The 242894-nt window shown below is 42.1% G+C and overlaps 4 protein-coding genes and 2 long non-coding RNA genes across 11 annotated transcripts; 3 read left to right on the top strand and 3 right to left on the bottom strand.

Moving 5' to 3' along the window:
* Positions 1 to 1481: 1481 nt before the first annotated feature.
* NR2E1 (nuclear receptor subfamily 2 group E member 1) lies at positions 1482 to 29515 on the bottom strand. Of its 3 annotated transcripts, none has more exons than XM_083731428.1 (9): positions 29318 to 29515; positions 18569 to 18714; positions 15370 to 15457; positions 13132 to 13367; positions 10559 to 10705; positions 6206 to 6302; positions 5660 to 5809; positions 4682 to 4787; positions 1482 to 3435 (listed from the first exon to the last, which is right to left on the bottom strand). In XM_083731428.1, the coding sequence occupies exons 1-9, from the start codon at positions 29340 to 29342 to the stop codon at positions 3273 to 3275; spliced, it is 1158 nt and encodes a 385-aa protein (XP_083587554.1). In that variant the 5' UTR covers positions 29343 to 29515; the 3' UTR covers positions 1482 to 3272. The 3 variants fall into 3 exon arrangements, with proteins under 3 accessions (XP_083587554.1, XP_083587553.1, XP_083587555.1); XM_083731427.1 differs by lacking the exon at positions 29318 to 29515 and adding an exon at positions 21474 to 21518; XM_083731429.1 differs by lacking the exons at positions 4682 to 4787; positions 29318 to 29515 and adding an exon at positions 21474 to 21518.
* An 8534-nt stretch (positions 29516 to 38049) lies between these two features.
* LOC310841054 lies at positions 38050 to 75975 on the bottom strand. Its single transcript, XR_014562305.1, has 4 exons — positions 75882 to 75975; positions 46450 to 46537; positions 40043 to 40278; positions 38050 to 39610 (listed from the first exon to the last, which is right to left on the bottom strand). It is a non-coding gene; the product is annotated as an uncharacterized lncRNA (long non-coding RNA).
* Positions 75976 to 76084: 109 nt separating this feature from the next.
* Positions 76085 to 88442, top strand: OSTM1 (osteoclastogenesis associated transmembrane protein 1). Its single transcript, XM_083731468.1, has 6 exons — positions 76085 to 76639; positions 80979 to 81093; positions 81567 to 81664; positions 83833 to 83994; positions 84278 to 84443; positions 86140 to 88442. The coding sequence occupies exons 1-6, from the start codon at positions 76292 to 76294 to the stop codon at positions 86193 to 86195; spliced, it is 945 nt and encodes a 314-aa protein (XP_083587594.1). The 5' UTR covers positions 76085 to 76291; the 3' UTR covers positions 86196 to 88442.
* A 15960-nt stretch (positions 88443 to 104402) lies between these two features.
* Positions 104403 to 115254, bottom strand: LOC310841043. 3 transcript variants are annotated; one of them, XR_014562291.1, is made up of 4 exons: positions 114103 to 115254; positions 112678 to 112759; positions 111416 to 111627; positions 104403 to 104483 (listed from the first exon to the last, which is right to left on the bottom strand). It is a non-coding gene; the product is annotated as an uncharacterized lncRNA (long non-coding RNA). The 3 variants fall into 3 exon arrangements; XR_014562289.1 differs by having other exon boundaries at positions 112678 to 115254; XR_014562290.1 differs by having other exon boundaries at positions 111420 to 111627; positions 112678 to 115254.
* Positions 115255 to 117152: 1898 nt separating this feature from the next.
* SEC63 (SEC63 homolog, protein translocation regulator) lies at positions 117153 to 147278 on the top strand. Its single transcript, XM_083731196.1, has 21 exons — positions 117153 to 117582; positions 127498 to 127597; positions 128788 to 128902; positions 129665 to 129777; positions 130358 to 130419; positions 131754 to 131812; positions 132301 to 132351; positions 132559 to 132667; positions 133275 to 133369; positions 133454 to 133586; positions 135190 to 135282; positions 135991 to 136145; positions 136350 to 136497; positions 137078 to 137160; positions 138033 to 138092; positions 138619 to 138789; positions 139762 to 139917; positions 140807 to 140908; positions 142958 to 143056; positions 143589 to 143693; positions 145682 to 147278. Exons 1-21 carry the CDS (start codon positions 117459 to 117461, stop codon positions 145823 to 145825), a joined length of 2277 nt encoding a protein of 758 aa, XP_083587322.1. The 5' UTR covers positions 117153 to 117458; the 3' UTR covers positions 145826 to 147278.
* Positions 147279 to 167074: 19796 nt separating this feature from the next.
* SCML4 (Scm polycomb group protein like 4) lies at positions 167075 to 242097 on the top strand. Of its 2 annotated transcripts, XM_083731416.1 has the most exons (9): positions 167075 to 167635; positions 179412 to 179484; positions 199896 to 200107; positions 213621 to 213750; positions 217913 to 218113; positions 222212 to 222403; positions 227717 to 227983; positions 233474 to 233619; positions 239360 to 240352. In XM_083731416.1, the coding sequence occupies exons 3-9, from the start codon at positions 199907 to 199909 to the stop codon at positions 239483 to 239485; spliced, it is 1263 nt and encodes a 420-aa protein (XP_083587542.1). In that variant the 5' UTR covers positions 167075 to 167635; positions 179412 to 179484; positions 199896 to 199906; the 3' UTR covers positions 239486 to 240352. The 2 variants fall into 2 exon arrangements, with proteins under 2 accessions (XP_083587542.1, XP_083587543.1); XM_083731417.1 differs by lacking the exon at positions 179412 to 179484 and having other exon boundaries at positions 239360 to 242097.
* Positions 242098 to 242894: the final 797 nt, after the last annotated feature.

Here is a 242894-nt window from a genome sequence, read left to right as displayed (position 1 = left end):
CGGGGTGGGGGTGGGGCAGCCTTTGTACTGAGAAGCAATGAGGGAGCATTTCTTTATATTGTGTAAAAAGAAAACAGATTTGTATACTAAGAACATTTGTCTAAAAGTTGTTTTGAAATAAAATGTAAAAATGCACTTAGCATGTCCTTCCTGCTATGATGGGAAAAAATAGTCCTTCTCTCTATACCTTGGGCTGGCTTATCTCCCTGGATAAATGCCCCACTGCACTGTGTTTTATACTGGCTGTACCTTCCACTTAAGTAAATGGTTCTGAATTACTTGACTTCATTCAGCTTGAAATACTAAAACGCCCATTGTAAGTTACAGTCCTATGTGTTATTGCTTCGGGGCAGGTCCTACATAAATCTTTGGGACTCCTGAGTTAACAGGGATAGGATTGTTGGTTTCCTTCATATGGTCGTGCAGTTACAGTTTATGGAGTACTGAATCAAAATTATAGTACTCCTTTCTCTTACTCTGGGTAACAATACTCAGTGTAAGCTAGAATCATCATGCTATAGCTCTGAATATGAGTTTTCTGCATCTGAATGATTAATTGCATCCATTAGTATGTCAATGATTTCCTTGAACTTAACATAACTAACCCTTTGCAACACTCCCATGTCCTAGGATCTAACCGCATAAGGAGCCAATCTGTAGGTTCTGTCAACATGGTGAACCAAATTTTAATAGCTCAGATGTGTGTGTTTTAACAGCTATCAAGTGTGCCATGGTGGAAGGCAACCCATGTAGGGTTGGAATCAGGAGTAACCCTTCACATTTTATTTTTTTAAGCATTAATACCTGGCCATTCCTTTAATTCCGATGAAAAAGCAGCAGCAGAGCTTCACTCCAGAAATGTGCCATTCCAGATGAGGACCAACACTGGTTTACCGCTAAAACTTTCCCCATTCCTTGAGGGCATTTGCCCCCAAAGGTTCTGTTTGCCGTAGACAATAGGACAGCTCAAGAGGAGTATAAAGTCAATGCAGGGCCCCACAAGGAGTTTTTCTCTAAAGCTGACAGAATAAGCACGCTTTTTTAAAAAAGCATGACTACCATGAATAGCTTTGCTTTCCAGGTTCATTACACTATGTATATAATACTGTCTTGCATGCCAGTTTATTTCAGCAGTATGAGCTAAGATGGTTTTTCTAGATAGTTTTAAATCATCTCTTGTACATACTCCTCTGCAGCTCTAGCTGAGACCCAACTAACTTTCACCACAGTTACATATTTACTATTTTCTATGTGAGATGCTCAAGTAATGCTTATTGGTGGGTAGCTATAGAAATTAGTGGAGCAGAAGAACTACTTCTGAAGGAACTATTCCAGTGGTGTATCTGTGTATCTGAAGAAGTGTGCATGCACACGAAAGCTCATACCAAGAACTAACTTAGTTGGTCTTTAAGGTGCTACTGGAAGGAATTTTTTTGTTTATTCCAGTGGTGTTAGAATGGTGCTGTAGGCATCTTTTTGTGTCCAGGCACACTTAGCATGGAGGGGCAGCATTAAGCACCGAGGTGCTGCTGTGAGCCTCCTGTACTATCTACAACCTTGTGTGATAAGGTCCTAAATTGTACTGGGAGCCTACCCTTCTGTAGCAGGCTGCGCACAGTTGCCATGAGCATGTGGGATGGAGCTGTGTGACTGGGGGATAGGACTAAAGGCAGAGCTTCTTGCGACTTGTGTTGCCCCTTCGTGCAAGCAATTGCTCAGTAGGGCTACTGCAACTGCAGGTAACCTTTGGCCCTCTATATGTTGCTGAACTGCAACTCTCATCATCCCTTGCAGTTGCTAATGGGGACTGATGGGATCTGTGGTTCAGCAACATCAGAGAGCCAAAGTACTCCACACCTGTTCACTTTTAAATAAAACATAGCAGTATACTCACCCCATTATATTTTTTTACCTGTTTCTTGGAAATTGCACCATCAGTGGGGAGTAATGTTTAATCAAAAGCCGTACCATTTTAAACTTAATATATTTTTTATTCTTTGTAAATACAATGAGTACAACCTTAACTTCACAAATCAGTTAATCCATTTTTGTACAAGAGAAGTTTTACTCATTCTATGATACTTCAAGTGCTGGTTCTCCTTTCTCAGTGCTAGTTCCTAAAACAAATAAAAACTTGAAAAGTACAGCAGTTATCTTTTAATTCCCCCCTACATTTCCATAAGTGTATTCTCATCAAATTAAGCAGCTCATAATATGTGTGTTGTGTGAGGAGTGGTGAGAGAGAGAGAGAGGCTTTTATTAGAACCTGGACTTTTCTAAAAAGCCGCTAGAGTATTAGGTTTGTATTGATCAACCATCCTTTTCTTTCATTGTAAGATGGTTCAAAACTGTTTTTATTATAAGTCAGGTACCTTTTTTGCACATCTCATTGACAAAGAGTTTGACCACCGTTGCCTTTGGTTTCAGCACTATGCCAGTGGGACAGCTATTAGTTCGCTGTATCAATCCTCTCCTTTTTCTTTTATTTGGTTTTGCTGTTTAGTCTTCGCTTAACATGCATTTTTTAAAATGAAAAGAAAAACAACTTTTTATTTAAAGCTCTTTTGTCTGAGATGGTAATCGGAACTGAAATGTTGGCCAGACTTAGACGTGAAGTCCACCCCTTCGTGGTTTTTTTTTAACAAGGAGGCATAGCCTATTGAATTCAAAAGGTATTTGCTGGCGTACTTCTTAAAAATCCATGATGAAGGCCACTTTTATTATTACGTTACAGATGAAGCAAATGTTTCTATAACCTGGTATTCAGTGTTGCCTCTCATATAAAAAGCATTCACTTAAACAAGCTACTTTTAAAAAAACAAAAACCATTTTTGAAGGCCACCTCATGACACATGACGACAGAACAATGTTTGGTTACCCCATTTTTTAAAGTATGAAGAAACAACAACCCTAAAGGACCTTCTTCTTTACCTTGTCACATCTGCCAACTAAATGGCAGACTAGCACAGCCTTTGTTAACTATGAATGACAACTGAATTGGCTCCACCGGGAGAAGCAGCAGCCAAGTTCATTCTACAGCAGGTTTTTCCGCGGAGCACAGTATTTCCCCACCCACATCCCCAAGGACTCAAAGTTGCTCTGTTCAAGGCTGCAAAACCGTATCTATTGGGTGTATTTTGTCACTAGGTTAAAACATTTCCAGGCTCCAGCTTCTCGTAGAGTTTGTTAGCTGAGGCTTGCTCTCCATTGATCAAGAAGTTCTTCAGAAATGGTGACCCTGATCATTCTCATTTGCTCCCCCCCAGGTCAGTCTAGATGTCACTGGATTTGTACATATCTGAAAGCAGTCTTGTGATTGGCACATTCCCAATGGTTTTTTTGAAAAATACTTCTTCTATTGTGGAGGGACTAATCGAACGTAAAGCTGGCAAAAGCAATAAGAGTTTCCCGAAGCGACAGGGCTGTGTGGGGTACCTGGAAGGCAAGCATGAGAGTTAATGCTATGGATATAAATAACACTCATAATATTTTTCATGTTGTTGATTGCCTTTGTGAAAGCCAACAATCAAAATGCCAGCAAAATAGTATACTTTAAGAAATCTGAATGTGGTAAAGTGCAAAGCTGGACAGACTTCAGGCTTGTAGAATCTACTTTTTTTTTTTTTTACTAGAAATCAATCAGACTAATGTACACAATAGTAACTCATGGGATAGATACACATTAGAATTACACTTATGGGCACCTCTGAACACATGATCAGCCCAGAAATTTGCAGTACCAGAACTGCTCCCCAGTCTTTTCTGCCCACAATGCCATTCCAGTATTCTGTCCCCCTTCTTTGTTTCAGCAGCCTAATGAGAGGAGGGCTTTTTGCTCTTGATATCAGAAAATCGGGAATTGGAAGCCCTTGCCAACCTTCTACAAATTCCAGAGATCTTCCTGTAGATTTCAATTTATCTGCTGCCCACTGCTAGTATAGTGGATGGAGTGAATGCTGGACTGGCTCAGATCTCTGCACAGCCATGAGGTCCTCCCATTTGAAATCAGTGGGATTGGTTACTTGCAGAACTGTAGCTTGATTCTACACTTTGATGATGTAACATGCTCCCCCCCCCCAAAAAAAATAATCAGTCAAAATTCTAAAAATATAAATTTTCACCCATGAAAGCATTCCAAAACTCAACAAGATTGAAATTCCAGGCTAAAACCAGCTCTCATTTACACAACAGATTAAAAGCCACTTCACAGAAGCAAAGTGTCTTAAAAATGCTAATACAGTTGTACCTTGCAAGTCGAACAGAATCCGTTCCGGAAGTCCGTTCGACTTCTAAAACATTCAGAAACCAAAACATGGCTTCGGATTGGCTGCAGGAAGCTTTTGCAGCCAATCAGAAGCCGCGGAAGCCCCATTGGACATTCGGCTTCCAAAAATAGTTCACAGTCACTCACTTCCGGGTTTGTGGCATTCGGGAGCCAAAACGTTTGACTTGCAAGGCGTTTGGGATCCAAGGTATGACTGTAATCTGGTTGTGAAGAGAGAGAAGCTTTCTGTGCTGTTGTTTTAAATTCATTTTGTTTCTCATCAGGTATTAAACATTACGCCCTTTATTTCTCTTCCCCCTTTCATCTGAATTATTTGCCTGGGATGAATAAACTTACTGCAGGTACAGCAAATTAAGAGCTTGGGAAAAAAAATGTATTCAAATCTAGTGTCCTCACCTAGTATGAATGTAGCTGTTCAGGGTGAGCTGAGCTTCATCTTGAAGAGCTGCAATGGCTGCAGCATTTCTAAAACTTCTGAGTTCAGAACCGCTATGCGTAGGTACTGAAAAGCAGATTGACCACTCTTCACTTATTAATCAGAACAGTCAATATTAACTCGATGCCAACTAATGTTACACTTCACCACTTAACTCCATAGCACCACCTACAAGCATGAAGGCACATCTTGGTGATTCCATTTCACTGCTTATGGCATTCTAGAATTTCAGTTTGTCAACATGTGTCCCACCCTGAAAGCTCCCGCAAATTTTAATAAGTGTAAAGCAGTGTCACATTTTCAGTTAGCAGCATTAAACAGATGAGCCCAACACTGTTACTTGTTTTCATTTCAACCTCCAATGGCCAACCAAATAAAAACCTTGCGGACTTCCTTTGACAAGATACTCAGGCTTGGGCCTTGGCGAACATTAAAGGGCTGAGAATATAATGGAATCCATCTTCGAATGTTTATTCTCACCAAATATGGTGTGTGGAAGGCAGCATTTAGATGGCCAGTCTTGGTCAATCATAAAGTTCACAATAGGATGAAAAGGGAGACATGACTCTTAAGTATGATGGACCCAAGCTATTGAGGGTTTTATAGGTCTGCCCCCAGTAGTCTCTGCAATACAAAATTGCTCAGACACATCAAGATACCAATATGCTAAATTCTTCAGCAACTGAGAAGACAATTGCTTTCCTGAAAAAGCCCCCTGTAATCCATGGAATTTTAGAAGAGCCCATCTCAAGGAACAAGGATTTGTACTCATTTTATATTGGAATTTTCTGGGTGTCCCAGTTGAGAAGTGGCTCTGTCCTTCAGCCCACATCATTAATCTATGATGTTCGTTGTAGTCTGCTATTGGAGGTAGGATACTTGGCCACTGCACAGCCTACTGATAGATGCCCCAAAGGCTATTTTTATATTCCCCTTACCAGCTTTAAAAGTGACGATGCATTTGAGACAGGCAAATTCTGTAGCATCTAACCGAAGCTGTCTAAATCTAGCCACAACCTCTTGTAAAGCCTGTATTTCTGAGATAATCTTATTCAGCTTTTGAGAATCTGTGTTGTCTCCGTTCATTCCTGGAACACAAACATGTGAAATAAATACACTAATAGGTCATCTGAATGTATTTTATGGATTGATTTCTGCAAAAAATAAAAATCACATGTATCAATAGCTATTCCATTGTTACATTGAGATCCGCTTCAACACAAAACTAACTATAATGTAGGAAAGTTAGTATGAAATCTTCTGTTGGATGATAACAAACACAGTAATTTGCATTTAAATGACAATGCAAGCAGTCGTGAATGCAACAAAACAACATTATTTGCATTTAAATATAGATTTATAAATGACAGGTATACTCTATTGTTCGGAAGGGATTTGTTATTCTTTACATGTTGTCCTTTTTTTCAGTAATGTATTTTTATGGTAATTTCTATAACAAAGTCATTAAATTGTGCAGTTCTTACCAGATACAGCCAGTAGAGTGCTAGCATCAACTGGAATGGCCCATTGTGCTATTCCTAGAACAAACAGTTCCCTCCAAGCATCTTCCAAAAGCATCAGCTGTCATACAATAGAGGTACGATATAACATGGTGTATAATTTATAGATTGATAAACAATTTCACTATGTAAATTTCTGTTGTTTTAGAAATGGCTTTAAAATGCCTGCACTGTTTTCTCCCATCTCCACTCCTGCCGGGGACATTTTAGTTCTCGCTTTCTCATCTTGATTAAGAGCATCCATGGATATTATAAAACACCACCTGTTTAATGCTGGGGTGCTGCTTGAAAGGTATGGCTTCAGCTGTAAGGTACTGCATAAAACCAAAAATACATGAAACTCTTCTTGCACTCCACATGTGAGAGTTGCACAAAAGCGCCACTCTTTATATAAAATGAACATTGCCCATCCAGGCTATTTTCCTTCTCCCACCACTGAAAATATTGGGGGGGGGGGGGGCACCTATTTTCCAGACTGAATTTGACTTCCACAACCAAGCATCCTCTTTGTTTTTGCAACCTTCTTACCAACATTTGTCCCAAATAAGTTGCAATGTAATGTAATAAATTGATCTGGTTAGGGAAGCATATGACTACCATACAAGTTTTATTATAATTTGTATAGCACTTGCAGATAATCATTTCTCCTTGGGTTTCTTTAGGTAGCCGCATGTGGTTCCAGGTACCTTCTCTTCTCTCCAGGACAGGCCTGGCCCATTGGGCTAAAGCAGTTGCATGGACTGCACAGGTTGTGCTGGTGTTATGCAAGTCTTTTGTCAGTATAGATCCACACAAAGCTTGTCAAATACTGGACAAAAGGGACCAGAAGACATTGTAATTAACTGGGCCTCCTGCATCCCTTGGTGCTGTTCTCACTGCTGTACAATAGGGCTGTCTGGAATTTCCTGGACATAAGCCACCCTTAAGCAGCATCCGGTCAGGAAATCGCTGAAATTTCCTGGAAAATCCAGACCTATGGCAGCCCATGCCGGCACACAACAACTTTTGTGTAAGGTTACCAGATGTCCCCGTTTCCCGGGGACAGTCCCCAGATTTAGAAATCAGTCCCCTGACCAAATCCATCTGTTTAGTAGGAAGTTGAAAAATGTCCCCAGATTCATTGAAAATAATCTGGTAACTTTACTTTTGTGTCCACATTTTCACTTTCTGAAATATGGCAACCCTACTATGGTTTCACTGACATCCACTTCTATGGATAATGATGGTATTCAGCCACCAGGTGGTGGTAATGTTGGCTAACCTGCTACAAAGCTGCTCAGCTGTGTATGAAGCCCCACCCCATTCTCCACTGGTCAGGAGAAGGCCAAAACACAAGTTTCCCAGCCTTGGGGAGGCAAAATTACCTAGAGGTGACCTTCATATCTGACTTTGAGATTCCTGATAGCCCCTTGGGACTCAACATTTGACAACCTTCCCATATTGACAAAGTCAATCTCCAGTGTTTTGAGGACCAGTCACTCTGCCTGCCCAAAATATTTTGCCGTCTGGAGCAAAGGAGAAGACAGACACTGCATTCCTGTTCCACATACAGAATCCAATTGGACAGGCAGCTGAATCTTACTTTGGCACTGAAGATGCCACAACATCTTCCCCCATAGCTGAGTGCAGCATCTACAATAATAGGAGGTGTGCAGTAGGCAGGTAAAGTCTTTGCTGTTCTCAAGTTAAGGTGCAAATGACTAAGTTAAAAACAACAGAATAATTTAAGTATAAAGAACACCTTCTTTGTTTTCTGTCTCCTTCATTACTGACTGTGATTATTGGAACTATGACTTGCATTTGATGTAAGTGGGAGGACAGCAGAAGAAAAATGTCTAAACAAAAATCCACAGTTGAGAATTTTGGGTAAGCCGAAACTTTGCAACTCACAGTCTGGTCTATAAAGCCCAGAGAGGATAATGGTGCAGTTAATGAAATCCTTGGGCTTTAAAAGGGATTAATTTCATGTAACAATTCATGCAACTTGCCTTTAATTTTGAATGTTAGATATGCAGCCAGTTCATTTAAAATGACAGGATAATCTGATTCCTGACATGGATAATAGGCCTATTTTACAGAGATCTGTTCAGTGATCACTTTAATCTGCACTAAGCCATTCCTTGTATATTGATGGGACTCTCATTTCTGAGAAAGTTTCTTCCCCCTTTACTTTTCTTGGTCTCAGTTCCTCAGTTAGTATGTGCTTTGGAGAAAGTTCTGTGGTAGAGCAAACGAAGCCTTGCCTTAATTAGAAGTCACCCATGCTGGTGGCAGGGCATTTGCACTGGAAGGAAGAATGTGGAGGATGGGGTGTTGCAACTAATTTAATTAGGGGAATACGTAGTCTTTTCCATAAGACAGGAAGAAGCAGAGAGATGATTGCTTGCTTTAAGGTAAGCACCATTTTAATTCAACGGGAGTAGGCATGGTTAGGATTGCTAATGCTCTTATTGCTCACATCCAATTTAAGTTGACATAGTTTAAAACAAGTCAGGTTTTTGGGAGGTGAGGGAGGGGGAATATAACTATCAAAAAAATATAAATTAGCTAAGTGCTGTGGACCCCCTGTTTTTCAAAAGCCAAGCCATGGACCCCCTACTTTTGAAATCTCTGGTAGTTTTTGTTATGTGAATGGTGCCATGGGTGGGTTACATGGTCCCCCTTGGGTCCTTGGACCACCAATTGAGAACCACTGGTTTTGAGAAACACAGTCCACTCCTATACCAATCTGAATCAATGATGCAAGTAGTTTTGCCTAAGTTCTGTTGACATCAGTGGGAGAAGGGAGGCACATGACTAACTCGAGTTCCACTGATTTCAACAGTGCATGAGTGTAACACCACCACAGTTCTGATGCTTAGGGGCTCCAACACATATAGTCTGCCTTGAGTGCACAGGGCACCACTGAACTCTTGCTCCAACAGATCACTTGGAGAAGCCAGTTGTATTAAACATTAGCTCCATGTGGAGGCATATATGTTGCTAACATGGTTTCTGCATTTCCAGATGCTCTTTCTGGAGCCACCTTTTGTATGCAATTCTCAGCAGTCCTGCATACCCCCACCTGGAGGAATCATCTCAAAAAAATAAAAAACAATGACACCTTCATGCAATCCCCATTGAGTTGGCAGTCTGCTGGAGGCCCCACACCTTCCTGCAAGGGATCATGTGGGAGTTTCTGCCAACCAAGTTGGTTTTGGGGTGGCGATGGAATGTGCTAACATCAATAATCTGCCAGCATTACCCAATCAGTTTGATTAACTCTTATGGCCTTGTTGAAGATTTTAAAATGAACACCCCTGAACTAAGACATGAAGCAAGACTAGGGTTGCCATATTTCAGCGAATATCTGGACAGAAAAGTTGTTGAACTTTTTTTTTAGTTTTGGCAAAACTGCAAAAAATAAAATAAAATGCCATTTTTGAGCTGCCAACATGGGCTGCTGTACGTCCAGATTTTCCTGCACATTTTACCAATTTTCGCCTGGACACTGCTGCTGATTCTGTATATGTCCGGGAAGTTCCAGACATCTGGCAACCCTAAGCGAGGCTTTCTCTTTCACCTTCCATGGAGGCTTGCCAAGACTTGCCCCCCACATAAAACTGTAGAGAATAGGCAAGTGGCATTGGCAGGGACTTATAACTGTGTTTGGTAACCTTTCGTGATAATGATTGCCTTTGTTTTCAGTTATGCTATGACCTTGACTATTCCACCCCCCATTGTTCTGAATGTTGTACCCGCCTAACCCTTTACAAATAAAGCCAGACTAATTCCCTACTAAAAGCCAGGAATATTAACCACAAACTCCAACCAAGCAACTCACAGCAGTACATGGTGTGCTACAAAGAAAGAGCAGGTGCTCTGCAGAAGGGGTTTTGCTCTGCAATCAGCTGCAGGTTCATGAAGGTGAAGCTACTAACCACAATGGTTTTGCTCGGCCTCCACTGTCAGAGGCATTATGCTTCTGAATACTGGTTGCTGGAGACCGCAGCAGCAGCAGCGGATGGTGCTATTCTGCTTAGGTTCTGCTTGCCAGTGTCTCACAGGCATCCAGTTGGCCACTGTGAGAACAGGATGGTGGACTAGATGGACTGCTGGCCTGATCCACTAGGCTCATCTTATATAATTAAGTAAGCCAAGACCAGAAGGCAACTGAAAAGGAACCTTTTAAATTATACTGGATGAAGTATATGTTTTAATCCATCACTTGGCTAACAACAGCACTGATAATTACATGGTCTAAATCAATCCTGAGCAATCATCTTAACAGAAATGTTGTCATTTCCTCCCCCCCCCCCAATTCCATATAAATCTTACCTGATCTTGTAATGATAGAGTAGAAAAAGCAGGGACACTTTTAGCCCATTTGATGCTCATGAAGAGAAGCCTTGCCGCAGACTCACAAACAGATTCAGTAGCCACTTCGTAGAGATACATGGGAGTGCCACTGACTTCGTGTGGGTACTAAAATTAAAAGGTTGCATGAAAAATATTTCAGAAGGTAATAGGCAGGAGCTTATGTTTGACAAAGAGCTGCTTATTTAATTAAGTACTTGATTATTGAATCTGGGTCTTACAAAGGAGGGTATCAGCAAAACAAAAGAAAGAAGAAAAATGGTAGGGGGAGATTTTAGGAACCACTGGCTTAACCAACTACCTTAAGATATGCCCCCCCCCCAAGCTGATTTACATAGATACTCAATTTTGGTAGGGTGAGTGGTAAATATTTTGTTTGGTTTGGACAAGTATCAAGGCAATACACAATTAAAAGTCAAACTGAAGAACTGAATATGTGCTAAAATGGCACCACATCCTGCCTTTCCCACTTCATGCATAGTAAGTGGATCCTGTATTTAGGAAGGTTGATGCTCAGACTAAATCTACACGTGCAACAGAATGAAGTTTTAGTAGAATATACTTTACCATTCCAGACTATAGGTGAAGGGTGTTTTAAAATGCTTCCTGACATAACATTCTCCCTGTAAGTAAAAAACTAGCACAGTCAGAGGAAGGACCATGCTGGGTTTTCTGTCCCTGATGTGCTCATTTTCCTCTTGCAAGGGGATTTATTTTTCTTATGTGGTGAAGCATTCAAAAATGCACCCCTTCTCTTATTCTGCTGCATATGTAGTCCAGACCTCAGAGGTGAATTTGGGCGAAAATGGGCAGTTATGGATTACAGGGGGGAAACATTACTGTGGTTGAGGGAAATGTCCGTAACCATCACTTCAGCAATAAGTATTATGTGAGTACTTCCAATATTTGGATTCCACTGTCAATACTGTAACAGTTTAAAACTGGTCAGAATAAAACTGGGACATCCTGAGGTATTTGTAAAACTCCGTTTCTCAAAGCAAGGTAATTCAGGTTTGCCGGATGTCTTATAATGCTTCCCATGAAGGCACACGGGGCCACCATCTTGGTGAAGCTGAGCAGATCTGGGTCTCATGGGTGCCTGGATTGAGGAGCACCTGACAACCGCTTGCATTCCATGACAAGAAGAGAGGTAGAATATAAATGCAAGAGAATAAATGTCTCCCTCAGAAATAAGGCACTCACTGACTGAAACATTTTTACTGCAAGGTAAAAGGTTTTTGTTCACCACGGCCTTTGCTATCTGATGCATTTTAAGCATTCCACTGACAGCTTGATTGAACTTGATTCTAAATGCAATTGTATACGTTATGATATACAGCATCTTGAAATGTTTTGTGATACGTAGCACCTTGAAATGCTCACATGGCAGGCAGCAAATAATTTTTTTAAATCCCAGCCAATAGTGTTGGGGGCTGATTCAGATTGGGACCACAGCAAGAGGCAAAAGATTTAAGCCCCCCTAGCCCTTGCCCTTGGTCCCATTACAGATTGCCCCCCCTTTTATGTCCCCCCCCCAAAAAAAACCACCTAATTGGCATCTCATCTATCTTGGTTCTCAGTCCTGACTCAGTTTGTGAGGGATGTTGATTTAACTTGGCAAGAAGGTGGAACTTTCCCCCTCTCCTCCTCCAAGTGCCCCAGGAAATTGGTTCCCTTGGGGTCAGGAAAACCCCCAGAATAGCACACAGGGGGGTAGTGGTAGGATTCTATCCTTCAAGCTGATATGCCTGCACAGTTGGAACGTTTGTAATAGTGGTACCTTGAATTCCACGCCCTATGCCTGGGCTGGAGCCCTTGGCAACAAGTTTGCAGCAGTGCCATCATGTGAAACAATTCCTCCATACATTAATGGGTGGAAACTGAGCATGACAATCGTATGGTTTAACAATTTTAATGATGGGTTCATATTGCTTTTAAAGGTTTTTACATTGCTGTACACCACTCTGATCTTTTGTGAGAGGATGGCATATAAACACTTTAATTAAATACAGTCAATGAATAAGTAGTAAGAATGAAGACCACACATCTGTGCTCCATCCTAAAGGCATTCTGGTGACTTTGGAACTATCTGGCAATTTGGAACACCTACCAGGATAACTGCTCGCATTGAAAAGGAACCAATATGCAGTATGGTTCATATGGCTTGACCAATTTACTCCCGCATTGTACACCAGACATGTCAATCATCTAACTCTGCAATATGCATAATATTTTAAGACATACGGTAAATAATTTACTATTGATTTAGGCTGCAATCCTGAAGAGGCTTCCGAAGAAGTAAACACCACTGAGACTTCCTTCATTTTTACTCCAACGCATTGTGCAAAAGTCTTGCTTTCACAAATATAGCATCATTAATTTACCAGGAAGTAATTGCTACACAAGCCAAATGAAGAGGAATCAGATTGAGGAGGCCTCATTCCATACCAATATCACAAGGTCTGGTTTCTTTTTCTAAAGTCTCTCAGGATAATGATGCATTTCCCCTGAATCAAGAAGGAGAAGGAGCTGACCTTTGGAGTTGGTTGAGCCAGACCCACCAAGGTCTGCCTTTCAGATGTTGTAGAAACTGCAGCCAGTTCTAGATTGTGAGGTTCCAGCTGAGTAACAGCAGTGAAGAAAGCTGGGGCAGGTAGAGCTGCAGAGGGGAAATGTGGTGTGGCTCCATTATCCTCCTTGTGTCCTCTGAAATACAGAGCGACTTGTTTCCTTATTGTGGAAGTTCTTGGTCCCCTTTCATGTTGAACAGCTGAGAATAAAAACCTGCATTAGCATGCTACTTGGAATTTGAAGGAAAAAATTTTTTTGAAGCCCACTGAAAACTTCTAATGGGATTAACTTGCTGTGTGATACATCTCTAATAAAGACGCTAAACTCTGGTGGTGGTTTGCTATATGCAAGCACCACTTCACTATTTGTTTACTTGCTGTGATGTCATGACATGCTCATATATGTTCTAATTCTTGAGAGTGAAGAGCAATTGAATACAAGATATAACTTCTGTGAGAAAAGTGAAACATTAATTTGGCTAGGAAGGAAACTCATACAGCAATTCTATGTTGAGGGAAAGAAAGAATGTGTTAGACAAGGGATCTTTACAGAATTAAAGATGTGGAATGAGGGGGGGGGGAGGAATAAAGAGTTTGTTTTAGGGTAGGAGCTGAATTTCATGTAGTAATGTGAACTAACTGATCAAATATTCAGCGTCAAATCCCCAGTGATATTGAACAATTTTAAATTATGACTAAGGGAGAATTCAAATATTCAGTGACCACATGAAACATAAAAAGCATAAAGAGACAAACACTTGCTGCTTACAAAACTGAATAACTGACAAATTAAGCAGTCTCACTAGTCTTCAAAGGGAAATGAACATAATTCCAATATAGACAACCACAACCACAACAGGAATATCACCAAAGAAAATTGACAGCTTTTCTTTTCAGGTAGTCGGTATTCAAATATATATTGATTATTGTAACTTTGATATGAGCAGCAGAGAATCTCTTATTTTTGTAGCTCTGATTCAAATTAATTGCCTGACACAGGGAAAAGTAAAGCATCCTAGCCCCATTTTAGAGCGTGGAGAAAAGAAGTGTTTGATTACCAGGACAACTTCAGGGAAATGAAGATATGTACTTTCATCTACCAGCAGTGGAGAACATTTGGCCGTCCACAGCTTGCTGAACTGCAACTTGCATCAGCCCCAGGAAGCATGGCCAATGGCCAGGGATGATGGGAGCTGTAATTCAGCAACATCTAGAAGGCCAAAGGTAACCCAAACCTGATCAACACTAATGCAGCAATAATGTAATATCAGTTAGCTGATGCTCCTCTAGATGCACAGGTGCATATTGTCCTTGCCAATCTACACTTTCATCAGGGATGGGAAACCCGGGACCTTCCAAATATCTTTGGGCTTCAGCTCCCAGTAGAACGGCCAGCTGTCAGGGCTGATAGGATTTCTAGTCCAATAACATCTGGAGATCCAAAGGCTCCCTATCACTGATTAAGATGTTGGCTTGTTGGCTTTCCTATGTGCAGCGGCATCTATAACCAATATGCGCATGGAAAAGGCAGATCTTTGGACTGCAGGTAGAAGCGTCCAAGGCAAACCTGCACTTGCACACGCATACCCTGTGAGTAGCAATCGCTTGCTTGATGGGGCAGCTGGATTTGCTTTATCAGCCAGGATAAGTTGAAATTGTGCCCTGCTGGAAGGATGACTGTTCAGAATTCTGGGACCCTGTCAGTGTAGATATTTAACAGCTTTTGTTTGTTTGAGGTTCTTGGGTCCATTTCCTGATATACTGTCCTACTGACATACCTGGGAGCTCTTCATTTTTTATTTGTATGCAATCTTTCCATGCATGTCTGCTTGGAAATAAGTCTCACTGAGTTCAGTGATTCTCACTCCCAGGCAAGATTGCATACTATTGCAGCCTTTAAAAGTGTCATTTAGGATAGCAATCCTTTTCCTCGTCAGTAGTTGTATTTCAAAGGGTCTGATTGTGGACAGTTACTTGCAAGCCAAAAATATAGGCAGATTAAGAGGTTTAGCTTTGTAAAGTGGAAAGATAGTTACTTAGGACGGGTCACAGGAAGAGAATTTTGGGAGACTGCCAATATTGATAGGAACCCTAAGGACAGATCCATTCTCTGGACAATAGTTTTCACAAGCCCATGATATGTTTGCTATCCATTTCTCTCTGGTTTTTTTTCTGAGGGGTGGAGGAAGGATGCACAAGTACCGTCTTTGTTCATGTTGACTTCCAAGCATTTCTTCAGCCGACATGCCCTGCATTGATTCCTATGCGTCTTGTCCACTGGGCAGCCTCCCTAAAAAACAGAGACATATTTCTGAAAAGGGGGACAAAACGTGAGTCTCAGTAAGGAAATTCTGAAACAGGAAGGTGTCTGGGGATCCTACTAAGATGTGTAGACCCTTTCTCCCTTCTGCCACTCTCACTTCTTTTTGAACCTGTGCTGGATGATTGCCAGAAAAATAAGAATGATGCCCTCCCAGGGCTCTATGAAAATTCCCTGGGGAAGAGTAAGCATTAAAGGGGCGTTCTAAAATCTCTATATGGACTTCAGCACCCGGGACAGCTCCCTGGCACTTGGAGCCTTTGACTGATCACGATCCTCCAGCTACCCACCTGCCGCCCTAGAAAGTATCTTCTTCCTCTCGCGTATTCCTCGGTTTCTTGCCCCTTGCTTTTCCCGCAGAGTCATAAATAAATGGTCCCACTGATTTCCACCTAACCGCCAAAGGTAAAGAGCAGGACTTCTGTGTCAAACAACGTGGCTGCCAGAAAAACAAAATAAAAATCCCGGACCTCTTTCTTTCGAGAAATTTCCCTAGAGATTTGGTTTCAGTTGAGCCCTAGGCGTCCAGATCTCAACTGAACCTGACTACTAAATAGGCTTTACAGACTGAGGGTGCAGTCCTATAGGATTGCGTGGACGCTATGATTTGGTGTGCAGAATATATCACCTGCTGAGCTGTGGGTGGGTGTTTGAAATCTGAGGGTTCAGGCTCGGAGGGAGCTGGCATGAACTTGGGGCAGGATCCAACCAAAGCTAAGGGCCGCTAAGTCACCTTTAAGTAGGTTAGATGGAAGCTGCAATCATTATACCTACTTAGTTAGGAGAAAGGCCAAGGGTCCTCAGTGGGACTTACTCCTCAGTAAGCTTTACTCAGACTCCCCTACTGAAATCAATGACGCTTCACTTTCGCTAGATTGTGCCCTCTGATTTCTCAGTCCCCCATTCCCTTTCAAAATCGAGCAAAGGACCAGAAAGGCTAAGCTGCCCGCTGTATTATTTCACTGTAATATCAGATGTATTAGCCTGGGAACATTAATCCAAGCCATCAAAGCTGAACCCACTTTCGTGCATCCCTCAGCTTATTTGAGCAAGGCAGTTGGATACGATGATGTTCTCTTTAACGATCACCAAAAGAAACTGTTTTCCTTTATTAAATGCCCTCCAAAGCATCACTTCCCCTACTGCACTCTGTTTCAGGGATGGGGAACCTGTGGCCACCCAGATGTTCCTGGACCATAATGCCCACCATCCTCGAGTAATGGCTATACAGGCTGAGGCTGAACAACATCTGGAGCGCCCCAGCTGAGCATCCCCATCCCTGCTATACTGGAATCCCTGCATTACTTGGCTCAAAACAAGGCTTCCTCCTATTGCAACCCAAGAGAACAGCCATAGGAACAGAGGCAGTTGCATTAGACTGTGCCAGACCACAGGTTCGTCTAGCTTTGTCCAGAGTGCCTGGCAGCTGCTTTCCTGTTTCAGGCAGGACCTTCCTGAAGACACCAGGAATTGCGCCTGGGATTTTCTATGGGCGAGGAAGACGCTCTGCCGCTGAGCTACGCTCCCTCCCATCCTCTGGCCAAGCAAGGTCCGATGGATTTTGGCCAGAGTTCATCTATACATGCAACCGCTGCGCCACAATTCGAAGCGAGCTGCACCCATTTAAACCTCCATTTGCCACACCTCGGTTAAAGGCAGGGGAGAGTCGCCTGCCAGGGTATGAGCGAGAGTGAACTGCCAGAGGGTGGTGGCTTGCAGCCCAATCTTAAGCACCTTTCTACTCGGAAGCAAATCTGACTCTGTTTTGAGGGCTTCTCCCCGCACCCCGTGGCCAAAGCATGCAGAGGAAAAGAGTTGTTTTGTAAAAGATCTGCACCCGGATCCCCTGCATGTCTACTCAGAAGCAAGTCCCCTTTGGTTTCCAGCAGGGCTCCTTTCCTGGTACACATACTGCTGTCCAACAGCGGTAATCGGTTACTTTGGAATCAATCACTGGTTCTGCTCCGTTTTCTCAGGGGATAATGGGCATGTGAGTATGGCTGTTAGAGGCTGAAATGATCACTGGGCTGTGAGTGGAGGCAATGAAGAAATGCTCAGTATTTAAAGTAGCTTGTTTTACAATGAGTTTTGGATTGTTCTCGAGCCCCCGAGCTCCCTTCTAATCCTTCCATTCATTTTGTAAGAATCCTTCTCCTTTGTTCGAGGGCTGTTTAACTTTTGTGGAGGGGGGAAAGGCGGGGGTGGAGAGAGAAAGAGAGATCAAAATATGGATGTTTTTGAGATTTTCTTTTTAAAACACCCCCCAAAAAAAACCCACCACCAAAGTTGCAACTATGCCAGTTAAATGCTCAAAAAAACCTCTTTGGTTTCTTGCAAAGGGAGTTTTAATTAAATTTGGTTCCAACTGAGTTTGGCAGCCCCACCCTAAACTTGGTGGTTGGAAATCCCATGGTTTACCAGGAATCTTCCATGCACACCCCCCAGGAACAAGGGACTCGGCAGCAGCGATGGAAAACACCCAGCGCAACGTTCCGGGAGAGCAAAGTCTCTCTCTCTGGCCTGGTCTGCAGTTGCAGCAGAACTAGATGGTGGAAACGGGGTCCTAAAGCTGGTCGAATATGCTGCAGGCTGGATGCCCTGCTTTGAAAAGCCCCTCTGAAAAAAAGCAAAATTTCCTGCAAGTAGAAAACGAGGAGAAATGTTCCAGTCCAGCCTGCTATACTAGATTTCTATTTGCAGGGAGTTTTTTTCTTTTTCTATTGGGGAGCGTTCCGACCTGTGCCTGAATTCTGAAGTGGTCTAATATTTGGAAGCCGCCTTTTCCCCTGACAGAAACTCCAGGCGGCTTACAAAAAGCTCCTTCTTTCCGCAGTCAACCTCCCGACCCTCTTCTGCTTAAGTCACCTCCACGTGATTGTGCCTTCGCTGTTCCTCTTCCAGCCACTCCAGACTCCTCGGTCTCCGAAGCCGGCTTCACTCCGCCCCCTCGACCTCCCGCCCCACTAGACGGGGGGGTGGAGATCGCGAGCTCCTCCCTGGTTGCGCCCGCCCAGAAAAGCGAGGAATGGCTTTGGCCCCGAACGGAGGGCAAGTGGGCGGAAGGAGGCTGGGGGTGAATACCTGGTTCCCAGATTTGCAGACGTAAGTGCGGTTCCTTCGGATGCTTCGCTTGAAAAACCCGGAGCAGCCGTCGCAGGCATAGACGCCGTAGTGCTTGCCGGAGCTGCGGTCCCCACACACTTTGCACGGGATGTCTAAAATCCGACCTGAGGGCGAAGGCGAGAGAAAGAGAAAGAAAAGAAGGTCAGCCCTCTGGCATGGTTAAGTCCGTGATGGGCATCACAGCCAGGATAACGGGGGCATCTCCAGTGACCAGGGACGCAGCTCGACCTCAGGCCCAAGTCCAGGCAAGTACTCTGATGATGACTCTGATGAGGACATTTATATCCCACGCCTAACATCCAAAGAGCTCAAGGCGGCTTACGTGGTTCTCCCCCTCCCCGTTTCATCCTCACAACCGCCCTGCGAGGTAGGGTTAGACTCAGCGACAGTGACTGGCCTGAAGTCACCCAGATTAGCTTTATAGCTGGGTGAAGATTTCATAGAATTGTTGAGTTGGAAGGGACCACGAGAGTGATCTAATGCGGCTGCCTGCAATGCAGGAATCTTTTGCCCCATGTGGGGCTCCAACCCATGATCCTGAGCTGTCTCCCTGGACCTTGGCTGACCCTCTAATCCAGGCTTCCCCAACCTGTGGCCCTCCAGATGTTTTTGGCCTACAACTCCCATGATCCCTAGCTAGCCGGACCAGTGGTCAGGGATGATGGGAATTGTAGTCTCAAAACAGTTGGAGGGCCGAGGTTGAGGAAGCCTGCTCTAACCACCTCACCGCACTGGCTCTCTCTACTCAGGGATTGACAGATGAAGGGAGAGGGGGCACATCAAAGAGGACTGGCATCAGTATTTCTTCTTCTTTTAAAAACTTATAGTCTTTTAAAAACTTATAGTCATTTAAAAATATACAGTGCTGCCCTTTTCTGCAACTGAATGAGCTTAGCACCAGGGCAGCAGACACATTTTATTCCAATGGTCATGGTGGTGCTGTGATTTAAAGTGAGTTTAAATGCACATGCTGTTATTTTTTATTTTCCATTTTTTTAATCGTAATGGACTGGATGAGAGCCAATAAACTGGATCCAGATAAGACTGAGGCACTGGTAGTGAATTGTTCCCCAGACTGGAAGGATGGGTTGAGGTTACACTCCCTCTGAAGGAGCAGGCAGTAGCTTGGGGTTACTTTGGGTTCCATCATTGTCACTTGAGGCTCAAGTGGCTTCAGGGTCACAGAACGCCTTCCATCAGCTTTGGCTGGTGGCCCAGCAAACTTCTGATTTCTGTTGACTATGCTCTGGTAACTTCTTGGTTAGATTACTGCAATGCTTATACATGGATCTGCCTCCGAAGACAGTTTAGAAACTGCAGCTGGTGCAGAATTCAGCAGCCAGGTTGCTCACTGTGGCAAGATAGCCTGAGCAAATAATAATAATAATAATAATAATAATAATAATAATAATAATAATAATTTACTTATACCACATCCATCTGGCTGGGTTTCCCCAGCCACTCTGGGCATTTTCCAACAAAATATTAAAAATACATTAAAACATCAGTCATTAAAAACTTCCTAAGTTGTTTATTTCCTTGCACCAATCCTGGCTCGACTGCACTGGTTACCAGTTAGTTTCTGATCCCAATGCAAAGCACTGGTTCTGATGTATAAAGCTCAGGAGCCCCAAATCTCAAGGACCACCTCTCCCCACATGAACTGACCCAGACCCTGGGATCATCATGTGAGGCTCTTCTTTGTAGGTCTGGAGGGTGGCAACACAAGAGCAGGACTTTTCAGTGATGGCTCCCTGTGTATGGATATCTCTTTCCAGGGAAGCTTGCCTGGCTCCATCACTGCATAGCTTTTAGGCACCCGGGGGGACGGGACATTTAGGTCTTTGGCTTTTCATTATCATGGCTTCCATGACTGAGTGGGATGTTTCAATCCACCTATTTAAAAATAGAATTGTCTTTTAGATATTTTTGTTTGTTTCATTTTAACCTGACTTTAATGTATTTGTTTGTTTTATATTGTAAGTAACTTAAGAGTTACTTTGGTAAAAAAGGAAGTGACTAGTAAATAAATAAAATAAATAAAGCCATCCTACATATTAGGATTGTAGAAGCAATTGTAAAACATGGAATGGTCAGGAGGTGATGGTAGTGGTGAGAAGATCAGTGTTAACTGTGGGCTTCACAACTAAAGTAATACACATGCTCCTTTTAAAAACAACAACATTGAGCCCAGAGTATAAAATCAACTTGTTGCACCACTCCCAGCTTTTCAGGGACTTCTTTCTGGCTGCATTTGCTTTGATCAGGAGCCCAGCATCTGCAAGTCCTCTCCTGCCATGTTACAGGAGTAGCAGCAGAAATTCTGGCTGGAGGGGGCGGGAATTAGACGGTGGTACACTCAGGCAGGACTTTGGAACAGAAGTCCAGAGTCTCATTCAGCAGGAGAAGGACCCTCAAACGCAGCAGGGTTGGCACATCACATTGTGGAGGAAGTGAAGTAAGAAGCCTTTGCCTATCTAAAGACAACTACCCTCTACAAGACCATTAAGTCCTCACTTCCCCTCTGGAAACAGAAGCTTGTACTTCCTTAGTGTTGCTACCCTAAGCTCTCCTGCACCCCCGGCCTCTGCACCTTCCCTGGGAATGAAGCAATAGCAGGACTTCTGGGCAAATGTGTACAGGATCCTCAAGTGACTAGGAAATAGAATAATAGAATTGGAAGGGACCCTGAGGATCATCTAGTCCAACCCCCTGCAATGCAGGAATATGCAGATGTCCCATACGGGGATCGAACCGGCAATCTTGGCATTATCAGCACCATACTCTAACCAACTGAGCCATCCAAATAGTTTCACTGGCTTACTCCTTGTTCGAACAAGCATGGATTTGATTTATGCCTTACACTTATCTGCTGCCTTAACTTCCAGGAGCTCAGTGTGCATAGTTTCTTTCCCCATCCCATTTTTCTAACAACAACCCTGCGAGGTGGGTTACTCTGAAAGATGGCGATTAGCAGAAGGTCGCTCATGAAGCTTCATGGCTAAGTGGGGATTTGAATTGGTGCCTCCCCAGCCCTTAATCCAACACGCCGCTGCTACACTAAACAGATTTATAGTTCAGTCTATCCATGTTTACTCAGAAGCAAGATTGAAGCCCAGGGAATTTTCTTCCAAGTAAACTTGCTTGGGAGTGCAGCCTTCTTCTTTTAGCTCTGGTTAGAAGTAATGATATTTAATCCTGAGCTGGCAGGAAACCGAAAGAGCATCGAGTGTCCAATCTGCTCATACTGAAACCTGGTAAAGAAGGAGAATCTACCACCTTCTCGGAGGCAGCCACTGTGGAACAGCTCTTAAAATCAACCAGGTTTTATTTCGATTAAGGGCACATTCCTAAAGACATGAGGCTCAAACCTAAACCTGTCAGGTGTTAAGTCCTAAGGGAACGAATGGGGTTTGCTTACGAGAAAGCAGGCAGAGGCTTGTCCGATGACTTGGGCAAAGCCCAGTCATACTCTGGGGAAACTGCTAAGTAAACACCTGTAGGATTGCGCTACGCCATCCTCTGGTGCACAGCCGGTGCTTTACAGACCCAGACTAAGGAAACGGGAACTTCGCATTAGGTGGGTTATGCCTTAATGTTCTGTGTCGCAGAAGAACCGCTCACCTAATAATACACCCCAGTTCTCTTCTCGCCCCACTTTCTCAGTCAGAAAGTCCTACTGATGCCAACGGTCCTTACGCTCAAGTAAGCGCGTCCTCAGCTGACTAAAAGGAACAGGCTCAAAACTGATACCCGCAAGCACCAGCATCTACTGGTCTAACATCTCAGCCCCGGGGCGTTTCCGGGGACCCCAAGCCCTCCTTGCAAATGCCTTTGGGATAAAGTTTAGCCGTCAGCCTGCGATGGTGGGCAAACCTACGTTACAGCCGCTGGAGCTTGCTGGCAAAATTCAAGGCGCTTAGGATCGGGCTATTCAAAAGTGAGAGCAGCATTTCAAAGGTCAACGGGTAGTTCTCGAGGAAAAGTTTGGGAATGTCCCAGCGGCAGTTTCATCTCTGAAGCTGCAGCCCCTTCTAGCCCCGCTACAACGGGAGGCCCCACGGAGACCGCAATCCTACGGACTGCGGGCTAATATACTCTGCAAACAGCAAAGGCATTCGAAGGATTGCGTTGCGCCTAAGAGGGTTGCAGGGGCGTAGCCTGGACTTATTTTAGAGGGAGCCGGTTTCGTGGGGGGGACGGACAGAACCGAATTATCTACGACGCAATTGGTCAGTTAGTTAAGTATTTTTTATTTATTTACTTGATTTGGTGGGGGCAGCTGTCCCCCCTTCACTCCATCCTCTGGAGCAAATGTATTTGTTAGAATATAATAATAATGGCATTGTAAAAAGTGAGGAGGACTTCGGATCGGATTCGTGCCGGGTCCCATACATTTGCAACCCGGAGGAAAGACGTGCTCTGTTCAAGGTGGCTTACTTCCCAGGTGCAGGGCGGAGGTGTGCGGCCTTTGCACTGCAGCAGAGGGCCTGCTTCCAAGTTAGGCTGCAATCCAGTCTCCACTTACCTGGCAGTAAGTCCCATTGAACTCAGTGGGGCTCCCTTGTGAGTGGGCAGGCATATGTTTGCAGGGAGGGCAGCCTGAAAGCTGTAAACCTCTTAAGATGGGGCGCAATGAAGTCTAAGGGACTTGGAAGATTTAGGCGCAAGGCACCATCTTTTTGCAGCTGAGCGGGCAGAGAGCAAGAGGAATATTCGGAAAAGGAGACGGGGCTTCCAGCCTTTACCTATGTGTGTGACTGGGATGGCTGGTTGCCCGAATGGCGTCGTCGGGGGGGGGGGGCACGGAATTCCGAGCAGATTCTTCCGCTTTCTGGAGCAGCGAGGCCGGCGAGAGCGCTGCTCCGAGACCTGGCTTCTGGGCTTGGGGCGGGGCCCTGAAACAATGCCTCCCCGGCAGACAATAGGGACATTAGATAACGTGTTAACTTAATGATTTCCCCCTATGGAGAACTCGTTTGACTGCCTCCAATCAGCGCAAGCTGCCAGCCGCGGCCCGCTTCTCCTCCAAATGAAACCCGACAGCTGCTATATGCGGGGCCGGCGGGAGGAAGGGGGATTAGGTGGTGGGGCGCGCTGGGAAGCGGAGAGAGGGGGGCGCGAGGGAGGGAGGAGGGATCCTTCCAAGGAGGAGGAGGAGGAGGGAAAGAGAGAGGGGGGGGGGAATCAGTCACAACAGGTCCGGGGAAAGGACAACGCTCAGGAATCTTCAGCCCTCCCCCTCGAGATGAAAAGTGAAGTTTGGCTGCCGTGTGAATGTGGGTGGTGGTTTGCGGAGCGGGGGGGGGGGGGAGCGGGAAGGTAAGCGATCTCCAGGAGAGCCGGGCGAGCCAAGCTTGGCTTCTGGAGCTGTGTAATTACACGCCCTCCTTGCCACCTGCCTATTGGGTCACCAGTGACCCGTCAAAAAGAGTAGCATGGGAATTCGCATTGCAGACAATGGCCACAGGGGAGAGCACTCGACTCCCCCTCCCGCCTCCTCCCGCCCCTCCCCTGCCTCTCACACCGCTCTTGGCCGGCTCTCGCTCTCTCTCAGCCCCCCCCCCCCCCCCCGCACGTCCTCCAGGCAGCCACTGCTGGACTTTCCACTCTCAAAGAGGGGAAAAGGCAAGGAAATCGGACATGCCACGGTGCCATCGCCCGGCGTTGGATTTCATCGCTCCTTAATCGGACAAAACGCGCGCAACTCCTTATGCAAATCCCAAACTCGCCTTCTGGGCTTCTGCCCCCGCTCCTCGTTTGTTTGTTTTTTTCCACTTGCGCATCTCAGACTCGCTCTTTCCCATCTCTCTCTGCCTCTGCCCCACAAACCGATTTCAAAGGCTCGATCGATAGGACTTCACGTCGAAGTGCAGGCGGGAGGTGCCACGCCACCGAGGATGAGATCCCCCTGCACGGGGCGGGGGGGGGATCCTTGAGCTCACTTCCGAGTTAAAAAACCTCAGAGGGTCGAGTTTGAGGGCGCGACATTTCTCCAGAGCGGGGGGGGGCGTCCTTTTGGTGGCTCTGTCCCCCAAGGCGTCCGACCCAAAGCCGTCCCTGTGACTACGAGCCGCTGGCTTGAAATAGTCTAACCAGGCTTCCAGTCGCGTTGAAATCCATCGGATTTCTTTCTGAGCCAGCAGAGGATCTAGTCGTAAATATATTCAGAGGGCGGTAAACATCATATTAAGTGTAAAGTAAATAACCAGTTTACTTCCCAGTATTTCTGGAGATACCATTCCCCAAATCGTAGCACCTTGGTTCTAGGGTTTTGCTTAAAAAAGAAGAAAAAGAAAAGGGGAAATAAAATAGGAAAATAGTTATGACCCTGAGAGTCATAACTATTTTAGAAAATCTGAAATAGCGCTTTTAGGAGTACCTGAGGTATAACCATTAAAGCCCCTAGTTGTATATCTAGAATAAATTTTTAAAAATTAAATTCCTAAATTTAAATATTTTAAAAATGTATAGCTCTTACTTCAGAGCAGCCCAATTTACTCCTCAGGGGCTGAATGCAGGATAAGTGCAATTACATACTTGTAGCCGGTTTCTAATAATATTTATTCTGAGCAAAAAGTTATTCTAAGTTCAAATGGATTTATTTCCACGTGTATTTTTACACGCGCGGGCGCGCACAGGGTTAAGATGGTAAAACTTTGTTCGTTTACTTGGGAGTAAGCTGCTCTGGTATCCTAATCCAGAGTAAAAGTGCCTAGGAAAATTGAGGGCGGCAAAATATTCCAGCGGCGAATACAGAATAACGGAACATGCACAACTGTTTTAGCGTCCCCGAACAGGCGTGCAATTTTGACAAGCCAATTCAGCCACAGTTTAACTTTTAATTTCACTGGGACCCCCACGTATTCCACCACATTGTATATTCCTTATTTGCATTAAGTTTGTTTATATTAAACCTCCGCCCACAGAATTTCTTCCCGCGGCCTGCGGAAAAACTAATGGCCTTAATTAATGCCCGGGAGGATTCCTCTAAACACCTCCGGATCCGCTCGCCCTGCCCAGATTCGGGATCGATTCTGCTCTGTTCTTGTATTGTTTCTCCTATCTCCGACGCCCAACGTAGCTAGCTATATCTGACCTCTTGTTTCTGCTCTATATTAAGTGCTTATATTGTATTGGTGCCGTTGAATATGCCTGCTTATTTGGCAACCAGGCACCCACTTCAGACAGGAGATAGGATAAGCTGGATATTAGATTCGCTGTCTCTTTAATTTCCTTATTCTCCTTCCATTGCTAGCTTAAACATTGCACACCGAAATAGGCAACAGAATAGCCTACTATAATTGCGCGCGCGGGGGGGGGGGGGGAATCCAGCCACAATCCAGCGCGTTTAAATCCTACGAATTCCGAAAGGAGAAGCTTAAAAACTCTCGCCATTGAAACCCTGCGGGTCTCAACTTCGGCAGTGCCTCTTTTCTCGCCTTCGCCACCGTACTCTTCTGCTGCAAACTTTGGCTCCCTGCCCTCCGCTTACCCCCTCCACCATTTTAATGGCATTTGGAGAGGGTGGGTGTCAGTCTCTCAGCCCATTAATGTGTCCTCCCCCCACCTCCAGCAACCATGGCTCCTGTGCTGAGAATAAAATTCCGAAGGATGCCAGGCGAACGAGGGACCCCGTTAACTTGACACGAGGTCACCAGATAACTGATTAACCCCTGTTTAAAGGCCCCAGAAGTCTAACGGGAAAGACAAACGCGGCTCGGGCGGCGCTGGGAAACCGTTTGGAACATCCCTCGACGGGGCGTCCGGGGCGGGGGCACTTTTTTTGTGTGTGTGTGCGCGCCTCCTAATTGCTTAAAGATATATGGCAGCTTCGATTACTGTAATTACCATCAGAGGCTGTTGAAAGAAGTTAGGCTGCTTTGCGAGGACTCCTCGACGGGGTCTTGTTACCACCCAAGCAGAGAGATCACATCTGACATCACTCCAGCCTGGCGGAAGGGAAAGCGGAGCCAGCGCCAAAGGCCGGAGGAGACGCGGCCGCTTCTGCGCCACGGCTCGGGACTAGACGGGCTGTTCAAGGCCTGGCGAGGGGCGCCCTCCCTCCAAGGGGCGCAGGAGATCGCCCCAGTCCTCCTCAAGGCAGGGCCGAGGTCCTGCGGGGGAGTAAAGGCCAGAGGGATCAGTGGGGAGGGGTCCGCCAGGGGGGAAATGGCGTGAGAAGCCACAGCTTCTATCCTGCAGAATAAATAACCAAGTTTCCGCATACCCCGAAATAGAAAATGTTCCCCAACTCATAAACAGGGGACGATCCAAATAGAGCCGAGCAGCTTAAAGTCTGTGGATTGATTATTATTTTTTAATCCATTTGAATCCCCCCAAACCGCAGATTGAGACCAGTCACCTAAAATCAAGGCTGTCGTGCCAATGTCATTCAAACCAACGGCGCTTGGTTTTTGTTTATTGATATCAGTTAGGATTGTGAACAGAGTCCGGTTTTGTTTTTTTGTTTGGAGGAAAGAACTCGCTGACCACGTAATAAAACTCTCCTAGCTGCAAAAACGTTGCGTTTGGATCATTTCTGGAGCCTTAAGGCGGATCAATGGCAAGTTTAGATGCAAGCAAACGGAAACTGGCCGGGACGGAGTTCCTCCGGAGCTAATCTTCCAGCGGCGTTTATTCCGTTATGCCAAGTTAATTTTGTTTTTAAGCTATCCCGGGCGGGCTGCAGACGGGGCAGGAGAAGTCCGTCTCGCCTCCTTGAAATGACGGAAACTTACTTCCAAGTAACATCCCGACCCCACTAGGGATCTCATTCCCAGGTCACAGAAATCGCATTTAGTTAAAAAGAAAAGAAAAGAAAAAGAAAGAAAGAAAGAAAGAAAGAAAGAAAGAAAGAAAGAAAGACTGTCCTAACACATTTCTCTCTCACACACAAACATCCCTTCCCGGTTTACACCACATTCTTTATTTCTCCTTAGGGATAAAGTTATCCGAGAGAACCTGTGACGGCCCTCAGTGTAAGAAGCGACAGAGTCCCAAGAAGGGGAGGTAACGGGGACACTCGGGGAGCCCATCTCCCCGAGGCAGTTTGGTTCAACCCCAGGGACTAGCGGAACAACAAGGCCAAACTCAGGGGGCTGCGGCAAAAAGCTGCATCAACTTTGAACACACGCCCACTGGATCCTGGCGACTAAATTCTAAGGTAACAGATATAAAGAATCGAGCTGTAAGGCGGCAGTTCCATGCACGATGACCTGGAGGAAGCTCCATTGAAAGTAGAACTACTCTCGAGCAAATTATCCATAGCCTCCATAATTTCACAAAGTTGGCCCGAGAATAATTTCCACCTCTCTTTAGATAACAGTCTGCACGTCCCCTGGCAAGAGCAACGCAGGTGTCCCGTCCCCTGACCCCTCCAAAGATTGCGGGAAAACAGACGGGAGAGGTTTGCTCTAGATGGATCCAAAGGGATTTTGCTACCAGATCAATCCCGCTAACCTCCCCGCTCCCAGCCCCAAACTATATTTTGGTGATCCTCAAATACAGAAAAAAAAACTTTTACTTTCTCTTTTTGCTGTGATGATGGTGGTGTACACACACACACACACACACACACACAGAGAGAGAGAGAGAGAGAGAGAGAGAGAGAGAGAGAGAGAGAGATCCTCTTTTATATATTTTGCTCGCTGGGGAAAAGTTTCAATATCGAGCGATGCCAGATAACTCGGAATAAAGTTAGTCTGCAGTTACAGCAAGCAACACGCGCGCTAGAAGAGGAGGAAGAAGAGGGTGGAGAGGAAATAAAGGGAGACGATTCGTGAGCTCAAATGCGCCCTTTTTGGGGGGGAGGCATTTCTACACGCACGTGCTTCTCTTTCTCCAAAGGCATTTTTGATGTTGCTAAAAAAAAGTCACCGTGGCCCCACGCTCTCGCCCTAAAATGACCTGGTCCACCCGTCGCCTTACATCAAACTAGATCGTGTACATTACTGACCCTATTATGTATATTACGACCAAAAAAAGAGGGGGGACACCCACCCCAAAGTCCCTTCTTGGATTTCTGGAGTCTGAAGCCAACTCCAAGCCCGAGCGGTCAATCAGACTTAAAGAAAGAAATCCCTCCGTTATGAGGTGTACCCGGATTTAGGATTAAGGGAAATGTGACTTTTAAGTTGTTTCTGCTTCTCCCTTTCGCAGGATTATTCGGTAAGGCTGGAAATGGTGTGCAAAGTATTCCCGTCAAATCCTCTTTCCAGAGAACGGCTCCCTCCCTCCTCCTCCTTGGCATTCAACTCCGAAGTTTCGGGCTGCTCTCCCTTCTCTTTCTAAAACGGATTAAGAGCAGCAGAAGGAAGTTGCGCAGGTCGATCGGCATCGCGATCTCCGCCGTGGGAAAGCGACCCGCGTGCGCAACTCTTTGACTCGATCGCGACCTACCAGCGCCCCATCCTTACCCCCCCCCCCCACCGCGATCAGAAAGGGGAAATCTGAAGTTCATTACAGGCCCGGAGAAAACAACCTCCAAAATCCCAAAGCCACGCAGCGCGATCCTCCGCAGACCCCCTTGCGAGGAAAGCCCCTCCGCGTGGGCTTGCTCCCGGGAAGCGCGCTTTGCGGAAGATCCAGACTCGGAGCGAGAGGACACCCCCCGCCCCGCCGCCTCAGAGGCACCCAGCCTGGCCCGGGGGCAGCGAAGCCACTCGCCCCCCTCCGCGCCCCCGCTCCCCGCTGCGCGTTACCCACTTGTGGATCCCGCCGGCTTGCTCATGGCGGAGTCCCTCGGGGCGGCGGCGCCTCCGGCTGGGGCTTCTTTCCCGGAGGCGGCGAGCGGGCGCTGCGGCTTCTCCTCCGGCTCCCTCGGGGCAGCTGCCTCAGGGTTCCTCCCGCGGGCGAAAGCGACGCATCTCCTCCTCCTCCTCCTCGCCCGCCTCCCGCCTCCCCAAACCACTTTCCTCAGAGGACGGTCCTGCCGGGCAGAGAGAGGGGAAACTTTTCTTTTTTTGGCGGGAGGAGCTGACGGGGCGCGGGGCGGCGGGAGGGGGGAGAGAGAGTTTGGCTTCGCTCGCTTGCTGCTTCTTTTCCAAGGGAAGGGAGACGCCAGTGGCTCTTCAGAAGGAGGAGAAGTTCGTCGTCGTCGTCCCTCCGGAGGCTTCGAGGAAGGGGGCGGCGGCGCGGTGGGGCTGGCGAGAAGAAGGGGGGGCTCGGCATGAAGAGCCCCACGGCGAGAGGAGGACGCCGGAGCTGCGCTGCGCGGCTCAGGGCGCCGAGGCAGAGATCAGAGGCGGGTAAATCATAAAAAGGAACCGGGGGTGGCGGTGGTGCGGGGGGGGGGCAACGTCAGAAGAGGCAGGGTCTGGTGCTCAGAAAGTGAATGGCACCGAGCGGAGAGAGGAAAAAAAGTGAAAGGTTTCCAGAAGTTCACCACACGGGCTGACTTTGTGCTTTGAGCCTCCAGCCTGAAGCGCCTATCATACCCCCCGGGAGCGCTGACAGGCAGCCCGTCGGGAGGGGGGAGGGGGCTCCTCTCGCCTCCGTCCCTCCTCTTCCTCCATCTCGCCCCCCCTCCCTCCAACCACCTTCACAGCGAGCCAGTTCTGGGCGATGTGCGTGACGTCAGCTGGAGGGAGGGGGTGTTAAATTCTAATGCTATTAATGAACCTCCCAGCGGCTTCTGCACAGGAGTTTGGAAAAGGCGAGTCCGGAGCGTTTCTCTCCTTCTCACTCTCGCTTCTTACCAGCTTTGGATGCAAACACAAACAAATAAATAATAAATACATATTTTTAAAAAAGTTTTTTTTAAAAATAGGGATCTCTTCTCCTACAATCCGATTTCCCTCTTTAGCGGCGTGGTTGACTTGTTAATGGTCCACCAGCCTCCCTCGGGACTTTCTCCAAGGAAAGCGTCCCTCCCGGCCAGGCGGGGGCGCACTCCAGAGTCCAGGGGGCGAGAGATGGCCTGTACGCGAGGCTCCAGCCTCTTCGCCCAGGTTGGGGGGAGCAAGGGAAGCGGCGATGGGGGGGGGGGGAATTGCTTCTAACTCCCTCCACCTCATTCCATTTTGCTCCCGATCCCGAGAGTTCTTCCAGGCTTCCATTCTACGCGCACTCCCTTGAAGAAAGCCACTGTAGGAAACAGAAGTGGCTCTTTTTTTTTTGCTGCTGCTGCAGAAACGTGCATGGTGGATCGGGCCCCACCAGCTTCTGAAGCCTGGATGATGATGCTCAGGTGGTGGTGGTCTTGCGATTCCTCCTCGTCCTGAGTTTTGGGGCGGGAAAGTCCCCTCCCGGTGGTGAAGCTCGGCCTGCAATTCGCCCTGGGCCCCAGCGCCAAGGCAGCTCCTCCTGCGAGGTCTTCAGCGTTTGCTGCGCAGCCACGTGGGCGCTGCTGATGCTGTCGGCCTACAAGTTAAGGCTGTTGTAAGGACTGGCGAGTGACGGGAACACTCGAAAAATAATGGTCTCCCTTTAGTCAGGGCTGTGATTGGATCATCTGCCCGCCCTCGAAGTACTTCGCTAGGTTACGCAGGATTCCTAAGGAACATGGAAAACTGAATCAGACCATTTGCAGGGGACCTTTCCTATGCCAAAAGCCAGTGCGCCCCCCCCCCCACAGCCAATGGCTTCCCCGGCTGTTCTTCAGGGACAGGCGTTCAAAGCAGAAGTGCATGCAGGTGTGTCTGGGCATCTGTCTATATACTTATGTGTGCATAGCTGGTTCCCAAGACTGAAGCACGATTATGTGAACACAACTGATCTGGTTTGCCCAGCACAGCATCCCCCTAGCTGGTGCTCTCCGGATGTTGCTCGACAACTCCCGTAAGATCTCTGACCATTGGCCGTGCTGGCTGGGGCTGATGGGAGTTGGAGTCCGGATCATCTGGGTTGAGGGGCAACAGGTTGAAGGAGGCTGGCTTAGAATGATAGTGATGCTGCATGTCCAAAGATCTTCCCAGTCTACACATGTCCTCTTGGAGAAATTACGCACCGCAAGCAATGCTCTCCCCCTCGCCCCCCACGTTACGACTATCAGGTCGCTGCAGTAGCCGAAGAAATGATTCTCCCACCCGCTAGAAATGCTTCTTTCGTTCAAGCGACCGACCCAGCAAATGGTGAACTGAGCCATCAGGACACAGCAGCAGGCAAAATCTCCCCAAGTGACTAGTCCAGGCATAGGCAAACTCCGGCCCTCCAGATGTTTGGGACTACAATTCCCATAATCCCTAGTTTAACAGGACCAGTGGTCGGGGATGATGGGAATTGTAGTCCCGAACATCTGGAGGGCCGAGGTTTGCCTACGCCTGGACTAGTCCGTATGATCTAAGTTCCCCATCTCATCCCAACCTGGAACAAGCAGCCACTCCGAAACGCGGAGTCTTCGCTCTAAACAGGTGGCCTTAATCCTGCGTCCCTCCCCGAGCCCCCATCTCCTGCTATGGCTGAGTTCTAATGGTAGCCATCTCTGATATCCCAGAGGGACTGGAAAGAGAAGCTGCTGAATTACAACTTATCACTAAACTTAAAACCATGGAGAAACCTGGCCTGAACAAAGACCTTGGATTCTTATCTCATTATACATGACAAAGCCATTTTTCACCTTTTCACCCCTTGCTTCTTCCTGTAAGACCTATTGCAGTCGTTATCAACAGGCTCATCACAGCTATCTGCCAATCACCCATTCCCACCAGCCTTCTGAGTAATACCCCTCCCCACCTTCTCACTATATAGAAGGGTCTGGAAACTTCTGTTTCAGTGTATCTGAAGAAGTGTGCATGCACACGAAAGCTCATACCAAGAACTGACTTAGTTGGTCTTTAAGGTGCTACTGGAAGGAATTTTTTTGTTTTGATCCCAGGGGGAAGAGTTTATTCATCAAGACTGGACATCCCCACAGAACTGAACACCAACGGGCAACAGATCTGATCCCATTTCCACAAACCACTGTACTTGAGATTTATTTCAATTGGATGAGAAAGTTTTTTAATGTACTTTATGCAAACTTGGATATTTATCCCCCGTCTTTTATCTTTTGAACCCCGAAGGCTTGTTATAATGCAACCAAAGCGAATGGTTAAAACAATAGATTTAACAATCCATCGTAAGATACGCAATGAATTCTTATTCCAGAACACAAACCTTTCCTAGCAGGTAACCCCAGCGCCACCACGATTTCAGAAAATTTCATTGAACTAACACCAGCCTCTTAAAGGAAGCTCCTTATTTGGGATCCCGGGATCAAGCAATTCTGCAGGATACCCTCAGACAGTCAGTAAGTGGAAGCTGTGGTTCCAATTCTGCCGCTTCATTCCACAGGGGACCAAAGTAGACCCTTCTGCTCAGAGGATGGGGGGCTCTTACCCAGATCTGCAGCAGTCCCTCTTTTACACACACACACACACACACACACACACACCCGGCTCGTCCTAAGTTGCCCCCCCATCTTCTCAGCCCCCAAACGATAAAAAAGGACCTAGTCAAAGAGAGCCATTATCCGAGCCCCTGATCTTTAAGAGATTACTAAACTCGAACTTTAAACCCAATCAGAGGCTCTGTCAGTAGAACAAGAGCTTATTAACCTCTCCCAGGGAAGGGGGCTGCTTTGGGGGGCTTTACATCGCTTCGATAGGGGGGGTGTCCGCGCGGAAAGGAGGAGGGGAGTCTGGAGAGAGACCCTCCCGTTCAATCCCATCAGTCGATGGGGGGATGTAAAGGGTTGGCGGCATTGTTTCGCGTGCATGTCAAGGGGATGTTTTTACCCCAGGCGCCGCAGATCTTGCTGCGGATCAGCAGTCAGCACGTTTAATTAAATCGGCTACAGTTCTCTAACGACATAACGAGGAGGGGAGATCCTTTGGCTGTGAGCCTCTTTGCGGAATTGGTCATGGTGTATTTATTGCTTTCGGATTTGCAGTAAATAATCCCTTTGCTTAAAAGAGGAAATGATTTCTTTCTTTCTTTTAAAGAAGAGGGGGAAAGGAGAGATCAACTGCATAGGTGAGATGGCAGGTTATGTTTTGTTTCAGGCGCTTGCAGCAGCAAGCTTCTCCAGACTGCACGGCCTTGTTGTGGTCACCTCTGCTATGTGGCCACCAGAATCAACCCCCTAACAAAGCAAAAGGTTATTGGGAGGGATTCTGATTCAGGTGTATGAAGCCTTATGGAACCGCCCTGTGTCATCCGAGTCCACAAACCAACAGTCTGATGCGTAGGTAGAGGAACACCACTTCTTGGGCTGGACCTTGCAATATGCAGGTAGAAATATGTCCTCTGCCAGCTATCTGGCAAATCCCTGTCTGCAGAGTTGAGGCCACCCTGACATGCAACAACATTCATCTATCAAACATCCACGGGGTGGACTCTATGCACACTGAGTCATCATTGGATTGTTTTGACACCCCCCACCCCTTTCCACAATTATGGTTCTTTCCTACAGATTTTTTGGTACTTATGTGGAGTTTGGGTTTACTCTTTTGTGTGTGTGTGGTGGTTCCATATTGGTTACATTTGCGCAAGCAAATAAAGACTTGAACCAAAAACAGAGGGAATGAGAAACAAGCAATTCAGGATTATAATTGGTGATTAAAGTTTTGGTTGATTAGAATCCATCAGAATGATTAGAATGGATCCACAGACCTAAGCTTATGTGCTCTTTGAGCTGCATGGAATTCAGACCAAACCAAATGTTATTCCCCAATCCATTGCGCTATTGAAAATGGTAACGGCAGGTCCATGTTCCCTTTCAGCAGCATATGTAGAATTTCCCTCGAGTCCACAATTCCTTGCTTGGATCAGCAGTAGCTGTGAGATACAGTGGTACCTCGGGTTACATATGCTTCAGGTTACAGACTCCGCTAACCCAGAAATATTGCTTCAGGTTAAGAACTTTGCTTCAGGATGAGAACAGAAATTGTGCTCCGGCGGCACGGCAGCAGCAGGAGGCCCCATTAGCTAAAGTGGTGCTTCAGGTTAAGAACAGACCTCCGGAACGAATTAAGTACTTAACCCGAGGTACCACTGTATTTACAATGCAGTCAAAAACCAACCATGCATGTTTGCTGGATAGGCACACGAGAGGAGCAGAAGCTCAGAGTGCTGTAAATTTCCTAGAGAGGACCCAGAGAGACACACCCACAGTGCCTTGTTAGGGGGAGGGACCATACATACATACATACATACATACAACCTCTTCACCTGGCTGGGCACTTCCTCTTTGCACTTCATCTCACCAATGTAAAAGCTTCATTACTCAGACACCACTTTAAACTAGACTAAAGTATGTCTTTGTAACCTGATGATCATTTTAAGCCTGCCTGAATGAGGCTGCAGTATCTGTTACTCTTCAACAAGTATTCTAAGTGAGTAAATGTTATATTTACTGTTTACAAGACTGTGTGATGATTGCGTTAAGGGGAGAAAAGGGGAAATACCAGGAGAATCCAGTCTGCACTAAAGCATCATGGATCACTTAAACTAAAAGACTAAAACTAGACTATCAAAACTTCCTTATTTTAAGCTGCAAATAGATGCACTTTGCTGAACTCACAAACATGAGGAAGGAAGGATAATATTGAATAAATATATCCTCTCCAAGTTTCTATACATATCCCTACAGCAGCTGCAGGAAAAATGTCCTGATGTCAAGAGACAGGGAAAGTTCTGTGAGAGATTATGGAGGGGAAAGGACAGGCCATTTTTGCGGCAGGATAACTTCTACTTTGGCCTCAAATTTCCATTGTAAGTACAGAATCTTTTTGGAACCCTACACCCATTCATTCATTCATTCATTCATTCTGTCGGACAAGACAGAAGCTTCTTGGGAAGTCGAGTCCAAAGAATCCAAAGTGTGCAGAAGTGAGTCCCAGGTGAGCTGAGCTGCCTGACAGCAGGGCAAGCATGAGGACCAGTTGCAAAGCACTCGCTCTCTGTGAATGTATCTTCAAGGAGAGGCAAGGGGAGGAGTAATACCAGAGTCCAGGCTGCCTGCGCTAACAAAAGCTATCAGTCACCAAGCATTCTCCTGCTCCCTCCATTCAGAGATGAAGCAGTGCAGGCAATTCAGCCACAGTTCACTTGCAGCAATGAAACGCCCCATTAATCACATATATGCCTTCAGAAAAGGAAATGCCAGCCCTGCACTGGCTTGTCTGCCTCCATTGGTATCTGACCTGCCAGTACATCGGGAGACAAATTCCCTTCTAACAGGGGTCTGGATTGACTGGTTAATTCACTTCTTTGAGGAGTATATTTATTGATTCAATGGGTGACTTCAGCCAAGGTTACTTCCAGAGAAAATGGACCTCGTGTGGGTAACAGCCTCTCAGTGTTTGCTAAAAGAGGGGGAAGCCGTGCTTCACTTAGGCTGCTATCACCTTTTATTTCTTCTTTGTCCTGGCCCTGGCTCTCCGCCTTTGACAGCACAACAGGCTGACACACAGATATTATGCAGGTGAAGCGCTCCCTGCTCCCTGCTCCCTGCACTGGCACAGGGGCAAGGGCTGGGGGGCGGGGCGGGGCGGGGAGCAACTAAAATCCTGCCTGTCAGGCTGGCAAAGGCATGGCAAAAGACTCTGGGTGTAATTTTAGCTTCACTCAGTGGCACCTGCAGGCTAAGCAATATTTCTTAAATGTTTAAAATTTGGGCAAATTAACATTTGGGAGCATCCTCCAGCAACCCAGCTTTCAGCCAATTAATTGGTTGCAATATTACAGCATCTCCCTAAGTATCAGGTTTCAAAGTTATTTAATAAATGCAATTTTAAATTGCTTCTGTTTGGCGCAATAACCCACATGGCTAATACTCACTTATCAGGTCCGTGCAACTTAAAATTTAAAATTTTCTCCTCTGTTCTTTCCATTATCGGTGGTCAATAATGCTCACAATACTTACAATTGCCATCTGAAACAGCAGCCAATAATCAATTAAAACTTAGCTAATAGACCTACAACAATCAAATCAGAAAAACACCCACAGCTTGTATGTATGGTCATATACCAAAGAGCCAATGAATCAGCAGCCTTTATCCTCATGATATCACAGCTACTGTTAGATCAATGTTCCATCTTCATGGCACTGTTCTTTTACTATGGTGTTGAAATTCATGACCAATAATATTTAAAACATTTTCTAATTCCTAAAAGTCATGTTATATGCTGACATTATGGGATCTATTAGAAAGGAACGAGGTCCACTAACAAATATTTGTCTGTGATTGTTGTCACCTGAATTCTTATTAACTCCCTCCAGGAAGGCTGTTACATAAACAACAGCTTCAGTATGTTTGTGATCACAGAGAATCAAGTTCCAGAAGACGATGCATGATGTGAAAACACTCTAAGCATACTAGGCACGTATGACCCAAAATTCTATAAGGCAGTGATGTGCTTATAGAGTGCTCTGTATTTGTGATGCGACAGAACTCTGCATGCACACCTGCTCAGCTTTCAGAAATGGAGAATACACTCTGTGGAAGATGAAAGATTCTGCATCCTATCTGCTGCACAGCATCTTTCCCGGGAAAAGAAGTCCTTGTTGCATATAGAAAGTACCATTTATTTGTTGAAGCCCTCATATATTCATCAATGTCTGAAATTATGTAGAAGTTCCATTTAAATCCATATTCAGGATGTGGAATGAAGTGTACAATATTTCTCACTACTTAAAAAACTGGTGTACGTATGTGAGAGAGAATGACGGAGGGAGACTACAAGACCATGATCTATGGTGGCATGTATAATTTTACATTGTATGTTTAGCATACTCATTCAAAGAACCATAGAATTGTAGAGTTGGAAGGAAACCCAGGAGGCATCTAGTCCAACCCCTTGCAATGCAGGAATCCTGCCCACAGCCTTCCCTGGGTGTGCTTGAACCACCAACCTTCTGGTTAATGGCCAGTGGCACTGATTCATTGCAGCACAGGTATATGAGCAGAGGTTGTACTGCTATTATAACAGATCATAGCACAATTTGACATGGTAAACACATGGGTAAAGCACACATGAGATTCTAATTTATTTGCTTTAACAAGAATGCCAATGAACCAGAGTTATGGGAGGAGCATGGTGTAAAGTCATAATATCTATTAAGCAACTGCAAGGCGTCACAGCAAAGAGGTATGTGTTGTCATAAGCACTTTTCATTCTAGGTACAGTGGTACCTCGGGTTACATATGCTTCAGGTTACAGACTCTGCTAACCCAGAAATAGTGCTTCAGGTTAAGAACTTTGCTTCAGGATGAAATTGTGCTCTTGCGGCACGGCAGCAGCAGGAGGCCCCATTAGCGAAAGTGGTGCTTCAGGTTAAGAACAGTTTCAGGTTAAGAACAGACCTCTGGAACGAATTAAGTACTCAACCCGATGTACCACTGTATAATGGTTCATTTGTGAAGGATTATCATCATGTAGTGAAACAATATTTTGCAAGCAAAATATGATTGCAAATGCACCAAGAAGATTAGTACTTAACCATTTCCCCCTGTTTGTTTAAATACAGTATTGTTGCATTTAAGGCTGTTAACAGCAAGTGGTTTGAACTAGTGAATACTTGTTAAAGGCCACCTGGGGTTTTGCTCTGTATGAGACTAAAGGAGCAAATCACCTCATGGATAAACAACAGGTCCTTGCCTTTCTGTTTTGTCTTTTCTGCATATGTGAAAGAAATATTCTCAACAATATGTAACCAAGGTGCCTACTTCTTCACTAGAGGGAGGAAATGAGCTGAGCCAACACAGTCAGCAGCAAGGACCTCAACAGAAAAGGCACCACGAGCTCAAACACCACAGTGGATTTCATTTAGGAATAAAAAAATCCAAAACGAAAACCCACCATCTAAAACACTCTTCTGGCTAGCGTAACAAACCAGGTAAAACAACTTAAGACAGATAATGTGAGATGTCAAACAATTAAAGCCACAAAGCCCAGCATCATAACTAAAAGCAGATCAAAATTAAAAGATCTCTAAGTCCAATTTAAAAACTAGTATAGGAGGAGACAGATATCTCTCAGGAGAGAGTTGGCAAACACAAATTTACCCCCACTTGCTATTCACACATCGTACACAGTGTGCACATGTTGAAACTGAGTAACCCCTGACTTATTCACAGCCCACCTTTCCTGCACACTCAACTATTCTGACAGCCTGACTCTCTGAAACCAGGTTATAGGAGGCATCAGAATTTTGAAGCTTGACATCTTTCAATTTTTTATATGACAGATCAAAAGCTTTCCATTAAATTCCAGTAGCTACAAGTTTGTGAAAAGTTGTAATACTTGCTATGTAAGTCATTTCTTTACGTCTTGACCACATTTTGTGGTATTAAAAGTTTGCTTCTCATAAAGATGACATAGACCGGTGCATTATATGAACACTAAGAGTCAGGAAATGCTCAACGTACAAGCGGGACCAACCAGTAAAACATCTGCTTCATTTAGATGGGAAATCTGTGCACTGGGGTCTTGGAATAAGTCTTTCTGTTGGGAAGTGGTGGTGAGGACTCATGTAAAGACATAATTTTATATTTGGGGTGGGTGGTGAGAAGCAATTTTTGTAGCGGGGCACAAGATTCACTGTAATGCCGAAAGGCATTGCTAGACTAAATTGCAGTCAATCAATCATAATGAATTTTAAGAACATTTGTTGTGGTCACTACTTATACTTCACAATAACCACAGATACACGTGAGAAAGAATCACATGTATCCTTAAGGCAGGAAGTATCAAGCCGTACAGCACTCTTTGAGATCTGCAGTTGGGAAATATTTTTATTAGGACCAACCAAACAACCTTCAGAGAGCACCAGGAAGCCATTCAAGCCAATGCCACTTCTCCACTGATCATTTGAAATCTTTCACACCTTTATCTGGTTTTGGAGACTGTCTTAATCTCTTCCCTTCAAATGTGAGATCTCAGAGACTCGCTTTAAAATATATGAATGTTAAGTAAATTTTCTACCAGAAAATTTGTGTTTGAGGCACAAAGTACAATCGCTCCCAGTTCCTCCTTTGTGGGTGGGGGAAGAGATTTGTAAAATATCTTTTCGTTCTGAAAGGAAAGAACTAGAAGTCACCCTAAAACAATTGATCTCTCTCTGTGGCCTATTCTCACAATGATAAACCTGTGTATAATTTCAGATTGCAGTTGGAATTTCACCGAACTGAATGTTCCTCTGTATGATTATAAAAACATTCTTGCACATAGAGAGCAACTAGGTCAGGGAGAAGGCTGGGAGAAGCACCTTCTCTCTGAAATTTAGCTTTTCTGTATGAAAATGATTTGTTTGTTTGTTTGTTTTTGTGTTGAAGAGCATATAAGCACCTGACTTCCTACTTGTCATTTCAAGTACTGGGTCTCTACCATGCCCTTCTGTTGCATCTTACTTGAAGTGACTTATAGCTCACAGATCTCAATATCTTTCTGCTAGCCTATGTGCATGTGTTCAGGTACGTGCTGTTCTGTATGAGCTACAAAGCTTACCAAATGGATGCTCCCACTTTCACTCCACTGTTGTTGTTGTTGTTTAGTCATGTCTGACTCTTCGTGACCCCATGGACCAGAGCACGCCAGGCACTCCTGTCTTCCACTGCCTCCCGCAGTTTGGTCAAACTCATGCTGGTAGCTTCGAGAACACTGTTCAGCCATCTTATCCTCTGTTGTCCCCTTCTCCACTGTAGCGAGTTATAGATTTTGCAAATTTTGCTCCGTAATTCCTGCTGGGAACAAACAAGTTGCTGTATTCAGTGGCAATAGTAAAACAACAAGTCTCAAAAACATAGCAAAGGCCTATTTTCAGTTTTTCTTGTGCTGGGCAGACTCTCCTTAGCTGCATCAAGTTATGCAAAAATGCCAACACCATGTCTGGTGTACAGTCTTGGAGGAACCTGTTTGGATCATTCTTATTGACCTCTTAGGGAAGCATTTGGAGGCTGCCAAATCTGCCTGGCCTAATGCAATGCTATGTAGTAATCATGACAATGACATGTAAAAGACTCTAAACCTACCCCCTTCCCGGCTTTAAGAAGTCAAAGCAGCTGTACAAAGAAGCTTGCTTGCTACATCTGTCTTGAGATGAACAGAGCCGCCTCATCTATCCCACCAATCCCATTTTTAACACTACCTCAGACCATGGGCTCTTCTTAGCCTACTGCACCTGCCCAGACTAGGCCTACAAAGAGATAGAGAGAGTGATGCATCTTATAAAAATAATAATTATGTGGCATTTTTTCCCTTTTTCTTTCCTTTTAAAGGTTGCTTCTGACAAATCTATCTATTTGGGGCAAATTGTCAGTGAGAAACTTCCGCTCGAACTCTTTGGGACAAAACTGGCTCTTTGAAAGGATAAATCCCATTGCATGAAGGCCCGAACAATGGCCAAATGGGTTGCTGTTGCCTTTGCTGCCACTGCTACTGCTGGGCCTGGGCCTCTGACAAAGGGCGGATTAATTGGTGCCGTGGCTGACTGGTTTGAGATGGCTCCACTCAGAGTGCGCTGCGGGGAGCCCCATTGACTGGGCCCCGAGTCCCACTTTTCACAAACTCCAAACAAAAGTCAATTTCTTTCTTATAAGGCAGGGGAGAAAGAGAGAGAGGGAGAGGGAGAGAGAGAGAAAATCACTTGGTGTTTGAGCTGGGGAAGGTGACTTGTTGGATTAGAGGACGTCATGCTCTCCCTGGCTGTCTCTCTCATGCTTTAATGTTATGTCTCCAAGAACACAAAAGTTAAAAGAGTGAGAGAGAGAGAGAGCAAAAGCAACTCATCTATTTCGATGAATATGTGACTTTCTCTCTGTTGTGCAAGTTAAATCTGGCATCCCATCTGAAGACTACTAAAGTGAAAACAACAGCATGAAGCTGGTAGTGTGTGTGTGCATTAACAGTGTGCAATCCTATACATGTATACTCAGAAGTAAGTCCTATTGAGGTTGGTGGATTGCTCCCAAGTAAGTGTCATAGGACTGCAGTGCAAAAGTTACACTAGCTCTTTATTTCTACGGTGTTTTGATGGGCACTGAATGGTTCATTTATTTTAATAAGATCTTGAGAGAGGATCCTGCTGCTTATGGGATTACTGGAAATGCGTGCTATTTTAAACACTATTCCATAAGAGTTGTACTGTATCTTTTCGCTGAACATCACAGCTGCATAAAACAGAATAGAAGTTTTTTTCTCAGAATGTATTAACTCTACATAACTCAGTGATATAGGCACCACCATCCTGCTTACAATGCCCTGTACTTTGAAAAATTGGATCTTGTATATTTTTTATTTTGCAAGGTAAACTGGGAAGCAGAAGTCAGCCAGCATGGATGCAAGTTTTACACAAACAGCCCTTTGTCTTGGCACATCAGTGCAACATCAGGCACAGGGAAGACTGTTGGAGATGAAATTTCATAACTGGCACATTTCATATGCAGAGGAGAAATTTATGACTTAAACAGGAGTCAAATGGGAAGAAAGACAAAATCAAATGTGCCCAGCTCCCTGCAGATTTTGGTTTCCTGCAGTTTTTCAAGAGGCAGAGTTTAGAATAGATTTTTTTGTGTACTACTTAATTACCTCAGTCATTATGATGATTGCATAATAGTTGATTCCTCATGTCATCATCATATTCAGATCTTTTCTTTTCTTTTAAAAAACACCCTGTGATTCCCTGCATAACACCACACAAGAGGAAAGGACAAAAACACAGCCCATGCCGGCAAGATTTCTCCTTTCATTAGTGTAGTATAATAATAGCTGTGCTCAACCTCCTTAGCATATGACAGTATCAAACATTGCAGGAGTTACCTGAGATGCACTCTCTTGGTGGTATTTTAAAAAGGGGAAATACGATTTTTCCATCATCCTTATAGGAATTTTCATGGTTTTTTCATCTGTTTTGGCTGAATTTGTGTGGTATCAAGGGTTGGGTGGAAGTATTAATTTAGTTCTTCTTCACTTATGCTAAAAGTCCTTAAAATATTGCTTTAGTTGTAATTTTTTTGGATCTGAACTATGTTGTTATTTAAAAGAAAGAAAGAAAAACAGCTTAATCAAACCGATTAAGCTAGAGGACTCCCTCTACCAGTGATCTCAGGTGGTGAGTACTGAGCAACTTTGCAGCCCAAACATGTCCACTGAGAAACAAGAAGCTGGCATCAACATATTATAGATAACCTTGTGGTTTGCAGAAGTATACAAAATATTTTTTTTAAGCCCTAAAGGGACAACACTATGAGAGCAGAACACATTCAGTGACCACAAAGGTTAAGTGTCTGCTGGAAAAGAAAACTTGAAGCTGAGGGGATGGGATGGAATATCTTGAAGGAACACATGGCTGGTGAGCTGGTTACCTAAAACCCTCAACAGGAATTCTCCTCTAAGGAGGAGCAGATGCACTGCAGCACTTTGCTGAAGGTCATACTGTTTAAATTAATTCACAGTGTACATAAGAACATAAAAGAGAACCTGCTGGATCAGGCCAATGGCCTATCTAGCATCCGGTTCTCACAGTGACCAAACAGATGCCTGTGAGAAGCCTGCAAGCAGGACCTGAGCACAAGAGCACTCTTCCCACTTGTGAATCCCAGAAACTGGCACTCAGAGGCTTCTCTTCTCAGACAGTGGAGGTGTAACACTGACATCATGGCTAGCAACCATAGCCTTGTCCTCCATGAATTTGTCTAATCCTCTTTTAAAGCCATCCAAGTTGGTGGCCATCTGCACCTCCTGTGGGAGCAAACTTACTATGCACCGTGTTCTTTCTTTTGTCTATTCTGAACCCTCCAACATTCAGCTTTGTTTGATGTCAATGACTTAAAGTGTTATGAGAAGAGAGAAAAACTTTCCCCTTTCCACTTTCTCTATGCCCTGCATAATTTTCATGCACTCTTATCATGATGCTTCTTCCTCACCTTTTCTCTATACTAAAGAGGCTCAAATGCTACAACCTTTCCTCGTAGGGGAGTTGCTCCAGCCCCATAATTATTTTGGTTACCCTTTTCTAGCTCTACAAAATCCTTTTTGAGGTGACCAGAACTGTATGCAGTATTCCAAATGCAGCTGCAACATAGATTTGTTATAATGGCATTCCGATAGCAATCCCTTTTTCTAATGATCCTTAGCATGGAATTTGCCTTTCTCACAGCTGCCACACACTGGACTGAACCATCTACCATGACGCCAAGGTCTCATACCTGGTCAGTGACCAGCAGTTCAGACCCATTGAGCATATATGTGAAATTAAGATTTTTGTTTGCCCTCCACACATCACTTTACACTTGCTTACATTGCATTGTATTTGGCATTTTATTATCCATTCTCTCAGGTGCTTTTGGAGCTCTTCACAATCACTTTTGAACCACCCTGAGCAATTCAGTATCGTAAAAAACTTGGTCACCTCACTCCTCGCTTCTAACTATAGATTATGTATGAACATTAAAGTACAGGTCTCATTACTGACCCTTGAGGGACCTCCACTTTCTACATCCTTCCACTGGGAGAACTGCCTCATTTACTCCTACTCTCTGCATGTTGTTATATAACGGTAACCAGTTCCTGATCCACAAAAGGACTTTTCCTCATTACTGCTAACGTTATGTTCGAGAACCAAGGTACCACTGTACCAAAAAGCAGACTAGGGCTGAGTGATATCTGGTTTTCAACATCATGATATATCAGCAGTTAAACATCCTGATATTCCGATATATCCTGATGTCTGAAATTGGAGACCAGGTGTGGGGATGAAGGAAGGAGCAGCCATGGAGATCGGATAGGTGGGGGAAGGAGACAAAGTGGAGTCACCTCCACTGCATGGTTTGAGTTGGAAGGGATGGGGATAGGGGGACAGCGGACAGCCAGTGGTGGTAGCCAGCGAAAATGTACTGGACACTGTGGCTGCTGCTGCTGTCCTGCTAACTGAGAAAAGCTGCTCTGCCTCACTGCCAGGGGAAGGTAGTACTATGGTGCCTTGAAGTGAGGGCAACCAGCTGCCTTGTTCTCCATCAGCATGAGGGGAAGGCAGCACCTCCCAATTGGCTACCTTGTTTTCCCTCAGCGTGAGGGAAGGCAGCTCAGGTCAGCAGTGCTATCAGCTGATTGTTGTTGTTGTTTAGTCATGTCCGACTCTTCGTGACCCCATGGACCAGAGCACGCCAGGCACTTCTGTCTTCCACTGCCTCCTGCAGTTTGGTCAAACTCATGCTGGTAGCTTCGAGAACACTATCCAACCATCTCGTCCTCTGTTGTCCCCTTTTCCTTGTGCCTGATATTGGCTGATATCATCATGCAATATTGGAGGATCCTTGAAATTCGCTGCCCTGCTCTCCCTTGCATGAGGAGTGATATGTTGCTGCGCATTGCCAGGTCAAAATCGTTATTGCAGTGTGATTTTTACCAACATATTGAAGAGTTACACAGCTCTAAAACAGACAATAAAATTTGTGATATTACCATGCAAAAATGACAAAAAAATAGTTGGGGGGGTGGCAAGGGATGGGGCCGTGGGCTCTCTGGGTGCATTGTGGGGACCCCCAGGGTCCCTGGACCCCTAATTGGGAACCACTGCTTTAGTAGGTTACTGAGACAGGACTTATCCTTGCAGCAGCCATGAATGTTCAGCTTCAGCAAACCTTGTTCTTCTATATGGTTGGTTATTTTATATTTAATGATTCTTTCCTCTAGTTTTCCCAGGACAGAAATTAAGCTATCCAGCCTACAATTGACACTTTCCGGTCCTAAGCTGTTTGAATACTCTACCTATTTTTTAATTTATAAAACTCTCTCTGTTTATAGAATATTAAATGTCAGGAAGGAGGGTCGTAGCCTTCCTGCTAGGCTAGTTTTCTATGTGTGGGTATCTTATTCATACCTGCACACCATGTGCTGTAAACAATTGGCTAGTTACGTTGTCATATTCTGGACTCATGGTATAACTTCAGGGATGATTTTCATCAGTGTAGTCTAAGCTGTTAACTAATTAAATAACCTTAGTTGCCTTTTGACTAATCCTGTAACAGTGCAATCCTATACAAGTCTATGCAAAGGCAGACCCCACTGAATTTAATGGAATTTACTCCCAGGTAAGTAAATATAGGGACGCAGGTGGCGCTGTGGGTTAAAGCCTCAGCGCCTAGGACTTGCCGATCGAAAGGTCGGCGGTTCGAATCCCTGTGGCGGGGTGCGCTCCCGCTGCTCGGTCCCAGCGCCTGCCAACCTAGCAGTTCCAAAGCACCTCCGGGTGCAAGTAGATAAATAGGGACCGCTTACCAGCGGGAAGGTAAACGGTGTTTCCGTGTGCGGCTCTGGCTCGCCAGAGCAGCGATGTCACGCTGGCCACGTGACCCGGAAGTGTCTCCGGACAGCGCTGGCCCCTGGCCTCTTGAGTGAGATGGGCGCACAACCCCAGAGTCTGTCAAGACTGGCCCGTACGGGCAGGGGTACTTTTACCTTTACCTTTAAGTAAATATAGGATTGCAGCCTAAATATATTTTCAGGTTCCCTAAACGTCAACGTGAGGATCTTTAGGTATTGAAGGAAGGATATTTGCTGGAGCTGGGTGGTGGCATTCAAATAGAATGCTTGCCTGACATGCTTCTGGTCTCTTAACACTCACTGTGTGCTCACGTCTAGATATCCTGTCCATCCATTGGCTTCTGAGCTCTCACTCCTTCCCCACCTGCCTAAGCAATCAAGACTGAACTCCTGGTTGGGATTCCATTCTTCTTTCTACACTAGCCTTCCCCAAGCTGTTGTTCTTCATATATTTTGGACTACAACTCCCATCAGCCCTGGGCAGCATGGCTGATAATCAGGAACAATGGGAATTGTAGTTCACAATATCTGGGAAGGCTGTGCCAGCCCAAAGAATTAAGACAGTGTTTAGAAAGAGTGAAAGGCAGAAATACCTGCAACAAAGGGATGTGATAGACACCGCCTTCCTTCTTGGGCTGTGGATTTCAGCAGCTCTCTTTCACTTGTCTCCATGATTGGGCCCTTAGAGGACAGATGACAGTACAATGATTAACACCATTGACTCTGTCCCAACATTAATACGATTACCATTATCATTCTTCAACTAGCATAATCTATGGCTGAAGAAGGGCATGATAGCTCTGAGAACAGGCCTTATCATTTGTATCAAAGGTGGAGGAAAGATCAAGGAGAAAGAGGATGGAGAAGGAGCTGTTTGACCTCCCTGAAAGAAGGTCATTAATGATTTCTGTGAGAGCAGCTCCACTGGAGTGAAGTGTCTGAAACCAAACTGGAGAGCATCAGAGAGGAATAGAAATGAGTTCAAGAGACTGAGAGGAAATTCATCATGGAAAGACAAGAATGGCAAATAGGATGAGGAGATGAATGCAATGGCATTGGGAGAGATGGGAAAGGTTGAGAGGGTAAAACACAACAGCAGTGGCAGAAGACGTATAATGTAGTGGAGGTGGGGATATGCTTTAAATGCTTAAGTGCCAATATCATATTTATGTCGGCTCCTCATGAGCACGTCAGAAAGCACCATTATCCAGAGACTCCCGCATTACCTTTTAGGATATCCAAAGAAGCTAGCATAACCAAAGAAGCCACAATCTGAGGGCTACATGTGCCGAATTCCTCCTACTTTCTAAAATGTCCTTTACCAAGTATGAATTTGATTAGTTAACAGAATGATTGTTTAGAGAATGAAACTGCTGACAACGGTAAGATAATAAAAGAGGACCATTGAGGCCAAGATTTCTAAATAAAAATAAACTGCATTTAAAGCTCAGAGTAGTGCTCTAATAGAACAATTCTCTCCTTAACTACCAAATGCAGAATACTGGGTCTATGTGTTGCTTAACGGTGCTGGTGGTGGGATATAATATCACGTACAAGGCACTGTTGATTTCAAGGTTCATAAGATCATGTTGGTATTGCTTTGCTTCTGTATACTACGTTTAAGCACAGCGATGACTGTGAAAGGTTAATTTGTGTGACCAATTGGTTCATTAACTGCCATTAAAAAGTCTTTTTGAAAACAAAACAAAACAAAATGGCTTCCGTGAAACAATGTATGGAGTGAATAAGGCATATCCTGTTGTCAGGATACATGTTTGAGGCGATTATCTAGATAACGGATTTTTTGAATTTTTTTTAACTGAAAGCAGCAGCTATATCCATGAGATACAATGCGGTAACAGATGAGGAATTCGGAGGTTTGGGGAAGACAGAGATGAGAGGTTTTGTCTGCTCTGCTTTCCTGCTGACTTCTTTACCCACTAGATAATGGGTAGACCTACTACCAAAATGCTCTTGGGATGTGCCACTGGGCTACCTCAGAGTTTCCTCACCTGGTTACTGTGCAAACCTTTGTGGGAAAGGGGATCCAGCGGAGGTAGAGATGTTCCCTGGGACTTTCAAGGCTGAGCCATGGACTGCTCTTCACTGAGAAGCTATAGCAACATGGATCGTCTGATGGGGGTAATGCTAAGCATTGCAGTTCCTGACAGAGACCCAGTGCTGGACCTCTTCAAAGTTTCTTCAACTCGCCCCCGTAAACTGAAGACGGGGGTGAGTTTGCTTCTTCCTTTCCTCATCCTGAAGGGCCATCATGAGTAATTATATCAAGCTCAGGTGATTGAAACAACAAGCAAGGTCCAAAGAGCACTAGTCCCACTATGGGATTGGGACTGAATGAGTGAGCACTTTATGTGGAGTGGGAATGAGCAAGCATATTATGGGTAATTTACTGGGCACCCATATTTCACAGCCCTGCTGACCACAAGCAGCAGAACAATCTTTTGGCCACTGGCAATCTGAGAGTTGTGTGGTAGCAGGGAGGCCATTGTAACTTGTCCAAAGTCTCTGCCTGGGATAGAAGCTCACCAGCCCTGCTGAAGCTGTTTTCCCTCCTTCAATTGTTTACATATTGGAAATGGGCTTACAAATAGATGGATAAATAAAAATACAGCATGCAACTCTTCTATACTATAAAGATGGTCTTTTCAGTGTGAGTTAGATGTGAGTAACTATAGAGAGGGTGGCACTGTGGTCTAAACCACTGAGCCTCTTGGGCATGCCGATCAGAAGGTTGGCAGTTCGAATCCCTGCGACGGTGTGAGCTCCCATTGCTCTCTCCCAGCTTCTGGCAACCTAGCAGTTTGAAAATATAACAGTGCAAGTAGATAAATAGGTATCGCTGTGGCGGGAAGGTAAAGGGCGTTTCCGTGTGCTCTGGCTTTCATGTTCCGTTGTGCCAGAAGTGGTTTAGTCATGCTAGCCACATGACCTGAAAAGCTGTCTGCAGACAAACACCAACTCCCTCAGCCTGAAAAGCGAGATGAGCGCAGCAAACCCATAGTCGCCTTTGATTGGACTTAACTGTTCAGGGTTCCTTTACCTTTACCTTTTAACTATAAAGTCTATTATATAACAGAGCAAAATTCATCTACAAGCTTCATATTCTACTTATTAAATCAGCCTTTCTCAACCTTGGGTTCCCAGAAGTTGCTGGAGTACAACTTCCAACATCCCTGACCACTGGTCCTAGCTTGGGATGATGGGAGTTGTAGTCCAACAACATCTGGGGACTCAAGGTTGGGAAAGGTTTTATTAGACACTTCCTCCTAGGAGCCTAGGATAGCATACAAAGTTCATCCCAAGGTTCTATGATGTAGGTTAGCCTGAGAGGGACTGACTAGCCAAGATCATCTAGGAAGCTCCATGGCTGAGTAGGGATTTGAGACTGAAATTCTCTGGCTCTATTTCAATGCTCAAATCACGTATACCACATGGGCTCTATTAGTCCATTAATCAACCAGACACAAGGTAAATGCAACACTACAAGCTCCTGGGCTATATTTCAGCCTAATTGGTTCATTTCAAGTACGTTAAGTCCTGTAATGGTATGATGGACCTTATAGTATTTAATGATTTATAATATTATTGTGGATGATTCAAGGGGGGGCAACTGAAATGCAGATGCCGGCAAAGTACAGTCAATACATTTTACATACAGAAATTAGTCATGTAGATCAATATCTTTATACTTTTGCATTTTGGTTGGATCATAATTTTTGTAGGAAAAAGATTTGCCCTTTCTACTTTCACTTCAAAAAACCAGAATCAGTTGAGATTCCATCAAAGGCAGTGGAACAAATTTAACTTCATGGTATAATTCCACCGTGATCTTTCATAAACATTAAATTATATCCATAATTTGTAACTGTGTATGTGTGTGTGTGCTGTTAACTCAGACTCTGCTTAACATGCCACACCACAACTGTTATACAACTGATAGCTGTTGCAGTAGCAATTTGTTCACTAAGCTGAAACCCTTTCATTGACTAACTGGAGTTCACATTCCCTCAAAGTAATTGGAAAAATGCATCTGGAGTTAGATGGACTTTGCTAATTTGTTTTATTATGCATGGAAATATTGGTATAAAAAGGTGTTTCAATTATTTTCTATGGCAGGGACCTATGTATTCTCTGTACTCACAAAGACTTTAAATGGAGTTATTTTTCCCTGCCTGTAATCATCCCCCCCACTTTTAAGTACCCAGGCAGAAAAAAGTAAGTTTACTGCTCCTAGCACAATGGCCCTCTTCACTTTTAGGTTTGGGAGACCTGGGTGACCTACGAAAGTTAATTAGAAGGCTAACAAAGACTAAGACAGAGTAGAATACATCGCCTCTCCTCCAGCCAAAGATGTCATCCATTAATTAGGGAAATCGTTAAGGTGGCCTTTATTGAATCCATTGAAAATCGGCAGTTGGCGGTCGACAGTTTTGATCAGATTTTCTTCTCCCCAATAAAGCTGGCCTTAATGGTACGAAAAGTAGAAGGGATGAGTGTGGTGAACTAGCAAGGAGAAGGGAAGCAAGGGGGGGGAGAACCGGGGAGGGGTGGGAAGTATGTGTTTCAGTGACATTACAGTTAAACAGCCACCAATTGTGATGGCTTTGATTCTCAGGCTACATGGCATAGTTTTTCCATGATGTAATCTTTATTGAACCTGGAATCTGAGGGGGAAGCTAGCTGTTGCCAGTCTCGCCTCTCTTGGACTTAGGGGACTCTGGATGTTGGCAGCACAGCGATAAGAGGTGAAACTCACTTGCATTTTGCCATCTGAACATCATTTCTCTTAATACCGAGCTTGTTGGCTGGTTAGTTAAAACATCTCTCTACAGTTACAAATATATACACATATGTTATAAATATATACACATGCTTAGCTTGATCCGGTGACACTTGTTTTCAAGAATGGGTTGAAGCACACATTAATTTTGTTCCTTTTTTCTGTTTGGGTTTCTCTCTCCTCCCTTTTCGCTCTTTGAACTGCAACACTTCCAAACTGCATCTGCATGATACGAGAGTATCTGTGTGACACAATATCGCCCCATGCAATCGTTTTCACATAATAATTTTAACTTGTTTTTATTTGATGGTTGAGATGAGGCTCTCAAATATGAAAATTGCATGGGGCTCAGTTTATAATTTTATGTTCTTTGGGAAGGAGCTGCCCCCCTACTTCTCTCACACACATACCCCCCCTTCCCTGTTAAACAAGCTGTATCTCTTACAGGAATTCACGCACTTGAGAATTTGATGTCTCTTCTTGAAATGCAGTAGACAAGGACTTACTGCACCACTATCTGTCCATCTGTGCAAGCTTCTTGTATCTAAGCAACTTTTCATTTGGGGTGTATGTGGGGGGGAGGGGGAGGCAAAATGCAAGGGTGTCACTTTGCAGAGAGTGTAACACAGAAAACAGCTATTCCAGAGTGGCATGTTTACCTTCTCAGAATTGCAGCCCTAATCCTGTATTCATTGTACTGATCTAGTGAGAGCTTTAAGTACTTAAAGAATGACAGATCAGGCTCCCTTTGAGTGTTTGGATAAGTGCACATCTTTAGTCTGGAAAACTGTGCAAAAATGTTTTAGAAACTCCATTTTGTGTTGGGGTTTTTTAGGAAGAAAAGTATGAGGATCAATGGTACTACGTATTTAAAATTATTTCCCCATATTAACAGTGAAATCCTAGGCATGTCTTCTCAGAAGTTCTACTGAATTCAGTGAAACTTACTCCCAGGTACATGTGTGCAGGATTGCACACTTACCTGGGAGTAAGTCCTATTGACTTCAGTAGCACTGGAGTAGACATGCATGGGACTGCATTGGACATTGTTGTCTTAAATAAAGCTCAGGTTCTGCAGACAAACCAAATTGTACAAATTAACAGATTGTATTGTTTTATGTAACAGACCTAGCAGATCATTTTTTTCCATAAGCATGTTTCATTGGTATGATTTATGTTGAATCTAATGCATGACATTTTGTAGAATCTGAAAACTTTTGGGGCAGGACACACAAGCTAGATCATAAAGCCTTTTACAGATGCTTGTTATTGTTTCCAAAAAGTATTTTCACAATCATTAGGGCTTCCTTAAAGCAAAAATAAAAATAAAAAATACATTTATAAAAATATTAATTGCTGGGGAAAGGATAAGTAATACTGCAGTCATATACATACTGAACTAGGAGTATGTCATGCTGAACACATGTTTGCATTGCACTGGAAGTCTACCTCGCCAGTCATTTTAGGGGGAATGGCAATGGAGTCTGTCATTATATGTTGATACAATATATATATATTTATTTCCTTTGGAAATAAAGCCATAAATTATCCTGATTTAATACTAGATAAGGCTGCTCCTTTTTGTTAAAACTAACAGTTCAACACTTCAAATTTAAATCCTATACTCGCTTACCTGGGAGTAAACCTCACATAGCTCAATGGGTCTTCTTACTTCTGTGTGGAGATGTATAGGATTACACTGTAAGTGGTTTACTTCAATCTTATATTGGTTCAGCCTTTCACAAACTTTGTCTCTTGCCATTCTAAGCATTTGTATGATCATCCTTACTCCCTGTCAACAAGTTGGGTAAGTCATTCATTTCTATTTAAAGAGAAGACTCCACTTTCCTGTGAGTTGTGCTTGAACTGCAGTTGCAAATAGAGATTCAGATGTCACCTGGAACTTTCTTTGGAGAAGAATATGCTGTCACAGAATAAAATTCCTGGTTTGTGGCTCTGTGCCCTGCCCCCCAGTTAATGTATGCTGAGGATCATGGAGGTTGCAGGTCTTCCCTAAAACTTGCAAAGTGAATGTTAATAACTTCACAACTTCAACTGGTATGTACCCTGCTTCTAAGTGGGGAGAGAGCTTTTTAAACTGCTTTATGTTTGGAATGCCAAGTGACCAGATTTCCCAATAAACATACTTTTATTAATAGTTTATTAACTTCAGCCTCTGTGCCTGGCCTTTTCAAATAACCACTATACTAAATTTATTTCTATCCTGCCCTTCCACTGCATTTGCAATACTATAGGCTGCTTACAACATACAATGAAATCCAACAAAAATAAATAATCAACAAAAACAATAAATAGCAGTAAAACAGAAACGGGCATGCAGGTGGCAAAACCAAAAACAGAGGGGCATCCATAGCAGAATTCTGAATGTAGCTGGTCAGATGCCTGCTATATATGTATATATTTAAGCAGCAAGAAGCAAGGAGGAAGAGGGCCAAAACTGACCTTCTGAAGTAAGGAGTTCTGTAATCCAGGCATAACCACAGGAGGAAGTCCTCTCCCACATCTCCACCAGCCATGCCTGTGTGTTGTACTGTACACTACTGCTGAACTGCTATTTTTGTTTTATATGAGGAATTGAGACACTCACTTCACCCACAAGTGGTCCAAAGGCAAAGTAGGAAGGATGATTTGTGGTAGTGACAAGCACTGACTACTGGTTTTGTGTGTGTGGCTATGACCCAAGAAAATGGTTGAGGGTGCAAGGTTAGGAGATTGGCAAAAATGTTTACTTGTCTTCAAGTTTTCTACAGAGAGCTGCGTACCTTGGACTATTCTTCTCTTTTCTTGCTGTGCAAACAGAAGGAAAAAGGGGAAAGTGGATAAAGTTCTTCAGTGCTATGAAGAAGATAAGATACAGGAAGTAGAATGTGGAAGTACATGTAATATGTGTGTGCGGATGTGTTACCTATAGCACATTTTCCTAATAGTTTTGTGCAATGTTCCATGAGGATAAAAAGGAGAAATAGGGACAGTGGTAAGCAACTTTTTTTTTATGAAAGCAGAAGACCATTAAGTCTAGAGAGAACATTTTAGCAAGAGTTAGCACAGCACTTCATAAATATACGGTTACATCAGTTGTAACTGTAATCCCATAATAGTTCAATAATGACTCAGATATGAAGGAGTCTGGAAAGGGCTGGCCCAGGTCTTGGGGCATTCCAAAGCCCAATGTTATCAGAGTTGGAGGGGAAACAATCCCTGTATACTTTCCTGGAGGGAACCAAACACTTTACCCAGCACCCAAATTCCATTATTCCAATGACAAAGGTGGAGACCATGACTCCTACCTACCAGGAAATTTATCACCTACCTAAATTCTCCAATGAAACCCAATCTGTGGTGGCAGGAATGGTTCTCCGGAATGGTTAAAACAACCTTCACCAAGCTGGTGCCCTCCAGATATTTTGGACTACAACAGTTCAACATTAACTGGCTGGGGTTGATGGAAGATGAAGTCTTAAGTATCAGTCAGGTTTTGGACTGACTCAGGTTTATGGGAGTTGTAGTCCAAAACATCAGAAGTACAAGGGTGACAAAGGCTGAATTAGTGTTTGGGGCTTGGACTGGGGAGACCCAGATTGAAATCCCCACTCAGTTATGAAGCTCTCTAGCCTTGTAGTCAGTCACTATAGCTCTTATATAATCTACCTCACCTGATTGCTGGGAGGATTAAGATGGGGGGATGGAAACACATCAAGAACAACAAAATCATAAATGCAAATACAAATGACAGCAGGAATAAAAAGAACAGTTGCCAATTGCTCAGAAGCAGTACAATTTGACCTCTGGAGCAATGTATGGACTTCAGAATATGCTTTTGGCTACTTGCTGTCTGCTCCATCATTGCTTACTCAGCTAAACACTTAAAAACCCAGTAGGGCATTGGTTCTCAACTGATGGGTTAGGAACCACTACCAGGTCATGGGCTAATCCAAGGTGGGTCACAACAGAGGAACTACTACTATGCAAATGTATGGTGAAAAATTGAGAAGTGGGTCCACAAATGCATGTTGTGTAAAAGATGAGTCCCAGGTCTGAAAAGGTTAAAGACTTCTGCAGTAGGTCATCTCCCAAGTACATAAATAACTCCAGCTCTGAACATAACATATATAAAATTGGCACAACTATCTCAGTGAGGTTTGGGCTGCTGTAATGTATAGACTGAGACTGAGAACCATTTTCTACTCCAGTATAGAAAATGGATGTGCACTGGTTCACTGTGAAAATTAGAATAAGGAAATGTACTCTAATGGTAAGTTCTGTTTGGGAGGCTCTAACTTTACTGACTGTTTACAAGTCCTAGCTGAATCTGGACTTCACCCCCACCCAAGTACTCCATTCATCTGGACTGCACATATAACTAATGGATGACAACTATATATTTATTATACTAAAAAAAAAACACCCATTACCTACACAGGTCACAAGTAACTAAATTGGAGGTATCCTTTTCTACGAAACTGGCATGTTTGGTATATAAAGTGTGATTCTGTAGATATGCTGAAACATAACTGGGATAAAAATATTAATAAACTGACACAGTGTCATAGTATATGAAACATATTTAAATAAAATATAATACAAATTAAAACCAATGTATGTCTCTAATAAAGTCTGAAGCAGCAAAAGGGTTCCAAGTTAGAATCATATGGAATGACCAAGTGTCCACAAACTGCTTGGTATGGCTCATAACTGTCATAAATAAAAATGAACTGAACAAGTAAAGATATCCAGATGTGTTTCAACCAAGGTCAGAATAAAGTGATTTACCAGGCATTTGTTTCAGCTTAAATGATAAGCCAGAACCTTTAATACTTCAAGATGCTAGGACTTTCCATTAAAGGGGCCTAAATGGCTTGGGCTTGAGATGTGGAAAGGAGCACATCTTCCATATCAACGTGCCAAGAGTGACTTGAGATCTTCAGTGGAAGCCGCTCTCCAAGTGCTTTCCTTATGGAGAAGTATGTTATGTAGCTACAAAAGCCTTCTCAGGACATACCCTGACTTTGGTATGTGCCCCACCAATTATTAGCCCCAACATTACTGTCAGCTTGGAAACATTTATATTTGCAGAGGCATTTTTAATGGTCATGTTTAGTCTGCTTTATAGGCTTACTCAAGTTGTCACCGTGGCCTCTTGTTTTGCTAATCTGTTGTGAGGTTTCTAATGTTTTATTACTCTAATATATTGGTATTGAATATGAATAGTTCTTTTAACCGTGCCCTGTCAAATATGACAGGATGAAGTGGGATACAGCATTATTTAAAATAAACAAATAAATAATTCTCCCTCATTCCCTGCCATTTATTTTCCATCGATGTTCCTTCTCCCCTTAGGGGAGAGAGAGAGAGAGAGAGAGAGAGAGAGAGAGAGAGAGAATGTGGGGATGGGGGTGGGGAGACAGGGAGAAGGAAGGGAGAGAGAGAGAGACATTTTCTTTCACACGAGCCCTCAGAATTACAGTTCATGAACTATTCAGTAAACTGACCGGCCTGAACCTCCCCTTCAACGGCCTAATCTAAGGGGTGGATCTATGTGTTTTGTTGCTTGTCAAAAACAATCACTCCTCGGCCCATTACATTTACAGCACGTCGTCCTTTAATTGGTGTAACACACTGAGGGCTGAAAGGAAGAAAGTCCTACAAAAGAGCCCGAGTGAATGAACCCTGACTCACACAAAAATACTCTTCAGAAGTTCAGAGCCGGGCACTAACAAGGAGGTAGAGAGTTAGCTGGAAAAGAGGTTAAGTTCAGAAATGTGCCACCTTGAAGATCCTCCCTTCAAAGCCATGATAACATTGACAAGATGAAGGGCAAAGTGGGGGGGGGGAGTTAATCATTCCTTTAACAAAATAGGGGATCGAGAGGATCCTTTTGCCCCCTCCTTTCCTCTCCACCTCTTCATTTTAAAGGATTTTTAAAAATTTTATTCTTTTTTTTTAAGGCAGCGATATGTGCGCTTTTCTTTTCCTCGGCAATCTTCTTTCCATTAACATCTTCCCTCGATCTCTCGGCCTTCCTCTATTTAATCGAACCGACGAGAAGCATCTTTTTAAAACTGTGTTTTTATATTTTGAGAGGTGGGAAGAAAAGTGTCTGGAGCGGGCATAAGAACGAGCCAAAATCAAAGGAGGATTTAAAGATTGGGACTTTAAAATGATGGGTCAGGAGGAGGAGGAGGGAGAAAACAGCTAAACTTGACGGGAGAGGGGAAAGGAAGACTAAATAGCAGGGGGTGGGTTGGGAGGGGGGGGAGAGGGGGGGAACCCGAGTCCTTTCTCTGACAACTTTGATTACTGTGATCTGCATGGAATAATTACAACATATCTTCTGTGTCACAAAGTTCCAGGGAGACTTTTCTTTCTCTGAACTCCCAGCCATTTCTTTGCTTAGTAGCTGTCAGGGAATTGGTGAAAAGGAGGGAGGGATAGAGGGAGGGAGTGGGGAGGGGGGGAGACGGGGCGGGGAAAGACTTGCTTTTGTTTTGTTTTTTTAAGGCTTCAGTTCAACGGAGCCGAAAAAGTCAGATTCCTCCGTTCTCTTCATTTGTCGCTAATGTTCAAGGGTAGACGTTCCTGGAGCTCCCTATCAAACAACACAGGAATTGTTTTGTTTTGTTTTTTAATTTGGAAAGGGTTTTTTGTTTGTTTTTAGAGGATAGGGACGGATCCGAGGCTTGGGACGTGAGACTCCTGAAGGCCCTGTGATGAGCCGAAGAAAAAGTTCAAACTATTCTTATTCTTGTCTCTTCTTCGCATTCTATCATCAAAAGCAACAACAAGATGAGTGAACTCCAAGTTGACCAAAGTTCAGTGATTGCAGGGCTCCTGTCCACTCAAGTCAGGCCTGGAGAAGGACCTCAGTGTCACACATATAAAAGACAGAAATATGATGGAAGAGGGAACTTTCTTATAAGGGCGGATCCCTGTCTTCTGCCGAAACTGTGCTCTTTCTGGGGATAAAGTCAGCTTTCTCCACCTCCCCCCTCCTCCAAATTCCCAGCTTTAATGAACTTTGTCCAGCACTTCATTCCCTGCCCAGATCTCTCTCTCTCTCTCTCTCTCTCTCTCTCTCTCTCTCTCTCTCTCTCTCTCCCCCCCTATTTCTTCTTCTTACTATTTTAATGTAAATGCCATCTTTTGGGTGGGTGCCTGGAGTAGGGAGTTAATGATCCCCCCCTCCTTGCACCCTGTTAATAAATTAATGCACCTTTCATTGCTCCTACACGCATCTGAACCTCGAGCTTTGTGTTTTGCTGACTGACCCTTCGTCCTTTTACTTTTGTGGGCGAGTTGCCCCCATGCTAAAGCTGGGGGCTCTTCTCTTCTCCCCACCTCGCCCCCCTCCTTAAATCAGCTCCCTACAGTCCTACCCGAGTTTGTAATCCGTCAAAAAGCCGTTGATTGCTGCAAGCGTTACTTTTTCATGAGGGAAACTTCGAAGCAATTTGAGAGAGAGCCCGGCTCAATGAATACATTTGCCCCCAGATGCTCCCCCCTCGCTCCCCTCCATTCTTCGCCTGCACTTGATGAGTTTCTCTGGCACAAATCAGCCCTTACAGGCACAGAATGGGCAATCCCTTGATCCCCATCAATTGTCATCCCGAGTTTGGGCCACTTTGACCGCCAATAGTGGGGAAGTCAGAGCTAATCCTCAGAAGGAATCACGGGAAAAGAAAGGCAACAATAACCAAGTCAAGCGTAAAAAATGAAAGAGAAATCTCTATTATCACCCACTACATTTCCCAGCGATGTAGTGAAAAAATCAGCTCGTTTGTCATTCGAGTCAGACACCCGGAGAAGAATATGGGGTCGTGGTGGGTTGGTAGACTCACACGACGTAAAGGAGCAATATTTGAGAGCAAAAGGCCTCTCCCTTTGCCAAATCCTCCTCACATCCGCCATAACCATTAAATACAGACTGACTTTATTCTGTATGGGAAGGGCGAGGAGGTGGGGGGGAGGACAAAAAAGCCCAAAGAGCTCGGAGGAAGAAATGGAAGCGCCCGCAGCCTCAGCCTCCTCCTTCTCCTCCTCGCTTATAATGGCATAAACGGCTCTGCATGGGTGTCAGAGGCGCTCTCTCTCTCTCTCTCTCTCTCGTGTGTGTGCAGTAAAGGAGAGAATGGAGAGTTGTATGTCGGTGTGTCAGGACGTGTAGGATTGATACTGTATTCTATTCCAAAGAGAAGCCGAGGGTCTCCTCGGAATGTCAGTGTTTGTGTGACAGGAAGAAAACTGTGATACCGAACTCGGTGTGTATGTGTGTTGTTGGTACCGGCGACCAATTGTGCTGGCATTGGCGACCAATGTTCTACTACTCCACTATTGGGTTGAGTGCCACCTCATAAACCACGTGCTTTTAGAATGGAAAGAAGGGAACCTGCAAGGAAAAGCGCGGGAAAGTCCTGCGCGAGCGCGAAAATTATATTCCTCTGCGAGAGGAGACGACTGTGAGAGAGAATGTTTCATTAAAATGAGTGTATGCTGAAAGAGTGTGATGCAAAAGCGAGACAGTTCAGTGTGCGCGAGTGAGGGAAAGGGAACAGATATATTGTGTGGCTAGAATATATGAAACGAAACGAAATGAAATTAAATGAGTGTGTGCGTGTGTGTGCGCGCGCATATTATTCAGAGGAATTGCATTGGCAAAACTGAACAGTTGAAAGGCGGAAGACCCTGTGCTGTTTGTGTGTGAGAGAGAGAAAGAGTGAAAAGAAAAGGCATCTTTACACAGAAAATGTTACGGGTGATGGACCGAAGGGTAGCAGGAGAGGAAAAGTGAGATATGCTTAGAATGAGGGGAAGGGGGATCATAAGAATCCATATGAACGAGTGCGTGGCAAATGGTGTGAAAGTGTGTACCAATGAATTCAGAAAAAAATGGGTAATCATAGTGTGAACGTCACAAGGAGAAAGATCACGCCTGTGTGTGTGTGTGTGTGTGAGCCCCCCCCCCCCTATATGCTTCTGTATATCTTGTTCTTCATCCATATAGAAGTAGGGGAAATGGGGAGAGAATACGCTGGAATGAGGCGAAGTGTTTAGCTGAGATAGCACTTCTGAGCGGGAAGTTGCATGTCACCTCAAAAGTGCCTGGACAGAAGAAGAAGAAGAAGAAGAAGAAGAAGAAGAAGAAGAAGAAGAAGAAGAAGAAGAAGAAATTGGCAGTGTGTGAGGGAGGGAATGTGTTTCCCTCAGGCATTTCCATGCACCACCACACAACACGCGTGTTTTTGCCTCAAGCGCAGCAGCACACCCCTCAGCTGTCTCCTAGGTTGCCACCATCCCTGTGAGGGGTGTGGCTCTGTTATTATTTTTATTCATTAAATTTGTATACCGCCCTATACCCGCAGGTCTCACAACACAAAATCACAATATAAAATATGCGCGTAAGGGAGCGCACGGGACTGCAAGAGGCGGTCGGTTACGCCTGCATCGCAAGTCAAGGGAAGCCCCGGGTGCAACTTGGTCAGTTCTATCTGCGTGGCTTCTTCAGACACGGACAGCCGTGAGAGAAAAGGAACTGCGAGGAAGTGCGTGGAGAAGGCGGCGAGGAGTATCAACTGCGCGTGCGCGAGGTGCGCGGGTGGCAAACGGAGGCCAGCCTGCGAGGCTGGAATAGAGAAAGAAGCCTCTGGGCGCATCCTGCCTGTCTCTGCGCTGGTGTGGAGTGGTCACTGGAGGCTGCGATCCTCGACGCCCCTAGCTGGGAATAAGCCCCCTGAATAGGCTGCGTGCAGGTTGTGTAAGCAGGTGCCTGCCCAGGGCTGCCAGGTTGGCTCCCAGGACCCCAACCAAGCTGCCATTTCGGGCGACCTCCAGAGCCTGGTGCTGCCGCGGGTGATGATGGTGGTGGAGGGATTGGGGAGGGGAGGTTGTGAGGGAGGAGGAGATGGAGGCAGAGCAGACAGAAAGAGGGTCGCCGGGAGGGAGCTATGGAGGGGAAGAAGCAGCTCGGAGACTTGGGAGAGGGAGAGGGAGAGAGACGGCAAACATTGCCACTTTCCACGCTGACACCTACAATTAACCAATCTAAGGGTGTGATTCCTTTACTCCGCGGCCAAGCAAGGGGCGAAGTGAGCACTAAAGAGCCGGCTGCCAAGCGCTGGGCTGAATGATGGAGGGCTTGGTGGAGACAAGTAAACAACTTCATAGGTCCGAGAGAGAGAGCTGCGGGCAGATGATCAGGTCCCCCCTCCCATTCTTTTGAAATTATCTCGGAGAGAAGGGTTTTCCTTCTGGTCCCCATAAAATCCAGGGGTTTCGCTCCTTTTGAGGCTGTCCAAGTGGACTGCGCTTTCAGGAAGCGAGGAGATCAAGCGCTTTGAGGAGCAATCCTTTGCATCTCTGCTCAGAAGTAAGCCGCGTTTAGTCCAATGGGGCTTACCCCCACCGAAGTGCGTATAGGATTGCAGCCTGGACGTGTTATTTACATGGGGGAAGTGCCATTATGAAAAGACCATGGATCTTTTTCTTTTCTCAATAAGTAGCTTTTGCTTGTGAAACGGTGCAGCACATTTGGTTTATCAGAAACGCCTATTTATATTAAATTCATTAAATTAAAAAAGGACAATGTTTTAATAGCGATTTTAAAAATAACTGAATTGAACCACCTACATGGAGGATAACTTTGTATTAAAGGGGAATAACTTATTACTTAACAATTAACATACTTGGGTGCCCTATGTTAGGCAAGCATCCCCAAGTGGCGTGCAATAATCACGTGCGTTAAAAGAATAATGGAGACATCTCAAATGTTTTCTTTCTTAAACATGTTGATGGTTTTCTAGCGGGGTGGAGTGAGTGAGTGAGTCTTGTTTACCATCTACTATCAGAAAAGAATTTAAACTTCCCATAGGAAATACATGTACTCAGAAGACAGCCCCACAAATTTCAGATAAAAGTCCTTACAGTCCTAGTAGAGGCCAAGACCTGTGAAGTTTGTCCCACGCCTACAATTCCCATACGTGTAGTTTGTGAGATAGCGATTTCTCCTACTGTCTGCACTTGTACACAGAAAAATACTACTGCTTCCTTTCCTAGCAGAAAGGATGGCTTTAACTTTTATCCCGTGGTTTGGACTTTGGCTGAGAGAGGGAGGCTAACTCGAATGACCCATATTTGATGGTCGTCTTTCTTACGCTGGAGAAGGTAGAGAGAACGTGATATGGATGAACAACTACTTTTATTGTTATCCCTAATGTTGCTATTCTTATTCTATCGAAGCGTGTTCGAGGTGTAGGGCTAAATGCTGTCTTGCATCGAAGTACCTTGCTGTTAGCGCAGGGCTGCATCTCACATTTTTATCTGACGTAGAGTTTGATAACATCACTTCCAATATGCACGGAAATGTTTGGGCAGCTTCTAACGCCTGTTGGAGTTTGGGCTCCCGCGTGTGTGCGTTAGGTGTCCATCTTTACTGAAAGGATCCGTTGGCATGACACTGAGAGAGTTTATCGAATACATCTGTTTCAGAAATAACTGGCTTGGAATAAAGGCTTGGTGGGATTGATTGATTGATTGATTGATTGATTGTTTGCAGTGGATCCAGTTCTCTTCTCTCCTTACCAGACAAAGATGAACAAAGTTCGCCTGGAGTCAGTCACCCAGACCTCTTCGCAGAAGCGGTCCAGCAGCAAATGTTTGAAGTAGGTGGATGCAAACGAGACTTCTGGAGGCTGCGGGATTCCACCGTGCTCCGAGCCTCGCTAAACTGAACGTCCTGGTGCTTCATCCGTAGAATAGACAGAAACTATTTTGTAATTGACACTTTTTTTAAGTGTGAAAGGATGGCTGAGGGCCAGATTTCAAAACAACGGAGACTATTGGGTGGCTCGGTAGACTTTTAAACCCCCCCCCCAAACCAAACAAAACAAAACAAAACAAAAAAACAGCAAGGCGAGGAAGGTGGAGCTTTTAGCAAGGCAAAATCCCCCTCCACACGCGTGGTAGGTGTTCTCTCTTATCTTTGGGCCGCTGCTCGTCCTTGTTAGACTGAACCGCTGCTTATAGGCAACCTTTCGACTGCGGTGTCTTGGCCCGGATTTACATAAAAGTGCGATCTTTGCATCATCGCAGCTCTCCGAAGGGTGCTTGACGAGCGCGGGAGGCACTCTGCAATCCCTAATTAGTGATTTTTGTCCTCTTGTTACTGGGCTCAGCATCTCATGCAAATGAACTCTTCAGCGCAGGCACCATCCACCCTCTCCTGGCTCCAGAATTAACTGACTCTTATCTTTAATGATATGCTACTGAACTTCGCCGAGCCCGGCTAGCTTTTTATCTTGATTACTCTAATCAATAAGAAATGATAGAGTAGAATTATAAACTCTATTGGCTTTTTAAATGTTGCCGACAAGCCCTCTAGATAGAAGCGCTTCCCTTTCATTGTTATTTATTAACACGATCTTCAGTTAACTGGGGATGCAAATAGGAAAATGAACCGGGAAGGGTGGAGAGAGAGAGTTGTTACACGCAAGAGGGCCTCCTTGCCTCTTCCCCCATTCGTTTCTCGTGCACACGTTAGAATATCCTGCTAGTTTGTTAGCGTCAGGCTGGGTTAAAACCATCCAAGAAAACTTTTGTAGGGTGGTTGTGCGGAGTAGAAACAGTAGCAACTAAGCAAGCCTCCAACCTTTCCTCTTTTTCACCCTGCATCCAACGCCCACCGATATACGGTCCCTCTCTCTCTGGCCTGTAGATCAGCACAAAATCGCCTTTTATTAATCAGCAGCCTGACTCCTTCAAAACTCTCAAGTCATATAACGGGACCTCCCTTTTAAAGGTTCATAAGATCTATTAAAAACAAAAACCAAGCGAGTGAATTTGGCAAGGCACGAACAAGAAAATGCGTTTCACAGAGGACAATGGGTATATAAATCGACCCATCAGTGTCAGACACTAATTAAATTTATTGGCTTCATCGAAGCCTCACATCCTTGACTACTTCTTCTTGACACAAGTTATGGAATTTTGACTCCTAAAGATGAGCACATACTCCTATTTTCTCGAATTCTGGCATTTGTGTTTGTGTCAGAGAGTACCCATACCCCTGGTGTGTCCAAAATACCCCAAACGCACAATACGTGTATTAGTCATGAGGCAAAATCAGTTTGTGGTCAAAGTTGGTGGGGGAAAGAACTCTTTCAAACTGGCACCTTTGCGGCCAATTAAAACCACTAATGGTTAAATAAACGAAACCAAACACACACATACAAAAAAACCCCCCTGCATATTTACGTCATAGAAGTCAACTTTTCCCTTTTTTAAGGGAAATTACCTTATTCTGAATAGGATTCCTCGCAAGAAAAGGGAAAAGTTGACAGCTATGATTTACGTAGATGCATATAGTCTTCTGACATTCCTCATGAAAAACATTGGACGACTGTGTACTGTACTTCCACCCTTCCATTTTAAGCACCTCTATTGTCTCTTACAGCTCTCTCTCTGAGATTGTGAAGGACCTAGCAGTTCGATCATGGACAGGTTTCAGCGGGACTTCCTTCCTAAGAAAGTAAGTAAGTTTAGGATTGCAGCCAAGAAATGAAAATGCTTCAAATGATCGGAACAGCAACAAGTTAAAGACATCCAGCCGAAATCAAGCAATTGCACAATACGCACCATGTTAATGGGCTGTGAAGTTCCTATTTGCTAATCGACCCTTGGCATTTTGTGCAGACGAGATCTCACACAGAACGATTCACATAATCATAGAATTGTAGCGTTGGAAGGGGTCACGAGGGTCATCTAGTCCAACCCCCTGCAACGCAAGAATATTTCACCCAATGTGGGGCTCAAACCCACAACCTTGAGATTAAGAGTCTCATGCTCTGGAAGGTTAGGCAGAGAGTCCAATCATCTAAGGACGAGGGTGGCAATCCTGTGCATGCTTACTCAGGTAAGCAAACTGAACGCTGTTGGATTTACTTCTGAGTAAGCATGCATAAGATGGGGCTTCGCCAATTTTATGACGATCCAGGCTTCCTTTGGCCAGAACCTGCTTCATCGTATGCATCTCATAGGCTGCCACCCGCTATAGGGACGCTGCTGTTGTCGCTGCCAATGCACGGCGACTCTTCCGTCATTTGACAGAAGCACAACTCAGCCTGCCTGGTTAACAATATGCAGAAAGTTGTGTACTTGAGCGTGGCTCTCTTGGATGTAGGAGGAGGAGGGGCAGGGAAGGCTTAATGCAGCCAAATCATGTAGAAATCTCTCGTCCTAGCAACATCCTCGTTATTAGGAATGATGACTAAACTGCCAGGATTATTCTGGACTGTAAGTTATCAAGAGCCCACTAATTTCACATTAAAACCCATTGACTGCAACAGCGTGATTGAAGGGTTTTTAACAATTAACATAATCAGAAAATGAGCGGAGATAATTTTTATTCAACTCATTACTTTTTAATCATGTATTTCTTTTAATTAATATAGTCTCGGTGAAAATAACGGGGAGGGGGGGAGAATCTCCACTGCTGGCTGTGGCGGCGAAAGTGAAATTGACGAATAAACGTGTCAGCCAAATCCCAAGTCAGGAGGCTGGAGAGAGAGAGAAGGATTTGGGGCAAAGCAGGGGCCCAGAAGCGGGCAGACGATGCCTTTAAAGGAATATTGGTAAATCTTACAATCTTAGCGTGTTTCTCTCCCCCGCCCCCCTCTCCCCTAAAGTCCATGGATGAAATCGAACTTTTCTAGTATAATGAGCTGGCTCTCAGGCAGAGAATGAAATGACACTTAATGGAATCTTCTTTGCCAAACAGGTGCTGAGATGATGATGATGATATATGATTTGGACACTGAGGATGCAATCCAATGCCCACTTACCTTGGAGTAAGCCTCATTGAGAAGAAATATGGTGCACTATTAGAGAGGGGAAAATGTGAGGAGCGATGTAGGCGTCACGCGGACGGCATGACCTGATGGCTAAACAGCTTTCAGGGTAGATTTTATTTTGCGGCACTGCTGGCAAAATATCATTTTTAGCTAAAACTCTCTGAGGTTGCAAGAAACGAGCTCAGTTTTAGGCGGCCGTACGGCTCACGATCCTAGCAGCAGAGTGAACAACCGGGGCGTCTGTCTGCCTTCTTCTGAAACCGATGTCGGAAGATTTTCGAAAGCTCAGGGGCCTGGGAGAGGATCATTCTATCCTAAAGGACAGTTTTGAATAACGAGAGTCCTTCAGTTTTAAACCAAGCGGCTATCGGATCAGATTTCTACCACCCACCCACCCCCGCTGGGCTCTCCCACCCAAGGCTTTTTCACGTATGACTTTTGCATATGCATTATGTAAAGAAGAAAAGGAAACATGAGTTTGGTCAAGTTTTGAAATACATGTACAGCTAATCAGATTCTTCTTTCTCTTCATCCCTATCGATGAATATCGATCCCTCGTTGGGCGCCAGCGGATCAGGAAGTTATATTGCTAGTCTGGTATACAAATAAACAGGAGACCGAAAGCCAAGTTGCAACTTTACAACGTTTGGCTTCTAGTTACGAGGACTGAAGCAGTAATGGTTTCAGTAACTTAGTTGTTTATTTTATTTTTCTTAGAATGTGGGAAGAGGAGGGTGCGTGGGGTGAAGGCGTAAAAATGAATAAATCCGCGAAGCTCATTGGGGAAAACAAGAACCAAAGTCGACCCCTGGTGGAAGAAATTGGAAACGCGCTCTCGTTATCTCGATCGGTCGTAACTGACTATGCATTCCGCTCATGGACTTTTCATATTCAGACGAGAAAACGCAAGGGGATAGAAAGTGGATCAAAGTTGAAAAGGAACGGTTTTTAAAAAGAAGCAGGGAAGGGGACGAAGTCCTTCTGGGAACTTAATTTTGTGTGTGTGATTAAATGTGAATTAGAATGGTCTCTTCTTTGGCCACTATCGTGTTTGTCAACAATACTTTCCGAGAGCGCACTTGATTTTATGTACGTATTTTCCTCTCTCGCATATCAGATATACAGTTTTGTAAGTTTAATATTCCCTCTTCCCACGGAATCCTGTGAACTTTGGTTCCATGAAGAGGCTGTGAAAAGGAGATCTAACAGTCCCAAGGCCAATTGTAATTCTCAAGATGGGTGGAGCCGAGCCACGAACTGCTCAAAGACTGATACACGTCTGAATTGTGGTTCATTAAGGATTTCTGTTTGTGGGGAAATAGCAGCTTCACTGAACCTTGACACGGAAAAAGGTGAGGCAGATGGAAAGCTCCCCTCACCCCTCAGTTCTGTGGGAGGTGGAACATGGTCATTCTTTGTTAGTGAAGCAATATATTCGGTAAATTCCAATAAAAACTATCTCTATTTTCAGAATGGGCAGTTAATGTGGAATAGTCACTTTGCTTATTCATTTCTTGGGAGGCATCTGCATGACACTGTGAGCAAGGGACTGATGCAGATGGTCTGCCCCTGGACGCTAGTGGAACCAGATAGGTTCCTGAATGCTCTGGGGGGGATTTTCTGGTGGCTTCTAGCGGTTCATCCTGTTGAGGTTCTGGTCTTGCTACAGGATGGTGAGGGTCATCTCTTTGGTACTGTAGAGTCCTCACTGCTCTTTCATTTACTGAAGAGCTGTGGGGAATGGAGGCTGGGAGATGACTGAAAAGCTGACCAAACATATTCATATTTGTCCTTTTTATGCTAATGTAGAAAGTTAGCCAACTCAAACAGGGAGTGAAAATCATAAACCCATTATTGTGGGCAAAGTGCTATATTCTCTTTCCAATCCTGGATTAAGAGAAGCTTAGCTGTTCCTGTAGTGCACATGATCCATAGTTCATGGCCTGGAGGTAGGTTCGAAAGAGTAGGACTATAGTAAAATGAAACATCATGCACATCTATGCAATGAGGTTTCCATTTATCAAATTTGTAGTTACCAAAACATCACCCAGAAGGGAGCTTATAACTGGGCAGCTCTACATTATATGAATCAGAAGGGGATAATAATTTGTGATGAAACCTCTGTGGCATTCAATACTTCTGGAATATTAACTTTTGTTGGATGAGGTTCAACCTCAGGTCAAGTAAGGACCTGTTGATAGAGCAGTGTGATGTAGTGGTTAAGAGCGGTAGTCTCGTAATCCTGGGTAACCGGGTTCGCGTCTCCGCTCCTCCACATGCAGCTGCTGGGTGACCTTGGGCCAGTCACACTTCTCTGAAGTCTCTCAGTCCCACTCACCTCACAGAGTGTTTGTTGTGGGGGAGGAAGGGAAAGGAGAATGTTAGCCGCTTTGAGACTCCTTAAAGGGAGTGAAAGGCGGGATATCAAATCCAAACTCTTCTTCTCTTCTTCAGTGGATCATTGCTTAGGCTGAATGAGCTACATGCTCCAGTTCTCTATTCCACTCTTCATGGAGCTAAGATGTGTCTAGTCTACAAACAGGCTGGAAGTCTGGTTTGAACCAGTAAGCCATCTAAGTCATTCAGGAGATATGGGGGCACAGATGCTGCACAAGCAGGTGATCCAAGCCAAGTTCCCTTTGTAGATCATGAAATGACTTGAATTTACCTTCCCAATAGTCAGAGGTCATAATCTGGAAAGCTGGCCAGTCCTTCCACATAAAGGGTCTCTAGCCAGGGTTATGCCCCAAAGTTAAGTTGGCATGTGCATATGGATCACTTCAAATTCTGACTATGAGGACCTTCCAGGCCAATCCGTTGGCTGCAATTTAGAAACAGGGAGACTGAGATAGGAGGATCCAAGTACTTACCATCCTTATAATGGGTTCAGTACAGGTGGGAGAAATAGATAAAAGTGACCGCTGAGTGCTTGCCAATGGACTGAGGTGCTCCAAATGTATGCACTGTGAGAAAGTAGTAGACTGTGGAAATTAACTAGCCTTAACTAGTAGTTGTAATTTGCTTAGGGGAAAACATGGCTTGGCCCTCACCCAGAGAAATTCCTTCCTTCCTTCTTGCCCTTTTCAACTGTTCCTAGGGCAGGAGTACAAGAGTATAAAACAACAACAAACCAAAAAGTCAATAAATACAATTAAAATATCACAAATCATCTTTAAAAACGAAAGATCAAGCAGCAGCAAAAATCCTCATACTGAGTTCTCAGATTTCGCCCTACCCTGCAAACCCTGGGCAAAGAAGTGAATCTTCATCAACTGACTAAAAGTCTGCAAGCTTGTTAGTACAGTAGACACATCTCTGAGGGAAGTTTATTCCTCAGGTGGCACACTGCTGTAGATGATGTTCTTTCATGTGCTACTAGTCCCCAAACTTCACTTAGCAGTGGGACTATGAGAGTAGGGCCTTCCCTGCAGATCTTAATGCCTGGGCAGGAATGGAATGGGTCATCAATCGGTATAAAATAAATTTTATGAATGTGGCAGCAGTGGTGGTGGAGGGCAACATGCAGATTAATGAGAGAACATTAATTTTATCACATTTATTTTACCACAGAGGCTGAATGGAAGTCCATCTGTTTAGATTTACCCTCATAATGAATAAATCCTGTTTATGCAAAAGTATGTTTTAATTGGTAGCATGTAGTGTATTCTGTCATTTGTATTGTAAGGTACATTGCAATGTATTTGATGGGGAAAGACTTCTGTCTGGTCAGGTGAAAGTTGGCTCAACTTTCTAATGGACTACTGCATTCTGATTTGAATGTGGAAGAAGTGGATTAACAGCTAAATAATACTCAAATGTTGAGACACTCAAAATTTGAGACACTGGCATGCATACTTGTCAAATGATCCTTGAGCAAGTGAGTTTCTTATTAATCACCTTGTTCCCATTTTGCCTGTTCCCTCTGTTTTGTAGTCCTTTGCTGGTGATTTTTCCTCTAGTTCCGCTATAATTTTGTATTTCAAAAATAAATTCTTCCTTTTCTTTATTAACTCATACTCCCATTGCTAAGAGCTGTTCTTTCCATTTCCCCTTTACTCCCTGCCCCCACTAATGGTTCTTTAGTTAATTCTTTCATTAATAGCTTGACTGGGTCAAATCATTCTTGCTTGTTGGCTTGCCCTTATCTCATTTTACAGTTATTTTTGTCTTTTAATCCTTTGGCTTATCACATTTTTTCACCCTATAAATTTGAACACGCCAAACGAAGAGAAACATCTTTCTCTTCCTTAGTTGCACAATATTGCCTCCATATTTAAGATGTTGTTATTTGTTTTAAAGTTTTAATACACTCTCTCCTTCTTTCTTCTTTGCTGTCATGATACAGTTGGTATACATATCATGGCACCGCTAAGGGTGTGTCTGCTGAGCAACAAACCTACAGTGGAAGAATGCTGACAAATATTTCTTCCAAGGTTTGAGCTCAGAGGAAACCTGTTTTCCTAGTTTAGAGCAGAGGTCAGATTTGCACAACACTCATTTGCGAGTGTTGTATCAGTCTTGTGGTAAGTTATCTCAAAACATAGAGGACTCAACATTTGATCCAGGTGCTGTAAATACTCTAGTTGAGGAACCAAGGTGAGTTGTGTTGAGGAGCAGACCTTATCCTGCTACTGAGGAATCTGAAACAATTCCTCTTTGAAGGGGCATATGAATGCAAATGAATTCTCATAGTTCCTTTATTCTTTGGGTTCTTTTATCCCTTCTAAATCATTTTTGGTTCTCTGTTTTGTTTGGCATGCTCTTCCTGTTGAGATGCAATTCCTCCCCCCCATCCATTTCTCTTGTTCTTGTTGCATTATTCTTTTGATTGTAACTTTCAGGTAGGGCCATTTTCTATACAAAAAAAACATGTAGAGCACCTCATTAGAGGTTTAACCACAACAATGGCAATAATAAAGTGTACAGAAAGCAGAATGTATCACATTGAAGACAAATTTCACAAATTTCACAAAGATCATTCCTCTTCCAAGCAGTCTTGTTTTGTAAGCAGCAAGTACTGTAATTCTTGTAAGTTGCACATACTGAAGAAAAAAAATCCCTTTCTGTCATACTGTGCCTGTGCCTGTTCAAGTAATTACTGAAAGATAGTGGACAAGCCAGTACAAACTGCTTTTGAAAAAGAGTTCATAAGTGTATATGATTTTTGAGCATACATTATTGTCATTTAAAATTGTGCATCTTGAACTTATGCCAGTCAAAGAGTGGTATCCCGTACTATAATGTTTGCTTTGAATATGCTTTTATTCCTTTTTTCAATACTGTTTTGTTCTTTTCAGAAGGATCATCCTGTTCTCTTGTCGTAAAAGATATCCAGTTTAACAGCTTTTCTTTCATTTTATAACGCATGGCACAATTATGGTTTAATTAAAAGCACATGAGTAAAAGCAACTGGGAGCTTGTCAGAATCCTTAGAAATGACATACCACTAAATTGCTCAGACATAAAATCTTTTTCCTTCAAAATTGTGTAAACTTGTTACAAAAGGGTTCTTTTCAAAATAGTATGATTGCCTATTAAAACTGAACTCATTCCTTGTTATGCTTTCACCAACATACCCCCCCACCCTTGTTATTTTTTTTCAAGGGGGGAGCCAACAGGTGCATTAAAATGGCTTTTTTATTGTGTTCAGCTCACAAAGAACATTATAAGTAAATTTTTCAAGGCAAAAAGCAGCTTCTACAGATGCCTTTTCCATTAGAATGTGCTAAAAACCCCCCACCAAAAACCCCCAACCCCACTAAAGCACACACACCAGCTACTGCCTCCTTCCCAAAATTAAAACTTGAGTCAAATATTACTATTCAACAATATCTGAATTCTCTTCCAAAAACTCATATCAAAAGTTAGCCACGCCATGTTCATTCTGGAACATATGTTTTCATTATTGTCAAACCTGCATCACAAGGAATTAAATATTTTGCATTATTATCATCATCATCATATTTTTGATATTTTAAAGCATTCACTTTATAACATACAAGTGTCTCTGCACATTCTCATGAATTCCATAATAGCTGAGACCTAGAGAGAAGCGTATAGGTAGGAAAATGGTGGCACAATTATTTACAGAACTTTGCAGTGGCTAATGGCTACAGAACAAAGCTTCACATTGGGCCAACTTTGTTATGTCTAAGACCATATATTTTGCATGCCACCTTTCCACAATTCAAACCATGCTCAAGGCAGCTTACAACATGAAAAAACACATAATTACAACATGAAAAAATACATAACAAAAGCAGCTATAAACAATAATTAAAAGCATAAAAATATACAACAAAACTGAACAATGTCCACCTAAACCACAACAAGGTCTAAAATAAAGATACAACCAACCAACAGTAACAACTCCCCACCAACAACAAAACCCTCAAAATAACACCCAAGCCCAAGATACATACTTGGGAACAAACATCACTGAACTAAGCAGGACTCGTTTATTTATTATAAACTTCATATTCTGCTTAATGCTGCAATGCAAATACAAGCTGGCTACTTCTGAGTGAACAACACAATAGACCTGGTTTGCATGTAATGCTAAGCCAAACCATGGTTTAGCACAGATGCATGAGAGTGTGTTGGCTCCTAGGACTATCATGCCCACTTTGCTTCTTCTCTGGTCCTGCTGCTGTAAGCTAAGCCATGGTTTGGCTTGGTATGTCATCCAAACCTGAGCTTGTGGTTTGTCTTACTCCAGATAAACCACGAAGTACAACCAAGGCTTGTCCTTGGTTTACAATTCATGGTTTGTCTGAAAGAGGTAAACCATGAAACTAGATTCAAAAATCATGCAAAGTCAAACCATGGCTTAGCTTACAGCAACTGGAGTAGAGGAAAAGTGTATGTAATCTCTCTGGAAGCCCGCACACTCACATATTTGTGCTAAGCCATTACTTGACTTAGCGTTACATGCAAATTGAGCATTAAACTGGACTGGAAATTCCATTTTAAATAATGGATCAAGATAGTCATGCAACTCAAGTCCCACTTGTTCCATACGGCTTAGGTCACAATTCTGTGCAAACTTACATGGGAATATACTGGGACTTATTTCTGAGTCAATATGCATAGGTTTGTGGTGTAACTAACTTTAGCAGGATCAGGGACTAAAGTTCCACAAACTTATCACACTTTTAATACTTCAGAACTCAGGAAACATTGTGACCTTGCATACGATACTAACGGTTTATGCAGCTTTTAGACTGCAACTTCTGTGAAGCTTTATGTCTGCAGAAAAACATCCACAAAAACACCTGGAGTGTTTAATTAAAGTGAGCAATTGACAATACTGAATGAATTACGTGCAAACTGCAGATGGATATTGCGTGAAAATCTGCTTCTTGGCAATGGGGATAATGGATCTGGAATTCTTCCTGCAGATTTACAGGTTTTTGTTTTATTATCTGTTGACATTTTGAATCAAACTGGGAGGATGAATGAGGATCAAACACAGGTGACTCCGCATTATTTCGTCTCGCATCAAGGCAAGGCTGGCAGAAGGATGAAGCAACATTAAATACTGTGGTATCCCATAGTCCTTTTAAAATAAGCCTTTGTAGAGAGTTTTGCCATAAGTACAGAATGGGGCATGTCTTGATGTGGAACACAGTTTGGCAGTGAAGTTTGTGATTTTATTTATTTCTACTATCTTGGTAGGCTCACCAGAGGGAAGGAGCTCCATATTTTTCTGATGGTGGATACCTGCCCCCAAGAAACAGATTTCCATGTGATCAAACCCATCACCATCACACAGCCCAGGATCATTCTTTGCAAGGAAATGCAAAGATGCAAGGATAAACAAACAAACAACAATTAAAGTTTAAAAGCTTTATTTCCTAACTGAACTTTTTCACAGCTAGGGTGTCTTCTCCCTTAAGGAGAGCAATCCTGGAAAAAGAAGAATATAAATAGGATGGAACTATCCTGCTCAACCAGACTAGCCCTCAGTCACACACATACCAAGGGTGGGGTGATTCACAAAGAAAAGATCCTGGCCAGGGCTCCTTCTAGTAAGCAAAAATAAGAAAAGGAGAGGCATGAGAAAAAGAGGTGCTACAGACACATGTTGCTTCCTTGGGTTTTAATTTGTAGACTTCTCCAAACTAGCACTGAGGGAGAACTGTTTTTATTGAGACATGGGATGAAGAGAAAAGTCCTAGCCCAGAGGACCCAGAAGGTCATAAGGTTGCAAAAACGGCAAAATCCACTGCCAAAATACAAGTTTGTCTCAATATTGTCTTCCTCACATACATGGGAACATCAATTACATAGGCCTAGAGTAAGTAGAAATGTCCAGATTGATTGTCACATCTTGCATCTACAGCCTCTACCCTGCTTTTTTGTTCTCAGCCTCTGGAAGCAAATACCATTCCACATACACACCAACAAATGTATCCTTTCCGGTATGCAGTCACTAAGCAGCTGCTAACTACAGGACATTTTGGCTTGGTATCAAGGTTACTGCTAGATGAACAACTGCAAAGCTTCATCTATTACGGTAACTTTTCAGCCTGTCTGGGTTGCAGACACTTAACTTTAAAATGAAAGGATATGACAGATTTAAGAGATTTAATATATGTTTAAAAATATTAGATGTACCATAGAATGAATATATCATAAACATAAATGTTCTAAGCAAGCATTGATATGTTGCCAAATGCACGTTGACCCTGTTGCCTCTGATTTCTTGGGGGTTGCCAACTTTCTAGAACCATGTTTTAAACAATACAAGATGCATTTTTAATTGTGATGCCAATTCTATTTATGTTTACTCAGAAATAAGGGCTGTTACCAGTGCTAACCCACAGTGCTAAGTAGACCCGTTGAAATTGATTGACATGACTAACTTAGGTCCATTAATTTCAGTAGGTCTAATTTAAGCATTGATGTATGGAAGTGAGAGCTGGACCATAAAGAAGGCTGATTGCCAAAGAGTGATGCTTTTGAATTATGGTGCTGGAGGAGACTCTTGAGAGTCCCATGGACTGCAAGAAGATCAAACCTATCGATTCTGAAGGAAATCAGCCCGGAGTGCTCACTGGAAGGACAGATCGTGAAGCTGAGGCTCCAATACTTTGGCCCCCTCATGAGAAGAGAAGACTCCCTGGAAAAGACACTGATGCTGGGAAAGATTGAGGGCACAAGGAGAAGGGGACGACAGAGGACGAGATGGTTGGACAGTGTTCTTGAAGCTACCAACATGAGTTTGATTAAACAGCGGGAGGCAGTGGAAGACAGGAGTGCCTGGCGTGCTCTGGTCCATGGGGTCACGAAGACTCGGACACAACTAAATGAATGAACAACAACAAAGTTAAGTAGAACTTTGTTGGCTACAACTCCCAGTCTCCTGAGTTCCACAGGATTTACTGGTGGATATGTTCTTTTTTATTTTTAAATAATTTTCAAAAGAAGCACCAAACAAATCCACACACCACACAATATTAAAATACATAGCAATCCCCACCATTCACCGTCAGATCAATATATTACAAGAAAAAACCATAACCACAACAACAAAATTCCCAAAGACCAAACAGTCTATGATTCTAGGAAAGATAAACCAAGTTGTCCCACAGGAAAAGCCCTAGCTCTTGCGACTGCCAGTTGTGTCTCACAGGGGCAGGGAAATGGAGAAAGGGTCTCAGGAGGATGCCTGGAGCAGGTGTGGAGGAATATACAGAAAGAGATCCATTTCAAGGTAGGGAAGATCCCATATATTATAGACACAGATAGCATAGGGACCCCCCTTATACCAAAGAGCGCCAAACCTGCCACAGCCAAGAGCACAGATTCCCCACTTCTACAGTTTCCCCCCTGGAGATCAGCAAGATGTTCCATTATCCCAAGAGGGCTTCAGAGGAGAACCTCGAGTTTCTGTTGTAACCATAGGATCCAACTCCTGGGGACTGAGGTCCCTGTGCCACCCCATAAAATATTTGAGGGGGCTGCCCCACAAACTAATGCGCATTGCCATTTAAATGGTGCGTGCGCGCGACATGCATTGTGATCGATTATGCAGGAGGAGGCTTACTTCGCTCCCCCCCCCCCCAATATTTTATTCAAGTTGGCACTCTGATTGTAATTGAACGGAAAGAAAGTGCTCCAGAAAAACCCCATCACTTTTTCTCCAACGCGTATGCACTGATGCTACGCAAGGGGGGGGCACGGAGGGGCAGCTGCCCCACATCAATAAAAATCAATATACTAAGGTTCGCCCCCCCCGCCCACAAAAGGCCTGCCCGCCCCCAGCAAAAATCCTGGCTACGCCCATGATGCTAGGCTATGATTTTAGTCCCAGGCAACTAAGGATGTTGTAGTTCATCTTTTCCATTCCACGCACACTTACTAGCATTGAGGTGCCGACATACCGGTAGCTTTTGCTCCTATCGCCTTTCAGCGCAGCAAACCCCTCCGCAATCGAACAAGCCGCCAGCCCTCAAGCCCCGCCTCCGGATCTGCCAGCGCATTCTCGCTGCACCCGCTGCGCCCTTCGGCCCCGCCCCTTCTCACGGCCGACGCTCCTACCTTATGACGCGTCGAATGCCCGGCACCCAATGAGACGGCGCGCCGGGCCTCTTTCCCGAATGTTGACAGCGCTTCCTCTCCCCACCCCCCCGCCAGCCCTGCGCGCGCTCACTTCCCTGTTGCACGTGACCTGGTTTCGCTTCTGCAAGCGGCGGCGTTCGCCAGGCAGGACTCGAGGGCGGCTTCCCTTCTTCCTCCCGCTTCTCCCCGGGCGCGGCGCGGGTGGCGGCGATGGGCCCGGCCGCGCTTTTGCTGCTGCTTCCCGGCGCTCTGCTGGGCCTGTGCTCCGCAGGGAGCGGCTGGGAGGAAAGTGCCTGGGGAGGCCGGCGCCGCCCTCTGTCCTGGGAGCTGCTGGAGGCGGGGGACCTGGCGTCGCTGGGCTCGGGGCTCGCGGGGGACCTGCTGGACGCGCAGCTGGAGCCGGAGTGCCGGGAGCTCTTGGCTGCCTTCGCCAACAGCAGCGCCATGCTGACGGGCTGCCTTGCGCGGAGCGCCCGGCCTGTAAGGCTCTGCCAGAACTGCTACCGCAAGTTCCGGGACGCCACGGAGAACTACGAGAACATCGCCCGGGTCGTCGGGGTGCGTTTTCCTTCGCGTGCCTTTCGCGAGCGCCTGCTGCAGAAAGACGGGGCAGGGCTGGGGCAGGGGGGCGCGGGGACGGAGCTTCTAGGGTCTTCTAGTGTGTCTTGCGCTTCTGATAAACCAACTAAAAATCCTCTGTGGCGTCTCAAAAAGAGCCCATGGGAGCTTTTGCATTAAAAACGGGTTAGCTTTTTTGCTTTTGCTGTTACGACAAACGTGGTTTCACCTCTGGGAAAGAGTGTTTCTGATGGGTTGCAACAAGGAGTTCCTGTTGCTTTCTGTGAAGTTGTAGGCGTATTGGAAACATTTGTCTTTGGCCAAACCAAAAACCAGCAACCCATACTGTAGTGCCCAGAATGAAAGTTCTCCCAAACGGTAACAGTGGGGAAATATTCTGGCAGTGGGATCCTACGCATGTCTTTCTGGATTAAGTTTTAACTGAATTCGGTGGCCCATACAAGTTGATTTAAGATTGAAGGCTTGGCTGGGGCCTCCTCCCTGGTTGCTTGTGGGATGAAACCAGAGGCCTGCTTTTTACAGGGAACTATGAAGAGAGGAGAACAGTAGCAGCTTGTTCTTTTCCTACCTTGAAAGGTTAAAAGTGGAGGAGGGAAGGTCTCTGGGTTGCAAAGTGATATGTTTACCTATATCCTTACACTCATTTTTGCTCCTGCTGATACATGGTGCCTGATGGAGTTAAAAGGTATACCAGTTGCAGCCTAGTGGACTAGCTGGATTTGACAACTAGCTGGGCAAGGCAGACTGAATACAAACACAAAATTAAGGCACACATGAGCAAGCTATGGGTTTGCAGTTTTCCTTTTTCACAGAACATCTGAGGCAGGCCTGTACCACTTGTGTCCCACCCAAGCTAACTACTGCTCCTCAACCATATATTGTGGCCTGTTGAATGCGTCACATTCTCTGTTTTAGTAGCCCCAGGCAAGCACAAAAACAAGAGAGCGATTGAATCCTTGGTGGGGCATCATAGATGACCATTAAGCTATATTCAGTTTGGTGGGACACAAGTTATGCAGGATCTGAAATAAGAGTCAAGAACAATCTACTGAAAACTTGTCTGTATCTGGAAAATGTTTGTAGCTTTGTTAGCCTCTTCTATATATTGTCTGTGAAGAGACCAGTCACTACTTTGGCTCAGCAGGCACTTGAAAGGAAACAAGAAGTGGCCTGTGACAGCTGGAAAAGAAGTTTAGGTCTGACTAATTCTGTCATTGAATTTCAGTCAGTCACATGTGGGAAAAATCACTTCACTGGGGAGAATAACACATGGAAAATATTGATTTGGGATTGAGTACTTGTGTGTGCATTCTGCAACTTCTGCTGTTGGATATGTGCCTTAGAGCAGTGTTTCCCAACCTTGTGCCTCCAGATGTTTTTGGCCTACAACTCCCATCATCCCTAGCTAGCAAGACCAGTGGTCAGGGATGATGGGAGTTGTAGGCCAAAAACATCTGGAGGCACAAGGTTGGGAAACACTGCCTTAGAGTGTATGACCTCTTTCAAAGTGGAAGGGCAGCTCTTCCTGGTCGAAGTAAATATAGGTTCTTCCTCTTGATTTGTGGATGAGGCAAGATTGGATCACAGCTGACTGTAAGGCCACATCTTACATATACCTTACAGTAAGAAAAAGTGTAATTCTTGGAGGACTTTACCTCTGCAGGATGTTTGCTTTTGTTTTATTTACTAAATATATACATCATTCACCCACTATAAGAATTCCTAGCGCAGCTAACAAGTTAACATCATAAAGTATTTATGTACAGTGGTACCTTTGTACTCGAATGGCTTGGCTTCCGAATGCCACAAACCCGGAAGTAAGTGTTCCGGTTTGCAAGTGTTTTTTGGAAGCCGAACGTCCCCCACTGCTTCAGATTCAGCACAGAAAGTTTCTCCAGCCAATCAGAAGCCGCGCTTGGTTTTTGAATGGTTTCAGGAGTCGAATGGACTCCCAGAATGGACTAAGTTTGAGGACCAAGGTACCACTGTATGTTGATACAGTGGTACCTCATGTTACAAACACCTCGGGTTACAGACTCCGCTAACCCGGAAGTAGTACCTCGGGTTAAGAACTTTACCTCAGGATGAGAACAGAAATTGCACGGTGGTGGCACGGCGGCAGCAGGAGGCCCCATTAGTGGTAACCTAAAGTGGTACCTCAGGTTAAAAACAGTTTCAGGTTAAGAACGGACCTCCAGAACAAATTAAGTTCGTAACCAGAGGTAGCACTGTACTTTGGCTTTAAGTTTGTATGGTTTTAAAAGAGGATTAGACACACTGATGGGGGATAAGAATATCAGTTACAACTAGCCATGCTAGTTGTGTTTTCCCTCAACTGCTGGAGGCAGCATACCTCCAAATTCCAGTTGCTGGGAATCACCAGTGTGGAGAGTACAGTGGTACCTCGGGTTAAGTACTTAATTCGTTCCGGAGGTCCGTTCTTAACCTGAAACTGTTCTTAACCTGAAGCACCACTTTAGCTAATGGGGCCTCCTGCTGCTGCCGTGCCGCCGGAGCACGATTTCTGTTTTCATCCTGAAACAAAGTTCTTAACCTGAAGCACTATTTCTGGGTTAGTGGAGTCTGTAACCTGAAGCGTATGTAACCTGAGGTACCACTGTAGCTCAGGTCCTACTTTGCGGCCTCCCATGAGCATCTGGTTGGCTGCTGTGAGAACAGGATGCTGGACCAGATGGGTCATTGGCCTGATCCAGCAGGCTCTTCTAATGTTTTTGTAAAAAGAAATTAAAATTTGCAGTGAAAAAGAACAATAAAATAAAAAAAAATTAATAGCAAAAGTTCCTTCAGAATAGCAATAAAAGCTCATTTAGCTGCTTAAAGAGAAATAACTTCTCTTTATTATGTCCCACCAAGGATTCAGTCACTCATTTGTTTTTGGTGCTGCCTTGTACTGCCAGACCAGAATGTGAAGTACCTGGCAGGCCACAGTTTATGGTTGATGAACTGTATTCAGCTTGGGTGACCACCCTGAAAAAATAAAAATGTTTTCATTTGCCATCTAAATTACAGTAAGTGCATCATGAGTTTTCTTGGGGAGGACACTGAAGCAGTCATTGAAAAGGTGTTCTCTCTGGTTCTTAGGTGCTTATTATAACAGTGTCCAGGCAGAACATTGCGGGAGAATGTTGTCTAGCTAATGCAGATGGTAGTAGGGGGTTCACCCTTTTGATTATTGCCCTGATCAAGAAAACTCAGCCTATGGAAATTTCAGGTTTAGCCATCTGAAAGAATCTTTGCAACTTTTCCACTCTGAGCAATTTGAACCTGGAATGTTGTAAATAAAATTAACTTATGCGCTGCCTTTCGGCAAGTTCCCTCAATGTCACTTACAAAGCAAATCCATATAAAACATAATAATTAACATATAAAATAAAAGTACCCATACAAACAACAACAAAATGGCAAATGAACAGCATGATTAAGAATATTAAGCAAGAACAACCAAAGATGGAAAATGGAATTGCTTTGAGTGACAGATCACAAATATGAGCTGATACGGACAGACCCTTAATCTGAGGTCCTCAAACTTTTTAAACTGCTGCCAAGTAGATGTAATGGACCAAAACTAACAAGATTAAATCAGTCTAAGCCTAGCACTCCAACTTTGCTGGTTTCTGGATTGTAATGTAAGCTAAAGTCAGTGGTTTAAGTTTTCCTTTTTCCACTTGTGCACTGATTGTAGGGCCTTCGTGGAGGCCCTGTCTCTCAGTGGTGGAGCATAGGTACTGGGTTTAGAAGATCCCAGGTTCAGTTCGTAGTTGAAAGAATCTCAAGCAACAGGTTTGGTGGAAATCTTTGCCTGAGACATTGGGGAGGTGGTGCCAGCAAAGGCAATATAGGGCTAGACAGATCTGGGTTGGTATAAGGCAGATTCGAGAGTTCTCCTTAGAATATACTTAAGACTGATTTGGGCAGCTTATAGTCAAAACAGCATTCTAGTTCAGTCTCCCCCATCCCAGTACTCTACAGATGTTTTGGACTATAAATCCCATCAGTCCCAGCCCAGTGGTCAAGAATGGTGGGAATTGTGATCCAGAACATCTGGAGAGCACCAAGTTGGGGTAAGCTGTTCTTGTTTCTTCCTTTCTTTTGCTTCCTGTTTTTCTTGTCCCATAATTAAATTATGGAGTATTTCTCCTTGCCTGCAAGAGGCAGGTTGGCTTGCTTTTTTGAGTCATCTTCTATTATTTCCTCTGTGTACACTTTGGAGGAGTTGCTTATTAAGATACCATGGTCTGAATGATATATATGTATATGAATATATGAATATATAACAATCTCTCTCTGTCCCTTTCAGAATGCTACCAAGAGTAACCCTTGTGCCAAAAGTCTCTTGATGTCGGATAGACTGCAGATAGTTGTGGTCCTGGATAAGTTTTTTAATGACACCTGGCAAAAAGCAAACTGTGCAAGTATGTACTCTGTCTACTTTATTGCTGAATATCTGTGTTGTGCATATTTACCTGATTCCTTATTTTCAAGCTACTTGTCCTGGGAGTAACCAAGTCCTTAATAATACACAATGAAGGGAGAGTAACTCCCTATCCATATAATGGTCCCACTCCAAATTGTCCCCAGTCCAACATTTTGGGCTAGGGAAAGGGAGGACCACCTGCTAGGCAATGGTATTAGAAATCTGAAAGCAGACATGCTATTCCTCTTGTAACTTAAAGCAGAACAGTGATGACTGGGTGTTCCTAAATCATCCGCATCCGAGAACATCCTTTGACAACCAGTGAATTTGAGCATCGGTATGAAAATAAAATGTATGGATAAGAAAAGAAAAGCAGAAATGAGCAAGATCTCAAATATGAATATCCCTTAGCCAAAAACAACCTTCTGGAAGCAGTTGCTGGGATATATTGACATTTGTCTTCTTTCACAGGTTGTTTAAAGAACAACAGTGAAGGCTTATCGAATAGTACAGAGATGTTCCTGGCCTTATTCAATGAATCATTGGCATGCTTTGAACACAACCTCCAGGTATCAGTACCTGTTTATGTAAGGGTACAGTTGAGCCCTCTAATTGTGTAGTGAAAATGTTTTTGGTGGGCTTTTTTTCCCCGAGCAAAATGCGGCGAATGTAATTCTCAAACTCTTATGCAGTTTAGGCAGGTAGAACAATTATCTATAAAACGCAGGTGTTCACAACTGGGAGAACAAAATGCATTCTAATTAATGTTCACCTCCATTTCATATGCAATTATGGCGCTGTTTTGGTCTCACAATAGTTGGTAATTATATAGGAAGAGTCGTGTAATCTCTGCATATAGTAAATCACTTTCTTTCCTTATTCTGGGCCTTGTCACCTCTTGATTTAACTATATGGGTTTTCTGTTGTTTTGTTATAGTATGAGTTTAGCCATAGCTGAATACATTTAACTGAATGCATTTTTGAAAGTTGGGTTTTAACATGTCTGCAAATGAGTCGTGAAATCTTTCTAATCTGGTATTATTGGGATGTTGCAATGGCTGTCTTCTAGAAAATGATCCAGCTTAAGTTCAGTGCAATTGTGCACCCAGGTTTAGGGTTTTATATTGGTTTTCCACCCTAAGCTTTAATTTAAATCAGCACAAAAAAATAGCGTAATTGATAGCAATGGAGTTGTTTACGTGATAGTAAAATTAAGGCCACAAGACTAGAATGGTTTTATTGGCTTTCATTAGGTGTTGTTCAACACTAGTCATACTCAAGAACAGACCCATTGAAATTGGCTAACTTAAGTCCATTGATTTCAGTAGGTCTGTTTTGAGTATGGCTAACATTGGATAGCATTCTAGGCAATTAATGTGGAATTGCCATGGTTCCTCCACTCATGGGGCATCAACACAATGCCATTATCCAATCATCTCCCTGTATTTTCCATGTGGTCCTTTTTTTTGTACCCTTTGAAGAGCTGACCTCCAAGTCATGCAACAGTGCTTTACAAAGGCTGTTCCATTTCAAAAGTGTTTTGCCATGCACCTTGTGGAGGAGAGGTGTTGGAGAATGGCTTACCCAAAATCTCTTTAGGTGTGCAGAGCATAGTGCTTTAGACATTTGGCCTGAAAGAATGTATACCTGGAGTATGGCCGTTTTAGGATTGCAGTGATTAGCAAAGCTCCAAATTAAAATTTCAAGCACATGTCATTATTTCAACTGACAGCTACATCTTACTGCTAAACTCTTGTTTGAAATAAGTTCCCTTTGCTTTCTTTAGAAAGCATGCCAGATAAGTGTGCTTAGTGCCCCATACCTTCATAATGTTGGTTGCCTGCTCAAGATTGTGTGTGTTTATAAGATCCTGGTAGCTATTCTTTGTCTACAATCACATTCTTACTGATGGAAAATGTAGAGTGTTTCCAGTGCATGCCTGTCTCTTCTTTTTTTATTGATGATCCAAGTATCAAATGTTAAAATGTGCTGTTGTGATGGGTTCTGCGATACCAAAACAAGCCACCTATTGTTGATGTACAGTCATTAGCCTAACTGCTTTGCATTTATGTTGGAATAGTCAGTAGCTATTGAATAATGAGCGTTGTCAGCGGGTGGTAAATGAAAAGAATAGCACAAGTTGGACAAAAATGGATAAACTGACAGCTTGAAAACATACAAATGAAGTTCACCCAGAGCCCTGCAAATAAGCCTCTACTTAGTGCATTTTGAAGTACAACATGTCTCCTTCGTCTGCCTTTTCTGCCTAGCTTTGTCTTAACTTAGCTGCTTCCCTCATTTAAGCTGACTCATCATTTTCTCTTTGGACACCATCATATGACAAATGTTTTTGTTTTGTGAGCCGCCCAGGCAGCTTATATACAGTAGCTATCACAAAACATACATTCACTTAATGAATAAAACAATATTGGAAGGATTTGGCTTTCACAGATCCTTGCCTTTGATATTAATGGGATCTGGTTGGCCTTGCTGGATCGCCAAATTAAAGAGTTAAACAAACCCACCCAGACAGCTAAAGCTTTATTTTCATATCTCCCTTCTAGTTTTATGAATGGATATGGCAGAGAAAGATTGGTTTTGGTGCAGTCTGGGAAGCCTTTATCTGAAAACTTGAGCCAGTTTTCATTTATTTTTTTCCGATTTGTGTGATGCTTAAGAATCTGCTGGATTCCATATCCATCTTTTGTAACACTTAATTTCCTGGTTGAATCTATAGCGGCAGGAGGACAATGCACCACCAGGTAACTACACAGAAGTTTGCAAGAAGTGCAATGTTACGTATGAAAAGTTAAATGCCATGTACAACGCGATGCAGGAGAGTGAGAAGAAAGGTGAATCTGAAGAGCAGGCCCATTTGTGCATTGATGTGGAAGATGCAGTAAGTTTTCCTTCCCTTCATTTCATGTTGTGTGCCCCCTGCTCCTTCATATTACCCACTGTCCTTTCTCTAATGTTTTAAAACGTAAAAATTTAAGGTTTTATTGCCTTTCAAACTCAATGTGGTTTGTGAATAACTGCAATAGAGCATTCCTAGCCTCCGATCAGCCCCGCTGGAAGGGTTTGGGATGAGGCAGAGCACATGCTGCCGCTCGTGGCTGCGTCCACACAAATACGGATGATTCTCCCTGATGACTTAAGACCTGGAGTTTCCTTCTTTCTAGATGAATATTACGCGAAGGCTTTGGAGCATGACTTTCAACTGCTCTGTCCCCTGCAGCGATACAGTGCCAGTGATTGCAGTTTCGTCATTCATTCTCTTTTTGCCAGTTGTTTTCTACCTCAGCAGCTTCCTTCACTCGAAGCAGAAAAAACGTATCCTGTTTCTGCGTAAGTAAAATCAGTTCATTAATTAATTTTTTAAAAAAGGAATCGGTGGTGGGTGGTGATGAAAAGATTGTTTGCAAGTTGTGCAGTGCAGCCATTCCAGCCAGATGTGAATAATTAGGACCTGAAGTTGTAGCCAACTATTGTTTTGAGTAGACTTGTTGAAATTAACATTAATGACTAACTCAAGTCCATTAATTTCAATGGATCTACTTTTGAGTAAGACTTAGTTGAAAACAAACCAGTGTCTCTGTCCTTCTGGCACCCTGGTGTGCCCCTGGGTGACTTAGAAAACCAACCAAGACACAAGTGAAGGAGTGTGGGTGGAAGTGGAGGTGCATTGAACCAAGCAAGCTGCTTAGGACCTGGATGCCATTCTTTCTTGACAGAAGGCTGGTGTGAGCAGTGAGAGTTTGCATCGACCCCTCTGAGCCAAAGCACTGGGGTGGAACTCAGCAGAACACTAAGTGTGTGCACAGAATGCGGTCCATGGTGCACTGAGATTGTTCAGCTTTCTTCTTCCCACGTGCATACCCCAATAATAATAATAATAATAATAATAATAATAATAATAATAATAATTTATTATTTATACCCCGCCCATCTGGCTGAGTCCCCCCAGTCACTCTGGGCGGCTTCCAACAAAACACTAAAATACAATAAACCTATTCTGCATTTCTCCCATTCTTCAGAGCAGATTTAGGGGGGCATGCATGGGTTTGCGGGGTGGGGGTTAGAGTCCTGTTGCACAAGCAGACATCCTTCCATGCAGGCAACAACTTAGTTGAATCCCACCCTGGGACTCCAGTGGCTGGCCAGATGGTAGTAGCCAATGGCTGATAATGAAGCAAGCCCCTCTTGTTTTTTATAAGGCAGCGGATGGTATGGTTCAGGGGCTTAATGCCTGCAGGTCATGGTTGCACCAGGGGATATGCCATCTGAGGCCATAGTAGGTAGCTTTGGCTAGGTTGACTACACACTAACAAAATTAGCTGTAGCCTTTTCATTGAGTCATATTCATTGAGACATTTTTGGGCACAGTGACCTAATTTTCATAAATGTCACCAGACTGGAATCTTGTCTAGTTGGGTTAACTTGTTTCCCAAAATCAGATCCAGTCGACTGATCAGCATGTAGAAGGTGTATTTTGAAAACCTGTTGCATAAATGCACCCCAGTACTGTTGTACAGTGGTACCTCGGGTTAAGTACTTAATTCGTTCCGGAGGTCTGTTCTTAACCTGAAACTGTTCTTAACCTGAAGCACCACTTTAGCTAATGGGGCCTCCTGTTGCTGCCGTACCACCGGAGCACAATTTCTGTTCTCATCCTGAAGCAAAGTTCTTAACCTGAAGCACTTTTTCTGGGTTAGCAGAGTCTGTAACCTGAAGCGTATGTAACCCAAAGCGTATGTAACTCAAGGTACCACTTTACTTAACTCCATGACCTCAGAGTCAAAGCAGATCCCAATGCAGATCTTTATTCCTCCCATGTTCTAGATCTTCACTCATCCCTTCTTCCCTGTGGGGGAGTGGGGCGCCATTTTGTGGTTTGCCTCAGGTGCCGAAATGTCTTAGGCCAGCCCTGCTTAGAAGGATCTTGCTTGTGGGAATTGTTTGGTAGTGTCTGCTGGCTTGGATCTCGCATGTGAATATTTTATGTTGAGATGTGGGATTTTAAACACTCTCCTTTGTTTTCTAGCCAAGCGGATCCAGTCAAATGCCAATTTTGTGAACATACAAGACAAATGCAACTGAACCTGCAGAATGCAGACTAGAATGAATATTTATATACTGATCTGAAAGCAATTCATTCTGGTTTTGGCTTGTGCTGTGAGGTAACAAAGAAAACAACATGCAACACTCGGATGGGTCCATTAATTGAAAACGTTGGCGTAACACTGTATGATCTTCCTGCTAGAAACAGATGCATTTCCAGCTCCATCTGCACTTGTGCTTTTGAGTCATTTGCTTTCTGATGGGTAGCTTTGGAACACATTCCTGTCCGTCACATTGGATTGATAGCAATCCAGTTTTAATTTCCACGTATGATGACTTTACAGGTTCACAACCTTTGCTATTATTTAGTAACATTATTGCTTGTCACCAGTGTGTTTATTTTTTTTTAAAGAAAGATGTTGTCAGAAAATGAAATTAGATCTACTGCCTTAACTGATTATGATACTTTGCAACTTTCAGTTCTCATATGTCTTAGGTATGACCCCCTCATACCAAATCATTTTTTGAAATGCTGCTTAGCTCATTGACATAGTTTATACACTTTGAAATACTATGCTGTTGGCAACATATATGTCAAAACTACTGATCATCTGAATTATGTAATCTTTGTGGAATTTCGCTATGGCAGAAACCTTATGTCTCAATTACTGCTATGGATGGGGTTCCAAGCCCTAGAATGCTGTACTTCAGAGAATTGTATTTACATGAATCGGGGTTGTTTGAGAGTAGTAATGGTGGAAATTGCGCTAGCTGAGGCATTAATGCTAAACAGGGTTCATTGCTTTGCTCACCACCAAACCCAGTGTTTCTAAAAAAAGTGGCTGTATATTTAAAAGTACATAGTATAAATATATTTCTTGGTACTACAGAGGTATTTTTGCTATTTTTGTATATATTGCTATGGGGTAGTCAGAGTAAAGAAAAAATGAATGGAGATAATGAGTGCTAGGCAATAAATTAGTTGCCCTAGTGCAGGGATTAGCCCTAGCACTGTGGGTTTTACCCTTTCCCCACATGCAGTTCCTAAATCTGCTCCAGACGGTTGGGGGAACTCCTGGAACCTATCTAAGGGATGTGCTAGAGGATGACGGGGACAACATTCTGCTGCACAGGGAGAAATCCTTGCAGGAGTAGAACAGTCACCTTAGAACTGTGTTGCATACAACCGTCTGAATTGCTTGGCCTAGAACTTATACGGGCTTACAGCAGAGGTTTCCAAACTGTGTGTTGTGACAAGTTAGTGTGTCAGCTGCAGTGTATAGTTGTGTCGCACAGACGCTCCCCGCATTCCTCCCAGGGCTGGAAAGGGAGCGGGCAGCCCACCGGTTTGCTAGTAAAAGTGAATTACCATGTTGCGAAACTGTGCATGTCTAAAAAGTATGTCAGCAACATGAAAAGTTTGGAAAGCTCTGGCTTATAGCCTAAACAAGTTCATGTATATTTATGGGAAGTATTGGGGTTTTTTACACAGATATTTTATGAAGATTTCTGAAGTTGATAGTATTTTGTAGCAAATGAGGCACCGATTTTTCTGTCATTTTAACAAGGTATAAGCAAACTAGGACCTCTGATTTTCAGGGTCTTATATTAAGGTAGAGCTTAGTGCACCTCTTGTTTTTTTTCCTTGAAACCACTATCGGACTAAACATAAAAGTGTGAAGCTCATCAGCTTCTCTCATCCTCCACTCCCCTACCCCATGGTTTCATGTGGCTTCAAATATATTTAGAGCAGAAGTATGTTATGAGGTATTGCACTGTTTTTACAGATATATATGTAATTCAGCCTTTCGGTGCAATTTGAAGGGGAATTTCCCCTTTCCCCTTTTCTCCCTGCTCCCCATTAAAAATGCTGCTTGTGTTATTTACCTTTTCCATTGTGGGAGTCAAGGCGGTTTTCCTCAAGGGGGGGGGCAGGGAGGGTTGATGCTGTTCTTCACTCCAGAATTCCACTTCAGAGGGCATCCTGAGTGGCTGAATTGTGTGAAAAGAAAGAGAGAATAATGAAGCTGCACATGACATGTAGTTCTATCCTTGGATTCAAATGCTAATGACACGAGGGAGTAAGTGGGACTGGCTTCCCACTGCTTGTGTTTGGAGTTTATATGAATATCACTGAAATCTGGGCCATCCTGGATGTGAGATGTGTGTGTGCGAACTGGAATAATTAGTGCTTATTGTTGGGACACAAGGTTGAAGACACTGATACTTGGCAGTCAAAAAGTGCCACCCTGCAACCAACATGGAATAAAGTGGTAGAAATCTGGACTCTGTCGCTGTTGTCTTTTTAAGAAAAACGTCACAAGTAAAGCAACCGTGAGGCTTCTTTCTACCCCCCCCTAACATATTTTTGGATTTCACTGTAGCTCTTACTAGATTGGAGATTTAGGAGCAGGTGTGATTAAAACGTTGCGTTCTGACAGGGGGTCCAATGGTCCAGAAGGCAGTTTCTGCACATCCTGTGTGGAGGGAAAGAGGGCCAGATGGGGCTCATCAGCCTGGTAAGGTAGCCCATCTAGGAGAAGGAAAACTGATCCCAAACCTTCACTGTCTTGTGGCTATACTCGCTCGTGAAAAAGGCTTTAGAAGTAACCCCCGAGGAAAAATCCCTTGTGGGACACCTTCAGGAAATGAAAAGTCCTAAGGGGTAAACGGCTCACAAATCCGGAGTAGAGCTCCTAAGACAGTTGGATGGCACCTTGAATACCACCTCCTGACAACTCCTGCAGCCAAGCTGGTGCCACATGTATCGCTCGGCTTTCCTTTGGACCACATAAGCCAGGCTAGGGGGGGCGGTATTGTTGTCTGGGCAGTCCAGGACCTCAATACACTGCGCAGGCTTGCGCCCCAGTGCAGCACCTTCAGTGCTGCTAATGCTGCAAAAGCAATTTGGGGGGCAGAGCAGTTATGAGTTTCCAGTCTTTGCAACCACAGCAGGCACTGATTCTCCAATGGTTTGACTTCACCCCCAGGCAGGCTCATGCAGAAGGCGACGGGCAGTTAGGTACACTTGCCCTGGGCCTCAGAGGGCTAAGCCAGCCAGCGGACCCCAGCATGGACCGACTGCTTTTTTGTTTGAGTTTTAACTTTGTTCTAACAAGACTCCCACCCTGGGTGTCAGGAAAGCTCTACATGGGCCTGGCCCCAGAGACGCACTCCATTGTCTCCTGAGACAGATGGATGCCACCAACAACTTATTTGGGGGGCGTGGGGTGTGTGTGCATGAACTTGAGATTTCTTCAGAAGCCCAGCCTCGCACCCGTGTGGACTGGCACACAATCAGGTGATAGGAAAACATTTTGCCTTGTTATAGTTTCAAGGTACACCTTACAATTGCAGTAATTGGAAATGTAATGACACTATTGTAGCTCTGAGCATTTGACAGCACTGCGCTATTTTTTCCCGTGGAGTTAATTAGTCTCTTCTTTGATTAAAAAGACCCTATGAGACATTACCGGGGGTTTGGAATTCTTAGCTTTATTTCTGCCCCGGGCTGTGTGCATGTAGCTGTTTGATGGATTCCCCCCCCCCCCCCGTGGCAATTCTCATGTGTACCTTACAACAGGGCTTAATTGGAGCTTAGATACACATTTGCACTTTGTCAGTTCTGTCAGCACAAGCATTTCAGTTTGCCTGAAAGAACGACCCCATTCAACCTCCTGCATGCTGTTCTGGGGGTTGTCCAGCCCTGATTTGGGGTGGGGGTGCAGGGGAAGGGGGCAAAGTCCCACTGTGTTCTGGCACCTGCTAGCACACCTACGTAGTTTAACCCAGCCCAGGGTTTCCTATACATTGAAAACCCAACATGATGATACGCTGGATTCATTTGCACCAAGCTTTTTCAAGCTGCAGGCTTTTGCTTCCAGTTGGACTTCAGTAGTAAAGTATTCTCCCACCCACACTGGCATGTTTGTTAATTATTACTGTTTCTCTCAGCCATAGGCCCGGAAAGAGAGCTGGGGCTGTCCCATTGTACAGCATAAGGGAGTATAGGCAATGCTCTTTCAGAATAGCAACAGAAGGCCTGGATGGAAAGCATTTCAAGTGGGTTGTACTGTAAATCATATGGAAGCACAATGTGCCTGCTAAGTGTATAAAGCTAAGCTATCCCACTATGCATATACCTCTAATTGTCTTTTGTAAGCTGCCTTGGGAGGTCTCTGAACTGAAAGGCAGCATATTAGTACTTTAAATAAACAAACAGGGTATTCTAAATAATTATATCTTCCTAACAGGACGGAAGTTAGTAACACCCTGTTCCTAAATGCCTTTCAAGCAGCCCAGGCAAATGAAAACTTCAATAAGCTACTCTGAGGAAACCCCACAATAATTTAACAACAAACTAATTTTGATGAAATAAAAAAAATCTACCCAAGTGGAAGTGTGTCCAGTTGTGAAATGCCACCGTATATGCTTCCACCTTGAAACATTTTGATAGGTTTGTCAATTCTAAGTCAAAACTGTGTCTTGGTACTTGGTGCAGGATTATAATAAAGGCATTGGTGCATACTTCCTCAATCAAGTAAATTGCCCTTTCTGATTTTGAGTTTCTCCAATCTCCTTAAGAGATCCACAAATCACTTAAGTTTACCTGCTGTTAAGATTAGTTTTGTGGGATCAGCAGCACTAAGCTACTTTGAAATAGAAGTATGCTGAATTTCAGCCAGAATAAAGTAGGATTTCATCTTGCAGAATATGCCCTTCATGTAGGTAGGATGGAATAATTGAGAATAATATTTTTTGGTTTCAAGTTATGTAATGTTACCTGTATGTTACTGAGAGAGCGAGGAGAAACCACTTCTTACTGTTTTTTAAGAGCTGACTACTTTTGTACCTATTGTATTCAGATTTCAAGATGCTTGGATTTAGCCAACTACTGCCCTTAATAGCATTACATTGATCTGAGGCATCATATGATGAGGAGCAGCTCAATGCAATCTTTCATTCATGCTGAGAGCCCGTGTGTGCGTATAAATCTTCGGAATGACAGCTTTGCTCTCATAAGCAGTGGCTTTTTGAGCGCATTCACATTAAGTAGGTCTCAAAGTCATTACTCTTGGGGATGGGGGTTAAGCACTTAAAAAGAAAAAGCTGCTTTATGATTTTCCTAGTTGCTAAGCCAAATGAAAGTCCTCATGTGATTTTTGTTGTTCTTGTTTCAACTTAAGAGAATGAAAGACAACTTGTTTCTAAACTTCCAAGGTTATTCTTTTGTGGTATAATGCTGTTTCTCTCCACATGATTTAAAAATTTACATTGTGCATTCAATTTTTTTTATTATTAGACTTTACCCATTTTATTTTTGTACCTACTCTCCATGAAAAATTCAGCAAATAAGCAGCAAGAACTATGCAGAACTTTTTTTTTTTGTAATGCTATCAGGTATAATAATTCTTTCTTTGAAACAGCTTTGTGTAATTGGGTTACAGGAATTGCCAGCTTTTGGGGGCCCATGATCACATTCTGGAATCAATATTTTGCTGAAGGTGCTGTCACAAAATGGTTGCCAATGTGGGTATGGTCATATGCACCCAAACTTTAGCCCTCTTCCTCTCTCCCAAGACACACAAACCAGCCTCAGAGAGAAGAAGAACAAATCCCCATTCCCAGAGGGGACATGCTCCACTTCTTTCCTTGCATTGGGTCTGGCTGCCTCTGCTTCCCACAAATTTTTGTTTTCCTCTCTGTCCTTTTGAAAACATTTTCTACAGGGCACTCTCCCTCCTTCCAGCTTGGGTGCAGAAGTTAGCCTGGGGGAAAATGCATAGAGAGAGAAAGTGGGAATTATGCAAATCCCACTCCTTTGAACAGTTCTATGTGCTGTTTACGGAGTAGCTGCTCCCTTCTGCATCTGATGGAGGGGAGAAAAAAATGTTGGGGAAGCACAAGAAGCTTTGGAGTTGCAGGGGGAAGTCAGCATAGGTGCAATGAATCCCACTGGCATCAGGTTGGTGATTCCTGAGTTAACAGTTATCTACCTCATTGGTAATAAAACCAACTGATGAAGAATGTCACAGATGAGTATTGGTCTTGCAAAAAACATAGTCAAAATATTGGTGTCTTACCACACAAAGTTCCCTTGTGTTTAATCTTGTGATTAACGGTGATGAAAGTATGGTTTTTCCACTGGGTGTGCACAAAGTGGGTATATGCATTGGTTGGGTACACTCCAGTCACTGCGTGGAACAGGGATGGGAAAACTCTGGCGGATGGGTGTTGTAGTTCCATATCATTGGCCATGCTAGCTGGGGCTTTATTAGTCATTTATATCCTTCTTTTCAGGATACAGATCTTCCCAGCTGATGGGAGCTGAAGTCCAACATCTCCTGGTGTAAGAGAGAAGTAAGGGGTGGTACGATGCGGCTCTCAGCTGTACTAACTCCATTTACAGTTTCTTTCGGTAATGTGCTTATTTGGGAGCCTGAATGGGTTTATACTTAGACTCAAGATACTTAGGTCCTGGTATCGTTAAAAGTTTTCCACATACATAAAGGTTTGATTTGCAGAGTGGCAAAACATGCTTATTGACGTATTTATGCAAAATATCAATGGAGAAGAATGATATGTTCTGTCAACAGTGTCAGAGACAGTGTCCCTCTGAATACCAGTCTAGGATTTGCAAGAGGGAAGAGCTATATTTCGCTTGGCTCTTGCTTGAGGATTTCCCATGGGCATCTTGTTGGCTACTGTGAGGACAGGATGTGGGCCTAGATAGGCCTTTGGTCTAATCCAGCAGGGCTCTTCTTTCGCTTCTAGTCCAAGCTAGTCCAAGTTCTCTTGTGCACAGATGTCTGACATGTGCCCAGGCTACTGCCTTACTGGCGTAGATAAAAGGTTGGGTGTAGTTGTAAATTTGAAACTCACTGTGGGAAGTGACTGTAGCACAGAGCAGGGAATCCTGGTGATGGAGAGTCACCTGCACTTCATAATTTACAACTGCATTACTGTTTGGTGGGTATGGTAAGAGGACATGCATGTTCTGCCACAGCTGCCTCTGTTATATGCAGCAGATAATGCATACAGGAGTGCATACAGAAAACGGGTTCGCTGTGTCTTGGCGCAGATGCACACAATCATGTCCTGTGCTTATTGGATGGGTATTGAATCTCAGAAAAAAATGAAAACATACAAACAAATCAGAGAGGAATAGCCCAGAATTGTTAAGCCAAAACCACACCCCTCCCCTACAAAACATTACGCTGTAAACTAGATAGAAAATAGAAGAATTGATTTGTAAAACTCATATAATTGTTGGTTGCAACCAGACCAACCATTTCTCAGGGAGGCAGAAATACGTTGGACTTTTCCCCTATCATCTGGTTTAATAAGGCCCTGCATATTGCAATTTCATAAAAATTGACTCGTTTTACACATGTTTCATGAGACACTACTAAGCCAATGGAGTAAGCCAATGATGTCCAGTATAGTAAAAAACAAATTCATGGCTGGTGTGTTCCCACTAAATTTGATTTTAATTGGCGTTAGCCTTTTCTGCTTCAATGAAAATAATATTCCAATTTTCTTGCTTGGATGAAGACTTTCTATGTTATGGTGCATCACAGATCTGTAGTGGCCAGTCACCACTTGCTTCTTTGTTTTGTTATATTGTAGAATGTTTTGATTACGTAATAAAGTCTTTAAAGAAAAGAGACTTGTCTGTCATATGTTCTTTCTATGGTTACAGCAATCTCATTTTAATTTTTATTGCTTTCTGAAGAAAAGGACGAGGGAAAAAATGAACAGAGGCACAATTTGCTGCTAATTTTGCCTTTTAGTTGTGTTTCTTCCTTTCTTTTAAAGAATTGCTTCCTTTCATCAAGATATTTTGTCTGAGAGGATATGGACCAGTAATGGAGCAAGTGTTGTTTAACAAGGTTTATAATTGGCATTCCTTCTTAGCATTAAGGGCCCTGCAACCTTGTGAACAATGGAGGATTTAAAAGAAACTGCTTACAGTAAAGGACACTCCTTAAAAATATATTATGCTTAAAAAAAATGTTACTGAATTGACACTTCTTGTATAGGGGAACTTATTTTGTCCTTCACATTTGATGACTAATTTATAACAGAATGGCTTTGGAACAGCGTGTTAATGGTATTATGTCTGGCTCTTATAGTCTGCTTAATCAAGTGCTCTGGTCTGTCTCTCCTCCTCCCCATCCCACTTCCTAAAGGAAAAAAGTGCCATTTTCATTTTGTAGCAATTATGTTCTTCACACTGAGTATTGTGTTTTTATGGAAATTATAAGGAGATTATTGCAGATAAATGTGGAGATTTTAGTGTGTGTCTGTTTTTTTTAAAAAAACTATCTGAAATAGCTGATTTACTTAACACTCGTGCTAGAAGTTTAGCTATAAATTGACTTCCATAACCTTTGCTTCTTTCTGCCTCTAGTTTAGATTTCATATGGACCATGTTTTTAATCCTGATAATTTAGTCATCCATCATCTCAAGGCAGAGATAGATGATACGATTTATCAGTGATACGACGTTCATGGTATGTTCACTTGTTTTCTGATCTTGCAAACAGGTTTGTTTTTGTTATGTTCAGAAATCTCTGCTTGATTCTAGCCTCATTCTGATCTTTGTAATGTTATCAGGTAATTTGTGACAACCATTTGGATGTTCACATAGAGCTGGTGCTTCTGACTGGCATACTTGTAATGTGTCAGTCAGCACCTGTCATTCTGAGGCAGCTGCAAGGCCTCAGTGCAGGGCCAACAGCACTGACAACTGCTCTGAAGCCTCCAAGCTGGGTGCAGGAGCTGCCATTTTAATTTTCCACCATGTACCTGATATAGCATCTAGGGCATTGTTGGAAATTTGCTACTCCTGCTCCTGCATTAAGCCTGAGAGGGCCAACAAGAGGCCACTCCTCAGGTAGTTTATGGAAGAACTACAGCTCAGTGGTACAATTCGTGGCATCGCCAGTAAAAACAATCAGCTAAGGTAGCAGGTGATTTATTTTATATTTATTTGCAAAACACACACATACATACACACACACACACAAACATTTTACCCAGCTTCTGAACCGTCACAAGAGTCTTCAAAGTGGCACACATAAAGAATCCCAAGTACAGTGGTACCTCAGGTTAAGTACTTAATTTGTTCCGGAGGTCTCTTCTTAACTTGAAACTGTTCTTAACCTGAAGCACCACTTTAGCTAATGGGGCCTCTTGTTGCTGCCGCGCCGCCGGAGCACGATTTCTGTTCTCATCCTGAAGCAAAGTTCTTAACCCGAGGTACTATTTCTGGGTTGGCGGAGTCTGTAACCTGAAGCGTCTGTAACCTGAAGCGTATGTAACCCGAGGTACCCCTGTAATAAAAACAAAAACTAAAATGTTAAAATCAAAAGGAGCAAAGTTAAAGAACAACAACTTTCCAGTCATATTTTAACAATGATTAAATATCACGTGGAATAAGAATTGTTTTCACTGCTCACCTAAATATCACCAGGGATGAGCCTAGTCTCACCTTCAAAATGTCCCCACTCATGTTGCCACCCATGGAACTTCTTTTGGTGATAGGATGCATAGCAGGGCCTCCTATTGTCAAAGACCTCTTCATGGATCCTTGGAGCCACTGCCTGTCAGAATAGGTAATACTGGGTCAGATAGTATTCTAACAGCTCTCCTCTTGATGAATGAATCATTTGAGGTGGCATACAACTTTGGGACCAAGTTAGTATGTTGCAAAAACAAATCCATGGAAAGTTTGGAGGTGAGGAAGAGGTAGTTTGATCACTTTCCCATGTGTCTAGCTCACAGCTCAACCACTTTCTAGCATCATGTTGTGTTAGGGGACAGTAAACATAGATCTATGTTCCTCTCCCACCCCTTGGAGCTCACTGACAGAGACATGCCTACAACTGGACAGAGCAAGTGCTGAAGTTCCTCACTTAATTTGTGATCATTTTCTCCTTGTGTCACACAGGTGCTTACAAGCCAAATCTGTATATTAGTGATATTTTATGGATTTCTACACACTGTTGGCATACTATTTCATTTCATCTTAAACCCTGACATTCCTTCATCAGTAACGAAGCTCTAATCAGCCAATTCAGGATTTTCTCCAAACCTTCTCCAGTTTTCTTCTGTTAGCTGGGCATTCTTTTAGAGAGTGTCAAATCTGTTTACACTTTTTACTAATCTGTATATCTGGCTTCCTGCCCAGAATACTGAGTTTCTTTGGAGAGGTGGGGGAAGCAGCACGATCAGCAAAATCATGCTGTGCCTCATCTGAATCTCTGATTTATGTCACCAGTATAGTGCTGCTTGCCATTTTTGGGATATCTTGAAGATCAAGCTCATCTGCACAGTAATATATATTATAATGTTATCTTCACAGATACCCCCTCCATTTTAAATACTTTATGAGAATTAGATATTAGAAGCAATTTTTCCTTTTCTGCAAAAAGTCCAGGACCACCACCCCACTTGAGGATCTCAGGCTTTTCTCCACTGCTCTGGACCTAGCAATTCTATGCTCTTTGGCTCCTGTGCCGTTCCTTTCTCCAAGTTCTCAGTTCTTCAAATTTCCCTTGTTTCCTATTATTAGTTTCCTCTACTTCCTCTTGATGTTTCCCAGCATAGCTTTCTGACCACCCATGAGGCAAGGTGAGGTGACTGCATCAGGCGGCAGGATCCACAGAGGCAGCAGAGCCAGCCTTGAAGGAATGCATCACTCAGCAGTGGCAGTGACAACTGCAACATGCTCCTTGGAAGCTGGATTTGTTGCCTCCTCAGCATCCTTCCCCCATGGCACCTCTTGCATAGTAAGAAACACTGCTGGTCTTCTCCCACCCCAGAGAGGAAATGATGGGAGCTGCTCTCTGGGGTCTGCACCCACTCTGTCTGATTCAGGGAGGCCTGCCCCCCCCCGGGTAGAGATAGCTTTTGCTTCCCACTTCAACCTTGGGGTAATGTTGAGTTTATTCCCACCCTTGTTCCCGGTGTAAATCACTCACTCCTTCCCTGGTGGCAGAGGGTGCCATACTGCGGTTCGTGTCAAGTGCCAAAATGTCTTGGGCAGGCCCTGCTCCCATCGTAGCAGATAGCCCTTCCAGACCTTCTTCTATCAAGGTTTTTTTTTACATGCTTCCACCTACTCTTCTTTATATTGAATATATTTATATTGAAGCGATTGTCGCCTCTGAACCCTTGCTCCTTGCCTGTTCCTTAGATTTCCTGTATCTTGGGACCTACCATTCCCAGTTTTAAGCCTGCTTCTGGGCAAAGTTTCAATCTTGGCCAAACTGAACATTTTCCTTTCCCACACAGAAAATGGACTACAGTGTTCCCTGAAGCCTTGAAAACTCTATCCTGCCATTACCACCGCATTCAATCAGTGCTGATGGCTTCACTACCACAAGAGAATACAAGATGGATAGCCAGATTTCTAATATATATTTCTCTTGGGGTCTGCAGTTTTTCTAGAAAAGCAACTGTCAGGGGCTCAGAAGCAGAGGCACAGGGAAGAGGGGAAATGGAGAGCGAAGGGGAAGAATCCGAGGGGAGCGTAGGAGAAGAGGACAGTGGTCCGAGGGATTCCATGAGCCTCTCCAGCGAATCAGAAGATTCACAGAAGGGGGCGCCAGTGGCAGGGGGTTCCCAGGGGGAACGCCCCAGGAGCAAGGGGGGAGCAGGGATTCCCAGAGCAGTAGTTGGAAATCAGGACCAGCTTCCCCACCAGAGCAGAGTGGGGGGGGGGAAGGTTCCCAAGTATCGGGGTCAGTGTATTCCCCAACAGGAAGAGAAGACGAGGCAGGGCTGACCACGCCTCCGTCGGAGAGTCGGGCAACGGAGGGGAGGTCAGATCCAGCCAGTGTCCCGGAAGAGGGAAGCAGTGACAGAAGTAGTGTAACGGTTAGGAGAAAGGTCACTGGGTTGGCGCGAGAGGCAAGTTCAAATGTACAGGAGCGCGGGACAGCAGAGAATGAGGATTGGGAACCGAGTCCTAAAGCCCGATGGAGGCAGGGGGAGGAGCTAAGCGACTCAGCATCGGAAGAGTCCAGAAAGGGCAATGCCCCAGCGGGCAGGAGGACCCAGAGGAGGAGAGAGCAGCGGAAAAGGTGGAGCAGGGCTAGGATCTTAAACTGGTGTCAGAGGGGAGGAGACTCAGACGGGACTTCGCCGATCTAGGGGTTAAGATGTAGGGCTGCACGCTGTGGCTTTGAAATGGAAACTGAACTTCAATAAAGACTTTTATACATTACCACAGCCTAGCGTTGGTCTTCTGTGAGCTGGGACCTAGAGGCAGCTCTGACAGCAACTTATGATTCCCTTTGTCTACCTACATAAGATGAACCAGGGCATCTTTCAGGAAATTTAAAATATTTAATTAAAGTGACTCTTGTTAATCACCCAATCATGCTTCAAGTTAAATACTGAAAATTCCACTAAGGGGCCAGCACCATAAGTATCACAGATTGCTGCAATTAAATCCAATATCTTAAGTTATTCTTAATACTCTTTCTGGGCAACTTTTCCACCCGCTTAAGCTTCACTCCACAAACATTTATTAGACCTGGCTGTTGAAAAATGTCAGGACAGCCATTAAACAGAAATCAATACAATGCCCTAAACAGCTTTAATGTGTCTTTCTACTTCAATAATCCCATAGATCTCTGTTTTATTTGCCATAATGAACATGTCTTTCAACTGGAATAACATTACCTTTGTAAAATCAAGCATTAAACAGGGACAAACTTTAATAGTGCTGTTGTTTGTTAGTTTGTTCAGTAGCTGAATTATATAGCAGTGGCTATTTTATTTTTCTGTAGAGATTGAAGCTTTCCAGCAGCTCTTAAATTATTCTGAATGTTAGATCCTGCTGTTATAGCTTTAGGAGTATTTCATGTTCTCGTCCAAAGTCAACTGGTACTAGCTGCAGAGTATTCTTGAGACACCACTTGTATACACTGCAACAGTTTTCGAGTTTCCCTTACCCAATTTCTCCTACTCAGAAGGGGCTGAGATCCAGCGGAGGCTCTCACTGGAGGAAAGGAGGAGGTTAATTGTCTCCAATTCTCCCTCCCCTCCCCACCACCTCCCATACCATTCTGGAGGGTCCTCTAGCCCTTAGGAGCAGCTTTCCAGGGGAGTCACAGGGGCCTGCAGGTAAGTTGGAGAATCATCAAAAATGGTCCCTCTTTCCTGCAATGAGGGCATCCCATGAGTGGAGTTCCACTGCCTTGACCCAACCCATAAACAAGAATACACAGTTCAAAATAGAAGGTATGACGCTAGCATGTCCAAGTATCCACTCTCATTTCACATGTATTGGCAATTGGGAGAGAGGGCGTTCACATAGACAGGGAAATTTCTCTTTGGAAAAGGGATTATTGTTTTTTTGTTTTACAAGTAGGGATGTGGAAATTGCAAGCAGGTTACAGTCTAGCTTTGTCAGTTTTAAAAAAGCTCTCTGTGTGCAGGCACACACATGTATGAATCTTCAGTTCTGACAGATCTACTGAAGGTTGAGCAAAGGTATTTAATTGTTGATCTATGGTGCGAGTTGCACTGTACATTTTTGGTGCCTATTTTGTGATGTTACAAGAATACCCCTTTCTACCATCTTAAGTATGGCGGAATTCCCCCCCCCCCCGAGGAAAACTCTTATACTAGGGAAAGGAAATTTTGAATCTCCCCACACTGAAGATGCTGTTCCAGTTCTAGGGTGGGACTTTGCAGGTGAATCTGAGCCCTGGCATCTCTCCTCTTAGAAATTAAGCGCTAGGTGAGACATTTGAGCAGAGCTGGCAGTAAATGAACGTGGGGAGAATGATTCTGGAATGAGCGAGCTGAGCATGAAAGAATATGTAGAAAAAAAGTTGTGCCCTGCTTAAGCTATTTGCAGCCAATGCTTATACAATAGGTAACCCAAACTGACCCTGACCTCGCCAGCATTCACAGAGTTGTGTTTAAGCAAAGATTAAACATGTTTCTTTGCTGAACAGTTTAGCCATGCTTGTTAATGCTGGCAATACGCACATTCCCTCCCAGTGTTTCTATTGCAGCATCACTTTCAAAGCAGTGCACAGGTTGACCTATGCAGATAAATTTTCTTTGCCTAGCATAATATCTGCGTAATTGCCTTCATCTCTAAGCATGCAGAAAACTTTGACATCTCCAGTCTTTCCATTGCCAGTTTATTAATGCACAGTTTTTTCCAGGAAGATTTGTTATCTTGTTTGAAGCACAACAGGGTCCTGATAAACACACAGCCATATCGATGGTTAAGGTATTCCAGCTGAAACAGATCACCCTGTTACCCTTCTGTATTCAGTATTTGGCACCCCTGAAATCTCTCATTGCTTGGAAATTGGAGTGCACATAATCCTGCAATCACTTGTGGGAAGACTGTTGGAATAGATTTCTGGATTTCATGAGATTATTGAGGAGAAAAAAAGATACTATAGTTGGCCTGACTGGCATTATCTTAGATGAGGCATTCCACCCTATAGGAGAGAAAGGGGCAGGTACTCCTCTTTCAAAATGATGCTTGCCGTTTGGAGTTTTTGTTGTTACTTTTAAAAACGATGCTGTCCATTTCATCAGTGGTATGTTTTAAATGGATTAAAACATAAAATAGGTAAATCATGCCAATTAATTACGGTTAGGCTGAAATGATGTTGTAATATAGTGGTTCTTCTGGAGCAATTTTGGGAAAGCAAATGTCAGCTTTATACAAATTTAATTAAAAACTTCAGCTCTTTAATATTAATCCAGTCATTATTGGTTCCCCACGTCCTGAAATAAGAGTTTTGCCACCCTCTCTTGCCTCAAAGTTCATGTGAAAGTCAGGCCAAACTTTAGAATTTTGAACACTTGTCCCAGGACTGCACTGGGGCTCAACCAGGCCTTGGAAGCTTACCAGAACCCCATTGAGCCTTCTTTCTGGTAGTCTTCTTTCTGTTTGTAAATAGCATGCTCTGACTTTAATTGTGACATTTCACGATGGGAATATAAACGGATGAAGCAAGAGGCTCATGTTGGAGCGGGGAGAAGCAAAGTATACACACAACAATTAGTTATTTTTCAGACTGCTATGCTTGAACACCTGCAGGGTTATTTTTAAAAGTGTTTATTCCATACAATGGAAAACATGGAAGGGATTAACTGTAAAGGGAACCTTTGGAGCTCATCCACTAAATAACCATATCAATGGCTCTTTTCAGTGCCTTCTCTGAAAGACATAAAAGTCATGAACTGTGAAGAACATGCATCACAGGACCAAATTGTCCCATTTATAATGAGCAGGTGCTATTACAGTTATGTCAAGGAAGTATAAGCTAGACCTGAATTTGCCTTTCAAATTCTAGGAGAGGCTTCTGCTAACATTGTAAATATGGGCACTAACATGAAAATAGATGGACATGCTGGAAAAAAAACTCAGAAGGTAAACTACATTACAGCCTAGCTCAGTAACTCTCCCTTGCAAAGCATCTCTTGGAAGGATTTGCATCAGTGCTTAACCTTTCCTTTGTCTGTTGCTTCTTGCCCAGCTGCTTGTACTTCCACAATGTTTCTATGTTTTTGAGGAAGACATAGATTTGGAATACTGGTGTGTAGGAAGTTTCAAGAGGGAAGGAAATGGCAGGGGAAGGGTTAAGGGGAACCTCATTCCCTCCTGTCACTTAACCCAGTGCAAGTCAGCACTCTCAAAGGACTTCCTGACATACAGCAGCAGTGCAACATGTAGTTTGCTCCTACCTAACAAACAGAATTTGGAATGCATATAATGCAATATATGGACTGGAAAGGAGATTGTTGTGGGGCTACTGAAATGAGCCGCTAAACAGTATGGCATGGATAATACTTATCCATGTATTTGCAGTGGTACCTCGGGTTAAGTACTTAATTCGTTCTAAAGGTCCGTACTGAACCTGAAACTGTTCTTAACCTGAAGCACCACTTTAGCTAATGGGGCCTCCTGCTGCTGCCGCGCCGCTGGAGCACGATTTCTGTTCTCATCCTGAAGCAAAGTTCTTAACCCAAGGTAATATTTCTGGGTTAGCGGAGTCTGTAACCTGAAGTGTATGTAACCTGAAGTGTATGTAACCCGAGGTACCACTGTAATTATAAGGGCTCAAAAAAAAATTACACATTATTATTATTACTATTATTATTATTAAGTCTAAAGAAAGAAATTGTGTAAGAGGTGCTGAAGCTGGGTGTGCAATTTTTAAAATGCATCTTGAAGATCTGTGCCCTATATGAGGAGACCCACACTTTTCGCCAGAGGATGTATATGCCAGTTCATAAAAAGTGGAATAATTTCCACAGAAGATATGTAAACTTAGATTATATAGTTGTGCACATTGGTCCTCAGGTGCTAAAACACAGAATGTGATCGTGGCAGCTGCTCTTTTGTCACTTTTTCTCTTGAGCAATTTCCTTTATGATAGAGGTCAGATGCAGCATAAGTTCGCTCTGCTTCTCTCCCCCCCACCCCTTCATTAACTGTCTATGGCTTTCACACTGGCTCCAGCTTTTTAAGAATATGGCTCTACAACAAGTAGCACTTGAGGACTGCTGGGGAAGATGGTTCTCAATATCAAAGGCATCAGCTGCACACTGAAAGGTTCTGACATGTGATCTGACTGGGATGATGATGCCACCAACAGCTGACCTATCACAAGACCTTAGAGGGAAAAGAGTCAAAGGGAGCCTTATTTGTTAGTTTCTAGTGCACAGCTTCCTGCTAGTTGATGCTTGGAAACAGATTGACTAACATAATAGAATGATTTTGTAATCTGCTGTAATACCATAAGCTACAGCCCCATAGACTTTGACCCCTCACAGGTATAATAATAAGCTCTTTTATTCAGCTGCACATGTTCCCTTGATGGGGAACTCTTTTTTTCTAATTATACATCCACAGCATATGTTTTGCCCAGAAACAAAGCATTATATTCATTAGGGAAATCCTGTAAGCCGGTTTCTTTTTAGCAGCCAGTTAACTAATTGTCGGTTAAGAAGTTGTATTAATATCATGCTGTAACCACTCAGTCACCTAATCTGACAGCTTTGTTAAAATCATAGCAGTGTCCGCTTGACGCTGCTCACATTAAGGGTATTGTCAACATTTCCATCAGATACCTGTATTTTGAACAGGCTCTTTAGAAATTGGCTGCAAGAATTCACTATTTAATATATGCCTGTCTTACGTCTTGGATCCTGTGTCAGTTATTTAATCTTTTGAGGAAAGAAAAGAGGGAGACTGCTTTTCGCCTCCTTAGCAAATCCGTCATCCTCAGTGATTACTTTGGAATTTGACGTGTAGTTAGTTACACCTCGATAAATCAAATCTGACAAAAAAAATCCAAGTATTATAAATCTGCTGGAATGATTTAAACTATTCAGGGTAGCCACAAGCAATATATATATATTGTGGAGACCTCGGTACACACCTCTGCTTTGTGCATGGTTTAAAACAACACAGCAGTCATTGAAGAATGGCTTAAAACAATAATATTGACTGTTTCTGTAAATTTGGATCCTTTTCAAATGCATTAAATAAACTATTTTAAATAAACTAGTTATCAAGATTTAGAGATGGTGTGAGTGTGTCAATTTATTTTCTCTCAGCTTCTCATCCCTCCACCACGTTTCCCCAGTTTTCTTCAGTTTGACCCATTTTTACAATGGAAAGTGTAATGCTGGTGGTCAACAAAAGAGGTTTAAAGACTGTCTCAAGGCAAATCTTTAAAAATGTAGTATAAACACTGACAACTGGGAAACACTGGCCTCCAGTTGGAGAACAGCCTTTACCAAAGGTGTCATGGGCTTTGAAGAAACTCAAACTCAGGACGCAAGGGAGAAATGTGCTAAGAGGATGGCACGCTTGGCAAATCCACACCGTGATCAACTCCCACCCGGAAACCAATGTCCCCACTGTGGAAGGATGTGTGGATCCAGAATTGGCCTCCACAGTCACTTACAGACTCATTGTTACAACCGTGTTTATAGAAGACAATCTTACTCGGTTATGATTGCCAAAGAAGAATTTTTCAAAAAACATAATCATGAAAATATGCATTTAGTGCATATTTCTTCAAATATACACATTTTTGCAACCAATTTCCTCCAATAAAATGCATATTTGCATATTATTTTCTCAAAAATGTATATTTTGTGTTTGTGAGCACTTTTTCCTAACAGACATTTTGGAATGTAGTTTTTCTGGTTGGAGAACTGCATCACAGCTCTGAGTATATTTCAATAAACTATCTCCAGGGCTTTTTTCACCTGGAACTCGCTGAAACTCATGTTCCAGCACCTTTCAGGTGGGCACCATTGCCACTATAAGAGAACCAGAGGCTTTCAAGGTGAGTTCCTCTTTAAAAAAAAAAATTAAAGATTTTCTAGGTTTACAAAAGTACGTGCATTGTATTTTTTTTCAGGTTTTAGAGTATTTTCTAAAATAGCACTGATTTTCTCTGTGCTAAAAAGTTTCTTTTTTAAAAAAACAAATCCCCATTTTTATGTGGTTCTGTTCATTCTGAGTTTCAGGTTTTCTCATACTCTATACAAGCGACACTGCTGTATCTTTTCTTCTTGCTGGCTCCTTTCCTCATTCCTTTATTTCTAATATTGCTAGGCACCATACATAACATTTAAAAAACAATGATCAGGGATGATGGGAGGTGCAAGCAGTTTATTGGACAAGGGCCTGGAAGCCCAGGGTTCGAATCCCCTATCAGCCAAGAAACTCATTGGGTGTTCCTGGGCAAATCGCGCTCTCTCTCTCAGCCTAAATGAATGAAGAGGTAAGTCCTGCGCTTAGATGTTTCCTGCCCCACTCCCAAACACTGGGAATGGTGCTAAGCTGTGCTTTAAAGTTGCTTTGTTTTTATTTCTTCAGATTCAGCACATTTTGCAAAAGCTGCCCCCCCTTAAAAATACAGAACAAGATATAACAACATCATCAACATCATTATGCAAGAGAGAAATTAATTTGTGAAGTGTCCCCTGCTGCAAAGGTTGTTCTGAAGCTACCAATTTCTTTAAAAACAACTGTAATGTGTCCTGCTGCCATCTGCTGGCTGGATTCACTTAGTATTTAAGAGTTAATAGGCTTCAGGGCTGTTAAATGGAAGGCCCAGGAGACTTATCAAGCGCCTTGGAGTCCCCAATGCCATACCCTCCAAACATTTATCCAATGAAAATAGGGACATCCTTTGCCATAATGATACTTTTACTATTTATACCCCACACATCTTACTGGGTTGCCCAAGCCACTCTGGGCAGCCATATATAAAACATTAAACATTAAAAAACTTCCCTTTACAGGATTGCCTTCAGATGGCTCAGGGGTCGGATAACTCCGTACTCTCCAATGAATATAGGGACATCCTAAGGAAAAGCAGGGCATTCCGGGATCAAATCAGAAACCGGGACGGCTTCTCTAAATCAGGGATGTCCCTGGAAAACAGGGGCACTTGGAGGGTCTGCGATGCAGCATGTGGATTTCCTGCTTCAACCCACACCATTTACACCATTTTCAGGACTAGGAAGTGAGGGCAGTTAGCCAAGCAAAAAGGGTTACAGAATAATGGTTGGTGCCACATACCTCAGCCTTTCCCTATAAAGCAGCTGTGGAAATGCCATGGAGGAGTACAGAAAGTTTAGGAGGGCAGATTGAAGTCTTTTGGGGTGAAGCAGAGCAGAATTTGGACCTTCCACTGTGGCCATGTTTGCAGAAAGGGGATGGAACGGTGGGTGGTATGACCAGTAGAGAAGGAAACGTGGATGGCAGGGTATGATTAGTGTAGTTGGAAGGAGATGAATAGCCAAGTTGATTTGGGAAATGAGAGGATTTTGGATGCACGCAGGGTCAGGGCTTAGATACTGGGCAGTTGAGTAGGGAAACACTGATCCCCAAGAAAGGCTGGCGGGTGGGGCTGACTATCAGGGCAGCAGCACTGCTTAATGTAGGGGTTTGGGGAAACCGAACTCCACTCTGATTGGTAGGGTAAAGGTAAAGGTAAAGGGACCCCTGACCATTAGGTCCAGTTGTGGCTGACTCTGGGGTTGCGGTGCTCATCTCGCTTTATTGGGCGAGGGAGCCGGCGTACAGCTTCTGGGTCATGTGGCCAGCATGACTAAGCCGCTTCTGGCGAACCAGAGCAGCGCACGGAAATGCCGTTTACCTTCCTGCCGGAGCTGTACCTATTTACTTGCACTTTGACGTGCTTTTGAACTGCTAGGTTGGCAGGAGCAGGGACCGAGCAATGGGAGCTCACCCCGTCATGGGGATTCAAACCGACGACCTTCTGATCGGCAAGTCCTAGGCTCTGTGGTTTAACCCACAGCGCCACCCGCGTCCCTGATTGGTAGGGTACCTTAGACATAAACCAGTATTTCTACAGTAGACCTCGCAAAATAGTCACTTTTGGGGTATGAGACTGGATGGGGATGCCTTCACCTGACATGCCATGACCTTTTTGGTTTCCCCATCCCTGCCCACCACCCCATCATTCCCCATTAAGCTGAGGGAAGGTGTGGTTCCACTTCGATCTTGCAGGATCTGTTTGGGGTATTGTCATTACTACAAACCTGAGGTCCACCAACCAGAGCCAGGTGCAAATTACTGGTTCAGTGTTTGATAAAGCCAGCATGTTGGTGGCTCAGGGAGTGGAACTGATGTATCCTGTGTTACTTTTCTAAAAAAATATTTAGGGGTACTCTCATTTTGACTCAAGAAAACCACCGTTTTATAGTTCAAACTGGGAAAAATATAGTAAATGGACAAAAGTACAAAGATTCACAAAATGTTTAGGGGTATGCGTCCCCTTGCGTCACCCCAGAAAAAAAGCACCGGATGTATCTATCAGTGCTTTTCTTCTAGGAAAAAAAGGTGCTGGTACTGCATACCCCTGAGTACCCCCAGAAAAAAAGCATGGACCATACTCCACAAACCATACACAGGCTTTGCGATACAAGTTTAAAGGAATCCATATCTGAATTAGTGTTCCCATTTTTGTTTGGGGTGTGTGTGGGATGAAGGCTTTTTCCTGCTGCTATTGGGACTTAGAAACCCTGGCTGAGCTACTGTGAATTACGCGGCGGTGTACCAAACAGACCCCATCTACTTTTTGCCCATCCCAGGTGCAGGACGAATAACATGGGATGACTCAGCCATCTTGAACAGCCAGTGGGGGAGGGTGGTGGCATGTTGTGTAGCAGAAGGATAGTTGTGATGTGAGAACAGAAGACCAGGTCTGTGAGAATCAGTTTGTTTGCTCTTTTCCTCCAGTATGAATTTTAATGTTTTTTTCTGCTTTGCAAAAAAGCACTTGCTCTTTCCCACACAAAGTTCACTCTTTTGCAGCAGGAGTTTTATTTTTAGTCCGCCCCCCCACCCTCCAATTACTGTTAATGGTTATATGCAGAGAAGAACGAAAAAAAGAGGTTGTGCGAGGCAGGAGTCACAATCCCTTCTACCACTTCATAGCTGCTGTTCCTGTAACCAGCCCTCAACCGCCACCCACCTACCAAAATTACTTCCCTAGCTAGCGAAAGCAATATTGGCATCTAGCCCAGAAGAATGAGCAGTAGTAAGATGTAGAAAAGGCTATTGATTCTTCGCACATGTGGAAAATCCTACCGATCAATATAAATAGCAGTAAGAATAATAACAACATACACAAAGATACTGGTAAATCATGTGACTTTATATCCCAACTCTGGATCCCCTATTAGAAATGGAATTGGTTGTCTTTTGTCTACCTTGATTCAAGACTGAATTATTAGCCACATTAAATGACAAATCTCACAGGGGAAAGTAAACTTTGATATTTATTTATTTATAAAACCTGAGAATCAAATATGCAAATAGTATACCATTACAATATTTAAAATCACAATAGTGATTCCAAATGATAAGAATGAGAAAGAAGAACCTTTTTTTGGAAAATGTTAAATCAAGAGGGCCAAGATAATTTGTGCTGCTAGCTTGGAATCAGCTTGGGAAACATCTGACCAATTGGGATATGCTAGTGAACCATTCTCTTCTGTCTTCTCCAATGTAAAAGGTCAAATTTCAAAATCCACACTGTAAAAGGCTTCTGAATGCCCATTGTTTGGCTTGCAGCATCACTCCATTTTGAAATATACTTCTTTACCCTCCCCTGCCCCCAAATAATAATAAAAGGCTAGGCCACGTTTAAGAGGCTAGCTTAAAATTTCTAATTTAAACAAACAAGGGGAACTGAGAAAAAAAGGCTTTTCAGATAATCTACTTACTGCATCTTTGTTGTGCCTGTCCTCATAATTCCTAGGGCCCCAGTTGCTAGAATTAATCACAACCTCGTTAATTTCCAAAGATGCAGCAGTGACCTCTCCAGCTTTCATTGTGCTTGTTTACAATATTGCTGCTCTGTTCTAATTCCTTTGAAACACAGCAGTAAATCCCACACTTCTCAAAGTGCATAACCTTCCCCCTCCCTCTTCTTGAATAAGTCTCACAAAGGTAGAGAGAGACATCTCTTGGATGGTGGAACAATATGAAGCAGAAATGCATTGTAAGTTCCTGGAGGTATCTACAAAGCTCCAGGCTTGCTGAACCAATACCAGGGGAAGATGAGCTTACTTAAGAAAACCAATGTGTTGTTATCTGACAAAGCTCTTCCATTTGCGCAAGGACTCTTGCTCTTCCTCTTCCTGGACTCTACCTCCTCCGAATCTGCTCCAGATGGTTGGAGTAACTTCAAGGACAGATTTGGGATGTGTGTGTGCAGGCAAACAAGGAGTGGACATTCTGCTGCATAAGTGGCAATCCTTGCATGAGTATGGGGCAACTTCTTTGGATACAAACTGATATACCTTATCTTTGAGGAGTTGGAGATGGCATTTATAAGTGGTCCATGTTTCACAAGCATATAGTAAGGTTGGTAGTACAATAGCTTTGTAAACAAGCATTTTGGTTTCCCTGTGAATGTCCCGGTCATCAAACACTCTGCACTTCAATCAGGAGAAAGCCGCACATTGTTAAAACTGTGTTTATGGAAGACAATCTTACTTGGCTACGAGTGATCACCAAAGAAGAAGAAAGAAGAAGAAGACCTTATCTTCCCATTTCACTGTGGAAGTTGTTGAAGCCAATGAAAGCGGTCAGGCCAACAAACTGACCAACTCAAAACAACTGAATCTTAGAAAGCTGACCATTAGGTCCAGTCGTGACTGGCTCTGGAGTTGCGGCGCTCATCTCGCTTTACTGGCCAAGGGAGCCGGCGTACAGCTTCCAGGTCATGTGGCCAGCATGACTAAGCCACTTCAGGCAAACCAGAGCACCGCATGGAAACGCCATTTACCTTCCCGCCGGAGCGGTACCTATTTATCTACTTGCACTTTGATGTGCTTTCGAACTGCTAGGTTGGCAGGAGCAGGGGATTCGAACTGCTGACCTTCTGATCAACAAGTCCTAGGCTCTGTGGTAGTTAAGTGGCCTCTAAAAACTCTACCTTATTTGTGGGTAGACAAATTGGGGGGGCAGGCAGAATTTCACTAACTTTCTCACAGGGGAAGATAAATTCTTCCATAGTTTCTTGAGGGTGGTGTGACTCACCATTAGCAGTTGAGAGTAGCATGTGGTACGTGCAGCCAAAGCAGCAGAATTTAACCTCTACTCACCAGCTGAGTGCTGGTCAAATCCAGCTCACTTTGGCTATATGCCCCAGTTCCCCTGCTTGGGAACAGGCATGGAGGTTCAGGTGTGTGGAGCTGTTTGCAAAAGGGTTATCAAAGAGCCCTGTGCTGTGCTTTCCCACCTACTTGTCAAATTTGGTCTACTGGGGTGTGGGGATAAGGATTTGAGCCATCGGCCAGTAAATGTTCTCCACTTCTGCTCTCCATAGGCATCTAGCATCTCAAGGGTTCATTCTTGTTTTCTCCAAGATAGGCTAGTTTTATATTTTCTAAAGCCCCCAATCTAGTAGCATTAAAATGCACCCACCAACACTCAGCAGCCTGAAGGGGTAAAGTCCTAGGAAAGCTTTCTCACATGAGTTTTCTTACTGCATAGATTGGCCCTCATATGAGATCATGTACATATGGCAAAGTTAAACAGATCTGCTTGTTACTGGGTTTTGGAAATGGGATAAGGTAAGATAAAGGTACGGATACCCCGAAACATTTTGTGAATCTTTGTACTTTTGTCCATTTACTGTATTTTCCCCGATTTGAACTATAAAATGGTGATTTTCTTGAGTCAAAATAAGAGTACCCCTAAACAATTTTTTAAAAGAAAAAAAGCACTGTTTAAGGGTATATGCATGAAAGCTGATTTTACAAATTGTTTTATCAGGGATGAAAAAAAAACTGCTCACCTATGCCAAAAAGAGTGGTGTTTCCATTGACTCTGTTTCACCTAAAAAAAATTCCTTCCAGTAGCACCTTAAAGACCAACTAAGTTAGTTCTTGGTATGAGCTTTCGTGTGCATGCACACTTCTTCAGATACCTTCGTGTGCATGCACACTTCTTCTGATACCAGATACCTGGTATCTGAAGAAGTGTGCATGCACACGAAAGCTCATACCAAGAACTAACTTAGTTGGTCTTTAAGGTGCTACTGGAAGGAATTTGTTTTGTTTTGACTATGGCAGACTAACACGGCTACCTATCTGTATCTGTTTCAACTAGTTACAGGTGTATCTAGAGGGCTCACAAAGAGCTACTCTGTCTTTTCTTTCTATACTATTGTATTTTAATATTTTGTTGGACGCCGCCCAGAGTGGCTGGGTAAACCCAGCCAGATGGGTTGAGTGGGATATAAATAATTTATTATTATTATTATTATTATTATGAAGCGTGTGTCATCCAAACCTGTCTAGGTGGAACCGTTTGCTCTTCTCCTAAATCTATTGGAAAGGATAATATTCTTCCCTGTACAACCTAGATGCACCATACTTAGGCAACATGCAATTTCACCTAGCTGACAACAGCTACGACAAAGGAAGCTTTAGGTTTAGTGTAGTTAGAGTGCCATCTGCTGATCACATGCAATTCTGGAGAACTCTGCACAACTTCTAGCAGCTTTGAAGCTGTTGTTTAGTGAGGGCCCTGAAACCAAAGCAGCCGACTTAGGTAGAAGTTACACACAGATTTTCATTCACTTCAATGAGCGCTCAAATGTTCTTCCTCCACTTCAGGTAATTGCAGCTCATGAGTTCTTCTTGCTTTCACTGCTACAACCACCCCTCTAGCTATGTGGGAGAAAGCATTCATGACTTACCCACCTCGGATACTGCCTCAGCGGCCATGGATGCAATTCCATCATGCTGTGGTTGGAGACAGCTTGAACAATGCCTCACTCGCTTTTCTTCTGCACTGCATGCCCCACTGCCATTTCCGTCATCCCCTCCTGCTGGGAAGGTGACAAGGTCAAGGAAAAGTCTTGTCAATTTCATTGATGCCAATTTCCTCCTCTCTCTCACTCTCTCTGTACTTTGGAGAAATTGGGGGAAAAAGGTCAGGCAAATCAATTGTCAATTTCAGTGGAGCAAATTAAATGATACGGAATGTCTTTTCATAGATAACCCACATTTTCCCCTTGGACTATTATTCATGCCACCTGTCTATCCTTTTCACACTCACTCTCTGGTTTTTATTAGAAGACGACTAAGAGAAGAATCCCAAGTTGGTGAACATCCAGAATCTACTGCCATATCTCAAGCCCTGTTTGTTTGTGCTGAGAAGGGCACAACATTGTGGTTGGTGTGATTTCTCTTTGATTTTTAGCAGAACATCCCATTTGGGGCCCTAAACGTTCTTGTGGGTGCAGCAGGGACCTCTGTAGAGGTATAGGCTTCCCTACCAACAGAGGTGATGGAGGAGCACCTCTTCCAAACCTTATTCCTTTCCAGCAAGCAATATCAGGGAGTTCCTTCCCCTATTTTGTTAGCAAGCCTCCTCAGCAAGCACAGGTGCAGATTCAAAGAGTTTTATGAACTTTGGTTTCTGAATTTTCACATGGCTGCTGTCAAGATAAAAGTGGGAAGAGGAGGACAATGCACACAGCCTTGAGTTCATGGGAGAAATATCAAGCTACAAATATACAACAACAAATAACATTCATGTACAATGCCACAACTCTCAGCAAAACATGCACACAATATGTTTTGCTAACCTTAATAAACAAAAAAAGCTATCTGTTCTAGTCTATAGGAATTCTAATTTGCTGCGGGTATAAGGCATTTAATGATTCATTTTGGATTTTATACTTTTGTTTATGGCAACTACACAGTATTAAAATAACAGCCCAGTGATGATGAACAGCCTAGTAGTGGTTGGGTGGGAGACATGGAAAACCTGAGTGTGCAGGTGTGCAATAGCATCGTTTTTTCTAAGCACGGATGAAGTCTCATTTATTTCAAGGAATTACTTTTCAATAAAACATACTAAAGCCAGCCAACTGTGTTTCATTTTGTAAAGGCAGCACACTTGTTGAGTGAATGAAATAATGCATATAGGGGCAAAACGCTTAAACAAACTCACCCCAGTATCCTCTTCCATCTAGCTTGTCCTCTTTCTGCTGTTCTGGGAGGGCCTCCTCCTGAGTGGTCAACATTTCTGATTGCTTAGAAACAGTGAATAAACATCCTTAGCAATGTTGCAGGCTGCCAAGTATTGAAGTCTTGGAGCTGCTTCCACATTTTGTGCTCTTTACTTTCTTCACAATTTTCTGATTGAACTTTTTATTCTATTTTAAAGAAAGCTAAGAGTTGACAGCCCTGGGAGGCAGCATGCTTTCTTCCTTTTTACCTCACCATATATTACTTTAGCAAGGTGACAGTGATGCATTATGAAATCAGGACTACAATAACGTACCTTTTGTCCATGGAAGACCTCCTGCTCCAGCTTTGGTTCTGAAAACCTATTCTGATTGTTCACAGAAGTTCCCTTTCAAGGACATTGTTTGGACAGAAGACTAAACCAGACAGAAGACTCACCTTTATCATTGCAAAAATGAGCCTACCCCCTTGTTGAGCTTGTACACTCTCCTCTTCCTCCCCCAGTATGGCTGTAACGGAGGGAATTTTAAATTGACAGCAGTTTAGCAAGTCACCTGATCCCTAAATTGGAGTTAATATTCACAATGGTTAGTGAAAACCAACCAACTTCATAATCTATTGTTAGAAACTGGCTTGTTTCCACTAACAATGGTTAAATTAGCCAGTTTGACCAGCTCTGGATGACATGGCATTTTGCGGTTAATTGGAAATGGAAGTGAGTATTTATGGACTCCTCCTTGTGGCCACAGGAGATAAAGAGTGGGAGGTGGAGAAACACAGGAACCTGGAGGGTGTCTAGGCTCATTGTTGTGATGTTATGCTATGGTATTCTTGAATGAATATTCCTGTTTAAACAACACCCTTAAAAGGAGGAATAAAATTATCTGTGTAAAACAATTGCTATGCAGCCTGGCTTGAGCTTTGCTTGTTTCAGTCTATGCTTCCTGTTCCTACCTGTTCTTCTAGCTCCAGATTTTGCTGTAAGCTATACAGGTTTGACCTGGATTTGGTAGTCCTGACAATCTGGCCTCCTGTTTTCCATCTTTTCCTTTTGACTTCTGCACAACGGGAAGTTGGCAAATACAGATACTCATTTTATATGATCCTTTGTAAATGTCTTTGTGGTTAGATAATCCCTTTGTGCTACATTTGGTGGTGAATCTCATCTGTTTATCAAAACACTTTGCTTGCTCACCTTTCATTGTTCTGTTGGCAGCTTTGCTTTCCAATGCCTGTAAGCAAATGTCACCAGCTAGGCCTCTCAAATGTCCAACAAGATGCAATTTACTTTTCTGCAGATCCCTGGCCAAATTCACCGCGTTGTTAAATTCCAGTTCAGAAATATTAAACAATGCTAGCTATAGAAACACCCCCAGTTGGTTTGATATTTAATTTTTTGAATACAGACCATGGCTGGGGAACCAGGGGTCCTCCATAAGTGGTTGCACTACAACTCCTGCCATTCCTGACCATGCCAGCTGGGAGTGATTGTACATAGGAGTGATTGTTCATAGGAGTGATTGTACATAGTAGCTAAGAGACAAGAATAAGAAAAGTACCAGGTTCAAATTTCACCTTTCCCATGAACACAATAAGTAGCCATAAGACTGGAGTGAGCTTTATTTGATAGTCAAATGCACTCACTATTGTAACACTCAAATTGCCCCATGTGGTTCAGTAACATTCTTTATGCTTGCAGCACATTATAATGTTGAGGACTGTAGCTGACTTACTACAGGTGTTTCACACGTCTTAATCTGTAGTCTGTTCCACTGAGATACCAGAAAAAGCTGCAATGCCTAACATACTTGGTCACTCCACACAGTAAAAATGCACGGGATTGCACTGCACAATATGGAATTTGTCCTTAATGAAGGTTGTTATTGAAGTGTGTTGGGCAGTATACAGACAATAGATGAGTACTATTTGGTGTTCTGGTTTTGATATCAGCCTTCTGTTTTTTGTTGATTCTTTGTGCTTACCCCTCTTTTGCTGTTAGGGCTTGTCCACACTTGCGCTTGTCCCATGCTTTCTAGGCACAAGTCCAAGTTTTTTGTTTGTCCCACCATTTCCCCTGGGAAAACCTACTGTTTACCGCTGAATCAGAACAAATGTCAATCTGCAGAAAAACTGTTTAATGTTGTTCCAATTAAGTGGTAAACAGCAGGTTTCCGGGGGAGGGGGAGCAGTGGATGATACATTATATTCTTTTGTTAATTACCTGCACGTGGGTTACAGATCTCATTATTTTCCTCCCACACTTTTAACACTGTAAATGCTGTTGTAGCTATATTAAAGTATACAAGGACAAATAAATGCTTTAAAAAAATCCAGCTCTATATTCTGTTTCCATCTGTTGTCAAAGAGGTCAAACAGCCAAGGAAGCTTGCTGCATTGCAACTTGGAAGCAGTGTGAACTCCCCAACAAACAGATGAAGAAACACTAGTATCACCTCAGTTCCTTTTAAGGATCAGTACTAAATCATCTCCCTCCCACTCTCAAGGGAGCCATACTTAAAAATATATACAGTGGTACCTCAGGTTACATACGCTTCAGGTTACAGACTCCGCTAACCCAGAAATAGTTCTTCAGGATAAGAACAGAAATCAGGCTCCGGCGGCGCGGCAGCAGCAGGAGGCCCCATTAGCTAAAGTGGTGCTTCAGGTTAAGAACGGTTTCAGGTTAAGAATGGACCTCCAGAACGAATTAAGTACTTAACCCGAGGTACCACTGTACAATCACAAAGCTAATATTACATATATGCTATTAGGGTCTAAATTGGTGGTTACCGATTAGAAATGAAACCTTGGGTTGGAAAGAACATAAGAAGAGTCTGCTGAACAGGCCAGTGTCCCATCTAGTCCAGCATCCTGTTCTCACAGTGGCCAGGATGGAACTTGCTCCCACAGCAGGCAGTGGTGGCCCCCAGCTTGGATGGCTTCAAAAGAGGATTGGACAAATTCATGGAGTATATAAGGCTACCAATGGCTACTAGCCTCCATTGCTATGCTCTCCTTCCATGGAGAGCAGGAGTATGCCTCTGAATACTGGAAATCACAAATAGGGAAAATGCTTTTGTACCCAGGTCCTGCTTGCAGGTTTCCCATGGGCATCTGGTTAGGCATTGAGAGAAAGGCTAATATGCCTGCAAATTTCATCTAGACCTGTGAAAGTTACGGATGTTTTCAATTTCCCCCCATTATATTGAATTGTACTTTCCCTACTGAAATAAGATTTGGCTGCTGAGCAGAATTGGAAGCACACTGGACTGAGGTTTTCTTGTTTCAGAAGTGCTGCAGCGGGGTCCCAAGCAAATCTTGATGTACTGTAGGTGCACACTTTTTTTGCTTTTGTAAAGGGACCCCTGACCATTAGGCTCATTCGTGACTGAATCTGGGGTTGCGGCGCTCATCTCGCTTTATTGGCCGAGGGAGCCAGTGTACAGCTTCCGGATTATGTGGCCAGCATGACTAAGCCGCTTCTAGCAAACCAAAGCAGCGCACGGAAATGCCGTTTACCTTCCCACCGGAGCGGTACCTATTTATCTACTTGCACTTTGACATGCTTTCGAACTGCTAGGTTGGCAGGAGCAGGGACCGAGCAACGGGAGCTCACCCCGTCACGGGGATTCAAACCGCCGACCTTCTGATTGGCAAGTCCTAGGCTCTGTGGTTTAACCCACAGCATCACCCATGACCCTTTTTTCCTTTTGTACAGGTTCAAAAATACATGTGTGCTTGCTCAAAAATGTAATGGAAGGTGGGGAGTACTAATTAGGGGCAGATACCTTCTATCAAAGTTTGCCCACCGATGAAGGCTGCAAGCAGTAGAATAGAATAGCCATTACTGGGGGGAAAGGGGTGTTTAGAAGCTATCGTGACAAACCCACACACATCGTAAAAGGGGCTAGATTGGGGAAAAACCAGGAGATACAGCTGTTATCATCTGGTCCACTAAAATAATTCAAAATACACTGTTGCATTTTTTATATGCTTTCTGAACGGATAAGTATGATCAGAAACGTCTCTTCCATTTTTTAAAAAGTTCCTAATAAGAGTTCTCTGGAGTCAAAGAGCGATAGAAGGAGGCAAAGTTCGCCAGCTGCAAGCGCAGACTTGAAAGAGACCCTCATTGCATTCCCACCCGCCCCATTTCATTTTTAATTTGTATGCCGCCTTCCTATAGTATTGCCCCCAAGGCGGTTTAGAAGCCGCAGGAACAACAAAACACACAAACCAAGATCACACATCCGTTGCAAATAAGTCGTAGCAAAGAGGGGGAAAAAGACTGAAAAACAAAAGAAAAACGTTCGAACACCCGCTCCCTCCTTCGAGTGCCACCCCCTCCACCCGAATGCTTCTGGTAGTTCAGGCTTCCTCTCTCCTCCTTCCCGCAACCCGCTGGGGGGGGGGGGAGACTCCCCGCTCAGCCAATCCGGGGCGACCGGGGCCCAGGAACCGGAAGCGCGTGCCCGACGTCACAATGGTGGCGATGGCGCCTGCGCAGCGACACGTCTCCCTCCTCTGCTAGCGCTGGCGCTGCTGGGGGCCGAAGTGGGAGAGCGAGAGGAAGAGGTGGTGGGGGGGCGGGGGGGCGAAGCGGGCGGACGCGCTCCAGAGGCCAGTGGGTGGGGCAGGCAGGCGGGCGCTGCTCCTGTTCTCGCGGGATCCCCGGAGCGGCCGCTGCTTCGCCTGGCGCTGGCTGGAGGCGAGCAGCGAGCGCCGGGAGAGGAGAGCCGAGGGGGGCGGGGCGTGTGAGCGGCCATGGCGGGGCAGCAGTTCCAGTACGATGACAGCGGCAACACCTTCTTCTACTTCCTCACCAGCTTCGTGGCCCTCATCGTCATCCCCGCCACCTACTACCTGTGGCCTCGGGACCAGCACTCGGGTGAGTAGTAGGCGAGGGCGAAGCCGCTCCAGCTCCTCCGGCCGCGGTGGGCCTGGCGCCGCCGCGTGTGGGTGGCGAGCCCCGTCCCTCTCCTCTGGCGGGTCCCGGGAAGCCCGCCTCCCGCCCCGCAGCGTCCCCTCGAGGGGCTTCGCACTCTCCCTCCCCGAGCTCCTTCAGCTGAGCTGCTGGGAAGACGCTGCCACCCTCCTGAAAGGGCTGCCAGTCGAGGCTCTCTTTTCCTCCAGCTGTTTGGGTCGAGCCTCTGGAAGTGGGCAGAGGAATCCTAGAAGAAGAGTGGGGTATTTATTTATTTTAAAAAGGAACATATCAGTGTAGGTGTTTTTGGCTTGCAGGTTTTCATGTTGCAGGACCTGCAAATGCACATCAGGTGCGTTTGGGGTGTCACGTGTGAAAGGAAGCCAATATTAACGCGTGGAATGAAAGCCTAAGGCTTACGTAAACGTGGAGCAGGCAGCCCTCGTTGACTTCGCTGGATGCACTCACTGACTATATACTCCAGATCCGAGTCCTATATTCAGTGCTTGATCTGTCTGGGGAAGATATCACAGACTGCTCTGTTTAAGTGGGTTAGGAGCTTTCATGTTGAAAGGGAAGACTTTTTTCTTCCTGATTGTGAGCATGAGAGAGATAAGGGCCAAGCAATCTTCATTACATGGCTTCTTTGCCTGTGCACTGTGAAGCTGCCTTGGGAGGAAGTTGTAGTAGCTTGTAGTGTGATAAAGATGTGAAGTAACGATCCCTATCATTTCAGTGAGTGCTTCAGAATAAATAGGTTTGTATCAAGCTCTGTTTCGGTGTAGCTTTTAGCCTAAAACGAATCTTCACTTGAGAACTTGGTAGTTAGTACACTGTACTCCACACCCCATTCGACTTTGTAGTTTTAATTTCCAGGCTCCTAGAAGACTATTGGGGAATGTTTGCTGCTTCTCAGTATTTAGAACATATGTCATTATGAACAAGGATGCAAACATTGTTGGAAAGTTTGAGAGGCTGTGAGTTTTTCTGAAGCTAGATAGGAGGAGAAACCTGCTCCTGACCTTTGCAGCAAACCAGCCAGCAAATAATAGTATCTCATAGACACTGAGCATTCCTTGTTGCACCCCTTGTTACAGAGGTTGTGAAGTCATGGAGGTTTAAAAGACTAACCAGCCAAAAAACAAACTTTGTTACTTGGTTCTATTAATAAATAGGCAGAAATAAGTAGGGAATCATTTTGTAACATCTTACACTTCAGAAGCCTCTTTGCTCAGCTGATTTTTTTTTTGTTAAGGTGCTGCAACAAGTATTAGTTTATGTCAGTATCTAAAGTAGCTGTTTACAGATGTCAGCAATGGCTGATCCTAAAGCCAATAACACGTATTTTGATCTTCATGTCATTTGTGCACACATTTTGAAAGTTAATTAATCTGATATTCTAATAGAATATCTGTTAGGACACAGAACACCTAAAATAATAAGTGTTTCCTTCATGATACAAGTTGATAAAAGAACTGATAGCAGAACTGGGCAGACAGTTTTCATTCGACCCAATGCATTATTGCAAAAGTCCCAAAATGAGGGAAGCTGTATTTGCAACCATCCCTGTCTTATGTGGCATTCTTCCATACAATACACCATTGTACTATGTTAAGTAATACAATACACTCTAAGAAGGACACGTCCTAAGTTTTGAATCTGTCTTCCTGGATTTTATGGCTATTTTTTTCTTCATCCCTTAGCATCATCTGAAATCATTAGTCTAATGGGATCCTCAAGCTAGATTGAAGCTGTCTAGTTTTCTGATATGTGGCTGGTGATGCATATATCTAAAGCATCTTTACCGGATTCCTAGCCAACCTTTTCCTGAAAAGAAAGAGATACTGCCAAGGAATTCTGAATAATTTTCTGTTTCTGACTGGCTCTGAATTAGAACCTGTTTTAACATCCTCTTTTCATTTAGTTTCCTAGTCCTTTACTGGGGAAAAGTAACCATTGTTGTCCCACATGCAACAGTGAATTGTGGTTTGTTATGGCTGTACTGGGCAATAGTTCTCTCTCTTTTAAAGTAGGTCTGGAGGTTGAGGCAGAGTTCATTTTTGAAAAACAGAATGTTTCCCTGAGTGTTCACGCCAACTTTTTAATTCTGATACCTGAGTCTTCAAGGTAAACGGTATGTTTGAAAACTAGTGCAGGGCTTGAGTTGATGTTTGAGTTACCAGATTGTGCCATGAACTTTATTCTGAATTCCTAGTGGAGTACCGTATTTTTCGCCCCATAGGACGCACCGGCCGATAGGACGCACCTAGTTTTTTTTTTTTTTGGGGGGGGGGAAATAAAGGGGGAAAAATTTATTCCCCCCCCCAGGTGCAGGGCTGGGGAAGCCCAAGCTTCCCCCGACCCCAGTCCCCAGAACAGGTTGCTGTCGGTGAGCCGCGCGACTTCGTTCTCCCACGGCTAGCGGAGCGCTGCGCGAAGCCCCAAGCTTGGGGCGTGCTGAGCTCAGTGCGCCCCAAGCTTGTGGGTGCAGGCAAGCTCTCCGCTAGCCGTGGGAGAGCTGTGTCTCCCACGGCTAGCAGATAGCTTCCTGAAGCCTGGAGAGCGAGAGGGTTCGGTGCGCACCCACCCCCTCACTCTCCAGGCTTCAGCGAAAGGCTGCATTCGCCCCATAGGACGCACACACATTTCCCCTTCATTTTTGGAGGGGAAAAAGTGCATCCTATAGGGCAAAAAATATGGTAATTATTGTGTTACAAACAAACTGACAGACTTTCAACTCATTGGCAAACCAAATGCCTGCCTTCGGTCATCGGTTAAACTGCCTTTGGTTAAACCAAAAGCCTGCCTTTGGTCATCCATATAGCACAATAAAACATTTGCTTTATAAGATAGGACTTAATCTATGGCAGGCATAGGCAAACCCGGCCCTCCAGATGTTTTGAGACTACAGTTCCCATCACCCCTGACCACTGGTCCTGTTAGCTAGGGATGATGGGAGCTGTAGTCCCAAAACATCTGGAGGTCCTAGTTTGCCTATGCCTAGTCTATGGCCTTGGTCAGACATAACACCAAATTACATTACAGTCATACCTCTTCTTGCAAATGCTTCATGTTGCATATTTTTGGGTTAAGAACGCGGCAGAGACGGAAGTGTTTACTTCTGGGTTTCACCACATGCGCAGAAGCATTCTGTGCAGTTTGCATATGCGCAGAAGTGCTCTCTTGCAGTTCACGCATGTGCAGAAGCACCACTCTGGTTGCGGACTTTTCAGGGTGTGAACGGCACCCCAGAACGGATGGTGTCCGCAACCAGAGGTACCACAGTACTTGGACTTGTGAGTTTCTCACTCTCCCCTTTTCTTGCACATCTGCAAGGAGAAGATTGGAAGTTTTGGTTCCACTTTCAATGAACCACTATTTAATTTTGTGTGTGAATCCTAAACTTTGGCTTATCTTAATGCTAGTTTATTTGAAACAAGCCAGCTTCATAAACCATGGTTTGAAGTTGACATAAACCACGATTAAGAATAATTACAGTGTGTCTGGTTCAGATGTAGCGCTATACTGTGGTTAAAAAGTAAAGTGAATGATTTTGGTCTTTTCCTTTGGGCCAAGCTCGTGGACATGCAAGTAGTAGTTCATGAACCAGGGGCTTTTTCACATGACATATAAGCACAGCCTAGCGTTGCATCAAAATCTGTCTAAAATCTTATTTAGCTACTTAAAATTCTGTATGTGGAAGCAGCTGTTGAACAACGTTGCTGCTTGTAAATTAAAAGTGGCAATTGGAAGAAGAAATACACGTCGTTCTGCCAAGCATGGTGTTCCAGAGTTAGGCACTTTCTGGGGACTTGGCATGCCATCTGGTATTGCTGCTTGTTTCCACCTCTGCCATGCCATGCTGGTGTCGGGGTTTTCTTCGCTTTGTCACACAATGCTTGAAAAGCCTGTGTGTGTTTGTGTGCTGTGGAAACACTTCACATTGCTCAGTGGTGTATACTGTTTAGCATAGCTGCAGCCAGCCTAATTTTCCAAATATTAGGAACAGACTACATTGCACATTTGGAGGTTGAAAGGGTCATTAAATAAGCCAGCATGTATAATTTATGCCATTTTGAATAGTATATGCAAATGGGCTTTAGGGACAAAATTTTCAAAAATGTGATGGGGAAAGAGGTTATACAACCGATGGGGTAAAACTTCCCGGCGCCCTCTGGTTTTAGGAGAATGTTGCAATTTGTGCCGTTGCCGGAACTTGCTTTGCAGGTGGTGCACCTTGCGCTTCAGCCGTTGGCCACAAGCTGCGCAATCATGTGTCTGTCTAGAATGTTTCCTTTAGATTGTTTTCACCGTTGCACAGAGGATGCACTTCTATCCATCATGTAATAAAGATAAAGGACAGTGTTGCTGATGCTCTCTTTATTCTTGTTTTGTATATATGTGTGTCTATAGATCTGTTAACATTTCGTTTTTCTCAGATTGCAGTTCAGAATGATGAAATGTGACATAGGTTGGTGGTGTGAATTGCATAACTGGCCCTTGGAAGACTATGAACAGCAAGAATACTGGGCTGTATCACACTCTTGCAGCAGCAGGGTTGAACAGACTTGGAGAGTGCAAGTTACAGGAGGGAGGAAAGAGTGAGAAGTTCCAGTTTTAGGAGAGGAAATCTTACTGCACACCACTGTCTTAAGTTGTTTATGTTGGTGCTTTACAGTGCAGTCTTCGCCGTCTTAACTCTGAAGTAAGTTCTATTGAATTCAATAGAGCTTACTCCCAGTTGGTGGAGTTAGGATCACAGCCTTCCTGCTCCTAATGTTGCAGATGCACAACATTGATGCATTTGATTAATGGTTGCAGACAGCTTCTAAATAGCTTCTCATCTGTGGTGGGTGAATTACCCCATCCCCGTGACAATCAAAGTTTAATTTGGGGGACAGAGAGAAACACAAATTAAGGAAATACATTGCTGGTAGGTAGGCAGGCAAACATTATGTATCAATGTCTTTTGGTATACCTTTACTGCAATCCAATTTTGTAGAATTATTTTAACTTCTAATGTGTATTAGACCTAGTCATATATCACAGGGTTTCAGTTTAATAGGGAACAATGTCTTAAGATGTCCAAAAATGAGGTGCTGCATTTTTAACAATCTTTAAATGTTATAACTTTTGCACTATGATACGTGCACACAGAAGAATGTGAAATGGTACTCCTTGTTTCTTTTTTTTTTGATAGGTGTTGTCAAAATGGCTGTGGCGTTAAGCCTGTTGAATTCAGCACCCTTCAGGTGGTTGTTCACTTCAAATTCTTACATCACTTCTAATGATGGAAAATTAACATGCAGTTCAACTTGCCATCCATCTATATCAGGAGCAGAATGTATAATTACTTATTTTGCTGTTTTGGTTTAAGTTCCATAGAATATTGCACTGCTTAGGGAATGATAATGGGGCCTTGTTGGGCTGAGTTTACAGTATTTCTAGAGAACTGAGCTATCTTGGCACTGAGCAGTAAATGTTCATTTGATAGCTCGGTGCCTGTCTGATTATTTCGATCTCAGAGTTTTAACATATTGTGTAGGACTATTCTAAAAATATTCATGTTATCATTTGAGTATAAATCATTACATCCACCACAGTAAAAATCCTTACTGTGTAGAGTTGCTGGAAAACCATTTGATCATGAAAAATAGTAAATTCTGATTAACCTTGACTTAAGGTGATTATGAACGTCAGTGTGTGTGTGTGTGTGTGTGTGTGTGTGTGTGTAAGAGGTGTATTGAGAAGCAGGTGTTCAGATGACAAAAGTACAAACAAGCTGACTTCTGGCTGCTCCTTAGTATGCAAACTTGCACATCTATATTCATGCTGGTGGGGGATGGTTGCAGACAATAAATCTTAATGTTTTATTTTATGTGTTTATATTGGGTGGTATCCAGTATTGCCCGTTTGGTGGAATGAATGAATAGCAGAATGTCCCCTAACTCATCAAAGCATATTTCGAGGAACTAGTGGTGAGGGGGAATTTTGGGTAAATACATTAAATACATTAAATACATTTAAATACATTAAATATGCAAAGCAAAATCTTATCACATTCAAGTTTTATCCAAGGCCTTATCTCTCTGCCAGTCACCTTACTTAAGACTCATTGAACATAGTGTGTCTCATTTCTGCATAAGCATGCATAGGATTATGTTGTAGGACAAGGTTGGTTGGTTTATGAGCAGTTATTTAGCTGATACGGTTTTGCGTTTTCTAAGAAGCAAGACTGAATAGTTGCACCACAATATTTATGTAAATTACCATGGGTTAGTTTGTCTTCCTGCTTTTGCTAGGTGTATGTAGGTGCTTGTGGTATGACAGAACATTAGTTTAGTACTCTTAAATCAGTGATGGCCAAACTTGGCCCTTCAGCTGTTTTGGGACTACAATTCCCATTATCCCTGACCACTGGTCCTGTTAGCTAGGGATGATGGGAGTTTGGCCATCACTGTCTTAAACAATGGGGCTTTAGTATGGATCTGAGCTACTTTTTTAAAACGGCATTTGTTTACTTGGAAGTAACTCTAACCAATTTCAATGGGACTTGCTTCTCTGTATGCATATTTAATTGCATCCTTAAAAGTCCTGTAAACATGCAGCTTCATTTTTACACACTTCTTGAGAAATCACAAGCCCTGAGCTTTCTGCCAGTTAATTTGACCTTGTATTTGAAATAAAAGTGTAAATTGTGTCAGGTTTTTGTGTGTGTTTACTAAAATAAGAGCGCTCTTAAACATACTTGAACAGATCTACTGAGCATGTCACAAAAATATCTGTTCTTGGTCGGTATGGTGTGATTATGTTGGTACTTTCTTCAAGAACATGTACTTGATAATTGCAGGAAGCAGCTGCTACAGTTAGCAACGAATTCTAAGAGTGTACACATTTGACTTGTGAAAAATCTAGGATGATCTCACTGGATCTGCTTTCTGTTTCCTTAAACTGTGGCGTCTTCTATACTTGAACCAAATCATAGGTTCAAGCTACAATTTTGGTTCAGCTCGATGAGTGTTCCATGGAAGCTTACAGACTTCCTATGAATTTGACTGATTTACTAGTTGTATATATGGATGGGGGAGAAACTGGATTCAGTTTGCATTTAAATCCACCTAATCCCTACATCCCAAAAGAAGACGCAAGCCATAACCTAGCCATCCTTTGAAATTTGCACTTCTTTGAATTTTGCAATGCAGTTCTCCAGTCAAGGTAAAATATGCACAAAACTGCACTTATTGCTGAAAATAACATATATAAATTCATCATACTGGGGAACATTGCTTTCCAAAAATGTCTGTATTGGGCAGAATTGAGTACAAATGTATATATCAGTAGAAGTGCACACGAAAAATGCTGATGAATTTCCATGAGGCTTAAAAAAAATTAAAATGTGGAGAACTGAACTTGAGATTGGAAAAATGATGACCTGGGAGCAACCAAAATCGACAGTTTCATCTATCCCTAGTTGCACATCACATTTTTTTGTCTCGAATCTGAAAGCTGCTCACAGTGTTTGGAGAACATCAACTGTTCAATTTACATTTGAACCCATGCAGCATAAAAACGTAGAGCTTTTTGTTGGATTCCAGTGTTTCCCAAAGTTTGGGTCCATGCTTGTATGAAGGCAATTATGTCTTTGCAGATTACTTGAATAAATTATTTAGCACATTCCTTACAGAAAATAGACTTAAAATTCAAAGTTCTAATGTCAAGTATCATTAAGTGCTTTTAAAAAAACTGTGCATATGCTTCTTGGTTTGTTTGTATTACTTACTACAATTTAGCCTACTGTGTAATGGAAGAGCGAAAACAAGCCACCGTGTTCTTAACCAGTGACGCACAACAGTAATAAATGAGTTGGAAAGATAAACATTTTTTTTTTAGTTTCAGGAACCTATTTGCATCTTGAAACAGTGGTAAAGCATAGTATGTTATCTCTTTCAAAATAATTAAAGAGGAATGTGCAATTTAAGTAGAGAGACTGCACTTGTTCCACTCCCGAGAGTTACCAAGAACACACATGTAGGATTGTGACCAAATGATTGGGAATGGTACCTCTTAACCTCCCTTAAAAGCAAAGCTAATATTTTGATTAATTCTATTTCCATGGCCAGGAGAGTGTGGGAAGTGTAGAAACTGGGATACCTTGGATCAGGAGTGGCCAACTCCCAAGAGAGTCTACTCACAGAGTTAAAACTGGCAGTGATTTGCTCCCTTTTTTGGGGTTCGGGTCAAAGCTAAGTTTTTTCAGGGAGGAGGTAAAGGTTGAGCTTTTTTTAGGGGAGCCACATTTGTTCAGCTTCTTTGTGGGGAGCCAGTGATCTACTGCAGATGTCCAGTGATCTACCGGTAGATCACGATCTACCTGTTGGACCTGCCTGCCTTAGATAAAGAGAGAACTTACTCCTAAAGGAAAGCAGTGTGGCTGTAGGCAGAATGCCTATCAAATGCATGTGTTAAATGTCAGGCTGCATAAAAGTCAAGACTATAGCAGACTTAACTTTACCTAAGTACCATTTATAACTACTTGCTGGATCAAAGAGATAGTGGGAATTATCAACATAATGATAGTAGCGCCATTAGTTAGAGCTAAAAGGGACCAGGCTAGAAGACTGCCCTTTACATGTAATGCCAAACCAAAATAAAAGGGGACGACTTAGGGTGGAAAGAAACACTCCTTAGCTCAGTTCTTTTACCTGTATTATTATCAAGATGGCATAAAAGTTCTTTGGTTTTAAGGCTCTTTGAAATCAGTCTATTTAAATGCTTGGATGTTGCACATGCATGTAGAATTGCAGTGCCAGAATTAATGTTGAAAGTTGAATCTACAACACTTCTATTGCAGAGGTTTGGAAAATATTTAAGCACAGTCCTTAACATCCATAGTTAAGATCTCACTTTAATAAGGGTATTTATCTTGCATTATTCTGCATTTTACGAATATTTCTGCATTTTAAGATAAGAAACAAGTTACCTTGACTTTACAATGCTTTCTGTAAATTAATTCAGTTTGAGGTTTAAAAGCCAGTTTAAATTTTGCTAGTTCATGCATTTCTATTGTGATATCCAAGCAAAACCTCTTTAAAACATAACTGCAAGACAACTGAGTTGATTTACATAATGGAGGACATAGGTTTGCATAATATGTAAGCATGAGCAACCTTTTCACCTCTGAGGTTCATACTGTATCTATAAAATATCTGGTTCATTATATCAAATTGCATATTTTGCTTTAATTTATATGTTTAATATCACTCAAGGAGATGACTTCAGGTTGTGCTTCTCCTTTTGATAAATAAATGGATAATTTATTTAGACTGTTGCAGTATGTAACCATATTGACACATTGTAGTTGTCAATTGTATATTCTTTTGTGTGAACCTTTATTGAAGATGATACTATGGCCCAGTTTATATGTAGCAGCAAGCAATAGCTATTGGTTTACTGTGAATGTAGCGATCACTCTCGCTTCACTCCATCAGCAAAAATGGGTGTTTGTCTTAGTCTTATGTCCAAATGGGCAATTGCAGTCTGTTTTGCCCAACAGCAAACCCTTGCCTTCATGTAATGGCTTGTTTGAGGAAACCTTAACCCGCAGTCTGGAAGTAATGCTAAGCCAAGGATCTTGGTTTGGTAATCCCCACTCATTCTAGAAGAAAGGTGAAGCAGGAGCTATTTGCACATTCATGGTAAACTGTTAATTAATATTTATATAGTGTGCAAATAAGTTCCTATGAAAGAGTTGAAATCTTAGTCTTTATAGTTGAATTATAATTTATTTATTTTTATTTTAAGGTTTGAGCAGATTCAAGAAATCCAAGTCACTACTTGTTTTGCTACTACCAAATTTTAAACCACCTTTTTCCTTCACAGAGCAAATTCGCTTAAAGAATTTAAGAAAAGTGTATGGAAGATGCCTGTGGTATCGATTACGGTTGTTAAAACCCCAGCAGAATATAATTCCCACCATAAAGTAAGTATCGTTTATTATCTAGAATTTCTATTCTGTTACTGTAGTTAATTCAATGTTACTTTTCAGTTGAAAATGTAATGTTGCTTTCTGTAGTATGATGCCGGACGATCATTTGTATTACATCCGTAGGTCTTAGTAGACTTGTGGGTGGACTGATGGGATCATAACTATAAAGAAGCTATAAAGAAGATTAAAGGTTGAACAACACATCATGGAAGGATTCCACTGGGAATCCAAAGTGAATGGTTTGGATCTGCAACTTTACTAAGGAATTATGCTCCTGATTTTAAACTGTGTTCTGGGGTTCTTAAGAAGTTTATTGGGGGTTCTTCAATGTGAACATAAGTAGCAGACAAACTTCACTGAAGGATGAGTTACCCATCACTATTGATATTATCTTTAGAAGTCTAGAAACAGGGAGGTGTTGGGTGTATTTTAGGCGGAATTAATTATGTGAAATTATGGAGGCCTGATACTTTACATGGATTTGGAATGTGATGCAGAACAATCCTACAGTCTTTTGTGTTTCATGGGGTTCCATGGACACCATAGATTTCTTGGCAGATGAGTGTGTGTGGAGAGGGTTTCCTTAAGAAGTATGAATTCACTGGTTTGAATGAATTTACTTCACTGTTCTATTAAGGCAGGTGTGCGGAGCCTTTGACCTCCAGATGTTGCTGAACTACAACTCTTATCCTTGACTATTGGCTCTGCTTGCTGGGGCTGGTGGGAGTTGTAGTTCAGCAACATCTGGAGTGCTAAAGGTTCCCCACACCTATATGAAGGCATGTATTGAGAAATCCACATTGGTTTCGCCTTCTTGGCAAGACAGCTTATATAGATGCTTCCACTTGGTCATCTGCTTCAGTGAACCACACACAAAACCCTTCCATGCTTGTGTTCCCTTTTTATAGAGTGCTACAGAGAGGAATCACATGCCCCATGATGGGCATTCCTCCACAATGAAAGGAATAGGAGTTAATAAGTTAGAACTGAAGAGAGATGCGTAAAATTCTGGGGAATGCTTATTCAGTTTGCATTGGTGATATTATTCTGTTCCCTCCCATTATGAGAGGGAATAGCTCTGTGTTTTTGGCCATTGGGATTTTTGACTGTGATACTGTCTTTTCCCAACATATTCATACAAACTGGTGGCATACATTCTTACTTTAATCTTTCAACTTCAACAGGAAAATAGTTCTGCTTGCTGGATGGGCACTGTTTTTGTTTCTTGCTTACAAAGTTTCCAAAACAGACAGAGAATATCAAGAATACAATCCATATGAAGTATTAAATTTAGACCCAGTAAGTAATATCCTTTACTATTTAATTTAGTTTTAATTCAGTTCGACATAAATGTACATGTACAGAATAGAATAATGGGAAGGTTAAAGTAGATTTGAACATGCTCAACTGCCTAAATGTAATAATACCATAGATACCTTAGTTATTTTTTCTGATTAAGCAGTTTATAAAATTTTATAAATAAAAAAATATGGGGCACATATTTACGCATATATTCTTTCAAACAAGATTCACTATTCAAAGTGCTCAGTAAGTTATACTTATCACTAAGCAATAAAATGAAGATGGTAATGGTAGCAATGGCAGGAATTTGATAGGGGCATATCCTTCAGTCCTTTCCAGTCTGGGTTGGCAGTTTTGGACTGACATGACTTTGGTGGGCAATCCGTGCTTGGTCCTGGACAGGGAGGTTGTATCCCCACTGATTCTTATGGGCTTCTCAGAATTTTTTGGTTCCACTGAACCTATTGGGACGAATTGAACATGATACTAAGGTGATCATATCATCAGGTCAAGTATTTGGGTTGGGGGAATCCCCTTTTCCTCCCACACTGCATACTGATCTGGGGTGGTCAGTTTGGCTCTAACTGAATAAGAGTCCTTTCAGCATATAGCTGTGGACATGAACCCTTTATGATACATCTTTGCCTTCACTTTGATTGTCTATTGAGTGGTGCTGAGAAACTAGATCAGGTGTCTTAAGCGGTAGAAGTTCTCATTAATAGGTTTGCTATAACTAACTTGAAACTTTTACCTTAATAGGGAGCAACTGTGTCAGAAATTAAAAAGCAGTACCGTTTGCTATCATTGAAATACCATCCAGATAAAGGAGGCGATGAAGTTATGTTTATGAGGATTGCAAAGGCATATGCAGCGTAAGCTTCTTAATAAGTTCTGTATATAGGATGGGAGGTTGATAATGCAGGCTAATACTTGTTGATACTTAACATCTGAGTCACTTCATCATGCGACATCAGCAATTGCTGCAGTAACAGCCTAATATTGCTTGAACTGATTCTTGTCTTGCCCTAGCTAATTAGTATATCTCCTCCTAAATGAGTAAGTTGAAGTTGCAAAAAACCCAGCTTGTAGATTAATATCATCTTCTAGCACTCAGGTCTATTGGTTTAGGAAATCTCATCTGATAGCTTTATTGTACTGATGCTTTGCTCATTTTGCCCCACCTTTACGCTCTAGCACTGCAGTCTCTGCTAAAATATTTTGTAAAACTCCAGAGACATGGTGCAAATTTGCATGATTTCCATAAAGTTGGTGGTAAATTTGGAACTCTGTGTAGCCCTTTGCTGATAAACTTCCCTTTTGTTTGTTTGGAATGAACATCTGGGTGGTCAAATAAGTTGTAGTCACTGAACAGCAGAGGTCACTGTTCCCTTAAGGAACAGTCAAGGAAGTATTGAGGGGTTTTCTAACATGCTTCCTGCCTTCATTTGCTAGTTTAACTGATGAAGAATCTCGAAAGAATTGGGAAGAATTTGGCAATCCTGATGGGCCACAAGGTAGACCTATAACAACTCCTCCTCCTCCTCCTCCTCCTGTCTCCGTTCTGATTGGGTTGCCCAAGCCACTCTATATATCTATATCTCTATATATCTATATCTCTATATCTATATCTATCTATATATCTATATCTATATATCTGAGTTTATTTAGTACTCCAACTTTTGTCCTTTCTGGTGGTGGTTGGAGTTTTATTCATTTTGTTCACTGTTACACATCTTTGCACCAACTGCACTTTCCCATACACCCAAATCTAGCATTTTTTACTGAGCCCCCCACCCCCACCCCAAGTTAATTATCCAAATAACCAGCCTGGAAAATTTCTACATGTTTTGCTTTGTGAATTGATTTTGATGGGTAAGAACCTCAAATGCAGTGTTGTCCAGAACTTAATTATATTAAAATACATGTAAATGAGTAACGCTGACATAAATGATTGCTTTTGTGCAGGCAGAGATTGCAGCCATAATATGCAATACTTTGTATGTGCAGTTTCCTTATTACTCGCGTACAGTCACACATGGGGTTCTCTGCCTGCAAAGAACCAACTCGCTGTGAAGCTGTAGCCAGGGAGCTGGCAGTTGTATGGTGAGTTCCAATTGCCATGGCATCAGCAGCACTGGGAGCTTGCTCTGTAGGCATAGCTCCTCAGTAAGCTATTCAGCTGGTCTGAAACCAGATTGAAATGGTTCTGATAATGAGTATCATTCAGATGAGCTTGCATGGCAGCCACCTGATCACACTTTGGCCAAGAAGGCGATATTTGCAACTAGCCAATAGTTGTTACAATTTTCCACGTCTAAGGAAAAGTTCTTTTAGGAGCAATCTCACAACCTCCTGTTTCAAGGCAGCTGGGACTTGATTAGTTTCATAAAGGAGCATTCACCACTTCCTGGACCCAGCTGGGATTCTTTCCCTATACATAATTCTTTTTCAAGTGGTTATCTGTGCTTTTTTTTTTTTTTTACACAAATCTCCTCACCCTTCCTCCTCCAAGTACCTTTTGTTTCTTGGTGGATGTGTGGGAGTTGAATGGAAAGGGCTAACCTAATCTCTCAAGCCAGGCATCAGTAGCAAAGGATTCCCATGAGGGTTAAGAGCCTCTGACTAGAACTCTAGAATATCCCAATAGTTTGTTCTGCACAAATATGAAACTCTATATGTGACTGCACAGACGGTCATTTCAAGAACTTTAGTTCCTGTTTTCCCAACATACAGGAAGTACTGGGATATTTTTTTTTAAATCCACAATATATACAGCTTACACAAATGCATGAATTCATTTGAGTTTACTGTCTTACTATTTCATAACCTGTATTCTTCTTCTTTGCAGCTACAAGCTTTGGGATTGCGTTGCCAGCTTGGATTGTGGATCAGAAGAATTCTATTTTGGTATGGTAACATTCTGTTCTCTGCCAGTTTAACTGTTCAAGCTGAAAACCACAGTGCAGATTACTTATGAGTATTCAAGGGTTCTGTAGTAGTTTTCAGAAAGGTGACGATCCATGCATGCAGGATATTTATACGCCTTGGCTTTTCTGTAACCAGCTGTGAGGAAGTGCATATGCACTTGCCCATTCAGAGTTGTGGACTAGTTTTGTAAAGAGTTAAAATGCATCTAAAATGCTTCAGCCCTGGAATGGTGCACCCCTTGGAGTATTTAAAATGGTCTAGCAAGAAAAACTTAAGGTGGGCTTTCAGTACAAATCTTAAAATATCCTACTTGATTGCTTGTAAGTTTCTGAAATTTTTACTTTAAGTGCTCAGTGGTTTAGCCCTTCAAACAACATATGGCTGTAATGGTGAAGACTGATTGCTCTATCTGTAATTACTTATGGCTTGGTCAGAATGTCTGATTTTCTCCCATTATATTCTTCTAGGTCCTGCTTGTTTATGGATTGGCATTTATGGTTATTCTTCCAGTGGTTGTGGTAAGTATTTAGGAAAGGGAAAAGGTGCATTTTGGTAAAAGCTGGGGCTGCAGGCTCACTGGGCTTACAACCATATTCCACCTGCTCATTTATTGGCCCTGCAAGCACACTTTTACAATGCAGAGTGTCAGAACTGGAGGCTATATTATTTTGACATATTTCAATGAAATTAATAGCTGTCACTTTTTCCTGTCTTGAATGTTTTAGGGTTCCTGGTGGTATCGATCAATACGCTACAGTGGAGACCAGATTCTCATCCGCACCACCCAGATTTATACCTATTTTGTTTATAAAACAAGAAACATGGATATGAAAAGTAAGTTTCAAAGCACCAGTTAAAAGGATGAATTGTTGAATTCTGCACTCATTTGACTGTTCTTCAGCGTTTAAAAATGTAACTCTCTGTGTGGATTGCCTAAGCATTCAATGGATCAATGTTTCAGTATGCTTAGGGGTTTCCTTTAGAATGCTGCTCAGTTCCTTCAGGGAGACATGGGAACTTAGGATGGTAAGTAAAGTGGTGCTGCCACTTTAGACTCAGGTGGAGATTTGCATGACTTAATGCTCTTCCTTCTATAACCCTCTCTTGCCACATATAAAGAATTAACACATCTGAGTGAAAGCTAGGCTAAAACAGTTTTCTGTGAAATACAGTTTTTAATGCAGATTTTTTTTAGCAGTTATGTGAGCTTCTCCTTGCAGTGGTACAGTTCAGATATATGCTTGCCTACCTCAGTGAGAACTAGGCCCATTGTGGTGGCTGAGAAAACAGCTCCCGCCAGCTTTTATTGTATCCTGATTTCCTTGTCTGGAAGCAGACATGCTGGCAGTAGGAAGGCATGCTAACACTTTTTTTTGGAGCTGGGCAACTGTAGTAAAAGGGTATTTCCAAATTTATATTTATATTCTGGTTTTCTTTGCAGGGCTTATAATGGTTTTAGCAGGTGCTTCCGAATTTGACCCGCAGTATAATAAAGATGCAACAAGCAGACCTGTAGACAACATTCAAATACCACAGGTTTGCTATTGCTGAGAAACGTTAAACTACGTGTGTTGGTGCCAAAATATTATTTAGTTAACCCCCTTCCATTTGTCATTTCAGCTAATCAGGGAAATTGGCAGCATTAATCTGAAGAAAAACGAACCTCCTCTTACCTGTCCTTACAGCCTGAAGGCCAGAGTGCTCTTACTGGCTCACCTTGCCAGAATGAAAATTCCTGAGACACTTGAACAAGGTACCTTGCTTGAGAAACCACAACAGCATAAGGCTAGAATTAGGCCTTGAAGTGGAGCATGTCAAGTCTTATCACTTTCTTGGTTTTTATGGCCAGGCATGTGTGCACTGTATTTTTTTTTTTTAAAAAAAAGAAAAACCACAAAGGGATCCATATTCCATGCTAAGAAAAGCGGAATTATGCAGCCTGATAAATACACTGAATAACTTACTTTCATTGGGCATCATTTATAGCTTTTAGTCCTGGAAACCATATTGCACATTTGAAACCTTGCCTCTACCTCTGGGCATATCAGAACCTCTCTGGCTTCTGAGGTCTGAAGCTGCACCAAGCAAAATTGGCTTCCCCACTCAGATGTCAAAGAGAGAAATAATTATACGACCTTCCGTAATATCTGAAGGCAGCCCTGTATTGGGAAGCTTTTCATGTGCTGTTTTCATTCTGTTGTGTTTTTGTATATTCTGTTGGTAGCTGCCCAGAGTGGCTGGGGCAACCCAGTCAAAGGGGCAAAATTGGACACAAACCAATTTGGAAGTTTCAGGCTCTCCTGTGTATGAAAGGGTCACAAACTGTGAATCTTTCTTTTCACCTCTTGAATCGGACTTCTTTGGGTTTTAGGGGTTTTTTTTTGGGGGGGGGGTTATTACAGGGTTGAGAAGAGGTAAGTGTTGCAAATATATCACCTCTCATAACCCTGCTCCCCCCTTTTTTGCAGAAGGGAAAGGAAAAACACTTTCTCACCCACCTATGGAGTTCCTGTTGTCATTGCAGTATTATTTTGAAGTGCAGCATTTTACCTTTCTGCTTCTATCCATGTACTTAGGGTCACATAAAGGGGCACACTCAGACACTACTGGGTTGGGGAACTAAAATGTCCCTCTGCTCTTGATAACTCCAACCATTAAAAAAATAAAATCAAAACCTGCTCCTATCTTGTCTAATTCATTTGGACACAATGGTCACAGAGTAGGACGGAGTCCAAGGAAGGGACTTAGTTCAGTGTTAGCTCACCTGTTGGTTGCATGTTGAAGGTTTCAGGTTCAATTTCTGGTGCCTCCCTAGAGAGCTGCTGCCAGTTGGTGTAAGCAATACTAAACTAGATGGACCAATGGTCTGAATTGGTATGAGGTAGCTCCCTGTGTTGTTGTTGCTTGAAAGAGGCCATTTCAGCACTTGTTTGACAAGTTGCGCCTTCTACAATTCCCTCCCTTTTTATTAGCCTACACAGCAAAGGTGACTAACCTGTGGCCCTCCAGAAGTTTTTGGACTACAGTCCCAGCCACAAACACCGGTGATTCAGGGATATTGTAGACCATCATCATCTGGAGGGAGGAGAGAGATGTACACACAGTAAAGCAATTGAAAGTGATCATGCTTTAGTTTTAGGTAAATCTTAAGTATAAGATTGTTCTAAAGGGTGACACGATTTCGAAAAAGTGGGATGGGCCACACATTATGACACTTCTGTCTGTATAAACATAAGGAACATATGGCAAGGAGATATTAATAGCAGTATAACATAATCAAAAAATGAGACAAAAGCTACACTGTGTGGCAAGATGTACCTTATATACAGAATTGTTGAATGTCTTATGTCTTGCAGATCAGCAGTTTATCTTGAAAAAGTGTCCTGCTTTGCTTCAAGAAATGGTTAATGTAATCTGCCAACTAATCATAATGGCACGTAGCCGTGAAGGTAAGAATAAGCTTTATTATATTCCAGCTTGTAAAATATACCTTCACACCCTCATGAATTCTACAAGATATCGATAATTTCCCCCTCAGAATAATTTGTTTCTAGGAGATACAGGCAATTTATTAGGGAAATAGTTATAGAAAGAAGTAGCCAATTTTCTGTAAAGAAAGAGAAATTTTCTTATGTGAAGTTGGCATTTCATGTATTTTTTTTTTTAAAAAAGGCCTTTACTGACTTATGTCAAATCAATATCTAAGGGAGGTCTCCAACAAAGTAGTTACATTAGCCCAAAGATTTCCATTTGCACAACTGACCTTAACCCCTCTCTCCTCCGTTTGATCTTCAGAACAGATTTATGGGGTACAGAGTGTGGGGAGGGGGGAATTCTGTTGCACTACTAGAAGTCCTTGTGCTAATGGAACTACTTCATACCACCCTAAATATTTATTTTGAAAATAAAATACTAAAGTGGGTATTAAACTGTGTTGCATTACTACGCAAAACTTTGAAACAAAACAGTATATTTTTTTTAAAAACCCAGTCTTCCCCCTTTTAATGTTCTCTCCAGTTTCACTGAAGTATATAGTACAACCTTAGAGAATTGACGTATTTAGTAAAAACGCTTGTTGTATTAATTCCTGAGTTACTGAAATGTCTCACTAACAGTTAAGTATACATTATTTTTCTCCTTCTCTCCCATTCCTTCAGAAAGAGAGTTTCGTGCTCCATCACTGGGTTCTCTGGAAAACTGCATGAAGCTTTCACAGATGACTGTTCAAGGGCTTCAGCAGTTTAAATCTCCACTCCTCCAACTCCCACACATTGAAGAGGACAATCTCAGACGGGTTTCTAATCATAAAAAGGTAAGGTTCTGTAGGTCATCAGGAGCCATGTTCAAACTAACTTGCTCTATCTATGACTTGGAAAAAGTTAATTCCACAATGCCAGAGAGTGCCACTGTTCATACTTTCTGTTTCCACTGTGATAGATGTTAGCAATATCAATAAATTATGTGGTAGTGGGTTTTATTTTTGGAAAATAGAATTTTTGCTCTTTTTTTTACCCAGTACAAAATCAAAACCATCCAAGACCTGGTGAGTTTAAAAGCATCGGATCGCCACAATTTACTGCACTTCCTTGAAGATGAAAAATATGAAGATGTTATGGCTGTCCTTGGCAGTTTTCCACATATCACCATGGATATAAAACCCCAGGGTAGGTGGTGTTCTAAATGTCCGCTCTTCATTATTTGGTATGCATTCATGGTGCACTTAATGGTGTCTGTAGAATTTAAATTGTTTAGCCTTAAGGAATTGCAGATTTCCTGCATTCTGTAATCTTAGATTTAGAGTTTGAGAAAGCTCTAGCTTGCAAGCCTATCTTGGACTGCCATTGGGTCCAATTTGGCCTACAAAGTGGTTTCTCCTTTGCCATGCCCACTTACCAATCAGAAGACATCATCAGGTAACATCAGTTGATGGGCAGAGAGTCCAATCCTGTGCCTCAGCAGCATATTTCCTGTGAGGAACACTCTGGTGAACCAAACACCTCTCCACACTCCTTGTGCCACATTCAGAAAGTCCCTTGAGTCTTAACTTTCAGTTGGATGAGTGGTTAAAGGTGCCAGTGAGGGCTTTAAGTTGCATTTTCAAACTTCTTTTAAGATATTCTCAAGTAGGATTGCAGTCATAAATTTGACAGCTGAGTGAAGCTTATTAACAAGGAAGCTATTAAATTGGGGAAAAACCCAGTGCAAATTGATGTATCCTTTCACCCCTTCCTCTTCCCTCCCAAGTTTTGGATGACGAGGACAGCAACAACATCACAGTAGGATCACTCGTTACAGTTTTGGTCACCCTAACAAGACAGACAATGGCAGTGAGTATTCTTATTTGCACACATTATTTTTGGGTTCAAACTTTCAAAAATGTATGCTGAGCAAAAAAAAACTTTCATCTAACTGCACATCTGGTTCATAAATTGAACAGCAGTAGTCAATGATATGCCCTGAGTCATCATTGATGGCCAAGGACCATATTTCAGTGGTAGAGCCCCTGCTTTGCCTACAGAAGGTCCCACGTTCAATCCCTGGCCTCTCCAGGTAGGGCTGGGAAAGACACCTATCTGAAGACCTCAGGACTGTCTGAAACACAACAGTACTGAGCTAGATGGGATCAGTAGTCTATCTATATAAGGCAGGTTCCAATGTTCTCATGTATTAAGGGTCACTGAAGATAAAACACCAGAGATAAGAAAATTTCAGATCTCACGTCCACATACTTTTCTGTGCAGTCAGCCTCACATACTCAGCTGCCAATCATTTGAAAAGCAAGTAATTTCATGTTGGTTAACCAGTTTTGTAGACTGGATGTAGGATAATAATAATAATAATAATAATAATAATAATAATAATAATAATATTTATTTATACCCTGCTGCTCTGGGCGGCTCCCAACAGAATATTAAAAACACAACAAAACATCAAACTTTAAAAACTTCCCTAAACAGGGCTGCCTTCAGATGTCCTCTAAAAGTCAGATAGTTGTTTATTTCCTTGACATCTGATGGGAGGGCATTCTACAGGGCGGGTGCCACTACCGAGAAGCCTCTCTGTTAATAACTAGAATCTTCATATGTTTGAGAAGTGAGCTAGTGCCTTGCCCTAATATTCATTCGGAACATTGAGTCGATCATGAATTCATGTCGCTGGCATTGTGAGACTAATAGACTTTGCTTGTCTCCCTATTCAGGAAGTATTCGAAAAAGAGCAGTCGACCTGTTCAGCTGAAGAGCAGCCTGCGGAGGATGGCGTAAGTTCAGAAATAGTGGTTTTGGGTGACTATGTTCCAACTCAATGAGCTCCTTATGTTAGAAATAAATGGAAATACAGCTACATTAAAAGCATGCTCCTCTGCTGTTTGCATAAGTATCCCACTTAACCCTGTTTCACTTAACCACGGCTGTCAAGAGCAGTGTGATCGATGTTGGAAACTAAAGCAGATCTGCGCCTGCTAAATCTCGCGTGCAGCCACCATTTCTGATGATAGTTATGCAGTGTCTTGTTTCATCTTGGCTTGCCTTTCTCATTGCCTTGGCTGTTCCCTCCACCAGCTGACATGTAGCATGTGTTATCCATTGGCACTGGGGAGGCTGGCTATCAAACGGAATGCTCTGAGATCCAGAGGTGTCCTGGCAGATACTGTTGCCCCGCAGGCTTGCTACTTTGCTACAAACTTAAAAGGCTCTGAGGTTATTGGTTGTAACCTTTAAAAGACTTGAAAGCAGCTTGATGTGGAAGCGTCCACTCTTGACGTTAAACCCTTGTTTACTTTGCAGCAAGGCGATGCTAACAAAACGAAGAGCAAAGGATGGCAGCAGAAGAACAAAGGGACAAAGAAGGCTTCAAAATCAAAGAAGAAGAAAGTTGTGAAAAAGAAGCCTGCACCAGCACCTCTTCAGCAGACGAAGCAGCAGAAGCAAAAGCAAGCAAATGGAGTAGCAGGGAGTGTATGTATCAGCACAGATGGGAGTGGGGAGGAGTGGCTAAGCTATGGGACCTAACAGAGAGCACTGACTAAAATCCTAGGGAAAAGTAGAGCAGTGTTTAAGGCAGCCATTTTAGAAGTCAAAATCAAGCCAACAAGCTGCATATTGTACGGAGTGTAAAATGACCTTGCTCAGGTTAGAAAAACTCAGATTAGAAAAAAATAATGCTGCCATTCAGGATTCGAAGGCAGGCCCCTATATCAGTTGACAGAAATTAATGTTGCTGTCCATCCTTATCTAGGACTCATAGAGCGGAGACAGGGGTGTGTATATATATTACATCACAAACACACATATGTTTGTCTATGAATAAAAACTGCAGTATATCAGACTTTGATTTTAGATAGAATTTGATAACATGGCTTCATTTGTTTCATTAGGCAATATTAGTTGTCAGCCTTTTCGTAAGATTTTTCTAACCGTTCTTTGAAGAGATGGACATGGCTACAGCAGAGGCCAGGAACCTTTCACCTGCGGGCCACTCTTGGCCTGTGAAGCCGTTTTCCCCAAACCATGACTGCCTGTCCCACACAAGACATCATCTGTGACATCATGTGTAGGGCAGGTAGAGACATGACAGCCAGTGCAGTTGGGGATATTGAAGTGTGCTCCTGATTTTGCATTGGCAAGAGAAAGCAGGTTTTGTCTTTACTGCCCACCAGCCGTTGGGTGATAGAGCTAAAGCCTACTGCATCGACTGCATGTGGTACTTTGAAGTCCCAAATCACTTGGCATAATTGTGACATCGAGTGATTGACAGGTGGCAGTCCTGCCCGCCTATCAAATTTGTCCTGCAGTGCTGAAAAGCTATCCACGAAATGGAAGGATTCAATGCAGTATTTGAACAAATCTTCTGTTCCATCTTATGCCATCAGTGTCAGAGCTCTTGAGTACTGTTATTAAAGTAATCACAGGATTGTCCTTTTTCTGTAGGAAGTTGTAAAGGAAGACGAAGATGAAGTTTCTGATAAAGGGAGTGAATCTGATGAAGATGACACTAATAGAGACTCTTTAAGTGACAAAGATGATGGAAGCGACAGAGACTCCGACAGAGAACAAGACGAGAAACAAAGCAAGGATGATGAAGCTGTAAGGCTCACTTCTCATTGTGTGATGTCATTGCCATGTAACATCAATAATAGGATGGTGGTCGGCTGATTATAACCATGTGTACTGGGAAAACTTTTTTGTCGTTAAGAGGGTCCTCCGTCAGAGTTCTTGCATCCGTGAAAAGGGGGAAATGCTGTTTCTCAGTTGAAGGGAATAAATCAAAGGTCATGATGTGCAATCCAGTATCACAAGCAGTCTGCTTCTGAATACCAGTTGCTAGAAATCACAAGTGGAAAGAGTGCTGCTGTGCTTGGGTCCTGCTTGTGGGCTCCCAATAGATACCTGGCTAGCCACTGTTGAGTATAAGATGCTGGATTAGATGGGCCATTGGTCTTTACCAGGACTGTTCTTATGCTGGAAAAACACACAGACGCTCATTTGTATGCACGTCTCGATAATGGATGAGCTTCCTGTATAATTCCCCATATAAAATCTCCACTCTGCATTAGAAGCTATGATAGTACTGTATAGTAATTATTGCTTTGCATAAGTTTGTGCACACTTGGTTCTAGAACTAGAATTCTGGAAGACTGTGTCTCAGCAATGTATAAGCTACTGCTTATAATATTTTAAGTGTAGAGAGGACTGATGGGTGAGGAAAATAATTGGGATATTGTTGACACGGAGAAAATCCATGTCTTGGTTGCAGAATATAAAGCTCTGGTTATTTCTGTAATAAGCAAATATGTCGGGGGATTTATTGAAAGATGGCAATGATAACTGATAACTGATTTCAAAAAACTTTGTCCTATCATCATTGTCAGTAACATTAAGATGTTTGTCTTCCCGTTTTCATTCACCTACACTTCCTACCATGTTGTGAAATTACTTTCTAAAATATGCTGAATACCTCTTCTCTCTCCATTAGGAGTGGCAGGAATTACAGCAGAGTATACAGCGCAAGGAACGGGCTCTCTTGGAAACCAAATCAAAAATAACCCATCCTGTATACAGTCTCTACTTTCCTGAGGTCAGCAGATGGAGAGCTAAATAATGTTGCGTTGAAATCATTCTCCCTTTGACAAGTTATAAAGCCAATTTAAGTATAAAACTTGATTCCCAATGTGTTGTTCTTGTAAAGTGGTATAGGAAACTGCAGTCTCTTGAGTTTTGCTGCGGATCTTGGCAATAACTTCTTCAGATATTCCATGTTGTACTCTCTGCAGAATGTTATTTGCTGAGGTTGTTTCTTCCTTCTCATTATACTACTATATAAGCTATTTCTTGATAAGTGGAGCTAAGAACTGCACAGGTTGCCGTGGAACCTTGCCCTCATATTCAGTTCCACAAACATACTGATTTCCTGGCATGCTTATGTTTACCACCCATTTGCTTGAAAAGAGCATTGCCCACTCCACAGGTAGTGTGCTAGCTTAATCCAGACATGCACTCTATTCTAACAGTGATCTGCTTAAAAAGGATACCTTTAGAACAGAAATCTAAATCTTTCTTGTCAAGCAGTGCCAAATATTGGGCAGCATGCTTAGTTTTGTCTGACACTTAAGACTGCTCTGTTTCTTCAAAATTGTGCCAATCTCATTAATATTGGCTTGCCATATGAACAGTTTATTCTTTGTTCATCTGCCATGCTAGAGTGCAGAACTAGCCATTGTGATTAATATTTTAATAACACAACAGCCTTTATTTTTTTGAAAACAATTGCTCTCTTTTTAATCCCTATTTAGAGAGTTGTTTTGTACCATTGGGAGTGCAAATTAAGACACGTCAGTTAGATCTGTTTTGTGGAAATTGGAAACACTGGAATTCTGTTTACACAAAATTAAGTATCACAGAACTGAAACAAGCAGACCCTTCTACGAAAGGTAGAAATATTGACCCCTAACAGAGTGCTCATGGTCAGGATGCCAGCTGCATCCTCTTTGAGGTCACTATAACAAGCAAGCCAGCTTAACTGCCTCCCCTCTCATTTTCAGTTTTTCAACCTACTAAAACTCCTGGAAGTCACATATTCCTATTTGGATATTTCGGGGAAGAGGGGGCTTTGTACGTGTAAAAATAGACACTTCATGATTCACCTGAGCATGTGATGCCTGTCTGTTCCTGTTGTGACCCTATTTGGCTCAGTCATGTTGGCACTCAAACACCTGAGTCCACTATTAAAAGGAGCAAATAGATACCAAAGACGGACAGGACAGACAGTACTGGCGTTGTCATGGAGACAACCCTGTTATGGACTCTCTAGATCTCTCTTCTTAAGTAGCCTTTAATATAGGCAAGTTAGGCCTAGTTATCTCAAGCAGTTGGTAAGGCGATAAATTGGTGTGCCAAGTATATTATTTATTAATAGTTTACTATTTTATTTTGTCTACTTACGCAACACTTACTAGATCTAAAATATCGAAATGGTTTACAATAAGGAGTCTAGTCTCTGAAGAGTCAAGGGATCTATATCCCTTTGTAATGCAGGTGGCAGCTCTCAATATGATTGGGCAGAAGATTCTGACGCAGAAGACAAGCATGTAAAGGAGAAAGCTAGGCTTAGAACCCTCCTTCCCAACATCTAACTTTCTGTATTCATAAAGGGGCAATCCATATTGACAGCTTCTACCCTCAGTCTAAATCAGGCTTCCTCAACCTTGGCCCTCCAGATGTTTTGAGACTACAATTCCCATCATCCCCGACCACTGGTCCTGCTAGCTGGGGATCATGGGAGTTGTAGGCCAAAAACATCTGGAGGGCCAAGGTTGAGGAAGCCTGATCTAAATGAAGTAGTATAGTTGAGACCCAAACTTAGCACTTCATCTGTGCTTTCCAAAAACCTCACTGCCTAAAATAGCATTTTTTTGACTCCCTGGTCTATATTAAGGGCAGTGAGGTGCAACGAGGAAGAAGCTAAGAAAGCTTTCTTGGGATGAGCCAATTCAACCAAAGCGCTTGCAGCTCCTGCTGAATGTACAAAAATGCACAAGTTTTCAAACTGAAAATTCAGTTTCACTGATCTAGGGCAAGACTTGCTTTCTTTTTTTCCTAACGTCCTCCCTATTTTTCTCCTGAACAGGAAAAGCAAGAATGGTGGTGGCTATATATAGCAGATAGGAAGGAACAAACACTAATATCTATGCCATATCATGTGTGTACACTAAAAGATCGGGAAGAGGTAAAGTATCATGTTACTTTCCATCATTTATTTGAACCACTGGTGTAGCAGTAAAATACTGATTTCCATTGACACTCTTATTCTTAATAAAACACCCCCCAAACCCAGCAAGTATAAGTCTCTCCTCTCTTCCAAGGGAAAGGAGCTACACCTCTTAAAAGTAGATACAAATCAATAAGAAAAGAGAACTAATAATGGCTGCTGTTTAACTTGTTGAGGGATCATGGGGCACCCATTATGGTTGTTACTGTTGCTATTGGTTTTTATTGATTTATTAGTTTGTTTCTTGATTGTACAGTAAAGGATATTTTGTTTTTTAATGTTTGATGCTTTGTTGTGTTTTATATATGTTGTAAGCCACCCAGAGTGGCTGGGGAAACCCAGCAAGATGGGCAGAATATGAATTTTAAAAATACTGTTATAATATTATTATTCTGGGCTTTTCTGTTCATTTTATCAAAACTGTTTCACAGCTCTGCTTGTAAATGTCTGCTTATAACTTGATGTTGTTGTGGATTGATTTTGTCTCTAGGTAGAACTAAAGTTTCCTGCACCTGGCAAACCTGGAAACTACCAATATACGGTTTATTTAAGATCAGATTCCTACATGGGCTTAGACCAGATTAAACCTTTGAAGGTATGCTCTCTTAACACTTGCAGGCTGGGGAGGGGAGTTTTTGCAAATTCGCTGCAGAGATTGAAGGTGACTGTTGCTATATAGAATTTAATGTACACAGTCTTGTGCTATTCCACAATTGTGATTTCTTCATCAATGCTGGGTTTTTCATTTAACCAAAGGCTCGTTTATCTTTGGAACAAAGTTCTGCTTAAGCACAAGCAGCGAGATCCAAAGATTGCGACTTCATTTACAACTGCAAGTTTAAAAAATCTCTTAACTTGGCTTACCACCCAAATACATGCATATCAATGCAATCACACACAGATCAGTGATAGAGCCATTTACAATGCAAAACTAAGATAAAACTGCCTTTGAGGTACCAAAAACAGATCTAGAAGTTTTGGTGTGTGCATTTCCCTGTGTAAATGCATTCCATACCCTTGGGACCAGCGATTCTGCATCTGCTCGCCAGTGATAGCACTTCCGTTAGAAGAAGGAGGTGGAAGCAGTGCCTTCCCAGGAAGTGTGTAGTGTAGTTTCTTGCCTGGAAGAAGAGCTTTCCCCAGAGATTTTGTTCCACAAATGAGCTCTGCTTGATCAAAAGGCTTCCCCTCTTATCTCATTCTTGTGGCAGTGCACATCTGTGTGCATATCTACAAGAGCAGTTATTTCTGTTCCTCCTTGGCTGGGACCTAAAGGATCACAATCTGCATGCATTAAGATACTGGTAGGAAATATTTATCGAGAGAGAGAGAGAGAGAGATTCAGATATATCAGATGGAGTGGGGTCAGGGGTCCCTCACAGGGGCCTATTTAAGAGTGCTGGGGAACATCGTGGGGAAGACACTGCCAGTAATTCCCTTTTGCAAGTGGCCCTTCCATTTATCCAGCGTTAGATACAATCCAGGATAGCAGGTCTACTTGCAGAGCCACTTCAGTGCGACACCCGGGGATGTAAAAATGAACTAGTTAGGAGTCTACTTTCCTTTTTTAAAAAAATAATTGTAGTATGTAAATGAGCCATTTATATGAGCTAAAGCTGATTGACTCCTGCTGACGGAGCCCCTTAATAATAATTTTATTATTTATACCCTGCCGATCTGGTTGGGTTTCCCCAGCCACTCTGGGTGGCTTACAGTATATCTAAAAACATAAAACACCAAGCCTTAAAAACCTCCTGATACAGGGCTGCCTTCCAGACATCTTCTTAAAGTTGTGTGATTCTTTATCTCCTTGACATCTTTGTTGGGAGGGCGTTTTACAGGGAGGGCACCCCTGCCGAGAAAGCCCTCTGCCTGGTTCCCTGTTACTTTGCTTCTTGCGGTGAGGGAATCAGTAGAAGACCCTCGGAGGAGGACCTCAGTGTCCAGGCAGAACGATGGGGATGGAGACGCTCCTTCAGGTATACTGGGCCGAGACCGTTTAGGGCTTTAAAGGTCAGCACCAACACTTTGAATTGTGCTCGGAAATGTACTGGGAGCCAATATGGTCTTTCAGGACCGGTGTTATATGGTCTCGGCGGCTGCTCCCAGTCACTAGTCTAGCTGCCGCATTCTGGATTAGTTGTAGTTTCTGGGTCACCTTCAAAGGTAGCCCCACATAGAGCACATTGCAGTAGTCCAAGCAGGAGATAACCAGAGCATGCACCACTCTGGCAAGACAGTCCGCAGGCAGACAGGGTCTCAGCCGGTGTACCAGATGGAGCTGGTAGACAGCTGCCCTGGAGACAGAATTATTGTGGTCATTGGGCTGTCACTGAGCTTCGTCTTTTGGCTTCTCTGCTTATGCACTTTCCCTTGAAGTTTATTGTTTATCATTAGGCTTGCTGTGTGTGTACAAAGTACTTTACTGAAGTATTATTATTATTATTATTATTATTATTATTATTAGCCTTGTAACATAATTCATAATTCTGTAAGCCCCAACAACTTACATAAAATAATTCATCTCTGTGTTCTAACTCGCTTCCATCCTTTTCTGGACAATCTCTCAAACTCTATTTGCAGCTGGAAGTTCATGAAGCTAAACCAGTGCCAGAAAACCATCCACAATGGGATACAGCAATAGAGGGAGATGAGGACCAGGAAGACAGTGAAGGTTTTGAAGACAGTTTTGAGGAAGAGGAGGAAGAGGAAGAGGAGGATGACTAAAACAGTACCATGAACTAACTTGTGTTACACGGGATATCTCTACAAACTTTTGACCTGGGAAGGGATAAAACAAAAACAGTGCAGAAGTACTGAAGATGGATTTTTTTTTTAAAGTTTCTCTTTACCAATTATGAGTGCTTTATGTAACTTCCCAGTGGAGGTCTTTTGATCAGTTGGTATAACCTGGAAGATGCATAGGGCTCTTTTACAGCCTTTAAGTACAGGACGGTGCATTTATTTCAACTGAAAATAAAAGCTTTTTTATTATAAATGTCCAGATGTGTGGGCTATGTTGTCTGATCAACTTTTGGTCCAATATATTAAGAGGTACTATTATTAAATAGAAGCAATCTTTAAATCAACTTTTCACACTAGAAAGTTTATTTTATATGTTGAAGTCTCCTGTTGAAATTAACACCCCCTTGAGTTTCTGTTTTGGTAAAATCCAAAAGCAGTTTTGCAGTGATACATGAACATTACTGAAGCTGAGATTTATAGCTTTAAACTTTCTGTTTTGTTTTGGACTTCAGAACTGGCATCCTACCATTAGTTGGGGACATTCCATATTGTCATGAGGGCTGATTTTTTAAAAAAAGACGTAATCTACCTTAAGCAGAGGGGAACTTTTGCCCCATACTCTCATGCAGGTTATAAGTGTTTCTGAATCTTTCAATGGCTTAAAGCATATTTAAGCAACTAATATCAGCAAATCATACAGAATTTATTTATTTTGATAAAACTGTATGTATCAAATGACTGTGGGACCATATGTTACTCAATGTGGTGGCTTAATACATAACACCTTTTACAAAAGGTAACAATTATCAAAGCTGATATTCTTGGCTTTTAATCTACCTTAACCCTGTCAGAAGCCTTTTAGGACAGACACATAAGGCACGCTAAGATGGTATGTTTTTGTATTTATTGAGAACAATTCAAAATAAACTGGACTAAATTTGAGAAAACGGCATTACAACAGTGCATTTTTCCTCTCTACTGAGGGCCGAACAGGGATGCTAGCATGGAGAACCAGGCTTCATTCTCAACATAAATAATTGCTTTCGGTTTTTAAGTGTATTTCTGGAGCGTTCTGTGAAGGATAAGCAAAAACTTACTACGAATTTCACTTTCTGCCCACATGTAAAGGTAATAACTATTGATGTGGTTAGAAGCTATAGAAATACATCTGAATGTCAATCATGTAGTAAGATTTTTATAACTATATGTTGAGGAACTGCAAGACTGAAATACTGTAAAACATTTGTGACAAATGAGTTTGTCATAACAGGAACATTTCCACATAATGGAAGCTGCCCAAAAGCCAAATGAGCTGCTCACTAATTTGTGACCTTGTTTATGAAATAGAGGATTGTCACTTTAAATGCAAACTTACATTGATAATATTTCTTTGTAATTGCAATAGTTGCAAATAAAATTTGAAAAATGTCCTAAATGCGAAAATGGTTTCATTAAAAAAAAAAGGCAAAAACCCTGTGCTAAGATGTTTTCCAATTTAAATTGTAGTGAATGGATGCAGTCCATAAGTATGTGTGTGCGCCAGATAGAAACGTGTGTTCATGATTTGGGCTCCGTTTTCTGTTCCAGCTGCACACCACACCTAAAGTGTCAGACCATTATGTGTCAGAGCACAACAAAAAATGTATGATACAAAATGGCTTGGGGCAGAAAATTAACCATCCTTGGCTTCAGAATTAAACAAGCCTTGACTTAAACTACAGGGTTGAACAGTATTCCCCAATGTGGTGCCTTTCATATGTTTTGGAATATCTCTTTCATTTCCCTGCTTTTCTTTCTGTTTATGCTTCCAGAACATTGGGAAATTAGTTTTCCCAGGGGCCCCTCGTGTCAGGCAGTGCCCAGGCCTTATTCTTACTGACAATGCGTTTGTTATGGGATAGGATGCAGTAACCTAGCAGGCTTGTTCAACTCTTGTGTCTTAAGTATTTTTGCTTGACCTGCTTCTTCAAGGACAGAGTGTAGCCTTTACAGTGAGCTATGGTCAACCCTAGCTCTGTCATAAGTACACCTGCATGCTACCAGTGTGCTTAAAACACCTGTTTGTCATATTTACACTTATCCTTCCATAGGTGTGGACTCTTCAAGAGTGCCCTTAAAGGGTAGCCAGCATGGTTCTTTCTAATATTGTGGGACTACAAGCCATGAGAATTGGCAGTGCTGGCTGGCATCTGGACGGCATCATGTTGGTGTTTCCTGCTGTCGGTGAAGCTTTACAACTTAAAGAAAACACATTTTAACCCATCCCAGAGCACATAGCTGCTATCCTACCCTGGTTTCTCATCTGCATTTCTCCTCTTTGCTGTTTCCGCTGCATCTGCAACTCTTATACATTTCACAACAGCATGCATTTGGGTACAGCTCAATGCCTACTCACTTTATTCATGCCCATCTTGGATTCAAAGTATTTTTTGAGTAACATGTTACTGTTCCAATTTCTGTCTGATAGCAGGTAAGGAAACTTCAAAACAAAAAATAATATTCTCTAAAAACCTCATTAGCCACAACATCAATCAAATACTTGGGGGGGGGGGGGGAAACAGCGCAGCTCAAACATCTCTGCTGAAAGCTTTTATTGCAGCGCCTCATTCCAGTAGGGGGAGACAAGCACATAATTTTATAATAAGGAAAACAAAAAGGTTGCTTGCTCAGAATAATGGTGAGATTTTTAAAAAGGCTCTCTGCTCTTAAAAGAACGAAATAGCCAGTCTTTAAATAATGTCAACACTGAGTATAATAAATTGAAAGTAATTTTATCTGGATTTTGATCATTCTGTGTAGCCATAATCCTACTTAATAGCTGTTTCTGTCCCATCAGTCTCCACGGTACTTTACACAAGGGCAGCTCCAAGGAGGTTAAAATCTAAAATTCAGCATAGGAAATGGGAAGAGGAGGGAAATGGATGAAGGAATAAATGGTAAGAGTGTTTCAATTATACCACAGAGACTTAGGAACAGAAGGTGTTTGAACAAGAGAGTTGTGCCAAAGACTTCATGGGGAAAGGGGGATTTAAAACTTGGATTCTTCATAATCACTTGTGTTGGCTAAACTCGTGCAGTGAAGTTTCATGCAAGATCCTGGAAACATGCAATAGTTGTCACTATAAATCTAGAAAAAAGCATTAGGGAAGGTTTAAGGAAGAAATCATGGGTCGGCTCTTGCCTTGCCTTCTGGCTTGTTTGAACTTTTTTGAAATTTTGTATTTCATTGACAACAACATGTAGGTGGTTCTAATGTAACTAGAATGTCCCTTATCAAAAGACTTGGACCATTGAATATGACCCAACAATAAGCTCAACCAATATGTTTTTAACAAGCCTCTGGACTTTTTATCCTGTGTATGTCTGATTTCCTCCTACTTTCAGGTTTCTGTTGCTTGAAGTTGGCAAAAACCAAACAGCTCTGCCCGCACCACATGATTTCTCTGCAAGTCTCCATGTGCTGTGTTTGACATCTCCTTGTATTTTCCTCTGCAGTTTGTTGTAAAACAACTGATGTTATATGACTGAGGTGCAGAAGGTTCAAAGGCTTCCGATGATAGCCTGCCATCGAAGCAGATGCAAGATGACATCATGACAACCGAAGAGGCAGAATGCAGTAAAATTGCAATCTTGTGCTGCTCTTTTCTCATGTAGCATTTCAGACGTGAAATGCTGTGGCTTTAGTTGTAAGACTGGTTTTGAATAGCATGCTGGAGTTGCACCAGCAAGGAGATGTTGGAATTGTTTATTTAAAATACCTATATTCTGCCTTTTCCATAATAATCTGGCAGCTAATCTAGCAATTATAAGCATGCAATATAAAATAAAACCCACTATGAATACATTGCAATTTAAAGAGGGGTGGGGAGAGAGAAAGGCAAAAATCTTTTTGCTTCCCAAAAGTTTGCCTAAACAAACAAGTGTCTTGTGTTTTTATGGTGCCACAGGACTGTTTTTGCTGCAAAAGACTAGGGTGGTTGCTCCTCTAAAAATTGTTACTAAAATTATTGCCTAAAAGAGAGGAGTATAAGAATCTGTATGCAGCATCACGGAGCCTTGCTGGATAATTTAGTCCAGCAATCGTGTTTCCTACGTTAGCCAACCAGATGCTACTTGGGAAGCCCACTAACAGGATGGTTCTTTCTCACTGTTGTTGCCCAGTAATTAGTATCCAGAGGCTTGCTGCTTCTAATCTAGGGGTTAGAACATAGTCTAAGGGTCATAACATACTATTAACAGACTCACTAGTAGCCACTGAAAGCCCTTTCCTCTGTGATTTTGTTTAACTCCTGTTTTAAGCCAGTGGTTATCACATTTGGTGGCAGGAAATTCCATAGATCAATGATCCACTGTATGGAGTTTAGGGCTAAGTAATGTCTGGCTTTTAACATCGTGACATAACACCAGCTAAACATTGCAAAATTCCAATATATCACCATGTCTGAAATAAGGATGGAACTATTCAAAGGGAAACTACTACTACTTGGCAACTGCTACTACTTAGGGAGTCTAAATCTGACACTTTTTTACTTAACTTTAACATACAGTGGTACCTTGGGTTACAAACACCTCGGGTTAAAAACACTTCAGGTTACAAACTCCGCTAACCCGGAGGTAGTACCTCGGGTTAAGAACTTTACCTCAGGATGAGAACAGAAATCGTGCGGCGGCAGCAGGAGGCCCCATTAGCTAAAGTGGTACCTCAGGTTAAGAACAGCTTCAGGTTAAGAACGGACCTCCAGAATGAATTAAGTTTGTAACCAGAGGTACCACTGTATTGTTACCACTGTTATTTTAAAGTACAGAATAACGGGGGCAGCAGGAATCATGAGAGAAGCGATGAACGGCTTCACGGTTTTTCCCACATCATGATTTTTTACATGCGCGCACACACATTGTGATTCATGGTATATTACAATGTTGGATATTATGAAACCGCTATCATGATGTGGACTTCAAACCGATTTTGGACGATGTATCAAAACATCACCCAGCTCTAATGGAGTTGTTATCTTGCTTGCTTGAGCTGCAAACCTCTCTATCCATGTCTACAAACAACTTATTGGTGTCCAGGGGATAAACCTTTCTGGAGCAAAACAAGACTTGAATTGCACTCAAATGCCTAGGGAAACAGTTTTCCTATGCAACTTCAGCTCTATTCTGGGTTGTCCCATAAAACTCTCCCAGAAACTAGCACCTTTTCAAAATAAGAAGTAGCACACCAAGCTTCACATTGTTTCATCAAGGTAGCACAGTGGCCTTGTAGAATATTCTGGGAAGAGCAGCAGAGATAAGAGCAGAGTTTCTTCCAAAAGGGTGCTTTTCTAGAGAAAGCAATGAAATAGTAGAGAAAGCAATGAAATAGTAGTTAGGCTGTACCAGAAAGATGACAGGAGGATAAGAAGTGATGTCACACAGTGCTGAGGGACAGAGTCAAACCTTTTGTCTTACTCTCTCTTCAAGTAGAGATGGTCTCACTTTTATGTCTGTAGCGCCTTTCCAGTTTTGTGGTATTTTTTTTCTGGGAATCTTCTCATCAGATAAGAATGGAACTGCTACAGTTCAGTATTTCCAATTCCCAGACTGAACAGGCAATCTAGAAAGATACAACTGACTGTTGTACTGAAAGTTTCTGAAAGGTCTAGGTGGATAACTGAGCCTGAGTGACATTGGTAGGCACTGACAACTGCAAAACCCTAATTCTCACCCATGTTGTGCAACTTAAAAAAAAATAATTCATCACCTCCAGCATAACCTGCTTTTAATGTGAACTAATCTGCTGCCATACTAACCTGGTTTCTGCAATTCAGTTAAATGCTTAAGCAACTGGATTTAATTTAATTACTCCTCCTTGGTGGTTGAGATATTTGCAACAATGAGGTTTAATATGAAGTATAATTTTATGTAATTAGCATCAGTGGGCTCAAAGCTGGTATTAGGAATCTTCTCTTGTCAAATTGCATGCACTGGCTTTGGCTATAATTTATTCTTTCAAAAGTGTGTGGTAAATGTTTTCTTCTTCTTCCTCTTTTGCAGAAGGTAAAGGGTGCCAGTAAGCAAATCTCAAAGTCTGAGTCATCCTCTTACATTATTCCCCTATTTTGAATAGAATCCCTATTTGCCTTTTTAAAGTGTACATGAAACCAAGCGTGTTCCATACAACATTTTGTAATTCAGGGGAAAAAATTGTTTGCTATGACTTTGAAAATAACAGTCCTGTCTGTTCTTTGTAAAAACTGAAGATACTCCTTTGCATTTATGTTGATTTATTCCCAGTAAAGTTGAGGAATAGTTTTTCAATAGATCACTGTATCTTTTTGATAAACCATTCCAACTTCTTGGCTAGTTGCTGTAGTGGGAGAAGGAGAGGAAGCTCCTTCCTATTTTAGCTGACTATCTGCTGCCTTAACACTTCCAGAAGGAGTGATTGGCCTGAACTTTTATGATTATCCTTGAATTTTACAAGTGATGGGGGAGACTGGCATAAAAAGAGCAATCAATGAATTTAGTAGGAGATAAAGCAGCTGCCCACATTTACAGTATTTGCCTGCCTGAATTCCACCACGGAGGCTCTACCTTTGCTTCCCCACATGCAAACCACCTCACTGAGGTACGGTGCACTCTCACAGTGAGTTCTGATAGACCAATGGTTTTCAGACCATATTCCATGTTGAGTTTTATAACACATCAACGCAATACAGTACAGAAGGAAAGAAACCATGTTCTCTGTCTTTATTACAACGGGGTTTATGGAAGGAGACGTCCTGGCCCCTACAATTGCAACCAAATGATTACAAATATTGTGGGAAGAAAGTGACCGTGTTCTGCCATATTTCAGTAGGCAGCACACTTGTATCACCATTGCTTTCCTGGTTTCGCTTTCTGAGAGGAAGAGTGGAGGGATGAGGTGCAGGGAGCTTGGCCTGGTGCTCCGTGGCAGGAGCACTGGATTGGTTCCATCACCGCATGTTGGGAAGCTTGGGAAGCCATGGTGCCTCATCCTCACCATCTCACCAACTGCTGGGGCCTTATCTGTAGATGAAATGAAGTCAAACCATACGGCAGTGAAATTGTCACGTATGCTTTTTCCTCTGGCAACCCTTAACTTCTGAGAAATCATTTCTAGTAGAGCAGTTTGCCACACTTAGTGGCAAACTAATAATCTAGATTATTGAAAAGTTTCCCCAAATTTAGCAGTTGTGGTACAGATGGCTAATGAATTATTTATTTTAACACCTCTATCCTTGTCAATAGAAAGATTTAAAAGTGCAGGATAAGGAGAAGGTGAAACTGGTTGCTTAGTTCTTAGGACAGTTTCAGGAAATACTTCCCTCTCCTCCAGATGCTGAATGTTTGGGCAGTCCCACAACATATGTTTATTTGTACTTAGTAATTGACATCCTCTCTGACAATGGGGGATAACTCAAGTGCATAAATGAAATTTGTTTTAGGGTTAGGTACCAACCAAGGACTATTTTGAAATATATTTCTCTAGTATGTGCTGACAGGGATTTGTATGCACTCTTAGCCCAGAGCCAATTCCAGTTGTCATAACACCTGGAGTTTATTAGGTACCCTTGGATAAGAAGATTTAATAACGGACAAGCTTCTCTGAAAAACAACTTGGCCAGTGTGCCTTATGTTCCTTTGCAATATACAACTGCAAGGGACTGTGGTTTTCCAGAGAACTTGCTGATTTCAGATAGTAAGGTTCGGCTGACTTGGTCAGTACCATACTTCAATTGAGTGTAAACCCTAGTAAATTCATTAGAATTCTCTGCAACCCAAAGGGCTATTTGCAGGATCACCGCAGAAATAAGGCCCTGAAGGCAAAATGAGAGCTGGTGTTGTGTAGTGGTTACAGTGTTGGACTAGGACCTCAGAGACCAGGGTTCAAATCTCCATTTAGCCATGTAGTTCACTAGGTGACCTTGGGCCAATCACTGCCTCTCGGCCTAAGATGCTTCACAGGGTCATTGTGGGGATTAAATGAGGAGGGGGAGCACCAGCATCTCTCATGATCTCTCATGGTGCATTTAATTTAGCACTTTTATTTTTATTTGCTTCTATTTTCTACAGTCAACCTGTGCTCCTGAAATATATGCTTTCATAATTTAATTAATCGCCGTGATTTGTATTCATGTGGAATGACTGATTTATTAGCTTTCAAGGCTTCTGTAATTACTCTGTGTAAATCAAGTTTGGAGAGATTATGTTGTAATGGCTGCAAATGTACATTACTTGCAACACAGCAGGGATTGGTCATACAAGAGAGGTTGTGCAGATGAACGCATTAATGGCTTGAACTCTGTAAAAACACGTGGATGGCACAATACTGTTGGGGGGGGGGAATCTCAAGATGGACATCTGTGTTAGAATTCCTGCTCTACTTTCTGTCCACAGAACACTTTTGCTCTACTGGTGGAAGTGGAAAGAAGGCAATTATTGCTGCTTCCCCTATCCCCTGCTGGATGTCCCACACCTCTGGAGTAGATTTTCAGAAGTCACAAAGGGCTGGCACGACCCAGTAGGGTTCTTCTTATGTTCTTAAAAGGAATTAGAAAAGGCCTTTCCAGAGGATCCAAGTCTATTGATACAACTCTAAATACATTTACTCAGAAACAGCGAGTGTTCCTTCTGTGCTAAGCTGCAAGTTTCTGTATTGCTGTTGTATGTTGGTTTGCTGATATCTTCCACTTTAAAAAAATGCATTGGTGCTTGAAATTTAAGCTATGTGTTGGGCTGCAGACAGACAATAGTTTTGTCTTAGAGATGACAGAGAATTGAAAATGATATGCGAGATATATCATTTTCCATGGTGTGTGTGTACTCCTTCCTTTTATTCTACTATTGTCTGGAGTCAACAGTTTTTGCAGGCTTTTAAAACACTACAAAACCCTGTTTTACCAGAAATGATTGTGGAACAAAAGAAATGAATGAGCACACCCTGGGCAATGATGGTGCTGTCATGCCACTTTCAACTCTTTCTCAAAAATAATAATTGTTTCCGCCCTTAAGTATTACCCTTGAAATGCACCTTTCTTATTTGACAGAAGTTTATTCCTGAATCTTCTGCCTTTAAACCATCACAACCTAAAAATGAAATGAAACCTTACCTCTGTGGTAATCAGCTACAGCCTACTGTGTAATAAAACAGTTGCGATAATAGAAAATAATTGGAAAGAGACAAATGTCTTAAACTAGGCCTAATTCATTTTTCCCAGGAGTGTATAAGCAACCCCTCTAGATACTGTGCCAACCCTAGCAGCGACACAGAATTGCCTTTAAATACAAGAATAAAACATTCTGTGGAACAGGTATTTAATGGCTAATAAAATGCCAGGATGTGTGCCAGACCATGTGTGGTGAATTGCTCCAAGAAGTAGCAGAGGAAATGTACTCCCCTCTCCTCTGTTTATAAGTGTTTTGTGCACAGAGTGTTTTGTGCCTTGCAATATGTTGGTCTTATTTCTGGACCTTCCTTTATGAAGTATGATTCTATGTATGAATAGTGCTATTAGATGTACAAATACAAAGCACATGCCAACATGTGTAAGTTCAGTCTTGTATTTAGTGTACTTCATCTGATATAAGTATGTTGCTGTCTACTGTCAGTAAGTTCCAATAATTTGGTCAATGTTGATATCTACTGGTAAGTCTTAAGAAACCCAGAGGGAAATTTTAGGGGAAAACTGATGTTTACCAGTGAATGTGAGCAATTTTGGATGATGTGGGCATTCTGATGGAGGTATTATACTCATGGCTGCCCCATATTCCTTCTTTACAGAAGCTTGTAAAAGCAACACTCACTTTGGGAAGTAGCATAAGACTTTTTAAATTTGATAGACCATTGTTGGCAAGGGTGAAGCTTTTAACTGGAATGCACCTTATTTTTCTTGGACATTGATACTGCCTGTTTATGTCTAGCAAGACCGTCAGAAGACTTAGGTTCTAAGAGAGGAAGTGAGCTAGAAATCCAATTAATCAAAGCAAAATTCAGGACATTCCTTTCAATGTAGTTCTTCACTGAAATGATGCTCTATCTTGAGTGGATGGAAGCATGGCCTGAGATATGAAGTCCCGTAGACTTATCCATACAACATGTGTGGACGGTTTATGCTGTTGCTTTGCTCTGCCACAAGCATATATATAACCTGGTGATGGATCATGAGGGAGAACTGCCTTTAAAGACTGAGAGCATAGCGTACAATTTTATAATGTACATTGGCCTATGATTGCAAATCTGTAGCTAAAACAGGTTCTGGACTTTTAGCTTCACACCTGCTTATGTCAAAATATAGTTCTGGTTCCCTGCATTCCATAGCTCAGAACTACCACTCCATTTTAAAGAGCTGAACTTCATTGCATGTCTGGCTCACTTCCAGGCCACCAAATCGCAATTGCAGCCTTAAGGCAAACTGTGAGCTATTCAGATCAATGGGAGTTTTGACACAGACCTGATGATATGTACTTCTTTAAAGATGTTTGACTTATGTAAGGCTTCATACTACACATTTTTGCTTTGGCCCCAGATCTCAGTCCTTCCTTAGACTGATTTCAGTTATACGTTGAATTTTGACTGAACATGACAGCTTCATTTTTCTACTAAAAGCTTATGATAATTTGACTTAATTAGTTTAAATTTTTAAATTATTTAAATTATAGGGTACCGTTTGATGTAAAACGGCATTCTGTGGGAGCATATTAATTTTACTTGTGTATCTGCTCTGAGGATTAGTTGATGGTGGTGCGGGAATGTCATCTGGGTGGAACTTGACATGTTTGTCTGCATATTGCATACCAGGCCCACTTCAGCAAGAGGCTTTATTGAGCAGATGACAACTGTTTAACACATTCAGCTTGGTCCATAAACCCAATGGAGCAGTTCACATGCATATGTAATTTTCAATTTGCCCTAGTTTTTCTGAAAATACTATATTGCGAGTTTTAAAAAGTAAATCAAGTACATTGGATCCTGCTTGTTTAAGGCTCACGAAGACCCCATAACGCTTTAATTTAAAGTATTTGTGGGATTCTTTGTTAGATCAGGTCAGTGGGCTCCCCAGGTGGAATTGGACTAAGGGATTCTAGAGAAAACAACTGAAAAGCAGAAGCTCTCACAGGTAGTTCCAGGCTACTGATATTTTTGGGGTAGGATTCAGGCAGATACCAGCAAATTCAGGTTTCACAATTAAAGTTGATCTGGCACTTCTGCACATCAAGCTTGCTTGCCCCTACAAAAAACACTGATTGTAATTTTATTTACATCTTAATTCTTTTGCAATAAAGAAAAATGATGGGAAAATCTGAATCAAACTGAGTTAAATTTCTCCCCACTCCTTGCTCAACAGCCTTGCTTCACATCTTCCTTGAGTGTTTTTGCCTGACTGGAATCTGCCCTTGAACCTGGAGAAGGAGTCTTGCTTGCCTGGAAGGAGGTTGGAGAAGGGTGTGTGAGTGGTATAGAAATCTGCCTAACATACAAAGTTTTAAATTCATTGTTCTACCCACTTTTGCCCCTTTGGCCCTTGCAAGGTTGCCCAGAAGGGAATGTGGCTCTGAGTCTTGAAAATGTCCCCCACTCCTCCAGTGTAGCCATACTCACTATTAGCCACTGACATGCCTGTTCTTCGTTTGTTCCACACTCAGAAGTCGCAAGAAATCTTTTTATGGTGAACAATATTACTGAGCAGACCTGAAAAGAATGTAATTCAACTAAGCAGAACAGAATGAACATGCTGTTTGTTCATTATGTGTCTTTGTACAGCCACTTGTAAATATTTCGCAGAGCGTTATATGGCCACACTCGTTAATGTTTATGGCTTGCTGTTGAGCAGAGAAACAGAAGTAAGGAAAGGCAAAGGCTTTTTTAAAAGCTGTGAAAATTTACTGACAGCTCTGAAGCCGACTGAGAACTCCCAGGTAAGTTCCACCCACTATTGTGTGGGCACGTTGATCCCTCCCCTTACCTGGCCAACTCTCTCCTGGCAACGCCTCCCAGCTGGGATTGGGTAACTGGCAGAGTTAGGCGGCCACCTCCAGGTGTCCAGCTGGGGGGGAGGGGCACGAACCCAGGCTGTACTGCTGGGAGCCGCATGGGATTGTGGGGGCTGCATGTGGGGAGCGGTCATTGATGGTTGGCCATTGCCTTTCTTGCAAAAGTGTGTGTGGTTAGGTGTTCTTGCCAGACGTTAAGCTTCTGAGACAATGGATTTGAGAGAGCGGGCAATTATTATTTAGATGGATTAATGTGTTTTACCATTAATACTTTAACTGTGTGCACTACAACTTGGCATTCTTCCCATGAAAGAGATGTGCAACTGAGACAGACACTGCATCCCCCAGTAACTCTGTGCCTTGCATGTGCACACCAGAACCTGACATTCTGGTACATGTATTCTGCAATCACTTCCTATGGTCTGTGTTGGTCTGACAGTGCAAGGCTAGAAATCACACTTGTTCCTGATGCCTGTTCATTCACTGATGGGCAACTGATATTCCAAGTTCTAGAACAAACATCACACTACCCTGCCCAGGTAGAGATGAAATTTGACCTAGAGAAGAATCAGCATGAAGGTTCATGCTACAATAAGTGCATTCGTCTTTAAGGTATCGTGGGACTCTGACATTTATCCAGATTTGCTAAGGTGCTTTGCATTTCACATGCAAATCATATTTGAAAGGACAAGTGTACTTTTGAAGATTGTGAAACTTCACAAAAGGCGTATAACCATAAATATGTCAGTGGAACATTAAAAATGAGAGGCTGGGTTTGAGATTCTTACGAAAGCTTGACCTATAAATGTCAATGCAAAGGATAATGTTATGCCCTATAACCAACCACAATGTGTTGTGATAAAATGAGTAGACAGGACTCTGTTGTTTAACTGACACAGCAGGCTTTCTCCCCAGCTAATAAATAAACGGATGGATGAATTAAAGGATGTAAATGAAGGCTGCTCTGCCTTTTGGAGGAAATTATATATGATTTCATAGAATTTTCGTTTCTTCCGTTTGGCTGTTACTTCCTAATATTCACTTAAAACAAAACAAAACAAAAAAGTACAGGAAGTTGTGTTGGCCCATTAGTGAAATTCCAAAATCCACAGTAAGGCAATATCTTTCTAGGACAAACCAAAATGGCACAGTATATAGTGAAGCAGCTTTTTATTGCTCCAGAGCTCTTCACTTAGGTTGGATGCTAAGCAAAATGAATGTGGGGAAAAGTGGGAAAAAAGCTGGCTTGATGTGGAAGCCACAGAGCCTGCATTCCACTCCCAGTCTTAGGATGGAGCATATGATTGCAGACTTACACTGATTAGACTCCACTAGGTACTATTGACGTTTCAGGTATTTTGTTGCTAAAAGCAATGGATAGGCTAGATTTGTGGCAAAAGGAACTCTCTACACAGATTTGGGTTTGTGGCTTTGTTCCATAAATGATGGGCTACATTTTAAGCCTTGTCAGTGATGCGCACGTAGGTTCTTGCAGAAAGCCTACGGGATTTTGGCCTTCAGTGAAAATATACCAGAATGTGATTTGCAAGCCCAAAAGCAAGCCCAGATGAAAGCACAGCTTCTAAAAGGTATTGTGACAGCAGCTTATACCACTATAATGGCTACAACTTGCCCAAAAGATTCTAAGCCCTACTGTTAGCTATGCCACAGCTGATGTCATATATGACATCAGGTGTGTGGCAGGTAGGAGGAGCTTGGCCAAAATGACACTGAGGGTCAAATGGGGAGGCCTGTGGGCTGGAGGTCATCTCCCCCATGCCTCCCCACATGATTTTTCTATGCTGTATATTTTTTCTGTACTATAAACAGCCATGGCTTCCGCCACAAAATCCTAGGAAATGAGTTTGTAAAGGGTGCTGAAAGTTGCTAGGAGACTCTTATTCTCCTTGCAGAACTTCAGTTCCCAGAATTCCCTGGGAAGAGTGGTTTCCAATCCACTTTGAGAATTGTACTCTGTGACATGAATAGCGGACTCAAACCACAGCTCCCAGGATTCTTTGGGGGAAGCCATGATGACTGTTTAAAGGGATGTGATACTGCTCTAAATGCAAAGTGCAGATGGGGGCCAAGGCATACTTTGCACACCACATCCACAAATGGTTAAGAGTGAAATTAAGACTAAAATCAAAGAGACTTAAAACTGTCCTTCTTAAAGCAGCCTGGACAGCCAAAGAAATTATGGCAGTTCATTTATATTTAAGAATTGGATATTCAATTAAAACCAGGATAGCGAGCATTGCGGTGGCGGGGAGTGGGGAAGGGTAATTTCTTTCCCGCACCTTAATGAACACTAGGCAGAAGCCTGCTGTGTCAGCCAGCTCATGTTACATGGCACTGGTAACGTAGTGTGAACGGGCTGAAGTAACTGGACATGACAAGCCACAACAATGACACATCTGCTGAGGAAATGCAAAAAGACAGGGGTGACTGGGAATCATGGTCAAAAACTTTTACAGAATCTGAAGGAAGAAAAAAAGAATAACCTTTTCGTAAGAATCTGTTGAGGAATGCATTTTTGTCTCACAGAAGAGGAGGGCAGGGGATGTTGGAGTAAAGCTTGTGAGCAGATCCTGGTTTGTATGGCATAATGCACATAGTGGTGTTAAATATGCACCAATTAATTAAGCAAAGTGAAGCCTTTGGAACTAATAATACCTCACCCATCTGACTGGGTTGCCCCAGCCACTCTGGCTTCCAACAATTCATAAAACCACAGCAAAGCAGCAAACATTAAAAACATCCTTATATACTATTTAGGGAAGCACTTGCACATTTAGCACTTTTTCATTTGTTACGAAGTCATGAGCGTTCTTATTGATGTTATTCTACGCAACAAAATATATTTTACATTCACACCGTAATACCATGAGCCATGGCTGTTGCAGAATGTTCATGAACATTCTGGCTGCTCCGGGGGAAAAAAGCTCACAATTTCAGCTTGCAGCTTCTTGTGAGAATTGGCAGGCCAAACTTTCACACAGACTCAGGGAGGGAAGTTGAAACATGGAGGTCTGTGAAGCAATGGAACTCACAAGACAAGGGAAAGATCAGGAGCCATTATGTGCTGTGGCTGAAGGAAGTGGAGGAAGCAGGCAGTGTTCTCAAGGTCATCTGAGGACACTTTTTTAAAACCCTCCTCCTAAAACACATACACATCTAGCAGCAAGAGAGAGTGTTTATTTGGATGAGATGGAGGAACTACATAAGGCATCTTCAAGAAGCCATCAAGAAAACTGACCCACATGAATGGGTTACTCCCCAGACAAAAGGCTAATGGGTCAGGCAACCTGGTAATGTAATTTCCTGCATACGAGAAGGGTTTTATCAGTTACCAGTATTCAAACGTTGCATGTGTTGCTGGTTTTGTAGGTCATGCAGCTGCACAATAATCAATGAGAGCATCGGGGCAGGTGGCTGTGGGTCCCTGGTCAGCTGAACACTGACTCAGTTCAAAATATTTGACAGTCTGAGCTGGATACAGTTGTTTTGGAATATAGTTCAGCATTACCAATAGACAAATCTGTATTTCAGGAATGGAATGGAAAACTTTTGTTGACCTTACTTTTTTGAATCACCTGTAGCTGCCTTCAACGGCATCCCTGTGGCAACATTCATGTGTGCTCCAGACAAGTTATCTCAGGGAGCAGTAGATGGAAGAGCTAGAGATTGGAGCAGGAGCAGAGAAGATTAGGATTCGAAGAAGGGAGCAACGAATGAGAAAGGGGTCTGGCAAACTTGCATACAAAACTGTATGCAATTGGAGCAATTGGCACTAATCTGCAGGCAAATTTTCAGAGTGACTTAAAAAATAGAACTTGCAAACTGATGTGGAACTGAGTTGAACTAAAGATTGCACAAATGAGAAACAGAGATATAAAAAATAATAGTAGTAGTAGTTACAGGTAGGTAGCCGGGTTGGTCTGCCGTAGTCAAAACAAAATAAAAAAAATCCCTCCAGTAGCACCTTAGAGCCCAACTAAGTTTGTTATTGGTATGAGCTTTCGTATGCATGCAGTGTATCTGAAGAAGTGTGCATGCACACAAATGCTCATACCAATAACAAACTTAGTTGGTCTCTAAGGCGCTACTGGAATGATTTTTTTTATTTTGCTTCAAAATAATAATAAACGGATTTGCCCATCCTTATTGGAGATTATTTAAAACTACTGCAATAGATTTTTTTTTAATAAACCACGAACTAGGGCACAAATCACCTCAGAAATAAATATGGCAGCATGGTTAACAATAAGCAGAATCAAGGGGTGCTTCCAGATGGGCAGCTGTTAGCAATATTAAATCACTGCTCCTCCACTGTTACTAGCAAAATTCCACTTGACTGTCCACTATAACTTACTGCACTTTTTCATCAATCACAGTGGGTGGGATGTAGTGCTTTGAGCATGGAGGGGAAAAGTCCAATGGTCAGAATGGTCTTATGAAATTTGGAAAAAAGATTCTAAACTGGTGGTGACCATCAAGTTTCTTTTCTTGTTTACATTTGAAGTATAGTGTTATAGCACTAACATTCATTCATTCAAACAATAGATTTCCTATATGTTAATATTTTTTTAAAAATGTTAATGTTTTAAAAACCCCGATTGAAGCCAATGGAAGAATTAAGGAGCTAAGTTACGGATTGGTTACAGTATCACCAACTACACAATATGTTTTAACTAGATTAAAAAAATTGGGTTTTGGACCAAAGATCACAATCTGAAAGAGAGTTATTACAGAATAAGGAAAAACTACTGTCTAAAATGTATAAATTATTACTGGAATGGGAAACAAAGGACAAGCTGGTTAAAGCTTTAATGACCCACTGGGCAATGGACATAGGGCATAATATAGAATTAAAACTCTGGGAGAAACTTTGGAAGAACGATTTGGAATTTACTGTTTGCTACACACTGAAAGAGAACTACATGAAAATGACTCATAGATGGTATTTAACCCTGAGCAGATAGGCTAAGATGTATAAAGTAGAATCAGATTTGTGTTGGAAATGGAAAGAAATGGAAAGAACTTTTTTCGTATGTTGTGGGCATGTAAAAAAGTTAAAGAATATTGGGAAATAATATATAATGAGATGAAAAAAGTGTTTAAAACAAACGTCCCAAAAAACCTGGAGGCATTTCTGTTAGGAATTGTTCAGACAGAGGTCCCCAGGTGTCAGAAAAACTTATATTTGTATGCAACAATGATGGCTCAGAGTTTGATAGCCCAAAAATGGAAAGTGAGAGAGGTCCCAGGTAAGGAGGATTGGCAGCTTAAGATGACAGAATATGCAGAGTTAGCTGGTCTAACAAATAGAATAAGAGAGAAAAAAGAACAGGTATTTAAAAAGGAGTGGAATTTTTTTGTTGAGTATACAGAAAACAATTGTGCACAGTTGAAAAACACTGGCAGTATTAGGGTAAATTCAACAGTATAATAAATATTGGAGTGATGTAAGATAGGAAAACTGGGTTAGATGGTTACAGCAAAATATGCAGGAATGGTGGATAACCATGGAAGGAGAAGGAAGGAAGTCATTGAATGTATGGTATAATGAAAGACGTTTAATTTGAGATGAAAAATTGAAAACATATATAATAAATTGAAAGCATATACAACATATAACATATATAATACTTAAGGCTGCAGCTATCAAATCTGCACTTCCTAAAGCAGTATGAGAACAAAAAAAATAGGCATCACTCGAAATTTGCACTTACCTGAATTTTGCAAGAGAATTCTTCAACTGAACAATGCTTACAAAAATGCATATATTAGAGCAAAGTGTGCTTATACATGAAGATAACATAAAAATGAATTATATTAGGAGAACTTGCTTGCAAAATGTGTACATGAGTCCAAACCACATACAAAAATGTGTTTATTACGAGGGATGCACACTAACATGCTGAAGAATTTGCATGAGGATTTTTTAAAATAAAAAAAATCACATAGGAAATGTGGACAACTGAATTTAAGACTGGAAAAGTGAGAAACCAAAAGAGCTGGAATTGACATGTCCTTCTATCCCTTACCCCCTGTGTTTTCTTTTCATTAGCTATAACACGACGACACTCATTCACTTTGCTTCAGGATGAGAACAGAAATCGGGCTCCGGTGGTGCAGCAGCAGCGGGAGGCCCCATTAGCTAAAGTGATGCTTCAGGTTAAGAACAGTTTCAGGTTAAGAACAGACCTCCAGAATGAATTAAGTACTTAACCCGAGGTACCACTGTATCTGGAAATGCATTTTAGCACTGATTAAAAGTTTTTTTTTTTTAAAAAAGAAGAAAAACATGGGAGTTATGCATGCTGCAAAGGTGATAGTGAGTTTGTACTATGTAGTGAGAGGCTAGCCTGCCTACTAGGTCACTGTTCACATCAAAACTGTGCCTCTTAAAAATGATGGAAGCATCACACTAAGGGCATCTACATCTGTGGAAATTGTGCTGCTCTTCCCCTCTTTAGAAAAACTTGATATTTTTGCGATAAGAAAAAGGTTGGGTAAAAGAAAAGCATTACAATGGACAACTGAGTTGCATGAACTTCCTGTAAATATGAGTGAATGAGGCATGACAATTCCAAACTAAACCCCTAATGTGGAAGAACTTTAGAGGAAGATTTTATACAACAGGCAAGAAAGGTTTCTTTGCAAAAGTGAAAGTGAAAATGAAGGCATATGAAGAGCAAATTGCTAAAGATACACATCTTTAAATACTTCAGGAGCAGGCCCAACCAGAGTGCTGTTCGCATAACACCCCAAGCTGAACCTTGGCTTAACAAGACTGCCCAACTGCACAATTTGTCAGGCTCCTGGAGATGAGCTTGCAGCCAATTTGCTCCTCCTTGGTTCTGTTCTCTCCTATTTGTGGAATGATGAGTCTCATATAACCATTAAGGCATGAAGGGAATTAATACCATAGCACAAGGTGTCCTGCCAGGTTTAGCTAGGTCACCCCTCCTTACTTTGGGAGGAAGGTAATCAAGTCTATTGCTCTCTTGCAGTCTACTTGAGAAGCTCAGCATGTAGAGGTCTGAGTAAGTTGCTCCAAGCTCAAACTGTATGGCTTACATGAGCAGTTCTTGCATTCATATACCAGTAATTTTGGAACTGTAACCACTCTAAGTAAGCTACGTTTTACTGCCTGTGCAACATTTTCTGAATGCTGTATGGAAAAGCACATGAACCTGACCTTTGGAGAGTAAACCTTTGTAAGTAAACCATTTTTAACATACTAAATGCTCGGTCTTTTTCTATGCAAGGGGAAAAGGAAAACTTCAGAAGGAACTCACATTTTAAACATCTAACATCCTATATTTCCACACTTTACTGCACATTTTGTGATTTTACATGGGTTCTCTCACCAAAGAGTACTTGCCCCAAACTTTGATCTTGGCATTCAGGGAACACACTCCCACCCCCCATTGCGAACCCACAGCAATGTCAAGCAAAGCTAAACTAAGGCTTGGCTTTGCATGCCATATGAACTGAGACTTAAGGTTAAGCTCCAACCACACTTACCAAGAGCTGTAACCAGTAGAGCTGCTACATGTCTTCCTAAAAAAAGCTTTTGAACTATGGCAACCCTACTAACCAGTATACAATGTGGAGAAAATGTATATAATTCTTTTTCTCCCATGTTCTTAGGTCTAGAACTCAGAGTTAACCAGCAAGGTTGTTCACAAGTGGGACTTGCAACTTGTACAGTCCAGCCAGCCATAATGTCTTCTAAGTTACTCCATTCCGGTCCTCCTTCTCTCCAGTTTTCTGTCAGTCCATCTGACAAATACTCAGCATATCATGGCTACTGAGCCTGCTCAAACCTCTATAGGCTACTTTTGTGTGCTTTCTCAGAGATGAAGTTCATTAATAGCATATATAAGTGTATATAACTGCAGCAGTAAATATACTGGTGGTGATAGGCAAAAGAAAGTACTCAATGCAAAATTAATTTCACAGAGGATAGGTCTTCCAAGGCCTGTTAACCTTGGTGGAGGAATATAACTTCCATGTTCAGGTGCAGTATACAGTGGTACCTCGGGTTACATACGCTTCAGGTTACATATGCTTCAGGTTACAGACTCCGCTAACCCAGAAATAGTGCTTCAGGTTAAGAACTTTGCTTCAGGATGAGAACAGAAATCGTGCTCTGGCAGTGCAGTGGCAGCAGGAGGCCCCATTAGCTAAAGTGGTCTTCAGGTTAAGAACAGTTTCAGGTTAAGTACGGACCTCCGGAACAAATTAAGTACTTAACCTGAGGTACCACTTTACCTCTAATTATCAGATGCTGGGGACAGGGCTTCCTAAACTTGGGTCTCCAGCTGTTTTTGGACAATAATTCCCATCATCCTTGACCACTGGTCCTACTAGCTAGAGATGATGGGAGTTGTAGTCCAAAAACAGCTGGAGACCCAAGTTTGGGAAACCCTGAAAATCATGTCCTGCTTGTAAGCTTTCCAGAAACATCTGGTTGTAAACAAAATGGGAGATTATGTGGACCTTGGTCTGAACCAACAACGCTGTGTTCATTTTTGTCTAACATTTTTCTCCAAAGAGGCCTATATTACTGGGGACTTCCTTTTGAATTTATAACAATCTAATGCAGCAAATTATATATAAGCCTGTAGTGAATGAGGGATGTCGCACTCTTTTCTTTTTTAGAGCCACAATAAAACCTAATCTAATTGCAGACATCACAGTGGTACATGGAAGGATGATTGTTGTTTAATTTTATTTGCAGGAAGTTTTCCTCAAATGCTACCGGCCTGTGCTATGCCTTGGAAGGTGAATGAAGATAAGATCTCCTCCTCACTTCCCTGGGCTCCATTCTGTCCATCCTCGACTGCTATTTTAACCAACTTTCGTAGATAGCGTTTTGTGCCCATCACTGTTGCATTGTAGGCACCTGATACACCCTAGATCGGGAGCACAAGCGTTAGTACATAAAATGGCTAGCCTGCATAAACAGTGCCATTAACTGAGGAAAACATTTGTTGCGTCAAAAGCCACAGCCGCCTGCTGTCGTTATCGCCAGTCGAACGAACGACAGATCCTTCATGTCGCTGATGTCGTCTAAAGCGCAATACTGGGCCACGTTGCTGCATGACTGGGACAAAGAGATGATGATACAGTCTGGTTACTATGGCAACAAAGGAGGGATAGTTTTAAAAAAAGAGAGAGAGAGAGAGAAAGAGAGAGAGAGAGAAAAAGATTGAGAGAGAGAGGTTCCTAACCCCCACTGTAATCATTGTCAAAGAATTCCTGTTACTGTAAGGGACATTATTTTAAAAGTACAAATGCTTTTTACCTATTTATGCAGACTTTCTATAACGTGACACATCCCTCCCTCTTTAGTTTAGCTGCAGCGAGCGGAAGAAAACACAGCACAGCACAGCACAGCACAGCACAGCACCACACACACACACACACACACACACACAGGCCTCATTTTCTGCTTGTAAAATGTGTGTGTGTGTGTTCTTTAAAAGGCAGTGGTTGGCTGGTTTTCCGGACATGATGTGGTTGAAGCTGTCATCGTAATGGAAATTCATTGCTGTAGCTATGGTAAATCGAGTTTTCTGCCTGTGCTGAATGCATTAGTCTAATGAGATGTTTGCAGCTGGAGAGCGGAGCTGCTGGAGATGTACGGTGTGCTAACGGACAGGGGGAAAATGGCTTGTGGAACGGTCTGCGTGCACGTGCTCCAAGTCCTCTACTCTCTGGGCCAAAATATCTGGTGTCTGTAAAGAAGCTGATCCATCATTAAAACATAAGCAATAGGTAAGGGGAGGGGGGTTGTTGTTGTTGTGGTGGTTGTTTTCCCTGTGCTTTGTTGCTGCTGCTGCTGCTGCTGGGTCATCCCGTTATTAAAAAATCAGCTGTCATTATATCGGCATGCCATGCTATCGACTTCAATATTTCTACAGCCTTTTAATGTGATTCATACATGTATGCATATGCACATATCCTGGTGTACAATTTCAGGGAACACTCAAGCCTTAAGTTTAACCACCTTAATGCTAATTATTAGTACTGTCTTTGGAACAGTTCCGTATGGAAAGGCATCCTATTTAAGCCTTCTGCATGTTTTGTTTTTTTTCAGTATCAAAGTGTGTGTGTGTGTGTGTGTGTGTAGTTAATTCTGTGGTTTTGATGATAAATGAATGTCTTGAAGGTTTTTCATATGTTTGTCAAAGTGGACTTTCCCCATTTCTGACAAGTAAAGGGGTGTGTGTGTGTGTGTGTGTGTGTTTTGAAAACTGCTTATACCAGAATATAAACAGTGTGGTTATAGCCTAGATTTTGCTGTTACGGCTATGAATCCCTTTAAACATTCTGTCCAAAAGTGATCTATTTATACCTGAAGATTTATGCTGATGTACCCTTAATGAAATTCACAGGAAGCCCTGTATATATTTTAAGCATGATGATTTTAACTTGGAGAGTGTAAAACATAGAACTTACAGAGAATACCATTTTATTTTTTTTAGCTTTGGCTGTGTTTACCTGCACTATATTATTTTACATGTTTTAAAATGTATATGGAAATGTGTATTTGATGACTATTTAGTGGAACACCCAGAAACAAAAAGAGTCTGCGTCTGAGTCAGGGGAAATGCATCTGTTGCATGAAAAAGCCTCTCCGATGCCCCTAACGCAATTACCTTCCACCTTAGACCAAGGGGATTATCAATGAGTAATTGAACAATGGGCATCTCTCAAAGTTGCTTCTCTCCCCCCACCCCACCCCCGTTTGTAAATACGAGTCCATGAATGGGCTTTCAGTGAATAGGTTCATCTCATTAAGGAGGAATAATATGGAGTTTCCAGCTCATGTGTGACATGTTCCTGAAATTCAAATTTTTATGTTTAAACAAAATGCCTGCGGATTTGTGGTCAAGCAGCCTCTTGATGGGTGGATGCTTTTAAAAATAAAATAAAAATATTATATGCTCTGGGCTTCTAAGGCTGGCTCCGCAGAAAAATAGAGGTTGGGGGGTGGGGGGAAGCAGACACAACAGGAGTGAATGAGTAGAAAATGCCAAGTGTTTGTTCTGTGCATATATAGAGCTGCAACCTGAAAATCAGAGGATTTAGCTGGACTGAATTGCTTGCAGCTTTCTCAGAGATTCAGTCATTACTATCTTGAGTTTAGGACAAGTCTTTAGGGACAAATCTGATGCTGATGTGAATTGGTGGCTCTGATCCTGGAGCCAGCAGAGCTTGAGAAGTTGGATACAGGTTGAGTTTATGTCCAATAAATTCTGTGCTTCTGCACTGATATTACCTATCTGTGGATCAGGCAGAAAATGTTTCAGTAGCATATTCCTCCAGCAGAGGATTTACTGACCTTTAAAATACCTGCTTTTAGAGATCTTTTGGCAATATTAGGTTCAATATATTTCTTGCTTATTCACTCCCATGTGTATGTTTCAAAGAATTGTCTTACGGTGGTTGTTTTCTCTATACAATTTTGTCAAGAGTGGTTAAATTTCCACTCCTGGAGAAAAAGCATGAATCTATGTCCTGGGCTTGATCAAAAATTCCTGGGCTAGATCAAAAATTTGAGTCTAATCTCTTGTCGGAATCAATCCTGACACACAGGCTTGTACAAATGTGGCAGCTGGATAGATTTGATATCTTTGCGTCTTCAGAGACCTGTTTGAAGCATTTGTAACCAGAATGCTTTGTAATACACAGGTGAATGCCATGGGGAACGGAATTAATACTACAAGCTGATCTGTGAGTCTGAACAGCCTCCAGCAACAGTTTATACTGTGAATGAACAAAAGGTGACCACACAACCAATAAGGGATATCCCACCCCCTCAGGTGCTTACCAAGACAGCTTAAGTGATACCTCTACCTGGGGATTGTCCCCAGTTAATTTTGACCCTTACTCATTCTTTACTGTCCCCAAATTGAGAACAGTTATTTGAAAGTGAGGTGGCATAGCATCCTTTCTGCTTTCATACAAATTCCCCTCCCTTTGCAACCCTAGCAATGATACTATTTTGAGCTGGCATAAGGAAACTACAGACAGTGACACCCCACCCTTTTGCTTGCCTGCAGCCTGCATTGTTCAGTTACATTTTTCACTATCCACTCAAAGTTTTGGATCCAGTACAGTACTAGAAAGATGCTATGAGGATATAAAACCTGCATCTCTCTCCCCCCCCTGCATATTTTCAACTATGCAGCACTCATTTTGCTTATCCATAAATTAATATCAGGTTGCATTGGTAAAACCAAAAATAGTACTAAAGTCCCCCCCCCACATCCAGTGTAGATTTAAAGGGGGTCAGACCAACACATGGAGTATGGGTCTATTAACAACAGTTAGCTATGATAGCTCAATGAAACCTCCATGTTTGGATGCAGTAGCTCTGATTATTAGTATTAGATTCTAGAGATTCTAGATTCTGTTGCCTTCACATCTTTGTACCTGCTTGGCCACTGCAGGGTGGAAGATGGTGAAACAGATAGATTTTTGGACTGATCTAGAAGCAGTTTTCTTATGTTTGCATGTCCCTTCTTTTGTCTTATGAAATTGGGATTTTTGTTTTATTTTGTTGACTCGGAGTGCTTAAAGCAATTGGAAGAGCAAGGTTACAACAGGAATAGACCCATGACAACATGCCATGGTGTTTAAATATTTCAGGATTTTTATGTGTTTTTTAAATATATATATATATATAAAACAGAACAGACCCTGCAAGCTTGAGCTCACATTTAAAATGCTTGTATCTTTTAGGCTAATGGTAAGAACAATTGTCACATAGTGGCTGAGAAACATGGACTGTATACACAGTATATTCTTAAAGCACATTTGAAACACATTCTTTGCCTTAAAAAACCTCTGGGTACTGTAGTTTGTTAAAGGTTGCTAAGGCTAAACTACAGTGCCCAGAATTCTTTGAGGGAAGGAACATAGTTTGAATGTGCTTTAAAGGTAAAGTATGTACACAGTGTAGTCAAATAACATGTTTGCTATCAATTTAGGAATCTTTGGCAAGCCACTCCTCAGTCTGCTCTGCCCTCCTCCCAAATATGTAGTTTGTGGGGATAATAATACTGCTGTGTCTCACAAAGAGGGTATAAGGATTGCTGAGAGAATGTGCCTGTTTTAATTTTTTAAAAGTTATTTTTCATTTTGTTATTTATAGCAGTTTTCCTCAAAGACAAGAAACATATACCTAACAGGAATTTGAATAAAATCCTCAGTATCTAACAGTCACACTAAGCATTCTCTCCATTATACTATCCACGATGGCTGATATCCAACTTAGTCATATTCAGAGTACATTTGTTCAAATCAATGAACTTAAGTCATTTAACTCCATTGATTTCAGTGGATCTACCCTATGACTCCTGTTGGATATCACCCAATATCTGATTTATATAGTCACACAGATGTGTACCAGAAAACTATAGTGTTGTGCAATTCAGTCCAATATCTCAAAGCTTTACTCTTCCTTCCTTGACATGTATATAGCATATAGAATGTCTTCTGCATCACTTAGTTACAGCTTAAGAGATAGAAAGGACTGCTCTGTAGGCTGAGTGGTGAAATGCTAAATTTGGGTTGAGTTGCAATATACAGCAGTCTCAGCAGCTCACACCAGGCTTCAAGGAGCTTCTCAGTCTTCATTCTCAAGCAGCTAATTTTGCCAAGATGAAGTAGCCTTGAAACAGGGCTACGTGAAAGGTAGCAGGGTAAATTTGCATAGCAGTAGGTTTCAGAGATCAGAAGCCCCTGGGCCAGGAGGAATACCTCACAAACCAGAGAGGCACCAGGGACATTAGGCCTTGGAAGCCAGCCCTCTGGAGAGTGGTGGTGGTGGGTCATGTCTGCTACTCACCCCCCTCTCACAGTGGCCGTCCAGAAAAAATCTAGTTGCTGACCTGATATCTGCTGAACTGATGTTTAGTATAATTTAGTGACCAGAAGGGATATGTAGCCAAACATTCATATGTGTCTCAGCTGAACAGAATAACTAGCGTGTATATATGTATATATTATTTATACATAAATGTATATTTTGCTCTTCAGACTGAAGACTTCCAGAATGTCTAACAACCATAATTAAAAACAATAATCAGGTAGAAATATAGGTGTATTCCTGTTAAACGGGTCTTTTAAAAATCCTGTTATTCATTTAGCAATATCTCCTCTTTATGCTCCAAAAGATGGGAATAAAGAGAAAATATCTATTTACTTCCTTGCCCAAATGGCACGAATGTTTGAAATAAGTTGCTGTTAATATATAGGTGTATTAATATGCTGATAAGTGAAACAGTGATTTGTTCACCTCCCCATTTAAAACACATTTTAAAACAGATTTTTCTGCATATGTAGAAAATACTCTGAAGATACAAATATCTCAGTCATCCAGAATGAGATGGTTTGGTGTGTAATTTTGTGAGAATACAGAACCATACAGGGGAAAGAAATAGGATAAATGTGCATGTGGATCAATTAAACCCTTACAGATTTCAGTAAATTAAGACTTAAAACTTGAGGTAATTAGGGGTGTATGAGTATGAACTTTTAGTTTTTCACCCCAGTTTTGCTGTTTGTGAAGCAACTGCCGGTATAGGTAACTTGCCCCCCCCCCCCCCCCCGCTTTTCTGTAGGCAGGTGGATAAGATTGTATGTGGACAATGAGAATGAGTCAAAAGGTTGCTAAACAAAGGTGAGAGAATCACCCTTTGAAATACCAAATTTGAAGGGGAACTTAAGATTTAAAATGATAGCAAGGCACCTCCTACAGAACTTGAGAGATAATTCTTAGTATATAGAATATGGTATACATATGCATGGTATACCAGGATTGGATTTCTCTATTAAATCCCATAGGTTCTTATAAAATATATAAGACGCTGCCATTTCCCAGCACCATCTGTGAGAATTTCCCTGAGGAGAAATGCTATTTGAGAGAGAAATAGTCAAGTCTATAGCAATGTGCTACAAGTGGACTTTGAGTATTGGAAAATGCTAATGTTGTGAGGAATCTTCTAATCACAGGTATCGCCTAGGTAACCAGAGATTGTGAAGGAACTTTAAAAAGATTAGCTATTGCTACATTCATTGTTTCGTGAAAGATGATTGACAGATCTTTATTACAGGAAAAGCACACAGGATATGCAGCAAGCTTCTGTGACTATACTGTACTAGTAACAGAATGCAAGTCATCACATTATCTCCAGGTCTGTAATTAATTTTCTGATTTTTAAAAAATAGTTTCTATGCACAATTTGCATCTGAAGCATCAGAAGATGGCTGCCTATTAGTGGCTTCTAGTTCACTTGTGGGGTGTGGAACTAGAATCTTCTGCTATCTATTTGATGGAAATGCTCAGATCTATCTATGGCATATCCTGGAAGAAGGCTGGGGTGCCCAGCCAAATGGGCAGGGTATAAATATAATAATAATAATAATAATAATAATAATAATAATAATAATAATAATAATAATAATGGTGGCATGGTGTTTGAGCTGGACCCTGAGCAGAGGCATTCCATACTACCATGTTTTGCTGTAGAGGCAACTTGAACTAAGGGCTCATCCACCATTCCTCTTGTCCCACTGTTTCCCCTCAGGAAAAATTGCTCTTTAGCACTCAATTGAAGCAAATAAAAATTTGGGGTTGCTCTAGATTGAGGTCTGCTCTGATTTAGCACAAGAGAGTGGGTTTTTCCTGGGAAATGAATGGGACAAGGGGAAAACCACTGAGCTCCACGTTTTCTAGGCATGGGACAAGCAGAAGTTTGGATGAGCCCTGAGATTCTAGAGCAGTGTTCTGAAACCTCAGGAGCTGGGCGGGGATGTTGTCCAGCCCAGTGAAGAGAGATTTGCAGTACAAGTGACTCTATGATCTGAAAATGGCACAGCTTATAACTGCTTACACACAGAGAGAAAAATATGTTCATAAGAGACTATCATGAAAAGAAATCTATTTATCCTTAATGTTGCTGCAGCTGTGCACTTTGCCTTTGCAACAGAGAAATATTTTGCATATATCTTATCTCCCGATTCCATTTGGTAGCCTCCATCTATTTTCCCTATCAATGACGATGAGAGATGTGCCTAGTAGCTCTCTCATGGCTCAGTAAATACTTGAATTTATTTGCATATTAAGTTAGCGGCATAGCTAAGTGTAGCATTACAAAATACTTCACAATGGGTCTAGTTCATCAGTAACATGCCTAGGATTGATATTTTCAAGGCCCCTTAACACTAACAGAAAATAACTGCATGAATTCGGGAAGCTGGGCCATCATGGAGGCAAATATTTGTTTTATTGAGTCTCTGATTCAAGGGCTCCTGAAGTCAAATGCGATTCTTTCAGTCAGTCAATTAACTGTTGAAATTAAATAATACATTTTCTCCTTTCTTGCTTTCAACTGAAACCTTCTCCTAAAAAATGGTGAAATTATTTCATTGTTTGGCATATTCATCCTTTAATGTAAGGAAAGAACACTTGCCACAATCCTGACACTCCCATCTGAATATGTAAGTCTGTGCACCAAAAATATAGCTGTGTGCAGAGAGGCAGAAGTGCGGGAAGCAGACTAGAACCATGTACAAGAACAACGAGGCCAAAACTTCATTGGGTACAGGATCACTGGGGTTTGATCTTGCATAAAGGCAAGGATCCTCTCTCTTGCTTCTAGGCTAAGGTTACCAGATTTCCCTGTTTCCTGGGGACAATCCCGGATTTACAGATCAGTCCCCTGACAAAATCCATCTATTTAGTAGGAAGCTGAAAGGTGTCCCCGGATTCATTGGAAAAAATCTGGTAACCTTATTCTAGGCAGCCCACATCCTGCACTGGGATTCTACCCAGCCTGCCTGCTGGGCAACCAGTAGGAATTGCCATGGGGAGGTTCACACCAAGGTGTAGGCTAACAAACAAATTAAAACACACACCAACATTCTACACGTTTCAGCAGGCTTTTTAAAAGGGGTTTTTAGTAGGCTCTGAGAAGAGTACAGCAAAGGCACCTGCCTGATGTCAATAGGGAGTTCCAAAGTTTGGTGCTGTCACACTGAAAGATTGATTTCTTACAAATGCAGAATGGGTAATATATGATACCTGTAGTGTAGCCGTGCCAGTTCTGCAGATCAAAGTGGCATAGTGGGCATATCTAGAGTAAGGTGATCTATCTAACAGATGCTGGTCCCAAGTTGTTGAAGGCTTTATATACTAGTAGCAGCACCTTGAACTTGGTCCAGTAGGAAATTGGCAACCAGGGCAGCTTCCAGATCAAGCCCAAGGGAAGTCTCACACAGAACACATTGCAGTAATCCAGTCTTGGTACTTTATGTCATTATTTTACCCTATTAGGGTGATGTAAACCCAATATAAAAAACAGATCACTGCATATCCTTTAGCTGTGGGATAAGTATGGTTCTTCATGGCTTTGCAGTGACAAACATTCATTATCATGCTTCAGATGAACTGTCTACCTTCTTAAAATGTTAAACCGCTGCTGAAATATTCATATTTTATCTGTTCATTCATTGCCTTATTAATTTTTTAAAAGGAAACTTTTTTAAAAAAATAGAACAGTTTTTTGTTATGACACAGGAATGCAGCCAATTGGAATCCTACACAGTTTCTGATTCTCACTTGCAAAGCTGATACTCCCTGCAAAAGATCAACCCTAGAGAAGAAAAGTACGTTTGGACTGAATATAGTGCTTTAAACTCAGTACCATTACCCTAAAAAAATGTTACACATGTATTCTCCTTCCTGTACAAAATGCCAGTTTTACAATTTGTGGGATTGCAGTAATTTTATGATGTCTGCACAATATTGACTTTCCCCCTCTAGTTTGTGTTTACTTCATGAGTCCTGGCTTCATTTTAGGATAAAAATGAATGTGGTGCCTCTTAAATTCTGCTTAAATTCACTGTCTGCTGTCTGCTTTTCAAATAAGTGGAAAGGAAGTCACGGGAGTCCTGTGAGAGGACTACTTTGTAATGCAATTTTTTAAATGGTGCATTGTAATGCAAATTAAATTTCATTTCTCGCAACTTTCAGCGTGATCGCAAGAACCATTGTGTGGTCCCTTCTAGTCAGAAATGCTTCACGAATCAGCCAGTTGATGGATGTGCAAAAAGTTGGTTTGTCAATCCAAGCTTCCATGCTGCATTCAGAGACCCTTCCCTTCCCCTCTCATAAAGGCAATTGCAAATGGTTGTTTCAGGAGAATTCTCATGCTCGATAGGGTTAGTCATGTATTTGTAGCAAGTGGCTTTGGTGTTTACCTTATTTGTTTTCCCCTTTGGCAGTAAGTTTGATTGCATCTGAGTTAACCCAATGTCTTTACAAAGTGACAGGAATGTATAAATTGCCACACTACTCTTTTGAGGCAAAACCAAACCTCAGCACTATCCCCTGAAAGGCAGGGCTGTGTTGTGTAATAGGCAAGACCTTGGACAGGTAATGAAGCAATAGGTAAGGATGCTAACCTTAAGGCTGCTTCTGCGTTGCTCTGTGACCTTGAAAACGTCCTTGAGAATGCTGTGCGCCAAACAAGCTTAAATAGCCTTTGAACAGCTCGCTGTGTATAGTGAACATTTTACCCTTCATTTTAACTCATTTACAAGTCCACTGAATTGAACATGGGCTCAATTGGTGCTCCTTCCCAAGGCTACAGTCCTATGCACAATTGGAAGAAAGAACCACTGACATCTGTAGGACTTACAGCTCAGTACTATGCCTGTTCAATAACTGGGTGTCAGCTATACTGGAGAGAAAATGTTTTGCAGAGAGATTTTGCTCTGGTTATTGAATTCAGAGTTTGAGTGTGACCCTATAGGATGATATAAAGGAAAACTGGGTGTCCCTTAGTATTTTTGGGGGGTGTGTGTGTCTGTTTTGGAGTGCACGTCTGGCACAATGAAAGAACCATATTTCAAAAATCCCAGCGGTCTCTGTATAATCAAAGCCGTGGAGCTTGTCACAGGTTTACATCTAGTCCAACATTTCCCCCATTGGGCTTGGTCTTTTTTAAAAAATTCAATTTCCATAGGAAATGCTTCCTAGACATCAATGACAGGAGGATCAGAGATCTTCGAACGTATCCCCAAGAGGACACTGCTATTAAAGCAAATTGTCTACATTTCAAACTCCCGCTGATTCCTGAGAGTTTGCTCTCCTTTTTATTGTCCACCTACATTAGCAAAAATAGTATTTCAAAAGGCATCATTTTCTTTAGCAGCGCAGTCAGTATTGGTGGATAATTGGTTTCCTCACATTGGTGTGTTTCAACATGGATCTCTTGTAGGCATAGAAGGTTTAAAAATAGATTACAGACAGGTAAGTTAATGCCTTATTGTGTTAAGGATAATGAAAGACATACTGCTTCTCTTCTGCTATGTTTTTATGAAATTTGGGTCTTGGCTTTCCCCTTACGGTGGTGAAGGGAACTATGCATTTCAGGCTGGAGGCGGTATGTGTCTCTCTCTGTGTGCATGTGAAACTTTTGAAGGTTCCCACCTGTGACACCCCCCCCAAAAAAAATTCTCCTTACAGGTACATTTTAGGTCATCAGGAAGAATTATTCCAGTATAACTACTGTACTCCCTTCTCTGCTCTCTTTCCATTTTCTTTATTTTTGCTAAGGAAACATTTTTTTAAAAAAAGTGATTGTTTGCTTACAACCTGAGGTAAGCCTGCTCAACCTATAACTTCATACCCACCTAATTCTGCTGCATTTGTAGACCAGGCCAGTCAAATAAGTCACTGCTACTTACCAGGAGGCAGAGAGGGATGGGCAAGGCAGAGGCAAAGTTGGCTCTTGAACTGGAATTAAATGAGGAGAATATTACCTCGAGTAAGCATACACTGGACTGCAGCCTTGAACATTGTTCCTCAAAGTCAGTCTTCCTATTCCCTGCGGCTTCCTCTCAGGTAATTTATCTTCTAGGCACCTTGTCCATTGAGTAGCTATACCAAACACGTGCAGTAAACTGGTCCTCAGCTGGGATCCAATTCATGCATGGCACAAGTAGGCTTAATTTAAATGAAGCTAGCCCAGTTTCCACCATCTGAGAAAGACCTGCTAGAGAGCAGTTCCTTTTCTGCCCCCACCCCAGAAGGCTTAGGATGAAGTTGTGCTTGCAGTGAGCAAGCAGCTGGACATGGAATTAGTGTCAACAGGGTTTTTAACAGGTGTTTTAGAATTAGCTTTTTATTATTATTGACAGGAATTGTACAGACAGTAACATTTGTGCAAAGGCAGGTATTCAGAGTGCCTATATTAAATTTGCCTTCTGTGGGTGCCATACATGATTCCTCGTTAGCCAAAGCTGCTCAATTTGAAGACTATTGCAAAATGGGAGGGGGGGATATAGAACTCTGTAGCTTTAGCCAGTAATTTATACATAGTTAGAAGAGTCATACGGAGCCAACAAGCTGTATGGAGCCAGCAAGAAGACTAAATTATTTGTCACTGCTAAAAAGCACGTCCGTTCAGCAGTGCTTCAATTAACATCAGTATGTCAGGCCTTTAATCCTTGTTTCATTTTTAAAAGACTCTACTTATTTGCCAGAGCATTCGGAAAAGATAATTCACATTTGTTATCCTCTCATATTTATTATTGCAAAGGGAAGAGATTTTCTCGTTCTTAACTAGGCAAACATGTCTATTTTGATTTTTCTCTGTTTCTTATTTTTCCAGTCTTATGCTTGGTTCTTCATATTTCCACATCATTTCAGGATTTTTTAAAAAAGTCCTCATGAAACTTCAGCATTTTAGTGCAAATCTCTCCTAATGGATGCATTTTTGCAAAAGCAATTTCCCCTAATATAATGTGTTTTGTCTGTCGTTTTCACCAATATATTCCTTTATATTCACAGTTTATCCTATTAAATGCATTTCTGTACACATTTGGCTGGAGAACTGCACTGCAAGATTTGGGAAAGTGCAAATTTCAAATTATGGCTATGCTTCATGGATAGTCTGGAAAGTGTGAATTAGATAAGATCACCTTTAAGTGTAAACTGACTTGGATTTCTCTCACATCCCTAATCTTAACTAGTAAAACAATTGCCAAAAAATCCATACAGTTCACTCACCCCAGCTTCTCACATCTCTGCCCATCTTTTCCATGCAACACGGATTCTTATTTGACTATTAGCTTTGGTAACTTAATTCTGAAATCCAGTGCTATTCTCTTTATGCCTCTTTCATCATTCATCAGCCAGCTTCCAAAGGGCATAGAAATATGTTTCTCTTATGTTAAGGAACAGACAAGCTGAAATAGAAATGCTGTTTATTATTCTACTTTATTTGGTATGAATAGTGCTAGGAGGTATATGAGACTAAAAGTTTTTTTATTAAAAAAATACACTGGTAATTAAAACAAAAACAAATCAGACCATTTTGCATAATTCATCATTTGTATAATATGTTTTAGAGAGAGAGAGAGAGAGAGAGAGAGAGTTTGCAAGATTTTGATGTTCTGAAGTGCAAGATTCCCAGGGAATCTATACTTCTTGCATCAAATGTGCATTGTGCTGTCCTCTTATTTGTTTCAACAGCAGCAGATTTGCTGGCCTGCTGAACAAAGCACTCCTGCCTGTTGGATACTGAAGGCACTGTGCCCTTATGAAGGTAAGAACCCAGTTTGCCCTTACAGTGAACCAGTAAGCAGTGTAATAAATGTCGCATCACACAGATGTTTCATCAAGTGCTCAGTAGGTAACATCTACTGGAGATGTCCTCATCACATCTGGTTGTGAACAACTCAGCAAATAATTGCCATTTCAGCAGCCATTGTTTTCATCAGCATTTTCCTGTGTAGCAAGAATGCCAGCACAGAACTTTTAGAATTTCAAAGTGAAAGTTAGCTTTGGTTCTTGAAAAGCATGAATGAATTCTAATAAGGCTTATCAACAACTACTCTGTGCCATCAGTAAATTATGAAACAGGCTGCACTACAACGTTGGTCACAGTAGAAGTGGTCAAATACTAACAGCCGACTCGCTGAAATACCATGGGCCTGACAGACATTTCTGCAAATGTAGAAATGACTATTGGTACACTGTCATCCAGACAAAATAAAACAGTGTGTGTTCCTGACAGAGCTAATTGAGGCAGTCAAATAAATATCCTTTTTAAATATTTAATTTTGTAACCAGCTTGAATGGAAAACCAAAACCGCACGCAGTGAAAAGTCATGCTTCCCTGATTAAGCTATCTGTTTCTTTCTGAATGAACATTGAAACTAATCTAGCCCATCTTCCATCTTTTCCTTTTGAACTACACCCAAGTTTTCCTATTGAAACACCAGAGTCAATATGTTTAGGAAAGGACTGTGGCTCAGCGGTAGGTAAGATGTTTTCCATGCAGAAGGAGCCATCTCCAAGTTGACAAGCCACACCTGATGAACTTCACTCTCTATATCATCATTGTCATCATCATGTGGCATTTTTATCCTTCTTTCAGCCAAAAAAGGGGGGTTACCAGAGTAGCTTACAAATGCAGACAGAAGATCAGGGGTGCCAACTTGAATAAAATATTGGGAGGGGGACAGGTAAGCTCCACCCTGCATAACTGATCACAAGACGTGGTGCACGCACACCATTTGAATGGCAATGCCTATCAACTTGGGTCGGGGGCAGCCCTCAAATATTTTAAGGGGCCCCTAGGAGATGGCTCCCATGCAGAAGATAGTCCCTGACATGTGGCTAAAAGACAAGACACAAAAAAGGAGGATGGGAGGGAGGAAGAGAAAAGCAAACTCAAGTACTACAGAGATCTTGTAGTGAACAGCAGGAGAAGACAAATTTGGAGATGAGCCAAAGGTTACTGGTCTAGTGGAGGAGCCCTGTGTTCTTTTGGACCTGGCCTCCCTACCTCCAGGTCGGGCTAAGAAAGACCCCTGTCTGAAACCCTGAGAAATTTGTCTGGCAGGGCAAAAAGCCCAGAATTAAGTTTAAGATATTAACTGATGCGAAAGAAAGAGGGGGCTTTGCCCTGCCAGACTTAAGGTTGTACTATGAAGCCGCAGCTTTCTGCTGGCTAAAAGACTGGCTACTTCTAGAGGACACTGATGTGTTAGATTTAGAAGGTTTTAACAATGCATTTGGTTGGCATGCATACTTATGGTATGACAAAGTTAAGATCAATAAGGCCTTTAAGAACCATATTGTCAGGAAAGCAGTGTTTAATGTCTGGACAAAATACAAAGACCTATTGGAAAATAAAACTCCAAGATGGCTATCACCTTTGGAGGCTAAGGCCCGAAAAAGACCCAATATGGAGGCCAAAGGGCCGAAATATTGGGAAATAATAGAGAAAGAGGGCAATAATTGGAAATTGCAGAGTTTGGAAAAAATGAAAGACAAAGTGCGAGACTGGTTACATTACGCTCAGATTCAAGAAATTTTTAAAAAGGATAAAAAGTTAGGATTCCAGGTGGAGAAATCGAAGTTGGAAACAGAATTGTTAGAACCTAAGACTAAAGTACTCTCAAGAATGTATAACTTGCTGTTGAAATGGAATACACAAGATGAAATGGTTAAGTCAGCCATGATAAAGTGGGCACAGGATATTGGGCATAATATTATGTTTGAGGATTGGGAAAGGTTGTGGACCACGGGGATGAACTTCACGGCATGTAATGCTCTGAAGGAAAATGTAATGAAAATGATATATAGGTGGTACATGACCCCAGTTAAACTTGCCAAAATATGCCATGTGCCAGACAATAAATGTTGGAAATGTAAGGAAAATGAAGGAACATTCTTTCACCTCTGGTGGACTTGTCCCAGGGTGAAGGTCTTCTGGGAAATGATATATAATGAGCTGAAAAAGGTATTTAAGTATACCTTCCTTAAGAAACCAGAGGCCTTCCTCCTGGGCATTGTCGGCCAGATGGTGCCAAAGAAGGACCGAACATTCTTTTTGTACGCAACAGCAGCAGCAAGGATACTCATCGCCAAGAAGTGGAAAACTCAAGATCTACCCACTCTGGAAGAATGGCAGATGCAGCTGATGGACTATATGCAACTGGCTGAAATGACTGGCAGAATTCGAGACCTGGGAGAAGAGAGGGTTGAAGAAGATTGGAGGAAATTTAAGACTTATTTACAAAAATATTGTGATTTGGTGGAAAGTTAAGTAGGATGTTTGATCATAAATAATTGGCCACCACAAAAACGGATCGGAATGGGATGTAAAGTGAGATTAAGAGAAATTAATTTACAGAGGATTATATTTAAATAAGTGGTTATAAAATTTGCAAATTAGATGATAAATTGCATGGAAAAAATCTATGATGATGAAAATGGCAGCGGGAGATGTGAGGAAGTCCAAAGAAGTTATGAAACTCTGTTGAGATAAAAGAAAGGTTGTTTATCTTTGTACTTTATTATGTAAAAACCCCTAATAAAAATTTTATTAAAAAAAAATGAAACCCTGAGAAATTACTGCCTGTCAGTTTAGATAGCATTGAGCTAGAGGGATCAAAGATACCAAGAGAACACAGTTTCTATGTTCTTCCTAAAATCATAATTGTTTTCGTAAGATTCTTAGCCAGTAATTTGCCAAAGTGTAAGCATTTAATTCTATATGAGTTCATTTTTAGCTTGAGAACATCTCAGGCTTTTAAATATGGGCCTCTATTCTACATGGGATTGTAATAAATCTACCTTGAAAAAGGTAGGGTTCACCCGCTGGTTTATGCCAGCTGAGACAGACACAACTGTGCTTTTCAAGAGTAATGCAGTTAAATGAGGACTCTGAGTGGTTCCTCCTGACGCCTCACTTCCTGTTGCACCCTTTCTCTTTTCGTAACAGTGGAGCATTGCAAGATCATGTTAGCTGAATTGTAGGGTGAAGGAAAGAAGGAGGGCAGGAGCCATTTCCCAAAGTTTGCATTCAGATTTTTCAGGTTTTAGATTAAGGCAAATCTTTGTTTCAGGTATGCTCTAAGGAGCCCTTCCTTCATCCTTGCCATCATTCAGTATTGCAGCTTGTAATCCCCGCCTCCCCAGTATGTTCCTGAATGATGCTAAGATGTAGGGGTCAGATGGCAAGTTACATACCGTGGGCAAGGGTTGTGCTTCAGCTGCAGAGGTCAGTTATGGACTAAGCAGTCACACAATGGGACACATCTTAATTCATCATGATGGCTGCCTTCTGACTAAAATGACCTATCCCAGTGATGTTAATGGAGCCATTCACCTGAATAAAAGTATACTGAATATGACTGAAGGTTTCGAAGTGGGGTTTTTGTTTTTTTAAAATGCAGGACTCATTGAATTACATAATTCGCTGTGGAATGCCCACATATCCAATGAACATAAAGGTCTTCAAGTAATGTTTTTCCACTCAGGGAAGGTGTGCAAGGGAGAGCAAAAACCCACAAGCTGAGGGAGAGTAATATACCTGCAAATAACCAAGGGTTAGGGTTTAGCAGGGGGGATATAGGTTTTTGATGGGCTGGGAAGAAGTGGCTCTGATGTATAAGGCAAGGCCAGGTATAACTCATGAGGTTTCTAGGCTACATGTGAATGGGTGGATGAAGAAGATTCTAACATGTTTGTGAAAGCAGTTATAAAACCAAACGATTCCCCCCCTCAAAACTTGTGTTGCTTTAAAGGCAGAAAGCCCATCTTCATCTGCCCATTATAAACAGTACATATAGGAAGCATATTTCTTACCCAGCAAACCAGGAGAAATAAAATCTAGGCTGGAATAGGACCTGAAACAGATGGCCGAAGGCACAGCATGTCTGAAAAAGGACCAAATTGGAGTGGAATTGTGCGTCTTCCTTTCCATGGTAAACATTAATTCCCAGTGCAGTTATGCACCATTCCACAAGTCCATAAACATTTTCTCATTACATTATTCTGCAACTGCTAATGCACTTGTGGCTTCTCATCTGCCTCACTTTCATGATCTGTGCTTGTGCTAGGTCAGTCCCTAACACATTGCCCTTGGCTTTACTGACACTAATTAAATGGTCTTTCTTCTTCCTGCTGTGATAGCTGCCTATATAGAGATATATATGTACAGTCTTAACCAGTGCTTTTTTCTAAAAAAAATGTTTAGGGATACTCTCATTTTCCTACTAATATTGAAATACTGCCCCTCAATGAGGCCAAACTTAGATTCACAAAATGTTTAGGGGTATGCGTACCCCTACGTACACCCCCCCAAAAAAGCACTGGTCTTAACCAAAGTGCCAGTTCACAGGTAGGGGCAGTGTCCAAAAAATTGAGGGAATGTTCACTTGGCATATATAGAAAGGCGTAAGCATAGGGAGGGAGTTTTTGGCACATAGAGAAAAGCATAAGGAAAGAGAAGCGGATTTTTTGCACTGATAGTTTGGGTGACTATTTTGCATTTTTCTTACTTAAAACTTCCAGCACCTCCCTCAGATGCTTTGATATATTTTACGAAAGTGCAGGTTATAAATAAAATACTATACTCTAGATGCCTGGAGTTCACAACTGGAGGGGTGGGGTTGGCAGCAGTGCAGCCTTTTGCCTCCTATGGCAAAATTTGTAGATAGAATTGCATAGTTGGAAGGGATGCCAAGGGCCATCTAGTCTAATCCCCTGCAATGCAGGAATATCAGCAAAAGAATCTGTGACAGATGGCCATCCAAATGTGGAAGTGTTACTTTAAAAGCAGATGCAGCACTGGACGTGCATCCAATAAGAAGTCACATGGGAAGTCACATGAGCAACATCATGGGAGGAGTGTTCCTAGGACCAAGGTGGAACTGTGATGCTCCCTTGTTGTTTTTGTTATTAAATGCTGCATGCTGTTTAAGTGATCTTGTTATATTTGTAATATTGGAATGCAGTTTCTTGGTATGTTTTTATATTTGTTTGAAATGCATCTAGTTTCTGTTGTAAGCCGCTTTGAGCATGATTTTTTTAAAAATAAAAAAATGTGGCATATAGATAAAATGAATGAATGGGAAAGGCTTTTAAGGTCTGCCTGTCCATTTCCAGCAGATGGATGGTAAACTACCCTTCCTGCCAGATCCTGGCAGTGTGGGTCCAGCTTGTTGTTTCAGGACTAAGTAGGTATGGTTGCCATGTTGAGCTTTTTTTTGGCAAATTCGCAATAACTGGCAACATGGGTTGCCATACGTCCGGATTTTCCCAGACTTCCTGGATTTTGCGATTTCCAGCTGGATACCTCTTCCAGCTGCAGTATTCCGGATGTGTCCGGGAAATTCCCTAAAGTAGGAATCTTTTGCTCTGTGATCTGAATTAGCAGTTGGCAAGGGTGTTTCTAAACTTAATCTGGAAGACCCTTCTAAAGAGAAAACTAAAAAAATTACAACAGGGTAAAACTATGGTGAGGGAGTGGGAAATTAATGTTGTGAACTGCCCTGAGATTTACAGATGAAGGGCAGTGTGTGTGTGTGTGTGTGTGTGTGTGTGTGTGCGCGTGCGTATATATACACAGAAGTAACAGTGATAGTGATAGGTTTGGCTGGCTACAAGCAGTGTACAGCTCTCATCAAGGCTTGGAACCAGGGTTAAGTTACCCAAGCATTCTTCAGTAGGTACCACTTTTACAGTTGAAGAGTTGGGTGGATAACCAAGGACTTTTGTAGATCAGCAACTCAATTAAATTCTTATTTAAATACAGGTGTCTTGATTCCTGGGTCTGGGAGCAACAAAACATGTTGCATGGATTGAAAAGCAAAATGGAATGGTGGTTTCCCCCCCGACCTCCATTTTATTTTTCTGTCAAGCAGATCAGTATGTGGTCAGGCTTCTAACTAATCAAGAGAGCTTATATTGGTCAGACAAAGAATGAAGAGGAAGCTGCCCTCTGGGTTACTATTTTATCAAAGGTTGATTTAAGCGTCTCCAGTTCCAGCAATGTTTCTTCAGAGCATTGTGTTTCCAGATTAGATTAAACACTTAATCTTGTTTTCAAGGTCAAGCAGGGTTTGATTAAGTTTTCTGGTTCAACTTTATGAGATTAAAAAAAAACCTACTGCTTCTCCTTCCCTTCTAGTTCAGAAAAGCATTGCCTATGCCTCTCCCACCCCCAAGTCCAGTAACAGAACAGTTATTCTGATAGAGTGTTTTGATCCAAGTGAAAAGAAGAGCTATGGGCACTATCTGCTATTTACAACAGGAGCTGTGGTGACTTTAATTTTGTCATAGAAAATGTACAAAATCCAAACTTTGTATGCATTTTAAATTAATTTATCAAAGTCATCTCTGAAGAATACCATTTATGTAGACTTACACTGCAATCCTAGGTGTTACTCTGAATTCCCATTGTTTTCAATAGGGCTCACTCCCAGAAAAGTGTGCATAGGATTGCAGCCTAACTATGTCTGGGATCCAAAGGACTGTGCAACTAGTTCCATGAACCTAATGAGCTTTGGTGCTTGAGTTCGCAAACAGCCACATTCAGATTTTGGATGGGGACCTGCTTTTCAATGAAGGAAACATTACAGTTGGTCGTACCCAAATCCTTGGCATCTTTAACATTGGTTTTGAGATCCTGGCCTTTAATTACCGTACTCTGATGCTGAATGCACAGTAGGACAAGACCTTTACTAGGGGACCAAGCAAAATAGCATGAAATAGTAAGTTTTCTGATTGTTCCTAATAAAAACATTACTATACTGTAGATTTTTATAGACCAATATGACTATCTATACTTTGTTCTGATGTGGATGCAAATTTGCCTAAAAATCCAGGGATTCTACTCTCATTGGCTCAAGACAGTTTGCTGCCCAATCAGCTATGCCATGTGATCCAATAATTCTGTGCCAAGATTTCTAGCAATGTAGCAGCAAATTCCAGGGTACAGTCCTCCGACTGCACCTGGCTAGGTAGAACCTGAAAGTTGCACCCAAGATCTTCTGCCTCAGTGATGGTCACCTCCTACCCACCCTGGGTCACATGCTGGCTGAGGGTAAGGCACTCCTGGATATGCAGGGTGTGCCCTTCTGTTCAGTCCACCTTGCCTCTTCCAAGAACTTGATGCTACATGATAAAGGGGAAGATGAGCCTTATCAGGCTGTCCTTTATCAATCAACAACCACTTTCCTGGGGTCTGCCTGAAGTTTGCAAAGTAGAGAAGGTTATGGCGTCTAGGCATAAGGGTGTTTACAATAGTAGAAAAAGTTTACTAAAATGAGAAAGAGATAATTTTAAGGAAAACATAATTGAGAAATCCAGCAAATTCCCCAACCGAGCAAAAACCAAAAGTAGATTAAAATGCAGACCTTGAACTTAAACAGTCCCTTTCCCTACCAGACTTTCAGAAGAATCTTGCTCTTGAGTATCAGCTTTCTTGTTTGCCCCTCTTTCAGGCTTAAAATATTTCTTCCTTACCATGCTGAGAGCCACCTTGAACTACCTACCCTCTGGCTAGCAACCTTTGTTTCAAGCCTTTGTCTACCTGCCCGTTTTATATCACAGGCTCTTCACAGCAGGTAACGGCAACAGGAAGTCTTAGAGCCCAGATCACAGGCTCCAGGAAGTGATGGAGCCCTTAATTTTCCCACCTTCAGGCAAGGGATGTGCTATCTTTCACACACAGATACACACACATACTGGAGCTGTACTGCCTCCACATCTGGGTTTAATGTTTAATTGCTTGTTCAGCACTAGACTAGAATCTCCACAAGCCAACCAAATACCTCTAGGAAGTTTACAAGGAAATACTATATCATCATGGGAAGGGCAATCATCCCTTGTAGTTCATCTGCAGCATTTGATAATCCAAATTACTGCTTATTTGTTTAAGATGCATTAGTAGCATTCAGCCTATTCTGCTGGCACTGGACAGAAAGGCAGAGCGTGAAGTGAATGTGTGGCATTATAGAGTCAGGTAGCACATCGAGAAGCATGAAGTCAATAAAAATACTCTATAAGGGATTTAAAAAATAAATAGGAATTCTATCATGTAAATAAAATGGATGGTATAAAATTCATCCAGATGACACACAAAGCCACTGGTTCTGCAGGCTTCTGGCTTTCTTTCTTTTTGGAGAGGGTGTCCGAATGACGTATGAGAATTTGATTAAAATCTTTCCTCCAACCTTCTTGAGGGTGATAAAAGAGCTAAGAAATCTTTGCTGCATGGGGGAATGATAAACTGCACGAGGGAGGAGAAAGGGAGAAGAGAGGTTTAACAAACAATTTCGGGTTATAAATATGACTGCATATAAATATGATTCAGACCGTGAATCCTATAACCCGTTTGGGGGGATCAGCTGTGTTCTTGGAATTTGATCCACTCTTCGCTTTTGTGGCAACCTGTCCTTTAACTTGAATGGTGCAGGACAGGTGCATTGTAGGGACTGAAGGGAGCAGGGAGACAGCTTCTGCGGCAGGTGATGAAGACAAAATAAAATGAAGATACAGCTCAAGAAGTGGTGGTGAGAGCTATTTCCTTGTAGTTAACCTCCTGCTAAATGAATAATAGTTCTAAGAATGTATTTCACATCCCTGCTGTTCTTCAGATAGCCCTCTGTCAATCACTATCAAACCACCATGGAAGCAATTGCCAACTTGGTGCCCACCAGATGTTTTGGACAAGAAATCTCATCAGCCCAGCCAGCTCGCTACTCTCCTTCCTATCCTGGCTCAGAACATCTGCTTTACCGGTATAAGCCCAGGACATAAATCAATTTTTATGTTGGAATCTGAAATGTTTCTGCTAAATATGTCAGACAGAACTAGGATTTCTATCCAAACCCAAATTTCAACATGTAGATTTCAACCATCAGATGTCATCATTGGCCATTGTTTCCTTGAATAGCCATCCTGCAGCATTGTGGCGTTCATTCAAGAAGCACCGGTCTATGATTTGCTCATCTTAGATTGGAGTGCAGAGAAGCTCTTAGGGCATCTCTTGCTTAAAATGGTAACTTGCAAATCTGATTCCGTTTCAGCAGGAGAGTCTCTTCTTGAGCAAAATGAATGGCAGAATGGTGCTCATAACAGGGCAATTTGTAAAATTACACAGACATCTTCCTTTTTGATTAGTAATAAAGTCATTTGTCCTCGCGGCCACTTGATTGAGTACATGAAAAGGAGCTTAACAGCACAAACCCCTCGATTTCAATAAGATTTCTCATGGCACAGGATCAATTAAGCTGAAAGTTTAAGAGAAGAGTCTCCGCTTTGGAATGTTCAGGGCAGCACATTTATTTCAATGTCATCTCATTAAAAGTAAGTACTCAGATATCATAAGTGAATGGTTTCTGTTTTACTCCTCTCAGAAAAGGACAGGCTCTGTAGTCTGCGCTTGAAGTCAGCTCATCTGTTCATTGGATGGGATATTTATCCCAGCTGTCAGCCCTGAAGTAAGCAAGCAAGCTGTAATCAGTCGTTTCCTTGGTCAGGACCTCTCCTGTTTGTGCATCTTTATATATAAGAGCTGCTCACCTACTGAATACTTTTTTAATGTATTTTTTTATTCCAGCAAGCATCTTGCTTAAATTTGATTTCATGATTTTTACTGACTTTCATTTTTATTGCACTGAGAGTTTTTGTTGTACATCAAGCAGTTATATAAATTGCAGAAATAAACTTAAATAATTAAAAATATAGAGCCATTTCTCCAGGCCAAGGTTTAACCCTGCTAATGCATTCTGCCTTTTTACTTAGAGTTCCTCTTTTCTTTTCTTTTTTTTACATAAGGGGGCAGAAACATATTAACCATATGCTTCAGGCAGACTGTAAATTAAGAGAAGATTGAAACACTGGCCACTGGTTTGAGCAGTGGTGTACACAATCCACATCTATCCTGTTGTCTCATATGAAATACTGCATTTTTTGTGTTTTTCTGCAAAACAGCTTCAATCTGAATTTCATTTTTTAAAATAAATTAAATTTACGTACTGCTCTTCATCCAAAGATCAAGGGCAGTTTATAGTATAAAAACACAAAATACATGACATATGAGAAAAAAGAAAAGAAAAGAGAATTGAGAGACAGAATGTCCTGGCTGCATTTTAAGCTGGTAGCATGTGCACTGAGAACAATAACTCAGAAATCTTTTGACACTGCCTTCAACAGTCTTACAGGTGTCTGTCTGTCTGTCTATCTATCTATCTATCTATCTATCTATCTATCTATCTATCTATCTAATCTATCTATCATCTATCTATCTATCATCTATCTATCTATCTATCTATCTATCTATCTATATCTATCTATCTATTGCGATAGGGTATGTGTTCCCTAAACGGGATTTAGAATGTCTGTTAAACAAGCTGTCTGATCCAAGTCTGGTTTAAAGATTATGAGCTATAAAAATGGAGCCCAGGAGAGACCTTGAAGTTGCCAGTCTACGGTGAGGCTTTGGGCAGCAGACTGAGCAGGCATGCAGGTGACCTGCTCACATTGTATTTCTATTTAAATTATAGTAATTATTTCTAAACTTGCATCTATACATATGAATTTTATGCAAATCTGTATCCTCCTTTGTCTTTTTTTTTTTTTTTGGACGAAGCATTTTCTCATTTTGGGTGATGCGAAAATGTCCATTTAACAGTCCACTGAAAAAAGGGGGGGGGGGAATCTCGCCAAACCGCTAAGGCTTAGAAAATCCTCTGGAAGATGTATGCAGAGTATTGAAGCATATTATCTCCATTAAATATTATTTAAATACTGAAATCTGCATTTGTTACTCTCCCTCAAAATACTTATTGAATACTTATTAAATATTTACCATTGAACTCTTAAAATAAGTCTAGTGATCATTTGTTCAGGGAACTTGCAATCATCTTGCAATCAATGCATGTTCCTCCACCACAGACCTAAAATACTGTCAACATAGGCTAGAAATGGAAAGAAACACATTTTTTAATATATGCATTCTTAATATATTTAATATGTGTATTAATTTAAATACATTAATATATTAATTTAATATATGCACTATTAAATATGTACTCTTGCAAGTTCAGCTCTTAGATAATGTGACAAATATCACAAGAGAGCCAAAATTGCATAGTAGTCAGTGGGTGGTATTCTGCTATCAGCATAAGGATTTCTGTTTGTGTAACAGGACTTTCCTCCTTACCTCTGAACGTGGGTGCCCTGCACCCTCCCCAAAACCATTCCAGAGGGTTGGGGGAGCCCCTAGAACAGATTTAGGGACACTCAGGAGGAGGAGAGGGGAAGAATATTTTGTGGCACAAGTGGAAATTCTTTCCCTGACAGAACGTTTATCTGATTGCTATCTGATTGCTATGCTGGATTCCACCAAGAATATTTGCCTTTTACCTCAGTCAGTCTGGGGTTCAAAATCCCCCTTAGCCTTGAAACTCACTGGGTGACAAGCTATATTTACTTTAAAAAAACCTCCCAGTTGTGAGGTGGTGGAAGAAAAAGACATGGAAGAGCAAATGCCATTATAATAAATACATCTGAGTGATGGCCTGGGATATTCCAAGAACTGGTTCAGCTTGCATAGCCCCAGACACTTCACTGATTACTTAAGAAGTAAACAATAGTATGTGTGAACAGCAGTGGAAGATTTCCCCCTCAATTTTGTTAGTCCTCTAGTAGGCAGCAACAATGATAACATAAATTTTATTAGTGAACAAAACTGGCCTTGAACTCAGTGCATGAGCTAAACTAATCAATCCTAACTAATCAATCATATTCACAAAGGCAAAGAAAATCCCCAGCATTTTATGGCTATATTTTCAGTGTTTTCTTTTTCTTCAACTTGGATAAAGGGACTTTAACTGAAGATATAGCTCAGATGGTTAGAGTGTGGTGCTGATAACGCCAAGATTGCAGGTTTGCTCCCCATGTGGGACAGTTGCATATTCCTGCACTGCAGAGGGTTGGACTAGATGATCCTCAGGGTCCCTTCCAAGTTCTATGACTTTGGAAAGAACATTTACCAGCATATGCTTACATCCATCAAATGGAAATCAACATGATTTTGTGGCTGGATTAACTGTGGCTGGATCATACCAGCACTCTTTGTCCATACCAGCTAGCTGTATGGCCTTGTTCCTCACTGTTGAGAATGGGAAAGGGTTTCATAACAATTTTTCTTTAATTTCACCGAACATTATGATAGAGACCACTCACAGTTATGTGAATCATTGTGTTGCAAAGGCACAAGAATGAGATTTGCCTTTAAAATCACTAAAAAAAGAGGGTGGGAATCATATATTTCAATAAAGAAAATACTTCAGTCTATGTCTTGAAAGACTGGCTGTAGCAATCTGTTTTTTTTTTTTAATTTCACAGTAATTCTAGTCTCTCTCTCTCTCTCTCTCTCTCTCTCTCTCTCTCTCTTTCTTTCTTTCATAGGGCATATACCTGTGTGTCAACCGCCCACCTTAAAGACTGAAACCTGAATTTGATAATTTCTTTTTCTGTTCTCTCTTTATGCACTCAAACTACCTAGCAAATCCTGATAATCACGTGACCTTGTCAGCTACATTTTTCATATATTTACTTCTTTTTCTAAAAAAAACCCTGTCTACATCATTCTTGTCTGTAGAGTTTTACATCGTCAATTCATTGCCATAGGCTGCTAGTCTTCAACAAAAATGTCAGACCAAATGAAGAAAGGTAAGACTGTAGGAATGGAAGTTGGTCACTTCTACTCCTCTGGGTCCCATTCCTTCAAAGACTCTTTCAGGTTCTTCTGGCTCATTAACCAAACCTGAGTTAGAGGCGTATTCAGCTACTGCTCTTCCTTCTGTCACTGGAGTGTCATACTTCAAAGAAACATCTCCTAAAGGACAGCAAAGTGCCACTGCTGGTGAATTCAGCTTTTTTATTTAAAAAATGTACTATGAGATGACACCAAGGACCCATTCACTCTCATTCTCCTTCCTCCCCGAAGTGAGGAAAAGAACAAAGGCAGTCAGAGCACTAATTCTGATGTCCTGGTGGATTTGGGGAAGAAATCCTCCTCAGTTAAGTACGACTCCATGGAGGTGCAATTGAGGACTGTAAGAAAACTTTAATTGTGGGTTCTGCTTCAATGCAAACGCAGGTGGGATAATTTATATCCTGTGACATGGTGACCATGAAAAGCTAGTAAGCTCAGCCCAAACCAGGTGCATGCAGTGTGGATTCAATTTGTGAAGTAATCTTGTTGTTCTTTGTCACAGCCACCAAGTCAACTGTTCACAACATGAAGCCGCTCCTCTGTGCTCTGCAACAATATATAGAACTGAAATATTGTTCCTCTCTGCCTGTTGCCTGCTGTTGCTATCCTGCTGCTGCTTTTATTTAACCCCCTGGTTCCCTAAACAAACAAACAAACAAACAAACAAACAAACAAACAAACAAACACACAAATGAAAATATGAAGATATTTTTCTCTCTACCTGAATTATTCATCCCTGCCCTGTCTATATGTGCTGCACTTTCCCAAGTCCACCCTCGCAGGGAGCTGTGCACATGCAGGAGCGTAAAAGACGTGAAGTTCTCTGTGTGGCTTCAACATGCATGTAACTTGTCATCCATGCAAGCATAATGTGTGCTAGGTTATTTAACACTGTCATAGTTTTTCAGCTCTGCCCATTTCTCATTGTGCAAGTACCACATTGCCTAGAAGAAGTAAAAACAATGATATGGAGAAGGCTGCTGGGGATGTGTTCTCCCCATCTGTAATTAATAATATCTTATTTTCCTTTCCCCCACTGCCATGTCTGGACTGTGAATTTTCTGTGGGTATATTCAGGTGAACAGCTGAAGTGGTGTGTGACGTGATAAAAATACCTGTGATAAAATTGTGGGCATGGAGACAAGTGATTTGAATGTCCTGACATATCAGAGATGTGTGGCAAGATCAAAATCACCACCTCCTGAGAAATTTATGAAATTTGTCTTGCGCCAGGAGGTGGAAAGTTGCAATCGCACTGTGCATTTGTCACATATCAAAACATGCAGTCAATTAGGTCATGTTGAAACAACGAGAAAATCACTGGTTTCAACATTTCTGCCGTCCCCTCCATCGACTGTTTGAATTCCTCAGTGGAAACTTCAGAATGCAGGGAGATGAATGCACATAGGATGCTATTAATGAAAGAACAGAAACAAATATAGTTTGTTCCATTCTGTGGTCATTCCCTGTGAGATTTTTGCGAGAAGAGGTGGTGATTGCAATTACTTTTTACAAGTAGTTTTGAGAGAAACTTGCAAAAAAGAAGAAAACCTTAGGTACCACAGACACAAAATTCCCTTGCTTATACATCAACTATGCATACTTTTCTTGTCCCCAAGTATAGCCTTTCAACAAAATGGCAGCTTCTTTACTCATTGTTGCAGTGTAGGAAGCAAAAGAGCTGCTGTGTGCCATTTTGTGGCTCCTTCTAGACTTGTCTTCATTCAGTAAGTAAGCAGTTAAAATGAAGAAGGGTCTTATGCAGAGAGAGAAAATGTTTCCAATCCCAGTGCAAATACAGATGTGGATAAAAAATTGCTCTGTCGGACATAGTGAGCCCTGCAGCCATTTTGTGTGTACTGACCAAGGACTGCAAATCTGCATGTAGTTTACCTGTAGAGTAGCCCCATAGAGAGGTTTTTCTTTTTTGCTAACAAGGATACCAACAACATGTAGCTGCGGGGGGGGGGGGGACAGACAACGACGATGTGCAAGCAAGTTCTAGTAGCCCATTCCTTGGCTCTGACTCCCAGATTTAGGAATCAGCGCCTTGGAATACAGCTGGAAGTTTAAAAATTAATACGAGTTGCAGTGGAAGGTTAATATAACTCATTTATAACTCCACAATCCTGACCTTTTGCAAATGATATCAAAAGTCCATAAAGGCATTAATGCTGCCTATTACCACAGGTTAATTTATATACTACTTCTCACATTCATGAGGCTCAGAAACATGAAAGGAACTCTGCTTCTTTCAAGTATTATCTCCTGAATATCAAATTTCCTGTCCTCCAAAGGAACCTTTAACTCTGTTAAGCTAACTATATAGGAAACTATTATTCTGTGAAACTGAACCTGAAAATTAACTGCTGTTTCCTTACTAGCTTGGGCTTGTGATTTTTTTTGATCAGGTAGATGCTATATGGACATAGTACATATTATTTGTTAGCAAGAGGTGGAAGGCAGACAGGAACTTAGATGCTATTCTTTGGACATTGCTGATTTCCAATCTGGTTGTGTGTTCTGTTTACATTAGTGATTAATACTTCCAAAGAATTGGATACATTGCCAATGCAGGAATGCCGCTTCACAGGTCCAAGCCTTGAGTTAATATGTATTTTTAAAAATGACACAATTTAACCAAATGTATGCATATGAGCAGTAGAATTATGGCCCCTGCTCTTCTCTTCTGTTTCCCTTTAATCTAAATGACTTGTGAACATTCAGAGCATCCAGATTATGAGATGAACAGAAAAATGCTTGTGCTTTACAAATATATGTAAGGTGGCTTCAAATTGGGGGGGGGGGACAAGGCAGAGGGAATCTAAATAGTAATAATGAGATATCAGGAATTCTCTATGGCACAGGAGTCAAAATGAATGACATGGAAAAGCAAATCTGTACTCAGCAGATGCCTAAAAAAGGGGTGGGAGGGAAATTTGGTTCAATTTGCAATTAAGGGCAGCCTTATTCGCAATTTCTGAAACAATATGCAAACTGACATACAACCATCGTTCAAAATCCACACTTTCCTGTATTTTGCAATGCAGTTCTCCTACCAATTAATGTGTACAAACGTGTAGATTAGGTGAAAGTGTAGCAATGTTTGGGGCCAGGGTGGTTTTCCTTTGCTTTCCTTTATCTATGTATACCGTTTTAGTTCTATTAATTAATCCCATTAATCCCATTAATGTTTAATTGTTTTTTAATTACTGTTTTCCCTGTGTTGTTAGCAATTCTTATTTTTACGCAGCCTTGAATCCTTTCAGGGGAAAAGGTGGGATATGAATAAATATATAATAAAGATGTTTTCCTGGAAATAAGAGCTCAACCTAGTAACTTACTCAGGGCATTGGTTTTCCAGCTCTAAATATGATTAGATATTTTGTGTGAAGTGTGATAAAGCTGCTTAGCAGCCATCTTGGTGACACCTAAAGAAGGGCTGTGATCAGACTACCACCTCTTTCATTAGGCTTCCCATCAAGTTGAATACCAGCTTTGAATATATCCACCTTCCTTATTATTTTCTGGCATAAGGTAATTAATTTTTTTAATTTGCTGAGACTTTTTAGTTATTGCTATATATTTTGGTGCTTTAAAAAATCCTACTGGCTGTTGCTTGGTTTTCAGAACTGCCACTGTTTTTAATGTCTCACTGCTTTATATTTTAATATTGATGGCTATTATTTCAATTTATTGTTTTAAATATTACCTGCCCAGAGAACCATTTGGAATTGAACTGTGGACTATTTATCTATATAAGGATTGTTACCCTGTCTTTCTAAAGCCCCTGTGGGTCTATTTATCATAATGAGGGTGACAATAAATTATATTAGAACTTATTTTCCAAAGAAACCCAAAATGACTAACAATATAAACCAATCAGCATAAGCAAATAAACAATCAGTAAAAGTAACAATCTGAATATAACATTAGATAACAGTATGAAGTGAAGCAAGCAGAAACTATAATCTCTTTAGAAGTGACTCTAACAGGAAGACATAAAATACAATTTTAAATGTCAATACAGCTACAACACTTTCTAGCACCACTCTCTGACATTTCAAAAAGCAGAGTAAGAAACTGTTGTTACATTAAAGCATGGCCATCCAGGGACTAGGGTCAAGGGGAAATTGCACTTCCGATATCCACAGATCCCAACCTTCCTACCTTCCTTCCTTGTATGTTTCTGGCATAGTCTTCTCATTTTTTCTGAGAAGCTAGCCTGCTCCTCACTTTCCATATTTTACCTTGCCCTCCTCTGGAAAAACTCCTGCAGACATCCCTGCGTGTAAGACCAATCCACAAAGGCCCAGCTTCTCTTTACTTCTGCTTTCTGTCTAACCAGGAACCAATGTGTTTCCATTACGGCATGCCACAGATCTGGGTAACCTTTGTGCTTTCAAAAACGGAGAGCAGCCGCTGTTTCTGTGTCTCAGAATCTTTGTTGTATGATATACACCACCCAGCAGAGACGTATTCGGTATGTAGTTTCCATCTTGGAAATGAGTCTGAAAGCTGACTGCTGGCTATAGCACCTGACCCTAATTGCCGGAATTTTTTTCTTAGGATTTTTCCTTGTCCCACTACTTCCTGCTTTGTGTAACATCTTGCCAAAGAGAGCTGGAGAAAAATTGCCCTTATTTTATGACATTTTTGTTAGTTCTGATAAAGGTATTGCCCAAATGTGGATTTTGGTGTGCTGATCTCCTCTTATGAACCAACCTTTTGCTTTCTGTGTGCTTTTCCTATTCTGACTATGTCTGGATGTGAGGAGGGGAAAAGTCCTGCACAATTATCGGAAATCTCTACTTTGAAAGAGAAAAAATTATATCAATAGAATGTGTGTGTAAAAAGCTGGTGGGGTCTGTCTCTGCAGCCTTATCACATCATTTCTAGGCAATCTATTAATTTAGCCTCTTTGTATTTACCATCCTTCTTTACTCAGCATGTGGTTTTATATGATGTTAGACCTTTTACCATGTGTTTGAGAGTTTTGGACAGCTGGTGTTAATGGTGTTATAACCAATCTTCAAATCTTACAGCGTATAATGGATCTATCTGAGCAGAGTAAGTGCCTGTAACTCTGTTTAAAAGATCTATTATTGAGTAGCTTCAAAAACAAATGCATTTGCTTCAGCACAAAATTGGAGTCATCTCTGCTCCTTTTTCTAAGGATCATTTTGCGTAAATACATTCATAATTATGGAAGCCTTATTGGTGTCATCTACAATAATTTCATGTCAGATTTTCTGGCTTCTCCAATATATTAACCTCAATGTAATGGGGATTAATACTACATGCTACAAACCACCCTTTGGTCACTGTGTCTGAGTCTCACCTTGTCTGAGGCCAAAAGCAGTTTTTAATGCCACCAATCAGTCTGGGAACTTTCATGTAACATGGAGATTTTTCTAGCCATTTGCAATGTGCATTTCTTTGACCATTTGGATAACTTTAGCTAGCTTGTGTGCATCACAGATCTAGGTCTAAAAGTGATAATTTCCAGGTTAAGCCAAACAGTTGTATTTCTCATTTTAAGATTTAAGGATTGTTTACTCTTTGCTTTGTGGATGGAAAAATGTGTTTTGTGTGCGTGTGCTAAAGCACATAATTGCATCAATATTGTAATAGTTTTTAAAGAATGGGTAAAATAAGCAGAAATTGAAGTGCTGATTTAAGAAATACATGGCTGAAATGGTGCTGGCTGATAGTGGCAGCTGAAGGATGGATGCAAGAGATAGGCTCAACCTATAAACATCAAAATGACACCTCTTTTAAATAGAAGGAAGGGTAGTGATAGAGACCTGTGGAGATTGTGCTAGTGTTCTGTTCTTTAAAAAAAAAGTTGGACAAAGGAAGCACAGGAAAGTTGCAGGAGGACAATGATTTGAGATGAAATCATTTAGACATTCTTCAGAAGTGGAGTCAATAAAGTATGGCAATTCTATAGGCAACACCTAATATGCAAGCATCTCCTAGAACTGAGCATTCACACCAAACTTAACCAAGATGTGGGAAGCTATGAGGCATGATGGTATTGTACAGTGCAAGCTGAAGACAGATGTGTCCTTAATCCATAGATTAAAGAAGGAATGGGGAACCTTTTTCAGTCCAAAGACAACTGTCCTGGGTCCACCTGTCAACAGCCAAATGCAAAAGTGGCCATGACTAAAGTAAAATAATATTAATAATAATAAATTTTATTTATATCCCGCCCTCCCCAGCCGAAGCCGGGCTCAGGGCGGCTAACAACAATAAAATAGTACAAAAGTACAGTACAAACAACACTCTAAAATCATTCATTATAAAATTGATTCAAATCAAGCCACTGGCAACCATTGTGCCAGAGCTCCACGAAGATTGCCGAGGGAGGGAGTCAGGCTGTGCCCTGGCCAAAGGCCTGGTGGAACAGCTCTGTCTTGCAGGCCCTGCGGAAAGATGTCAAGTCCCGCAGGGCCCTAGTCTCTAGTGACAGAGCGTTCCACCAGATCGGAGCCACAGCCGAAAAAGCCCTGGCTCTAGTTGAGGCCAGCCTAACTTCTCTGTGGCCTGGGACCTTCAAGATGTTTTTATTTGAAGACCGTAAGTTTCTCTGTGGGTGGAGCAACAGATACGAGTTTTACATCTATACAGAAGTCTCTGTTCCAGCCATGCAGAAACCGTCCTTTCCATGGTTAGTGGCTTGGCTCCAGGTTTTGCTCCTACTAGCAGGAGCATCCTCTGGGCAGTGGAAGGTGAACAGGTGTCCTTCTACAGGAACACACTAGAAGCTGAGGTAATGGCTATTGAGTTTTATTCTTGATGAGGCCTGGGAGCCTGCACGAAGCAGAAACTAACACTCTAGCCAGGGCATACCTGTGAGTCTGCTGTCCAGCAGCTGGCCCCCCTGGGTCATAGCTGTTTCTCTTAAAGGGGCCATATGTCAAGTATTTAGTTGATAATGCATACATTACAGAGACTTTTGCTTATTTCTCTGCCCCACAGTCCTTCCAAAAATCTGACTAGAGGGATTGAGGCATGCTTCCACAACAGGGTGGGGACTGTAGAGAAGGGGGGGGGATAAGAGGAAATTGATTCATCCCTTTTTCCCGTGGGTTTCCTCCATTACATCGAAAGACTTCTGTGAGCAGAAGGGTCCTTTCAGCTCAGAAATAGCAGTCTGGATTGAACCCACTGTGATTAGAAGTGTGTTCTGTCATTGTGGATGGGCACATTACTTTCCCCATGACATTGGTGATAACGATAAAATGTAATGGAGGAAGATGGTCCTTCAGACACCCCTGCGGTGCTAGCTGGGAGAGGGAGGGACCACTATGGGAGATGGATGGTGACCATTTCTCTACCTTGCTTACAAAATTTGTTTGTGGTTCTCTCTTCCCCACCCACCCCCATTTTCAACAATATAACTTTTTTTTATTAAATTACAGCTCCTTTACTTATGAATCATTTGCCATCACTGCCTCCAAGACTGGATACTGTGGACATGCAGTCTCCCAGAATACCAGGTCGAAAAAGAGGAAGACCCCCACTCCATTCGACGCCCATGAAAATGGCTGTTCATAACCTCTATTCTGCACCAGCTGGTTCTCTGCCTGTTGTGAAGATTCCAAAGAAGCGAGGGAGGAAACCTGGATACAAGGTATGCCATCCTACCGGCTCATTAAGTAGCTATGATGTTTGTCTTTTTGTCTTGTAGCTAGTCTGTGGCCTTCTGGATATTGCTGGTCTCCATCTTCCACCAGCCTACAGCCAGCTTGACCCACTGGCAGGGATGCTAGGAGCTGCAGTTTATCAAAATCCCGAAGGCCACATGTTCAGCCTCTCCTTGATATTTGGAATATATCCATGTGGCATGAACACACGTTCCAGTGTGAGAAGGCGGAAGGAGATTCATGCTCCTTCTTCTTGCTGCTGCTGTGTGGTTAAGAAGCAGGAAGGGCAGTAGTGCAGAATGCTTAGCCTGTTCAGGCTAACACCCTCGTTGGCTCATGCCAGTACAGACATTCAGAAGATTCTATGGACATGCAGTGTAGCAAACTAGTCTTCCACCACCACTGGTTCTTCCTTGGTTGCTTGCTGTTCAGTCACGGTACCAAGAATTTCAGGTGGTGTTTCCTTTTCCTTTTCGCTACAGCAATTCTGACTGCTGAAGAGCCAAACCACTGCTTTAAACCAAACAGGAGAGCACATGTCCAGCAATGGGAAATGGCTATTGTGAAAATTTTTCAAAGAAAGCTCTGTTTGCTGAGATATGATTCTGGTTTAAGACTATAATTTCGTGGTCAAAGTGTTCAGGAGAGGGAATTATCAAAACACACAAAAGTTAAAACTATCCTCCATATTTAGGTAATTTATATACCACCATAGTTCTGTAAGGTAAAATAATTAATGATAAGCAGAATACTACCCTCTGTAAGTGGCTTCACTATTCACATTGGGTTTTTTTTTTTAAAAAAAACCAAAACTAAAAACAACTACTGGGCTCTATAATTAGTTAATGAATTCTCCTGCATTTGACCATTTACATAATATCCCACAGTTTCCCAAGCCATTCTTATTTCACAGGCATCTCCTTACATATCCAACAAGCATAAGCTACTCTAGCAACCATGAAATATTACTTCAGGGTTCTTTCTGGTGTACAAAATCTACTGTGAACTTAAGAAGGCAAACAAGATATTGCTTGGAATAAATGAGTTCCGTGGTTGGTTTCAGATTCCTATTTTAATGCACTTTTATTGAAGCTGATTGGTTGTTTCAAAAATGTTGTGAGCCACTGGAAACACCCAACAGGATGGAAAGATGGAAGAGAAGCTGTAAATAAGCATTTGGTTTTTGGTTTTTTTAAAATCTGCATTTGCTAAATTGATAAGTTTATGCAGGTCACAGAATCCAGCCTGATGCAGATATTTGATTTTTAGTGTAGACCATAGACTGCTTTGAAAGCAGCTGACAAGCTAGGTTACATCCAAAGGTCACCATTCTCAGCCAGAAGCAGCTTCCTCTGACAGAAGGGAGACCTTCATTCAGTGAAAGGAATCCATTTATCAAAGGAGGGCTCCTTCTGAGAGAGAAAGGGAACTTTTGCATCCAACTCATGTGTCCTGTATAAGCTGCTGTCCATCGCATTATGGGGCACAAGAAATTCAAACTACTATTAAATGCTTTCCAAGTAAGGATAGAGAAGAAATTCAATTCAGTGCCATTTAAAGGCAAACCTTCCTTATTTGCACTTTCTGAAACAATACAATACAGTGGTACCTCGGGTTACATACACTTTAGGTTACATATGCTTCAGGTTACAGACTCCGCTAACCCAGAAATATTACCTTGGGTTAAGAACTTTGCTTCAGGATGAGAACAGAAATCGTGCTCCGGTGGCGTGGCGGCAGCGGGAGGCCCATTAGCTAAAGTGGTGCTTCAGGTTAATAACAGTTTCAGATTAAGAACAGACCTCCGGAACGAATTAAGTACTTAACCTGAGGTACCACTGTAATGAAAACACAACTATCTTTCATAATTCACACTTTTTCATATTTTGAAATGCAGTTTTCCAACCAAGTACTGTACAGTCATACCTTATGTTGCGTTCAGTTCATGTTGCGTCTATTCGGCCTGCAAACGCGGCGAACCTGGAAGTATATAATTCCGGGTTTCACCGCACGCACGCATAAGTGTTCTGCACGCTTTGCACATGTGCAGAAGTGCTCTATCGTGCTCCGCACTTGCGCAGAAGTGCTGCTCTAGTTGCGCACTTTTCGGGTTGCGAACGGCACCCTGGAGCGGATCGTGTCCGCAACTAGAGGTACCACTGTAATGCATACAAATGTTCATCTACTAAGGTAAAATGTGCATCAAAATACACATATTATTGGCAAAAGCATACAAAATGCACCATAAAAGGGAAATGACTTTGGAAAAGTGTGATTATTGCATAATGCAAAAATATGTGCATTAGGAAAAATTCACACCAAAATTCTGATGAGGTTTTTTAAAAAATTGCAAGCTGATGTGGAAATGTGATGAATTGAATGGAAAAATGGAAAAACGAGAAACCAAAATTTACAGCTTTGCCTATCGCCACTTCCAAATAGTACTTGGTTTTCTGTGCTCCTATAACAATAGGATTTGGGACAAATCTTTGCAAGGTCAAATTTCACCTCCTCCAGCAAAAGGAAAGTTTGAGGTGTTTTACATAATTGTTTTAGTGAAACCTGACAAAGATGCATGCCCTTTTCTTCATGTGCGAAGCCTTTTATTTGCTACCAAATATAGAAGTGAGGCAAAAAAAACCCAAAAAGGGAGGCAGTAAATTGAAGATCATTCATTATTTATGGGGACTGGTTTAATGCAATCATTTCTGTCATCTAACCTGTAAGAATAGCAAGTTCGGGGGTGATGCTGTTTCTTGATGAATGGAGACCAAAAGTAAGACATTCTCTAGTAAACAATGGCTCCAGGTTCTGAGGCTGACAACAGCAATCTGTAATGCTCAACACATCTGACTTTGTGCTTTTCATTAGCATTGGAAGATTTGTACACCGAAGCAACATTTCAGCAAGAAGCCTTTCTGTTGGATATGGTCCCCACTGCTAAAGCATACAGCCCTCAATCACAATGCACTTGCTGCTAGAGTCAGGGAATACATTTGTGACGGGTAGATCTCTTGATTTAATTAGCTCCCAAATAGCATGGGTTCCTGCTTCCATGAGACTTTTATGTGCATTTTTAAAAGCTCTTGCATGCTCAAATGGCAGGCGACCAACTTCTTTATGGCAACTGGATGTTGGATTATTACAGAACAGATGGATCAATTTGTGTCTGTACGTTACAAAAAAATGAATTTACAATCTGGGTTAAATTTTATTTTGATGGAAGTTTGCAATAAATCCATAGATGCCAACAAAGGCATCTTTATTGTCCCCTGTATAGATCTGACTTTTCCAGTTACCGTTAAACCTTCATGAGTGGAATAATTAGCACGTTATAGATAGATAAAGACAGACATGACGTTTTAGTTCCCCCTCCCCATTTTTTCTTATAGTGGTCTCTCACTGATGCCTGTGGGTTACTCTAGTTAGTTGTGTGCATCTAGACAACCTAGAGTGCAGCCTAAAAGCCTATTGCTTGGTGGAAGATGAATAGGCAAGATGTTGCATTGAAACAATTGATCTACACAGACTTCAGAGCCTATAGAAGCTATTGATGTCCATTACTAACCCACTCATGGAATGGAGCCATGGCCCCAACTCAGCATTTCAGTTCCATTGTGGCACCCCTCTGTTACATGTGGTGCTAAATGCATCCATATAATTATATTTTTCTAGTTGGCCAGGTAACTGATCTCCATGGAGACTGATCAATAAGGAAATTGATCTCCAAGAAAGCTCATTTAGATAAATCAGATACTGCTGGATCAATTTCCTTCGAAGGAGAAAATATTGTACATGGTGGTGTCTTTGTAACCATTTTGCAAATGTATAGGCTGAGTATATATTACAGGGAAGAATAGCAAGCACAGCAGGCATGGCCAGCATTTATCCCCAAATCAACATCACTCCAACCCCTTCTACTAACCAAAATTTTATAGAGAGAAGAATGTACCTATTATTATTATTATTATTATTATTATTATTATTATTAGGCCCACAGAAAGTTGCCCACAAAGAAATGTAGCCTTCAGGCTGAAAAAAGTAAGTTCTCTAGCCCTGCATTAAAACCATCAGAATAATTAAAACAGATATAGGTAAGAATTTGAAAGCATTAGCAGCCCTGCGGTCCTTTGGGATGGAGGTTGGGGTATAAATTTAATAAACAAGTGAATTTAAAACCTAGATCATATAACAGTGTTCATTAGTTGCTTGAAAACAGCTGAAGAAGAAGAAGAAGAAGAAGAAGAAGAAGAAGAAGAAGAAGAAGAAGAGTAGTAGTTTGGATTTGATACCCGGCTTTATCACTACCCGAAGGAGTCTCAAAGCGGCTAACATTCTCCTTTCCCTTCCTCCCCCACAACAAACACTCTGTGAGGTGAGTGAGGCTGAGAGACTTCAGAGAAGTGTGACTTGCCCCCAAGGTCACCCAGCAGCTGCATGTGGAGGAGCGGAGACGCGAACCAGATTATGAGACTACCGCTCTTAACCACTACACCACGCTGAAGAAGAGGAGAGGATGGAAGAAGCTGGCAAAGCATCCCATAGTGCTGGCACTGCTGCTGGAAAGGACCTGTCTTTCCTCCCCACCATTTTGATTTCACAGGTGTCTGGGACAGAGAGCAGGGCATTTGTTGCTGCTTTTAAAGTCCAGGTGGGAGAAGGCCAGTTTCTCAGGTAATCTGGCCCCAAGCCTTTTATACCATTAATGTTTAACACCTGTACAATAAATTGAGCTTGTAATCAAATAGGCAGCCCATGCAGATGGAACAGAAATGGTGCAATAGGAGTCCCAGCATACAAAAAAGAAAAAAAAGTTTCTTTCCCTCTGCAGTACAGAAAGCAGCGGCTGTTGCAATATCTTCCCTCTGATGTTATACCTGCTGCTTACTACTAGCTAAAATTTATTTAGCAGCCGCAGTATATTAGGCACCCACACTTACTCATTTTGGCACCAGCCTTCTTACAAGATTTTTATCAAGATTCCTTCAGCCGACAACTATAAACGTTTGCCTCTGTTTAGCTTAATAGATAACCGCTGTAAATGTCTGCCTTTGTTTAGCTTCATGGCTTTTCTCTCTCCCCTCCCCTCGTGCCTAAACCTTTCTCTTAACTGAGGCTGAAGGAATGCATTGGCTTTGACGGCTTCTGCTATGTGTCATTTTCTTGCCCTCGCCACATTGCCTCTTTCACTTGACTGGAGCAAGTGCCTTGGGAATTGTGCGTAGTCTTTTGTGCTGTCATTCTCTTCACCATATAAACATATCAAAAGTTAAATCCTATCAGCATTAAAGAAAACAAAAACAGGATAAGCCATTTCAAATGGCAGGATAAGTGCTCCAGACAAATTGAAGGTCATTAACATGTGCTATGACCACCAGAAAGAAAGACCATAAAGAAAGCTGATCGCCGAAGAATCAATGCTTTTGAATTATGGTGCTGGAGGAGACTCTTGAGAGTCCCATGGACTGCAAGAAGATCAAACCTATACATTCTTAAGGAAATCAGCCCTGAGTACTCACTGGAAGGACAGATCCTGAAGCTGAGGCTCCAATACATTGGCCACCTCATGAGAAGAGAAGACTCCCTGGAAAAGACCCTGATGTTGGGAAAGATTGAGGGCACAAGGAGAAGGGGACGACAGAGGACGAAATGGTTGGACAGTGTTCTCGAAGCTACGAACATGAGTTTGACCAAATTGCGGCAGGCAGTGGAAGACAGGAGTGCCTGGCGTGCTCTGGTCCATGGGGTCACAAAGAGTCGGACACGACTAAACGACAACAACAAACAACAATGACCACCAGATCTGTGTGATTCAATTCACAGTGCTTATATATATTATACCTGTGATCTTTATCATAAGGCCACGATGCCTGTCTCAAGTCTCCCACTCACTTTAATGTTGTTGCACTTCAACTCCCATCAGCCACAGCCAGTGTGGCTTTTGGTCAAGGTAATGGTGGGAATTGGAGTCCAACAACATCTGGAGAGCTACAGGTTGCCCATCCCTGGCATAAAATATCTATCGTATTTATGAAGCCTTGTTTCTAGGAACACAGCAAATCATACTGAGTCTGACCATTGGTCCATCAAACTTGGTATTGTCTGCACTGATTGCAGCAGATCTATAGGGTTTCAGGTTAGAGTCTCTCCCAGTCCTACCTGAAGATGTTAGGGATTGAACCTGGGACATTTTGATACTCCCACATAAACTCCCATCGTTTTGGTTAGTAGCTTTGTTTCATGGAATGACTCTTTGGGTTCTAGCATAATAACTTCCCATCTAGAGTTGCAGTAAAACGCCTCTTTGGGGCTGTATGGGGCCACCCCGAATTAAGAATGGTTTCTATGTGACTAAGGGATTCCCTAAGGATATCATGGGATATCCTTAATTCTTTCAAATTTAAAAGGAAATAAGGATAATACTGCCCAAACATTGGCTGATAGGGACCAGGACCTTTGAGCATAGAGGTAAGAACATTTCGGAGCACCTCATCTCTCTGTCTGGAGAGGGAGCTTCCAGGCTGAACACCAAGAGAAAGTCCTCTCTTTGTTTGACAGGAGCAGACACTGCTATCCAATCACAGCTGTGCTAAAATCTTGGCTTTCTCTATTGCTTTTTATGGGTAGCTGTCAATTCCACTGTGGCAGTGACAAAGTAGCTTGGCAGACTCTGTGAGTGACTGAGAACAGCTGAGACATGAAGTGTTAGGATATTGGTTGGAACAAACCGAACTAATAAAGGACATGGAAGAGAGCAGCCGAGACAATGAAGTTTGGGTCCTGTGATAACTTAACAAACTTCATGGCAGTAAAGGTTTCCATTGTCTCCTCCCACCTGCAGCCACCTTCCTGCTGGTTGAATTTTGCCTAAAGGCCTTTCCACCTTGCTGCAACAGAAAGTTGGGACAGTGTTAAGAACTGTGTGGCTGCAGGTAAAGGTAAAGGACCCCTGGAGGATTAAGTAGCTATTTATCTACTTGCTCTGATAAGCTTTTGAACCGCTAGGTTGGCAGAAGCTGGGACAGAGCAATGGGAGCTCACCCGGTTGTTCGGATTCAAACTGCCAACCTTGTGATCGGCAAGCCCAAGAGGCTTGGTGGTTTAGACCACATCACCACCCGTGTTCCATATAGGTGGGCTCCCAGATCTCAAGAACCACCTATTTTGTACTGGCATGGTGTGAGGTGGCAGGGTTCTGTCACTGGGCCAATCCCCAAAGGGGTGACTAAAGTCTTGCTTAAAATGACAATGAGCCTGAAATCCCATGTAACAAGTTGCAGCAGCATAAGTTCTCAAGTGGCCTACAGGTACATTTTCATGTCCAAAGGGATCCTTATAGGTTCTTCTTTATGTCCGTTGATGGAGGGAGAAAACATAACAGAATAAAAATAGTTGTTTAGTTATTCCTGCTTGATTTTTTAAAAAAAGTATTTGAGAGGTAGGAGGGAGCACGCAAAAGCACATTACTTTTATCCGGTGATCTCCATTTTCTCAGACAAAGGGATCATTTCACTTACTGATTTATTGTGTTCTGTGAAGTCTTCGTCAGATCCAAATTAGGACTTGTAACATGCAATTTTCTCCTCCATTGCTCTTGATTGTCTTCTTGAAAAGTCCCTTTACACCGGATAGGTTTTTCCACAGCTTTGTATACTCATGTCTTTATTACAGAAATATATTTTTATTACGCAGAAAGCAGAGATGCACAGGTTTCTCAAATCATTCCTGAGCTCAAGAGATACAGAAGCCTTAGGCAGAAGGCAGAGCCCTTACACTGGATCTATGTTGTGGAAGGGTGAGGTAGCAATTCCATTCAGGTTGCATTTAAAGGCAAACCTCCCCTATTTGCACTTTCTGAAACAATAAATGAACCAAAACACAGCTATCCATTAGAATTTCACAAGGCGGTGCTCCAACCAAAAAATGTGTATTAACATGCATATCTTGTTTTTATTTTATTCACTTAAATATTTATACATCACACTTTCATATAAGGTATAAAAAATCTGGGTTCAACTCAAAAACACAACCTTACAGTAACACCAGTAAAAACAATCAATAACATATAAATAAAAATTGGGTGGTAGAAGATTTCCACAGGCCAGTCTGAACAATGCAGTTTTGAAAAGACATTTAGAAGAAAGCAAGAATGACTCTGTCAGGGAACTGCCATCAGGGCCGGAGGGAGAGAGCAGGCTCCAGAGGGACTCCAGAGAGCACCCCGGGAGGGGGAGAGGCAGCCCATCTTCTGGGGAAGAGAATCAGCGTAGCACCAGTGGAGAAGGGGGGCAGATGGAGGAAGCGGCGAGGCGGTTCCATGACTCCTTGCCGGGAACCAGCGGGGAGAGTAGGCGTCCTCCACTGCCCACACCCTCCTTGCGCAGAAGGCTTCCGCGCAGGGAGAGTAGGCGGAGACTAGGCGTCAAAGAGCTTCTTTGCTGGAAGAAGTTCAAGAAACGCCCACTAATGGATTCTGCCAGCGATTGAGACAGCCACAGGCGAGTGGCTGTCCGGACAGAAAAGGTTCACTCAGGCAACCCAGCCAGGTGTGGCGCCGGTTTACGCACGAGCAACCCCTAGAACCATTACAGACTCCCATTGAACTTCTGTTGGCAAGGAGTTCCACAGGGCAGGACCTGCCCCCTGATGACTTAGTTTCTCATAAAAGCCAAACAAATCTCAGAGGTATGGAGGACCACCAAAAGTGCCCCATGAGAAGATCTCAGTGGCCAAGGTGGAGCACAAGGAATGAGAGAAAGTGTACATGAAAATACATAGTGAAAATAACACAAACTGCATTATATTTAGTCAAATTTACATACATTTTGTACACCAAAATGCTAATGAATTTATAAAACAATTTTTGTTGACTGAACAATCACCTCATTCTTTACAAAGTATTTGTCTGGGGATGAGATTACAGATAATAGTAACTTCAACATGGAGACTTTATAGTTCTCCCTAGCCTAGAGTTGAAGTTATGTAGTTTGAAGGAAGTACTACCATTTGTGGTAAGAACAAGGGTTCTATGTGGGGCTAACTTGGGGGTTCATTTGGCAGTGCAGAATGTGGCGGATCAGTTGCTCGAGGTGGCAGACTCCCGTCAGTATGCAACACCCTACTGGATTTGCCCTGGCTGCCATTCTACTACCAGACCAAGTTCAAGGTGCTAGTATAACATATAAGGCCCTGTACCACTCAGGATCAGGTTACTTGAGAGACCACTTCATCCCTTATGCACCTAGTAGGTTGCTGCAGTTTGCAGGAGAGTTTCTCCTGCAAGTTGTTATTGTTATTAGCCTTTATTGGCATAAATTTAAACAATAAAATCATACAAAGTCATCCAAATACATTAATACTCCAAACTCATGCAATATATAACAGTCTAGAGTTCCAAAGTTCCAAAGATTTCAGATGCCTACTCTGCAGACTTTTAGTGTTCCTGTTGATACATGAGAGGTGCCCACTACCTGCACTTTCTGGAAGGAACTGGAGACATTTTGGTTCCAATGGGCTTTTCCAGCTAGATAAATGGCTCCTTGCCCCATGTGTGTCTATTTTGTATAGTTGTAGTTTTAAATGTATCTGGATTTGGCTTGTGGCATTTTAAACTGTATTTAAACTATTTCCTCCTTTTTAAAATTGTACATCACCCTAGAGAATTGTATAGAAAGCAATCAATAAATCAATAATAAATACAAAAACAAAACTTATTCCACTTTCTGCTGTATTGATTTAGTGAATCAAAAGGAATGCTATGTGCATGCACCATAGGAGGTTAGCATAGGGTTGCCATATTTCAAAAAGTAAAAATCAGGACACACACAAAATGAAGTTTTTCAGCTATTTTGGGGGGAATTTGCCCAAAAAATCAACACTTCTGATATTGGCTGCCATACACCCGGGTTTTCCCCGACATTTTAACCGATTGCTAAAAATTCCGCCTGGATGCCAGTTTTGACCGATGAATCCTGGCTATGTCCTGGAAATTCCAGACATATGCCAGCCCTAAGTTATCACCCTCCATTTCTACTTTTAACTGTTGCCATTCACTCTGCTTTCTAGTTAGCAGATGGTCCATTTTTTAGCCTAAACATCTGTCAAACACTAGACCAGTCTCTCCCAACCTTAGATGTTTTGGACTACAACCCCCAAGTGAGTCAAAGTGCCCTTTGCTAAACACATTTCATGTTCTCCTTATCTATTGATTACAAAACTATCTTGTAGCTCTTATGGTAAAGATGAGAGATATTTAAATACATATGCATCTCTCCCCCCCTCACCCCAGTATTGCTGTTGGCCCCTGTGAAGGTGTGGTGAAATATATTTACAGGAACTTTCATTTCAGTATGATACGTCTATACCTGTACCCACTTTAAGCACACAAGTTTCAGCTAAGTGGAATATTTCTATTCCAATAAATTCATTCCGGTCTTTACATGCTGTGCCAGGAATGGCATTTGAAAGGGCAGGAGAAATCCTTTTGAAAATGTAGATTTCAGTCAATTGACTTTTAAAATGTACCTTTGCATATTATCTGTTGTCATATTACTTTTTAATGGGCAATAAATAGGGGCATAAATTTTGTTGTCAGGCAGTGACAGGAAAGTGATGGGGGAAATAAGATGAAATACAGTATTTAGCTTTCTGCATAAGTGTTTGACAGTAGCCCTGGCTTTGTGCTTAGAAGTGCGCTCAAGGTGTCTAGTTTATAAGACCACTCTTAAAGGATGGATTGGTCCTTCTTAGATTAGAAATGACACAGTAGGAGACATACTATTAGGGCAAAGAAGCAGTGGACCTATCTACACTGCCAGTCCCTGTCCAAACCAGATCACTGTTCTGTTTCTCTTCTCCTCTCCCTGGAGCTCCTCTCCACTGTTCTGTTTCTTAAAGAGAAAGAAAGGGAAGGGAATATCCTTTTGTGCCTGCTACAGATTCACTGTTTGAGCTAAGGCTGGAATTGTAGGGGAAATGTCATAGTCTGGGATAATTTTTATGTATGTAGATCACCCCATGGCTCATTGGTTCCCTAAAACCCTAAAAGTTTGCCATATGAACCAATCCAGACCTGCAACCATCATCTGAGGCCCTTCTTTGTGAGAGGTCTAGAGGGCAAAAACACAAGAATGGGCCTTTTCTGTGGGGACTCCCCATTTGTGGAATACTCTTGCCTGGTGTCATCATTACATATATTTAGGCACCAGGCAAAACTTTCCTCTATAACCAAGCCTGTGGCCTTTTAGAAGTGGGCAGGATGTTTTCAATGTCCTGCACCCTTGGTTTTAATGTATTTATGGACGGTTTTGTTTTGTTTGCTGGAAGTCGCTTTGATTTGCCTTGGGCAAAATAAACTGACTAACAAATTTAATAAATGATAAAAAATATAATTGGATGCAGTAAGTAGGTAGTTGCTTCTACGGTTCTTTTGCAGCTCTCCTAACCTTTCTTTTTTGGGGTTTGATTCTGATCTGTAGCAGACCCAATGCTTTGTATTTGCATTCTTGAACACACACACACACACACACACACACACACACACACACACACACACCCCAAGCCCTTTCAGATATTCTGAGTTGATTTTATTATTTGTTGTTCTCTGCTTTCAGTACAATGTAGGGACTCCCCTTCTTTTCACACCCAGAGCGATGCATGAGATAGCTGCTGAATAGCAAACATTTCGTTTAAAAGCTAATGGATCTGAAATTTCCCAGCAAACCTACATTTGTGCGTGCATTTGTTCTACAGCATCTTTTACGGTATTTTGTCATTTGCAATAAATGGAGGGAAACCAATTACTAGCCGGAATGTAAGGTTCGTTCTCAGAAATGGTGCAGAATGCTACATCAACATTGTGATGTAGGTATGAACCCACAGCATAGTTGGGAGATCAAACATCTCATGGGAACTAGGCAATAATGACATTTGATAACACAAGCATTCGCTTTTACTATCAATGCTGGCATGATCCTATTATAGTTACAGATACTCTGGCTCGTCTATGTCTCTAAACATAACAGGTAGGATTATACGTTGATTCCTAAGAACAAGGAGGGCTCATAAAACAGAATTTCCCATGTCTTCCTTTCTGTTGTACTTTCCTGTGGGGATCCCTGGGAATGCTGTTGGCTGTAGCATGCGAGTAAAGCTGGAGTGGGGAATTAGCAAAAATCAGGAGCTGTCTCCTGGCGCAAGAGAAAGTGTCCTCTGCTTAAGCAAGCAGCCATTGTAAATTAGACCTACTGTGGTCCCAAATTCTGGGACATCACCATTGCGGAGAAGCTTACACATCAAATCCATGTCATTAAGGGACAAGCCGAACAGGATGCCTTTCTTTTGCAGAATGGAATATTTATCTTTTTCATGTAAGACTGGCAGTACAAGGGCCAGTCCAAAATGCAACAATTTAGAAAAATAATTCATGATTTAAGTGTCTAGGGAAGGATAATCAGTTCACACTAACGAAGCCTTATGCCCTTCTGTCTGACAAATCTGATTTGTCAGATTTTTAAAACACACACATGCCAAAAACTGGATGGGGGTCTAAATCTCTGCTTGTTGTGCAATGACTGCATTACCTAAGGGTTCCCTTCGGCATGGGGCTAATATGGTGCAAATATGGATACATTTTTATTAAAGCAAAATAAAAAATGGCTTTCACACTTGAGGTGTATATTTTTGTGATTAAATGAGTAAACAGTTTTAAATATTGTGTTTTAATGTTGTAACCCACTCAAGGACCTAATGGTAAAGGGTAGGTAACAAACAAACCAACAACTGCAAGAGAGTTACACGTGTGCAGCTAAGGGTCAAATGGTAAATGACAACTTTATGTCAAGGGTTCCCAAGCTCTGGTCTATAAACCACTTGTGGTCTGCAAGTTTCATTCAGATGGTCCATGGTATGTCTGCATTAAATATTCACATTGATTTTTAATAGTATTTTTATTTCTTCTATTGGATTTTATTGTAGCCAACTTCAAAATCTATAGAATGCAAATTGTAATACAGTAAATACAATATAAGAAGTAAAAGAAGCAAAAAATACAATTAAAAATAATACAGCATCTAGCACAGCGCAATACAATTGCTAATGCAGGCAGAAAAATAATTAAGTGGTCTGCTAAAACCACCAGCAATTTTCAAGTAATCTGTGTGGTCTAACATTCCAGCATTGCACTTTATGTAAGAATTTTTTACATCTGCATTGAAAAAGTTATCTTTTCACAAATAAGCAATACTTTGATAGACCTTTCCTAAGATGTAAATAACTATGCCTTGAATTGCATAATATTTTGTTTCTTGCAACTTCAATTGCGTTATACATTAACATTTTAGTTCCATTCCCTATATTCCTTGAAAGAATTAATGTGTCTAAGAATGAATGTGATACTGTGGTAATTTGCTGTAGTGTGGGAGTTTAAAGAGCTCCAATATGTAGTATAATAAAACAGATTCTGCATGTGTTTTCATTACCCAAATTGGTTCTGTCTTCCAGCTGAAATCTCGTGTTCTAATGACTCCTTTAGCGATTTCCCCACCAAGAAGCACCCCGGAACCTGATATTAGCTCAATCCCACAGGATGCAGCTACAATCCCCAACTCAGCGGCTCCACAAGCCCTCACAGGTATGTGAAATAAAACAGTCCATCAGAAAAGGAGTATTCATTTATGGATTTATTTAAAGGATTTCCAACCTGCTCTTCAACCAGATCCCAGGGATAGAGGGGAATTCAATTCACTTCACTTTCCAATATAATATGTGAACTAAAAGGTGGCTGCGTTCTCAATTTGCACCTCTGCAAATTCTGTGCTGCAGTGCTCCAACCAAAATAATGTACCATAATGTGTGCATTAGGGGAAAACGTGCACAAAAATATGCATTTTGGTGAAAATAGCATACAAAGATGCATTCAACTGGGGAAAATTGATTCTAAAAATGTACATATTAGGATAAAGTGCATGCAAAATGCCCAGCTTTAGGTAAGATAAAGACACAACCCCCCCTCCATCAAAACTATTTTACTGAACTTTAAAAACCCACTATCCTATACATGCTTTGAGCTGTAATGTTCATCAGTGATTCTTGTTTAAGTAAAGCAAATATTTGAACTCCAAAGACAAGTTATCAATTGTTTGCTGGAGATCTATCTAGATTTCTTCTTCATTCTCTTTATATTCTCAATTTTGTTTCCGGCTACCGTGTCTGTACATGATAGAAAATCAACTGTGCACACATAAACAAAGCACACCCCAGCTCTGCCTTAAGAAACACTGTGTCACTCATCGGTAGGAAGCAAAAATCTGTGCTGTTTTGTATTAATAAATCTGTCATCAGATCTCCGTAATGCAGTTCATGTCCTTCGTTCGTGCTTGTAATGGTTTCTCCTGTTTGTTTGTATGGCCTTTTGATGGCTTGAAGTGCTATGTAATGCTAACTATTATTGCCATTATAGTCCTATTTACCCAGAATAGATTGCTTTGAGTCTTTTTATTGTTCAGCCTGAGTGGCTGTTAACACTTCAAGCACTAGATTTTCATTATGGTGTGATACTAACTGTATATTATCCCCAACACTGCTCAGCCATCATCCACGTCCTTCGCTCTGTTATAATTTCTTTTGTCACCTATCTGATTTCTGTCACAGGGTAATGCTATATGTTCTGAAAGATGACAACTCTAGCACGCTTGCAGCCAGCAATAACAATGTGTCTTACTTTAGGCTGACTCACACAATCCTATAAAATAAGCACGCATGCCAGAAAGACTGGAACCTCTGCTATCTCTTAAAACAGGAAGGTTCCGGTATGTAAAATGTTAACAGGGATTCTCTTGCTACAGAGGCCTAATCGTCTTATAAACCATGTTATTAATCCGTGCAACAACATGTAAAAGCTGGGTTGTCCTTTTAGCCTCAACATTGTCCTCTATTGAACATTTAAGTACAAGGAGAAGAGATAAAATATATGTTGATAGATTTCAGCATAAGTATCAAAGATTGGTTTTCTTTTTCCTGAGCAGTTCATTTTAGTGGCCTCTTAATTAACTAATTAACTAACTAAAAGGTTTTTGGGCTGCTTTATTCAACAATGTCCTCTCAAGGTGGCTTACAAACCTAATTCAATAAATCACAAGTGACAATAAAATAATATAATTGCAGCACACCACAAATTAAACCTCTTAAAAGTACAGACCCGTAGGGTGAGATGCAATATAGTTTGAGGTTTGCACTCATGCCGTTGGGCTTTCCGTTCTGCTCCCTGCATGCCCCAAAACATTGGTCCAGGGCATCCTCCAGAGAAGATATTGAGGTCACATGGGGAGGGGAGCTGGGGGGAGGGAAACTGAAGGTTAACTGTGTGCAAGCTGGAGAACATCATTGAATATTGCCTATATCCTTAAAGCACTTTATGGGAGAAAGCTTTTGTGCTTTCTTACAAGAAGATTTCTCATATACGGTACTAGGAATGAGGTGTACCACTACCAGAACATGAAATATGACTTTTCAAGTAAGTTAAAAAAACCAAATAAACTTATTTTATTAGTAAACTGCCTTTCATCATTAAAATTCAGTTTTGTATTGTGCAAATGACAGTATTCTCTAACCATATTCTTATCTGTAGACCACTGCATTAGTTTCTCCCCATTTCAAATGCTTGCCTTACAACACAGTCCTATGCCTACTTAGTAGCTGGTTCAGAGGGGCTTATTCACAGGAAAGAGGGTTTAGCACTGCTGTCTGAATTATATGTCCAGTGAACAGTGGATATCATGATGAAATATAGTGCACACTGAACCTTCAGCCTGTTAATTAATTCCTTACGGTTTGCTATCTCTTCTCAGAACACAGCTTAGGTCAATTTCTGTTTCCTTCACTCTCAGATAAGAGGTTTTTTAAAAAGTGGATTTATGGATTTCAGAGAAATCTGCCATGCAGAACTGTGCAAACTCTTCTTTTTTGAGAATGTAAACTTTAAAATTAGCCTTGAAACAACTTCTGCACAGACATTGGGAGCAAACATTAAATATACTGAAATTATCAGTGAAATTATCCAGGATAGGGTTACACAAATACTGGTAGGCTTAATTCTCAATAGTTGGGGGGTCCCTGGAGTTCAGCAGGAAATATGCTTGGCCCTCCCCTTCAATGCTTTCTTTGCCACTTTATTTTCTCCTCTAAATGAACAGTTGGCATTCACTCCTGTGGATTAAAGTTCAGTGTTGCAGGAAGATTAAAACTCTTAAAAACATTTGTTTGTTTTTTTGTTTTCAAAAAAAGCTTGAACAAATGTCACAATTACTTGTAATGCATTCTGTACTGATTGTTCTAAATGTGTACCTTTTAATACATAAAACTTCTGTCTAAAATACAAACCTGGGAGTGAAGCACCACAGGTGTACATAGGGTGCCTCATGGTCTTTATAGTCAGCACCTAGCATCTTAAGCAGCTGGAGGAGGGTCCCATGCCCAAGAAGGACCAAGCTCTAAACCAGCCTCTCCCCTCTCCCATAAAGCTGGTTCTGTGACCCACCTGCTATTTTAATTCCCTACAGTGTCTCAGAACAACACTATGTCAATAGTACTGTGGGTAAAGTAATGAGCAGCTAGCAATCACCTACCAGAGATATAAAATATTACTACCAGAAGGTAAGTGCAATGGGAGCCCCCACAAGAAGGGGGCGTCTCAAACCCGAACTAGCCCTGGATCCAAACCACTATCGTGTCCTATTATTAGAAGCAGATAAAATAGCAATTCAAAAGCTGTTTGCCTTTGCTCAAATCAGTGCTGCCAGACCAAAAATATGTTTCATTTTCTTATGGGTTTTTTTCCTGGGACAACTAGTGGAAGCCACCCAGAGTGGCTAGGGCAACCCAGTCAGATGGACGGGGCACAAATAATAAAATTATTATTAGTCAGGTCCTCCATCATGGAGGGCATGTGTTGTGGTGAGATCACCAGAAACTGCCTCTCTGTTGTGGGGCAGGACCATTTGGATGGCCACAACACTCCATTGGTTGCCCCTCTGTTGCTGGGGCAGAAATTTGGTCAGTTGGGTTGGGTATTGGCTGCTGAGGGGCTACTTAAGCTGCTGCACATCACTGGAGAGTTTCACTTTCTTGCAACGTGCAGTGGATCACCCGCCCTCCTCTCCCTATATGTAGGGTTGTTCTTATGGCCTTGCTATCCCTGTCTAGGGGTCATCTGTTTTGGAGCAGGGGCCTGGTAGGAATTTTGCCATTTGGCTGATTGGTTGGTGCCACTTGGTTTTTGCATACCGTGTAGCAAATCGTCACAACTTTGTAAGGTTGGCGGTTAGGCATTTGGTTCAATGTTTTGGTTGGCTGTGCCTGCTCCTCCATTGCTGCTGCTAGGGAATCCAGGGGCTTAAAGAAATCCAGGGGCTTGCCTTGCTTTTGTCCGAACCCTGTCAAGGGGCTAGGGCCATGCCAGAGCCCCTGGGAGCATCTGGGGTGAGCTGTAAGATCGAAGGAGTTCTCACTCTCCCAGGATGCTTTCCCTTACTGATATCTGGTGGCACCCAGTGTCAGTCCTGTTCCTGCCACCGTGCAGGTTCAGGTAGTCTGGAACCAATACCCAAGCAACTACTCACATGCTGTAATCAATAAAGTTGTAGCCAAAATTTAATGCCAAAAACCTTAAACTAAAATCTGTGTCTATTGTGTCTTCATTTGGGGGTGGTTTTGGGGGTCTTCACACGTTGCTGTTGTTGTTGTTGTTGTTGTTGTTGTTGTTGTTGTTACAGTGACATCTTTCTCCTTTTGTTCAGTCTGCATTTATGTCAACAAGCAAGCAAATGTGGGGCCATACCTTGAACGAAAGAAAGTGCAGCAACTTCCAGACCACTTTGGACCTGAGCGGCCTTCGATGGTGCTACAGCAGGCAGTTCAGGCATGCATTGACTGTGCACACCAGCAAAAGACCGTCTTCTCACTTGTCAAGCAGGGCTACGGAGGTGAAATGGTGTCAGGTGAGAATGTATGTTGTGTTTAGGGTAGCCATATGTCTTCTTTTTCCAGGGCACATCCTCTTTTTTCACTGGTATGTAAAATGAGAGTCGTTATAACGATCCATAGTTAAAAGTAGAATTTGCACTCTTCCACGCAACCTTTTTTGAGCATGAGCTGGTCTTCAAACATGAAATATATAATAGTTTTCTAAGCATGCACCAAGCGTTCTATGTTGCATTCTTCAAAGTGGACTGCATGGCTCCCTTGGAATTCTGTTCCTTCCCTGTGTGTGTGAGGTGGGAAGCATTTGCCACACCCTCCACCCCTGCAAGAAGAGGAGAGATGGACTCTGCTGCAGGGGTAACGTGGGCAACCAAATGGGGTGATTTTCCCTGTAGGGGAAAAGTGGAGATCCAGCAATTTAAGCCAGTTCCACCCTGCGCTCTTCCCTCTTCTCATTGAGGGGACTGAGAAGGATTTTTTGGGGAGAAACTAATTGGCCTGTGTCACATCTTTTTCTTCTGCTTCACACTTTTGGTTGTTGTCTGAATATGGCTAATTGGCATTTGTTCCAGGTTGATGAGTGGATTTTGGGGGGAAATCCAACTAATATCAGAGACAGAGTGGTGTTTGGGCCTGTCAGGTGCATTGGGGTGAACACTGGCCAATGGGGCCTTGGTGCACATGTCAGGTTCCTATACCCAAGGAGCGTGCAGCGAGGCGGGAGGCGTTTCCTTGGGCCTTGCTGCTGGATCACAGCATGTAGCTGGCAGCTGGCTCAGGAGATGGGGGAGCTGAAATCCTCCCCTTAATCTGCATCAACATCCAGACTTCATTGGTTTTGGTTAATTTGACGAATTATTCTGCTTGGCATTGCACTTTGCATTTGGTGATGGTTGAAGGGGTGGCACTAGATTTAAACTTGAAATGCATAATTGTTTCCCAGATGTATCAAATTTCATGCCAATATTTTAATGTTCAATGGAGCTGTTGCTTTAAAAGCAAAAAGAGAAGCAAATGGAATGCTGAGTGGTAAATTACAAACTAATGGTGTTACTTTGATCCACCGGTAAGGTTACTTGCACGTGACAGTTTATTGTTGTCTCGGCGCTGTTCATGCATGCAACATTTTCATAGTGACCATAAGAAGCCCTCTTCAAAATGCCAGCTCATATTCCACCCACCCAATATAATATACTTTTACTGTTACTATGGGTTATTTAGTTATGTATTGGATTTTCTGCATAAATGGTAATTCGAAATTAAATGAGAAAATAATACAGGGTGGAATTGTTATGAGGATGAGGTTGCGTGGATGCTGCACAAAGCTTGAGTGCATGAGCAGTACCAAGTCGGCAGTCAACTGCCAGATGGAAGTATCCTTAGGGCACAGTCACTTCCTCATATTGTGAGGCAGGACCTCCACAAGAAGTTACGGATGTGCTCAGGCTCCTTCCTGGCTCCTTTCCAAGCCATGTGTGTCTTGCTTTGACAAGTAGGTGAAGTGATTGCTTGAATGACTAAGTAGAGTAACTAAATGAGCATCAATTACTGCTGCTCTGAATCATTGTTCTTGCAAGGTAATTGTCGCACACTGTACGTTTTTGTATTTAACGTCCATCTGATGAGGATGTCACCGGGGATGGGGAAACTGCAGTCCTCCAGATCTTGCTGGACTCCTGCTTCCATCTACCCCCGCCAGTATGGCCATTGGTCAGGGAGGATGGGCGTTAGAGTTTGATAATAACTGGAGGGCCACAGGTGCCCCAGCCCTGCTCTATACTCATATGTATCTGCCAACTGAGGATAGACTCTAGTCAATCAGAGTTTGTGCTGTAATAAACTTGCCAGTCCTCAATGTGCCACAAGACTCTTGTCTTGGACCTCCTGGAGAATGCTGATAGTTTCTGTGAGGAGGATAGAGAGAGAAATGTTTAAGCCTCTATGTTAGTTGACTCAAACATTTACAAGATTTTTGCTTTGTTTTTGTTTTTAAACTATGTAATAGTTACTTGGAAATTAGGCATTAATATTTTTAGCTGAATTTACTAAGGAAAAGGTGAAGAACAAATACACGTTAAGAACTATTTAGTTCCCTGAAAGTGGATGTAGATAAAACATGTTTGGCAGTGATCACCACACCATTGCTGCCGCATCCTTGGGACCCTCCTCCATGCTGTGCAACCCTGAGCTTTATCCTGCTGTGCAGCATTTAATTATATTCCGTCTCCACTTTCATTTCCCCCCGAGGCACTCTGATCCCAGTTTGCATCCTTGTTGAAAGAAACAAAAAGCTACACATGTTTGAGAAATTATTTCAGCTTGTTCCTGAAAGCATGCCAATCAGTTGTGTCCAATAAAGTCCATTATTTCTTCTTGTATGGATATGATTAAATTCCTATTAACATTAATGAGATGATAGCCTTATGGGCTCAGGCTGTAATTCATTTGACTTCGGTCCTCTGAATAAACTCAAACTGAAGCACTAAAGCTGAAAGATAAGTATATTTGTTGAGATCATTGGCTGGTTCTCTGCTAGAAGTAAAAAGCAAAGCTCAAAAGCTACCAGTGCAAATCCTAGCCGAAGAGACAACTCAGCACAACTTCCCAGCAGGTCTAAATGGACGTGATGGACTTCTATAGATCTACATCACTATGTGGCACATGCCAAAAACAGCTTGCACAGTGGGGGGAAGCTGTGGCCGACTCTGGGTGCCCCCGCCTCTCACACTCCATTTTACAGCATAGAATGTGCTCCCCTAAAACCACCTCTGTGGGAAGCTGCAATGCATACCAGGAGAGTCAATGTGGTGGGGAGGTTGAGATGATGGGGATGCATGGGCAGGAGTGCCAGATTGGCTCTGCTAGTGCACCCAAACTGCACCAACCTCTCCTCCCCCTCCCCCTGCTGCCGGCAAGCTAGTATTGTGCACGTTCCCCACTGGACACATTTCTTCTGGCAGTGGGAATGCTGGGGCAGAAGGCAAGGAGGCCAACAGCAGGTGGCACCAGAGCCAATGACAGGTAGAGTCAACTAACGATAGCTTGGTCCCCATAATCTTCCCTGCTGAGTGCTACAAAGGCAACAATAAAACCTAGGAGGATGAAGCTGGCAGGCAATGTCACACCCCTGGACTGCTTGTAAGTAAAAAGGCATGTGGGGTGAGGGGCTGGCTGAGGAGAGAGCTCCATTTGCCCATGTGGACCAGCCTTCACTGGCTTCTGGCGCAAGCTTTATCTACGGTACTTTTAAAAAAAAAATGTTGGTCCCCATTCAGACTTAGGCCAATCTGTTGAATGTATACCATGGATCAGTTGGCACAACCATTTTTCATGCTATTTTCTCCAGTCCGTTGCAACATTTTCCACTTTACAGATCCATATAGTTATCTGTTTATTTCTTAAAATAACACAACATGGTATTGCTAAGTCTGTTTTAATAATATTTATGTGATTTTAATTGTTTTGTTTGTTTGTTTTTTACTTTGGTGGCAAATCACTTAGGAACTTCTTTAGTGGGAAGCAATGCATAAACTGAATAAACCTGAAACAAAATTGAAACCTCAGCCTAAATATGTATGCTACCTCTTTGCAAAGGTTCCAGTTAATGGTGCCGCTACAAATTATTTAAAAAGACAATTAGCAGTGACATGCTCTTTTGTCATCTGTAAAGTATATGTCACCATAGATTGGGGTTAGGGTGGGTAGAAATTTCACCAAAGTAGTGAATTGGTCCTGCGATCTAGGATTCAGAGTACAGCTTTCATCAGAGTCTGGTGATTTGATTTTTAGCTCAGCACAAAGAGATGAAGTAACAGAGAAGTTTGTATATGGATTTGAAGGTAATCCACATTGTGACTCTGGAAGAGAGATTCAGACTCTTCCCTTTCTGTGAAATATTTAAAGCAACAAAAATCAATGATACTCTGTAGTACTTTCATCCTTCTTGTATTTATTTAGTGAATGGCCTAAAGAGGTCACAGTATCAGCATTTGCTCAAAAGATGTGTGGCTTGTAAAAAAGAGAATGTGTGTTCTGTTAAGAGAACCATCTGCTTTATGAAAGAAACTACTGCTTATATTGGAGAACCCTCTAATTCCTCCTCATTTCTCCCCCAGTTTCTGCTTCTTTTGATGGAAAACAGCACCTCTTGAGCCTGCCAGTAGTGAACAGCATTGGTTATGTTTTGCGGTTCCTCAAAAAGCTTTGCCGTAGCTTATTGTGTGACAATCTTTTCAGCAATCAACCTTTCCCACAATACAACACTGCCGAAAACCCTGAAGAATATGAAAATGGACGGATGGAATCAGGTCAGTTGGTTTTTTATGACTTTTGAATATGTATTTGAAGAAATCCATGTCTGTGTGTTGGACTACCATTTTCAAGGGAGAATCAGGGACAGCAGGTTCTTAACCCTTATCACACGTTAACTCTTCCTCACAAATTCCTGCTTATTCTTTCTTCACAGCAAATACTGCTTTCCCTCCCAACCACACCTCTTCTGGTCTCAGAGCCCAGCTGAGGGGAAACAGTTTTAAACAGAAAGAGAGATCTGCAGGAGAGAAACAGCAAGTGTGTGGAGGGTTCAAATCTCCTATCCACCTACTATCTCCAGCAAATTCTTGCCTCCTAATCCACATTAGTGTTATGAGGAAAACACAACATGCGGAGGCCAATTTTTCTCTTGTAGTGTTTAGTTTCCCTCTACCTTTGTGAGATCTTGGAGAGACACACATATTTATTAGTCTGACAGGTATTATATTTGCATTAGAAGTGGATATTATACCACTTAACTGTACACACATGACACTTTGATGTATCCTGAATCTTGGACAGTAAGTCTAGCCTTCTTTTGCAAAGACGAAAACATGCTTTTTGTCTCTTGCTGTATGAATTTGGAGGACTGTTCTTTCAAGTCACACTGTCACAGTTATGCCCAACTGATACAAGCTGGGAGGGTGGAGTGTTTTGAGAGCTAAGCTTTGTAATGTCATTTGTTATTTTGCTTATGCTATTTAAAGTTTTTATTTTTAGACTATCAAGGACTTTATTAAAAACCTTATAATGTTTAGAAAAAATAGACATGTGAGTCTCCTGCCTGATTTCAAAGTGATCTTCTGAAGGGGAGGAGGGAGGCAACATGAGTTCAATATCTCAAAAGCAATAAATGTGTTGTGTTATTCTTACTCTTATTTAGTCCTGTGGCAGACTTGATTTTGCCTTCCCCTGTATAATAACTGCAATACATGGCTTTGGAACATAGTCAAAATAAATGGCTTTTATGGTTATCAGTAGTCTCGGCTTTGGTTCAGCATTTAATTACCTGCACAAGCCATTTATTGCCTCATATATTCTTCTGCCACGAACATTATCCCTTAAACAATAAATAAAATATTAAGGTCAGATTTAAAGGGGGAATGGGAGATCTGTGCAATGCACTCAACCACAACAAAATTTAATAGAAAACTATTTGCCTGATCTAAAAAGGTTTGTGGAGAAGAGGTCATTATGTTATCTTCGGTGTTTGAAATGAGATGGAATGTGATGATTGTATACATGGATTTTTCATCCCTTTTGACAGCTGAGCTGCAGTCAAAAGTGGGGTTATGGCACTGCCACCTTTACACCCCCAATTCAGACACTGCTTGACAGTGATTCAGTGAAGAGGACATTAGATTAGCATAATATGCCATTTGTAAACATCTACTTTGCACAAAGTAGAAACTGACATTTATTTACTGTACTACGTTCTATTCATGACAGCTGTCTAGTGTCCCTGTGGAACAACACTGGGATGCTGCCTGGCAAATTTTCAACCAGGCTGGGTATTTTTCTTGTTAATATCCGACCATGTGTTGGTTTGCTTGCAGCACAAACCATAATCCTTATGGCATAATGCTTATTTTTAGTATTGCAAGTAACTGATCCCCATAGCTCAGGCACACTGGTGGGCTTTAACGTGTGCACATCTAGGGCAGTTCACACTGCTGATAGGGATGGCTTGCAGAAGAAATGTCAGTATCACCCGGCTGGTACAGACTGCTGTGTAGGCTATCATAAATTGGGGCAGGGCATGAGGATGGTGGCTAGATCTGAGCATGAAAGGGGAAGTGGGGATCCTCCTTTTAATGCTGAGCAGGAGTGGCAGCATTACAAAGCAGCAACAGGCAAGTGTGGATCAGTGCTCAAATTATGTGGGGTGGGGAGGTAGGAGGGCCCTTAAAGAAATTCAAAGCCCCAGTCCATGATCCCTTCCCAAATTTTATCACAATTCCCTGGAACATCCTGAAACAGTAGCCAAGGGAACTGTCACTCAGGTGAGGCCCCCACAACTGCTATGGTCTCCAGTTCACCTGATGCTTCCAAATTTCTGTTCTGCAGTGTGTCTGTTTAGACAAGCATTCCCCTGATCTTTTGATTTGAATCTCCTGCTTTGAGTTTTGTTTAACTGTTATACTGTTTTAATCGACTTGTTTTTTTATGTTTTAATTGTGGACGTTTTAATGTAGTTGTTTTACTGTGCATTTTAATTAAAAGTAGCTATTTTTTTATAATTGGTTTTGTTTGCATTATTTTGCTGTTGGCTTTTATTTGTATGTGAACCGCCTTGGTATTTCTTCTTCAAATGGAAGGCAATATATAAATTCTGTGATTATGATTAATAATAATAACATAGGAAACACACACACATACACAATGAATCATTCATGGTGAACAACAGAAAACAAATGTTTCAAGCAAACAAATGAATAATGTTCACAGGGGTCACACCTTGAAGTAATCCTCATTGCACTTGACACATTGCACATTGTGTCAGAGATGTTCATCATACCCTGTGAGAGAGGCGTTCATCTTGTCCTCTTCCAGGAAATCCATAAGTTTGGGGTGGGTACTTGGGAGGAAGAAGTCAATCAAGCTTCCTCTCTTGCTGCTTCTGTGGAATGTACAAAATGGCTCAGGATCTATCTCCACGCATCTGGTGAAAGGTCAAAATAAAGATCTTCCTGTAAAACTATTGCTCCAATCCATTTTTTTAATGCACCAGTCTGATAATAACAAGGAGTTTGGGGTTGAAGTTTGTTGGTTTCAGGGAGTCGGAAGGCCATCTGTTTCAACACATTGCATCCCCTAATAAGAATTTGAAGGTGACTTCAGAACTGACACAGATGTTAAATCAGTCTCAGCATTATTATGTAAAAAAAGAAATAAATAAAAGTAGATATTATTTATTGAGGCTGTCTTTGGAATACAGCTTTAAGGCTGTTCTAATCTCTTCCAACAATGCCAAGGAAGGCGGTTAGATGAAGCTGACGATTACCGGTAGATGAGCCAATAGCATAGCACAAACGAAGGGCAGGGCTGTGTGACCATAGGGCTGATAATAGATGGGGCACATCTGGCCATCCCATTATAAGAAAAATATTATAGCACTTTAAAAGGTAGAGGGATGGGGTCATGGGGTGATTTCAGGATGAAATATTATGAGCAATGGGAAGAGAAAGAGAAGCAAATGTGGACCTGAGGAATATTCATGAGAAATATAGCTGAGACAGCATAAATCAAGAAATCCTGCAAAAAATAGTGCAAAATACTGTATTTAAAAATGAAAATATAAGTTGTGGAACATTTGCCCTGGTGGTGGAGAAATCCTACATTAAAGATCTGGACATCCAGTTTGTGAGGTGAGAGTCTAACATCTGTATTGCCTCTGCACATAGCTGATCAAATGTGTGTGGTGAAAACTGAGTCTTGGCAGGTTTTCCTCACCTGGTATCTCCTGCCTTGCATACTTGCCCCACTCCTGATGCCCACATGGGTGCTGCAGGCACAAAACAAATTGTGTGTATACTCAATGTGCATAATCTATGCACCAAAAATTGGAGTACGTGTAGATATTATAGAGTGTAAAGATATTTATACTTATGTCCTTCCCAACTCCCAGGTTATGAAATGGCTAGTGGTTGTTATTTAAAAATGCCAGCTAGGGAACTGGTAAAAGAATGATGATAGAAAGTGAGGAGAAGGCAGGACAAGAACAAGGGCCCTTATTCTAGATGGCAGAGAATTCTGTTAAATGGAATTAATGTCTCCCAATTTGCTCATCACTCCCTCTTATATTCTTTTGACATCCACAATGATGATCTATACATGAGACTGTAGTATCCCTTTCCACTTATTGGACTCATCATTTTAGGCGAAATATTGGCTTCCTCACAATTTTCACAAAATATTTTTCATATTAAATCTCCTTCAGCCTCTAAGGCTTACTTTTCCATCTCTAATATTTGTGTACTACTGTGTGTTGTTAACAAAACTAATTAAATCTTGTAATACTGTCACAAATACTGTGTTAGCATTTGATTGAGCTGCTAACAGCTTCTTGTTATGAATCCTGTGGATTGCAACATTGACCTATGCCAATGTGGGTTTAAGGACCAGTTCAGACACTAACTATCTGAATTTAATAAACAATTATAAGTTAGGCTGAGAACAAACCTTGTGTTGTTGTGTTCCATTCTTGTTCTCCTCCTCTTCTTATGTGTCCACTTTCAGCCCAGCTTCTATCAGGATTTATTAAACCGCAATTCCCCATTATGTACAAGCATAGAAACTCTTTTTTACAAACCAGAATATGAAACTAGGATCAGATTGTGGAGAGTAAGCACTGATTAAACCACAGTTTTCTAGTTCAGATGTAATAGGAAACAAGGGCTTAACAAAACCCAGAATCACTCTCATGTTATGCAACAGAAGGGAAATGATGTGAGGGAAGGAGCACATGGACACAAACTTGAATGGAAACTAGCCAATAGAGAACACACAGAGAAACACCAGACTTGTTCTTAAAATCATGGTCTCAATTTAAAAAAACAAACAAACCACATGCATTATATAACATTTTGAGAGGAAAGCAATCAGGGTTTTTTTTAATCAATTAGCCACATGTACTATTATTATTCTTTTTATTTACACCTTCATGTTGTAAGTACAAGTAAATAGTGGACTTGATGGCTGGTTAACTCCCTGTCTTCTCAAATTGTACTATTTGGCCTGGAGTGTACTGTATTATTAAATATCTGGCACTCCAGGTTTTGATGAACTACAACTCCCATCAGCCTTTTCGCTATGGATGATGGGAATAGTAATTTGGAAACATCTGGAGGACTCCAGGTTAGCTTCCCCTTCATTAAGCAAATAAACCTTGTGCTCAAGCCTCACCCCAACACCCTGAATCCATTTGGCCTATATATAAACATCTTTAAAATCATATACTTTCTGTAACTGCATAAAATCATTCTGAAGCAAACCAAGCACTGTAGTCAACCAAAGCCTTGAGTGAAGTTGACTTACATATATTATTAATTTCAGAACTAGAAAGTCACAATCCCATAAATTAATTCAAATCCATTTCCTATTATAAATCCTCATTGATAAATTAAATCCCACATACTGCAGTTTCTTCTACATTCTGTTCACACTTTAGTTTGCTAATGGGTTTTAGCTGCCTGTCTGCTATTTAAGACTGAGTGAAAATAGAAAAAAAAATTTTTTAAAGTAATTTCACTTCGGTAGAAAATCAATGATGTTATTTCATTAACCCCTGATCCTTTCTTTTCGAACAGAAACAGTCATACCTGAAGACTACCTGGTTGATCCAGTGAACACAAAGCATTACAGCGTAGACCCCTCTGATTCTGCCTTTAATTGTATGGGATCCGTGTACTCTATGAGGCAGAGTTCTGGCGATGGGCGTCACGGTGGAGGGTCATCTTCCTCTTGCAGTCATCGCTCTGGCCAGATGGCCTCTGGAGGACCATCAGCTGCAGCTCTGAGGCATCAGACATCAAGCCCAACCAGAAATGGAACCTACATGGAAGGAAACAGAAGTGGTAACATCTTACATTCAATTTTTATTTGATGATGTGTTGAGTTCCTTTGCTACCTGTGAAGTTTAATACTATGAAGTTTCTATTCTTCTTTAAAGACCAACTCTTGTCATGATGATATCATTTTATGAGCCAGGCCACTCACAACCAAGTGCAGCTCAGCAGCCTTGTATAGTCTGACCCTGAAATGGAGGCATTGTCCACAATACTGATGGGCTGTATTGTGACTGATTCACCACAAGTTGTGTGGGTCTGATACAAGCATATAAGTTACAATAAAAAGCAGTTTCTTTTTATTTCTCACTGTTTATGTTAAGAAGAAGAAGAAAATGTTTATTTGAAATATGTATTCCAAAAGGCTCAAACCTTGGGATTAAAATACGTAGTTTACTAACCTGTTTATGAATAATTACATGAACATTTATTTTTGCAAGCCAGGAAAAGAAACTGAATCTTAATTAATGAATATTGTGTTTTTTAAAACCATGGCAAAACGTAAGAGCTAGATCTGTGCCAGACTCTAACAGAACCCAAGATTACTCCAGGTACAATATGTGTTTCTTTTTAAAAAATGAAATTACATACCGTTTTTTCTAGGTTTTGAAAATCTTTCTATTTATTTAGAATTTTTCAAAAACAGTTCCTTGGTTTTATTAAATGAGCCTGCAGTAATTCCCTTTCTGCACTTGGATACAATAATTCTGTTCATGGTCTGACCAGTAGCAATCTTTTTTAAAACAACAACAACAACAAAAACTTTATTCATTTCTAATTTGTCAAATGTGACATATATATTTTTACATTTTAAAGAAAGATTTGTCCAAGTAACCTGGTATCTTGACCATTTTAAAGTAATGAATATCTTTCCCTATCTAATTTATTAATGTGCCTAATAGAACTCTTAATATTTCTGATCTGTTTGAGGTACTGTTTGAGGCACTTTCTCCCTCAGCCTGTTGCTTGGCTGTAGCTTGTTGTGGCCTTTTGTTGTCTCACACCACATTTGGTTATTTTCTTTGCTTCAGTAATAATTCTCATTAAACTTCTATTTTATTGAGTCTTCATTTATTTCCTTTTTCCTGTTTGAGTTCAGTGTGGTTAGTGTGACCCAGAGAAATCTAAATTCAAGCCTGAGCTCATCTTTGGAGCCACTGGGTGGCCTGAGTGACTGAGATTCAGGACGGAGCCATACTTCCCACTTGTCTTGCAACTTTCCTCAAGAAAACCAGCTGTTTACCAATGAATCAGAACAAATATCAATGTTAGTTTTAATGCAGATTGACATTTGTTCTGATTCAGCAATAAACAATGGGTTTTTTGGGAAAAGTGGTGAGACAAATGTAAAACCACTTGAGATAAACATGAGGGTGGTCAAGCCCTCTGTCTGTTTAGGTGACCAGTCCTGTTACACTGTGTTTTACCTAAATCTAAAGGCAGTTCCAGACACCACCAGACAGTTCCAGTGAACTGTTTTCTTTTATTGGGAAAATATATGTATATATAATCAAATGATTCTGTTTTATCTGCTGCATCTGTCACTGTTTTTATTATATTGTATTTTTGGAATGCTGTTGCATTTATTGTTTGTTTTAATTGTTGGCTGCTGCCCTGAGTGCAGCATAAGCACTGGAAGGTGGGATATAAATCTTTCTAAAAATAAGTACAAATAAAATAAAATAGGTTGATTATCCCTCTGAGCTGCGTCACAAGTTTTTAAGCGCAGTTCATTTACATATTTTCTTGCCACCTGCCAAAGCCAGGAAATTGGATTTTTCCTAAATTATGATCTTTAAGGATAATTATTGGTACCGAAGACTCCTCTCTCTTTGTAATCTGAGGATTCTTTATCATCTTGATTAATTCTGATGACACAATGCCCTAGGATACCTTTGACATGAGAGAGATGAGATCGTTATTAATGTATTTAATCCCTGGTGTGAATAAATTTCAGATGCATTAATGCAGGATTTATATACAGGTAGGGCTCCTCCAACAAAGCATGCAAGACCTGAAGAGTCAAGCAATTTTGCAACAGCTTTGTTGACTACCAATTAGCTTCTGAGCCCAATTCAAAGTGCTGGCTTTAATTTATTAAGTCCCTTATGTTATGTGTGGGTCTAATGTATCTGACAGAGTGCGTCTCCTCAGGATTGGCTGGGAAGGCCCTGCTTAAAGTCCCATTTTTGCATGAAGCACCATCCAGTATGGAACATCGTAGGGACTTCATTGCGTTGGCTCTGATACCTGAGGATCACTATCAAAGTACTGTTATAACAGCCCCCTACACAAATCACAGTGATTGCTCAATAAAGACAATAGAGTCTAACTTATGTGCAAGAAACCCAAGAATGCTCAGTGAACAGGCTGAAGACCAAGCCTATTCAGATGCTTCCATGATCCTCCTGAATTCAGGCTCGCCAGTCTCTTTGAACCTCTTGGCTCCTCTTTTCCAAAACCAGCGATGGGCAGAAGTTTGATCTGGATCTATTGGTTGATCTCTGGGTAGTTTGTAGTAGATGAGCAAGAATCTCTGATTCCCCATAGTTTAACAACAGTGGCAATCAAATTACTCACACCTCAATTAGACTGCCAAAGTAACAAAAGCTGGGGGTAATGGATTTGTGTGTGGGAGGACTATGAACTTGGCTCAGTTGTGATACTCAGAACAGATCCCTGTGTTTAGCAGCAGTTCAGAGGCACCGTGTTCTTTTAATTCTAGGTGGATGCCTTTTGCACTGATTCAACTCAGTGGATCCTGTGGTTCTAGTAAAACACAAAGGGAATCTCCCAAGCCTGAAGTCTGCCCACCTCTGTCTTAAACCACTCTGCAATTTAAGTGTTCCGTGCCACTGACATCCTCAATCTTGCTGTCCCAATCTTATCCTAAAGATGTCTGTCAGACATCTACATATGAGGGAGCACTGATATTGGGTGCTTCACTGCATCTGATAAGCCACATACCACATATTCTGATCTCTTGTACTCTTTATAGTCCACCTAGCAGACCAAAGAAAGTGCAGAGCTACTATAAGATGTTGGCGCAGCAGAAGGCCATGCAGTGGTGGCATCTTTCCCCAGCTCCATTCCTGTTACTACTTCCTGCATTTTCAATTGCATGCTAAGACACCAAACTGGGAAGCTCCTCCTGTGCAAACGGCTTGTGCTGTTTTCAGCAGCTTCTTAATGGCACTATAGCAAGGAGTGATAGAGCAACCAGTGTCAAATCAAGGCTAACTTTATTTCACATTGCGCCGCCTCTTCTAAGCTCATTTGCCTTTGCTTCTCCATGTGTGCATACTCACTTTAATACACACACCAGCGATATAGCTAAAAGCCAAACAGGCTCTGTTTGTTCAGCCATAATGCAGCACTGCCAAGGAGAGAGAGGAGCAAATAAAGGGGATTAAGTTTGGGAAGGAAACAGCACAGAGATAGCGACTGAGATTTATAATTCTGCAGAGACTAAAGAATAAAAAACATAAATGCACTTTCATCCCAGTGTGCTTTATTGCCTTGATTTAATGTTGAAAGGAGCTGATGTGACCTTAAATCATCTCGGCCTTGATGCCATTAAGAAGTCACATGCGCAACGTTCATCTTTGTGCAATTTTAGTAGCTCTCCAAATAGGTGTTCTTTGGGGACACTGCTTCATAAAAGCTGGTGATTAGGAGGATACTGAGCAGGAAGATATTCTGATCCTGTGGAAAGTGTTAGGGCTGCCCCACATGCAACATGCGTTTTTGCTACACGGAGCAAATGCAAATTTACAGGTGGGCTGTTCGGTCAGTGGTAGAGCATCTGCTTTGCCTATAGAAGTTCCCAGGTTCAATCCTGGACATTTCCAGGGAGAGCTGGGAGAACACCCCCCCCTACACACACACACACACACACACACACACACACACACCTGAAACCCAAGAAAGAGCCACTGCCAGTCAATGAAAGCAGTCTTCTGCTAGATGGACCAATGGTCGCTATGAGGCAGCTTCCTGTGTTCTTAAAAGTAGGGCAAGTGTGCAGATGTGGGAATATAGGGGAAAGTGTCCACACATTGTGCGTGGAGAACAGGGAAAGTGCCTCCTTTCCCCTGATGACATGAACCTAGACATTGCCAGGTGCTCCAGTTTCCAGGCCTACCTAATCAGTCCATCCCATGTCCTTTCATGTTTAGGCCTTGGTGGTGGTTCTGTACCCTCCTGTAAAGTAGGTCTTCTGTGAAGCAGCCCTCAGTCTAAGGCTTTCAGAGGAGACATTTGCCAAAGCCCTGCTTTGTCCCTGCCTACCTTTTCTTTTGTTCCATTAGCAGCTTCACGTTTTTAATTCCAGATGGGAAGATGGTGCTTACTTGAGCCACTATCTCTGCTGCCTGTGGTTATGACAGCAGCGGTTGTTCCCTTCAGACTGTGGCAGCTGGCATATTTTCTCTCTCCCAGCAGGAAAGTGAGTCCTTTGCATTTTTATAACCCAGGGTTAACCATCATGCCTTCTGCCGAGCAATCAAATCCAAAATGTCCAAACTTCTCCCTGCTTTCTCACTTCTTAGGCCAGCCTTTCCCAACCAGATGCCCTTCTCTCTCTGTGTGGCTGATGTTTTTTACTATAACTCTCGTCAGTTTGACTGACCTGATGGAAGTTGTAGTCCAAAATATCTAGATAGTACAGTGGTACCTCAGGTTACAAACACCTCGGGTTACAGATACTTCGGGTTACAGACTCTGCCAACCCAGAAGTAGTACCTCAGGTTAAAAACCTTACCTCAGGATGAGAACAGAAATCGTGAGCTGGTGGCGCGGCGGCAGCAGGAGGCCCAATAAGCTAAAGTGGTACCTCAGGTTAAGAACGGTTTCAGGTTAAGAACAGACCTCCAGAACGAATTAAGTTCTTAACCAGAGGTACCACTGTATCAGGCTGGGAAGGCTGCCTTAGCTTGCTTCCATACAAGGCTCAGATACTAGGTGGCTGTCTTATGCACGTTGGGAGTAAGTCCCATTGGACTTAATAGGAGGACTTAATTCCAAGTTAACCTAAATAGGAATGGTCAATAGCATGAAAAAAACAGTAGTTTGACCTAATTTAAAGGTTACTGCTCTTTGCTTGGAGGCCAAAGAGATGCACTTTGTAATGATGGCTCTTTCCCACACCCTACCAGGAGAAGCCCATTCAAAGATGTCGTGTATGGATATCCCTGACTCTTCCTGGGTCTGCTTCTTGCACCATAAGAAATCCTCTCTGTGGATGCACTTTGAAAAGTCATATACTGCTTCCTGGCATTCACTGCTCCCTTCATGTGAACGGTTCAAGGATTAGCAGACATGAACGGCACGAAGTACATTTATGAAACTTACTAGCCATGCAAATGCAGCCTAGGTCATTTGTATTACAAATACGCTGGTTTTGCAAGTAATGACTGCCATGCTACTGCTGAAGAAACAAGTTAATCAGTGTTTATTTGTAACCGGGTTCTTTCGTTTGCTTCTTTTCACCTCAAATAGCCTCAAGTCCTTCACCAGAAAGGCAAGATGCAGCTCGGCCCATAAGCAAGAATCCTTTGACCTGGACCGTTGATGATGTGGTTTGGTTTGTAAAGGATGCCGACCCTCACGCTTTGGGACCCCACGTGGAGCTCTTCAGAAAACACGTATGTAGGAACTTGTCTGTGATGGAATTACATTATCCAGGGCTAATGTTCAAGTGAATAAACACGATTTGCACAAAGCCAATGAAGACCACCAGAACACTGTGTGCTATTTACCTGGGACTGTGAAAACGGGAATGTGAAGTGCTTGACATGCTACCATACGTGGCCAATGGCCTGCATTTGGCTTCCTGAGACACATCTTGCACAGGCTAGTAATAAACAAAAGAAACAGTTTGCACCTCACAATTAATGGTTCGCTCCTCTTTTGCTTCCCACCTTCTCCAGCATGACTGAGAGCAGTGCTGGATTTATGTATAAGCTAAACAAGCTATAGCTTAGGGCCCCACTCTCTTGGGGGCCCCCCAAAAAATTAAAGAAAAAAAATCTGGGTGTACATTTCCAAAATATAAGATAAAAAAACAAAATAAAACCTACATACCGTGTATGCTTCTTCTTAATTGTATTTCAGTTCAACAATTACTTTGATAAAAGACAAATTTTGTTATGTGCAAATGGCTTTAGATACCTATTAGGTCCATAAATTACCATATAGCACAGGCTTCTTCAACCTTGGCCCTCCAGATGTTTTGAGACTACAATTCCCATCATCCCTGACCACTGGTCCTGCTAGCTAGGGATCATGGGAGTTGTAGGCCAAAACATCTGGAGGGTCGAGATTGAGCAAGCCAGATAGAGCATATATTCAACACAAAAAACAGCAACAATTTGTTGTTGACAAAGGACAGCTGGACATATAAAGGGCCCCATTACCTTCAGCAGCTTAGGGCCTCATCAAACCTAAATCTGGCCCTAACTGAGAGCAACAAACCACAATCCCTAGCTTAATGATCTATCCAAACCAATGATCGTGGTTAGTTTCCCTCCCCCTAAAAATCCTATAATTGGTCAGCCAAGAACAAATCTTGGCTTGAGGTTTGCTTGGAATGAAAAGCATCCCAACCAGGAATCATGGTTTAGCCCTAAGCGAGGGATCATGGTTTGTTGCACTCACTAATGCTAGGGAAAATGTTACATGATACGTGAGACATGTTGCCTGGTACTTAAATGGCTTGGAGCACAGGTCCATGGCACACATCCTTAAAATTTCCATATGCCAATTTATGAGCAGAGATGCCTCAGGGTAGGCAGGGTCTCACTTGCACTGTGCATTGCAGTGTGTCCAGCTGCCTTGTAAGCAATGTTTTAAAAAGGTTTTTTAAGGACACAAAATGTCAAGAAACCTGGGACTGAGGCCACCTAGGTCACTTCCTGACAGTGACCTTCCCAGGAAGATAGGTGTACAGACACTTCTTACTACAGTATTTATGTACTGATTAAAATATTTGTATACCACTGTGCCATTAAAAACATAGCAAAGGGGTTTACAACAATAAAACCATGCCATAAAAACCACAAAAAGTTAAATACAGGCATCAACAAACCATTGTGAAAGGATGTATTCTTAATTACCTGCCCTAGTCCTAGTGGAATAGAAAAGCTTTCAGCAGACATGGAGATGGCTGCTGGCTTAGAAGCCTTTGAAAGGGGGTTGGATGCATCCTTGATGATCGATTTAACAATGGCGATTAAGCCATGGTAACTAAAGAGAACCTCAGGGTTCCATGGCCACTGAATTCCAGTTGCAACAAGAGTATCTGTGCTCCGTTTGTGGGCTTCGTTAGGAATATCTCATTGGCTACTTTGGGAAATACAGTGTTGGACATTTGGATCTGTGATCTGACCCAGGAAGCTTCTTAGGTTCTCAGCTCAGTAGCCGACAACTTAGCATTCTGTGCAATGCTGCAGTCCTTGATAATGGTGATGTGGTTTAAACATAATATGGGCTCTAAATTTTCCATATCAAAGCACCCACTAACCTGCTGCTTATATTCAGTTAGCTTCACAGAGATATATACAAGAGGTCTGATGCTTGATTAAGGCCATCACCCAATCCTGCTCAATTATGCCTTTGAATAACCCATTTCCCTGAAATTGTTTAACCTTCATTTCTAAACTGGATTAGCATGAAGACCCCAGAGGTGAGAGACAAGTGATTACTCCTTTAACCTTAGCCATGTCTTCCTGTGAGTTAAATGATTCTAAGGAGCAGGTGCATAATTTAGTCGGAAGCCTTGAATGCTGCTGACATTCCCAACCAGCACCTGAAATCCTTGCTTTTGCAGCTGATGACAAGCGCAGGATTGCAGAATGAGGTGGTGATGACCTTTGATAGTTTAACTTCCCGGTGCTTTTCATACTAAGACAGAAACAGCTTGCCTTGAGAGAGACCAACAACATGTATACTGTCTGCAAGGAATCCTAGTTCATGTCAGTAGAAAAGCTTATGAGTAGATAGTGGCTCATTCCTTCAGGATGGCCAGATGTAAAAGAAGGCGACTGGCACTTGCCCAAATTGTAGTTGTGATTTCTTGGCTAGCCAGCTCCCCTCTTGGCATTTCTGAGGAGGGTGCAGAAGAATTTCAGGAGAGATTGGACCTAGAAAGGAGCGTGAATGAATGTGAAGGGAAGCAATGTGGGATACAGATTAAGAATAAGGAGAATTAGCCGGCAGGAATGCCAATCCAAGATGAGTGAGCAAAGTAATGCAACGGGCTGCTCTGATCTGTAACTGGAAAAATGAATATTGAAGGGAGAGTAAAGCTTTTGAGTTGAGGCTAATTAAACTTGCTCTTTCAGAGTTATATCCTGACTCTTCCAATGATGGATATTATCACTGAAAGCGCATATTGTTTCATAGACCTGATATGTCTTGGTATTGATTATTTCAGCTTTCTTCCAATTAGCTTACCTCTCTTTACAGTATTTCTTGAATAGTGATTTTACTGCCAGGCAAAGTCCATCTTTTTTGCTTCTTTGAAAACAGTAGCAACAAAAAGAAAGGATTTTTCATTACCAAGCGCAATGTTGTATGCTAAGGCATCACGCTGAAGCCTAGCCTCCAGATTTAGCATCCGTTTGCATTGGTCAGTGAGCTTATCATAGTGTTCAGCACTAAGCCTGAAATATTAAGCTTGACAGTCAGTGTTCACAGGATTAGATCTTAATAAAGCAGCATGAAATACTTCCAGATGCTGTATACTTTTGCAGCCTTCCAGCAGACTGCGAGAAGCTAGTCTAGGTCATAAGCCTTAGCAGCTATAAACCACAGCAGAAATTATTACCACTGATCAGATCTATAATTGAACCAGGCCTATGATAGAGGAGTCACAGCAGGTCGTTAAATGTCATGCTGTTTCTGTTTCACAAGGTGCTTCCTAACCCCAAAATTCTGGATTGGGAGCATTCTACACAGCCAGATTTAGGACTACAACTTCCTTTAGCTTTTATAGGTTTGGATGTATACCTAAATGCAAAACACATGTGTTCTCCCTTCAAGAGTAGGGTTACCAGACCTCCAGGACTGACCTGAAGTCTCCAGGTTTGCCTGACCCCTCAAGGGGGCAGATGGAGGGCTTGAATCTCCAGATGGATGAGCGATAATAATAATAATAATAATAATAATAATAATAATAATAATAATAATATTTAAAGAATGTTGTGGCTGTAGATTGTAAACTTCAGCCCAGTAGGAGCAAAGGCACTATTGGTGGGGTGGGGTGAGGTCTGTCTTCTTCTGCTCCCCTCTTCCAATTAACCTCCATTTCCAGGGCCCAACCAGGGGATGGTCTTTAGCCTCAGATTCAGGCTGTGAAATTGCAGGGTCCAGGATGCTCCTGACGTGGCAACCCTATTCATGAGAGAATTGTACATAAATGTATTTTGGGTCACACATTCCATTAAAATATGTGGTTCTCTGTAAAATACAAGAACCCTCCCCTCCGCCCTGCCTGAGTCCCAGGATCTCTAGAAGTACATTTAAGCTGGGAAATGGGAGTGGGTCTTTTCCGTGTCTGTGCCCAAGCTCTGGAGCTCCTTCTCGCGAGTGGCTTGCTTTGCCCCTTCTTTATTGGCCTTCCATCGGGTGATTAGAAACACTATGAATAGTTGCCTCATCACAAAATTGTGTCATCATTCTACTTCACAAGTATGCCTGGGAGCAAAAATCAGCCAGGAATTCCATGCAGGTGACTGAGCAGGATCCCAAAGAAGGGATGGATCTCTTGGTCCTGTCACACACAGACACAAACCCCGCTCTGCCAGTCCACTTGGGCAAAAGAGCCTTTCTTTCATTGTGTTTAACTAGGCTGCTATTATCCTGGATTTTTATGCTGGCTGTGGAGGAGGGGGCTTCCTTTCTTCTGCCGTCAGCATGGAAATGCAGGCTACTAACCTTGTATTTAGTAAAACAAAACAAAACAAAGGCTAGTAACTTATGTGGGCTTCATTAGAAAGCTTTACTAGACCTGTCTGTTAGGTTAAAATTGTTAATGGTTCCTGGCCTTTTTTAATAGGTTGTTCTTATCACTTTACAGCTATTCTCGTGTTTTACTGCTGCTATTAATGTTTTGCCTTTGTTTTATAATTGTTAAAATCGTTCTAATTCATTGTTGCTAGCCTCCTTGAGCTCAGCTGAGGAAAGCTGTGTAGAAGCATTTTGAATAAATGTGAGCAGCAATCAGGAAATTATTATAATATGTACTCAATGTACTCAACCCCTCATACTTCTTTCTATAGTTGGGTGTTAATTCCCGAGTTCAAAATAGCCTGTCATCAAGAAATACATGGATTTCTTACTTAATGCGGGCACATGGATGTTTTGAATCCTGATATGTGCACCCGTGTATTATTTGTTGTTGTCTTTATTATTTATATAATATTTATATAATATTTATTCATCTAAATATTTATATAATATTTATTCATCATATTTATATAATATTTATTCATTTATATAATATTTATATAATATTTATTCATCAGTATAATTTATTCATCAGTATAATTTATTCATCAGTATAATTGATACTATGCAGCATATAGAATAACAGAAGTACAAAAAGCTGCATTAACATCATTCCCAATAATTACATAAGCATTTGATGGCTCATTGGTAAAGAGCCAACTGGTGGTTTTTTGCAGAACAAACGCATATGGTGACATATTTCCAGGTTCTCTCTCTCTCTCTCTCTCTCTGTGTGTGTGTGTGTGTGTGTGTGTGTGTGTGCTGACTGGGATGGTGGGAGTTGTAGTCCAAGTCATCTGAAGGGTACCGGGTTGAGGAAGATGGCTGTAGTCAACCTGCATCAAGAGTGATGTGCATGCAGTCATTGAAGTGGCCCTAAGTGATATTAATTCACACAAACCAAAGGCAGCCAGGTTGGTCTACAAGGTGGGGAGGGGCTCCAAAATCCATAGTTGGGCTGTGCTTTTATTAGAACCACTCAAAATGTCACCAAATACTGACCAAGTCATGAATAAGAGTTCTGATATACTACTAGGCAAGGACAGTTGTGTCACTTTCTCGTCTCATTGCTGTGGAAATTAACTTTAGACTTATAGTATTTAAAGAACAGATAAAGTTAGGAGAATACAGATTCCTTGTACTTCAGTTAGATAGATGCCAGGTGGAACGTTCAGGATTTTGAGGGCCGCAGTTCCCCTGATTTCTCCAAATTTTCAAAGAAATCTTAAATTACCTAATTTTCAAGCAACTCAACACCATCCAAGCTGCTGCTGGCCATTCCTTTTGAGCTCATTGGGATAGTAGCTTTCCCCCCATTCAACACAGGTCAAAATCACATCACGTTTTTGATTCCTTCCTCATTTCTTTTTAAACTAGGAGATTGATGGCAATGCTTTGTTGCTACTGAAAAGCGACATGATCATGAAATATTTGGGCCTGAAGCTGGGACCGGCACTGAAACTCTGTTACCACATCGATAAACTGAAGCAAGCCAAGTTCTGACATTTCCTAAAAACACCAAACAATCCCAATGTAACTTGAGAAAGTAGGAGAAAGGTAATGTGTTGCCTTACAGAAAGCTATCCGTTTTGCCAGCTATCTCCCCCTCTTTTTGTACTGAGAACTTTCTACAAGTGTACATCTTCACATTTTTTAAATCCAATGCAGAGGGTGGTGGGGAGCGGAATCTGTTTTGCTGGTTTGTGTTAATAATTTTCCAAAAAAGAATATAATGATAATTATTTTGTATTATTCATATGGTTATTATTGTTAATATTATTGTTGTTGTCCTGTTTTTGTATCACATATGGAAAATCAGACACAAAAAGACCATTCAAGCTGGATGCAGAAGAAAGGTCACTGCCAAAACAACTCAAGTCAACTGGTTGGTTGTAAGCTCCATGTTGCTTGACTCAGTGCCTCAATGTGACATCACTGGAACAAAGGGGCTCACAGGATTTGGCTTGGCTTAGTAGCTAGCCATTCTTTGCGGTTGTCACCAATCTTTCCATTCCTACAAAGCCCTCTGGGATATGCAAAAGACTTGGGAGAGGGAGCAGGAAGTCACAAGTTGTGCAAAGCTTTGGGATACACATCAATGTATGCCTCTTCTAAAGCTCAGTGCGACAGAAGAGTCCTTCCCTATGTTCTCTGCAATATGTGGAGAACTCTGAGGAGTGGGGAGCTGCATCAGAGCCACCACCGATGGCAGCTGCCCTTGGCAACTGCATTTGGGGAGATCTGAGTGTAGCCCATTGTTAATAGCATCCTTCCTTTAGCCACATGTCATCTGGGTGGCCCTTGTTGCTATTTGCTAAGCTTAAACTTCCCCCGGAGGGACGCGGGTGGCGCTGTGGGTTAAACCACAGAACCTAGGACTTGACGATTAGAAGGTCGGCGGTTTGAATCCCCGCGACGGGGTGAGCTCCGGTTGCTCGGTCCCTGCTCCTGCCAACCTAGCAGTTCGAAAGCACCTCAAAGTGCAAGTAGATAAATAGGTACTGCTCCGGCGGGAAGGTAAACGTGTGCTGCTCTGGTTCACCAGAAGCGGCTTAGTCATGCTGGCCACGTGACCCAGAAGCTGTACGCCAGCTCCCTCGGCCGATAAAGCGAGATGAGCGCCACAACCCCAGAGTGGGATTTTTGCAAGCTCAAGTACCTTTTCTCCCCACTAGAGGGACTGGTGCTAATGAACTCCAGTCTTGAGCTGTGATGGTGGCATCGTTGCTTTCTCCAATAGCAACTTCCCCTTGAGCTATATCTCGCTTTCAGTCAATTACAGAATTGCAGCTCTGACTCTAATCAAACATTTCAGGTTTGATGCCACAACAAATAAGGAGCCCCATTGCCAGGATTTGAGAGTAAAGAACAGAGACGTAAACAAGAATCATGACCACACCTATTACTTTCTTTATTCCCCCTTTCTTCTTGATTCAGTCCAGTTTGGAAGATCTTTTGTAATGCATTTGGGGGTGGGGAACATGGGAAGCAGAATGCTCTAGGAAGGATTTTTTTAAAACAACAACAACATTAAATGCTGCATTGTAGATTCACAATGACATTAAATCTAGGTGATGCATAAGGTTTTGCTAGGTTTTTCTTGCAACTGAAGCTGCACTGGCAGAAAATCTGGACAAATTTCTCAATTGGAATCTTATCCAATTAAAATGAAATGCACAACCTCTGCCAATCCATACAACAATAACAAAAATTTGATATCCTACATCTAACAAAGCCATGGTTGGAGGAAGACAGGCGGCAGATCTTTAAAAGATTTATTGGGAGTAGATGTATATTATCTTTGTTTTCTTTTCTTGTTTCAAATTTTGTATCTAAGTAACTTTCACAAGAAAGTGTTTTTTTGTCATAATCTGGAGAATGTAGTCCTGAACCTTTACATTGTACCGTTCCACTCTTTCTGTGTAGATTAATGTGATACCAGATGTCTTGGAGATTATACAAAGTATTGGTGTACAGTAGTAGAATGAGCTTCACATTCAAATTCATGCACGGTCTTACCCTGACTATAACTATGAAAAGCTTTACACCTTTATGCTGCAATCTAAAGGTCCCCTTGGATCTACCTAACTTCCTCCTTGGTGCTAAACATACTCTACAGGAGAAGGAAACAAGAGTGTTTGGAGTGTGCTACAGGCAGAACATTTGGGGGGAGAGGGGCAGCAACCACAGACTGCTGCATGTAGATCTATCCTCTGTCAGCACGACTGCTGGATGCATTCCACTCATCCTATAAGTGGAAGGGAGAAATTGCCATGCAGAAACTATTGATCATGTTCTGATCACCTCCTCATTGGGTTAGGGCCATATGCCATTATACCCAGAGCTGAAGTTATTATTGTGAACCCATGTTTGCCAGGTTAAGGTCTCCTATGTCTGGTCAATTGAACCAGAATATATGTGTATATGAAATTATCACAATACAAATGACTGGAAAATTACTAAGGTCAAATTGCAGCGCACGGTGTCAAAGGAGGCACATTGGGGCAATTCATTTCAACTGAAAACGCGCTAAGTTTCTCCACACGAGCAGGATGTTTGTACAGTTATCTGAAATTGTTGCTTTTAAAGAGCTGAATCGTTTGTTGTAAAACAAAGGTGTTCTGTATCTTGTCTTCTTAAAGCTGGGTGTATATAGAGTTTAATACAGCTGTAATATTGTACTTTGAAAATCCTATGACAATCTTGTCTTCAACATGTTCTTCAATGTAGACCATCTTGCTTGTGGGGGTTTTCTGTTTCTCCTGAAGAACAGCAGGCTGCCTGTGACCTCAAATGCCAGTGCACTTCTTGCCTTCAATGAAGCCCCATGGGTCTGCCCTGCCCTCTGCTGCTCTCCGTCGTCACATTTGCAGACACCTTACCCCACCCCAGCACCTGCACATTCAGCCAGTGTGTGGAGAAGCACAACTTCATCGCTGCTAGGTGATGGTGGTGCTCCATGCATTCTTTCAAAGTGTTTGTGAGGGGCACAACTCAACCCCACTTCAGTAATAACCCTAAGCCAATATTGTTACTGCCCACCAACCCTTGGATTTCGAAACGTCGCCCTATTTTAATTAACTGTAGCTGAAAGGCAAGAGTATCAGGGAGGAATCTTTTACATGGGTCAACTACATGCCAACCTGAGACCATGTCTAGGAAATTCAGAATCTAGGAATTCGCACCCACACCAACAAAACTCAGGTTTGAATACCAGAGCATCTGCTTTGTTAACAGCAGTATAAAAAAAAACATAAATTCCCTTGTGCATCCCACCTAATACTCAACCACATTCACAACCTTAAGGAGAGAATCAATTCTCAGAAGAGCATGAAAGCTATACAGTACAGTACTACAAAAGTGAAGCAGGAAAGGGGTAGGAGCATGTCAATTTGGCACGAAACCCCAGAAG

This window comes from Podarcis gaigeae (assembly GCF_964106915.1).
Source record: "Podarcis gaigeae genome assembly, chromosome: 3".
Taxonomy (NCBI): domain Eukaryota; kingdom Metazoa; phylum Chordata; class Lepidosauria; order Squamata; family Lacertidae; genus Podarcis; species Podarcis gaigeae.
The sequence above is the reverse complement of the archived record's forward strand: the minus strand, read 5'-3'. Positions and strand labels throughout refer to the sequence as shown.

Excerpts from the sequence above, each read along its gene's own strand:
- SEC63 (XM_083731196.1), top strand. The coding sequence starts at position 117,459 with ATGGCGGGGCAGCAGTTCCAGTACGATGACAGCGGCAACACCTTCTTC. Across the intron at positions 133,587-135,189 it reads TCCTGAGACACTTGAACAAG|ATCAGCAGTTTATCTTGAAA; the intron begins GTACCTTGCTTG and ends TATGTCTTGCAG. Across the intron at positions 143,057-143,588 it reads CACTAAAAGATCGGGAAGAG|GTAGAACTAAAGTTTCCTGC; the intron begins GTAAAGTATCAT and ends TTTTGTCTCTAG.
- OSTM1 (XM_083731468.1), top strand. The coding sequence starts at position 76,292 with ATGGGCCCGGCCGCGCTTTTGCTGCTGCTTCCCGGCGCTCTGCTGGGC. Across the intron at positions 81,665-83,832 it reads GCTTTGAACACAACCTCCAG|CGGCAGGAGGACAATGCACC; the intron begins GTATCAGTACCT and ends TTGAATCTATAG. Across the intron at positions 83,995-84,277 it reads GCATTGATGTGGAAGATGCA|ATGAATATTACGCGAAGGCT; the intron begins GTAAGTTTTCCT and ends CCTTCTTTCTAG.
- NR2E1 (XM_083731427.1), bottom strand. The coding sequence starts at position 21,513 with ATGCACACTGAGCTCCTGGAAGTTAAGGCAGCAGATAAGT. Across the intron at positions 6,303-10,558 it reads CTCTATCATTACAAGATCAG|CTGATGCTTTTGGAAGATGC; the intron begins GTAAGATTTATA and ends ATTGTATGACAG. Across the intron at positions 3,436-4,681 it reads AACAGCTACATTCATACTAG|GTACCCCACACAGCCCTGTC; the intron begins GTGAGGACACTA and ends CTTGCCTTCCAG.
- SCML4 (XM_083731417.1), top strand. The coding sequence starts at position 199,907 with ATGAATCATTTGCCATCACTGCCTCCAAGACTGGATACTGTGGACATG. Across the intron at positions 213,751-217,912 it reads GGCTCCACAAGCCCTCACAG|TCTGCATTTATGTCAACAAG; the intron begins GTATGTGAAATA and ends CCTTTTGTTCAG. Across the intron at positions 227,984-233,473 it reads CATGGAAGGAAACAGAAGTG|CCTCAAGTCCTTCACCAGAA; the intron begins GTAACATCTTAC and ends CACCTCAAATAG.